This window comes from Symphalangus syndactylus, chromosome X, assembly GCF_028878055.3.
Source record: "Symphalangus syndactylus isolate Jambi chromosome X, NHGRI_mSymSyn1-v2.1_pri, whole genome shotgun sequence".
Classification (NCBI taxonomy): Eukaryota; Metazoa; Chordata; class Mammalia; order Primates; family Hylobatidae; genus Symphalangus; species Symphalangus syndactylus.
In genome coordinates, this window is record NC_072447.2 from 66,589,450 (window position 1) to 66,877,807 (window position 288,358).

The 288,358-nt window shown below is 41.8% G+C and overlaps 1 protein-coding gene across 18 annotated transcripts; it reads right to left on the reverse strand.

The window, feature by feature from the left end:
• Positions 1–20,238: 20,238 nt before the first annotated feature.
• HUWE1 (HECT, UBA and WWE domain containing E3 ubiquitin protein ligase 1) lies at positions 20,239–174,994 on the reverse strand. 18 transcript variants are annotated; one of them, XM_063634803.1, is made up of 89 exons: positions 174,850–174,994; positions 174,427–174,629; positions 168,328–168,465; positions 167,468–167,546; positions 165,744–165,832; positions 163,976–164,106; positions 142,009–142,162; positions 141,603–141,671; positions 135,781–135,879; positions 134,936–135,142; positions 132,913–133,065; positions 121,869–121,931; positions 120,119–120,196; positions 119,197–119,244; positions 119,044–119,112; positions 118,558–118,657; positions 117,144–117,244; positions 116,239–116,389; positions 115,980–116,107; positions 115,234–115,374; positions 114,903–115,008; positions 113,300–113,536; positions 112,673–112,774; positions 112,106–112,186; positions 104,968–105,074; positions 104,598–104,775; positions 103,380–103,471; positions 102,165–102,376; positions 93,813–93,870; positions 92,483–92,659; positions 89,551–89,796; positions 88,329–88,462; positions 87,509–87,603; positions 85,059–85,247; positions 80,148–80,364; positions 79,458–79,580; positions 78,335–78,572; positions 77,372–77,602; positions 75,979–76,101; positions 75,384–75,479; positions 74,527–74,796; positions 73,363–73,515; positions 71,787–71,914; positions 71,495–71,576; positions 70,019–70,195; positions 69,202–69,361; positions 68,574–68,932; positions 65,882–66,077; positions 64,462–64,629; positions 63,201–63,346; positions 62,714–62,780; positions 61,333–61,547; positions 57,299–57,510; positions 56,384–56,566; positions 52,484–52,656; positions 51,983–52,131; positions 51,155–51,230; positions 50,269–50,367; positions 49,549–49,682; positions 49,194–49,362; positions 47,630–47,858; positions 46,799–46,977; positions 46,416–46,505; positions 46,100–46,254; positions 44,820–44,865; positions 42,079–42,366; positions 40,031–40,286; positions 39,704–39,834; positions 38,660–38,874; positions 38,295–38,583; positions 38,064–38,166; positions 36,364–36,910; positions 35,074–35,674; positions 34,119–34,240; positions 33,851–34,007; positions 32,447–32,579; positions 31,978–32,180; positions 31,259–31,386; positions 29,886–29,982; positions 27,111–27,266; positions 26,281–26,526; positions 25,784–25,901; positions 25,003–25,143; positions 23,831–24,118; positions 23,593–23,698; positions 22,833–22,950; positions 21,969–22,150; positions 21,459–21,649; positions 20,239–20,864 (listed from the first exon to the last, which is right to left on the reverse strand). In XM_063634803.1, the coding sequence occupies exons 7-89, from the start codon at positions 142,009–142,011 to the stop codon at positions 20,762–20,764; spliced, it is 13,386 nt and encodes a 4,461-aa protein (XP_063490873.1). In that variant the 5' UTR covers positions 142,012–142,162; positions 163,976–164,106; positions 165,744–165,832; positions 167,468–167,546; positions 168,328–168,465; positions 174,427–174,629; positions 174,850–174,994; the 3' UTR covers positions 20,239–20,761. The 18 variants fall into 18 exon arrangements, 16 of the variants coding, with proteins under 16 accessions (XP_063490873.1, XP_063490874.1, XP_063490872.1 ...); XM_063634804.1 differs by lacking the exons at positions 163,976–164,106; positions 165,744–165,832; positions 167,468–167,546 and having other exon boundaries at positions 174,531–174,629; positions 174,850–174,981; XM_063634802.1 differs by lacking the exons at positions 163,976–164,106; positions 165,744–165,832; positions 167,468–167,546 and having other exon boundaries at positions 117,144–117,265; positions 174,850–174,981.
• Between the last annotated feature and the right edge of the window lie 113,364 nt (positions 174,995–288,358).

Below are 288,358 nucleotides of genomic sequence, written 5' to 3' on the forward strand. Positions count from 1 at the left end.
ATTTGAGCGGAAGCATGGCCTGAGCACCCACGGCATGCCTGTACCAGCACTTTGGTTTTTGTTTTTGACTTGACTTGGATTGCTTGATACTTTGGTTTTGGTTTTGACCTGGCTTGGATTTCTTGATACTCTGATTTTGGTTTTGATTCTGGTTTGGTGTAAACTGTAAAAGTGTGTGTGTGCCCTCTTCACCCATTCTGTTTTGTGGTGTGTGTGTGGTGTGAGCATGGTGTTTTGTCTCAAGGAAACATGGGCCAGGCACAAAGTAAGCCCACCTCTCTAGGAACTATGTTGAAAAATTTCAAAAAGGGATTTAAGGGAGACTATGGAGTTACTATGACCAGGAAAACTTAAAACTTTGTGTAAGATAGACTGGCCAGCATTAGAGGAGGTTTGGCCATCAGAAGGAAGCCTGGACAGGTCCCTTGTTTCAAAGGTATGGCACAAGGTAACCTGAAAGCCAGGACACCCAGACCAGTTCCCGTACATAGACACTAGGTTACAGCTGGTTTTAGACACCACCCCCGCCACCCCCCACCCCACACCACAGTGATTGAGAAAACAGCAGCATAAGTGGCTGGCAGAGGCAAGGAAAGACCAGCAGAGAGAGAAAAAGGAAAGAGACAGAGAGGAAAAGAGGCAAAGAGAGAGAGGAAGAGACAGATAGGAAGAGACAGACAAAGAGGGAGTCAAGGAAAGAAAAAGAGGGAGGCAGAGAGAAAGAGACAGAGGCAAAATGAAAGTCAAAGAGAAAAAGAGAGAAAATCAAAGAGAAAGAAAGAGATATACAAGTAGTTAAGAAAAAAACAATGTACTCGATTCCTTTAAAAGCCAAGGTAAATTTAAAACTTATAATTGATAATTGAAGGTATTCCACGTAACCCTGTAACACTCCAATACCACTTCTTTGTCAGTGTAAACAAGGGCGTATCCCAAAAGCACTGAGGCCTTCCTATCAAAAATCCTTAACCCAGTAACCCACAGATGGCCCAAATGCATTCAATCTGTAGTGGCAACTACTTTGCTAACAGAAAAAAGTAAAAAAATAACTTTTAGAGGAAACCTCATTGTGAACACACCTCACCAGTTCAGAAGTATCTTAAGGAAAAAAAAAGGATGACTTAACATTAACCACTGATAATTCCCTTAACCCAGCAGGTTTCCTAACAGGGGATCTAAATCTTAATTATCATACAAAGGTCCAACCAGACCTAGGAGGAACTCCCTTCAGGACAGGATGATAGATGGTTCCTCCCAGGTAATTAAAGAAAAAAAAAAGCCATCTATACCAATTCTAAGTTAATTTGGACTAAACAAGATCTTATTAATAGCAAAGGATAATTTAAATCCCAAACTTACAAGGTTTTCAACAAAAGTAAAGTTTTCCAAAAGTTAACAGTGTAACATGTATCATAGTAACTTCTAATCTTGTGGCCTTAGACAGTCTAGTCCACAGACATAAAGGAAGTTCGCTTTGGAAAAGAATAGTAATCATCTTCGAAAAAAAGGGAAAAAAAGGGGGGGCAGAATTTATGTAAAAAGAGTGTTATATGGTAAATTCTTGTCCTGAAATAAATTAACTGATTGTTTAAAAAAAGAAATGTTTGTAATAAGTCAGAAAGTTGAGGCATGTCAAAGAATTGTCTGCAAAAGTCGTGAAAGAGAAAAATGTTATAAAAAAAGAATTTATGCAAGAAATGTTGTATAATTTAAAAGTAACTAGGCCTCCTGAATGTAAAACTATTGAAAAAAAAACAGTTTATGTGCAAGGTATATAAGGAAAGTAAAATATACCTTTGGTAAAAGGATTATAAGAAGGCATAAGAACGTAAATTTTTACCTACATTAAAAGGTTAAAATAATGATTGTTTTGGGCCGGGCGCGGTGGCTCACGCTTGTAATCCCAGCACTTTGGGAGGCCGAGGCGGGCGGATCACGAGGTCAGGAGATCGAGACCGCGGTGAAACCCCGTCTCTACTAAAAATACAAAAAAATTTAGCCGGGTGTGGTGGCGGGCTCCTATAGTCCCAGCTACTCGGAGAGGCTGAGGCAGGAGAATGGCGTGAACCCGGGAGGCGGAGCTTGCAGTGAGCCGAGATTGCGCCACTGCACTCCAGCCTGGGCGACAGAGCGAGACTCCGTCTCAAAAAAAAAAAAAAAAAGATTGTTTTGAAGGTTTAAGCAAGTTTTAAAACGTTAATTGTAAAGAAAATTCTGTGTGTAAACATATTAGTTAAAGTTAAAGGGGTATCATCCAGTTTTTCTGTGAACTAGACGTTAAAGTAAAAACACAATGAGTTTTTCTTAAAGCACCAACCTACTCTTTAACAAAAATTATAAAAGGTTAAAAAGAGTCTATAAAAATTTTACCTTATGGTCCAACATTAAAAACTGAATAAATATGTATACAAAGTTTTATTAAAACTAAGTTTAACATTAATAACACACTAATATAAAGGTGAAGTTTAGCTTATCTGGTATAAAAATCACACAGGAAGCATTGTCAAATATAAAATGGTGTTTGGCTTCTTTAGTCCAAAAACTAATAAAAATAGGTGCTAAAGGAAATTTCTCAGTAGAAAGGCACCAAGGATTATAAAGTCCACTGCTGATGTCCCCACATTAAAAACAAAAGGTCAGTTTCTTAGAAATTATATACTTGGTTTATCTTCCACTTTCCTTTCCCTCAAAACTAAAAGTCTTTTAGCATATGTACCACCCCTAGAATTTCCAGTAAACCAGCACCAGCCTGAAGATCACATTCTCATCAAAGGGTGAAAAGAAAGGAAACTCGAGCCAGCCTAGGAAGGCCCCTACCTTGTGCTAACCACCGAGACTGCTGTTCGTACCGCTTGAAAAGGATGGACTCATCACACCCGAATCAAGAAAGTGCCACCCCCTCCAGAGTCATGGGCCATAGTCCCAAGGGAAAACCCTACCAAAGCTAAGAAAAATTTAACTCTTTCATCTATTCTATTACTCTTCTTTCCTCGCTCTATTGCTGGCCATCTAGTTATTAACATAACTAAGTCAATTTTGCCTCAAACTATTGCATTTAATGCTTGCCTTGTTATACCCTGTGGGGACTTGCCAAGTCAAAGACAGCTCTCTACTTCAGAAAAGTACCTCTGTCCCTCCTGACTCTCCTCAGACTAGGCATTAGTAAATTAGGACCATTTAATCCGAGGAAAATTCAATAAAGTCTCCAGTGTCAACCAGGAGTCTTTCTCCCCAATGTAGAGCTTTTATGCCATAGTTGGTCTAACGTTCTGTGGACCACTAAAGAGCAAGGATGGACTGCCCCAACTGGTTTTTGTAATTTCCTAAAATCATACATTCATTTTACTAGAAAATCATAGAAGTTATAGACTTAAAACAAACTTTGGCAATTAAAACAGTATACCAAGATGCAAATCCTGGTTGGAATGGATCAAATATTCCATCCGTACCTTAAAAGCAATTGTTATGCTTGTGCACATAGCAGGTCAGAGGCCCAGATTGTCCCCTTTCCACTAAGGTGGCCCTCCAGTCAACCAGGCGTAGGCTGCATGGTAGCTCTCTTCCAGGATTCTACAGCCTGGAGTAATAAGTCATGCCAAGCTCTCTGCTATATTTCAAAGTCCGGCACCCTGCGGGTCAGCCCCCGAGGGCCATCCAGCCTCCATCTCCCAACACTAAGTTCACTTCGTGTCTCTCACGACAGGGAGGAAACTTAGTGCTCCTTGGAGACCTGAAGGCATGCAGTGAGCTTAAGAGTTTTCAAGAGCTTATCAATCAGTCAGCCCTTGTTCATCCCTGAGCAGATGTGTGGTGGTATTGGGGTGGAGCTTTATTGGGCACGCTGCCGAATAACTGGAGTGGCACTTGTACTTTAGTCCAATTGGCTATCCCTTTCACCCTGGCATTTCATCAACCAGAGGGAGGAAAAATAAGACATCGTAAAGCAAGAGAAGCCCCTTATGGGTCTTTCAACTCTCACGTCTATTTAGAAGCAATTGGAGTCCCACAGGGAATACCGGATCAATTTAAAGCTTGAAATGAAATAGCTGCAGGATTTGAATCAATATTTTGGTGGGTGACACTTAATAAAAAATGTAGGTTAGATAAACTACATCTATTACAACCAACAGCAACAAGCTTTTCATGAGTTAAAAGAAAAACTCATGTCAGCCCCAGCCCTGGGGCTACCTGACCTGACAAAACCCTTTACACCCTATGTGTCAGAAAGAGAAAAAATGGCAGTTGGAGTTTTAACCCAGACTGTGAGGCCCTGGCCAAGGCCAGTGGCCTATCTCTCAAAACAACTAGATGGGGTTTCCAAAGGCTGGCCCCCATGTCTAAGGGCCCTGGCGGCAATGGCCCTGTTTAGCACAAGAAGCAGATAAACTAACCCTCGGGCAAAACCTGAATATAAAGGCCCCCCATGCTGTGGTAACTTTAACGACTACCAAAGGACATCATTGGTTAACAAATGCTAGATTAACCAAGTACCAAAGCTTGCTCTGTGAAAATCCCCGCATAACCATTGAAGTTTGCAGCACCCTAAACCCCACCACCTTGCTCCCAGTATCAGAGAGCCCGGTTGAACATAACTGTGTAGAGGTATTGGACTCAGTTGATTCTAGTAGGCCCAACCTCCGAGACCATCCTTGAACATCAGTAGACTGTGAGCGGTATGTGGACGGGAGCAGTTTCACCAACCCCTGCAAAGTAACTCTGAAGAAGATGACAAGCCCTGCTCCAGTCACACCCGGAAGCTGACTGGTCCACACACGGCTGAAGCATGAGACAACTCATCGCAGGACTCATTTTCCTTAACATTTGGACTTTTACAGTAAGGACTTCAACTGACCTTCCTTAGACTGAGGACTGTTCCCATCAAGTCACTGAGGTAGGACAAAAGGTTGCTAGGGTCCTATTATTTTATGGTTATTATAAGTGTGCTGGAACTCCAAAAAGAACTTGTTTGTATAATGTTATTCTATACAAGGTATGTAGCCCAGGAAATGACCAACCTGATGTGTGTTATGACCCATCTGAGCCCCCATGACCACAGTTTTTAAAATAAGATTAAGTACTGAAGACTGTTGGGGGCTTATAAATGATACGAGTAAAGTGTTAGCCAAAACAGAAGAAAAAAGAGGTGCCCAAACAAGTCACCTTGAAATCTGATGCCTGTGCTGTCATTAATAGTAATAAGTTAGGAATAGGATGTGGTTCTCTTAATTAAAAAAGAGGCTATATGGCAGAACATAAGTACATTTGTCATGAATTAGGACTGTGCAGAAATAATGTGGATACTGGTCTTGTGTCATTTAGGCTACTTGGATAAAAAATGGAAAAAATCCTGTCACCTTCAGCAAGGGAAAAGTGGCCCTTCCTGTACCAGTGGTCAGTGTAACCCCTTAGAACTAGTAATAACCAACCCCCTTAATCCTCACTGGAAAAAAAGGGAACGTGTAACCCTGGAAATCGATGGAGCTAGACTGGATCCTCAAGTAAATATCATAGTTTGAGGAGAAGTTTATAAATGCTCTCCTGAGCCAGTATTTCAAACCTTCTATGATGAACTGAATGTGCCAGTACCAGAAATTCCAGGAAAAACAAGAAATTTGTTTTTGTAATTAGCCGAGCACGTAGCCCAGTCTCTCAATGTCACTTCATGTTATGTATCTTCAGGAACTGTAATGGGAGGTCAACGGCCATGGGAAGCCGGAGAATTAGTACCTACAGACCCAGTTCCTGATAAATTCCCGGCTAAAAGCATCATGCTGATAACTTCTGGGTCCTAAAAGCCTCAATCATTAGACAATACTATATAGCAAGAGTGGAGAAGGACTTCACCCTTCCTGTGGGAAGACTCAGCTGCCTTGGGCGAAAACTGTATAATAGTACTACAAAACAGCCACCTAGTGGAGTTCGAACAATACTAAGACAAATCCATTTAGTAAATTCTCAAAGTTGCAAACCGTGTGGACCCACCCACCCGGAGTTCCAATGGGACTGGACAGCCACCACTGGATTATACTGGATATGTGGGCATAGACCTTATGCCAAATTACCCTACCAGTGGGCAGGTAGTTGTGTTATTGGCACTATTAAACCATCTTTCTTCCTACTGCCCATAAAGACAGGCGAACTCCTGGGCTTCCCTGTCTATGCTTCCCATGAAAAGAGAAGCATAGCTATAAAAAATAAGAAAGATAATAAATGGCTCCCTGAGAAAATCATACAATATTATGGGCCTGCTACTTGGGTACAAGACGGCTCGTGGGGATACCGGACCCCCATTTCCATGCTCAACCACATCATATGGTTACAAGCTGTCTTAGAAATAATCACTAGGCCAGGTGCGGTGGCTCACACCTGTAATCCCAGCACTTTGGGAGGCCGAGGCCGGTGGATCATGAGGTCAGGAGATCAAGATCATCCTGGCTAACATGGTGAAACCCCATCTCTACTAAAAATACAAAAAATTAGCCAGGCGTGATGGCGGGCACCTGTTGTCCCAGCTACTCAGGAGGCTGAGGCAGGAGACTGGCGTGAACCTGGGAGGTGGAGGTTGCAGTGAGCCAAGATTGTGCCACTGCACTCTATCCTGGGTGACAGAGCAAGACTCCGCCTCAAAAAAAAAAAAAAGAAAGAATCACTAATAAGACTGGCAGCGCCTTGACTATTCTAGCCTGGCAAGAAACTCAGATGAGAAATGCTATCTATCAAAATAGATTGGCTCTTGACTACTTGTTAGCAGCTGAAGGAGTGCTCTGTAGAAAATTTAACCTTACTAATTGCTGTCTACACATAGATGATCAAGGGCAAGTAGTTAAAGACATAGTTAGAAATATGACAAAACTGGCACATGTGCCCATGCAAGTGTGGCATGGATTTGATCCTGGGGCCATGTTTGGAAAATGGTTCCCAGTGCTAGAAAGATTTAAAAGTCTTATAATAGGAGTTATAATAGTAACAGAAGTCTGCTTACTGCTCCCTTGTTTGCTACCTGTACTTCTTCAAATGATAAAAAGCTTCATTGCTACCTTAGTTCACCAAAATGCTTCAGCACAAGTGTACTATATGAATCACTATTGATCTGTCTTGTAAGAAGACATGGGTAGCAAGAATGAAAGTGAGAACTCCCACTAATGAGTGAAGTTCTCAAAGTGGGGGAATAAGGGAGGAGACCACCCCTCATATTGTCTTATGACCAATTTCTGCCTCCAAAGAAAGAAGAAGTAAAAACTAAAAGCCAGAAATGAAATCCACAGGCAGAGAGCCCAGCGCTGTGCCTTGGGCCTGGTTAAAGATCGACCCCTGACCTAACCAGTTATGTTATCTATAGATTCCAGACATTGTATGGAAAAGCACTGTGAAAATCTCTGTCCTGTTCTGTTCCATTCTAATTACTGATGGCATGCAGCCCCCAGTCACATACCCCCTGCTTGCTCAATCAATCACGACCCTCTCACACGGACTCCCTTAGAGTTGAAAGCCCTTAAGAGGGACAGGAATTGCTCACTCAAGGAGCTCGGTTGTTGGAGACTTGAGTCTTGCCAAAGCTCCCAGCCAAATAAAGCCCTTCCTTCTTTAACTCAGTGTCTGAGGGGTTTTGTCTGCAGCTTGTCCTGATACACCAGCTACTCGGGAGGCTGAGACAGGAGAATGGCGTGAACCCAGGAGGAGGAGCTTGCAGTGAGCCAAGATCATGCCACTGCACTCCAGCCTGGGCAACAGAGCAAGACTCTGTCTCAAAAAAACAAATAAACAAAAACTGTTAGTGGCAGCAAATCCATATGTGTCTGTGGCAATGTTGGATATGAGTTCTAAATTTCTCTTCAAAGAATAAATATGTCAGTATGTTCAATTTTTTGCCTTCTACTTTTAAACTTAACTTCCTCATAAAGCAACTTTTTGATTACCTGCTCCACCCTGACTCATTCCGATTACCTGCTCATTCTCCACCCTGACTCATTCTGATTTCCTGCTCTGCCATAACCATTTTTCCTGCCAAACCGCTCACCCCATTACTCTCTTTAAATTAGCCAATTGAATTAGTTTAGCCTGTGCAGTCTAACCCTAGCCAATAGGGAAAAGACACAGCAGCAGGAGCCACATGCATCAGGGATAAGAACCCTTTCCCCTCCCTTGTCCAAGTGTGTGCTCACCATTGCCCCATCTGTAAGGGCGCACCCTTCTATAGAAGTACATTGCCTTGCTGAGAATTAAAAAGAAAATTTTATATTCAAGTGTTATTTCTTTTGCAGCACTGAAACTTTATTTATAACAGCAACCTCAATTCTTGCCTCTTTGGAAGAAAGAATTCGACTGAGGGGTACAAGGCAGAGTGAGAGACTGAGGAAAGTTTTAGAGCAGGAATGAAAGTTTATTAAAAAGCTTTAGAGCAGGAATCAAAAGAAGTAAAGTACATTTGGAAGAGGATGTAGCAGGCAACTTGAGAGATCAAGTGTGCATAGTTTGACCTTTGACTTGGGGTTTTATACATTGGCACGCTTCCGGGATCTTGCATTCCCTCTCCCCTGATTCTTCCCTGGGAGTGGGCGTGAGCATGCATAACAGCCTGCCAGCGCTTGGGAGAGGAGCATGCACAGTGTGTTTACTGGAGTTGTACGCAAGCTCACTTGAGGCATTCTTCCCTTACCAGTCAAATGTCCCTAGAAAGTCATATACATCTTAGTGAGCATGAGTGAGTCCACTTGTCAAACTCCTGCGATATTGGGAAGCTGTTGATCACCAGTTTCAGGTTTTTCTATCTATCAGGAGACTGCCTTTCCCTGGCACTGGCTGCAACCAATTATTATTTTAGAGAGATAGTTAACAACCACTTGACCATCACCTGATGGTCACCGGCCATTCCTGGTTGGGGGGAGGGGGCAGGGCCCTCTCCTGCCCTGCTCATGTCTGACTAGCTACCCTACCCTACTGTAACAAAACCACGTAGCCCAGAAATATTGAAGACATTAAGAAAAAGGTGTGTCATGAATGCATAAAATACATGTAGATGCTAGTCTGTTTTATCATGTACTACCATCAAATATATGCAAATCTACTATAAAATGGTAAAATTTATCACAACTTATGAGCCAGGTGCAGTGGTTCATGCCTGTAGTCCCAGTTCTTTGGGAGGCTGAGGTAGAGGATTGCTTGAGCCCAGGAGTTTGAGACCAGCCTGGACAATATAGCAAGACTCTGTCTTTACAAAAAATAAAAAATTATCTGGGCGTAGTTTTGCATGCCTGTAGTCCCAGCTATTCAGGAGGCTGAGGTGAGAGGATCACTTGAGCCTGGGAGGTCAAGGCTGCAGAGAGTAGTGATCAAACCACTGCACTCCAGCCTGGGTGACAGAGCAAGACCCTGTCTCAAAAAAAAAAAAAAAACCAAAACAAAACATGCACAGAAGCTGAGTGTGGTGGTGCACACCAGTATTCCCAGCTACTTGGGAAGTTGGAAAAAAACAAAACAAAAAAACTTAGGCACACACTTAAAGACGTACATGGTACCATTCCCAGTTGAAAGAAACATAAACAAATGTAAAGATGCAGTATTAGATTATAACTGCATAAAACTGTCGTACATGCTGTACTACTGTAATTATTTCATAGCCTGTTGCTATTGTGATGAGCTCAAGTTTTACATGTATCTGCTTAAAAGGCTGTGTGATGCCAGTCTTCTCCCTGAGCAGTTCATCTCTCCAGTAAATAGTGTATCTCAGAAAAAGTGATCTCTCACAGTTCTCAAGTATTTTTACTGTGCTTAGTGCAATACTGTAAGCCTTAAATATTACCACAGGACCCATAAAAAGTGCCAGTAGTGATGCTGGAAGTGCTCCCAAGAAGCAAAGAAAAGTCAAGACATTCCAAAAAGTTGAATTGCTTGATATGTACCACAGATTGAGGTCTGCAGCTGGAGTTACCCACCATTTCAAGATAAGGACCATTGTAAAAAGGAAAAGGAAAATTTTGAAGCCATTGCTGCAGCTTTGGCAGCAGGTGTGAAAACCTTATGCTTTCTGTGAAATACCTTTTTATCTTGTATTTAAAGTGCAGCTTTTATGTGGGTGTAGGATTGCCATAAGAAAGGGATACCTATAGATTCTAATTCTAGAAAAATGAAGTCATTATATGACAACTTAAAGAAAGGTGAAGGATCTAAAGCTGGATAATTTAATGCTAGCAAGGATGGTTTGATAATTTTAGAAAGAGGGTTGGCAGCTGGGCACGGTGGCTCACTCTTGTACTTTCCCAGCACTTTGGGGGGCTGAAGTGGGAGGATCGCTTGAGCCCAGGAGTTTGAGACAAGCCTGGACAACATAGTGAGACCCTGTCTCTACTAAAAGTTCAAAAAAATGTGCTTGAGCCCAGCAGGTCAAGGCTGCAGTGAGCCCTGATAATGCCACTGCACTCTAGCCTGGGCAACAGAGTGAGACCTGGTCTCAAAAAATAAAAATAAAAATAAAAATAAAAATAAGAAAGAGGTTTGGTTTAAAGAATGTCAAGATAATCCAGGCATGCGCAAGCCTGTAGTCCCATCTACTTGAGAGGTTGAGGCATGAGGATCAATTGAGCCCAGGAGACCAGGAGTTTGAGGCCAGCCTGGGCAACACAGTGAGACACTATCTCTATAAATAAACAAATAATAAACAAACAGACAAATAAATAAATAAAAAAGCTAACAAGAGAAGCAGCTTCTGCCAACTAAGAGACAGGTTCCAAGATGCCATTAAGAAAATTATTGAGGCAAGGTGTGGTAACAAGCCTGTAATCCCAACACTTTGGGAGGCTGAGGTGGGAGGACTGCTTGAGCCCAGGAGTTTGAGACCACCCTGGGCAACATAGCAAGACCCCTTCCCTACAAAAAATAAAAAATTAGCTGGGTATGGTGGTACATGCCTGTAGTCCCAGCTACTCAGGAGGCTGAGGTGGAAGGATGACTTGAGCCCAGGGGGTCAAGGCTGCAGTGAGCCATGATTGTGCCACTGCACTCCAGCCTGGGCCAACAGAGTGAGACCCTGTCTTAAAAATAATAATAATAATAATAAAGAAAATCACTGAGGAGAAAGGATATCTGCCTGAACAGTTTTCAAATGTAGATGAAAGTGCCCTATTTTGGAAAAAAAGATGCCACAAAGGACATTTATTAGTAAGGAATAGAAGTGAGCAGAAGGATTTAAGGCAGGAAGGGACAGACTCACTCCACTATTTTGTGCAAATGCTACTGGGTTTATAATCAGGACTGCCCTTACCTATATAGCTCCTAACTTCCGAGCCTTGAAGGAGAAAGATAAACTACCAGCTGCTGGTCTTTTGGTTGTACAAGAAGGCCTGGGCAACAAGACCCGTTTTCTGGATTGGTTCCACTGATGTTTTGTCTCTGAAGTCAGAAGTACCTTGCTAGTAAGGGAGTGCCTTTTAAAGTTCTTTTGACATTAGACAATGCCTCTGGTGACCCAGAGCCCCATGAATTCAACACAAAAGGCATTGAAGTGGTCTACTTGCCTCCCAAAACCACATCTCTAATTCAGCCTCTAGATCAGAGAGTCATAAGGGGCTTTAAGGCTATTACACACAGTACTCTAAGGAAAGGATTGTTAATGCTGTGTAAGAGAACCCCGACAGAGGGACATCACGAAAGTCTGGAAGGATTACACCACTGAAGATGCCATCATTGTCATAGAAAAAGCCATCAAGCCTGAAATAAATTCCTGTTGGAGAAAACTGTCCTGATATTGTGCAGAACTTAACAGGATTTATGACAGCACCAATCAAGGAAATCACGAGTTTGTGGATATGGCAAAAATAGGTGATGGGTGAAGAATTTCAGGATATGGATCTTAGTGAAATTCAAGAGCTAATAAACACTACACCAGAGCAAGTAACAGAAGACGTCTTGATAGAGATGAGTGCTTCTGAACCGATACCAGATGATGAGGAAGAAGACGTAGAAGCAGTGCCAGGAACCAAAGTGACATAAGACAATCTGGCAGAGGGTTCTGATTACTAAAGAATACTTTTGACTCGTTTTATGATGTGGACCTTACTATGATATGGGCACTGAAACTAAAGCAAACAGTGGAAGAAGGATTGGTACCATATAGAAACATTTTTAGAGGCATGAAAAAGCAAAAGTCAGACAGAAATTACAATGTATTTCCATAATTACACCAGTGTGCCTGCCTCTTCTGCTTCCTCTTTCACCTTCTCCACCTCTTCTGCCTCTGCCACCCCTAAGACAGCAAGACCAACCCCTCCTCTTCCTCTTCAGCCTACTCAACAACAAAGATTGAGGATGAAGACCCTTATGATGGTCCACTTCCACTTAATGAACAGTAAATCTCTTTTCTCTTCCTTATGATTTTCTTAATGTTTTATTTTCTTTAACTTACTTTACTGCATGAATACAGTATATGTTACATATAACATACTAAATGTGTGAATTGACTATGTCGAGGGAGGGACCTGGTGGGAGGTGATTGGATCATGGGGGTGGTTTCTCCCATGCTGTTCTCGTGATGAGGGAGTTCTCACGATATCTGATGGTTTAAAAGTGTCAGTTTCCCCTGAGCTACCCCTATTTCTCACTCTCTCTCCTACCACCTTGTGAAGAAGGTGCCTGCTTCCCCTTCGCCTTCTGCCATGATTGTAAGTTTCCTGAGGCCTCCCCAGCCATGTGGAATTGAGAGTCAATTAAACCTCTTTCCTGTATAAATTATCCAGTCTCAGGCAGCTCTTTATAACAGCGTGAAAATGGACTAATACGGAAAACTGGTACTGGAAGACTCAGGTACTGCTACAAAGATAATCTGAAAATGTGGAAGTGATTTTGGAAATGGGTAACAGGCAGAGGTTGGAACGGTTTGGAGGGCTCAGAAGACACGAAGATGTGAGAACGTTTGGAACGTCCTAGAGACTTGTTGAATGGTTTTGACCAAAATGCTAATAGTGATATCCATATCACTACTAAAAATACAAAAAATTAGCCAGACATGGTGGCATATGCCTATAATCCCAGCTAATCTGGAGGCTGAGGCACGAGAATTGCTTGAACCCAGGGGGCAAAAGTTGCAGTGAGCTGAGATCATACCATTGCACTCCAACCTGGGTGACAGAGCGACACCACTCAGTCTCAAAAAAAAAAAAAAAAAAAAAAAGAGTTGAGGTTTCAGAACCTCCACCTAGATTTCAGAGGATGTATGGAGACACCTGGATGTCCAGGCATAAGTTTGATCCAGGGGCGAAGCCCTCATGGAGAAGTCCAGGCTGAGGTGGTCTCAGATGGAGATGACAAACTTATTGGGAACTGGAGCAAAGGTCACTCTTGCTATGCTTTAGCAAAGAGATTGGTGGCATTTTGCCTCTGCCCTAAAGATCTGTGGAACTTTGCACTTGAGAGAGATGATTTAGGGTATCTGGTGGAAGAAATTTCTAAGCAGCAAAGCATTCAAGAGGCGACCTGGCTGATTCTGAACGCATTCAGTCATATGTGTTCACAAAGAGATTATCTGAAACTGGAACTTTTATTTAAAAGGGAAACAGAGCATACAAGTTTGGAAAATTTGCAGCCTGACCATGAAGTAGAAAAGAAAAACCCATTTTCTGGGGAGAAATTCAAACTGGCTACAGAAATTTACAAAAGTGAAGAGGATCCTAATGTTAATCACCAAGCCAATGGGGAAAATATCTCCAGGGCATGTCTTCACAGCAATCCCTCCCATCACAGGCCCAGAGGCCTTTTAGGGAAAAATGGTTTTGTGGGCCAGACCCAGGCACGCCCCTACCCCGCCCCTTGCTCTGTGCAGCCTCGGGGCTTGGTGCCCTGCATCCCAGCCTCTCCAGCTCCAGCTGTGGCTAAAAGGGCCAAGGTATTGCTCCAACCTTTGCTTCAGAGGGTGCAAGCCCCAAGACTTGGCAGCTTCCATGTGGGGTTGGGCCTGCGGGTGTGCAGAAGACAAGAGTTGAGGTTTGGGGCCAGGCATGGTGGCTCATGCCTGTAATCCCAGCACTTTGGGAAGCTGAGATGGGTGGATCATTTGAGGTCAGGAGTTCAAGACCAGTCTGACCAACATGGTGAAACCTCGTCTCTACTAAAAATACAAAAAATTAGCCAGACATGGTGGCATATGCCTATAATCCCAGCTAATCTGGAGGCTGAGGCACGAGAATTGCTTGAACCCAGGGGGCAAAAGTTGCAGTGAGCTGAGATCATACCATTGCACTCCAACCTGGGTGACAGAGCGACACCACTCAGTCTCAAAAAAAAAAAAAAAAAAAAAAAAGAGTTGAGGTTTCAGAACCTCCACCTAGATTTCAGAGGATGTATGGAGACACCTGGATGTCCAGGCATAAGTTTGATCCAGGGGCGAAGCCCTCATGGAGAACCTCTACTAGGGCAATGCAGAGGGGAAATGAGGGGTTGGAGCCCCCATGCAGAGTCTCCCCACTGGGACACTGCCTGGTGGAGCTGTGAGAAGAGGGTCACTGTCCTCCAGGTCCCAGAATGGTAGATCCACTGATAGCTTGCACCATGCACCTGGAAAAGCCACAGACATACAATACCAGCCTGTGAAAGCAGCCGTGGGAGCTGTACCCTGCAAAGCCACAAGGGAAGAGCTGCCCAAGGCCTTGGGAGCCCACCCCTTGCATCAGTGTTGCCCGGATGTGACACATGGGAGTCAAAGATTATTTCAGAGCTTTAAGATTTAATGACTGCCCCGTTGGGTTTCAGACTTGCGTGGGACCTGGGGCCCTTTGTTTTGGCCAATTTCTCCCATTTGAAATGGGAACATTTACCCAATGCCTATACCCCCATTGTGTCTTGGAAGTAACTAACTTGCTTTTGATTTTACAGGCTCATAAGTGGAAGAGACTTTCCTTGTCTCAGATGAGACTTTAAACTCAGACTTTTGAGTTAATGCTGGAATTAGTTAAGACTTTGGGGGACTGTTGGGAAGGCATAATTTGTTTTGAAATGTGAAAAGGACATGAGATTTGGAGGGGTCAGGGGTGGAATGATATGGTTTGGCCCCGTGTCCCCACCCAAATCTCATCTTGAATTGTAATCCCATGTGTTGAGGGAGGGACCTGGTGGGAGGTGATTGGATGATGGGAGTGGTTCCTCCATGCTGTTATCCTGATAGTGGGGAAGTGAGGAAGTTCTCATGATATCTGATGGCTTAAAAGTGGCAGTTTCCCTTGTGCTCTCTCCTGCCATCTTGCAAAGAAGGTGCCTTGCTTCTCCTTTGCTTTCTGCCATGATTGTAAGTATCCTGTGGCCTCCCCAGCCATGCAGAACTGTGAGTCAAACCTCTTTCCTTCAGAAATTACCCAGTCTCAGACAGTTCTTTATAGCAGTGTGAAAACAGACTAATACAGACTGTTTATGTTATTAGTAAGGCTTCTGGCCAAGAGTAGGCTATTAGTTATTTAAGGTTTTTTTTGGTTTTTGTTTTTTCTTTAAATGGTGTTTCACTCTGTCACCCAGGCTGGAGTGCAGTGGCATTATCTTGGCTCACTGCAACCTCCACCTCCCCACACAAGCGATCCTCCCACCTCAGCCTCTTGAGTAGCTGGGACTACAGGTGTGCACCACCACACCCAGCTAATTTTTTTGTATTTTTTGTAGAAACAGGGTTTCACTATGCTGCCCAGGCTGGTCTCGAACTCCTGGACTCAAATGATTTGCCCACCTCAGCCTCCCAAAGTACTAGAATTACAGGGGTGAGCCACCAAGCCTGGCCATTTTTTTTTTTATTATCTTTTTTGTAGAGACATGGTCTCACTGTATTGCCCAGGCTGGTCTTGAACTCCTGGACTCAAGTGATCCTCCTGCCTTGGCCTCCCAAAATGTTGGGATGACAGGTGTGAGCCAACTGTGCCTGGCTAGTATTTGAGGTTTTGGGGAGTCCAGTCATACATGGACTTTCAGTGGTATGGATGGATGGTCAGTCCCCGATCCCCCATGTTGTTCAAGGGTCAATTGTAGTTAACATCAGGTAACTTCAGGCTTTTTTGTGTAAGGATTAAAGCAGAGAGAGCTCTATTATCATGCTGATTGAAGATTTAAACTGACTTGTTGGGGAAATTGGATGTTATCTCTCTCTCCTGATTTGTTGGAAGGTCAGGTAATAACTTAGTTTAGGTTTGGTGAAGTGGAACTTTAGTGTGGGTGACTCCATTTTTATTTTGTTTGGTCTGTTGGAGCCTAGTGCAGGAGCTTAGTTCAAACCAATGGCCTCCTATAATTTTTATTTAACAGGACTGATATCTCCCTGCTACCTACCTAAAATGCATTGTAAAATTTAATAAATTATATATCTCAAAAAGGGTGATATGAAACATTTCAGATGTATAAAAGTCATGAAGTTTCATAGTATATAGTTAATATTACAAGGAAAATTCACTCACATACCCAGCACAACCCAGCTTAAGAAACAAAACATCACTGGGCGTGGTGGCTCACGCTTCTAATCCCAGCACTCTGGGAGACCAAGGTGGGTGGATCACTTGAGCCCAGGAGTTCGAGACCAGCCTGGCCGACGTGGTGAAACCCTGTCTCTACAAAAAATACAAAAATCAGCCAGGCGTCGTGGCATGTGCCTGTAGCCCCAGCTACCTGGGAGATTGAGGTGGGAGATGGCTTGAGCCCTGATGGTGGAGGTTGCAGTGAGCTGGGATCGCATCACTGCACTCCAGCCTGGGCAACAGAGTTGAGACTCGGACTCAACAAAGACAAAATATTACTTTAAAAGAAAAGAAAAAGGCCAGGTGCAGTGGCTCACATCTGTAATCCCAGCACTTTTGGAGGCTGAGGTGGGCAGATCACATGAGGCCAGGAGATGGAGACCAGCCTGGCCAACATGAAGAAACTCTGACTCTACTAAAAATTTAAAAAATTAACCAGGCGTGGTGGTGCACACCCGAAGTCCCAGCTACCTGGGAGGCTGAGGCAGGAGAATCATTTGAACCTGGGAGGTGGAGGTTGCAGTGAGCCAATCATGCGCCACCACACTCCAGCCTGGGTGACAAAGCGAGACTCTGTCTCAAAAAAAAAAAAACAGAGAAAACATCACCAATGTAGTTGAAGCCCTGTGTAATGTGCCTCTTCCCAGACACATCCCCTTCTGTCTACCCCTGCATTGTCCCATAACTTATCCTCAACATTGTGCAAGATTTTATCATCCTCATGGTTTTTCATACTCTTCATACATGTTGCATGATTTTGCAACTTTTAAGCAGGTCTTATATGTATGTACCCTCCTGAAACTTTTTTTTTTGAGATAGGTCTCACTTGCTACCCAGGCTAGAGTGCAGCGGTATGATCTCAGCTCACTGCAGCCTTGACCTCTCTCCTAGGATCAAGTGATACTCCCGCCTCAGCTTCCCAAGTAACTGGGACTACAGGCACGCACCACTACGCCCAGCCTGAAACTTTTATCATTGAGATTGTGCATGTGATGTATGCAACTGATATTTTTACTACTGTGTAGGATTCCATTGTAGCAATTTCTCACAATTCATATTTATGTTAGATAAGTTTATGTGAATAGTTTGTTCATTATAGCCAAGTTTCTTGCTAGACTGTTTTAAGTTCCAATACTTTTTTTTAGACGGGGTCTCACTGTCTCCCAGGCCAGAGTGCAATGGCGTGATCACAGCTTATTGCAGCCTCGATTTTTGAGGCTCAAGCGATCATCCCACCTCAGCTTCCTGAGTAGCTGGGACTACAGGTGTGTGCCACCGTGCCTAGATTAAAAAAATTTTAGAGAGGTCTTGCTATGTTGCCCAGGCTGGTCTTGAATTCCTGAGCTCAAGCAATCCTCCCATCTTGGCCGCTGAAAGCCTTGGGATTCCAAGCATGAGCCACCATGCCCTGCTCCAATAACTTTTGACTCTTAGCAAATAGTTTCAACAGTTATACCTTTTGTTTTCTGTTTTACTGAAATAGAAAACTGCAGAATAGCAGAACAGCACTAATCGTGATAATTAGCCACCTTATCTTTCAAGTGTCATGTTGGCTGTTGGTCTGAAACTACTTTATCAAGCTGGGAGCTTTACCTTTAAAGGTTGCCAGGAATGGTTCTTGAATGTGAACAAATGCCTTGCCATCTGTGATTTCTCATCTGACAATGAGGCGATTAATATTACACTACACATATCCCAGGGGCAAATCATACTTGGTAATGCTCTATTTTTGTAGTATACCACTGAATGAGATTTGCTTCCATTTCCCATAGGATTATTCCATCTGTACTCCCAGCTCCCACATCCAACCCCCAACCTCCAACCCAGGAACCCCCTTTACTTTCAAACTTAAATTACCTGCCAGACTTTTATTTCAAAGAACCAGTTAATCTTTGGCCGGGCGCGGTGGCTCACGCCTGTAATCCCAGCACTTTGGGAGGCCGAGGCGGGCGGATCACGAGGTCAGGAGATCGAGACCACGCAGGCTAACACGGTGAAACCCCGTCTCTATTAAAAATACAAAAAATTAGCCAGGCGAGGTGGCGGGCGCCTGTAGTCCCAGCTACGCGGGAGGCTGTGGCAGGAGAACAGTGTCAACCCCGGGGGGCGGAGCCTGCAGTGAGCCGAGATCGCGCCACTGCACTCCAGCCTGGGTGAAAGAGCGAGACTCCTTCTCAAAAAAAAAAAAAATCTTACTGCTTATTGACAAATTCTACTCTTTCTGCTTATTCCTTTTTTTTTTGAGACTGAGTCTCAGTCAGTCACCCAGGCTGGAGTGCAATGGCGTGATCTCAGCTCACTGCAACCTTTGCCTCCCGGGTTCAAGCGATTCTCCTGCTTCAGCCTCCCAAAGTGCTGGGATTACAGGTGTGAGTCACGGCGCCTGGCTGGGACTGGCGTGGTGGCCACGACCACCAGTAGCTGGGACTGCAGGCGCCCGCCAGCACGCCCGGCTAATTTTTGTATTTTCAGTAGAGACGGGGTTTGCCATTTTGGCCAGGCTGGTCTCAAACTCCTTATCTCAGGTGACCCACCCGCCTCAGCCTCCCAAGGTGCTGGGATTACAGGTGTGAGCCACCGCACCTGGTGTATCTCTTCCATTTTAAAGTCCCGCTGGACTCTAAGCAAATAAACTCCTGCTGCCTTCAATTACATGATCCGTCTCTGCTTAACCTCAACTCCTGCTCAGCTTTAGGCTGCAATCCAAGTGCACCGACAATGGAAAGCTTTCCCTGACTCTCCAGGCTAGGTCAGGCACTTCTATGTGCATTGAGACTCCTTTCTTCATCTGTCACAAAACTAATCACTGTCTTCACCTCCCTACTAGAAGCTCAGTAACAGGGATGGGGCAATTCCTCTGCCTTCTCAGTCGTCAAAGCAGGGCCAGGCACAAAAGAGTGGGAACACTATAAAAAAGGGGGAAACGGCTAGCAGCCTTGGCTTCAGGACCAGGGGATCAGGTTAAAGACACACCCTTGCTTTCCTAGACCCATACTTTGGGACAAGGTCAAGGGGACAATCTGTTCAGAGGTAGCACCTCAGGGAATGAGAAAAACCACACAAGGCAAGCACCACTTGGGGTTATTTTTTCTAACTAAATTTTTATTAAATTATTTTTTTCTTTGAAGGCTGGAACCATCGAAGTCCTTAGATCAGCTTTAAGCACTGGATGGAGTAAAAACCACAAGGGACTACAAGGTGATCTGTGAACAGACTGGCAGACAGATGATGAGAGGGAGTGACGACAACAAAAATAGACAAACAAAAAGAATGGTCTTCTGGTGACCTAGTTAAATTACTCGCTTATTAAAATTTATTAGAAATAAACAAACATTAATGAAATAAAAATCTAAAACTGAGCCCCAGACTCAAGACTACTAGAAAGGCTCACCAAGTAAAACCCTCGGTTGGGTCAAGTGAGCTCTCTGAACGTTTTGTACAACCTGCTGCAGTTTGTTCCCCTTGAGCAAGGTGATGCTTTGTCCTGGGCTGCAATCTCTAACACCATCACCATCCCCAAGTGCGGCTCCCATTCTAAAAAAAAACAGATGCCCCCACCCCCAATTCCTGGTGAACTGCCCATCTCTCCTGACTGCAGAAACTGACTCTGAAGGAGGAAGTTGCACCAGTGGTGGAGGCAGGTGGGCAAGTGGGTAGGGCAGGGATGGTTTCCTGGAGAATCCATTCGGATCTTTTCTCCAGATGCCTAGCATGTGCTTAAGAGTTTTTTTTTTTTTAAGTTTGAAAAAAACTCCATTGTGAAAAGTGAGTTATGAAGAGTGCTCTTTATTTGAAACCTCCACAACACAGACGCCAATCTTGTCTCGCATTGAATCATTAGCTGTGCACATCAACACATTCCAAGCACAAATTAAGAAATGCAAACAGAACAAAAAAATATATATATATATATAATTTTTTCCCCTATCCAAAGGTTTCAAGTCTCAATGCAGCAAATCCTTCTGAACACAGAATCTGAGGAGCACACTGTTCAAACAGTTGGGACAGACAGGTCCCTGCAAAGGCTACTGCCTTTTTAAAACACATGGGGTGGGGATCATGGACGGCATGGAAAGGGGAGAGAAGGTGAGGAAACAGGAGGCGGGAAGAGAATGACAAGAGGAACAGGTATGCGCTGGGGAAGATGGGGCAGCTGGGACACACACGGTGAGTTGGTGGATTTCATTTATTGGTTTTTGACAATTTCTTTCTGGTTCTTTTTTTAACTCCCCCCTCCCCAGGTCCAACAATGGTAAAAAAAAAACCCCACAGAGGTGGGCAGGGCCTTATTAGGCCAGCCCAAAGCCTTCAGAGCACTCCTGGATAGCCAATAGTAGCATGTGGCGGAGCTTCTCAAAGCTCTCATAGGCAGGCAGATCCAGCTGATTAAAACTAAGGAAAGAAGAAAGATCAGTTCGTGGTGAGGGATGACAGATAACCAAATCTGTGTGTTCCCATGGTGCCCACCAGCCCCTCCCCTCCCTGAAGAAACCAACTCCCTGCTTCTTGATGACTCCCAATCTTGTCTCAGCCCAGTCTACCCCCTTTATCTTGCTCCCAAATTGGCCATCAGGCACCAAAACCAAAAATCTGACCCTGTCACTCCTCCTTAAACACCCTGGCCTCACTCGCCCACAGGCTAAAGTGCAAACTTGAAGGAGGTTTTCAGAGTCACTGGAAATTGGACCTCTGCTGAGCTCTTTAGACTTCTGCTCCCTGCAACTCCTCCTTGCTCCAGTCACGCTGGCCTTGGAATACACCATGCTCTCTTGTGGTGCTGTTTACCTGCCAGTGTCTCCCCAGCCCCCCTTGTGTCTAGCACATCTCATCTCAAACATCACCTCCATAGAAACACCAAATTGTGAGTTACCCAAGGTCCAGGACTCAGCCACATTTGCGTTCCCAATCTTGGGTAGGGTCCTGAAAACATCAAGTATGCAAGCTCAATCTAAGCGCTGAAAAGGAGAAACAAACCCTTCCTTTTACCATGTGTGAGCTGAAGGCAGGCGATCTGTGGACCTGTCATCTCGATGGATCTGAAACTTCTGAATGCCATTCATGCCTTCGAGGGCAGCAAAACCTTGCAGGGGTACCTTGGAAGTACCCGTGACAAACTGGAGGAACTTGGCACGGTCAGCTTGGTCGAAAGAACGCAATGCTCTCCAGAACCACTGGATCTGTAGGAAGGGACCCATGAAGCCAGTGTTAGGTAGAAAGCTCCTAGAAGCAGGGTAGGGGGGGATGGAATCTAGGAAACAGGACTGGACTTGGTATCTGAGGCAAGTCCCTTCTGTGGGATGAGCTTTAGTTCCTTTCATTCGTAAGATGGCCAAGAGAAGTCTGCTATGCTCCAGGAGAACAAAGAGTTAGATATAGGTAGACTATCTTCTACAGGCAACTTCCTCTAAGAGTACTACTGGCTTATTTGGTATCACACAAACTAGCGTTGCCTAGGGTAAGAGGACCATATGAGAAGGGATGCCAGCAGCAGCTCACCTGAATAGAGTTGGACTGGTACTTGTGGTATTCAGTGTTGGATTTCAGATCATCAATGTCAATGGTGGGCAGTCCTGATATAAGCAGCTCTAACTCCTGCTCAGTGAAGATGGAAATGAGGCGCTTTGGAATGATCTCATAGAAGCCTTCTAAGAAAGCTGCCAACTGCTTGCGGATGGCTCCTGGTGAGATAACCAAAAAGCCACATGACTTCTAAACTCACACAACCGTAGAGGGTCAGAGATCCCCCATCTGGCTCCCATCTACCACTGTTAGCTGGGACTACAGGCATGCACCACTATGACTGGTTAATTCTGCCCAGGCTAGTCTCAAGCCCCTGGGCTCAAGCTATCCTCCTGCCTCAGCCTCCCAAAGTGCTAGGATTACAAGTGTGAGCCACTGTGCCCAGTGAAGTTTTTTTTTTTTTTTTTTTTTGAGATGGAGTCTCACTCTGTCGCCCAGGCTGCAGTAGAGTGGTGCGATCTCAGCTCACTGCAAACTCCACCTCCCGGGTTCAAGCAATTCTTCTGCCTCAGCCTCCCAAGTAGCTGGGACTACAGGCGCACGCGGCCACACTTTGCTAATTTTTTATTTTAGTAGAGATGGGGTTTCACCATGTTGGCCAGGCTGGTCTCAAACTCCTGACCTCAACTGATCCGCCCACCTCGGCCTCCCAAAGTGCTGGGATTATAGGCATGAGCCACCGTGCCCAAAGTTAAGTATTTTTGATCAAGTGTTTTGTCTTCTGTGCAAGGCATTTGTGGCTCTGTCATAGTGGAGGAAAACAAAACATGCCTATCAAATGAATCAAGTCCGACCTCTTCTCATATTGAGCAACTAGAGGTCTAGGAACAGTTCCCCTACCTGTCATTCTCATCTGGCATACCAGGTGTACATACTCCTTCTTATTCTCCTCTGTTACCAAGATATTGGCCCCATTGGGTTTGAGGTCACGAACTTCACAAACTCCAAACTCTTGGACCTAGAACAACCAGAACACCAATCATACATATCAGACTTCGTCTAGGATGGGATTAGATACGTAGGAACACACCCTAAACCCCTTGCCATGTCCTCGGCAGAGAGATGAGGCAAGTCCATACAAAACAGTGACTTTTCCTACTACTCATAGCTCGCAACTCCCCTTATAGGGAAAGGCTTTGGGTAGGAAAGAGGAAAATACTCTTTGGCTCTAAGACCCACAAAGAAGGCAGAAGAGAGTAAGGCAACTATCAGTGGTAAAAGGGAAAAGGGAATGGCTAACATACGTAACGGAATGTAATCTCTTCGGAAAACAATTTAGGAGAAGAGTAACCTTAATTACCTTCATTTCCCCCCCACTTACATTTGTACAATTTTTCTACAAAGACCTACCCTTGGGAATGAAGAATTATGTACTGGAGCATTTTTTTTTTTTTTTTTTAAATAAAGGTGAAACTAGGAAATGGCCTGCAAATTCTGGTTTTCCTGTTTGTGATGTCACTCACAAACACCTGCTGCAGCTTTAAGTCAAGATGCTTCCTTAGAACTATGAGAAGGTCACGCAGTGCTAGTTCTAAGGTGAACCTGGAATGGATCTTCCAGACTGGCTGGGATGTGCTGTGATTAGGATTTCCTGACCTACCTCAGTGCTGAAGGTGAGGTCATAGCCTAGTGTGGAGACATCATTTTCCAGCAGATAAACCAGACCTTGGTAGAAGTGGTAATCTTCACTCTCCATATCTGTATATCTAGAAAAACACAATTATACAGGGTCATGGTTTGTGGGGGGGGGGGGGGGGGAGAAGGAGCACAAGGATGGGACACAAAAAGACCAGACCCCCAGGACTGAGGACAGTCCCAGGACTATGCCTCATCCTCACCTCACTGACTTGCCCAAGATGTGTTTGTAAAAGGATCGAGTAAAGTAGCACTCCAGAAGACGGTTGTCATATACAGCTTTGGCCACAATGCGTCCGACAAACTTGAAGTAGCTGAGGTGGTTGGGGTTGCAGTGGGAAGATGGATTGATGGTGTAGGTGACTCGATCACCAGGTGAGGTACGGAACAAGGCATACATAGGGTTAAACATCTCTCGAGAGATGATCATATACCACTCCCGCAGGAGCCCGCCAGCATCCTGCCCTTCTTCTCCTTCAAATACTATATACCTGCATAAGAAAGCAGAAGCAGAAAAGAGCTGTGCAGAAAACCCAGGATACATCTAGTAATTTGTGTGAGTGAGAGACTGTGAATCAGTGTCTGGGGAGTGCAGTGTCAGATGAAGAGGTAAACAGAGAGTGCCAGGACAGCCCAGGAGTGGGGTGGAGATCTGGGACCAAAGAAAAGCACCACTGACAGAGGAGATGTCCCAAAATAGTTAAGGTTAGCAGATATTCCAGAAAACACCAATAGGAAAGGTATCAGAGAAATAAATGAGGCCTTGCTTAGGTGAAGTGGGGAGGGGAGAAAAGTGGTATTAGAGAGGGATAAGCCCAGAGTCCAAATTCTCTAAAGGTATTTGGTGGTGGAAGAACATGGCATACAGTCTGTCTAGGGAGACTCCCTGACTTCTTGTGATAGCACAGATGGAGAGCCCACACCATAAGAGATGGCGAGGAATCATTAAACAACTCCAATAGGTCTTTCATCTCATCAGCTCCTATGCTCAGTATTACAAACTGCTGATCTCCTGTAGGTGGCTTCAGAATCACCAGTGAGCAGTTACCAGATTGGTGGAGGCCACTCATACATGGGCATTCCTTGTATAGCAATGTTAAAGCTCTTATTGCAAAGCCAGCAGGTATATCCTTATGAACACCAAAGACTTTCCTGTCTGGGAATTGTTGGGTAACTTAGCTAAAGGGCCAGCCAGCAGGGCAGGCCCAGAAGATAGGAGACAACTCAATAAGATTATCTAAAACCAGATTCCTATGGGGAATTCCTATTAGGGAGGGCAGCACCTCCCTAAATTTGAGGCTAGGGCAAGCCATCACTACTGTGCAGGAGGCCCCACCTCCCACCCGCCATCTTTTCTCCGTTCCTGGGCCCTTACAATCGATTCTTCATTTCTTCGGGGGATTTGCGATGCAGCTCACGATAGGAGTCTTCAAACACATGGTCACGACGGACATGCACAGCCATGTCTTCTTTCCGGAGCCCCTCATCTAAACGCTCCAGCTCTTGGCGGAAATATCTTGGGAGGTAGAAAAGGAAGGAAGATAGGATTAAGGGTGACAGAACAAATTTGTTTGTGTGATTAGGAAGAAGACCCACAATGATGCTCCTTCTATCCTCCAAACACTTTGATCTCTGCTCCACACCTGTTTGGGAAATGCCCAGTAGTTGGGAGAGGTAGATCACTCATTACCAACTCTAAATTTTTCTTACCTCCACTGAGTAACGGCCCACAAAGATTGTGACATGTGATTTCTGCCACAAGCAGGTAAGCATGTATACATGCATGAGGAGGAGGAGAGGCATAGGGATGACTCCAGGAGTGTTGTGGAAGCCCCTGGAACCCTGCTGTGCGTGTACTATGGCCACCTGTGCCTCCTGTACTACCCCCAACAGATGGAACAGAACTTTAGAAATCGTGTGGTTCAAAAATCATGTGACTCTGTTTTGCTGATGAAAAATGCAGATGGGGTGGAGAAGCCCAGGAATATTTAGGTATGATGGCCATCAATGGTACAGCTGTCTCTTCCCTCCCCACCACCACCATTCCAAGTGCTGCCACCAAAGGAAACTTGTGGCCTCAAGTGTAACTTCAGAGGCAAGTTACCATTTGGGGAGTTCTCACCACCCCTCTACCCCCCAATATCCAGGACACATACTTGCGCTTGACATCAAAGTCGAGGACACGAATGTAGTCTACCAGGACAGCAAAAGGCCCATCAGCAAGGTGGGTCGTGGACTGCCGTAGGATCTGGTTTAACACAGTGCGGTGAGTCTCTGAGGGGAGAAGTGACAGCAGGAATTAAGCACATCATGGGCCCCAGAAGCTGTAAGACAGCCAACCAGCTAGCAACTCTCTCTTCCTTCCTCTTCCTTATTTCAGGGCTCTAAAGGACTAGTCAAAACCAAGGGCCAACCCTTGAGGTGTGAATGTGAATCTGAGCATTTCTATTCTAAATCTGAGTATCCTGAGGCCATGGGAGACCATGCAGGGTTTACGTGCACGGGTGTGTGTACGTACATACACACACACACACACACACACACACACACTCTCTCTCTCTCTCTTTCTGGAATCAGCTAAGGATTAACTGTATGAAACAATCCTGTTTAAAATGAAGCCTTCTACACCTGGCAGCCTAAAAGTTCCCTGTACCTGCAAAGCGAAGGAACTTCTGTGTGTCAGGGGGCAGGCTTGAGGAGATGTGCATAGATGAGGGCTCCCGGGAGAAGAATGGGTCAAGGGAGGAAGGCGTGGCTGGGGTTAAGGGGGCAGGGGAGAGTGGAGGAGGCTCGTCCTTGATGTGTGCCAGCTGGCTCTCACGGGTGTCTCGGACAGGAGGCTTGCTCTCTCGCTCTGTGGCATGGACCAGAAAGAAGGCCTCGACGGCAGGCTGTAGCACTAGGGGTAGGAATGATGGGGAAGTAACATTTTACTTTGCAAACTTCAACATGCAAACCTCTTTGCCATCATAAACAAATTACAAAAATAAATAAGGAAGAAGAAATAATGAAAACTAGGCTAGGTGTGGTGGCTCACACCTATGATCCCAGCACTTTGGGAGGCCGAGGTGGGAAAACTGCTTGAGCCCAGGAGTTTGAGATCAGCCTGGGCAACATAGTGAGACCTCATTTCTGATAAAAAAAAAAAAAAAAAAAAAAAAAAAAGTAGAAACAATGAGAACTTGCAGGGAAATATGATGGTAGAATCAAGTCACAGAGAAACTTCCTTGAAGCAAAAGAAAAATGGGATAGCTAACCAGTTATAAAGATTCCCCTTGTCTACAAAGTGAAAGACACCAACTATTAAAAGAGAAAGTCAATCTTTTTTATACTGAGGTCAGAGAAAAAACACTTCTCTTTTGAATTCTCATTACAGGGACACTGAGGGAGAGGAGTAACCTGGAAGGAAGAAAAACAAGCTGGCAGGAAGGGCCCCAGAGCAGACCAGTGGGTTGGGACCTGGGCCTTTAGGCCACAACTCACCTAGCACCGCATGCTGGTCATGGGATTCCTCTAGTTCCTTTAGACACTCCCCAAGCATGTCCCACAGCTCGTCCAAGCTCAGCTGCTCACTGAGCAGGGGTAACTCAGGTGGTCTTTCCTCCTTTTCCTTCTCCCCCTGTGGGGTTCCATCGGAGGCTGGAGGGCACACAGAAGAGAGTCAGAAAGTCTTCAAAATTTCCCTTCTGCTTAGATCTTTCTAGATCAAACGCACCAACTAATATACAGAACAAGTAGAGGGGACCATTGGCCACTGAGTGGTACTCACCGAGCAACATCTGAAACAAGGTCTAGGACCTGCACTGGATGGCATTTACATTAAACAGAATAAATAAAATAATGAATCTGGTTCCTCAGTTGCGCTAGCCACATTTAAGGTGCTCAAAAGCCACAGGTGCTACTGCAGATCCAGATAGTGCTAGTCTAGTCACTGCCTCACTAGTTTCAAGAGAATCTGTGGATTACTTCAGGGTAATGTAACAACAGTGGAGCTTTGGATGGTTGCCTTCCAGTTTACACAGGACATTTTAGGACACTATCGTCATTGAATTGTGACAGCTGGCCTTGGAAAGTAGGCTGTCTTTTCCTCATTTTGGTTTCCGAGGAAGACAGCACCAGGACATCAAGCTAAATCTTTCTAACATTAAGTCTAATGCCTATTTTTTTTTTTTCCTGAGACAGTCTCGTTCTGTTGTCCAGGCTGCAGTGCAGTGGCGTGATCTTGGCTCACTGCAACCTCCGCCTCCTGGGTTCAAGCGATTCTCTAGCCTCAGCCTCCTGAGTAGCTGGAATTACAGGTGCAAGCCACCATACCCGGCTAATTTTTGTATTTTTAGTAGAGACTTGGTTTCACCATGTTGGTCAGGCTGGTCTTGAACTCCTGACCTCGTGATCCACCTGCCTTGGCCTCCCAAAGTGCTGGGATTATAGGCGTGAGCCACCGCGCCTGGCCGTCTAATGCCTCCTAAATTAGTCATCTTGTCCTGGGGCAGTTTAAAACCCTGAGAAGCCATGGTATGACAGATGGAACCCAACGGCTGGTACTTTTCCTGATACTCACTGGGGGCTTATTCTTACCTCTGCTCAGTAGCTAAGCAGCAAGACACAGCCCCATCTTCTGGGTGGGGAGTAAGTGACTGTTTTCTCATCAACCCCCGACCCCCATACACCTGCACTGCTTAGGTTTCTTCCTGACCTTTGCATCCTTTACCCAAATCCTGACTATTCTTCAAGGTTCTGACAGCCTTAGGTTTGAATCCTGGCTCCAGTACTTGCAAATCATATGACCTTAGGTAAAAGAAGGTGAATACAGAACACGGGAATAACATCTCTCTCTCCAAATCCTGATGAGAAGTAGGATAACAATGGTTGTCCTACAAGAATACTATTCCATGGGAATGTGTTGAGGGTGCCAAAACATATCCTGTGTATGATTGACTTTGAGAAATGCTGCTAACAATAGCATTCATCGTGTGCTTCTCTAACCACTATACATGTGTTAACTCATTTAATCCTAACAACTGAACATTCCTATCTTAAACAAGGAAACCTAACAAAGAGGTTTGCCTCAGGTCCCCGAAGCAGTAAATGGGGGAGCCAAGATTTAAAACATGGGAGACTAAGGCTGGTCGGCCGTGGCTCATGCCTGTAATCCCAGCACTTTGGAAGGCCGAGGCAGGTGGATCACCTGAGGTCAGGAGTTTGAAACCAGCCTGGCCAATATGGCGAAACCCTGTCTTTACTAAAAATACAAAAAAAAATTAGCCAGGCATGGTGGCAGGCGCCTGTAATCCCAGCTACTTGGGAGGCTGAGGCAGGAGAATCACTTGAACCCAGGAGGTGGTGGTTGCAGTGAGCGGAGATAGCACCACTGCACTCCACCCTGGATGACAGAGCCAGACTCTGTCTCAAAAAAAAGAAAAAAAAAAGAAATAAATAAAACATGGGAGACTGAAGTGAGAGGACGGCTTGAGGCCAGGAGTTCAAGACCAGCCTGGGCAACATAGTGAGACTCCATTTCTACAAAGATAAAAAAAATTAACTGGGCATGGTGGCCTGTCCCTTACAGTCCCAGCTACTCAGATAGCCAAGGCAGGAGGATCGATTGAGCTCAGAAGTTTGAGGTTGCAGTGAGCTATGACTATGTTACTGCATCTTAGCTTAGGTGACGGAGAAAGACCCTGCCTCAATAATAAAACAAAAGATTTAAAACACATGCTGGGCTGGGCGCGGTGGCTCACGCCTGTAGTTCTAACACTCTGGGAGGCCAAGGCAGGTGGATCACCTGAGGTCAGGAGTTCGAGACCAGCCTGGCCAACATGGCGAAACTTGTCTCTATTAAAAAAAAAAAATACAAAAACTAGCCAGGTGTGGTGGCGCGTGCCTGTAATCCCAGCTCCTCGGGAGGCTGAAACAGGAGAATTGCTCGAACCCAGGAGGCAGAGGTTGCAGTGAGCAGACATCGTGCCACTGCATTCCAGTCTGGCGACAGAGGGAGACTGTCTCAAAAACAACCACAACAGAAAACCCCACAAAAACATGCTGTCTGAATACATAATATCCCACCATTTTCTTTACTACAGGAAAGAAAAGTGTGCCTTGGTTGTCAAACACCTGTCATCATTTACAGAAACTCGGGTTTACTAGAACAAATGGGAAAACACTGGGCTTATATATGCTGGGAGCAGGGGATTCAGCAGACATTCCAGAAGACTGGCTATCCCTTTTGCTCGGCTGGAAACAGGAAGTAGTACTGACCAATGGATTGAGTATCTTGAGCGCTGGGAGATGGCTGGTCAACATCCATGGGTGATTCCTCCCTCCGGACAGACGCCTCTGACTGGCTAGACTCCGACTGGATAAAAGGGAGACAAAAATCACATAAGGGTGCAACTCTGCTTTCCTTAGAGGCAGGCTAGAGGTTGGCCCTTCCACTTCTCATACATTGAGCTTGCAAAGAAGCTTCCCATATTTGGGTGGGAAAAACTGTAGCTATCCAGGACAAAAGGATGCTTTCCCAACTCTTCTGCTTTTCTCCACTGTGTTTTGCAAGCTTTTCCCAATAGCTCCTTGGATGCCTACATTTCCTACAGTCTACAATCCAGATCTGTGACCAGTCAGAACTAGCCTCCTGTATATAGACTTCAAGTCTTCTTCTGTTGTGTGTGTGTGTGTATGTGTGTATAAAAAATTCAGATGGGTGGAAGGTAGGTCTGCTCTTTGTTTCTGTTTTCTCACAAAAGTGGAAATAATAGGAGAATTAGAGCAACCTCTCATGAGTGGGATTATTTAAAAAGCCGATATCTTTTCGGGTAATGGTAAAGAGACTCGGCAGAAAAAATACTCCAGAATAACAGCTTTATTTTCCCTTTCTACCTTCCTGGAGTCACTGCCCCTAAGTTCAAGGCTTTTCCCTGCCTACTCCATAAAACCATACTGTATAATAGTAATTATATGCAAAGAAATATCAGGTCTTGGGATACCTTTCTTGGATCTTGGAAAGGTAACTTACATGTTGCAAGGACAGGAAAACAATGAGGGAGTGCCACAGCATACACATGTGATGCCAGGCTTTCACTGCAGCCACTCAATGCCGGGACCCCAACACTGAGCTGGCTACTTAAGTACCTGAAGGTTTCCTCCTAAAAGTGCCTGAGTGCCTAGGTGCCAAGGGACTATGGAGAATAAAGGCAGAGGGCAGGGTGGAGGGAGCAGCCACAGACAGAAGTAGCTGTGTGGGATATGTACCAAGCTTGGGGGACTTTCAATGGTAGGATTCCTGAGATGTTTCTGATGTACCTGCATTGTTCCATGGGACTGAAAAAAAACTTCACCCCATATCCCCTCAGAACCCAGACAACACTTAGCATCAGGCAGTTTGCAAAAGCGCCACTGTTGACTGGATAGCTGGGAGTGGGGTATGATGGCCAAGCTTTAAATCAAATCAAACCAGCAAACCAATCAACAAATAGGAAAACACCAACAGAAAGTAACCCTTTTGTCCAGAAGCATTCATATAGCAAACTTAATGCAAAAGCATACAAGGTAAAGGCAATGAAACCCCACTGATGACATGGTGGGGGGATGAGTGGAGAGACAAATGAATGAGGGGCCACAGGCATCATGCTAACCGTTGCTGCTTGTTGCTGTCTCCGCGCCCTTTGACCCTCACGTACCATTTGTATAATGGCATCAGCCTCAGCCTCCAGCTGCCGAACAGCTGCCTGGATGCTGCTAGCTGAGCCTAAACCGGAGGAACCTGGGAGAAAGAGAAAGAGGAAGGCAAGATATAAAATATAGGAAGAGGGAAAGCCCAATATTCTCTCTCCTATCTCCTGGGCTGCCACAGGGCATCTTGCTGAGGTCTTTTGAGCTTTAGCTCAGGAAGATTCAGAGTGCTCATCATCAGGCGCTAAGATTTACCATTACAGATAAGGGCAGGGGGCATGATGCTAGACAGACAGATGGTTTTGTGCAAGAGGGTTCTGTGGGACAGGAGGAAAGAGGTAGGGAAAATGATTTGTCAAGCCACGGCTTAGTTAGAAATGACCAAGGAAGCAGAAAGGAGATGCACCTAGTGAGTTAAGTCTTGTTCAGCAAAAGGCTGGCCCCCAATTTCCCTGCCAGATTTCCACTCCCCCTTAATTCCCACTCCCCCTAATGAATTTCCTACGCAGATAGCTTGAATGAGATGTAGAATGCAGCCATCAACACTCTGAAAAAAGGATAATCATTTTCCTTTTGGAAAGGTCAAACAGAAAGGAGACAGGCCGTTAAGTCCTGCACCTCCAAGGAATCTGGCTTTACCGCCACCAACCCTTCCCCTCAACTGGACACTCTAGTTCCATACCTAGCCTGCCTGTCTGCTTGGCTTTCTTGTTAGCCCGGCGCGTGTCGTCCCGGAGCTGGATGATGACCTGTAGTACCCTCAAGAAGAACTTCTGGGTAGATGTCTTGGATGTCAACATGGACATAGAAGGCAGCTGCAGCTCCCGGCCACCCAAAGGTCGCTTCTGAGATGCCACAATTACCACATTCTCAGCCATGTCAAACCTGGATAGTGTAGAGGTGGCTTGCGTATATTGACAGCATCAAAGTATAAACACCCAAAGCAAGCAAGGCTTCCTGGTGTCAACCAGAGGGGTAAGGAAACTCAGAAGGAAATCTTCCAAGTAGGAAGTAGAAAAAAATGGGTCAAGTGTGTATAGGAAAGATACGAAAATCACCCAGAGAAATAAAAAAGACCAGGAAACCAGCAAGAGCCATCTTCCAGAATATCCCAGATTCAAGCCCCCAGCCAAAGGATGGCTACCACCCACCTGCTCTGCATTTTGCCCTTCAGCTTGGTGGTCTGTGGCTGTTCCTCAGGCAGGCCATCAGGAGAGAGGGTTTCACATTGGGCTCGCCGCTGCTGCTCGAGGTTGTATTCCCGCAGCTCGGCCAGCAGGGTACCTGAGCAGGCAGAGGAGTCAGCAAGTGTTCAGAGACTCCCCTGGTAAAGTGGCTAAAAGCCAAATCTCTCTAAGACACCTGCTTAGGCCACTCTTCATTGCTCAGCTACAGAGAACCCAGAGTGAGCTGGAATCGTGCTCTGTTCAGCTTATTATGCGTGTCCACGGACCGTCACCTGGGACTACCAATTTACCTATGGCCACAGGGATCTGCTGAATCTGCATGAAATGAGTTTCATGTAGAAGAGAAACACTATCTCCGCTGGAGTTAAACAGACCATGGCTGAAATCCCACATATCTCTCAAAATTACTGAGGTTCTGTGGTGGTTTCAGGCAAATTTCTTGACCCCTTGCCCAATTTGCTAACCAATATTATTAATACTGGGAATATTACTGCCTAACCTCACAAGGTTGCTGTGAGAATTAAGAGATAATTATATGGTAGAGTGCCTAGACAGTGCCTGGCCCACAGGTGTGGAATAGATGGTGGCAGCCAAGAGAGAAAGGTCAGAGGCCAAATTCTTTCTGCAAGAACGTTGTAATTTTCATGCAGCAAAGAACACCGAGTTATACAGGCCAACCAACTCTCCTATCACCCCAGACTTAGGGACATAGGGGTGAAGGAGAGACACAACTAAGTATGTAGCCAAGATCTAGGGAGACTCATGATTGGAATGAGGGTGGGACAGGGTAGAGAGACTCTGTTGAAAGAAAACCTGGCTGTACTCCTTGGTCCAATCACTTTATCATCCTGGGTTTTGGCTTTCTTCTCAGTAAAACAGGGAGGAAGACGATAGAAACTAGGTAATTTGTAACTGTTCTTAGAATTTTTGTACCCTCAAAATTACACAAAAGCAGAGGGTACTATTCTGACTCTATAATTCCTGAGGCTGAATGCAGTGTAGGCACATACTTTGAAGGGGTGAAGCTGCCTCAGCTGTCTTATCATGGGGCTCTTACGAGTGCCCAGCATGGAGAAGAAAGGAGGCACTGCTGTTCCCATGTGTTCTCTTTTCCCTTCATTAAGCACCATTGTGTGCCAGGCAGCGGGGATGAAGAGACAAACCCAGCCTTGCTTTCAAACAACTGAGCAGAGGAAAACAGATGATAACCCAGGGTAATCTGTGTTATGACAGAGGGAGCATGGAGGCTGTGTTATAGGGACATGGAGGTATCTGATTCAGCTTGGGGATTCAGGAAAGGATTCCAGAAAGAGGAAGCACCTAAGTGGAAACCTTCAGAAAGAGAAAATGCTTTACTCCTGCTATTACCTATTTGTTTACAAAGGGTATAACCCAGATGGCGGGCTCCATTCAGTAGCAGCTTGAGAACAGTGTCCCGGGTCCCAGAGTCCCCCCGGGAGAGCTGCAGTAGTACGTTGGCTGCATCCTCTAAGCCTTCCTCAGAACAAGAGTGGGATGTCAACACCTGAGAAAAAGAAGACAGAAGGAGTAAGCCCCAGCCTGAGAACAAAATCATTATCTACCCTGTTCATCCTTTCTCCCCAAGTCTTAGCAGATCAGAAGAGCTTGGACTCACCTCTACAGAGAGCTGTAGCTGGTTTTCAGTGAGGCCAGAGGACACCATCTTAAAGTCTGTACTGCTGCTGCCCCCATCACCCACCTTCGCTGGAGATTTGCTGCCCTTAGTAGTGGCAGAAACTTTGAGGAAACAGACAGAACACTGTAAGCCTCCCTGAAACTCACAAGCCAGGGAGTAAGTGACAAAATCAAGGAATCGCTGAATTGCCCAGGGCTTCAAAATGGTAAAGTACTGAAAAGGAAAACCCACCCACCAAAGGCAAATCTAAATGACTTGGGACGATAAAGGCTTTTTATTTTTTATTAGAGACACGGTCTCGCTCTGTTGCCCAAGCTAGAATGCAGTGGCACAATCACATCTCACCATAAACTCAAAGAGGACTCTTATGACTGTAACTTCCAAGCTGATCAAGAACCCCAGGCATTTCTTCCAACTATTCCCCCATCATCATGGCCCCCTCTATTCTTTAAAACCCACTTCTTCAGATAATTCTTACTAATCTGTGGCAGGGCTCATTCCCTTTATTTCCTGGGATGATCTGGTTACTCTGAATCACACTGTATCCTGCCTGCCCTTGAACTATTTCCCATGAGAACTGGCTCCCTCAACATGACTGGAAAGGCTGGGAATTCCCTGAGGATGGAACTTTTTTTCCTCCTTCTGGTGCCTAGCCTAGGGAAGCCACATTCAGTGAATGCCTGCTGACCTTCAAAGGAGTGTGTGTGTGTGTGAGAGGCAGGGGAGAAAGAGAAAGAGACACACAGATGGGGATGGAGGAAGGGAGACAGCGAGAGAACTGGGACAGATGAGGGTGAGAATGAACACATTCTGCTCTCACAACCACAAACCAAGCTGATTGCTATCATTGAGGGAGAACTATCTGGATGGAAAAGGGGGTGAAGTGGGTGCCACAGTATACACCCCACAGCTCCCAGTCTACATCCACACTTACTTGAAACAGTAGTGGTAGCAGTCGTGGGGGTAGTCACCGTGGTCGAAGCAGCTACGGCAATGGTGGAAATAGCCGTGGCAGCAACCAGGGCTGGAGCAGAAGTGACAGGGGTTGGTGCAGTAGGGGGTGTGGGCGTGGTGGAGGCGGCAGTGGTGGTGGTGGAAGATGTGGTTGAGGTGGCAGTAGTGGTGGAGGAAGCACCGCTGCCAGAATTAGCCTGTGCTTCTGACACCTTATTTTCTGGGAGAGCAATTGAGATGAGAGAAAGGAGTCTGAGGAGTTTCTCAGTTAAGAGAGAGCTCCGGCGGATGACTGGGTGTGACAACATGTTCATGAGCTGCCCCAGTGGAGAGGCCTCGAGGCTGTATGGAGAGGTTTCCCCCTCACCGCCAGCGCTCACTGGCACTGACTTCACGGAGTTCTTGCCTTTCCGGCTGACATTCATGTTGTCCAGTTTTACCAATAAGTCCCAGAAGTCTGTGCAAATGCCACTGCTGGAGGACTGTGAGGAGCATGGGCTACAGGCCTTACTGCCCCTTTCCCGATCACTCTCACAGTTTGTTTCTTTGGTCCGCTGCTGTGTGAAGTGGCTGGGAAATACCTGCCGGGAAAAGGAGGACAGGCTTGGTCTAGGACGTCTTCACAGAAGATGAGCCTTCCTGATAGGGAAAAGACAACTGGTTCCCAGACTCCTTCAGACAATTTTGGTAAATATTGGGGGATATGTCATATAAGAGTTTTATCCAATAGACAGTAAAGCAGCCTAGAGAAATGAATGAGGGCTTTGTAGCAATACAGACTCACGAGCAAACTTTTCCTGAGCTTTAGTCTCTGCACTTATAAAATGGAGAGGATAACTACACTTCCTTGCAAAGTTGTTGGAGATTAAACGACATGATGTATTTTGCACAGTGCCTGGCACAAGGCAGGCCTTTGATAGATGGCAGCAATGCTTACTATTGAAAGAACACTAAATTCTAGGTCCAGCTCCATCACTTTCTAATCATAAGACAAAATGAATAAAATGTTCTGAATCCCAGGTTCTTCATCTGTAAAACAGGAATCACATAGCCCAGTTGTTTTGATGACTGAATAAGACAATACATAAAAATGGAAAAGAATGAAGAAAAAACCCCAGAAACACATAGGACAATCCCCTAGAAACAATATAGGGCTCAACACTTAAAATAAGAGCAAAAAGACACGCTAGCCTGCTTAGTGTTCAACTTTCACCCAGGCTCTTGCTGCCACCCTTCTTCCATCCCCAGGAGTTGAGTTCGAAACCCTCACCTTGGCCAATTGAATGAGTGTATCCAAAACGTGTCTGCAGACAACAGGAGCAGCTTGGGGATGGATGTGGACGGTGGAGCCACCGCTTGCATGCTTCTCGGTATGTTTACGCCCCCCTGAACGCTGGATCTGAAATATATTAGTCCTGCAGCCTAGGGCTGCATCCATGGATACTGACAGCCAGGAAAGCTGGTTGGAGCTCTTCGACTCCATCTTGTGTAGCAGGTCCAGGGGACGGTTCTCATGGCTACTTGACCCACAGCTCTTGCTCGACTTTTTGCCCTTTTCCTCACTTGTAGTGAGTTTGGGTGTTTCAATGCATAGCTCACTCTCACTGCTGCGCTGCAAGATGGACAGCAGACTGCGGATGACCCAGTGGCGGGTCTGGGCATGGTAGCAGAGATTTCTCAGTACTCGGTGTAGACGGCTAGTATTGAGCTTTGGCTCATCCACAAAAAGTAGGACCAGGAGACAAGAAAGGGCTTCGTGGTCCAGAAGGAGCCGTCCTCGGAGGCGGAGGAGAGTATCTACATTACTGCCAGAAGGCCTGGAAACAGAACATGGTTTTTGGGTAACACTTCAGTGGCTAGAGCTCTGGGATTAGGCATAAGAATGGGAGAGGGGAATGAGCTGGATATCTCCAAGGAGGCTTGAGAAAGGAGGGTGTCCAGTCTAAGGGCTCTTCATAGTAACAGCTGCCCTTTTGGGTGTCTACTATGTACCAGGCACTTTACAATGACTGTACATCATCCTTTCAGGGCTGCTGTACAGCTTAGAGAATCAACCCCCACCCCCACCAGCTTTTTGTTGAGATGGAGTCTCGCTCTGTCACCCAGGCTGGAGTGCAGTGGCGCGATATCAGCTCACTGCAACCTCCACCCCCAGGATTCAAGTGATTCTCGTGCCTCAGCCTCCCAAGTAGCTGGGATTACTAATGCGCACGCCACTACGCCCAACTACTTTTTGCATTTTTGGTAGAGATCGGGTTTGCCATGTTGCCTAGGCTGGTCTTGAACTCCTGGACTCAACTGATCCACCTGCCTCAGCCTCCCAAAGTGCTGGGATTATAGGCGTGAGCCACGACGCCTGGCCGAGAACCACCCATTTTTGAGATGATAAACAAGAGGCTCAAACAGGTTAAGTGACTTGCCCTACATCACACGGCGACTGAGAAGACAGTAGAGATTCCAGCCCACATATCATCCATCAACTGGTAAAATCTGACCATACCTAAGTCTAGGAGACAATGCTAGTTTCTGCCTTCTCTAGACTACCAGGAGTTTGTGGCCTTATAGGAACCAATCACTCCTTTCACATTTTGGCATGTCAGGCCCACTCTGTTTTAGCCTGGCTAACTCACTCCTCTATACTTCCCTAGCCTAGGTGTTACAAACTCAAGGCAGGTGGTTAGTTGTTTTACTACTTGCATGGGAGACAAGTGGTATTCCTTCTTATTAAAACCACAGTTAGCACCTGCTGCCGGCCTGCTTTTGCGGTCTTCGGTAGCAAGACTAACCAAAAGGTGTAGTTTTCTGAATGGGGAATCCAAAGATCTGGCTCTCTCACTTATTCAAGGAAATGGCTTAGAGAGACTATCCATCCTGCCTGTCAGGATTTCAGCTTCTCCACCTATAAAACTAAGGGAGATGGGCTAATAGACTTGAGTGGTGATATGGTAAGGTAAAAATAGACAAAGGTACCTGTTATGGCTGCTGCTACCCCCCATCTGGAAGGTGCCACCTCTCTGCACAGCAAGGCGAGTATATTGGACCCCACGGTTGCCACTTAAGCGACTGGTAAAAGCTGGAAGGAAAGAAAAAACTGAGATTGTGGAGAGGGTGTAAACTGGATATAGGTAATACAAAGATAAGAAAATATAGCCTCATCTGGCTAAAGCTTTCCAGAGCCCTCCCACTTGCCTCCCTCTGTACCCGGGCTTCGGAGAATAGCAGAGAGTGCGGAGGTGCTACTGTGTCCAAACAGACGCTCATGCATGAGCTGTCGCTGCCGGGCTTCCTGCTCTCGTCTCAGGGCTTGAGCCTCAGCTGCAATGTCAGGTGGCATCACAGCTAACACGCTGTCCTCCATATCCTCTAGGACACTACGGCGCAGGTCTGAGGGCAGAGTCTGGATGAAGGTCACAGGGTCCATAGGGGTGTCTGAGCTGGCATTCTGTGCCAGTTCTCGTCGCTGCTGCTCAGCTCTCTGCTGTGCCAGTACCTATGGAGCAGAAAAAGTCAATGAGGGCATTTCTCCTGCCAGGCAGCCTGGCCCCACCACCTTCCCGCTCACATACTTCCTCCTGAATGGCTGGAGGCAGGGCAGCCAGAAACTCAGGGCTCACTTCAGTCACACCAGGATTCCCCACCACTGTAGGCGCTGAGCTATTTGTGGAGGGGGCAGTCCGGGTTGGTGGACGAATGCCTAGCTGGTTCTGTAGAACTTCCCGACGGATGTCATCAGGCAGGGCAGCCAGAAAAGAGGGGTCCACACCTTCAGGGAGACTGATACCTGAGGGGAGATATAACATGTAAAGGGATTCACGCCTTACTAATTTTTTGAGGCAGGGTCTTGGTCTGTTGCCCAGGCTGGAGTGTAGTGCTGCAACCCTTGACTCACTGCAGCGTTGAGCTCCTGGGCTCAAGTCTTCCTGCCTCAGCATCTTGAGTAGCTGGGACTACAGGCATGCACCAAAATGCCTGGCTAATTTACATATATATTTTTGTAGAGATGGGGTCTCCCTATGTTGCCCAGGCTGGTCTTAAACTCTTGGTTTCAAGTGATCCTCTGACCTCTGCTTCCCAAATTTTCAGGATTACAGGCATGAGCCACTGCGCCCAGCCTCTCACACCTCTATTGGTGCCTAATATGTACTTGGAGAAAATAAACCTATGTCACTCCTTGAGGGAAACCAGTGTATATGTCTTCACTGCGTGCAAAACATGGGACACAGAGAAGGCCCACCCCACCTTCCCTGGGCTCAGAATAGCTTTTGTTATTTGCTAGACTGCATGCACTGTTACTTACCCTTTATAAATAACCTACCATGCAGATATCATCACCCCCTCGGTATCATTCATGATCACAGAAATTAAATAATGACCCTAGGTTGTAAAAGGTAGAAGTGGCAGAGTGGGGGAATTTGAGTGAGCCAAGATCAGTTTGACTCCTAAGGCTGGACCCGTTTCATTACGCCATACCAGCATCCCCCTTATTGTCAGTCCTCCCACATACATGCCCTCCATCTGAATGGAACTGTTTGGCTGGTGGGCATTTCCATGCCAAAGGCTACTAGAAGCCAAAACAATCCCAGGATGACCTGGGCATACATGGAACTCACCTGCAAGGGGATCTTCTTCTTCACTGCTTGTTGAAGGCAATGGCTCTTCTAGGATTCCTCGGGAATCTGCTCCAGAAATGGCCACGGCAGAATCTCTGGTGGAAGAGCTCTCAGAGGATGCAGGTGGGGAGCTGAGGGAAATCATGCTCAGGTTGTTGTCTGTATTATGTCTTCTCGTTTATAAAACACTGCTACAATACCCCTTTCTCACAGAAACCAGGTTTATCTCCCCAGCATAACAAGCATGTCCATTAGTTGACAAGCATGAAATGTGCTTTGAAAGACCCTCCAATATATCCTACCCTTCTTTTGCCCACACATGCTTACCTGTCCTCAGGTGGCTGGGCAGATTCCCCTGACCCATCACTCCTGCCTTGCACTTCCGCCACAGCTGGTGGGGCATCCCCAGGAGTGGAGCTGCCTGCTCTGGGCTGCTCAGAACTGCCAGCTGCTGAAGTGTCACCCACAGCCTCCTCTAGGGTACAGGAAGCTAGGCTGCTTGTATCCATAGGAGAGCCTTCTAGCTGACTGCTGACAGCCGTCAGTGCATCAGAATCCTCAGCTCTCTCTGGGGAAAGAGAGGCTAGGAAGAAGTCACAGGGAGAGGTTAGGTTTCTATCTGGAACTGGGGCAAAATGACAGACAAGGTCTTTGATAGGGCTGCTTCCTTAGGGGCATCTCAGCTCAGACTTCTCACTTCTCCCTTGCTGTCCCCCTCTCAATCTCACTTTGAGATTTCTAAGGTTCAGCTGAAGCCCTTTCTATCAATTCTTGAACATTTACTGTGTTCCAGGCATGCCTGTGAAACATCTTCCTTAGGCAAACCAGGTAAGGGATTTTTTTTTTGGGGGGGGGGGGCGGGGGGCGGGGGGACATGGAGTCTCACTCTGTTGCCCAGGCTGGAGTACAGTGGCGCAATCTCGGCTCACTGCAACCTCCGCCTCCTGGGTTCAAGCAATTCTCTGCCTCAGCCTTCCGAGGAGCTGGGATTACAGGCACCTGCTACCACGCCCAGCTAGTTTTTTGTATTTTTAGTAGAGATGGGGTTTCACCATCTTGGCCAGGCTGATCTTGAATTCCTGACCTCATGATCCACCTGCCTCGGCCTCCCAAAGTGCTTGGATTACAGGTGTGAGCCACCGCACCCAGCCCGGGTAAGGGATTTTTTCACTTTGATTCACGGCAGGCACCACTTGCACGTGCATATCCCTGTAGTTCTCTAAATAAACAAGGTTTCGGTAGGGCACAGTGGCTCATGCCTGTAATCCAAGCACTTTGGGAGGCCGAGGCGGGTGGATCACCTGAGGTCAGGAGTTCCAGATCAGCCTGGCCAACATGGCAAAACCTCGTCTTTACTAAAAATACAAAAATCAGCTGGGCATGGTGGCATGTACCTGTAGTCCCAGTTACTTGGGAGGCTGAGGCAGGACAATCACTTGAACCCGGGTGGCGGAGGTTGCAGTAAGCCAAGACCACACCACTGCACTCCAGCCTGGGTGACAGAGCGAGACTTTTTCTCAAAAAATAAACAAATAAAAATAAAGTAAAATAAAAAATAAAATAAAATAAAATAAAATAAAATAAAATAAACAAGGTTCCTTGAAAGAAAAAAACTGACACCTTAAGGTCTCTCCAGAGAACTTCACAAGCAAGATGGTATAGAGCAGGGATGGCAAGCAGGTATCAATTTATCCTGTTGAAATACTGCTGAGAAGACTTTTGAGGCCCCATTTCAAACCAGTGAGAAATAGTGTCATGAGATAAACAGTGTCTGCCAGGAGAATGGGGGAGCTCTAAGTGTGGGGTGACATGCTTGCCATCCTGGAAACTGTGGAAGGAGAGAGTAAGCTTTAAAGTCAGACAGCTCTGGATTTTAATTCCAGTTCAACCACTTATAGAGTGACTTGGGCTAATTATTTCATTTCTGAGTTTCAGTTTACTCATGTAAATAACACCATCAATTCTGGAGAGTTTTTTTCTCCCCCAATAGAGATGGGGTCTCACTATGTTGCCCAGGCTGGTCTCAAATTCCTGAGCTCAAATGATCCCCCTGCCTCGGCCTCCCAAAGTGCTGGGATTATGAGCCACCATGCCCAGCTGGAGAGTTGTTTTTAAATAATAAGCCTGGGGTGATAGCCCAGAAAGAGTAATTGCCTCAATGAACTGTTGGTATCATCACCAATATCATTAGACATTCAACTATCACCAGTTCAGGACCTCAACTTCACTTAAGAAAGTGAATGTGCAAGACAAGATCCTATTATTTGAGAAGTTGAACTCCTACTATTTGTCTCAAGCAAGAGAGCAAAGAGAAGCTACAAAGACATCCTTTCTTCCCTCGTTTCATCCTCCCCAAATGTTAAAATTCTACTCACTTATAGTGGGAGCTGGGGATAACTCCATCTGAGTTGTTTCTGCTTCCCCACTTGGCCTTGTGGGACCCAATTCCTCTGGCTCTACAGGCATCAATAGCTGTGTAGAGCTGCCCCCTTCTCCAGCTGGGGACTGCAGCTCCTGAGGAACCTCTCCCAAAGCTGGTGGGGTTGGGAGTGTTGGTTGCTGTTGTGAGGACTGCAGAGTGCCAAGGGTCTCCTTGGACTCAGATGTAGCTGCATCAGTTGAAGATGGGGTTGTTGGGTAGCTGTCAGGCATAGGCGTCCCATCTTTCTCGGAAAGAACAATAACAGTGGTTAAGGGGCAACCAGCCAATGATGAGGGGAGCCACCCCAATCAGCAAATGTGGCCTGATAAGTATCCCACCCAGCCAGTGATCACCCCCACAACAAAAATGCTCCAAGGAACATCTCTGGTCTGGTATACTAAGGATGAAGGTTAAGGCACAGTGCTATCTCTGTCCCAAGAATGCAAGAACTGGAGCTCTGACTCTGTGGATCCTAAGAATAAAATCCTTTCTGTGCCCTGCAGGTGGAAGGGGGAAGATTTCAGGCCATATAGGGTGAGGCTAAATGTCTCTGTAGGTACACAGAAAATCTAACTACCAAAATCCTACTGATCCTCCCACTTCATCTATTTGGAGCAAGAAATGGTCAGAATTTCGTTCAAAACTCTGTTTTTTTTTTTTTTTTGAGACAGGGTCTCACTGTTGCCTAGGCTGGAGTGTAGTGGCACAATCATGGTTCACTGCAGCCTTCACCTCCCGGGCTCAGGTGATCCTCCCACCTCAGCCTCCCAAGTAGCTGAGACTATAGGCATGTGCCACCACACCTAATTTTTTGTATATTTAGTAGAGACAGGGTCTTGCCATGTTGCCTAGGCTGGTCTCAAACTCTTAGGCTCTAGCAATTCACCTGCCTCGGCCTCCCAAAGTGCTGGGATTACAGGCGTGAGCCACTGCGTCCAGCCTTTCAAAATCTTTTTTTTTTTTTTTTTTTTGAGACAGAGTCTTGCTCTGTTGCCCAGGCTGGAGTGCAGTGGCGTGTTCTCAGCTCACTGAAGCCTCCGCTTCTTGGGTTCAAGCAATTCTCCTGCCTCAGCCTCCTGAATAGCTGAGACTACAGGCGAGTGTCACCAAGCCTGGCTAATTTTTGTATTTTGAGTAGAGGCGGGGTTTCGCCGTGTTGGCCAGGATGGTCTCGATCTCCTGACCTCAGGTGATCCACCCGCCTCGGCCTCCCAAAAGTGCTGGGATTACAGGCATGAACCACTGCGCCTGGCCCCAAATTCTTAAAGTATGCTTTCCATTCCCTTGCGCATGTTCCTGTTCTATTACTAATAAAATGCAATCATTACACAGTTGAAGAATAGCAAAATGAGTTCACGCCCAAAGGTAAAATAATTATATGCTCCAATTAATGAAAGACAAGTCACTTTATAATGACATCTGCCTCACCCTAAACACCATCTGTCCCCTTCCACGCCTCTTTTCTTCCAGTCCAAATTATCCAAGGAACATCTACAACTTTGTCTGATGGAGGCAACACTGCTAAGACTAAGTGTGACTATGCCACACACCAGGGAAAGTAGTAAGTTGTATAGTTATCTTCTAATTGGGGCCTAATATCCCTACCCCACAACAATACAACTTACTACCTCACCCTGGCATGAGCAGAATCCTCTATTAAGGGCAGCAAGCAAAAGGCCATTTTATGTGGTGACAGACTCTTTTAAAGATCTTTTGCTACATTAAGGGTACCAAGGCATCTACCCTACTTCACTGCTTTAAAAAATATTGTGCAGGCTTTGGTACAATCATTTTCCAACTCAAGTGCGAAAGGATACAGGTGTAGGGAGGCAGAAGAATGTTCTGAGGAAATATGGGTGGGGGAGACATATGATATCACATGAACCAATTGATAGAATCACAAAATGGCTACTGACCATTGTTAAGAAGATCAGAGGGAATAGGAAGCATATGGCAGTCATATCACTAAGCCCACAGAGCTACCTTCATGAACAGCACACTATCCAAGACAATGTTCCTAGACTTTTAGATTCCATGGACCAATAAAATTTAATTAAAAAAAGAACAAAAAGTAGAGACTAATGTGGGGGTTGCCAACTTTTAGTTTAGCCATGTAAGAAAAAAACATCCAATCAACATCATTTAATAAAAATATTTTGGTACCACAGAATTAGGAATATGATCTCTAAATACAAAAACAGCCTTTTAAATGGAATAAATTCAGCTTTATGAAAAAGGCATTAAAGCTCCTTGATTTTGTTCGTTTCCACAGAGGAGTGGCATTTGAGAACCAATGTCATCAGTTATTCTCATGAAGTGCCACACCATGGTGGTCATCAAAGGACCAGCCACTTCAAAGATGTACATGAACATGCTGTTTCAGAGGACAGAGTTGCAGTCAGGAAATGAACAAGACACATGACCTCACTACCCATGCCAGAACGAAGTAGATAATAACCAGAACAAGAACCTGAACAGAGCCAGTCGGAGAAGAAGTGTACCACCGTGGGAAAGACAGTAGACTGTATAGTTATCTCCAAGATGGGGTATGACCCTAAAACTATACAATCTACTACCTCATCCCACAGAGCACCAGTGTCCATCTTCAGCCTATGTGGGCCAGCTACTCGGAACTATCAGGATAAAGAAGCAACCAACTGATTAGTAAGAAGGGAGAAAGGGAAGGAGAGTTACCTGAGAGATTCTGTTCGGTGGAGTCATTTGTCTTAGATGCAGTACACTGCAAAAAGAAGGGATAGACCAATGTGGGACTTTGCAAGCACCTAAGATAGAGGTCAACTGTAATAGTCGCCATCCTCCACCCAGACCATCTAGGAGTTCAGTGATCTAATGGAGAATGCTTTGGTCATGTGACCAAAGGAAGGTGATCATTTCACTGTGCAAATATATGTCCAATTTCTCTATACATACTCAGTTTCAAGAATGGTTTGGGGCTGAGGGGGAAATAAACATGGAAGGAAAGGATAATAAAAACCCCCTTAGGAATGTGCACGATCATGATCATTCTAGCAAGAATTTCTTGGTTTCATCTATGTATTTTTTTCCCTTCATGGGGCTTATTTTTTATTTTGTCCACTCTAGCCTTTTCAGTCATATGCTAGGTTCACTTATTTTTCATCCTATATCATGTTGGAAACAATGTAACTGTGTATTAGGTAAAAAGTTCTATATAAAAATATTTGTTAGATCAACCTTGTTATTTTAACTGAACACTTCACTACCCTTATTTTTAAGCTACCTGATTCCTTAACTGCTGAGTAGGGTGTACTAAAGTCTTTCACTCTCAAGTCTTATTTCTTTGTATTTCTATCAGTTTTTTCCCCATTTTATATCAAGTGATAAACTGTAATGTATAATTCTATCAACATTTACTCAGACATTTAGAAGACTTCTGTCTGAGGTCCCAGAAGTTTCAGAAAACAGTAGGTAACTTCCTTCTAAACCAAAATTATATTAGTGATTTTATACATGTAAGCCCTAGAAAAAATGACATGTGGTGATGGGGTTCAGAGTACAAATATTTTCTCTGATCTGACACCTAGGCTGATCTTACTCAAATGACGGAATAGGGTCATCTCGGTAAGATTCCCCACACTGGCAGTCCACCAAGAGAAATGGAAGTGGGCGACTAAGAGCATGGACTTAGACAAGGTTATTCTCCTTGTCTTGATGCTGTCCTTGGCGGTAGAAACTATGCAGTGTGACTGTTGAGTGAGAAGCCATTCTGCTTCTGGCTCCAGTTTTTCCCATGACACTGGAGAAATCTCCCCTCTAGGTTTGAATTCTTTCCCCTACAAACCAGGTGAATGTATGGTAAATTTGAAATAAAAAATTTCCCAGGTTCAACGTGAACATTCTAGGATTCTTCAGTGATTCTTGGTGCCATGTGTATGCCAAAACCACATTACGGCAGACACAGTCAAAGATGAATCCTCCCAGCCCTTGGGAATCACCTGTGCACTCTGATCCCTGTTCTCCTTATCTTCTTTGCCTTTATCAGTTATCTTTGTTTCTTCCTCAGCCAGTTGTTTCCTGCGCTTCTCGCGCCTTTCTTCCAGCTCCTCATCCCTCAGGAATTCCAGGTGATTGACAATGGACACTTTAACCACTGTTTCAAAGAGGCAAAAATCAAAGGCTGCTCTGGTGGGGTCAGGGAGGAAGCCAAGAGGCAGAGCTTGTAGCCACAGAGAACCAGGGAAACGACTCTCCACACGTTTGCCCTAGCCCTGGAAGGCTCACTACTGCCCTGATAACCAAGCTGCCACGCACCTGAAACACAGTCATGCATGCTCTCAGCATCGAGAACTTTGCATTCTTCTGTCCAGCGGGTCAGGGCTGTGGGGATGCTGGACAGGGTTCCTGTAGGGAGAACAAAGGGGAATGAGATTCTTGGCCTTGTCAAGCATTAACTGATCCACCGATCCAAAAATTGCAGTATTTCCCTAAAAGGACCCAAGGTCTATCACAATGTTTAGAACATAACAAGTACCTAGAGACAATAAAGTTTTTGTTGCCCACGGCTAAGTCACTGAGTGGTTCTGGCTCCTATAAAATGGGGGTTTTCTATAGGGCAGACACTGTCTTGCTTTTCCTCAGCAGGGAAAAAGTAGAATCTGAAAAATTCTACCCTCCCTTTCACCACACAAACTTGCCTGCTTGGCTGGTAGCTGTGCTCTGATCATGGAAAAAGTCATCCAGCAGCTCATCATCAGAACGGGCGATGATGTGGACGTCATCGTTGCCTACCAGGAGGCGGGCCCGACCCCGGCTTTGTAGGGGAAGGCTGCTGCTCAGCTGAAGGATGTCAGCAGCAGCTGAGGGACCAAGCAACCTGTAGGGTAATGGGGGGTACCATGATCACTGTTAAGTCCAGAAGTGCCCTGCAACCTGTTACCGTGATAACCTCTTCATGCATCCTCTATTAAATGCAGAACATGATTATAAACCTGATGATGTGCACACAAGTCTAAGTTATTTTTCTGAATACCACCCTGGTTTTGTACTTAATTTGTATATTATTCTATAGTTCCTGGCACCAAGTGGGTGTCAATAAGCTCCCACGTGCCAGGCACTGCGTCAGGTCACACTGCCTCCACTACACCCTCTCTGTTGTCTGTACACCAACCATTACAACACTTATATGCCTTTCTTTTACTTAAGATTGTTTGTCTCACTAAACTCTAAGCCTGAGGGCAGGGATCTTGTCCCGTCTATATCTAAAGTGTTAAGTGCTTGGCATGAGACACTTAATAATCGCTAAATACATGCGCAGAACTATTGACATAATTTGGTATTCCCCAAAAGGCGGCACTCCCCTAAAGGCTGCACATGTAATCCATGAAGAAATGGAACAAATACCTTATTTGTGTGTGTGACAAGAACATTAAGTGATGGACCATTTCCCCCAAGGTTGAGACAATGCTAAAGCACAGTGAAAATTCTTACAAGAGCTCCGATGAATCCAACAGATCTCTGTAACTCACCTCTGGAGTATAAGAGGAGGGTTGGGCTGGCGATTCCCAGGGTAGTGAACATGAATGGTGTGGCCAGTATTGGCCGTCAGCTGCCTTAGGGTTCTCTGACTGCGCCCGATGCCCTGGGTGAGACGAGTTGTTGAAGAGCCACTGCCCAGTGTCAGAGAACTGTGGTCTGCATGGCGCACCATCAGTGGATGGGTGGTAGGGATATTTCCTGGGGATGGGGGGATGTCTGCTGCAAGGACAATATGTAAAAGGGTCAGTGTCAAAAAGAAATTTCTTCTATGTTTGTTCAAGCAGAATCATGTCTCCTGGGCCTTACTTCCTCACACGGAAACCTGAGCTTTGTCCTTTCTCCCTCATTCCCACAACTCATCTACAATCACTGACACTACCATAGCTTATGCCATCATCTCTCACTTAGATACTGCAACAGCCTCCTAAATAGTACCTTCTCCCAATCCATTTTCCACACTACAGTCACAGTGGTGCTTCTAGGCCCCTCAGATACATGCTGCTCCCTTCACCTTGAAGACTCCTCTCTCACTTCTTTACCTGCCCTTCTGTTCTTGGCCTAAGATGTCACTTTCTCTGTGAAGCTTGACTTCTACAGATTGGGTTAGATAACTCTTTACCTCTGTGCTCTCTTACCATACTGCAATGTAATGCCTGCTTAGTTATAATTCCTAATAAACCACTCCTATGAGGAACGAGGACTATTTCCTTCTTTACTGCTGTATCCCTAGTACCTAGGATACAGTAGGCACTCCTCAAATATTGTTCAATTTGCTGAATGGACAGAGGCTCAACTCTAAGGGAAACTGATGAAAATCACAAAAATGCAAAATAGTCATAGACGTTATCTTGAAAGTTATCTAATCCAACCCATTTTTTTCTCAAACTTTTCATTTACAGGTGACAAACTGAGGCTCAAAGAGGTAAGAGATTAATTGGCCAAGAAAACAGACCAGAACAGTTCAGTGTTTTCTACTACATCATGCTTGTGATTTAAGTTGTCAAGACCTGCCCTATCAAGACAGCTTGATTCTAAGAACTCGATTCTAACTTGACGCTAAAAGGGAAGTTTGACGCTGATGGGGAAGGAAGAGATTCACTCGTTCTCCCGAAAAGATGCATCCTGGATGAATAGAGTGAGTATGTTCAAATCTGCTCCCTAAAGCCAAGCTCAAAGGTGACCATTCAAACCCTCAAGATCTTGTGTTACGGACATAAGGATTACTGATTGCCCTGCCACTGTGGTGTGCACATGGGTGCCTGATGCAGTCAGCCTTGGTCTCTCTTTTTCAATCAAGCAAATCATCAAGTTGTCCAGGCTCTAAAATGGCTGCCTATTTACTGAGGTGAAGGGAACAAAAGCAGCCTCTCACTATTCCTTCTCCTAAGTATACACTAATGAGACAGATGGATTCAGATATCCCTTGCCCCAGGAAGTCAGCATAGGAAAAGAAGTGCTGTCTGTATCAGATCGGTTTGGTCCACTGCTTGGCTTACCCTAGAGAAGGGTATAAGAATCAAGAGAGAAAAACCCAGCTGAGCCCCTGTATCTTACTAGCACTGGAGAACATGTTGTCAAACTCAATGATGAGATCATCCTCCCGGTCAAAGCGCTCAAATCGGACCAAGGGAGAAGCGTTCATATCAGGATAATCCTCATCCAATTCCATCTCAGAGCCATCGTCGTCATCGTCTTCATCTCCCTCTTCACCTTCATCATCCTCCTTAAGGGAAAATAGGAGATGGAGAATTGCTGGAGGTAAGGGTTTTCTGAAGCCTGGTGCCATGGCCACATGTGCACATGAGGGAGGGAGACGCTGAGGCTAGCAACCCAGACTGTTGGTTTTCTGCAGCTCTATGTTCCCACGGAAGAGGTCATCTGAACCAACCCAAACGCAGTCCCCCCTCACCTGATCATCTTCCTCATCTTCCTCCTCCTCCTCCTCTTCATCCTGACTATCATCCTCATCCTCGTTACTGCCACTGCTGTCCTCTTCCTGAGTGTGCTCCTCCTCATCCTCAGGGTCCAGGATATTCATGGAATCTAAAACAAAGGGAGCACATTGGAGGACTAAACTGAGTAGCTAGAAAACAGGCTACTGTGCAGGCCAGCAGGCTGAGTGGGAAGGTGATGGGATATCTGACTCTATGAGAGGAAGAACCAGATCTGGGGTGATGTACAGACTTAGTGAGCCAGACCCGATTTCCTGAGAGTGCCAATCAATGCATCAACACACTGAGCAGGGTGGCTGAATGTGGAGGCTGGCTAGAGGGTGGTGCTTGAGGAGCCATGGTCTAGGACTTGGCCAAGTCTGCTGGTGCCCCCTTGCCTTTTCAGCCCTACTTTGCTATTGACTATATCCTGTTGGCAAGAGGGAACCTGGAGCGATGATAGCAGGCGGGTGAGAAGAAAGCGAACCAAGTAAGAAGTGACAAACTTTGGGCAAGCAGTAGTAACATGTTATTTGAAAAACTGGCTGAGGATAAAGTGGATGGTGTATGTCAGCGCATGCAGACAGATGCTTCCTTATTCTGCACATGTGGGCAGCTGCCTCCAGGAAAACCCTAGTGTAGTGTCTGTCAGACGTGCAGGGCAAGAAGGGAGGCCTTTCTGGCCTCGGCACTCTCACCTTCTCGGTTGGCCTGCAAGGTGGAAGCTTGGCTGAGGTTGGAAGGAGCTTCATCCATCAGCACGTCCTCTTGTGATTCATCCTCTCCACTTCTGCTCACTGAAGGTTACAGAGCAGAGCCTTCACTGAACAACAGAGGACTTCCCTTTCCAGACTGGGTGCGTCTAAAGTAGCTATGTACACCTAGCAAATATCCACTTTTTTTTGGATGAGGGAGAAGACCTGGATTGTCTGCTGTCAGCTAGCTAGGTGAGCTTGGCCAGTCACTTTACCTGTCTGAGTCTCAGTTTCCTCATCTGTAAAACAGGATGATCACATCTGCCCTGCCAATCCCACTAATTGTGAAACCACAGAGGATACTGGGTATAAAAAAGCTTTGTAAAACTTAAGAATACATGTCTACTTGCATTTATCCTTTGATTTCCTTGATCAACAAAGTAAAAACAAGAAACACATACACCCTCAGAGCCAGGTGACAGTAGGGTACCTTTGCCATTTTCCCTCTGAGATTTATAAAGGGCCACCCTCAGGGAATGATCATTCTTTTTACACTACTTCACTGAAGAACTGAAAGGAAGTGCTTTCTCACCCTACAGCCTCCTCTAGGCCTCCATGAATAAATACTCTTTTGATGTGCTTGATGTATCATCTGTATCAATGGCCACTCCCACCACCTCCCCCACACAGGCAACACTTGAGACTGCCACAGGCCTGTAGACGTCTTGTGAATTTCTCATCTGTAAGACCGTCAACATCAAGACAAGCAGCGATCTAGGCTGGCTATGAGCCCTTAGGCAGAGCTGAGCAAGCAGATGATGAGAAAAAGGGTCCTCCCAAGAGAGACTGAGGCAAAGGAAGAGGCTATACTCAGTTCTGGGGCTCTCACCTATAATTGTACTGTTCCCAGATCCGCCATCCCTCTCAAGCAACTCATCTATCAGGTCCTCCAGCTCATTCTCAACCTGGAGAGAAATAGAACATATATATGGATGCACACAAGTCTATCATTGTGCTAGCACCGAAACCCTAAAAAAGGCCAGCAAAGGAGCATACATTTCTAGGATAACATGTGACAGAGGATGTTACGTGAAACCACACATTCAGTGATAATTAGCACAGAAACTACCACGTGCTACCAATCCACAATCAGACTATCCTTCAAATTGGTCCATCCCAGTTATCTGATACTGGGTTGTCTTTATACTGTCCAGGAAGACATAATAGATCTCTTTAAAGCCAGCAGCTTAGGACCACAGGCCCAATTTCTTACCCAATGCTACCAGCTCCAGAAATTACAATGCTTTCCTTTAGGGTCTTTAGAAGACTGCTGTTTTAATGCCCCAGCAAGAGCTGGTGCTATAGGCATAAGGTGGTGTTAAGGAGCTTCCAATAATGACCAGAGCCAAAGTAAATCAAAGACCCGGGGCCCAACGGTCTCAGGCCAGCTTTCTACTTCAACATTTCACCCGTGCCTAAGTTTTCTGGTTGGGATCTATATCATTTCATAGTACATGGCATCCTGGCCCTGCCCCCACCCCTCTTTTAATACAGTACAAACACATTTACTGAGCATCTCCTAAGCATATCACCCATGCTCCTCTGCAAAGCAGCCAGCATTGAGGCAAGGATCTAAAGTACTCACCCACCCACACCACCTGGCAAGGGTTTGGTTCAGCGCCGCAACAGGGAAATGCTGGGTGATCTGCCTCCCTACCTGCATCTCTTGTGAACTGAGCACCTCAGGCTGCCCAGCAATCACCACTGAGTCGGTTTCAGCCTCCCCATCCATGATATCCCCATCTGCCACCTCTGTCTGAGTGACATCATGATCCTCCTCCTGCACTTCTGCTTCCCCAGGCTCGCCTGAAACAATCAACCAACCAGCAAAATAATCAAAGAGTGCCTATGTGCTGGGCACCATGAGGCAAGCGCAAAGACAATAAGGTCCCTTCCTTGGGCAAGTTTGAAAATTCTCAGAGAATAAACGAATGGGTGACAAAGGAAAAGACAAGGCTACGTGTGAGGATAGCCAAACAAGGCTGTATTTTGAAGGAATTCTTTGTGGGGCAGATTCCCACGCCACTATGACAGATCTCTGGAAGGCCAGCAAGTTCCCAGGGAAACACTACCAAGCCAGAACAGTTGTGACCCCAGGCCCATAAAGCAACTACTCCTACCCCTCCAACTCTCCAGTCCATTGGCTCTGATTCCCTACCTGGGTCCTGCTGGTTGCTACTGGAATCTTGAGAGGCTCCTTGGGCATCCTGCTCAGACTTGTTCTTGCTAGAAGCACTCTTGCTGCCAAAAAGGCTACTGGGCTGGTTCACAATCCGGGAAAGTGTTTCCAAAGGCTTCAGAGCAGCATTGACTGTGTTGGCCATGTTGGGACTGAGATAAGGGAAGATAAAGAGATGGACTGAGCACAGAAATACTAGGTGTCTATTTTCTAAGTGACACTAAGCTTCTTACAATGGAATCTACTAAGAGAAAAGGGGCATAAGGTTGCACAACTAACACTCTACTTTTGTTTAGGAAAAAGAAAAATTGAATTAAATGTCTTCAAGGAACCCATCCTAAAAGCAAGAGTTAAATCAATGCCATATTTCATGGGGCCATAGAAAGCACATGAGTAACAAATTATTGACTGGAAATCAGAATGTATTCTGGATGACCACATGCAAGCAAGCCACTTCTCAGATGTTCTCGGGATTTTTTTTTTTACACCACCAGCATTTAGTCCCCAAACCCTAAGAGCTCAAAGGAAGGAACATGATGAAAGTTCTTTCTTTTTTTTTTTGGAGACAGGGTCTCGCTGTGTCACCCAGGCTGGAGTGCATTGGCACAATCTCGGCTCACTGCAACCTCCACCTCCCAGGCTCAAGTGATCCTCCCACCTCAGGTTCCCAAGTCGCTGGGACTACAGGCATGAGCTACCATGTCCAGCTAATTTTTCTATTTTTTGTAGAGATGGGGTTTCGCCATGTTGCTCATGCTGATCTCGAGCTTGTGAGCTCAGGCAACCTGCCCTCCTCGCCCGGCTGATAACAGTTTGAAGTCCTGTGAATTTCAAATTATACTCTGTAGGGCTTCCTAGAGTTCAATAAAAGTACAACAGGGGCTGCAGTTGGAGGTGTGGTGTGATTTCTAAGTGTAATAAGCTGTGTGAGACCAACTAGGTGCCCACTAACACCAGAGCAGCTCTGCTTTTATCTGCTTTATGTGTGTATTTATGTGTGAGTCTATGTATGTATGTATGCATGTATGTATGTATGTATGTATGTATATGTGTGTGTGTGTGTGTATGCCCACTAGTAGTACACCAAGATGGCAGTCTCTGATATCACATCACACTAAAAGTAACCAAGACTTGTCAGAACAAGTGATCCCAGGAATAGGGCAAGGAAGGGATAAGGTAAGCCTGGGATATCTCATTGTGCCAAGAAGCTTTCAAAAATTAATGGGACAGCTGGGAGTGATGGCTCGCACCTGTAATCCCAGCACTGTGGGAGGCTGAGATGAGAGGATTGCTTGAGCCTAGCCTGAGCAACATAGTGAGACCCTGTTTCTATAAAGAGGAAAAACAATAACAACAAAAATGGGGAGAAAAAAATTAATGGGATCATTACCACAGGCCCAGTTGATCAAAAAGAATAATGACAGTAATGGAATTATTCATTACAAAGTGGAAATCTAACAGAAACCACCCTCCCAAGAAGCTGGGACTACAGGTGTACATGCCCAGCTAATTATTGTATTTTTGTGCAGAGACAGGGTCCCACTATGCTGCCCAGGTTGGCCTTGAACTCCTAGGCTCAAGTGATCCACCAGCCTCAGCTGTGATCAAATTTAGCATCACAAGTATTGGGACCAAGTGGTATTTACCTGTCTCCTGACGTGATGTGAGAAGGGCAAATATCACCCACGTAGTATTTTTGCCAAAAATGTTTAACCTGACCCTAACCATTAAGGGAGCAATTACATCAACGTAGACTGTGAGATGTTCTATAAGACATCAAGCCTGGATTCATCAAAACAGGAAAATGTCATAAAAAAAAAAAAAAAAGAAAAATGTGACAACCAAATGCAACATGTGATACTGAATCCTGGATCAAAACACTCTCCCTCAGAGTATAAAGACATAATTGAAATAACTGGGAGTATGTGTATATAAAATTGTATAAATTTAGTATTATTACTGGTAAATTTCTTGGATATGACAACGGAACTGTACCCATATAAGGGAATGTTTGTTCTTTTTTTTTTTTTTTTGAGACGGAGTCTCGCTCTGTCGCCCAGGCTGGAGTGCAGTGGCGCAACCTCGGCTCACTGCAAGCTCCGCCTCCCGGGTTCACGCCATTCTCCTGCCTCAGCCTCTCTGAGTAGCTGGGACTACAGGCGCCCGCCACCACGCCCGGCTAATTTTTTGTATTTTTAGTAGAGACGGGGTTTCACCGTGGTCTCGATCCCCTGACCTCGTGATCCGCCCGCCTAGGCCTCCCAAAGTGCTGGGATTACAAGCGTGAGGAAATGTTTGTTCTTAGGAGACAGATGATCAAGTACTTATAGGTAAAGTTTTACAGTGTTTGCAACTAATTTCAAATGATTCAGCCCCTGAAAGGACAGGAAAGGAAGAAATAAAGCAAAATGTTCAGCAATGGTTAATCCAGGTAGACACATGGTGTTCATTACAGTACTGTGAGTCTGACATTTATAAATGTTTCAAAAAATTGATAGGTTTGTTGCAAAAGGACAATTTAGTCATCTTGAAGGGGCCACATAGGTCAAAGGTGTAATAATTTGAGCATGAAAAAGTGACTGCAGTGATCCAAATAAATTCAATCACTAGTTTAAAAAAAAAAAAACAAACAAAAATGAAAAGTGGAGTCCATAATACGACTTAACAGAAAGCCAGAAAAAAACCTACATTTGAATCTCGAATGTAAATAGAAAGAAATTAAGTTTTTGTACTGCCTTTCTAAGAGAAATTGTATTTTAGCATAACCAGACATTCCCTGTGAGGCTAACACAGAAAAATGCGTTAATAATGTATTCGAAATGAGAAATTAGAAAGCTTTTATTCATAAGCCTCAAAGAAATTAATTGACCCAGGCAAGAATTATCAACTGATGTTAAGGCTATTATTTAGGTATATGACTGATAGTGTAGACATTTGTAAAGTGCCAAAATAACAACAGAGATGACTTTCTAGTGAGAAGAAAAAGTGACAATTATCATGGGAGATGTGTCTCCCATGATACAATATGAGCTATACATCACCCAGGCTACACATTTCAGCCCAAAATGTTTGAACTGCTTCAGTAAGCCTCTAAAGCCTCTAGATCTAACTAGAAGTTTACAGAAAATATCAGGAGTAAAGGATTAAGTTAAACTACACTGCAAGGAAGCAACTGCACCAATTTTAGAAGGCAAAAACATGGTCGCTTCAACAAGCTAGAATCATGAACAACAAAAACAAAATAAAGATCAAAATAATTTTAAAAAATTGTATTAGAGTAAGAGAGATTCAGAAAACATAGCCAGATGTAATACAAGTCCTTAATTGGATTCTGGTTTGGAGAAAAATGCTTAATTATGGATTTGGGCATTAGGTAGGATGAAATTTATTTTCATAGCAAGGAAGTGACCAGTAACTGAAAATAAAAACAAAAATGCCCCAAATTTCCCCCAACACAATAGCTTGTATCATATAATATCATGTTAGTAAAAAATACATTATTTATGCATGCAAAGAAAAACACTGAATGAATAATAAACCAATAAGGTAATCATGGTATCTGGGTGGTAGGAATACAGTGTCTACTTCTTATTTTTACTCATCTGTATTTCTTATAATATACATATAATCTTCTAATAAGTGGTAATTTTTAAAGTAGGGGGAAGCTTGAAAAAAAAAATCACTATTATAGTTCAACTCTTGAGTTTATAGCAAGTAAGAACCAAGGCTTTAAGAAAGACAAGTGCTAAAAGCCACACTAAGAAAGACTTGGGTCTCCCACTTGTACCCAAAGTTTTCCCACTACACCAGCTACCTCCACATCATTCATGTAGTGAGGCTGAAGAGAAGGAAAAGCCTGGGGCTGGGGCATGATTTTACCTGGACAGGTCTAAGCTGTGAGGTACTCTGGCCAGGTCATTAACCAGTCCCTTCTTCAGGAAGAGCCGAATGATGTTGTTCATGCCATTGTGCTGGGTCTTCGCTGTGGCACTGCTGTAGAAGCTGGAGGTGGAGGGGCAGGACTCCATGATAGTACTGATGATACACATCACTGCCTGAAGCCTGAGAGAGAAGTTTGACATCTCTATCATGAATATAGCCATTTCTCAGGCCAAGTCTTCACAAAATAGCCTCAGATAAACCTTCTGCAACTTTTGTATTTCCTTCTGGAAATAACATCTAAACAAACAGGTGAGAACACACTCCCTAAGGTGATAGCATTCATTTTCTCTTTTTTAGACAGGGTCTTACTCTATAGCAGGGTGGAGTACAGTGGCGCAATCTTGGCTCACTGCAACCTTCCTAGGCTGAAATGACACTCCCACCTCAGCCTCCTAAGTAGCTGGGACTACGGGCGCGTGCCACTACGCCCAGCTAATTTTTTGTAGAGACGGGGTTTCGCCATGTTGCCCAGGCTGGTCTTCAACTCCTACTCCCAGCCTCAGGCAATCCACTGGCCTTGGCCTCCCAAAGTGCTGCGATTACAGATGTGAGCCACCGCACTCAGCCCCGACTTTAAATAAAATTTAAAATATAAGATCAAATAACCTGCTCAACTTCCTTGAAGACCCTAAAAATATACTTAACATTTCCCTTTGTTTTCTCTAGGTTTACCCACTTACTCTAATGGTAATCAGTGCTCTGGGTATTTTCAACCACCAGAACTATTTGAGCGGACCAGAGAGTACATGATGCCAGTATGACAAGAAGTTTTGTTCAAGTGCAAAACCACCCATGGACTAAGAATAAGGGGATGCTCTTGGCTATCAGCCCTGGGTCAGGTATGAATCTTACCTGGCATGTTTCTCTGTACTCTCAGCCATAGCCAGTGCCCGTCCCAGGGCTGCTTTTACTTCATTCACTAGGGCCACCTGGGCATCTGTGCCACTCCCTGCAGCAGCCAGGCTTGCGAGGAACAGGCGGGCGAGGGCAGGGGTGTCCTTGTCTTCTGCATTCTGGGTATGTGGGAGCAAGTGGTCCAGAACAAAAGCTAGCACACTGCAGTCCTGAAAAGTCATGAATCATATTTAGTTACAAGCACAATTATGCCATATCACTTGCACAGGACCAAAGATACACACACACATAGTATTTCCTTAAGTCACCCAATGAGTGATTATTAGGTCCACTTTACAGATGAAGAAGCCAAGGGTCAAAGATACAAGCAAGTAAGGAGCAAATCCAGATTTTAGAAAACTTCCAAATGCCACCCATTTCCCACTGCACAGCTTATACACTGTTATGTAGATGTATTTTTAAAAACATGTTTTAAAAACTTTATTTTTATTAAAATGTTTTTAAGGAGATGAGGTCTTGCTATATTGCCCAGGCCAGAGTACAGTGGCTATTCACAGGCATGATCATCGCACACCACAGCCTCAAACTCCTGTGCGTTTGTTCTCACACCTCAGCCTCCCAAGTAGCTGAGACTACAGGCATGTGCTATTGTACCTATCTTAAAGTATTTTTACATGTGATATTTAATAGAACTACTTACAGCAAATCTATAAATAGATTAAGTATTTTCTCATTTGATAAGCGGTAATCTGAAGCCCCCTAAAAAAGTGGCTTGCACAAAAGAATTTAGTCAAGGGCTGAGGATTCAAACCTTGATTCCTAATTAAGTGCTATAAACCCTTCAGTGTTCAATTAAATTGAAATTATTTGCTGACACCTACAATGTGCCCAGGACCCTGTGCTACAATAGAAGCTGGTAAGAGCTGAGCAAGAGAAAGCAGAGTCACAGAAACTAATATGCAAAAATATTTAATGCAAAGTTATTTAAAATAACGAAAAAGGCTCAATAGAGGAAGGAAATTAAATCAGACTCTTCTTTTTTCTCTTAACTATAATTCCTGCCTAGACAATTCCTTATCTTAGAAACAAATTCTGTTGTCATTCAAGCAAATTTTGGATGAAAATACACTGAACATTTTGGAACTACACAGGTGACAGCTGCATAACACTGCGAACGTACTAAATGCCACTCAACAGTACACTTTAAAATGGTTGACTTTATGTAAATTTTACCTCAATAAAGAAAATGCATTGAATAATTTGAGAGTCTGGGAAACTGAATAAAGTGACCTTGTCAAAACAAAACAATTAGAAGTAACAATTAATTTCCCAGTATTGAATCCATACAAAGTTAAAACTATTTTCTCAGTAACCACGTACAAAGGACTTAGCTTTGGAATCACAGCCCTAGCTTCCTATTTTAGCTCTGCTACTCTGTAATATGGTCCCAGGCAAGTTACTTACCTCTTTGAGCCTTCTCTCCTCTATTAAAGAGATCACTATCAACAACCTTGCAGTGTGGAGGTGAGGATTAACAATAGTATTTATAAAGCACTTACCAGTACCCAGTACTGGTAGGTCACTGGACACATATTAGGCAGATACTTAGTAAATCTGTAATTAAGTATCTTAATCCACAGGTAATGCTATTATATATTATGAATACAACTGGCATAAATGAGTTAAAGCTTTGGAATAAAGCCTGGCTAGGTGTGATGGCTCATGCCTGTAATCCTAGCACTTTGGGAGGCTGAGGCGGGAAGATCACTTGAGGCCAGAAGTTTGAGACCAGCCTGGGCAATATAGCAAGACCTCAAAAAATAAAATTAGCTGGGCGTGGTAGCATGTGACTATAGGTCCCAGCTACTTGAGAGGCTATGGTGGGAGGATCACTTGAGCCTAGGAGTTCAAAGCTGCAGTGAGTTATGATTGTACCACTGCACTCTAGCCTGGGAGACAAAGTGAGATTCTTAAAAAAAGGAAGCCTATTTATGTATTTATAGGACTTATGTCCAGAATATATTTTAAAAACTCAATAGGAAAATAGAATAAAAGAGCTGAACAGACATTTCCCAAAAGAGAATGAACAAATGGCCAATAAAGACACGAAAAAAATGGTCAACAGGAAAATGCAAATTTTAACTATAATGCAATACCACTACAAACCCATTAAAATCGGTAAAATGAAAAAACACCAACTGTTGATCTCCCATATGCTGCTGGTAATCATATAAACTGACCTGGCCACTCTGGAAAACTTTTAGCATTAGCAGAACAACTATCATACTCTAGAGCTCAGCAATTCTTACTCTTAGGCATATACTACCCAACAGAAATTGGGTAGTTCACGAACTTATACATATTCATAAGAATGCTCATAGCAGCACTATTTGTGATAGCTCCAAAGGCAAAATTACCCAAATGTTTATTAGCAGTAGAATGGGTAAAAGATGCATTTGTTTTGGTACATGGTACATTCCACAGTGGAATTTTATACAGATGAAAATAAACTTCACCTGCACACAAAATGAATCTTGCAAATATGTTAAGCAAAAGAAGCCAGGCAAAAAAGAGTACATTCTATGAGATCCCATTTATATGAACTACAAAACCAAGTTATGGCACTAGAACTCAAGATAATGGTTATCTTGAGTGAAGGTGAAATGGTTGGGAGGAGATGCACTAAAGAACAAGGAGGGCAGCTTCTGGGGAGCTTGTAATGCTTTATTTAACTTGGCTAGTGGTTACCTAGGAAAAATAGACTATTTAAGATTTGTGTTTTTTTATACGTATATTAAACTTGGATTAAAGTAAGAACAGCTTTAAAAATGGCAGTTGTTTTCAAAGACTGCAACACTAGTGCCCCTACTCACTCTCAGACCCTTTTGCCACTTACTAACCATAAAATTACAATGTGATCCACAAAACAAGGCACCCTTACGGGAAAAAATATTTGGGCACCCATTTTACATATGTGGGAACATGATATAGTTTCTCAAAATGCCCCACTCACTTAAAAAAATCTAACCTGAGGATAATCCCGCATCAGGACACTTCATTCTTTTCCACAGCTCTACTAATGACCATTTAAGGCTTTTCCTTTTTATTACCAATACTGCTACCACATCTGGTGTCTCTGCACATGTGTGAGTACATCTGGAAGATAAACACCTATATTCTTATTTATATGGTTTATTCAACTGTCCTTTAGACACTTTTACTTAGGTGCCCCACAGATACTTCTCAAAACTCATTTTCTCTTCAAACTTTCCCCACCCCATTCTATTTTCTTGTTAGATGCCAACCCATAAAAGCAATTAAAAAACCCCCACAAATCAAGAAACATCCTTGAGTCTTAATTTCCTTTTTCATCTTCCAAACCCAATTCTTGTCCATTTGTACCTTAAAAATATTTCTTAAACTCACCCATTTTCCTCCAACTTCACCAAGATCGTACATTACTAGATTATAAGATTCCTAACTGGTCTCTCTGACTCCAGTCTTCCCTCTTCAATCTCCACAATGCAGAACAAGGCACTTTCAATAGAACAAATCTCAATAACTCTCTCTCTCAGTGAACCTAATGAAAAAAGGCCTAGCTCTTTCAAGTTTTGTTTGAGACGGAGTTTCGCTCTTATCACCCAGGCAGGTGTGCGATGGTGCGATCTTGGCTCACTGCAATCTCTGCCTCCTGGGTTCAAGTGATTCCCCTGCCTCAGCCTCCCGAATAGCTGGAATTACAGGCGCCCACCACCATGCCCGGCTAATGCTTTTTTGTATTTTGAGTAGAGATGGGGTTTTGCCATGTTGGCCAGGCTGATCTCGAACTCCTGACCTCAGGTGATCCGCCTGCTTCGGCCTCCCAAAGTGCTGGGATTACAGGCGTGAGCCACCGCACCCGGCCTTGCATGTCTGAAGATGCCTCTTCTCACTCATTACTTGGGTTAGCACTTGGCATGCACAGCTTCCCAGCTGGCACCCAAATGATGGAAGTACAGTATAACATCTTAAATAGAAGTTGGAAATATTACCTCTTTGATCAGTTCAGACTGGCCCACAGTGTAGCTGTAGTTGGCAATCAGGGTAGCAATACCAACATAGGACCTCACCAACTCTGCCAGAAGACGAAGGATAGTGGATGTAGGCATTAAAGGTTTGCTGCCCTTGCCTTTCTGTTTGCCTTCCTCAGAGGCCCGGTCCCCTTCTTTATCTTTCTTCCCATCTCGAGACTCCTCTGGAGTTGAAGCTGTTGAGAATAGTCAAACACTGGTTCAATTCCACACTGGAACACTGGCAAAATCAAGTCTTAGGTGGAAAAGAATGCTATTTCTCCTCCACCTGTACAAACTGAATGCTCTCGTGACACTGCAGTGGAAGAGCAGAGAACCAGGATAACTCAGGTCTCAGATGTATGTGGTTACAGTACAAGAGGGATGCTTTGCCCAACTATTTGTGCATCTCCCTCCATTTCCCTCATTTTACATACTCCAGAAATACTCTAACAGTTCTTCAAACATGTCGTACTCCCTTCTTTCTTCTGTCTGCCTGGCACACTTTTATCTAGTTCAGCTCAAATGCTGACCTCCTCCATAAGTGCTTTCCTGTCTCATCTAGACATACTGTGAGATACTTCACGTGTCCATTATATCTTATCCAAGTATGCCTTCATTCTGGCAGTTATCCTGCATTATAACTCTTGCAGGTCTCAGTCACTAGACAAAGTTCTTTAAGTACAGGGAACAAATCTGATCCATTTTGGTGTCCAATATAGTCTGCCACATAGTGGGTAATGCTTCCCTTGAATCAGCACCATCATCCACACTATACACTACATATGGCCAGTAAAATGAGTTAACCAGTATTTCACTAATATTAGCCTTTTAAATTTATCTCTAGGAACTAGTATGATTTTAAACAAAATGTCTCCTAAATTGGATCACGAAGACCTTTCCTTATCTAAGGAGAAGCAGCTCTTTAAAGGTCTCATTAGACTTACTCCCATGGGACATTTTTCTAGTTCATGGTGAGTAGCCAATGGGCTCTGTTAACACTGCTGGAAGGCAGGCATCCACCACGTAAAGCATGTAGCTAGAATAGTATCACTGGCATAAAATCTCTATAAGTCAGATTTTAGAAACTCCCCAAATAATTATGGGGTGATTTAAAAAGTAAAACTAAAATATGTTACCACCACAACCATTACTAGGTTGGTTAACTTACAGTTCCATTAACTTTAGCATATAGAGACCCTTTATTTACAGAACACTGAGCTCACCTGAGAAAGTTCACTTAGACAAGTAAACGTAATAATTAAGTCTGTATTCTCCTACCCCCTGCACAGGACACCTACAGTTTTTTCAAGTTGTTTTCCTAAGGAATAAGAACATGGGAGGGAGAAAAGCAAATCATTACCCTCTCCTTGGGAGGTCCCAGATGCGGAAGTCTCAGTGGAGGCACCATCTGCAGCAAAGACCTGACTCTGTAGAAGAAGAAAACTCCTGAGCTATTATGAATTTCAAAAACACCCGTCTGCAAATGGCAGAACTCCTTCCCAGGGCACTGGCTGGGAATGCCACAGATTCTCTTTGGCCAACCTTTTAACCACCTTAAACCTTTATACTATAATCTGTGGGAAGCTTTATAAATACAGTGACTGGGAGACTGGGGGGGGAGGCGGGGAAGGAAAGGGAAAAGAAAAAAAATTAAAGAACAGTTCTAATCCTAGGAGAGGAAAAAAAAAAATCTCCAGGGACACCCCAATTTTGTGTTTATAGGCAACAGATAATTTACAGATACATCAAAATTAACATCTTTGAAATTCCCCAGGGATAGCCCTAAATATTGAGACCACACAGGCATTGAAAAATGAGAAGATAAAACGCTGTTGGAATTGACTTACGTTAATGGAAAAACCTGACTGCGTATCAAAGTCACTGCTCTGACGCGTAAGTGACCGGTACTGCTGGTATACATCATCACCCATGTCTTGCAGGAGCTGGCCAACCTCTTGGGTCATACCCCCAGGTTTAGGATCAGATTTATCTGCTAGAAAAACAGTAACAACCATCAAAAACAAAATAAACCTCTTCTACAATTGGACAATGTTAATGCCTATCTAGTAGTCTTGGTCAATTTCACATCAAGTGGCTATGACTGTTTACATGGTGCTATTACAGATAATGTTAGAGTGCCTCACCCTAATATTACAAAAACTAGTCTTGTGACCACAGGCAATTAACTTAGTCTCACCTTCCTAAGCTGTAACTACAAACCTTAAGTGAACACACCTGGCAGTATTGCTCATGCAGTGGTACGTCAATAAATGGTTGCCACAGCTATATAGCTAAACTATTTCGGGGAGGAGGTGATAAGAGATAGGGTAAAGATTCTGGGGTGGTAGGAGAACCAAGGAATTCTATATGGATCAGGGTTCTGTACAGATGAAAAGCACCAAGGTCAAGACTCAGATTTCTTTTGCTTATTAAAGGCAGTATTCATCAATTTTTGGCAATTCTGTGGACCTATCAAATAAGTATGTCCTGAATGAAATCCAGAAGGACCTTACTATAATGGAACCCTATGTTCCAAGATTCAATCATGACTTTCCTAGTGCTTATAAGATGCACCTTAACTAGGAATAAAGGTGGATGGGTGTGGTGGTCTCAATAGTTAGGAAGCTCAGACACACCTCCTAAGATTGTCTCCGGCTCTTCAGACAATAAAAAGGTTTTGCTTGAGTATGAAAACATTAGAGACTTCCTGGTGTCTTATTTTCAAGCTCTCACAGAATGCTATTATCTCCTTTTAAATCTTTGTTCATTCTTCCCCCTGTATGGTGTGTATTCTCATATAACAGAACTCTGGCAATCTCCTCATCCATTCAAGGTTCATTTTAGAAATCATGTACACAAAGAAATTTTCTTACCCGTGTACCCTCACTAGGTAAGGTGCCCAACCCTAAGGACTTACCACCATCCTGGTATGTCATACTATATGACTATTAGCTTCTTCACAGACATGCAATGGGTATCTTATTCATCTTGAGCCCCAGAGTATGGGCACACAGTGAGTGCTCACTAAGCCATGAGTTGGCTGAAATGACCCAGGCAAAGTAATATATCCTCTAGTGCCCAGCCTCTTGAGGTAGGCTAGCCACATACCTTCCTCTGGAGCATGGTATGCAGCCAGAGCATTCAGCATATCATAGATCACTTCCTTGATAGTATCAGGGATGACAGGCAGAGGTGAGGGCTTCAAAGGGGTGGTCTTCACCAGCTGTACAGCATTAGGGCCTTTAATTCTAAGATTCTCAAATTCATCATCTGAAGCTAAGCCAAAATGAGAGAGAAAAACCAGTCAATCATGAAGCAGTACCTAAACTAGGTTACTAATAAAGACTCAGAAGGGGGCATGTGTAATATACAAGCTTGAGATAGGAGACCATTTTCAATTAATGTTCAAGTATTCTACTATAATACCTGGTTTATACTTTCCTTAAATTCCACAGGATTTAATACAGCAGTACCAAATAGTAAAGGCTTGAGTTAGAGAAAACCGGTTTTGAAATCCAGCTGTTACTTCAACAAACCTCAATTTTCTCACTCTTCAAATTTATTTTGAGGATTAAATGAGGATATAATTGAGAAATGCCCAGCACAGGGGCAGGCACATAGCTGGAACTTCCAAAATAATTTCGTCCCCTTCCCAACGTTTTATTAAAAAAACAAAACAAATGCAACAAACCTACAGAAAAGTTCAAATAGTATAATAAACATCTATATACTTTTCATCCAGAATTACCAAGTGACTACTCCTAAATACATCTACGTGTAGCTCCTAAGATCAAGGACATATATATTTTTTCTTTTTTATTACCAAAAAAGTCAGCAGAGGGGAGATCAAGGGTATTTTTCTACAGAACTGCAATACCATTATAATACCCCCCAAATTTAACAGATACAATTACATTACCTAATACATAGCACTCAAATTTCTCCAAATCTTTTATCTGGATCCACAGCCCAACCAAGGCTGGTGGTGATTATCTCTCTAGTCTACTTTTCTCTAGAAGAAATGATCCTGTATTTTTTCTTTCATAACATTAATATTTTTGAAGAGTCTAGGCCACTTGTCTTATATAGAACATCCCACAATTTGTATTTATCTAATTGTTTCCTCATAATTAAATACAGGTCAAACATTTCTTGGCAGGAATACACAGATGACGTCTATTTCCCACTGTGTTACACAAGACATACGTCCATTTAACCCTTAATTATCACTTGATTTGTAAACCATTAACTATATGTAAAGCCTACTGCCCCACCAAAATGAGCTCTTTGAAGCGAAGGACTAGAATGAATGAGTCCTCCGTGTCTCTGGCAGGGATTACAACAGGGCAAGGCCCAGAGAAGCTACTGAAGTACCTACTAAATTGACCCAAACGATCAACTAGCCAGCAAATGTCCTAATACTTGCCTAAGGAGGCTCTCCAAGTTAAAGACCTCCTCATAAATAAATTTCTGGATTTATACCAGGCCACAAACTTAATCTCAAAGGCCAGGAGCAAGTGAAACTTACCAGTTCCTGAGCCTCGAGGGGCAGGAAGGGCGATGCGGATACAGCAGTTGGCCACTTCTGTGAATATGTCTGGATTGCGGCATGCAGCTGGCCCAAGGACACGAAGGATGTAGTTGATCTCCCGAGAGCCGAGGCTGCCAGACACAACACCAGAGGTAGTGCTACCAGCTCCACTTGTAGCTGCTGAGCGAACAACCTAGTAAAGAGGGAAAGAAACACTGTCGATTAAACACTACTTTCTAAAAATACAACTGCAGTCAAGAAGGGTTACCAAGACTAAAAGCTTTTGATTTTTGGGAGAATGACACTTCATTTTTAAGTCCTGTCCCATCCCTTCTTGATTCAAAAAACCTGGCTTATAAAAAAGTTGCAGCATGTCTCAAAACTATCAATTATTAGACCAGACTGCATGTGATCTTTATAGAAACTGGGAGATGTGTCAAGACTATAGACCCCATACAACTTCCACATTAAAGTGTCAGCTCCTGAGCCTCTCCAAACGCTGTCACAATTTTAAACCAGAATGGTTCAAAAATATATAACACTGTAATCCACTTAGTGTACCGGAACACAATTAAATATTTTCTTTACAACCATCAGTCTGAGATGATAGCCACTGGAGATACTGAACTATTTATATATTGTTTGCCTTGACAGCATAGGGCTTACATATAGCTATGCTTCTGCTCTTCTCATAAAATTGCTTGTTAATAATGGAAAAATCCATGAAAGCACGAAGAAAATAACTCAACTGTATTATTTCCCATTATCTATTATTTCACAAACTGCATGCTCACAATGAAAAACATCCTTTGATATCTTAATGCTTTTTTTTGTAACCAAATCAATCATGCCCTTTAGCATATTATACCCTCTGTATCTTGCCTGTCTGGCTGTAATTATAAAATAATTTCCATTTAATAAACACAGAAAAGTGTAATTTCAATATAAAGGATAAGCCATAATTTATCCAGCCCCCTACTGCTGGACATTAGACCTCTAGTTTCTTGATATTACAAGCAATTCCACAGTGAACACTCTTATATATGCATCTTGGCATACTTGATGTTAGTTATCAGATAAATTCTTAGCCATAGAATTTCTAGGTCAAAGGATATCTTAGACCAAGAGTACCAAATTGCCCTCCGATGTGGCTACACCAATTTCCACTCCTACCGAAAGTTAAGAGTATGTTTGGTTTTCCACACCTGTACTAGCAATGAATAGTACCAAGAGTTTACATTTTGCCATCTTGATACATTAAGACTGTCACTGATGTTCCTTTGTTTCCTATACTCCAACTATAATTTACCAAAAGTTAAAACTTTAAAAGTTTTCCCTCATCCAATGAGGACCTACACTTTCTCCTAGCACTTTGAACTTGTAACTTTTAAACATTTCTTTATAGAAAGCGTTTCAAGCATTTCAAGTTTCTAAAATCAGAATTTAGTTGTATATAGTTGTTCCTTCCCTGCTGGGTTATCTCCTGGACTGTGGATCACCATACAAAGCTACCTTTAACAGCTCTCTTTGTCTTGATTTGGCACATGTGAGGTGAAATCAAGCAGGCTGTGTAAAGAACTGTCTGAAGAATCTGAAATGTATACTCAGATATACAAACACTGATACCACTTTTCTGGCAAGCAAGTTAAAAAATAGTTATAATGCCTTTTGATCCAATTACTAAAAATCTCTAAGTAACGATCTTAAACATGAACAAAGTTAGGCACAAAAACGCATATTGCAACACTACTTATAAATGTGGGAAACAGTGTCCCAAGAGAGGAAAACGGAAGCAAAGTCTATTAACAGTCATTATTGATGACAAAGAATCAGCAGAAGAAAGGATTTTGTAAAAGTACTGAGGAGAAAAAGCCTCACTAGTAGGACATTTGCCCCTCAACCCTCCACTGTTGTCTTCTTTTTTTTCTTTTGAGACAGAGTCTCGCTCTGTCACCCAGGCTGGGGAGCAGTGGCGCCATCTTGGCTCACTGCAACCTCCGCCTCCCAAATAGCTGGGATTACAGGTGCGTGCCACCACACCCAACTAGTCTTGAACTTCTGACCTCAGGTGATCTACCTGCCTCCCAAAGTGCTGGGATTAGAGGCATGAGCCACCACACCCAGACTATTGTCTTAACTTTACAAATGTTTTTATTTTTTACAAGTACGTTGCTATTTCTTCCACTGCTTTATAAGTTTCCTAAAATATAATAACCTGTTTCCTGATCTGCACAATGGGTATTTGTTAAGTGTCTATCACAGTGCCTGGCAGATTACAAACATTCAAAAAGCTTTAACTATACTTTTATATTACAAAATACAATGTTTTGATAATAGGCTCTTGGTTGAACACCTGAGAGGCACTCCTACAAAGGAATGATTCTGAAGGTATGAACTTGGGGGAAGGTTTCCCAGTTCTTTACTAACGGTTTTTGGCTTGGTTAATGAAACCTAGATTGAAAAAAAAGAAAACCAGATTGCTAGAGAGGACTCTCTAGCAATAGGATCATCCTACCATACCTAAGCAAGCTCCCAAGCACAGAGTTGGAAAATTCTGTTGGGCATAGTATACAGTATACATATCTAGCTATATACCCTAAGAAGAACCAGAAGTCTATTTGTTCTCAGACCAAGGAGAACAAAGGTATGATGTAAAGCTAAACCAGAATCTGATACAAAACACACTCACCTTTTCCATGGTATGACGAAGGGTACAGGGGTCCTCAATGATGTGTCTTAAGAGAAGGGTGACCAGGGGAGTAAACCCATTGAAGCCTGAGCTCTGGGTCAAATTCAAGATCATGCGGGTACTCTTCAGTTCTGCAAACATCATGGCATATTTGTGGTCCCGGGTGAGCCTCAGACAGAGACGAAGGGTGGCATGCAAAGTATCTGGGTCCACAGGGACTCCCAGCATGCTCACGCAGGCCCGGATTAAAACAGTCACCATATCTTCTGTCAAGCCCTGGATCAGGATCTCCCCGATTTTTGTTTCCTCCAGGCTTGTCTCCTTTTCAGTGTTTGTACTCTCTAGGGCCAAAGGGGTATCTATAAAATGGGAAAATAACAGTTTTAGACAGTTTAACTTGATGTTTATTTCCTTCCACGCCTCCCTCCTAAGTAACTGGCCAAGCACTTGGGTCCTATTAAGAGAAGCATGCCAAATACCAATTTTAAGACCAGATGAAAAAGCATAAGGGAGGCCTATGTATCTTTAATCTGTTAATCAAGCTGATGAAAATAACTCGCAATGAAATTGGCCAGACCTTAAGCCACAAAGGCACATTAGCTTTAGGTAAAACACTCTTGGTACATACCATTGCCTTTATTTTCTTTACGTTTGATATCCATTTCTTTGCTTTCTTCCAGCGTCTTCTCTAGTTCCTGTCCATTGCTGTTTTTTGAATTTTTATTCAGCCGAGGTACCCTGAGGAGAGTCAGCATCACAGGGCGTCGGTTCCCTGTTTCCTCATTAACCTAGGAATTCAAACAGACATTAAAAAAACTTCTATCAAAAAGGAATTATAAAGGTGGGGGAGGGGAGGGACATCTCCCAGGTAAAATGCTACAAAAGGAAGGAACTCTGGCAATTTATCCCACCTTTATCATTTACAGAGAAAAAATCTGGAAGTCCCCAGAAGTGGCACACACAAGGCCTTATAATGAACTGTAAACCTTCCAACAGAGCAAATATCATCCCTAACCACTCCCTAGCCCTTGACTAAACACTTAAAATTATTTCTAAGAGGGATAGTACCAAATTGCCACAGACCCAAGGTCTAATCAATGACCTTAGGAAGACTCGATTTTCTGAAATCTATACTTAATTAGGTAATGGCAACTCTCCTCCTCCTAACACGTTAGGAATGCTGGTTCAGAAAGAAGAAAACCAAAACACATACCCCTCTTTTTGATAAAGTTTACAGTAGGGGTGTCCAATCTTTTGGCTTCCCTGGACCACACTGAAAGAACTGTCTTGGGCCACACATAAACTACACTAACGATATTTGATAAGCTAAAAAGAACAACAAAAAAAAACCTCAGTGTGTGGTGTTGGGCTGCATTCAAAGCCATCCTGAGCCACATGTGGCCTGTGGTCCATGGGTTAGACAAGCTTGGCGAGTGAGCATGTACCTGCACCATTGTAGTGAATTGGACCGTGTATCTTCTTCGGCCTGCAGTGAACCGCACGCTTGTCTCCCCAGATTTCCAGGCAGAATCAATAGTGCTATTGTTGCTTGCACTGTAACTACACCAACGCCCAGAGCGATCATCAAACCAGCGCCAGTTGTTGCTGTTGGATTGCAGGTACTAAATATAAAAGTACAAAGTTTCTTTGTATTTCTTTCAAGGTTGATTAGCAGAAATAGTAACTTCATCAGTGTTCACTGCTAAAACTCACCCAGGAAAAAGAAATACACTGGACAATAAATTTTAAAAACCAAGAGAAAATTTTTCATATGCATTTACTCTCACATTCCTTAATCTCTCTGCTACACGTTTAAAAACATGTCTTCTAAAGTTCAGGTGTTGAAAACTTAATCCCTAATTTAACAGTGCTGGGAGGTGGGGCCTAATAAAAGATAATTAGGTCATGGGGACTCTGCCCCTCATGAATGGATAAATGTCATTATCCAGGGACTGGGTTAGTTATTGTGACTGGGTTGGTTATAAAAGCGAGTTTGGACACCTCTTGCTCTTCCACCTTCTGCAATAGAAGGATGCAGCACTAAGGCTGTCACCAGATGTGGTCCCTTAGATCAGCCTCGAGAACTATGAGCCAGATAAACTTGTACAGTTTATATTAATTATTTTTTTTGGAGACAGGGTCTGACTCTGTCACCTAGGCTGGAGTGCAGTGACGCAATGCCGGCTCCGTTCACTGCAACCTCTGCCTCCCGGGCTCAAGTGATCTCCCCACCTCAGCCTCCTGAGTAGCTGGGACCATAGACGTGCGCCACTACGCCTGGTTAATTTTTGTATTTTTTGGAGAGATGGGGTTTCACCATGTGTTGCCCAAGCTGGTCTCGAACTCCTGAACTCAAGTAATCTACCTGTCCCAGCCTCCCAAAGTGCTGGGATTACAGACGTGAGCCTACGGTGCCCAGCCTATAGTTTATAAATTAGTCCGTGGTATTACGTTATAGCAACAGCAAAACGGACTAAGATACTTTTCCTAGAAAAAAAAACTATCTACAGTCCCTTATCTTGCCATCTTCTACTTTCCTTTTGTTTCCACTGATTTTCCCTAAAAGGGGAATGTTCACCTGAGATGTACTGAAACAAAAATTCTGTTTCCAAGAAGGTAGTGAGATGATGTGGCACAATAATCTTCATCTAAGGAGTGTTTGCTTTTTGGAAGGATTGCTGTATACTCAGTCCCTTACATAACAGAAAAGCCACTCCTCCTCTGGAGACAGCACACTCCTTCAAAATTTACTTCCAGAGTAAATTATTCAGAAGAGAAACGTAGCTGTGAAAATCCCTTAAGAGATTTATACATTGGTCAGAGACTTCTATATTCTTCACTACTCTCTCATATTCTCTTCTGGTCTACTCTTGCCTCAGGAAGCTAAACCTTCCTGCAATCATACATACTACATTACACACCTTAGTCATCTGGGCTCTCCTTTTTGAGGAGATGGCTGTCTTTTCATAGAAATCAATCAGGAGCAACACTGGTGTGATCCACCTAAAAAAGAAAAATGATCTGTTTTGGGAAAGCAAGAAACCTGCACAAATTGGGAAAATATATCTTAATTTCATCAGGTGCTTCCTTTATAATTTTAAAACCACAGAAGTACCACAAATTTGCCCCATACATGCCCCAGAAGAGTGCCTGATTCAGGCCCATGTCCCAGGGAAATAGAAACGAAACTAGGGTAGATATAGGGTTACTCACTTTGGGGTCTGGACTTCCTTCTGCTCCTTGGCTGCCTGGAGGCAGGGCTGAACCACTTCCAAGAGTTTGATTAGGACATTAAGGATGCCACTCGATTCAACCACCCAAGCACAAGGTAGCTTCAACTCCTGATAGATCAAAGGGGAAAAAAACAACAACCAGATACCAATTTCTACTCAGTAACAAAGATTAGCATTGGATAGGGGAACATAAGGGTAAATAATAATAGAATTGGTTGAGTTCAAATTTTACCTCTTACCATTTACCAGTTGTGTAATCTAAGATGTGTTAAATTTTCTAGGCTTTGGTTTCCTCATGGTTCAGAGGAAATAATTTTTACCTTCAGAATAATTGTGATGATTGAGGTTTTATATATATTAATATAAAGTACCCATATGCTTAATATGGAAATGGTTTATCACCAAGGTTGTGCAGTCTAACTATGTTGAAGTTGTAAAGCTTTAGAGTTACAGAGAAATTTTATAATCTTTCAAGGAAAATGGAGTAATTAAACACAGTTAATGGTTCGTCTTACGGGGCTAAACCAAAGTGTTACTTTTAACAGGAAATCACTGGAAGTAAATGTCCAAGGATAGGTAATTATTTAAATAAATTAGAGAACATTCAAAGATGGAGTAATGTATATAGCAAATGGGAAAATAGTCATAATACTTAACAAAAAGAATATAAAACTTTCTATACAGTCTTGTCCCAATTGCTTAAATGAACAAGAAAAAAAACTAAAAGAAAATACAAGACTGTTACTTGCGATTTTAGATGGGGGGTCCATGAATGATTCTCTCTTCAGTACTCTGAAACCTTTCCCACAAGTATCTATTTACAAAGTGCTACAGTAAGAGTTATCACTTCCATGATAAAGGAAACCCCCAAGACAGCTGTTACACAGCTTGACTCTTATATTGGACTTATCTCCTGAGTTGCTGTATGTAAAGGGTTCAGTTCATTAAGTTCAGGTTTTAAAAATAATGAGCCACAAATGAAGTCATTTGTCCAAGGTCAATTGCCTCCTAGTTCCTATGCTGGTTGGATCAGGTCTTGCCCAAACCACTCTCTTGCCTCAAATAATCTGCTGACTAAATAGGCAAGGAAAAGACAGAGGAATCTGATTCCATCTAATGTCTATTACCTCAATATTGACCACATCCAATTTGCATACCCTACTCTACTACGTGGCTGCCAGTTAGGTTTCCTCAGAGGAGCAAAAATGTTCTATGACCAAGCTCTGTTAGTAATTTAAATACTTTTCTTTTAAACTACCACCTCACAATTCTGACTCAATTCAATTAATGCTTGTTCTCAGAAGCCCTTCTCACATAAATCCAAAGTGATACATACGACTTTCCTAAACCCAGATAAAACCAGTGATATCATTCTAACACAAAATGCTGTATTTTATACGTAATTATATGCATTTTAGCCTATCAGAAACTGGGCTCTTGAAATGCAGGACTCATGACTTATTCTTCGCTTTATCGTCTTCAATGCCTCATATATGGTAAGTGTTTGATAATTCTTTCATGAACGAATTACAAGGCCCCAAAGATCTAAATCTTACCTCAAAAAGTAGCGTTAAAAGCAAGATTCTAGTAGCCAAATTGGAGGCCTGGGGCAGTGTGGCCATCTGACTTATCCACTCTGACACGGTTTTTGTGTCACTTGTTGTCAGGGGAAGAGCAGCTTTGATCAATACATCAGCAGCTTCCCACACCTAGAAGAGCAAAAAAAAGGTTAAGTCACGGAACCGCAGAGCAAGATGAGGTTTCTGAAAATATTCTCAACCTTTTAAAATACTCCCTCTGCCTCCAACACATTCACTGAAGAAAGGCAGGTAAATCTAACATATTCACCATAGGGATTTAGAATCTGTATCAAAAGATGTATGCTACTAAAGGATCACCACTAAACAATTACTTTATTAGGCTAGACTATAAGAAGCCTAAAATCTAAGTTAAAGGAAATGAATATTTTAAAACTTCCTGGTGCATACAGTCAACCCCAAAAAGGTTCTATCAACTTATACGTCCATCAGCAATCTTTCATTGTATCTCTCTCTCAGAATTATTGTTAAAAAATAGACACTAAAACTTTCTGTGAAAAAATGTTTTATCCAGTTTTCCTTTGTGTTCTTGTGCATTAAAGTTCTATTTTACAAAGCCCAGAAAAAAGTTTTCCCTTTTTTCATTTCTTTCCCTGCTTCTAGAATGAAACATTATATAAAACAAGATTCCAGTAACTTAAATACAATCGAAATGTTAACTGGCTATCTGGGTGTGGGGATTTAAGGTAATTTCTTTCTTATCTCACTTTTATAATTAGCATACAGTAATTTCATAATGAGAGAAAAGAAAAAGAGGACAAATATCAGGTCACAAGTATTCATCAGGATGGGGACTCAGTTGTTCAAGTGGCTGTTACATAGGAAAAAACATTTATTCAGCATTAGTCCAGGGGACGAACCTGACTCAAGGGTGAGGCACATTTTGGACATTTTAAGAGAAAAGTAGAAAAGGAGAGCTTTGTTTTTCCCTTCTAAAGACATTTTTGTGCGTGCGATGTAGTTAATACACTGTTTCAGGATTACCAGATCGAAAGAATCCAAATAGAGAATATAGCCGTATCAGGTAGAATGAAAATCTGCTGATTTTTCAGAAATCAGGTTTTGACACAGGCAGGCAAACCACTTCACATACTCCCCTCTTCTGACCCCTTGAGAGCTCACCTGATTGACTACTTGCTTCAGAATCATGTCACGATAATCTGCTCCATTACGTTTGATTGCTGTCATGATCAGGTCACACACACGGTATACTGTGTCTGGCAGTTCATCAAGAAGGTGGAAGCAGCCTGGCAACATAGTATCTGTGAAAGTGTGAAGCTCATCTTGTTCCAACGGGTCAGCATCCTGGAACTTCTCTAGACATTTAGCCTCTTCCTCTTCTTGCTTTTCCCGAGCTTTCCGTTCCTCTTCCTCCTTCCGGCAAGCAACTTCCTGGAAGCAGGGAAGGAAGTGTGAATAATACACAGGAGAGGTGAAGGAAGAAAGATAAGAGAGACTCTGAGAATGTATTTGCTCTACCATATGATTACCCTCAACCTTCTCCTCAAGCAGCTGATACTTTCATCCAGGATGTGGCAGCCACAAAGTTTAAGGCAAGACAGGGAAGGTAGAAGGGAGGGACGCTTCAAACAGTTTTCACTGTCAAGTCATTTGCAGCATTCTATACTACCTCCCACAAAATCATTTCTAGACATTGTTCTATATTCTGTGCCAGCAGGGAAAATTAAAGAAACTGTCACCTAGGAATATACAGCCAAGTTCGGCCTAATGGCACTACTGAGTACACTTTGGGTCTCTTATTCGAAAATAAAGATTAATGCTTCATGTGCCTCCCTTAAAGCTTCAGGTCAATACAAGGTAGCTCAATGACGGATGGCAAAGCTGGGATGAATTAGTACTCTTCTCATGTCTTCCTTTAGATTTGAATTCTATCAATTAGTTTGCAATACTAGCAGAATGTTCACAGAATACTAAGATTCATGTGCCAAGCCCTTTAGGATGCAGTGTCCTATAGTTACCTCAGGTGACTCTGCCCTTTGATCCATTGGAATATCCTGTCCCAGAGACATAGCAATTGCTCTCATCATCTGGTCCTCTTCAGACATGCTGAGATCCTACAGTGTTAAGAGAATATCCAGTAAGGATACACACTCAAAACAAAGAAACCCAACAAGACCACTGCAACTCACAGGGAATCAGACATCTTGCGCTCAAGCTAAAGAGAGAGGAAGGGGCTCAAAACGCTGCTCTTGTATAAGTCAAACCCTATTAGGCTTATGTGGTTACTACAAACAAGAACAGATGAGGAAAATCACATGTAAAACTAAGTATAGGAAGGGGGCTTCAATGTGACCATCTATTCTACATCTTAGAAAAGTGTGCCTCTTCTATTGTTTTGTGACTGGGGGTTCTTCTGCAAACAAAGTATAGTAATTTGTATTGTTGGGGGATAGAAAACTTGTGTTATTATGAAAAGAAAATACTGGCATGGACACGTTTTAAAATGAGAAGCAGTTTATAGAAAGGAAGACCAATGACAGAATAATAAGGGGAAAAAGGACTTCAGCAGTCAAACCAATATCCTGGAAAATCACTGCTCCTGAGCCAACTTACCCGAACAACTCCTCCCATGATTGGAGGAGGGTGGGTTAGAAGGTACTCTGTGGCCTGCTCCATGGTGCTGGTGTTTAACAGTGCCTCCATTGCATGTTCCCTTGTGAAGCCCATGTCCATGAGCTACATAAAGAATGCAAGGGCTCAGAATCACATAAGGGAAATCCAAATACATTTTTAAAAGGAAGGAATCTTTTCAAGATGGAAATAACTTTTTCTAACTTCATCTGAGCTGAGAGCATTTACGAGCTAGGGCAATTAGGTAAAATGAACAATCCTTTCTGTTTGGTGCTTCTATAGCATTCTAAGCTACACATTGGGTAAGGAGCCAAGAAGATTCTCAATTTCATCCTCTAAGAAAGTTGGGGGGATGCATGGTTATTATGATTAACAGGGTTATTATAATTAAAAGATTGAGACTCATACAAAGAAGTATAAATTGGTCCCAACTTTCTGGAAAACAAACTGGTAACAGAGCAAGTGCCTGAAAAACTGACCTAGTTATTCTACTATCAGGCAATAATCATGAGATGTATGTAAGGATTGGTACGTAAGGAAACTATACAACACAGTGTTAAAACATCAAACTGTAAGAAAATTAGCATCCAACAATAAAAGAATGACCAATTAGTAAAAAAAAGTTCTTGATAACAGCAATACAAGTATACGTATTATTTGATGTTAATGACGTAAAAATTAGGCACAAGACTGACTGAAAAAGGAGACAATGACTATTTTGTGTGATAAAATTACGAATGCCTTTTAAAAGTCTTGTATTTTCCAAATTTGGTAGAGTATTTATTACTTTAATGATAAAAAACGGGACAAGTGTATATAGTAGACAGATTTGAACAGGACTCTAGACATAAAGCTAACACACATACATAGAAACTCCAGGAAGAAAATCTTAAAATGCTCTTTGAGATGGAAGTGGCAGGACTTTACATGTCTTTCCCCTACCCTCTTTCTGGCCTCCCAATTTTTAAAATGCCCCTTATACATTTTATTTGCAAGTGAAAACAAAAGTTTTGTAGGTGACTAAGGTTTCAGAAAGCTCTTGTTGGAGAATAAATCTGGTTCACAATATCCATTCTCTTTACAGGTTAACCAGAAAGTAAATGAGGACAGTTTGCCTCCACTGAGGCAGCAGGAGGCTACTGAGAATACTCATCAACATGCCTGAGAGGAGTATTACCCGTGCAGAGCATCAGCACTATACTCCAGTTTTCCTCAGGAGAAAAAAAAAATAAATACTAAGAGAAGGAGGAAATTTAAACTGTCTCCTGGTTAATGTGACCAGGGACTTAGTGGTATGTGAGCTTAGAAAATTCATAAGCATCACACTCCATTGGGTGCAAAGTCTGGACCCTGGAGTGTGAGGCCAGCACCCTACCTGTTGCAGTTGTTGCTGGTTGACTTGAGGTTCCCGGCGGGAGCCACCTTCCTCTTGCCCTGTATCCTCTTCTCCTCGAGACCCCTCCTTCTCCTTGCTTAGTCTCTCTCGAATCACAGGTTCTCCTCGGAGGATGTGGCATAGAATGGCCAGCATGGATTCAGCCATTCGTCCACCATATACCTTCAGGGGTTTCCGGTTCCATAGGTTTTTGATGCAAGTAAAGGCTGCCTGTAAGTAATTTGAAAATTGTGTGATAATCATTTTGCCTCAATTCAAAGCTCAGAAGGATTAAGCTAAAGACCTATGGAACAGTTCTTCCACAACTAGTACCAACAACAAAATAATTGGCCAACATGAGGAGGTCTAAGGAGGCACAGAGAAGAGGCATTTTACTCAACCTGAAGTAGTGATATAGTTTGGAATATTTGCTCTGCCCAAATCTCATATTGAATTGTAATCCCCAGTGCTGGAGGTGTTTGGGTCATGGGGGTGGATCCCTCATTGTTTAGTGTTGTCTTCATGATAGTGAGTTAGTGTGTAGCACCCCCTCCACTTCCTGGCTCCTGCCATGTGACATGCAAGCTCCCACTTAACATTCTGCCATGACTGTGAACTTCCTGAGGCCTCCCTAGAATACCAGCAGATGCTAGCACCAGATGCTAGCTTGTAGAACTGTGGGCCACAAAAATATCTTTTCTTTATAGATTACCCAGTCTCAGGTATTTCTTTATAGCAATGCAAGAACGGCCTAATGCAAGTACCAATCTGAAATTTACAACTCAAATGTTTATCACGGAAAATTCTCAAATGGTCTATATTCCCTTACGTAAGGCAGCCCTATCTGGGAGTTGGATCCAATGGTTCTTAAATAAGCATGTTATTTCATTAAGCAGGACAAAACAGAGTGGGAACTACTTAGCATGAGAAATTCCTTTTGATTTTAGAACACTGAATACTCACTTTCTGAGTTACCACAAGGAAACGCAGTGCACTGAATTGGGGAAAGTTCTGGACACCTCCAGGCAATTTGGCAGGCAGCGAATGTGGAGATTCAAGCACCGTGGTGGGATTCACCATCTTCTCCACCAGCATCAGCCAGGCATCTAGGAATTCTCCTGTGCCATCAGGCAAGTCCGAGTGTTCCAATCCCTCAGAAACAGGAACTTTACCTCCCATGGACAGAGCCCAGTTGAAAGTTCTAAATTCAAATAAGGAAAAGTAGACAGAATATTAGTATTTTACCCTGGCAAGGGGGGTTTACATCTAAAAGGTCTCCAATCTCTATATTGGCACTACACGTCCCTCTTCTTAGAGCTATTAAGTCTAATCTGTCCAACAGTTTTCAGCTATACTATTTTTTTCTTTTGTTCCGCCTCTCCTCCTTTTTTGGAGTCTTAAAAACCTAAAGCAGCCGGGCGCGGTGGCTCACGCCTGTAATCCCAGCACTTTGGGAGGCTGAGGCGGGTGGATCATGAGGTCAGGAGATCGAGACCATCCTGGCTAACACAGTGAAACTCCGTCTCTACTAAATATACAAAAATTAGCTGGGCATGGTGGTGGGTGCCTGTAGTCCCAGCTAGTCGGGAGGCTGAGACAGGAGAATGGCGTGAACCCGGGAGGCAGAGCTTGCGGTGAGCTGAGTTTGCACCACTGCACTCCAGCCTGGGCGACAGAGCGAGACTCCATCTCAAAAACAAACAAACAAACAAAACGAAAAAACAAAAACCTAAACCAGTGAAACTCATCTTGAAATCATCTGACCAAGAAAAGCAGAAAAATTATATTCAGAGAAACAACAGAAAAAGACGAACCTATTTTAAAAACCCATACTTGGAACCGGAAGCCACATGAGAAAAAGCAGAGACCCTTACAAACACAACTCCAGGGGAGGCTAAATCCTACCCTCCAAGGTAAATGGAGACAAACATGGCTACTTCCCAGAACACTGAAGGATACAACCAATAGCTATTTCTATATATCCCACTGTTACAAGATAGGGTACTTAAAAGCAGTGGGCTGGGAAGGCACACAGCAAAGACCAAACTCCAAGAAATGCTCCTCTGTGAAGCAACTTGATCCTTACTCAAAAAGAGCATTGTGGCCTCCGGAGCAGAGAAACTTTTGCAGCATGAGGTGGTAGGGATACTTCCTCTCATCAAACAGCATTGGGGATGTGAAACCAACTGAACAGATGAAGAATGTCAGCCTGAAAGTGGAAAAAAAGGCAAAACTTTAACCTTCTGTAAAGCAGAGACAGAAGCAATAGGAAGTCCATGTAAAAGGCAAGAGTAAAACTGGCACACTGAAGTGACAGGTCCCACCTACTAAAGAATACAGGATGAGTATCCTTATCAGAAAATTCAAAATGTTCCAATTATCTGAACATTTTGATTGCTGACGTGATGCTCAAAGTACATGTTCATGGGAGCATTTCAGATTAGAGATGTTCAACTGATAAGTATTCCGCAAATATTCCAAAACCCAAAAAATCCCAAAATTCAAAACACTTTCTGGCCCCAAGCATTTTGGATAAGGGATACTACCTATATAAGAATACTGAAATGCAGTTTGACTGTAAATACTTAAAATATTGCCCATGTTCTGTACTTGGTACAACCAAAACAAATAACTTACACTTCATTTTCTAGAGTAAACAAGGGACCTCCAAGTTCTCAAATTCAGTGGTTCACTCTCCATTTTAAGTAGTATTAGGAACAAATCATATATTTTTTATTGTAACTTTCTAGTCCCTGAATCTCAAGCTGAACTTCACCTGAATCGGGGAGTAGGTGTATATGGTGGCGGCTGCCAAGATAACCCCTTAGTCAAGAGCTTAGTGAGAGCTGAGGCTGTTGATCGCGCGGCAGGTGTCGGTGCTGTAGTGGTGCTGGCAGCATGATGGCTCCTTCTCTGGCGGACAGGAGATCCCACACAAAGTTTAACAAGAAGTCCAAATAGCTCAGCAAGTGCTCGGCCTAATCTGGAGGAAGCTGTAACCCAGAAGTCAGAATAAGACTGTACAGTATTCCCAGAATGGTTCAATTACAACAGACATATTACCATTAACATATTTTTATGACTCACCACTTCCTCCTACAACCCCTAGTTAACACTTGAATTTGTTCTACATTCAATAATCCAAAAAGGAAGTCCCACAAGGAACAAATGCCACTTTTGACGGTAGGAGACAGATATGTGGCACTCAACAGATATCAAATGTAAAAGACAAATAAGCACTCATACTGCTAGAGGAGCATAAACTGAAACCATATTTAAGTTAAATGATATCTAGTGGATGATGTCACTTAAAATGCCTACAGAGAACTTTAAAAATGCCAAAAACGATTAGCCACTTAGAAAAGAAAAGATCACTGACAATATAAATAGTCTGATCACAAAAAAAAAATATGTAGTCCCAGGGGAAAAAAAAAAAAAAACTAGGAAAAGCACGAAAATTTTTACAAGTAGCTTCTTAAGGAATTAAGCAGATTATAGACATCTCAAATTTTCCATTTCACAGGATGCTTTTCAATATATAATTGAACAAAGAAAAGGCAGCATACAAATATAAACATATGTAAAAGAAAATACATAAAAAACTGAGTGCTTTCCAGCTTCTCTTTAAATATTTCATGTGTTTTTATATTTCTACAATGAAATATACTTTCAAAATCATAAATGAAAATGTTGCCATAGTATTTTAAAAATAAACGTTATTTCACCATGATCCAGAGACAAGAAGGGCTAGGTCTGAATCAAAGTACAGTTGACGCTTGATCAACACAAGTTTTGAACTATAGATGTTTACTTATGTGTGAATTTTTTTTTTCAATAAATATACTGAAAATTTTGGAGACTGGTGACAATTTGAAAAAACTCCCAGATGAAACATGTAGCCTCAAAATATTGAAAAATTAACAAAAAGTTAGTTATGTCATAAACGCATAAAATATATGTAGATACTAGTCTATTTTATCATTTACTACCATAAAATATACACAAATTATAAAAATTTAATATTTATCACACGCACATACACTTATACACGGTGCCATTTGCAGTAAATAAGCAGTACTGAATAACTGGATAAATTTAGTACATATTATACTCTGTAATAATTTTGTAGCCACGACCTGCTGATACTGTGGTGAGCTCAAGTGTTGCCACAATCTGCTTAAAACACTGTGTGAGGCTAAGCACTTCTACATGAACAGTTCATCTCTCCAGTAAATTGTGTAGTGATCTCTCATGGTTCTCACATTATTTTTGATGTTTACCGCAATACTGTAAACCTGGAATAAACCTGGGTCACTCTATGACCCCACATGAAGTGTCACTAGTGATGCTGGAAGTGCTCCCAAGAAGCAGGGAAAAGTCATGACACTTCAAGAAAAAGTTGAATTATTTGATATGGATTGCAGATTGCCCACCACTTCAGGAAAAATGAATTCAGTGTAAAGACCACTGTAAAACAAAGAAAAGGAAATTAGTGAAGCTGTTGCTGCAGCTACACCAGCAGGCTTGAAAACCTTGCACTTTTGTGAAATCTTTTTATTTCATATTGAAAATGCACATTTATATGGGTACAGGATTGCCATAATAAAGACGAATCTATAGATTCTAATGCAATTCAGGAATAATGAACTCACTATATGAAAACTTAAAGCCAAAGGAAAGTGAAGGATCTAAAGCCGGAGAATGTAAAGCCAGTAAAGGATCATTTGTTAACTTTAGAAAGAGGTTTGGCTTAAAGAATGTCAAGACAACAGGAGAAGCAGCTTCTGACAACCAACAGGCAACAGATAAGTTCCCAGACACCACTAAGAACATCATTGATAAAGGGTATCTGCCTGAAAGGGTTTTTCATACAGACAAAAGTGCCCTATTTTGAAGGGAAAAAAAAAAAGGCCACAAAGGACATTTATTAGTAAGGAATAGAAGTGAGCAGAAGGATTTAAGGCAGGAAGGGACAGACTCACTCCACTATTTTGTGCAAATGCTACTGGGTTTATAATCAGGACTGCCCTTACCTATATAGCTCCTAACTTCCGAGCCTTGAAGGAGAAAGATAAACTACCAGCTGCTGGTCTTTTGGTTGTACAAGAAGGCCTGGGCAACAAGACCCGTTTTCTGGATTGGTTCCACTGATGTTTTGTCTCTGAAGTCAGAAGTACCTTGCTAGTAAGGGAGTGCCTTTTAAAGTTCTTTTGACATTAGACAATGCCTCTGGTGACTCAGAGCCCCATGAATTCAACACAAAAGGCATTGAAGTGGTCTACTTGCCTCCCAAAACCACATCTCTAATTCAGCCTCTAGATCAGAGAGTCATAAGGGGCTTTAAGGCTATTACACACAGTACTCTAAGGAAAGGATTGTTAATGCTGTGGAAGAGAACCCCGACAGAGGGACATCACGAAAGTCTGGAGGGATTACACCACTGAAGATGCCATCATTGTCACAGAAAAAGCCATCAAGCCTGAAATAAATTCCTGTCGGAGAAAACTGTCCTGATATTGTGCAGAACTTAACAGGATTTATGACAGCACCAATCAAGGAAATCACGAGTTTGTGGATATGGCAAAAATAGGTGATGGGTGAAGAATTTCAGGATATGGATCTTAGTGAAATTCAAGAGCTAATAAACACCACACCAGAGCAAGTAACAGAAGACGTCTTGATAGAGATGAGTGCTTCTGAACCGATACCAGATGATGAGGAAGAAGACGTAGAAGCAGTGCCAGGAACCAAAGTGACATAAGACAATCTGGCAGAGGGTTCTGATTACTAAAGAATACTTTTGACTCCTTTTATGATGTGGACCTTACTATGATATGGGCACTGAAACTAAAGCAAATGGTGGAAGAAAAATTGGTATTGTACAGACACATTTTTAGAGAAATGAAAAGCAACCAAGTCAGAAAGAAAGTACCGTGTGTTTCCACAAAGTTACACCAAGCATACCTGCCTTTCCTTCTACCTCCTTTACCTGTTCTGCCTCTGCTATCTCAGGGACAGCAAGACCAACATCCCCCACTTCCTTCCTCCTCCTCAGCTACTCAATGTGAAGACCACCCAGATGAAGACCTTTATGATGATCCACTTAATGAATAGTAAATATATTTTTCTCTTAAGATTTTCTTAACATTTTCCTTTATCTAGCTTACTTTAAGAATACAGGATATAATACATATAACATACAAAATGTGTGTCCATCAACTGTTTATGTTATTGGTAAGGCTTCTGGTCAATAGATAGCTATTAGTAGTTAAGTTTTTGGGGAGTCAAACGTTATACATGGATTTCTGACTGCATGGAGGAGTTGCCTCAACTCCCATGTTGTTCAAGGGTTAAATCTATGTCTTTTCAGGATATACATGCACATATAAACTCACTGTGTAAAAATAGGCTCTACTTGAGCCTCGGTTACATATCCTGCTAAAATTTAGTAATAAGCTCAAATGCATACAGTATAGGAACAAGGAAACAGTCCTTTCTTCTTCCTATTACATTCAAATTAAGATTTCTTTATCCTAATTAGGGAATAGGCTACAGATATGGGTATACCCAGACTTTGAAAACCTAATGAATCCAATCATTGGGTTTACACTTTCTCACCACTGCTTTCAGGTGAACAGATAGCAAAGTGCTTAAAGGTAGTCCAAAGACAAGAGGATGGCAAAAGGCCAGTAACCAAAGAGAAACAGTATATGGACTGGGTCCACACAGAAACCCCTGAATGCTCCAAGGTCAAAGAAATATGACAAAGCAAGGAGAGAGAAATATGAACATCTTCTTGCATGGTCAATTTTCCTTTGAAGGTAATGTTGGTAGACTTTCAAATTAAAATAAATGGAGAATTAAACTAATTAAAAGTAAAATGTAAAATTGAATGGGAATTTGAGGTAACAAATGGAAACGCCAAAGGCCATTTTCTGTTTGCTTTTACGAAGGGCCCCAGATTCCTGTAAGTTAGGTCTCCATTTTCCTCTATATTAAGGTTCCAGAAAGTGAGGACAATTTAAGAACACACAAATAGGTTCCCAAACATTGGTATTACATTAAAGGGGAAGAAACAGGGCAAAGACAGACCAGTGCAAATCATTAATGCAGTTTTGTATGCTGCCAATACAGTCTCAATAAAGCTGCCAAAGTGACTTTAATATAAAACACCTATCAGACTATGCCTCTTGCCAGTTATGTTCAAGGAACACAAAAAGAGAAGACTAGGTGGAATAGCCAGATAGTTATCAGGGAATCAAGATAGCTTAATAACACAAACATCAAAGGAAGAATATTTCTAGATGGAGATGGTGGGTCAACTACCATGCTGCAGACAAGTGAGAAGGGACTTAGGACAAGGACGTTGTAGATGCCTTGCTGAGACATCTCAGTGAAATGGAAGGAGCAGAAACAATATGCAATAGTTGAAGAGTAAGTAGGAGGAAGAAATTAAAGAAGGGAGGGTAGTAGATATGGCTTTCAGGAAGGGATTCTGTCATCTCTGTATCCGTCGCAGCTAGTACAAAGCCTGTCACATAGCAGCCACTCAACAAAGGACACTTAAAAATGAGTCACAGAAGTTTTAAACTTCCTTAAGTGAAACAACATAGCCTTTCCAACTCAATCTGTTTCAAGACTAAGGGACTGAAAGCCAAAAAAGGTAGGAGAAAGGAGAATGACTCACCTGATAACAAAGGCTTGATTTGCTTAATTCTGGCAGCCATTGCTGGTGTGATTTTAGATTTGCCCTTAGAGTCTGAAGCAGTAGGTTCATCTGTCTCCATGGGAGCCAATGTGTCACCATCTAGCCCAATGCCTTCTAATAAGCCCTGGGTAGAAGCATCCATACTTCCTGCTCCATCCTGTTCCCCATCTACAGATGTATAAGAGGGGAGCAATAGGACGATGTAGAGCCAACATTTACCTGGTTCCTTGAGAAGTACTGACAAAGATTACCTACGGTTTTTGTTACTCTTTCAATTCCCATGGCTTCCTAAATTTGAAAAACAAAAACACAACCCAAATATTGTACTGATATGCTCCTCTGGAGCTCTAAGTATCTAATGCTGACATCTTCAAATGACAGCATATGAATAGTATTAACCCAGGGCTACCTTGGAAGACTGTTGTAGGCACAGCCCAACCCAGGGGGTACCATTCACATGGACTACAGTGTGCACAGTACCCAATGCTGTCAATGTGGATGCCCTACTAGAACGTTATAGCTTGTTAAGTTCAAACTAGACATCACAGACTACCACTGGACAATTTTATTTCCTAGCATTTAAGAATTATGTATATGAATGTGACATGTGTCTTTTTCTTTGGTATATGCATGCTCTTAGATCTAAGAATGAGCTTTATGCAAACTTGTAAAACAAGTCACCAAGTTTTTCTCTTAACATTCCAGAAAAACTGTGGAGAAGCTGAGTCGTTTTTGTTAAATGTGTTAAATAAATTGCTAGAAAAAATATATGTTAGAGAGGCAGTTCTTTGACAGTGAATCTAATTTCATTCTCAGTTCTTAGTCAATTTATTCTTTCCCTGAGTTAAATTTGGTATGTTTTGACTAAATTTGAGATTCTCATTTTGTCAGGTTTCTTTATAGTTTATTAATGTTATCCCATCCCTCACAATAACCAGCTGTCATATGTAAGTCCTTGTTTGTTGGTTCTAAGCCTATGTCAGCTTTATTAGTTCCTTAGAAATTTCCCTTTCTAGTAATTCCTGTACAAGTTTTAAGCCTATCTGATATTCTTTTTTTTTTTTTTTTTGGAGACAGGGTCTCGCTCTGTCATCTAGGCTTGAGTGCAGGGGTATACTCATGGCTCACCATAGCCTCAACTTCCTGGGCTCAAGCAATCCTCCCACCTCAGCCTCCCTAGTAGCTGGGACTACAGGTATGTACCACCATGGCCGGCTAATTTTTGTATTTTTTTTTAGACATGGGGTTTCGTCATGTTGCCCAGGTGGGTCTCAAACTCCTGGGCTCAAACGATTCACCTGCCTCAGCCTCCCAAAGTGTTGGGATTAGAGACGTGAGCCACTGTGCCTGGCCTGATGCATTTTTATACACAGAATTATCTTCATTGCTTTCTTAATAGTTTATCCTTTATTTCCTCATTAATACTGAACACAGGAGAAAAAACATTCTTGAAAAGTTGCTTGTATTCATTTTAGGTTTGTAGCATTAGAGTCAGATAATTGTGTATGATTTCTACTTACAGAAATTTGGAATTTTTTTTTTTTTTTTTTTTTTTTCTGAGACGGTGTTTTGCTCTTGTTGCCCAGGCTGGAGTGCAATGGCGCAATTTCGGCTCACTGCAACCTCCACCTCCCAGGTTCAAGCGATTCTCCTGCCTCAGACTCCCGAGTAGCTGGGATTATAGGTATGTGCCACCACGCCTGGCTAATTTTTTGTATTTTCAGTAGAGACGGGGTTTCTCCATGTTCGTCAGGCTGGTCTGAACTCCCGACCTCAGGTGATCCGCCCGCCTCGGCCTCCCAAAGTGCTAGGATTACAGGCGTGAGCCACCAAGCCCGGCCAAAATTTGGAATTTTTATCGTGAGATAATATAAAAGCAATCTTCTTTATAAAACAGCACTGTTGATAGAAATATAACATGAAACACATATATAATTTAAATTTTCCAGTAGCCACATTAAAAAGTATTTAATACCCTCTGATACAGTAATTTCTAGGTATCAATTTTACATTTGCAGAAAAGTAGATACAAAAATGTTCATTTTTAAAAAATAGCATTATTAGAAACTTAACAGGGAATAGTTAATTCATGTACCTTTATATGGTACCTAACACTAAGTGAAGAAAGAGATCTACGAAATGTTTTTATCTAAGACACTGACAAATATATTCAGAGAAAAAAGATGGGCAGACACTTCCAAAATGTTTTTTTTTTGGTGGCAGAAATATGGATAATTCTTTCAACTACATTTTCTAAATTTTACCATTATGTATATATGTTTTTATGGAAGAAATGACTAAAAATTAGTGAGAGGATGAAAACTAGACTATGGATGATAGAACTAACTAAAACTTTTCATAATAAACCTATAAAGACATAGGAACAAAACTTAGAAGTAATGACTAACATTTTAGTTTCTTAGAGTTACCTGATCTTTTTCCGCCCTGGGTCGTACCTGCCTTCTCATCCTTTGGAACCAGTTTCTGCATATCTGCCTGGCCAAATTCACACCCAGATGGTAGGCTGCAAAAAGAGAAATACTGAGCAAAAGAAATATATATATATATATATATATTTATATATACACACACTGATAGTTCATCTCTTATATTGTAAATGGTCTCTAATTTGCTTGGCTGACACTATCCCTCCTATAGCAGGTAGGTTAAACTGAATGTAATAAAGCATCTATAATTCCTGAGGTAGCACCCCACAAGCTTTCCAATTCTTTTTTTCTTTTTTTTTTGGAGACCCAGTCTCACTCTTTCACCCGGGCTGGAGTGCAGTGGCATGATCTTGGGCTCACTGCAACCTCCACCTCCGAGGTTCAAGCGATTCTCCTGCCTCAGCCTCCCAAAATAGCTGGGATTACAGGTGCCCGCCATTACGCCCAGCTAATTTTTTGTATTTTTAGTAGAGACGGGATTTCACTATGTTGGCCAGGCTGGTCTCGAACACCTGACCTCTTGATTCACCTACCTTGGCCTCCCAAAATGCTGAGATTACAGGCGTGAGCCACCGTGTCAAGCCACAACTCAATTTTTTGTATCTGGCTAATAACAGGAACACATTTTAAACATCTACCATGCTGACAAAGCATTTGTCATCAAGTTCCTAGGCTGGGAAGAGGGAAGGACAAGGAGGCCTCTGAACTCTCTTCCATACCCTCCTATCCCTAACCAAAGCAATCCTCCAGGCTCACCGAACTTAGATAACAAAGTAGTAAGAGAGAGAGCCCATTCTCTTACCTGTTTGGGGTACACAGAGAGAGGAGGACAGTGCTTTCCCACACCAGGGAACAGTATAACTGGCTCAGCTTGCTCAAAACACTCAGACCCAATTGAGAGCCCCACTGGTTTACGGAGATGGAACGAATTTCACTCTGCAATCATAACAAGAATTTCACCTTTGGAATGTTCTCTGAACAATTATACTTAAAAAAAAAAAAAAAAAATCAACCTTCAATAGTTTTATAAGGATAAGGGATTTTTCTTCATTGCTATTCTCAGAGTTATCCACCTCATCAAAATGTCCACATTCAAGACGATAGTTCCACAAGGTATCCTCTTACAATATTTACAAACTATTTCCACAACATCCCTTCTCACTGTTTTTTATAAAGTGAAAGAAAGGCATCAGAGGCTCCTCTTTTTTGTTCTGAATCAAAGAAATGGTTTTACAGGTTCATTAACTACTTTCTAAATTATTTGGTAGGGGTATTGTTATTTCTATTCAATTTCTTTACTTCAGTAAATACCTAGATTTAATTCCTTGAATGTTTCATTTTCATTTTATTTCATTTAATAAAGAAAAGTCATAAAAATCAATCCCTAAGCTTTGTTAAGTAATTTAATTTTCTAAGTCCTTTATAATTGTGCTTTTTAAACCTCAGATTTGATCGATTCACAATTAACAGAGAACACACTCCTGCTCAATAGCATAAAACAGGGCTGTTGAACCCTGTTTTGTTTAATGTTGATACCATTAATCTTTAGAATCAATTATCTGAGGAATAAATGTAGTAAAACTGTGAGGACATACACAAAATGCCTTCTTTCTGGAACTATGGGTTATGGATTACAGGCCAAACGTTTGATATGTAGAAAATTTTTAGTAATTTGTTAATTACTATTGATTTAAATGTTCTTTGGTAAAATGTCCTACCTATGCCATCCCATCATCAGACCTATAAGGACTCGTGGAAAGATTACAAGGTACTAAGGCCAAATGAATACCCAATTGATGTTTGTCTGTAATAACATGTTTCACTCTCAAGAAAGTCCACTTCACATAATAAATTATAGTCACTCAACTTTTTGACAGTCAAAAAAATCTCATCCTAAATTGGACTGTTCTTTTAGCTGCTACCTCAGGCAGACCTCCTTTCAAGCACAGTAACCCTGCTAGGTGTATGCCCCAGATATTTCACTGCCTTTAAAATAATATGTTCACCCCTAAGGTTATTTTTACCTGTCCAACTCTGCAAGTATGAACAAACATCATGATGTAGGCATGGGCAGCAGTGAGTGCATGCAGCAGAGGTGTGGCCTGGGCTGAGAGGGTAGCATCAGCAACATTGCCTGCGCAAGCCAGTTCTCGCAACAACACTGAGCCCCCAGGGGATTCAATGGGGCGGTGTAAGGGCTCCAGGGAGGAGAGGATGGAGTCCAACTGAAGGAGACCCTCTTGAAGGACTTTGGGTTCATGTGACAGTGTCTGAAACAGGAAGAATAATTAAAGTGTTAATATACAATGAACTTCAAATTCATCATGTCTTTTAATAGTCACAATGGAAGTGACAATTAAATGGAAGTCTCCCAGATTTTAGATATGGCCATGGTCTCTCACCTGGTAAATGGTGGAACCCAAATATGAAGTCAGGTACAACATACCTTAACATCTCTTTCTAGAGCAACACACTACTTCCAAATTTGGTGAGCCAATAACACTTAAAAGTTTATGATGGTCAAACTGAATACTCTTACAGCAAGGATTCTACACTATAGGATTAATTCCAAATTTTGCTCAATAGGAAACAATGTTAGGCAAAGTTCCGACGCATGGAAGTGAATCACTATTACACTGTTCTTTTCTTCTTAAAACAAGAGAGATCATTCTGAGATAGGAATCAGGTAGGCAATTTGTTTTCATCAGACAACCCAAGGATTATACGACCCTTGTGATTTCCTCTCAAGTCTGGAGAAAAATCTGACAATAAAACAACATCACTTGCTATGCAAAGATAGGAGAAATCATGTGCCTTCCTATGGCTTTAAATAAATCTATCTATCCTTCCACAGCATCTTATAGAATATTTTCCCCTCTCTGTGATGAAGAGCACTTAATTCAATATTTCAAAAAGTAAAACAAAATAAACTAAATGAAGTCACGTCACAATTATGGATCTTTCCAAGTCTGTAAGCAAATGGATTTCTCATTCAGCAGGAATTACTTATCACTCTGCAGCCCAGCTAACAAAGGAGTTTCACAGATTTAATGCAATCACTATCAAAATTCCAATGCTGTTTTTTGTTTTGGTTTTGCAGAAATAGAAAAATCCCTTCTAAAATTTATATGAAATCTTAAGGGACTCCAAATAGCCAAAACAAGTTGGGGAAAAATTTTTGGAGGTCTCACTCTTTTATTTCTATTACAAAGTTACAGTGATCAAAACTGTGATACTGGCATAAAGACAGACATAAAGACCAATGGAATAGAACAGAGAGCCCAGAATTAAATCTTCACATATATATGGTCAAATGATTTTTGACAAAGGTACCAAGACCATGCAATAGGAAAGGACAGACTTTTACCATATAAAAAATCTAATCAAAATGGATTAAAGACTTGAACATAAGAGCTAAGTTATAAAACTCCTAGAAGAAGCCATAGTGGGAAAGCTGCAAAACATTGGATTTGGCAATGGTTTTATGGACATGACACCAAAAACACAGGTGTTTACACAGGCAACAAAAACAAAAAAAGAGACGCTGGACTTTATCAAGATTAAAAATGTTTGTGAATCAAAAGACAACCATGAAAAGGCAACTCACAGAACAGGAAAGATATATGCGAATCATATACCTGAGAAGAGATTAGTATCAGGTATTAATATGTGTATAAGAATACACAACTCTTACAACTCAACAAAACAAATAACACGATTAAAAAAGAACAATGAATTTGAATAGACATTTCTCCAAAGAAGATATATACATGGACAACAAGCACATGAAAAGATGTTCATTATCACTAAGCATTAGGCAAATGCCAGTGAAAAACAAAATGAGATACACTTCCTACCCACCAGAATGGCTATTATCAAAAAACAGAAAATAAGTATTGGCTAGGATGTGGGAAAATTAGAATTAAAAGTAGAGTCTCAAAGAGTTATATGTACATCCATGTTCACAGCATCATTATTCACAACAGCCAAAAGGTGAAAGCAACCCAAGTGTCAATCAACAGATGAATGGATAAACAAAATGTGGTATATACACACAATGGATTATTATTACGCCTTACAAGGGAAGGAAATTATGACACATGCTACATAATGGTTGAACCTTGAGGGCATTATGCTAAGTGAAAAAAGCCGGTCGCACACACAAAATATTTTATGATCCCACTTATATAAGGTACCTAGAGTAGTCAAATTTAGAGACAAAAAGTAGAATGGTAGTTGCCAAGGTCTGGGGAGACAGGAGGATGAGAAGTTCAATGGCAGAAATTCATTTTTGCAAGATGAAAAGAGTTCTGGAGATTGGCTGCACATCAATATGAATACACGTAACACTACTGAACTCTACACTTCAAAATGGTTAAGATGATACATTTCATGTTATGTGTAGTTTACCACCATGAAAAAATAAAGAAGTTTAATTTTTGGCAAAATATGAACAATGAACTACCACGTCAATTATGCTTAAAATACATGACTATCGGGCTTGAAAGGGGGGGGGGAATTAAATATCGGCAATGAACTACATGTCAATTATGCTTAAAATACATGACTATCAAGCTTGAAAGGGGAGGAAAATATATGGTTAAACATAACCATAAACATAAAATGTGTTTAAAAAGCACCTATAACAAAGAAGGGTGAGGTACTAATAAAACCCAACTAGAAAAGCTTTCTTGGAGATACACGTTTCCCTCCAATAAACTCTAATGATGTAGAACTACATACCCAACTGATCAACAAAGAAAAAATACTTTGACTTTTCAATGAGAAATAACATGGCACACTATATAATAGTCACAAAATTCACTTATACAACATAACACAAATTTATTCATTATTTTTTAGTTGAAGGGAGACCATAGTAAAAACATATATACAGAAGTATCGCAAAATTGATTTTCAAAAAGAAATGAAAACATTTGGCCAGATGCTTCTTACCAATATGGATTTGCAGACACCTGCAACAGCCTGACAGGCAGCAGATGTGGGAAAGTCAATGGGCAGATTGGGAAGACCCAAAATGGTAACCAAAGGCAACAGTCCTTTCTGATTCACAAATTCCTGGCAGTGGTCATCTGTTGTATTGTTGCTCAGAATAGATTCCACAAATTTCATCTAGGTAATAAAAATTTTTTAAAGAAGTTAGAGCCTGACAGGTGGAACTAAAAGGCCAGCCTGGAATAAGGATGGGGTAGCCTTCTAGTCATGATATCAGTGTTTTCTAGAGTATCAAAACCTCAGATAAACCAGATGTATGATACGGATTCTAAAACATCCAGGAAGTAAAGAATATCTATGATTTCTGCCCAATCTACATTTTCAAGCACACCAAGAGTCAGATAATTCGAGATAACAGAGAAGTTAAGTGACTTGCTCAGGGCCACATTAGGAATTAGTGGTACAATCATGTCTAATCTCTTAATTTGCTATTTAGTGCTCCTTGCCTGCCTCTCTCCTGCAGGCAAACATAATGGAAAATTTCCCCCAAATGTGCTTATAAATGCAAATGAAATGCATAATGCAAATGAAACGCTGAACTCTGGAACAGAGTTTGTTTCAAACAAAGAATTTTTTTAAGAGTAAAAAAGTAAAATGTGGGCAATAAACACACAGGCACAAGACAAACTATCTCTGGAAGTCTTGAAAGTGATTAGTAGGCTAAAACAAATGCTAAGAGGTCTCTCCCTTACTGGTAAACAATTCTGGGAAAATTCAAACTCTTCACTTTTTTGGTGAGATACTCAGGAAGTAATGGGAAAAAGGGGGGAAAATGTATGTTGGACACATTTGGAAAACATATTACAGGTTGTATATTTCATATTCGAAATGCTTGGGCACCATGAGTGTTTCAGACTTTTATTTTTGAATATTTGCATTATACAGTACAGGCTGAAAATGCTCCAGTGAGCATTTCCCTTCAGTGTTATGTTGGTACTCAAAAAGGTTCAAATTTTGGAGCATTTTGGATTTGGGATGATCAGCCTGTACTAGACTGGCAAAACAAAACCTGTTACAGATTCCTGTCTGGATTCTAATGGAGAATGGTAACAGTGAACAAAAAAATATGGAATAAAAAATAATGGGGATTGTGCTGGCTAATTTCTGGCAAACCAGTCTAGAACAAAAACAAAAGGGTGGCACATCTTTCCCCTCTTAATTGGATTCCAATTAAAATGAATACGGTAATTACTGGACTCTGATAATGCAACACATTTTCCAGAAAAGCACATATACATCTTTACTCAGTTTGCCCTGTGTTGAATCTTACCACATTAAGGATGTAATCCATGAGGGGAATAGGAATACGTTCCTCTGTACCAACAACCCTGTTAGGGGAGAAAAGAGTGAGTTACACAGAAATTCACGATACCAATATTAAGAGAACAGAGGAAGAGGCACTGTATAAAATTCTAGGCCTTTTTCTATTTATTTATTTGCTTATTTTTTTTGAGACAGGGTCTGGCTGTCACCCAGGCTGGAGTGCAGTGGCGCAATCATGGCTCACTGCAGCCTTTAGTTCCCAGGCTGAAGGGGTAGAGATGAGCCTTTAGACTCATATACCGCAGGAAAAAAACAGCTGAAATCAATCCTGAATCTACCTTTCCAAGCCTGACTAAGGTTGAAAGCATAAAGGGGAAAACCAAGCCTTTAAAAACTCAACATTTGTATACGTCACAAGAGAAGCTATCCTATCTTTGGCAAATTACTGTTGGAGAAATTTATCCATATGAAAACATTAAAAATAAGTTCAATTAAAAGACTCAACATTTGCTTGAAGAAAGAGGCTAGACAAAGAAACACTTAAACATCATAAGATGTTTTTGCATCATGTTTAAAGTTATGGAGAGTAGGAAATAGAATTTAATTTAGTTCAAAGATTCATACACCTGAGGCCTCCTTCCCTAACAATTGGTATTTGTAGCATGACAGTTCCTGAACTATCAAAAAACTGATCAGGTCTTTTGTCTTTTCAGTTGCTTCAATATTGCACGGCAGATGAGAAGGCTACAACATGCCATAGTTGCAGAAAAGGCAGCTCAATACAAAAAACTACACATATAGTATATTGTGATGAAACAAAATATACCTCTAAGATAAACCCCAGGAAGGAACAAATACTTTAGAAAATGGAGCATTTTGGACACAGGCCCTTGAAACAGATTTGGGCACAGGGTGCAAGAGAGTGGGATGGGGCAGAGACAGAGGGAGAGGTAGAGGAAGAAGACAAGAAAGTTGGCAAGAAGCTAGTAGTTCTCATCTTCGAGCAAGACAAAATGTAAACAAAGATTTGCCAGGCACAAGAACATTTGGCAGCAGAATATAGAACAGGAAAAGAGAGTGGAGAGGCATTATGAATGACTTCAGTAACAAAAATACCCAGAACCAGATTTGGGTAGGATGTTGTGAACCTCCTCAATGAAAAATGTGGGGAAGAACTTTGTAGAGTTCCTTATAGGTAGGGAGTACACCTATAAGGCAAGACTGAAATGATTCCATGAGAAGACCACAAACCTTTAAGTTCCTCCTCAGAACCACTGCAGCATTCCATGTTACTTATATCAATTACCTATAGATCCACCTCTATCGATAAGGAGTGCAGGTGCGGATCCCGCCCAGAGACACCCAACCCTTTGAAAAAGTCAGATATGATGGCAAAGAGCCTAAGTAGTAAAATCAAATGAGACCTGTATGCCCCCTTCATTTGCTACATGGAAACTGGGGAGAAGAACAGAGAGAAAGCAAACCAATAGTAGTTCTTAACATAATTTCAGGAATAAATTTGTTCAGTAACCACTTTTCTCCTTACCCTCATCTTTTGGCTCTCAGGCCCAAGAAGCCGTACAGGAATAATCAAAATGATCAACTCTTTCCAACAGGACTCAACTTACCAACTGATTTCAAGAAAAGTCCTTCTGAACTTCCTGTCTCTCTCCCTTTCCCCAAACATACACATATTCCCAAACTCTGGTCAATTTTCTGTATTTATGGTGGTGGAGCCCCAGCCCATGCCCCCATCAAAAGTAAAGGAGGATTTCAATTTACTATCATAGTATGATGTATATGGGGTTTTTTGGGGTGGGGGGATGGTCAGGTGCTTCCTCCAGCTTTTGAGGAGACAGCTGACTCTGACAAAGGAGCCCTCCCAGTGGGCCACATTTCAGGGAACAACTGCGTCTCTGCACTCATTGCCTTTAAATTCCAGACAACTGCTATTCAAGTTCTAAAGATCACAAAGACTTTATATAGTCCATTTCTTTCAAGCTGCTCATGAGTGGTGGTAAGCTAGGCACACTAATGGAATCAACCACAAAGTGAACCGTGATGCACCAACTACAAACCCTGGTTACTTACTGGCAAGTATATTCATCCCCAGCAATATCAGATTTTCTGAGATCAAACAATTCAGAAGGCAGAAGAAAGGGGGCAAAAGACAGGTATTTAGAACTACTTGCGGTGAGTGAGTCTGAATGTAGAAAGGCACCCCATGTATTTGGCGTAGACTATAGTGCCTAAGTTTCCTTACTCCAAATCTCCAGCACAAAACCATGTATTTCAAGAGTAAATACAAACACCATTTGCAAATACTAGCTGCTGATTTTGTAAAAAAAAAAAAAAAAAAGGAACAGGTACTGTCTAAGCCTGGAAAAAACTCAGAAACCCAAGTCCATCAACAGGAAAATGGATAATCACTATACAATTATCACATAACAGAACACTACTCAGCAATGAAAAGCAACAAGTCGGTGACAGATGCAATAACATGGGTGAACCTCCAAAACACATCGAACAAAGAAGGTAGATACAAGAAGGTATATACATCAGATATAATAAACACATAAGACTTTATATGATCATTTTATTTAAACATATTCTGGAATAGACATGATAATATGATGACAGAAGAAAGATGAGTAACAGCCTCAATTTTGGGCAGGGAAACTGGAAATGTAAAATCTGTATGGAAATCATACCTGAATTTAAACTGCTGATAAATTGGCCAGGTGCGGCAGTGCACACCTGTAATCCCAACACTTTGGGAGGCCGAAGTGGGTGGATCACATGAGGCCAGGAGTTTGAGGCCAACATGGCAAAACCCAATCTCTACTAAAAATACAAAAATTAGCATGGCATGGCGGCACGTGTCTGTAATCCCAGCTACTCAGGAGGCTAAGGACCGAGAATTGCTTGAACTCGGGAGGCGGAGGTTGCAGTGAGCTGAGCTCATGCCTCTGCACTCCAGCCTGGGTGATGTAGTGAGACTCTGTCTCAAAAAATAAATAAATAAAATAAAATAAAGATAAAAGTTAATCATTTTATGTGTAAGGCATTGGAAAACAGATGAGCGCATGGGGAACAGAAATTCGGAAGTTCCACTGAAGAACTTTGGATATGGAGGAAGGGATGGATAAGACTCATGGGGAGAAAGGTGACACATATTCCAAATCTTTCTAAGCCCTTTCACCATACTGTGAGAAAGTACGCAATTCCCCCATAACAACTGCCTGCAATAGAAGATAAAAAGAACTTTTGCTGTTAATATATTGTGGTTTTCAAAATGAAGCTGAGTTTAGACAGTCTGTTGCTTTTTCTTCCTTCCCTAATAATTTACTTAGTGACCCAATCTAGGCCTCTGAAGATGGCAGAAGTGAAAAAATGTATGTGTCAACATCTGTGAGACTCCTGGATTATGCAAGTGAGGCAGTGATGAGCATCCAGAATGTAGAAAACTACTGATACTAGGGTACAGTAACTACTAGAGTCCTCTGCATCTTAGAAGTTACATATAACTATCACTATGGTAGAATATTAATACTACTGGGTTTATATTTCTAATTTCTCTGCATTTTCATTCATGTCTCATTAGGCCTAGCTCTCTAAGCATTTAAGACTTCAGGAATCCTTAATTTAAGGCTCTTTATTCATTTCAATAAACAAACTTACTGACTACCTACTATATACAAAGTGAAAGGGATACACTGGTGAATGAGGCAATGTCTTGCTCTTGAGGAGCTTATAGGTGAGTGAGGAAAACCATTAACATGTATGAATAATTTTAACAAAACTGTTGGGAGAACACAAGATTGACTTCTCATTTGGAGGTAAAAAACCAACCAACCAACCAACCAACCTCCTTCAAGAATAAGACATTTGAACTGGCCTTACAGAAATCTGGTGGATGTAAAAGGAGGTGATGTGGGAATGGGGATGGCTGTGGATAGAACACAGTGATACATGATAGCCCAAGAAAGGAAAGGAGGGTAAACGAATGAGGGTAGTGTGCTGATTAACTGTGACAGCTTGAAATCTGGGCATATCAGATGTAAGGCATCTGGAAAATATTCAGGTAGGGAAGTCACATGCATATGAATATGTATGAGCTTGAATTAAAACCACCACCACCTACACCTTAAAATTTTCCCTATTTGTAGCCAGGAAAAGGAACCCCACTCCAGTAGGGTCACTGACATTCAAGGGTGTGACAAAGCCACTAAGACTTGTCTACAAAAAAAAATGTCGTGCTTTTTTCCAGGGTGTCCTCCTCTTCCAGAAAAAGAACATTTAAAAGAGAACAAAAGATACTGCCAGAATGAAAATAGGTTTGCCTTCTCAGACAGGGTAAGGTATCTGTTCAACAAAGCAATATACTTAGTAGTTAATGCCTCTCCTTAAACACTTGACACCCACAGGCTCATTACCATTTAGAGTTCCAAGAGGACATACCAGTTTCGGATTCTAGGCCTTTGCTCCTGTTGTCTACTCCACCTTAAATTTTAAGTCCCCCTTCCTTCCTTTCTCTCTTTCTCTCTTCTTTTCCCTCTCTGGCCCAGGCTGCAATCTACTCGGCTTGCTGCTGCCCGCGCCGCGGACTGCCTGGGACTGCCGGCGCGCACCACCGCTGCCTGCCTTTTCTCCTTTCGCTGCAGGCGCACGTTCGCCATCTTGGCCACGCTGGTCGCCAGCTCCTCACGCCTAGTGCTCTGCCCGCCTCAGCCTCCCGAGGTACTGGGACTACAGACGGAGTCTCGCTCACCCAGTGCTCGGTGTTGCCCAGGCTGGAGTGCGGTGGCGTGGTCTGGCCTCGCGGCAGCCTCCGCCCCCCAGCCGCCTGCCTTGGCCTACCCGGGTGCTGGGATTGCAGCCCCTGCCCGGCCGCCGCCCCATCTGGGAGGTGGGGAGCGCCTCTGCCCGGCCGCCCCGTCTGGGAAGTGAGGAGCGCCTCTGCCCGGCCGCCCCGTCTGGGAAGCGAGGAGCGCCTCTGCCCGGCCACCCACCGTCTGGGAAGTGAGGAGCGCCTCTGCCCGGCCACCCACCGTCTGGGAAGTGAGGAGCGCCTCTGCCCGGCCACCCACTGTCTGGGAAGTAAGGAGCGCCTCTGCCCGGCCACCAACCGTCTGGGAAGTGAGGAGCGCCTCTGCCCGGCCACCCATCGTCTGGGACGTGAGGAGCGCCTCTGCCCGGCCACCCATCGTCTGGGAAGTGAGGAGCGCCTCTGCCCGGCCACCCCGTCTGGGAAGTGAGGAGCGCCTCTGCCCGGCCGCCCCGTCTGGGAGGTGAGGAGCGCCTCTGCCCGGCCACCCATCGTCTGGGAGGTGAGGAGCGCCTCTGCCCAGCCACCCATCGTCTGGGAGGTGAGGAGCGCCTCTGCCCGGCCGCCCCGTCCGGGAGGAAGTGAGGAGCGCCTCTGCCCGGCCGCCCCGTCTGGGAGGTGAAGAGCGCCTCTGCCCGGCCACCCATCGTCTGGGAAGTGAGGAGCGCCTCTGCCCGGCCGCCCCGTCCGGGAAGAAGTGAGGAGCGCCTCTGCCCGGCCACCCATCGTCTGGGAGGTGAGGAGCGCCTCTGCCCGGCCACCCACCGTCTGGGAAGTGAGGAGCGCCTCTGCCCGGCCGCCCCGTCTGGGAAGTGAGGAGCGCCTCTGCCCGGCCGCCCCGTCTGGGAAGTGAGGAGTGCCTCTGCCCGGCCACCCATCGTCTGGGAAGTGAGCAGCGCCTCTGCCCGGCCACCCATCGTCTGGGAGGTGAGGAGCGCCTCTGCCCGGCCGCCCCGTCCGGGAGGAAGTGAGGAGCGCCTCTGCCCGGCCGCCCCGTCCGGGAGGAAGTGATGAGGAGCGCCTCTGCCCGGCCGCCCCGTCCAGGAAGAAGTGAGGAGCGCCTCTGCCCGGCTACCCATCGTCTGGGAGGTGAGGAGCGCCTCTGCCCGGCCACCCATCGTCTGGGAGGTGAGGATCGCCTCTGCCCGGCCACCCATCGTCTGGGAAGTGAGGAGCGCCTCTGCCCGGCTGCCCCGTCTGGGAAGTGAGGAGTGCCTCTGCCCGGCCACCCATCGTCTGGGAGGTGAGGAGCGCCTCTGCCCGGCCACCCATCGTCTGGGAGGTGAGGAGCGCCTCTGCCCAGCCACCCATCGTCTGGGAGGTGAGGAGCGCCTCTGCCCGGCCGCCCCGTCCGGGAGGAAGTGAGGAGCGCCTCTGCCCGGCCGCCCCGTCTGGGAGGTGAAGAGCGCCTCTGCCCGGCCACCCATCGTCTGGGAAGTGAGGAGCGCCTCTGCCCGGCCGCCCCATCCGGGAAGAAGTGAGGAGCGCCTCTGCCCGGCCACCCATCGTCTGGGAGGTGAGGAGCGCCTCTGCCCGGCCACCCACCGTCTGGGAAGTGAGGAGCGCCTCTGCCCGGCCGCCCCGTCTGGGAAGTGAGGAGCGCCTCTGCCCGGCCGCCCCGTCTGGGAAGTGAGGAGTGCCTCTGCCCGGCCACCCATCGTCTGGGAAGTGAGGAGCGCCTCTGCCCGGCCACCCATCGTCTGGGAAGTGAGGAGCGCCTCTGCCCGGCCACCTATCGTCTGGGAAGAAGTGAGGAGCGTCTCTGCCTGGCCGCCCCGTCTGGGAAGTGAGGAGCTCCTCTGCCCGGCCGCCCTGTGTCTGGGTAGAAGTGAGGAGCTCCTCTGCCTGGCCGCTCCGTCTGGGAGGTCTACCACGGAGGCCAGAAGCAATGTGGGGGCTGGACGTGGTGGCTCACACCTGTGGTCCCGGCACTCTGGGGGGGCGAGGCGGGTTGATCACTTCGGGCTAGGAGTTCGAGACCAGTCTGGCCAACTTGGCGAAACATGAAGAATACAACAGACAAACCAACCAACCAACTCAGTGACAACAAAACAGGTCTACCCTGGAGTCATACTCTAATTTTTTCTATTTTCTTCCCTTTCTGATCCTTTATCCCACTTTCTTTTTCTTCCTCTTCCTTCTCCCTCTTCTTTGTCAAATAGAGGATTGAGTTATTATCACTGATCCGTATAAAGTCCCTCTCTCATTTATTTTAACTCCCACCCCCCATTTCTATTCCCCGACTTCCCATGTGCAACCTTCCTAATATGTTTGATATGCATCTTTTTGTTTGTATGTATTTTTAGAAAATGTTTATTGTTTTTGTATGCAAAAATTAATAAAAATAAAAATTAAAAAAATAAAAAATAAAAAATTTTAAGTCCCAAGGTACCATTCAGGACCAGCTCAAATGCATTCATATCTGTGCCTAAAATGCTCAAGCTTTCTCAGAATGACTTACCTACACACTAAAAGAGCACTTATTATATGAGCGAGTGCATGACTGTCCAGAAAGATCAATCCCATTTTCAGCATGCAGGTCATTAAAAGTTACAGGTATAGAGTTACAGTTCATCCCTGGTATGTGAATACTGCTCAAAGAGCCTGGTGGACTACCCCCTACCAATCAGTAGCCTTTAAGCAAACTCCCTGCTTCCATCTAAGCAGTCAATTCTTGACTGTTTACAGTCATATAGTAAATTCCAAAGCCTTCTAATTAATCTGAAACGAACAGATAGTAACAAAATGAACAAAAATAAAAAAACAACAAGCAACAACAAATCCTCACACACCCCTTAAGGACTTCTTAGGAGACAGGCTTCAAAAGTACATTGTTTTTCACACGTGCCTGAAAAAAATCAAGCAGTCAATGATGTGGAATATCAAATCAACAAAGGGAAAATAAGGTCTCTGTGCAAAGTCCATTAACTTGATGGACCAAATTCTGATTCAATTTCATCAACAACTTTTAAGAATGAGCATTTCCTGGCCGGGTGCAGTAGCTCACGCCTGTAATCCTAACACTTTGGGAAGCCGAGGTGGGTAGATCACCTGACGTCGGGAGTTCGAGATCAGCCTGGTCAACAAGGTGAAACCCCATCTCTACTAAAAATATAAAAATTAGCCAAGTATGGTGGTAGGTGTCTGTAATCCCAGCTACTTGGGAGGCTGAGGCAGGAGAATTGCTTGAGCCCGGGAGGTGGAGGTTGCAATGAGCCACATCATTGCACTCCAGCCTGGGCAACAAGAGCAAAACTGTCTCTCAAAAAAATAAATCAATAAAAATTAAATATTAATTTTTTTTAAAAAAAGATCACTTCCTAAGGCAACCAATACAATTAAATACCAAAGCACAAATGACACACAAGGGTCAAAAAAGGAAAAACTAATACACTCTTAGAATCGGTTAGAACTTTAAAATGATCTAATACAACTCCCTTGCTGTTTATAGATGAAAGTGTTCACTAAGACTTAAAGAGGTGATAACATGCCCAAGATTACATGGCTAGAGGATCTGTTGTAAACACTTACTGCTGATTAGGCTCAGTTTCATTTTGCTGGGTAGAATTAAAGCTCTGCATGGCCTGTACTTCCTCTTCCTCCTCATCCTCACTAGAGGCTTCTTCTGCGGCATGATTAGACCTTGGGGGAGGAGCAGTGGCAGTGCCATCTGCCTTCTGGATTGATGGCTTCTGACAGATGTATTTGGGGTCCCTTCCAAGATTACAGATTTCTTCCAGTAACTGAAAGGCACAGGAAATAAGATTACTTATTAGTAATCATGGAATGGGGAGGAGGAGACAGCTAACATACTTAGAGCATTTTCTATGTGTTGTATATTTGCCCAAACACTTTGTATACAAGTTATATACATAATTCCCAGAATATGGTCATTAATTCCATTTTATAAACAAGGGAATAGAAGTGCTGCAAACTTAAATATTTGTTGAGGGTCACACGGCTGTATAAGTGACTGACGAACCTGACTCCCTGTCCCAATTCACCAAGCACCAGGAACTTATATACCAATTTCAACAAGAATTCTAAAACGAAACTGGCAGAGCTAATAAGGCGGGGTGGGGGGCAGCCACAGGGATCAACAGAGACTAGAAAGGGCAATATGCTTTACGAACTTAATCTAAGCCATGTCTGCTTGTCCATATAATATATAAAAGAAATCATTACATAGAGGTTTACATTAAATGGAAAAAATTTTTTAAGGAAAACAATTCTCAATCTAAAAACCTTTTTTTTTTTTTTTTTTTTTTGGAGACAGGGTCTTGCAGTGGCATGATCTCGGCTCACTATAACCTCCGCCTCCCGGGTTCAAGTGATTCTCCTGCCTCAGCCTCCAGAGTAGCTGGGACTACAGGCACACGCCACCACACCCGGCTAACTTTTGTATTTTTTGTAGAAACGGGGCTTCACCATGTTGTCCAGGCTGGTCTCAAACTCCTGGCATCAAGCAATCCACCAGCCTCAGCCTCCCAAAGTGCCAGGATTACAGGCGTGAGCCACTACACCCAGGCTAAAAAAATTTTAACAGGGACTTCTTTCTAAGATGAACTAAAATGACAACATCTTTTTATAAAGGACCAACCTAAGGACATGGAAACAATGAGGCAGACATAATGCTCTTATAGCTATAGCCCAAGAATCCTAATGATCTCTAATAGGCCAAATCTTCTAAAACCTTCCCCTTCTCTGCTCTCTCATGTTCATGGTCACATCCTTATCATTTTCTACCTTGATGATGGCAGTCGTTGCATCTGTTTTAAGGGTGGGCTGATGTCTCATGAGCTCATCGACAGCACTCCCCAGGTTGGATGCAGTATCCCCTTAAGGCAAAAAATGAACTGTTAGAATTAGAAAGACTGAAGACAATAGAGCTTGGGCTCTTTTCTTTACCAACATATAAGGTGGAAAGAAGAAATAGCCTGGTTATGATTTTCTTTCCTTTAAAGACTTTATGTCACCCAGACTGGAGTGCAGTGTCACGATCTCCTGGACTCAAGCGATCCTCCCACCTCAGCCCTCCAAATAGCTGGGACTACAGGTGTGCGCCTCCATGCCTGGAGAAATTTTATTTTATTTTATTTTTTTTAAGAGATGGGGTTTGGCCATGTTGCCCAGGCTGGTCTCAAACTCCTGAGCTCAAGTGATCTCCCAAAGTGCTAGGTGTGTGCCACTGTGCCAGGCCAGGCTGTTGTGATATTTTTTTCCTATTTTTTTTTTTGGTTGTGATTTTCTAATGCCACAACTTCTTTAATGAATTTACACCCAGCCCCTATCCCTCCCAATCACTGGGGAAAAGGAAGGAATCAGTTTAGTAAACTATCTTAAAGTAACTATGTGTGCTGCACTCTACTCTGGCAATCTTTGCTGTCAAGATCTAAACTAGTATTACAGAGTGAGAGAGAAGAAAGATGTACAAACCATTAACCCTCTGGCTGCTCCAGTTAAGAATGATAGTGTCTAAATGCTACAGTGGTGGCTGAAAAGTACAAAGTACATTTTTGAAAACTGTAATCTTTCTGGAGTCCTGCCTTTTTGCTAATAATCTCTCAATGATCTGGTCTCAAGTATACAGAGTAAAAAAAAAACTATCCATGTGTCGTTATCTTAGAGAGTTGGACATTAGAACACTAGATTACCAGATGAACACCTCAGTACTCCATATTTCTCATTGCTACAGACTAGATGGTGAACCTGGAAATCTACCTCTGCTTCTTAATACCTATTTTCTACCAGTACCATGAAAGTACAATGGTGAACTGTTGAAAAGCATGGAAATATTTTAAGCAAAGAAGCTGAAGTATTCCTTCCGAAGTATAATAGAACGTATGATGATAATTCCCATTAAACTTAGCACACCTAACCAGTAAAACGATGAGAGAGATCAAGGAAGAGTTTCCTTGCAAACTAAACCAATTTTCTACTATAAAATAAATCTTAACAACTTACCAAGGGGATCAGAACTTCTCCTCCTCCGCATGGCTGGGAGGTAATCTGGAGACAGAAGAACTTTGAAGAGGCGTTCAAAAGGCTGACACTGAACAAAAGACTGAAGACCTCGGGCATTCAAGCAGAGTGCACTGAATACATTTGGGAGGGAGCCAAGGACTTCACGGGTAGCAGGAACCTAGAGAGAAAACAAAGTGAGCTTGAATGCATCTAAAAGAGTGTAGATGATAGGAAAATCCGGCCATGGGTATCAAGCTGAGATAGAAGGAATTTTGACAACCAGGTCCCAATTAGATTCAACACTACACACAGAAGAGATAGGATTTTCACGCCCTAAGACATTCTTTACAGAGTAGCAGAAAAGACTTACATCTTTGATAAGCAGTGCATGCAGCATGACATCTGTCAATCCATTGTCCTGGAGTGAGGAGAGCAGTGATGGTTCTTGAAATACAAACACAGTCACCACTTCAGTAGCTAAAAAAAGATGAGAAAATATGGAAAACAGAGATTCCTCACAGAAATTGAAAACATCAAAAGCTTAAAAAAAAAATACATACTCAATGTCTAGCAATTTAAACCCTTGTGCTTACTATGAAATTAAAGATCCTAATACTGCTCCATCAGAGATTCAGTACTATAAAGAATCTAGTGACTACACTTACAGGATTTTTATGGGCATATTTTTACATAAATGAGGTTACACTGTTTTATATATTTTGCTTTTCCCCCACAATTGTCATACCGTATAATGTCCTCTCCTAACACAACGACCCATTCATTTTGAATGGCTGCCTACTACTCCACTAAATGCTTGCACCACATGTATAGAAACCAGTCCTCAATTGTGAAAATGATAAACCTAAACATATATCCGTTTTTGTCTGCTTTTAACAGGAAAAAAAATCTATGATGTAGTCTTGCTGGGTTAAAGCAAATGCAAGCTTAACTGATGAAAATAGATAAACTGCCTCATACAAAGGTTATTCAACAATTTTAAACTATCACCAGCAATGCGAGAGTCCTTGAGTATTAATCTGACCAGTTTTTGACATTGTAATATTTAGAAATGTGCAGTAATAACTACCAAAGCTTCTGGAACATGGGAAAAACTCTACAAGAGTATTTTGTACAGCATTAAGGCATTTATTAAAAAGTAACCAAACAAGCTATGAAGAATTAACAGAAAAAGAATTCAGTGAAACTGAAAGCAAAAAGGATAAACAAAGCCAATATCTAGCTTTGTGAAGACATTGGAAAAGCTTATAAACCTACAGAAAATAGAGCAATAATATAAATTAGAAAAAAGAGCAGTAATATACATTAGGAATGAGAAAGGAGATTTAACTACAGAAAAAAAAAATTTATTCTACAAAGTGTATGCCAACAAGTGAAATGTATAGTTTAATAAGAAAATGTCACAAAAATCAAATCTCAGGAAGTGACAGCAAAGCAGACTAGACCAATAACAAGATTTTTTTTTTTTTTTTTTTTTTTTTTTTTTTTTTTTTTAAGACAGAGTCTCACTCTGTCGCCCAGGCTGGAGTACAGTAGCGCAATCTCGGCTCACTGCAGCCTCCACCTCCTGGGTTCAAGTGATTCTCCTGCCTCAGCCTCCCGAGGAGTTGGGATTACAGGCACCCAACACGCCTGGCTGATTTTTCCATTTTTAGTAGAGATGGGGTTTTTACCAGATTGGCCAGGCTGGTCTCGAACTCCTAACCTCAGGTGATCTGCCCGCCTCGGTCTCCCAAAGTACTGGGATTACAGGCGTGAGCCACCGCGCCCGTTCTAGAATTTTTAAAAGTGGGAAAAAAAACAATCCAAGTAATAGAGAGGCACCAAGCCAATAGTTTTATTAAACCTTCTAGGAATAATTAAGACAAGGCTTCCCAACTCATAAGACTACAATAACTACAATAACTTTAATTAAAAAACCTGACGAAGAGGAATATACATACAACACCCATAAACCATGTATACAGAACAAACTTGTTTAGTTGATGCCTAAGATCTAAAAGAAACCAGAGAATTTTCTATTCAAGATGGTGAATACAGCATTCTCTCCTTTATCCCAAATGCTAGGGGAATGGCAGATATATAGCAATTACCAGGAAGCAACAGTTTCCAATGGCCTCTGGGATTCCTCATGGGCTATAAACTTCTGAAAAATTTAAGTCCTTTTTGGGGTTCCTATTGGTATGACACTCTCCTCAACTGACCTACATTTGTAGAAATGTATGAATTCTATAGTTACTAAAATTGAGTATTTAAAAACTAAAATTAGTGTTCTACAAGCAATTACTAAGATATCAAACCTGTTATTTTATCAAGAGGTCGCAACGACACTGTGCACTGGGACCCCTATACAAAAACACTGATAACCAAGAATTAGAATTAAAGGGTATATACACGCACAGAGCAATCAGCTGTGTGTGGAACCAAGCAACTAAGAAAGGGGAAAAAGGTAATTAGGGTTTCTAGGAGAAAGTTAAAAGGAATCAGAGAAATAGAAAAAAAAAAAAAAAGGCAGAAGCAGGAACTATATACAGATAAGAACAAGAACCAGTGTGACACCACGGTTATCTACAATAATGTAGCATTAGAATACAATGAAGAAAACAGCCACCAACTTCTGAGAGAGAAGTCTGACACCTTAAAAATTACCCACAGATGTACTTCAATAGAACTGAAAATGAATCCAATAGTTTGGAAAGTCAAGGTTACAGAGAAGAAAGGCAGGCAGAAGGTCATCACAGTCCCTGGGCCCAAATGCCATTGCATCCCCATGCCACTAGCCCTACTCAAACCCTAGCCTCCCAATATGTTCTTTGTGCCCTGTCTTGCCATTGGCATCATCACCAATGGGGGCTCACCATACCAGAGGTAAATACTCCTTTTCTCACTGGCAAATCAATTTTATTGGGCCACTGCTCCAATCTGCTGGCACAAATCGCTATGCCCTCACAACTGATTGTGATACAGACCTATTCTTGGCTTATCCTTCCTGCCAAACTACTGCCAACACCACCACTATTATAGGCCTCAGTTAGTTCCCTTTGGGCTTCTGGTAACACCGACTCTGAACAGGGTACGTACGTTACCGCTCATTCAGTCTGGGCATGGGCCTTTTAAAACGAGGCATCACCTTGGAGCTTCCATTTGGTTTTTTTTTTTTGAGACAAGGTCTCACTCTGTTCCCCAGGCTAGAGTGCAGGGGTGCAATTATAGCTCACCACAGCCTCAAACTCCAGTACTTAAGTGATCCTCCCACCTCAGCTTCCTGAGTAGCGCACCAGCATGCCCTGCAAACATTTTTATTTGTTGTAGAGACAGGATTTCACCATGTTGCCCAGGCTGGTCTCAAACTCCTGGGCTCAAGGCTCAAGCAATCTGCCTGTCTCAGCATCCCAAAGTGCTGGGATTACAGGTGTGAGCCAGTACCTGGCCCATTTGTTCTACTGTTCACAGAAAGCAGGCCTAATAGAGGCATAATGGCTTGTTCAACGCTCTCTTACAAAGTGGACAATGGTCTCTTAAATGTCTCTCTTTTGCCGATTGCCTTAGTTGTATGACATCTGAAAAAACACAATTAGTGCTTCCTTTGTCCCCTTTCTAGCCTCAAAATGAGATACTTTCCATCTATGAGTCTATAATACCCCAACAGAATCCCCCTCACTTAACGACACCTCCTCACTTGATATTGGTGCGATCCATGGTGGACAGGAGCCTAGGTTGAAAGTAGGTAACAGGATGGGACCCACAGAACATTGAGGGCCCTCACCCTCTAAGACTATGCAGAAGGTCTCTGCCAAAGTCCATCCCTAATACGATGGTTTTAAAGGATTGCTAACTGGAGCTCCCTCTTCATAGGAAATGAAGGTCTTGGTCTCCCTGCCTGGGTCGACATACACAACTGTATGGTTCTTCCAAAGAGGAAAGAAAAATCTTAAGTTAGTTCCTTGTACCAACATTCTTAGACAGGAAGCTAGTTCTGGATCCACTTTATTACAGAGGTACTGAATGGGAGACTATTGCAGGATATGGGATGGCAATGCCTGTGATTTCCATAATAAACTGGCACTTCAGCATGCCAAAGCTCGGCATGCACCACAGGCCTGACAATTATCTTTGTGGAATATTCTGGCTCTAGTTCGCCTATCTATACCTCATTTGGCTCATGGTCTGGGTCTGGGATACTACTACTCCAGCTCAATGCCAAACTTCTTGGGTTCCTTTTTGCCCATGCTGTGATCCCACTTGTTTGCGGGTAATCAGTGCATAGCTTCCCTACCTGAAATTATTCTAAAACTCTTGTAGGCAAAGGGATACTGAGTTACTTTTATAATAATTTCTCAAGTGCAAGCCTAGGGCTTCTATCCATCCAGCATACCAAAGCATCCTAGATGATGATTTCAGTACAACTGACAGTTCCAGCCTTGATGCTTTAACACCCTCAAGATGGTAACCACCCTTGTAACTGCCCCCACATGACTCATCGTAACTCCACTGCCCCATCAACTCTTTGACAGCCAGCCCACACTCCACTTTCACTATTTACACTCTAATTTCACTATTCCGGTCACTACCTATATTTCCCGCTTCCCCTCACTCAACCTGATAGATTGTATCTATGTATTAGTAACAGAGAATGCCACCTACATACTAAACCTCCAGCAATATTAACAAGACACCCTAGCCCAGGCAACTACTTATACAACTGTATCTTGCTCCCTTGGAGGATTTCAATACTCATATTGACTACTTGCTACACTCTCTGGTTAAGTGGTCAATCATAAGCATGATGACGTTAGCATAGGCTACAAACAGACCCGAACAGATAACATGAGGGGTAAGGCAGGAGGTGAGAAAGAAGAGAGGGGAGTTGGGGAAGTTAAATGGGATACTACAAATGAAATACAGGTGGCTAAAAGTGGCATAGAAGAGCCAGAGGTCGGACACGTGAGGGAGAAGGAGTCAGAATATTTAGTGGGTTTGAGTGTGAAATTATAAGCAAGACATCGTGACCTCACTGGGTGCTTCCATATTAAACTTCCCCCTTAAGGATTTCATGTCTTTCCCAGCCTCTGCCACCAACTGATAGTACATACAATAATGCCCCCCTGTTGAGAATGTCCACCCTGATATAAGTTTGGCCCCTAGAAACTCCACCTTCCAACCTCCTGGGCTACTGATTCTTCTGTGTTACAACTCCTGCTCAGCAGGGTCATACATTCTATTCAGCGATCCTGTTCCCTTCTACCCATACAAGCTGACCTATGTACTATGGACATTTAGTGCCCAGGGCACCTCAAATTCTACTAGAACGTCTAGCTGTTTTATCAAGTCTTGCCACAAAAAGGAGCACTTTTTACCCATTCTGGGCCTCATCAGAATCTTTGGTGTAACGGGCACAAGTTTAGGTATTTCCAATTCTGTAACACAGACTCAACTCACAGAGGTTACCCAGACATGTTGTAACTCTTGGCAGACCACATTAACCAAACAGTTCAGGCCTTAGAAGCCCTCAATGAGGGACAAAGCAGTTTAGTTACTATGATAGTTGATAACAGACTGGCATGAAACTACCTATTGGCATTTCAAGATAGTGCTTGTGCCTTAAAGGGACTTCCTGTTGCATGATCATTAATAAAGAAAAGGTATCCAGAATAGTTCAACAAAAATAAAACAAACCCAAACAGCCAATTGTATTATTAAAATACTCCAAGAGGTTCTCAGAACTCCCTGATGTCTTTCCTGGGCCATCTCCTTCCACCTGGAGTGAAAGGCTCTGTACTATCATTTAGGGAGCTAAAATAACAATGGCTAGTCTAATTATTTAGGTTTCGCTTTGCAAATTTGTTCGCTCTCAAGTACAGGTGTATTTTATAGGAAAACTGGGACGTTGCTATGCTAATTTAAATGTCAGGGATGAATTAAGAAAACCATAGGGAAGGAAGCTGGACCTTCACTGACCTTTGATTTAGTGCTTTAAGTCTCATTTCCTGCCTGTGTCCCTCACTTCTGGCATCATCTTCATAGGGCTCACCTGCTCCTCACCACTACCCCAGCACCTAAGCACTATATCCTCTTGCTGCCTCCCTCTTTTAAACAATATCCCTGACAATGGCAATTGCTGCTTCTTCCAAGCTTCCCATTTATTGAAAAATGCCTGTGTATCCTTTTCTCTTTCTTTCTGTTCTGGACTTTCTCCCAGAAGAGAGACATTCTCCCTGCCCCTGGCCTTGAGACGTCCCCATCGTAAAACAAATCTTAAAAACAAAAAAAAAAACAAAAAAAAAAACAAAGAACTATTGTCTGAATTTTGCCATCTGAACATAACCTTAGCAGAGAGCTTTTCCATAGTGTGGTAGAGTTGCTACACCACAAGAAAACTTCCTCAACCTGACAAAATTGACAAAACCTTCAACACAAAACCTCTGCTAACCTCATTCTTACTGGTAAAATATTAAATGCTTTTCCCTCTAAATTCAGGAACAAGGCAAAGAGGCCCATTCTTATTTCTATCCAGCACTGTTATCAGAAATCTTTGCTAATGTACTAAGACAAAAAAAGGCACAAAGACCATAAACAAAGTAAAAATGCATTTGCAGATGACAAGATTATGTAGAATATTCTAAGAAAACAAAACAAATATGTACTAATAAGTGAACTGTGAAAGATTAAAGGATACAATGTTAATATACAAAAATCCTAAATTTCTTCAGCAAGGGGGCAAGGAAGTATCTAAGTTGTAGTAGCCAAAACTAGTCTCCCCAACACCCCAAACTGTAAAACACAATGCTTGCTACTACAAGGAGACTTTCCCTATTTCCACGTCTCCTACTAAATTCCTTTAGTGTTTTAAGAATTCTAGCACAGATAAGCCAAATGTATGACAATGTTACTTATTACAAATGTACTACTTATAGAAGGTATATTTAGCACCCAGAAAATAGATATTTACTTAAAACTGAATTCTGACCTTTCTTTATTTCATCACCAACAAGACAGATATCTATCCGGCCTCTCTGTGTTTTATATCCTTGCAGGATTTTACTATTGACATTTGTCTACTGTCCAGGTAGACAGTAGAGACGGGGTTTTGCCATGTTGGCCAGGCTGGTCTCAAACTCATTACCTCAGGTGATCTACCCGCCTCGGCCTCCCAAAGTGCTGGGATTACAGGCAGGAGCTTCCATGCCTGGCCTCTCTGTGTTTTATATTCTTGCAGGATTTTACTATTCACATTTGTCTACTAAAAATACAAAAACTAGCCAGGCATGGTGGCAGGCACCTCTAATCCCAGCTATTCGGGAGGCTGAGGCAGGAGACTCGCGTGAACCCGGGAGGCAGAGGTTGTAGTGAGCCGAGATTGCGCCACTACACTCCAGCCTGGGCAACAGAGTGAGACTCTGTCTCAAAAATAAATAAGTAAATAAGTAAATACACAGAGAGCTCTGCCAGGTTATCCCAAATTGTTGTAACCAACTATCAACTCCACTTACCTAGGAGGAAGAGTGATGGGCCATAGTATTCTGCATTGCTGATGATGTGTTTCAGGGAGGTAGGCAGAGAACCATCCATCACTAAAAGAAAAGTGAACATTATGGAGAATATGATTAGTCAGGAAAGGTATGAGGAGTGGGGATAATTGAGTGATATGTTATGTATTATCACACTGTGGTCCTCAAAGCCTGTGTTAATTCTAATCTAATGCCCCCTAGTTGTCTCCTCTTATTTTATTATTTGTTCTTTGTTCATGCAATAGGCTTTCTAACATGGGTTAAAAAAAAAAGAACACAAACACTTAGAGTCAGAGAGGGGTAATAAGATGGAATTAAGCACAGAGTCAAAAGCTGGAAAAGGGGAAAAAAAGGGTAAATCATTATGAAAACAACTAAGCAACCCTTACGTCTAGGAAAAGTGACACAAAACAACTAAAAGCTATTGAAAATGGCATGGCCTTTACCAAAGACTGCCTTGTAAAACAGCAGGTGCCAGAATAGTATGAAAAGAACCAATCTTTGAGAGACTAAAATATCCTCCAAAAAAAGTTATCTGGAATCAAATACCATGTCGTATGCCATCTGAGAAAGCAGGGTCTTGGATGGCCTTCTTGAGGAAATTCAACATGGATTTCAGAAGTGCTGCTCGTTGTGGAATACACTGGACTCCTGGCAATGAAGAAAGACAAAAGAATTATGCTGAGTTCACCATTAAACCACAATGATCAAGCACATAAAACAAAATTTTAAGAGATCCAAATAAACTATAATAAAATTAGAAGACATTCGAAGTGAGGTCTCTGAATGTTAGGAAGAATACTTAATTAAGCTTTGAAATTGGAAAAATTACTAATACTTTTAATTTTACCAATACTAAACGTCTAAAGTAAAAAACAAAAATTACAAAGTAAAAAGGTTCAACATTTTTTACCTCACTCAGTTCCCATTTTGGATATTATCTGCCCTCCAACATGGCTGTTTTGATAATCAATGTGCGAATTGTTGGAAAAGTATAAAATGCTATGAAAGACATGTTAATATAAGAAAATGGAACACCAGAATGGTGAAGGAGCATGAATAGTCATGGGATGCTAACCTCCAAATGTACCATTTAAGTTCTGCCTAAAGCCGCCTTCTTCAATAGTTTAATAACTCTACCGCTGTGAAAGACTGCACATCTATGTGTGTACGCACCAGGACGGGGGCCAGGGCCAGGGCCGGGGCCAGGGCCGGGACCAGGACCGGGGCCGGGGCCGGGGCCGGGGCCAGGGCCGGGGCCGGGGCCGGGGCCGGGGCCGGGACTGGGACCGGGGCTGGGGCCAGAAGAGATGTTAGTGCTGCTGCTGGAACCTGATGCCCTTAATTCAACATCCAGCCTGTGCTCCATAGAGATGGATGAGCCTGGACTGCTTTCCATAGCCACATCTGCAACTAAAGTACAAATTATGATAAAGAAACTTACTAGAATAAAAGGTACCACAAAAAAAAAAATTTTGTTTGAGAAAATTTCTTCCATTAATGTGAAATGAATATAAAAATGAAGATCAGGAATACTGAACCCCAAAATGAAAATATATCACTAGTTGCATGTATTAATACATACATACATACACGTGTGTGTGTGTGTGTGTGTGTGTGTGTAAATTAACAATCCTACAGAAGTCCTTCAATATTTCTCACCTACCAAATTGGGGAAGAGGGGGAGAGTGGTAAGTAAAATGTGCAATTTCATATACTACTGTTGGTAGTATACAAATAGGTAGAGCTTTTCAAAAGAGTAATTAATAAATATAAAAAGCATGAAAAGATTAATACTCAATATTCCGATCTGGAAGAATGTCTATGAAACACTGAATGAGCAATGCAAGATGAATAGTATGTTTATGATCTCATCTTCCCATTCTAAAATACTACATACATATTTAACATCAACATGTATTTGAATATGCATAAAAAAGCCTGGAAAGAACCACACCGAAACTAGTAGCTATGGTAGGTAAGCGAGCATTTGTTTTTACTTTATACACTTGAATAACTGAGTATAAGATACACAATCATTTACTACAGTTTATAAAATGTATTAAGGCTCCATTAGTGATAAAATACTATTTACATTTTGAAATCACTGCAGCCTCAAACTCCCAGGCTCAGATGATCCTCTCACCTCAGCCTCCCAAGTAGCTGAGACCACAGGTGCATGCCACCCCACCCGGCTAAGTTTCGTATTTTTCGTAAAGACAAGATTTTTGCCATGTTGCCCAGGCTGGCCTCAAACCCCTGGGCTCAAGTGATGTGCCAGCCTAAGGGATGTTGTTGCCTACCCAAAAACCTTTTTACCTCTCCTTTCTCTTCTCAAAATAGGTAAAGTTTTAAAAGGTCCCATTTTAGAGTCTCTCTCTCTCTCTACCAAGCATATTTCTAACACCTAGGATGTTATCAGGCACTGAAGCAGTGAAAAAGACAATATCCTGATCCCACGGAGCTTGAATTTTAGTAGAAATAAGACAATAAGAAATACATAAGAAAATTATGTGATGAAATAAAACAGATTAACACCACAGCTATAGCATCTGCTTTACCTGCCATCTCTACTCCAAAGAACCCGTACCTTTCTTTTCTTATTATCCTTGTGAAAAACAAATTTGCAAATCACTTACACAGAAAGAAAATTTTTGTTGCTGAAAGTATATACTCAAGTTAATTGTGTACTTTGGAATTTATGAGGAAGAATGAAAACTGGGGTGGGATGACAAAAAATCTCAAGCACAAAAATACTGACTTAATAACTGTTAATTACCATCCATATCAGTTTCCATTTCCTCTCCTTCTTGTGTAGTATTGGGTCTCTGGATCTTCGGCTTGATCACAAATGGACATTCTTTTCGGCACAAATCTACTTCATGCTACAATCAAGAGAAAGGTGATAAAGAAAATCAAGTATGTGTGTATATATATATATATTTCAGGGATTAAAAACTATTATAATGGAAAAATACTGCAAGCAGATACACAGTTGATTTCTAGAAACAGAAGAGATTGTAAGACAGCACTTTAGGGTTATCAGGACAATCCTTAGGTTCAGCTCTGAGTATTAAATTCTATGCAAAGTATTCCTTGTATAATAATACCTCAAGTCTGTAAATGAAGATAGAAAGTCCACTATGGGATTGAAAAGCTGCCATATCCAGGTTGGTGATAAGGTCAACCACTCTGACGGCTCTGGTGACAAATGTTATCTGGTCCTGTTCATCGCCAAGAAACTTTATGACCTATCAGGGAGAAAAGGAGGCAAAAACAATGAACTATAAAGACACAAAGTTGTAAAAATTGCATTCTTTTGTATACATGTAGTCTGGGGCCTCGGTAAGGCAGCACAGTACAGGGGGAAAACATGTTTTATTTTTGGTGCCTGCCAAATGACAGTTCTATGACTTCTGCGACTCAACCTCTGAGGTAATGGGGACATCAATTACTTTGCATGATTAAGTAAGATATTTAGGGAGAAAAAAGCTGGTGCTCATTGCCCTGCACATAGTAAAGGCTATTACTACTACAAACACAATTTACAAAGTATCCTGACATATATTTTCCCTATGGTTGTGTAAAGGCATGATAACATGTGGCAATGTTTTAACCAGAACCCATGACCTCCTGACGATTCTACACTATGATAAAGTCTCAGTAATGGAAGTAGCTGCTCTTAAACGTTATTAATGAGATAACTAGAAAGCCAAACTGGCCTTCTACTTAAGTATAACTTTTTCTGGATAAGCTTTCTTATATTATTTGCCCTCACTGTGAAACACCCCAAACTTGCATCTCTACACTCTTAGTTGATTTCCCCATGTAGTTAAAAAAAAAAAAAGTACAGCACCTTCAATAAGGCTTCCATCATTCCACAGGAGACCAAGGCTTCGCCACCAGCATCGTAGCTGGCCAGATGGTATAAAAAAGAGAAGAGAGCAGTGGCAAACTGGTGAGGGTATGGATCCATGGAAGGATCTACATGGGAGGTGGGGAGAGGGAGAACAAAAACAAGCTCAAAATTGCTGTTAAGCAGGCAGGATGTTAAAAAGACAAAGGCACAGGGCAAATGTTTCTTCTTGCCTAAGATAATCACCATCAAAACTTACCAATCATGGCCTGGATACAGTTCCTTACAAGCACTGGCAAAAATCCATGGTAGGAGGCAGTTCCAGTACAGTCAATAATACTGCTGAGTTTGGGAGTTCTCTCCAAGTGGACAATTGATGTTAATGTTCGTAAAGAAGCTGCTTTAATCTCCTATTAAATTAGAAGGTAAACACATAATGTGTCAAATATAATAAGATGACTGAACCAAGTTCCAATCGCTAATATCCAAACTTTAAAATATAAGTCATTCTACCGTTAACTGCTTGAGGGGATGGAGGTCTGTTGAGAGCAACAATGAAAATCTAGTATTTGTTAGTTTTGCAGTTTAATACCCAAAGAGGGAAGTACTGAGAGTTCTTTCTAACCCTCTGGGAGAAACCAAAAGGCAAACAAGTATAAGCCTGATATACAGAGAACATTAATGCAGGATCCCTGATTCAAAAATCTGAAATATTCCCAAATCCAAAACTTTGGGAAATACCTGCATGCCAGAAGTGGAAAATTCCACACCTGATCTCATGTGACAGGTCACAGTTAAAATGCACAAAATTATTTGAAATATTTTATACAACTGCCTTAAGACTACGTATATAAAATGACGAGTTAATGGGTGCAGGAAATCAACATGGCACATGGATACATATGTAACAAACCTGCACATTGTGCACATGTACCCTAAAACCCTAAAGTATAATAAAAAAAAAAAATTAAAAAAAAAAAAAAAAAAAGACTACGTATATAATGTGTATACGAAACATCAATGAATTTCGTGTTTAAATTTGGGTCCCATGCCCAAGATATCTCATTATGTATATGCAAATATCCCCCCCCAAAAGTCTCAAATCCAAAATACTTCTCGTCCCAAGTGTTACAGCTAAGGTTTACTCAACCTGTAAATACTTACCATAAGCTGCTTATCCGTTATCTGAAGGACATCTACCAACTCCTCTATCAAGCCATTATACAAGATACTGTTTGCTGATTCCTGCAAGGCATTGGAATACACTGCAAAAGGAGAAACAAACACTTTAGGCAAGAAGGCAGTGGTCAAGCCACTGCCCAATGACAAACTTTTTGGCATCTATAGGTTCTGGGGAAGAATTCCATTCCCAACCAGGAATGGAGGGCAGAATCATCACCAAATTAAATTCTGAAGGATTAGATCAAATACAAGTGATAATCTCTAAATAGACACTGAATGGACAGATTCCACTTCTAAAGGTATTATCAGTCTTGAGAAAGAATTTTGGGGGATGGAAATAGGAAAAGTTCTGAGTTAATTTTTCATAACATTACTACTTGATATAACTCCACTATGCCTTGGATATAAGATTTCCATTTTAGCCTCTTCCTATGCTTCTGCTTTTAGTGTAAACACTTGTAAAGAACAGAATTTATGGACCACTGCAGAGTAAGTCAGAAATTTGTGTGACACTGTAGTAAAACTTGAGAATGCGTGTAATTCACATTCAATGAATTCCACAATGAGGTAATACCGGACACAGTACCCTGAAGCATAAACTAATGGGATTTAGGCATACTCATTTAGTTTTCAACAAAGATTTCCTGAGCACCCACTAACATGCCAGAAATCATGCTAGGTATGAGTACACATAAAAGAGCAAGAATTTCACGCCAAGGAACTAATAGTTTAAAAGAGAAGGCAAGTCATAACATAATGAACATCAATAATAATAGCAATGGTTACCGTTTTATATCTTCTATGTGCTTGTTCTGTGCTAGATTGCTTTCTAGGTTTTCATTTAATCTTTAGACCAGCCTCCACAGTGAGTATCTCAATATTAAACGAATAAGCTGAGGCTGAGAGGATAAATGTGGCTAATAATCTACAGAATCAGGGCCAGAGTACAGGACTGATTCCAAAACCACGTGTTTTCCATTCTACTGTGCCACAGTAAATAAAACAAGTTAAATTGACTACTCAATATTTTGTGACTTAATTCAAAAGATACCCCTGAAAAGATGAGAGAGGAGGAAGACACAATGCCAAGAGAAAGAGTAGGGGGACAGTGAACGACAGCTACGAGCATACCTATTAAAAAAAAAAAGAGAGACGAATACCAAGAATAAACCCAGGTGACATGTCAATGAACATCATCATACCCTCTTTCTGGTCCAACATTAAGGAGCTCAAGGATAATGAATAAATACAGTGAACACTGGGAGGGGTGGAAGTATTTAAGTTGCTACCTAGGTAACTGTAATAGGACTCATAGCAACAAAGATGAATGAAGTTCAAAGGAAATCAGGCCCAAACTGTCTAATATGGCCTGGTAATTAAAGTATTCTTCTCTTACCTAATATAGATATTGCATGCAGTCTGGCCTGAACTGCCTGCAATCGCTTCCTGTGATTAGAAAAACCATGGGCCAGTCGTATGTGTGTAAATAACAGCATCTGTAGAGAGAGAAGACCTACATTTTAAAAACATCAATGAAAAAGGTGAATATTCTTTATGACGGCTAACTCAAAAAACAACACAACTAAACGTTTTCTCCTTTGGTATCCAAAGTGTTCAGAAAGCTACCACCACTTATTACCTGCTCACAGTGAGGTAGTTTATGTTTTCCTCAAACTCTCATAAGGACCTAAGAAGTTATTAAGTGTTAACCTCATAAAAGACAAGTGTTAACCTCATAAGGCTCAGAGAAGCTAACAATTTGCCCATGGTCTGACTCCAAAGCTGACATTTTTTCTGCTATGCAATCTCCCACCCCAGTACATATCATTAATCTATCTAGAAAACAACCACATCCTGTGGATGTTTTAAAGCCACATCATACCTGCTTATCCTTAGGAATGCTGTACATTTTGGTAAGAGATTCCATGATTTCAGAAGGGCTTTCTGAAATCTACATTAAAAAAAAAGATATAGTTAGGAACAAAAAGTGAACCAAACATTAAGAAACCAGCCAAGAGTCAAAGATTCCTCTTACCTTGTCAAGTTGCTCTATGTGAATATAATGTAGTGTGTTACTAGTTGTCTAAAATTAAAAAAGACAAGAGAGCTGTAAGGAGTCACTGAACACTCTAGCTTCCCCTGCCATAGAGCTCCAAGGGCTGTCTGAAAACCAGGATGTCACCTGATAGGTTGAAGCCTAAGTGAATGCTCTTAAAATCAAGGTAAATTGAGAGTCCTCCAAAACATCCATCTTATATGTAGAATATTCTTAGGAAAGCTCCTTTAAAACCAGTAGTATCAAACTATAATGCACATGGCCAGGCACATTTCATATTCTTCTTTGTCCTTTTTTAACCCTCCACTGACTTAATCTCTATAGCTTCAGTATTCATAGCAAAGACCAAATTCATGAAAATGGTTTCTCTCTGAATATGTATTAGAGTTGCTTTCAAGGCAATTAATCTAGAAAGATTATTTATTTATTTAATAGTATAGGTAGAAGAGAAATTGTATTTTCACTAAGCTACTTCTAAACCAAACTCTTTAGTACCTCCTCAAACAATACATAATGACCAGATAATTTAAGCAGGACACTATCCACAATATATAAAGACTTTTGCAGGCTTCCTAAGTAGAGAAACCTGAGCCATCACCATTCAGATTACTATACTACATGTTGGAATTCTCAGAGACTGTGGGAAAAGTACATAGGTCATAGCAGTGCCTCATAATGGATGGGACTTCCATCTTTTGGCAGCTCCCAACATAAAACCCAACCCTATCAGAGTTGGGGATGCAATTAACACTCCTGAGGAGCTGCTCGGTATATTCATAGTTTGCGAGGGTAGCAGTGTAGCTCAAAACCATTTATTCATTTAACTGAGGAGTTCTAGAAGAGGCAATCCCAGTTACAGTAAATTGTAGACTTTGTCAGAACAAATCTGAATCAGACTCACCCTTTTCTCAATTTTGACCTCGGCCCCAGGATCTGCATAGAATTCAAAGTGTAGTGTAGTTGCACTGGGTGGATATTTCTGTGTATAAAGCACATCAAAGAATCAGACACTGAGTTTCAACTGATTATAAACATTATCCCCCACATCTTCCCTCAATATCCTAGCCACTTGTTCAACTTATTGTGGCAGAAAAATAAGCAGTACATTCAGTACCTACAGTGCCTTTAACTGTTTGTCTTAGAGCAGAGCTCAGATAGGATGAGACTTTTCAAACAGAACCAAAAGGATAGAGCCCAGAGCTCCCAAACCTTCTGCATTTCATACTTATAAATTTCATTTCCCTTTCTTTCAAGAGATCAATTTTGACTGTGGCTATTCCCAAGGGAGAAAAGAGGGGCAAGACTGCCAAGCAGTAATGAATAAGAATCCAAGAAAGGATGGAGAACAAATACCAGGGCCCAGAAACCAGCTAAAGAATGGAAAAGAACATTCTTACGAAAACCTTGTACCTATCATCAGCCTTCTGAAATATTTTATTCAAAGTATGCCTCATAGGCATATCTTCATATTTCTTCAAACACTTTCCTTCTATACTATTCTACGCCACTTCTCATGGTATGTTTTTCTGCACAGGTAGATACCAAGACAATATAAACCAGACCCTGACAAAACATTCTCTTTAACTCTAGAAAAGCAGCAACATGATGAACAAAATTAAGATGACAGCAGAATGCCCACTAAAATGTCTCACTGAAAAGATAGCATTAGCAGTGGTTGCCTCTGGAAAATTAAGAAGTTACCACTGCATACCTCTTTATACTCTGAATTTTTTAACATGTAAATGTATTACTTCCTTTTAAAGTACACGTCAACCTTTATGTTGTCATAATTAGAATTCCAAACTCTGAATATACTTCAAGATTATGTAGTTTTGATTACTAAACAGACAACACTTACCTACTATATTACCCATATCTCTTCATAAAATAATCACTAAAGAAAAGTATGCCAGCTAACGTGGGAAAGTAACTTGATCTAATCTGTGGTTTTCTGAGACCAGAAAAGAGCTACTCTCTTTAGGAAAAAAAGGCTTGCTAAGATAAATACACTAAATTTCACTGCAGCCATTTGTGCTAAACATGACAAACTGACAAGACAAATCCCACGTGGAAAATACAGTTGCTTCCAGATGCAAAATAATTATTGAAAACCAAATTGTGTTTTGTAGCTCCACAGCAACATATCAAAGCAGAAAGGAGGATGGCCTGAGCTCATAACTTAAACATGGGTGAAAGGCAGAGAGATAAACAAGGAAAGCACATAAAACATTATAAGTTCTCAATAAACCTAATGGTAGAACTGCTCTCCAAGCCCCAGCCATTCCTAAATCACACCACACTGTCCAGAGTTCTGATACAATAGTTCCAGTGTGAGAATGCAAGCAAACATACTTTCTGGGATTTAAAAAAAATCACATTAAAATCAATTCAACAAATACGGCTACCTACTCAACACCTGGGTATGAACACACTCTATTTCTCAGATTTTTTATCTACTGCCAGCACATCAAGAGCCCAAGCACTGCTAGACTGCTTCCAATAGACGTAGTTCAGCTATGTCTGAACTGATCTTAGGTTCCTCAAAGGTCTCGATGTGAAGGGCTCACTTCATATACCACAACTCATTGTAAAGTAAGGTTCATAGGCCACAGCTCTGTCAAAAGACACCCATATCCCAAAGAGTTACTTACCATCATATGCAAGTCTCTGCAACATTCTGCAAGTCCAAAGCCATTCTCCTTTCCACCCCAGCTCTTGAAAAAGGAAAAAGATAGTGTTAAGACAGTGCTTATGGTGACTTTGCGCCACTGCACTCCAGCCTAGGCAACAGAGTGAGACCTTATCTCTCTTTCTCTCTATGTATACATACATACATATATATATATTTAAGAGTGTGTGGCTGCTTGGAACATAATGTTGAGAAGACATCCAATGTGAAAGTCAAACAAGAGGAAAAAACGAACAGAAGTAAGAACTTAAGCATCAAGGCAAGATGGTCTGCCTAAAGGTGATTTCTTCAATGAGATCAATTTCACTATTCAGTGAGGATGCTCCTAGGAAGAACTCAAGCAGCAACTGCCAGCCATTGTATTCCACACCCCTGTAGTCACCTGTGCTGACAGGTGGGTCCTGTCCTATCAGGCCTTGCCTGAAGCTCTGCCTACTCACCTTCTGCACTAGGGAGGAAATCACGCTTTCCAGTTCCTCTCTTTTTGACATGAGCTGAGTTACAAAGCAGATTCTGCCTTATTTATTACTACTGTACTTTGCCACTCAAATCTAAAACCTCATCAACAAGCTCCCGAGATAATGGGGGGAATGGCTCAACTGGCTTCTAAATATAAAACTCCAGCCATATAGTCTCACTTACTAACTAGCCTGCATCTTAACAGCCTTTAAAATATCACTTTAAGAGCATTAACGTATTTTTATTTTTAAATTATATATAATTATTTTACATATATTACATAAAATATGTATTTATATATGTAAAATATATATATCTCCCTGCCTCATGGGGCAAGGCATATAGTTCAGGCAAACAATTGACAAAGTGAAAGAAATGAGATATTATTTGAAACAAATTTATTAATTTATGTCAAACTGAAGAGATATTTTTATATTACAAATATAAAACATATTTCATATAGATATATTTTGTATTTTTTAATAATTATAAATATATAAATTATATAAATTTTATATAAAATTTATAAAAATAAAAATTATATATACGTAGCTATATATCAAGAGAGTGTGAGAGATAGACAAGGTCTCCCTCTGTTGCCTAGGCTGGAGTGGAGTGCAGTGGCACAATCACAACTCACCACAGCCTCAAATTCCTGGGCTCAAAGGATCCTCCTGCCTCAGCCTGCCACATAGCTAGGACTATAGGCATATGCTGCCACCACACCAGGCTACATTTTAGAAATGTTTGTAGGAGCCTTGCCATGTTGTCCAGGCTGGTCTCAAAACTCCTGGCCTCAAGTGATCCTTCTGCCTTGGCCTCCCAAAGTGCTGGGATTACAGCTGTGAGCCACCTTGCCCAGCCAAGCATTACCATGTTTTTAAGTCTGGCATGATTGAAGCACAAAATGCTACTTATATTCTATGTCTTCATTTTATTCCTGTCTAGTGTGGGTCCCAATCACCTCGGATCTGGGCTGCCACCATGAACTAACATGGCTCTCTCTCTAAGTGTTTCCTCTTTGTTAAATGCTATTATATCACTACTTGCCAAAGAAGTCTCAAAAACAAACAGTGTAAACCACTGAAGATGCCATTCACAAAGGTACATACTATAGAATGCTATTTCTAAACCTGAAAATAAATAAATAAATAAAACATCATCTGACTATCCTGTGAGAAATAAGCTTTCTCAAACTACACTTGATCTACTGGCAGCGTTTCTCAATCCAGGTATCATATATGAAACACAGAACATGGTGAATGATTATTTTATTCTCCAAAGAATGGTACATAACTAGCACCACCTTAGATGCACAAGAGAGAAGTCATTTTGCTACATTAATAATGGATACCTTAGGGCATTAGGGCTTACTTCTCTAGTGAAAACCTAAGGAGAAAGTCTGCCTGGACACAGATAGGTATATCCCCCACTCCCAGCTGGTTAAAAACAGACTGTTCTACTAGGAATGCTGTCAGTGAAAATGGCAGAATGGGGAACCCCGTAAGACCACACCTTCACAAAAACAGTGAATAAACTGACTGTCGGAATTCAAGTCTATCAGAACTCTAAAAAATAATCAGAAGTTTAAAACAACTAGGCAAGTTTAAGGCAATGAGACAAGAATCTGTAAAGTACAAGGTTCGACATTCATTAAGATGTTAACAGATGGCCAGGTGCGGTGGCTCACGCCTATAATCCCAGCACTCAGCCAGTGGGAGCTCGAGGCAGCCGGATCACCTGAGGTCAGGAGTTCGACACCAACCTGCCCAACATGGTGAAACCCCATCTCTACTAAAAATACAAAATTAGCCAGGCGTGTGGTGCATGCCTGTAGTCCCAGCTACTAGGGAGGCTGAGGTGAGAGGATGGCTTGAACCCGGGAGGCAGAGTTTGCAGTGAGCTGAAATTGCACCACTGCACTCCAGCCCGGGCAACAGAGTGAGACCCCAAAAAAGGTAACAAACATCTGGTGTTAAATATGGCCAAATATTCATGTATTAAAGATATTCACTGTAGCATTATTTACCACAGAAAAATTCTGGAAATTACCTAAGAGGAAAACTGTGAAGTAAATTGAGATAACCATAGATGGCACAATTGACGGTACCTAAAACCTTCACATATAGAAGGTATAAAATCATACTATAATGGAATCAATTTCTTCTTTCATGGCATTAGTCTCATTCTTGAAAATACCTTGCTACTTCAAGCAGCACACAACCATGCAGTTATACTTTCTTTCAATGCTTGTATAACTTCATATTTTTAACATTTCAGCTTTTTATTACATCTTAATTTTACTTTGATGAGGTAGAATCTACCTTAATTGCCTCCCAAAGAGTGAGCCAATTTTTACAACACCATCTTATTTGAATAATCCATTCTTTTTCTGCTAATCTGAAATGCCATCTTAACCATAAATTCGATTCTTACACATTGGATCTGCTTCTGGAACCTATTGATTGGTCAATTCCACTCTTAATTACCACACTATTTAAATTACTATAGCTTTATAAAATGGTTTAATACCTAATAAGTACTTCATTACATTTTCAATATTTTCTTGGCTCTTCTCACGACATCTAGTGAAGACGAAGACACATGCAATTTGCTGAAAACCATAAAGTAAGGATGAGGGTATAAAGGCTTGATGCTACAGAGAACAGACAGGTAAGTCAAACCAAAAGTCTGAATCTGCAAGGCAGAATAAGCTTAAAAGGCTGTGTATCTACACAATTATTTTCCTTTTGTTATTCCAACTAATTGTTTCAGAATACTTTTATTAGTGTCACCACAAAATCTTTCTTGCCAACGTTTGCAACCTGATAAAAAACAAGCACCTTTAATTAGAAAGTTTTGGTAAGCAGAGATCCTTAAAAAACCCTGCCAACTCAAATGTGACTCATGAAAGTCTGTGGGGTTGTTACATTTATGAACTAGTAACATTATATGAAATATAAAGAAATGTTTCTTGTAAAGAAATATTCATCAGATAAAGACTAAGAAAATATACCAAAATGAGTAGATACATAATTATGATAAATTTTGTTGCATACATTTCCGAATTTAAAACACCAAGCACATATTTTTATCAGGAAGACAAGTTTGTTTCGCTGCCAACAAAATCAACATATTAAATGTTAAGATTCTAGGGTACTCTTAGTCAGTACTATTCAGAATAACACTAGTTCTTTGCCCTTATTATTATTAATTTATTATCTATTTATCTTGCTTTCTCAAGTACTAAGTAAGCTTGTTTTTATTTAAAAAAATGAACATGACCATGCTCAAAGAATCCCCAAATGCCTAAGACAGGAAGAACAGATATTATTCTTCACATTTTAGCAGGAGCAATGAGCCCAGGGCCTTTGTCCAAAAATAACGGTGAAACCCCATCTCTACTAAAAATAAAAAAAAATTAGCTGGGCATGGTGGCGGGCGACTGTAGTCCCAGCTACTTGGGAGGCTGAGGCAGGAGAATGGCATGAACCCAGGAGGTGGAGCGGGCAGTGAGCCAAGATCGCGCCACTGCACTCCAGCCTGGGGGACGGAGTGAGACTCTGTCTCAAAAAACAAAAAACAAAAACAAACAAAAAAAACACATAAGTAACTGCTGAGCCTCATGGTATTCACCTACCTGGTAGTGTTACCATAACATCCTAGCCCTTAAGTAGATATCCCATAAATAACTATATTCATTATGCCACAGGGGCATATACAACACTACCTCACACTAGACAGGATTTGCTAAATATTCAGACATCAGGAAAAAGGCTTGATGCTCTCTAAGATGGAATTATAAGAATTTGATAAAAGTTTGTAACTTTACACAATAGAATAGACTAGGCCAGTGGTTCTCCCTGGACCAGCAGGTTAGTATTAATATTACCTGGGAACTTTTTAGCAATGCAAATTCTGAGGCCCACTCCAAGCCTAATGAATCAGCAACTCAGGAGTTAGGTGGGATGGAGGTGAGGAAGACTAATATATTTTTCAATAAAAGTGATTCTGGTGCATGCTCAAGTTTACTAGAGCTAGTGTATACTAGACCTTCACAAAAGCCAGCCAACTGGCTTTCAACTGATTCAACAAGTCTTTCTGGAGAATTTTCCCTACATCTGTAGTTAACTAATCACTGTTCACATTCACAACTAGCCCACATTACTGGGTTGACTTAGTCATTAAAAACTACTATGAGGAAAGACACCACATCCAAAGTCACTTTTCATAAAGACCAAAACACGATATTCAATCTTTTATATAAAAGCATTGACTGAACCATTTTTGAAAACATCATATACAAAACACAATAAACAAAGACAATATACATGAAGATTAGGGGAAAAAATACTTTTAAGATGACAAAAGACTAGTATCTCTAATATGGTTTTACAGAGTAGGAAAAAGAAACCAAATAGAAAAATGGACAAAAGATAAAACCTTTCACAAGAACAAATCCTAATGGCCAAGCATAAAGATGCTCAAAATCATTACTGATCAGTGAAGTGCTAATAAAGTCACATTGAGATTTCTGGGACTCTATCTTATGATCTCCATATCATCTCTTATAGTATCATATTAAATGTATCAGTAACTAAGTGCATATGTAAGATTGCTTAATGTAGCATCATTCATAACAAATATGAGTATGCATCAATAGGGAACTTGAGTAAAATATGGTACATCCAAAGCATGGAATACTATGCAGCCATCAAAAGAACCCTATAGTTATACAGGTGACTTTAAAGTGATTTTTGAACAAGGTCCGAAATAAGAAAACAAGGATGTAAGGTATCCTGCATTTGTAACTGAAGGACAAAAACACCCTCAACAGTCAATATAATATGAAGATAATATATAGAGAAGAATACATCTGAGGTTACGGGGAGGTGAACCAAGAGGGAAAAGGCTGTACTGAAAATAATCATGTGACAATATGCATGCACTTATAAAATAATGCGTGTGTAACATTTTAAAAGAAAGCAAATACAAAAGAATGGCACGTAGTTTCTCTGGTTGACATCCATCTATAAATGACAGCTGTTTATTAAGTACTTCCAACATGATGGCATTAACCCTACAGGTTTTATTTATGACTTCCTTTACTCTGATCCTAAAAAAAACTATGAGGTAGATATTGCAACTCCCAATTTACAGACACAGAAACAGGTTAATATTTGTTGGCAAAAGTAGGTTTCACATCCAAATCCAGGTTCTTAAACACATGCAAGCGAATGTGTTTGTTGCAAAGGAAGTTGCCTGAAAAGACTGAAGAGACATGAACCAAGATTTCTATGAGCATTGTTAAAGAAGCCCACAAGGCCAGGCACAGTGGCTCACGCCTGTAATCCCAGCACTTTGGGAGGCCAAGGCGAGTGGATCGCCCGAGCTCAGGAGTTGGAGACCAGCGTGGGCAACACGGCGAAACCCCATCTCTACAAAAAATATAAAAAATTAGCTGGGCATGGTGGTGCATGCCTGTGTCTCAGCTACTAGGGAGGCTGAGGTGGGAGATCAATTGAGCCCAGGAGGCGAAGGATGCAGTGAGCTGTTATCGTGCCACTGCACTCCAGCCTGGGTAATGGAGTGAGATTCTGTCTCAAAAAAAATAAATACATAAATAAAAAAAGCCCACATGAACAAGTCAAGTTTTTAGAGAAATTTTACATTTTAGAGAAACATGAAATTTTTAAATTTTAATGAAGGTTATTAGTATTGGAGCTACCATTACTAAATACCTAATTATCTCTAAACCTCAAAAATCTGTAAAAATCTTTTATTGCAAAGCACCAAACACATAAATCTATTACCAAAGGCTACAATGTACTGCACCTGTCAAGATTCCAAATTCTCCAGGACTAGAAATTAACCTTCAATCTACAATCTCTTTAGATCAATTCAGAGCAAAAAGTAGCAAGCCTGTCAAAGGTAAAAAGTGTCAAAAATGCAAAGGGACAAAAAAGCAATCATTTAATCAGTCCTTTCTGTGGTAAAATCATCCAAAGGAAGAAAACAACTGGATCTGAATTACCTAAAAAACAAAACAAAGAAACATACCCCTGATAACTTTATATATGTGAGCCATTTATACTAAAAACAGTTTGCATTTTAACTTCTACTTAAATTGTCAGAACATTTAATTAAAGTATGAAATATTGGTGTGTTTATATCAGCCTAAAAGGGTGATAAGATGTGAATTCTGTCAGATGCTATTGTGGTCCTATAAAAATAACCAAATTAACATGATCAAAGCTGTATTTTTAATGACTTCTAGGTCTGTTAACTTTCTTAGCAAACTCTTCTTTATCAAAGATCTTAAAAGTCACCTGTATTTACCTCTAAATATGTTCCTAGGATTTATGTCAAGTGTGAAGAAAAGTTCTAAACACATTTTCCCCTCAAAACAGCCTACTGTCCCACTGTTCTGATATAAGCAACATAAGGTATACTCTTTCATTCCGCAGATGTATTGTCTATTCTTGTGCCAACTGCAAGACTTGGCTTAATGATAAAAAGCCTTATGATAAAAACTTGGCTTTATAATAAAACCACTATAGCTTTATGATATTATCTGATACAGCAACTCACCCTGATTCATTATCAGTGTTTTCTCATTTATTTCTGTGTCTCAGTTGATGCTATTAACAGACTTCCACTTAATCAATATGACTGATTTAAATGAGAAAGGGAATTATTTCACAAAAACTAAGTCGAATATTTTGCAAAATATTCATCTAAAAGGCAAGATCCTAAAATAAAAAGTGTCAAATTATGAAGAGATTCAGGGGTAAACTCTAAAAAATTTAGAATCCTGTATGCAGGTTCCTTTTCTTCAACTGGTGCAACGCCATAAAGTAATCACAGATTATAGTTGTAGTTTATGTCAGAAAACAAACTGCTTCTTACTAAGCCTATGGCCCCACATAAGATGGGAAAGGGAATTATTTTAGTTTTTAAAAAATTATATGTTATCAGTCACTTTTTAAACATTTCCTGCTTTAACAAGATTTTTAAAATAAACTACCAATCATTGGTCCTAATTTCATTAAAGGGCTTCTACTATATTACATCTTCCCATTTAAAAAATGTTACTTGTCTCTATTTAGAGCATCTTTTAAATCTGTAAGTAAAGGTTTAGTGTTGGTCTAACAGATCTTAAATACTGCCGGTAAGATTTATTTTCCCTTATCCATAGGGATACATTCCAAGACCCCTAGTGGATACCCAAAACTACAGGTAGTGGCAAACCCTATATAATACACCCACACACACACATATTTTTTTCCTATACATACATACTGATGATAAAGTTTAATATATACTATAATACAAGTTATGTGAATGTGGCTTCTCTCTCAATATATCTTACTGTATTGTACTGCAAGTAACTGAAACCACGGAAATCGAAAACTCTCCTAAGGGGAGACTACTGTACTTGTTCATATCTGTCCCATTATTGCCCATTCAGATTCCCTTCTATCAAAGGTATAACTTTTGATGTCTGTTAATTTTTCTTTCTTGAAACTATACGTTGCATTGTGTACATCTAAGTTTCAGAAATGGTACTGAGCAATGAAAATTGTTGCTTTTACTTTTTTATGCACTAACCACTATGTTTAGAAGCCATCAATGTTGCTGTATTATTTGGTCCACTGTTTCTAACTGCTACATACTCCATAGTGTGCATGTGCCACATTTTACTTATTCGAGTATCTACTAATGATGGATATCAAGGTTGCTTCCAACTCCTCACTACCACAAACGATGATGCAATACTCTGACAGAGATCACGTTCATGGAAATGATGTGATCTCATCTTCGAAATATATACCCAGGAGAACCAGTCTACACTCCTATGAACAATGCATGAGGGTTCCCATAGCTTCACATACCTGCCAGCACTTACCATTATATAGTTTTCTAATTTCTGCAAATCTGATGCTTACAAAGCTGTACCTTGTTTTATTTTTATTTCTCTAATTACTGAGTATGGGCATCTACTCACATGAATTTCCTGTTCTATAAATTGCCTATCCATATCCTTTGCTCAACCTCGTTGATCTGGAAGAGTTACTTGGATATTCTACATTAGCAGTCCCTTTTCAGTTTTAAAACACTGTTAAACATTTTTAATTTACCACGGGTCTGTTAACTTCTGTTGTACAAAGTGCTGCCTAATTTTGTCTGCAGACCAGGTGCTTGCTGTTACACCAATTGTTTGCAAGTTTTATTGGTCCATGACAAAATGAGGTTGTACCAGAATGTTATTTAACTACATTGGTAACTATACTATTTAGTACAACTGACATTTTTCTTGATGAAGGAAGCAGTGTGTTGATTTATATTCTAGTGTAAGGGCCTAAGGAGTAGCCTGGAGCTATGTGTTTTTTGTTGGGAAGTATATTTTTAAATACAATATTCAAAATTTTACTTTTAGGTTTATGCCATGGGGATTTTAAGAATTCTTTCCCCACCATTGTTATTACAACATAACCTCCTACATTAACTTCTCTTAAATTTACAGTTTTAGCCAATATGACTTATTTTACAGACAGAATATTTGCTCATACTGTGAATGGGGTCTTTTCACCAATCATTTTCTTTTTTTTTTGAGATAGAGTCTTGTTCTTGTCACACAGCCTGGAATGCAGTGGCACGATCTAGGCTCACTGCAGCTTCCGCCTCCCGGGTTCAAGCGATTCTCCTGCCTCACCCTCCTGAGTAGCTAGGATTACAAGTGCCCACCACCACATCCAGCTAATTTTTGTATTTTTTTTAGTAGAGATGGGGTTTCACCATGTTGGCCGGGCTGGTCTCGAACTCCTGACCTCAGGTGATCGGCCAGCCTCGGCCTCCCAAAGTGCTGGGATTACAGGCATGAGCCACCACGCCTGGCCTCACCAATCATTTCCTAATTGGTAGCTATTAATATATGGAGGAGCTATCTGTTTCTGTATATTGATCTCTGGGCTACCTCACTGTGCTTTTACTAGTTATAATAATTTTACATTATCTCCCCAAGAAACAAAGAGACTCATCACCTACATACAAATAGTAACAAATATTCTCTTTTCTTTTTTAGAGACAGAGTCTCGGTCTCACTCTGTCGCCCAGGCTAGAATGCAGTAGCATGGTCTTGGCTCATTGCAGCCTTCACCTCCCAGGCTCAAGTGATCCTCTTACCTGAGCTTCCCAAGTAACTGGGACCACAGGGGTGTGCCACCACACCTGGCGGATTTTTGTACTTTTTGCAGAGACGGGATTTTGCCATGTTGCCCAGGCTAGTCTCAAACTCCTGGGCTCAAGCGATTTGCCTGCCTCAGCCTCCCCAAGTGTCAGTAATAACAGGCATGAGCCATCATGCCCAGCCCAAATTTTCTCTTTTAATATGTATTCTTCGCTTCTTTTCTGTTGGTTAGCATCTGTACTACAAACGTAAATGACAGAAGTTAATGTCTGACATTTTTGTGTGACTTTTGAATTCAATGGAAATGCCTCAGCTCCCTCATTATGACTTCTGGTAGTAACTCTAGTTTTCTTAAAGTTTATATGAAGCTTTTGTTAATGTGATAAATTTTATCAAGTGCTTTGGAAGCATCTATTGAGTAATAGTTCCTTTTTCCTTTTAACTGTGGACTTGGGAATCCAATGTTAAACCTCCTTGTGGTTTTTAATAATAAGAGGAAATGTTTACAGTATCTTAAGAAAACAGGTTGCATGCATGTATACACGTTTCCAAATGCAAGAAAAAAATACTCCAACTTTAAGGGAGGTCTCATAGGGATGAATTATAGGTGATTGACATTTTGTCTACATTTTCCTAGAATTTTCAGAATACATGTATTTATAATTATACAAAACTAATTTATAAATAATCATGGCACCTAAATTAGCCTGAAAACTTGAATTACTTTGAGGTAACCATTAAATATGCTTTTAAAAAGCCAGCCATAACACTTTTCTTCTAAGAAAGCTTTCCAACAGTGGGTTACCTCTCAAACCTAAGTATGTATTAAGAAGTTGCCTCCGGGAACACCGGACAATAGTTTGGTAGAGCTGAACTTTTATGAGAGCTTTTGGCCTCAATTACAATCACTACGACTTAGTGATCACAGCACTGAGTACCCCACAATTCATTTTATCCTAAATCAACCCTGAAGTAGTTATGTTAAATTCCCAGAAGAGGAAACCAGTATCAGAGCTAGTAAGCAGGGCCAGGACTCAAATCTAGATCTTATTATTGCATTATACTTCCTTCTCACACAGAATTGAATCTAATTTTGAACTTTCCTTTCAGAAGTGAAATTGCCACTTTTGAACAGAGAGATTTTGTTTGGTGAGCAGAGATTAAAGAATTCCTTCAAAATTACTTAATAACTGAGAATACTTAGGTTTTAAAAGAGGGCACCAATAGTTCTAACTCAATTAGGCCAGTGAAGTTAACTTAGGGATTCTAATATATTTTAACACCCTGAGAAACACCTGTTGAAAGGAACCATATGCTCCAATTTTTGCACCTCTCCAACTCTTCACCCAAGACTCACCTCTGCCAAATGTTGTAGCCGAGTTAGCAGCGGGGTCCTCTTGTCAGATCCCAGACGAGTGATGTAGTTTGATCTTTTGCTAAATACATATAGGAGATTAAGGACTGCCAGCACCACTTGCATATCAGAGGAAGCCAATAAAGTTGTCAAATGCTAAAGGGACAAAAAAGGGCAAAGCTCAAGGTATCAGGCACAACTGGCCTTGAAAACAAAACAAAATGTACTTGTCAACATTTACAAAGCTATCAAGAAGTTTAGTCACAACGATACAAAAAATATATAAGTATTTGTACTCGGGAGGCTGAGGGAGGAGAACGGCGTGAACCCAGGAGGCGGAGTTGCAGTGAGCCGAGATCACGCCACTGCACGCCAGCCTGGGCAACAGAGGGAGACTCCGTCTCAAAAAAAAAAAGAAAAATATATATATATATGTACTCGATAATCTACAACATGCAACCTTATCCCCAAGGAGCTTAAAATCTGGCAGTTAGCTATAAAGTGCGATAAAAGTAAAAAATGTAAATAGTGGTTCAAAATTGCGCAGGTTTTCCCACAGGAAGGAAAAGAGACAAATGTGATATAATACACATGTGGAACTCAAGAAGAACATTAAATCTCTAACTGGACTAAAAGTATTGTAAAATAAAGATACTTTATGTTCTCTTCTGTATCCTTTATGACAAACATAAAATTGAAATTAATTAAAACAGGGTCCTTCATATAGAAGCTAAAGATATCGACAACAGCTCATGGCAATTATATAACATATAACTGTTACAGTACAGTATATGATCATAAGGAACCTGAGTGACTACTCTGGATTTTTTTGTTGTTTGGAGACGGGGTCTCTCTGTTGCCCAGGCTGCAGTGCAAAGGAATGATCATAGCTCCCTGCAGCCTTGACCTCCTGGGTTCAAGCAATCCTCTCACCGAAGTCTCCCTAGTAGCTAGGACTACAGGTATGCACCACCACGCCCCGCTAATTTTTGTTATTTTTTGTAGCGATGGGGGTCTCACTATGTTGCCCAGGCTGGTCTTGAACCCCTGGGCTCAAGTGATCCTCCTGCCTCAGCCTCCCAAAGTGTCAGGATTACAGACATGAGCCACCGCACCTGGCCTTACTTTGGCTTTTAAATACAATTAAAATTCACCAATACATTGAAGCACTTGGTCAGAATTAAAATCAATATGTAATATAGCTAGAAATGAACCAAGGCATTTCCAGTTGCCAATTATACCGAAGGCCATGGACTTCCATGGGCAGCACATCTATTTCATCTTCAACAGACTGCCTATTTACCTCCCACTTAAAGCTCTGTATGTTAGGCCTTTATAGTTCAGTTATCCCACTTCTTTTCCTAAGCCATTTTCTTTTAAGTTGTTTGTTCTGATTCTGTTTCTCTACTGAAGACGTAGGAAAACACACCTAAAATTAACAGGGCACCTAACTAATGATGATAGAAAGTCTAAAGTTGGGCTTCTATAAAAAGAAAATAATTTCTTCTTACAGTGATTTTTAACCAATTGAAAAGCTCACTGATTGCTGCACCCACCTTACTCTTCAAGGACACAAAGGATGCTATGAATATAATTTTGGGATGGGTGTGGCAGAGTACAGAGAGACTTTAAAGCAGCACACTAAAACTTAGAGGAGTAGTAAGTACATTAATGTGATGAGAAAATCAAACTATTTCTAGGAATTTAAAAGTAATGTGGGGCTGCTCTAACAACCTAGAGCAAAAATCAATTCATGCAAATTTCCTTAAATACTTTAATACATATATAACATTTCTCATTCATTTCTTGAATCTTGAAAAGGCAAAGCAAAGGTGATAGTACAGAATCTTCCCATCGACCCTATGAAGGATATCTATATCCAAGAAACATTCTATTATCTTTGACAATGAAAAACCCAGAGCTCCATAATGAAAAGGAAAGAAGCAACAGAAATAGCAATTTCCTTATTTCTGGATGTACACAATTCTAGTTAAGAACACAGTACACAGGCTTTAACCTCCCCTACCTCTATGGAACTGTACAGATGCCGGGAAAAGCTGTACTCAATGAGCAAGGCTGTGAAGTTCAACACAGCCAAGAGAAGCATTTTCAGTTGCTCTCTTTCTGGCCTATCACATACGAGCATCCATGACATATTCTCCACTGTTTGTCCAGCATCTGCCAGTATTCCATCGAAGCGGTCCAACAGGTCCACCCAGTGATATAACTCGCACTGGAGAGGGGAGGAAAAAGAGGATGTAAGAATAAGGTAGAAGCGCCGCATGGGTGCTTTCTAACTGAGCTTTGTTACAAGAGATTGCTGAGCATGACACCTAGACAAAGTTCACGTCCCACCCTTGCCCATATGAGAAAGATCATACTCTGAGCTAAAAGTGCTGTAGTTCATTGTCATACTCATCTAGATATATGTGCTAACACCAACAGACACCATAAAACCCCTAGAGCTAGGTCTTCAGATGGAGAACTCCGGTTACATTCTAAGATCTACGAAGACAAGAGAACTATCCTTGCCAGAATCCATTTTATCAGAAAAATTCATTTTTCGAATTATCTAATAAAAATTCTTCTAAACTAAAAATCCAGAAATTATCTCAAACTTATATTGTCAAACTACAGGAATTCTGTGATTGAGATTCTTAAGCATCACCTGTGAAATCAATTCCTCATCCTCAGCCAGCAAAATTTTCCTTGCCACTGGTTTAAAGCTGTGTTAGGCACGTGGCACATGCTAGATGCTTATTAATTGCTGAATGAGGCCATCCCATTGTGGTTTCTTATTCCATATCAGAGCATACAAAACGATGTATTAGTATAGTGAGTCCTGTCTTTTGGGAGCTTGACTTCACATACCTTTCCAATGTTCCATGTTTTGATCTGCTGCAGTTCCAAGAGAAGTTGCTCATCATTACAAACTTTGAGTTTGTCTATTAAGGCTCTGCAGTCTGCAGGCTGAGAAAAAAAAAAAGTATTCACAAAACATGTTTTGGAATGAGGGAGTTCCAAATAAGGAGAATCAGAAAAGGAACCCTTAAGCTCACACAGTAATTTTCCTTTTGCTAGGATTTACTACTTAAGAAAACGAGATGTGCCAGACAATCTCTTGGGATTAAAATGGACACCTCATGAGAAAACGCTTTTATTCCCTAACAATCCACCTGGGCTTCAAAAAAAAAAACCAAACCAAAACAAAAAAACCCACCTTGGATAAAGGTAGATGCAGACAAACTATTTGGAAAGGTACTGACAACAAAAACAACAATAATAGTAAGTTAAACATCTAAAAAAAAAAAAAAACAATTAAGGAATCTATACCATGGTCTGAAAGTTAACCAGAATGCCTGGTAAGTTATATTGAATCAGAGACTGAAAAGTCTTAGTGAATTCACAATTAAAGGTGAAGATTAGCATTAGCTATATTTTTCTGTAACATAAAACCCTTCACTTGTAAGACGGTAAAGAGCTTCCGAACTTCGTAAAACTAGGACTCCATTCTTTCTTGGGATTCCTATTTCCATACATTTCTGCTCTCTTCTACTGATGAATGGGCCCATTTGTCAGGTAACAAGGAGTGGATTGAGCATTTACAGTCAAGTTTCTGAAAGTGGAAGGAGGGAAAGGGATAGGGGCTGGGAGAGAGACATCTTCCGTTAATGAATGGCAGCTGGGAGAAGTGATTATTACACTTGTTCTTTAACTCCATAAAGGCAGTACAGCATCCTGGGAATGGACCAGAGGTCTGGAACCAAACAAGTCTGGATTCACTTTTTAACTTCATGTTTACTAAGCTGTTTGATCATGAGCAAGTCTAACCTCTAAGCCACAGCTCTCTTATCAGAAAAACAGACCTAATAGCTACCTCACAAATATGAAACTCAAAACGTCTGCCACATACATAGAATACTTATCTCCCATAACAGGAGCTTAAATATTCAGAGACAGCATACTATTAAAAAGAGTATGAGCCTTGGAATCAGATAGTTGGTAAGCTACCTCTTTGAATCTCAGCATCCTCTTCTGCAAAATAAACTAACATGTACCTATATATCCAGCAATGCTGTTGTGAGATTCAAACTGGGAGAAACGTATTTTCGGCATCTGAAACAACATGGAACCTAACAGGGGTTTCTTTAAGCTAAGACCAAACCTTTTCTCCCTCTAAGCATTATTAAGATCTAACTCAAATATTCATGGTAATTAAATGTATGTAAAATCCTTGGCACAAAATCCTTCCATAAACCAGGCCTGCACTTTTTCCTCCTCTCCTCTAAGATGTAAGTTGAGGGAGAGGCAGTGAAGCAGCAGAAATAGATAACATGGAAATTTGAACCACATGCTTATGCAGTTCACTTGTGCCTGCTGGACCTACTTGGGTCCAGCATCAAACGTGTTACTTCTATTTCTAATGGAATGCAGCTATACAAATCCAATTTTACGATGTGTAGGTTAGATAACACCCAGTTCATGATGAACATTTGGATCCTGTAATAATTTGGTATGTCCCATAACCAGGCACTCAGTCTTTACCAAGGCCCAGTAGCAAGCTGGAAGCTGCTTTTGTGAATGTAGAATAGCTGGTGGCAGAGGACAGCACAGCCAAAAGTCTAGGGGTCTTACTTGTAATTCCATTGGGGCTTGCCAAAAGCACAACATGGCATCTTTAGCTGACACCTAAGTCAGTCACTTGGGTCTACTAGGTCATAATGTATAAGTGATAGGGCAACTTGTATCATAGCCTGGACCTTTTGCAGAGTCTTTTCTAGATCCAAACCTTACTAACACTTTAGTGGTTCCCCACTAAATGTGTTAGAGGTTATCCAGTAAATAGGTCAAAATAGCATGCCTAAATGTGACCAATCAATATGTTGGCTCCAAAATCCAACCACATCACACATTGTTCCTCTTTCTTTACAGTGTGTGGTACAAGGTACAGCAACTTCCCTCTCACTTTAGAAGGGATATCCCAATATTTCCCAAACCCTGGGGCCACTAGAAACTTTCCTAATGTGAAAAGGCCCTCAAGCTTCCACAAGGTTTCTGACTCTCTGGCACAAATATGTCTGAGGCATCTAAGGTGTGCTTGTGTTTTCTGCTCACAAGATCCAGTTAGCATAATGGCATCAATTTAATGTACCAGTACTATGGTCTCTGTTTTATCAGACGATCAAGGTCCCTTGCATTTTGCAGGAGAAAGCAGCAAGCACAACGTTAAGATATAAGAAAGCATTTGCCAGTTCGATAGCTGAATACCAGTTGCCAGGGTTTACAGTGCTTTATTTCAATAGATACCAAATCTGGGGAAAAAATCCTTTGCACGGCTACTGAAACACAAAGTGATCAATAAAAGCCTTTCATAAAAATAGTACCTAGCATTGACCACAGTATGGGAAATGGGGGCAATCTTGTATGCTGCTCGAGGAAAACAGACAACTCAAGTCTTAAAAATGTCCATAACCAGTGACATAAAAATTGCACTTCCCTAGTAACTAGGAAATAAGAGTCAGAAATCAGTATATAAGTATGACTCCAAGAGCAACAATCCACTAGGTTAAAAATTGTTTTTTAATTTGCATTTCTCCAATTACCCACAAAGTTGAATCTTGCCGGATGTTTACTAGGTTTGTTCTTTTCTTAAATGCCCTATGCCCATTTTGTCATTGGGATATTCATTTCTCCTGATTTAGCTACTGAAAATATTAACCACACTGGGTTACAAATATTTTCCCCAGCTTGTCATGTGTCTTCCCCCTCCCCCGCCCCACCTGAGCATATTAAGGGGTAAATGGTATACAAAAAAACTGCATGTAATTCGTGCATACAACTGGGTGAGTTTGGATGTATGTATACACTCACATTGCCATCACTACAATCCAGGTAATAAACATATCCATCACCTCCAAGTTTCCTTGTGTCCCTATGTGTGTGTGCATGATTGTGTGTGGTAAGAATACTTAACATGAGATCTACCCTCGTAACAAATTTTTTAAGTAGTCCCTCTGTATCCGCTGGGGATTGGTTCTAGGACCTCCATGAATACCAAAATCTATGCTGCCCATCCTTTGTATAAAATGGCATGGTATTTGTATATAACCTATACACATCCTCCTATATACTTTAAACCATCTCTAGTATTACAATACTGAATTCAATGTAAATAGTTGTTACACTGCATTGCTTTAAAATTTCTATTTTTACTTTTGTATTGTTATTTTTTATTGTTTTTTTCCCCCAAATATTTACTATCCAGTTGGTTCAATCTGCAAATATGGAATCCACACACGGAGGGCAGACTATACTCGATACCTGACTGTTAACTATAGGCACTATGTTGTTCTACAGCAGATCTCTGGAACGAACTTACCTTGTATAATTTTACATCCCCTGAGCAACAACTCCCCCTTCTCTCTCCCCACCATTTCCTGGTAACTATCATTCTACTGCCTACTTTTACACCTTTGACTATTTTAGATGCCTCATATAAGAGGATTCATGCACTATTTGTCCCTCATGTGGCTGACTTATTTCACTTTGCCTAATGTCTTCCAGGGATTAATTTCCAAAATATATAAGGAACTCCTGCAACTCAATAGCAAAAAAATCCCAAATAACACAATTTAAAAACGGGCAAGGGACTTGAACAGACATTTATCCAGATGTCTACTTACATACAAATAGTTTTAAAGTATATAAAAAGGTGCTCCCTATCAAGGAAATAATCAAGGGAATGCAAATCAAAACCACAATGAGCTATTACTTCACACCTATTAGGATGGCTATTGTCATGTCTTTTTAATTTTGGATACAGTATTTAACATTTCCATTATGGTTTTTTTCCTTTGTTTTAATGCTTGGAAAGACCATGCCCACTTAAGACAAACTAAACATTCACCTACATGTTCTACTTCTCCTATAGCTTATTTCTTTTAAAAACATTTGACTTTTGGTTTATCTAAAATTTATCGCAATATAATAGTCCCACATGCTCTACAAGATAATCATTCTAGCATGGTTTCCTAATACTGTCCCTTCTTTCCAATTTATAATCCCTCTATTATCACATATCTAGTTCTTATATACACTAGGATCATTTTTCTAGGTCTTCTATTCTCGTAGCAGTAGATTCTTACACTGGTTCCACTTTAAATTTTTAAATTATAGTTTCTTGAGCAAGTTTTCTTTTCGTCCTTCAGTAAAAGACATTCAAGTACACAGTTGTCAAAACTTCTAGATGCCAAAACACATCAAAAACAAAATCAAAAGCAAATGAAGATATTTCCAACAGATATGAAAATGAGTACGTTCAATATATATGGCATTCAGTAAGAGAAACACTGATATTCCCATGTCAGATTCAAAATGAACGGCACAAGAAGATAACTGATACAGAACAGTGAAACACTTTCTTCCCCACCTATGAAATTAAAAATTTAAAAGACAATCTGTAATACCGACAAGGGTATGTGAAGAAAGTGCTGCTCATACTCATTAGTACAATGCTAAATGAAAAGGGCAGGATAATTGTGTGTGCACATGTAATAATTTTTTAAAAGACTGGAAGAAGCCTGGGCAACAAGGCAAGATCCTGTCTCTACAAAAAATAAAAAATTAGCCAGGCATGGTGGCATGCACCTATGGTCCCAGCTACTCAGGAAGCTGAGGGGGGAGCATCGCTTGAGCTGCGAGGTCAAAGCTGCAGTGAGCTGTGATCGTGCCACTGCACTCCAGCCTGTGTGACAGAGCAAAACCGTCTCAAAAAAAAAAAAAAACAAACAAACAAACAAAAAAAAACTGGAAGAAATGCAGGAAAATGTTACTGTTATCTTTTGGTGATACTTGCCAGGTACTTTTACATTTTTTGAAAACCAAGTGGCTTGTATTTACGACATGAACTAACTTATGTGCCAGATACTATGCTAAGCAATTGCCTCACATCAAGAAGGAAAAAATTTTCAGCCCCATTTTGTAGCTGTGGAAACCAGTCAAGTTAATAACCTCTCAGCCACAAAAGTCTAGTAAGATTCAAATCCAGGTCTAATTCCAAAGCTTGTGCTCTTTGAACTAAGCACAAGGGGTCAACAGGACTATCACAATGCAATACCACTTCCTTAACCTTAGAAAGCAGTTCAAGCTAGCTGGTGGAATATTACTAGATTAAAGCTGGGATTTCTACTGTCAACAAAGGGTTAATTGATATGACCACCCAATACACAAGTTAAGCTGAATTGTGTCATTAAGAATCAGTAATAAAGACAGCTAAAACACTGGCCTTAACAAAAAAGCTAGTAAGAAAGATGTTACCACTTTCATTTTTAAAAAAACAAAATTGCAAGATCCCAGAAGTACATTAAAAATCTGAATCCACACCTGCTCTTTCCATTATACCACACTTCCTTTCTGCATAGGAAGGAATTGCACAGCAGCCTGAGAGCTGACTTCAGGCACACTCAGCTACGAAGAACTAACTGATCAGTGTTCACTTTCCACTGGTCTCTTGGCTATCCATTTTGTTGATCCAGGGAAGTTCACAAGAAAATCTTACTGTTTCTAGACAAGTTGTTGTTTTACTGCCTTTTGTACATATGGGTGACAAGATTTGAAGAGCATGAACTGTTCACAATTTTTTTTTTATTTTTTAATGAAGAAAAAATAAGCAAAGTAAACTGCTGGATACTTACAGCCTCAGTAGGTGTCTTCTTCAGTTTAGTCCTGTCTACTTTCATGATTTCAATTTTCAGCTTTACGATCTGAAAAGAAAATCCCAAAAGAAGTGAGAACTTAAAGCTACAATCTTGAGCTCTACAAGCTTGGACATAGACAATACAAAATGAAGAGCAATGCAAAATGCTTAAAGTAAAAACACTGGAGTTATGATGCTATGCCAACTCAGAGGCACAGCTATCGGGTAGAGAGAGGTAAAGAATCTCTCCAGATCAAACTGGCCCACATCCTTATGTTGAACAAGACTGAAACCAAATCAAGCCAAAATGAAAAAATTTTTTTTCTTTTACAAGCATCTCAAACTCTTAATTGAAAATAACAGTGTACAATGTTTGCAACACATCTCAGGATGGAAAAACTCACCATAGCCCTGCAGTTTCCTGATAACTTCCATTTCTAGGAATTAATCCAAAGAAAGTCGTAAAGATGTACACAAATATTTAACCACAAGAATCCATACTGCATGACCATGTATAATAGTAAAAGACTGAAGAAGACCTACTGTTCCATCACAAGGCTAAAAAAAAAAAGATCAAATGTCCAAAATACAATTGGTTTAAAATAGAATATCGCACAACTGTTAAAAATATTGCAGACAACTATGTAATACACAAAGATGTTCATGATGAAATAAAAAGGTTACAACACAGAACATACAGTATAAACTTATGTCTAAAGAAAACAGCTTAGAGGTGCTAGGCATCAGATCAATTCATTGTTAACCAAAAGGATTATGTATGACTGTTTTACCTATGCACCTTTTACTGTTCCTACCAATAAAAATGTATTAGTTGTATCATAAGAGCAAAGGCAAAACGACACTTTTTTCAACTAGAAAATGAAGTATAAGGATCACAACAGAAATATTCTGAGGACAGAAAACTATCATTTTATTAAGCCATGTAATTTGGAAGGCTCAAAAGCAGACAACAGCCTGATCAGATCCACTGTATAATCCCTAGATCTTTGATGGCAGACAAGTCCTCCAAAGCACAAGAAATAAGTTTCTCCTGTTAGCAACTAAGACACATGCACAGAGGTAGAAGTGGGTTGTAGGCTCTTTACACACAAAGGATTCTGCTATTAACAATGTATTTAACTCAGTAGCAGTCACTAGAAATCAATGTCCCTCCCCCAAGAAGGCTGCCATAATATAAAGCCGACCAATTACAGTATAAATTTTAGGCAGCTTTTTGCCTAGATTTAGTCCAATATACTCAGTACTACAGAAATAGCGTGTATTTGCTTGTATGACCTGCATCCATTCAATCAGCAGGCATTCAAGGAAGAGTTTGTGAAAAATTCAGAATACGTTCTAAAACATTTCTGCAGAGACCATTCCTTAAGAAGAAAAAATGTTTTCTATGGTTGATATTTAGGATATGTAATTCCAGATTAGTTTTTAAAAAGTTATCTCAGCATCAATACAAAATGAACAAAATGCCTGGTGCCAACAACTTCAAAATATCTCAAATGAAGCCAACATGATTCTGGCAACAATCCTGTCCTTGTGGTAGAAACTATAAGCTGAGCTATTTGTACGCTTACTCTTAAGGCTTACTTTTTTCCTCCCCTTTTCTCACAAACGTCTTACGCAAGTGGCTGTCACACTATTGTCGCTTCAGTCATCTGCAGGGAGGCTATTAAACTGCCCCTGCTGCAAGACGTAGCAGCCAGCCTCAATACCATACAACTCAAATAACTGATGCTTTCCCTCTGAGATTAGGAACAAGGCAAAGCTGTCTGTTATTATGATTTTTATTTAACATACTGCTGAGAAGTTCTAGCCAATACAATACAGCAAGAAAAAGAAATAACAGGCACACAGATCAGAAAAGAAAAAATAAGAACGGTCCCTATTTGCAGATGTCAAAGGATCATCCACATAGAAAACCCAAGAAATCTATTTTAAAAGCCTCCCAGAGGATGGGCACAGTGGCTCACTGCACTCCAGCCTGGGCAACAAAGCGAGACTCCATCTTAAAAAAACAAAGGCCAGGCAGGTGTGGTGGCTCACACCTGTAATCCCAGCACTTCAGGAGGCTGAGGCGGGCGGATCATGAGGTCAGGAGATGGAGACCATTCTGGCTAACATGGTAAAACCCCGTCTCTACTAAAAATACAAAAAAAGTAGCCGGGGGTGGTAGGACACGCCTGTAATCCCAGCTACTTGGGAGGCTGAGGCAGAAGAATTGCTTGAAACTGGGAGGAGGAGGTTGCAGTGAGCCGAGATTGCACCGTTGTACTCCAGCCTGGCAACAGAGCGAGACTCCGTCTCAAAATAAAAATAAAAAAATAAAAAAAATTAGCCGGGCGTGGTGGCGAGCGCCTGTAGTCCCAGCTACTCAGGAGGCTGAGGCAGGAGAATGGCGTGAACCCGGGAGACAGAGCTTGCAGTGAGCCGAGATAGCGCCACTGCACTCCAACCTGGGCGACAGAGGGACTCCAGTCTCAAAAAAAAAAAAATCAAAGATCTAAATACATGGAGAGATCTAAGACTCTAGTAAAGGTGTCAAATCTCCTAAAATTGTTATATAGGTTTAATATAATTCCTATTCAAATCCCAGCAAGATTTTTTTTTGTAAATAAGCTGAGATTATTCTATAGTGTATATTCTAAAGTGTATATGTTGTATAAGAACAACAATGGCTGAAACAATTTTGGAAAAAAATAAAAGAGGGAGGAATTGAATCACCCTACCCATTTTATTTTATTTTATTTTATTTTATTTTATTTTTTTTGAGACGGAGTCTCGCTCTGTCGCCCAGGCTGGAGCGCAGTGGTGCAATCTCGGCTCACTGCAAGCTCCGCCTCCCAGGTTCACGACATTCGCCTGCCTCAGCCTCTCCGAGTAGCTGGGCTACAGGCGCCCGCCACCACACCCGGCTAATTTTTTTTTTGTATTTTTAGTAGAGACGGGGTTTCACCGTGGTCTCGATCTCCTGACCTCATGATCCGCCCGCCTCGGCCTCCCAAAGTGCTGGGATTACAAGCGTGAGCCACTGCGCCCAGCCCCTACCCACTTTTAAGACTTATTACATAAATAGCTACAGACATCAAGTAGTACTGATATATATACAAATATCAATAGAGCAGAATAGAGAACCCAGAAATAGACTCATACAAATATGCCCAACTGATTTTTGACAAAGGTTAAAAGAAAAAACAATTCAGTCAAGGAAAGATAGTTTTATCAACAAATGGTGCCAGAGAAAGCAGACATGCATAGGCAAAAAAGATGAACTTCGACCTAAGCCTCACACCTTATATAAAAAATTAACTCAAAATGGATCACTTAAATATAGAATAAAATTTACTAGGAGAAAATATTTGCAAACCATATATAGTATCTAAAATACATAAAGAACTCTCAAAATTCAACAGTAAAAAGTCAAACAATCTCAGTAAACTAGGAATAGAGAACTTCTTCAAATTGATTAAAATATCTACAAAAAAAGCTAGAACTAATATCTTCATGGTCAGGAACTAGGAGCATTCCCCCTTAAATAATCACAAACAAAAAAGGCCAGGTGCAGTGGCTCATGCCCGTAATCCCAACACTTTGGGAGGCCTAGGTGGGCAGATCATTTGAGGTAAGGAGTTCGAGACCAGACTGGCCAACATGGCAAAATCCCTCAATCCCAGTTACTTAGGAGTCTGAGGCAGGAGAATTGCTTGAATCCAGGAGGCAGAGATCGCAGTGAGCTGAGATCGTGCCACCGCATCCCAGCCTGGGCGACAGGGTGAGACTCTGTCTCCAAAAAAAAAAAAAAAAAAAAAAAAAAGAAAAAGAAAAAGTAAAAGATGTCCTCTCTTACCACTGCTTTCCAACACTGTATTGAAAGTCCTAGCTAAAGCAGTAAAGGAAATAAAAATTATAAAGATTGGGAAGGAAGATACAGAACTGTCTTTTTGTCAGAGATGACATGATCATACATGCAGAAAATCTGAAAGAATAGGGAAAAAAACCCTGGAGCTAACAAGCAATTACACCAAGTTTGCAGGATATAAGGTTAATATACAAAAGTCAATTGCTGGTCGGGCGCGGTGGCTCATGCCTGCAATCCCAGCACTTTGGGAGGCTGAGGTGGGCGGATCACAAGGTCAGGAGATCGAGACCATCCTGGCTAACACGGTGAAACCCCGTCTTTACTTAAAACACAAAAAAATTAGCCAGGCGTGGTGGCAGGCGCCTGTAGTCCCAGCTACTCGCGAGGCTGAGGCAGGAGAATGGCATGAGCCTGGGAGGCTGAGCTTGCAGTGAGCCGAGATAACGCCACTGCACTCCAGCCTGGCACGACAAAGCGAGACTCCATCTCAAAAAAAAAAAAAAAAAAAAAAAAAAAGGCAATTGCTTTCCTATATACCAGCAACGAACAAGTAGAGTTTGAAATCAAAAACATATTATTTATATTAACATCCCAAAACTGAAAAACTTAGATATAAATCTAACAAAATATGTGTAAGGTCTATACAAGGAAAATTATAAAATTCTGATGAAAGAAATCAAAGAACAATTAAATGGAGAGATATTCCAAGTCCATGGATAGGAAGACTCAATACTGCCAAAATGTTAAGTCATTTCCAACTCTACAGATTCAATGCAACTCCAATTAAAATTTCAACAAGTTATTATATGAATATTGACAAACTGATTCTAAAATTTATATGAAGAGGCAAAAGATCCACGACAGCCAACACTATATCAAAGGAGAAGAACAAAGTCAGAAGACCTACATTACCCAAAATCAAGTCTTATCATAAGACTACAGTAAGCAAGAGTATTGTACTGGTAAAAGAATGAACAAATCAATGGAACAGAATTAGGGAGCCCAGAAGTAGACCCACATAAATATAGTCAACTGATGATCTTTGACAAAGAAGCAAAGTCAATATAATGGACAAAAGATAGTCTTTTCAACAAATGATGCTGGAACAACTAGATATATACATGCAAAAAAAAAAAAAACTAAACCGAAATTATATGTTTAACAAAAATTAAGTCAAAATGGATCACAGACCTAAATGTAAAATATTCTGCTCTGTAAAAGACACTGTCAAAAGAATAAGTGGACAAACCAGACTGAGAGAAAATATTTGCAAAACTCAACAGTAAGAAAACAAGCTGATTTAAAAATGGGCCAAAGACCTTAACATACACCTCACCAAAGACAGACAGATGGCAAATAAACATATGAAAAGATACTCCACATCATAGGGCACCATGGGAATGCAAATTAAAACCATGATGAGATATCACTACAGCCAAATCCCAGAACACTGACAACACCAAATGCTTGTGAGGATGTGGAGCAAGTGGAACATTCATTCATTGCTGGTGGGAATGCAAAATCGTACAGCCACTTTGGAAGTCAGTTCAGCGGTTTCTTACAAAACTACTCTTACCACATGACCCAGCAATCAATACTCCCTGGTATTTACCCAAAGGAGTTGAAAACTTATGTCCACACAAAAACCTGCACATAGATGTTTATAGTAGCTTCATTCACTATTGTCAAAACTTGGAAGAGGCCGGGCGCGGTGGCTCACGCTTGTAATCCCAGCACTTTGGGAGGCCGAGGCAGGCAGATCACGAGGTCAGGAGATCGAGACCACGGTGAAACCCCGTCTCTACTAAAAATACAAAAAATTAGCCGGGCTTGGTGGCGGGCGCCTGTAGTCCCAGCTACTCGGAGAGGCTGAGGCAGGAGAATGGCGTGAACCCGGGAGGCGGAGCTTGCAGTGAGCCGAGATCGCGCCACTGCACTCCAGCCTGGGGCGACAGAGCGAGACTCCGTCTCACAAAAAAAAAAAAAAAAAAAAAACTTGGAAGAAACCACAATGTCCTTTGGTAGGTGAATGGATAAACTGTGGTACATCCAGACAATGGAGTATCATTCAGTATTAAAAAGAAACGAGCTATCAAGCCATGAACAAACATGGAGGAAACCTAAATGAATATTAGTTAAGTGAAAGAAATCAGTCCAAAAAGGCTACATACTGTATGATTCCAACCACATGACATTCTGGAAAAGAAAAAACTATAGAGACAGTAAAAAGATCAGTGGTTGAGGAGGGTTAGTGGGGAAGGATGAAGACGTGGAGCACAGAGGATTTTTTGGCCAGTGAAACTACTCTGTATGATACTATAATGGTGGACACATGTTATTATGTGTCTAAACCCCAAAAGTATACACCAAGGGTAAACCCTAATGTTAACTATGGCCTTTGAGTGATAATGATGTATCAATGTAGATTAATCAATTGTAACAAGTGTACCACTCTAGTGGGAGATGCTGATAACAAGGGAGGCTATGCATGTGTGGAGGCAGGCAGTATATGGGAAATTTCTGTACCTTCTGCTCGATTTTGCTGGGAATGTAAAACTACTCTAAAAATAAAGTCTATTTTAAAAAAACAATCCTCCAAAACAAGAGCACAGAGTAACTTATGCACTGAAATAAGCAAATCACAACCATTTTACTTTTTTAATGCAGATGAGTCACTGATGAATCTTCAAACAAATAAGCAACTTGCTCTAATGCTGTTTTGACCTAGTGTACTATACTAGTCAAGTGTCTGTAAACTACAGAAAGACTGGATAATTAATGCAGCCAAGTAACTTACTGGAGAGTATCTGATAGCTCACAGAACTGACAGAAGGCTAGAGCTCCACGTGCAGAAAACTAAGAGGAACCAAGGAAGCTAGGGAGCCTGGAACTACAGCCAAGGACCCCCCACGGAAACAGCTTAGCTTGGGGTACTTCTGCTGCCAACACAAGACTCTGGATGCCTAGAAACTATGCTGGTGGCATAATAATTCTAAATCATCTCAGGTTATTTGCATGAGTGGCGCTAGACTCTAAGTCCCAAGTGTAAGCATTTGATGCACCCAATAAAATAACACAGCCAATATGAATGCACACACACAAATGTCCCGATAACAAGTGCAATCCTACCTTGGTGTCTATAATTCTACTGCAAGAAACATTTGTAGTTTAAAAAACCAAGACATCACTGTCCATGAGACATCAACTTTAAAAATTTAGAAGTTGTTGTGTTCTCATATTTCTAAAACTGGTTTCAACGGTGGGAGGGGGGAATGTTTACTGAGTGTCCATTACAAGCCAGACAATATTGAGACTGGAGTTCCCCAAAGTGTGTTAAAATGTCTTGCTCTATAAAGGGAGACAAGAGTCCTGTAATTTGGGAAATGTTATAGATAGAATTTCTCTTCCACTAGGGCAGTCACATAGCTAATTGACATTATTAATGGCTCGAAGACATCTTAGGTAAAGGAGGCTTATTAGCGCACAGAACCATTTTCTCAAGTGGCATCTACTCAAAGTCCAATTGAAGTATTCCAAAGAATACAGTTTGAGACATGCTACCTAGAGAATTCATATGATATTCTTTCATACAGTCCTCACCACTCAAGTCGTTTTGCCTCTATTTACAGATAGAAAACTGAAGTAAGAGAGAGGGAAAAAAAGTACCTTTCTTGGTCAGTAAATGTTAGCACCAAGATCTAAATCCAGGTCTGACTACCAAGTCCATGCTTTAATAACATGCTATTCACCTTTTTTTTTTTTTTTTTTTTTTTTGAGATGGAGTCTTGTTCTGTCGCCCAGGCTGGAGTGCAGTGGCGCGATCTCGGCTCACTGCAAGCTCTGCCTCCCGGGCTCACGCCATTCTGCCTCAGCCTCCCAAGTAGCTGGGACTACAGGCGCCCGCAACTACACCCAGCTAATTTTTTGTATTTTTAGTAGAGACAGAGTTTCACTGTGTTAGCCAGGATGGTCTTGATCTCCTGACCTTGAGATCCGCCCGCCTCGGCCTCCCAAAGTGCTGGGATTACAGGCGTGAGCCACGGCGCCCAGCCTCACCTTTTTTTTTAAAACCAGTTTTATTACTACAAAATACTGGCAGATAAGAATAAAAATTTGTGACAGATTCTTCTAGACTGCTGAATCCTATTTGTTTGAAAAAATTACTCCAAGAGAGGAAACTAGGGCCCAAGATGAGAAGGTGAGATGCTGTAATTTCACTAATGAAAGGAACAGTAACTGAGGAATGAGTTCTACCTCTTAGAAGTTAATCAGGTGAAAACCCTATTACATTAAAAAAAAATCCTTCAACAAAAATAAATTAGTTTGAAACAAATTCCTAGAAATGGCCTACTGCCTTTGTTGGGTCAGAACCAGAACTCAGGGCACCAAGCAATCTCTATATACAATAAATATTTTTTCCTAAACTTAGGTTAGAAAGATAGCCAACTTCAAGAAAACAAGTGAATTACTATGAATCACCTTCCGTATCTATTACCATTACTTCCATACTTTTATCTAATTTTTTTTTTTCACTTCCTTATTCCCCCAACCTTTCCTTATACCCCTGAGGTTTGAATCTTGGTTTTGTAGAGTTTACCTGCAGAACAAGTGTATACAACTAAAATATCCTGAGGGAAGCCACTCAAAGCGTGACTCATATTCTATAGTAATCACCTCCAGTTGATAATATTTAAAAATAATGACTTTCAATACTGAATCAGTTTAAGGGCAGAGGACACCTGTAGTTCCCAAATCTGGCTCAAGAACAGTTGGATGTAGTGGAAGACTAGCCTTACTAATCAAGTGTGGTCCAAGGATCAGCAGCACTGACATCACCTGGGAGTTATTAAAAGTTGCAGAATTTCAGGCCCCACCTAGACGTGAGGAGTCAGAACCTGCATTTTAACAAGATCCTTAGGTGATCCATATGATCAAGTTTGAGACACACTAGATCAGAATACAGACTCAGAAAACCTGGGCTAGAATCCCTGCTATATCACTTACTCACTGCATAACCATGGACAAATCCACCTCTTTATGCTTGTTTCCTCAACTGTGTAATTAGTCTTTCCATTTAGTTCCTGGAACACTCTAATTTCTAAGTTCGCCGCTGGAATGTTTTTGCCACCCCTCCTTTCCCACAACTAGTTCCATTTGAGGAACTAACATTTAAACTAAGACCCAGAGAGGCTTTCCATGACAACCCACCTAAAGTTGGTCCCACTGTAATTTTTCTATTATAGCACCCAGTTTATTTCCAATTTCCTTCATAACAAGTATCAATTGTAATTACTGGTTTGATTTTCTACGATGTTAAGCTCTCAGCACCTAGCACAGTATCTTCCACATGATAGGTATGCAAATATTTGTAGAATGGAGTTCAGGAAAGACGTATGCATTAAGAATAAAATCTGTGATTGTCAGCACACATATATTACTTGAAGCCATGGGTCTGGAGATGATTGCTTACAAAGAAGGAAAGGAGGAGGCCCGCAACTGAGTTATTTGCTATAGCATTTAAAGGTAAGGCAAAGAAGGGGCCGGGTACAATGGTTCATGCCTATAATCTCAGCACTTTGGGAGGCTGAGGGCAGATCCCTTGAATGAGACCAGCCTGGGCAACACAGTGAAACCCCGTCTCTACCAAAAAAAAAAATACAATACAATAAAAGTGTAAAGGTAAGGAAAGAAGGAAAACCCAGCAATGGAGAGGCCAGTGAGGAAAGAGCAAAACTAGCTAATTATGCTATCACGAGAGACGAAAGATGGCAAGAGTGATGAACTGCATCAAATGTCAAAATGAGGTATGTCCACTGAAATTGGTAATAGAGACAATTTGACAAGCAATTGTTTCATTGGGATGGAGGGAATGGAAGCCAGACTAGAGTCAGGGAATGAATGGAAAGTGAGAGAGCATAGATGGTATGTGTAAAAACCTCTTTTGAAAATGTTGGGCCAGGGGCGGTAGCTCACGCCTGTAATCCCAGCACTTTGGGAGGCCGAGGCGGGTGGATCACCCAAGGTCAGGAGTTTGAGACCAGCCTGACCAACATGGTGAAACCCCGTCTCTACTAAATACAAAAAGATTAGCCGGGTGTGGTGGCGCATGTCTGTATCCTAGCTACTTTGGAGGCTGAGGCAGGAGAATCGCTTAAACCAGGGAGGCGGAGGTTGCAGTGAGCCGAGATTGCACCATTGCACTCGTCTGGGCAACAAGAGTGAAACTCCGTCTCGGGGGAAAAAATATATATATTGGCTGTAAATGGAAGCAGAGAATTATGGGGTCATCGAAATGTAGAGGAAAAGGTAAATAAAGACACTAGCTTATGTTCTCAAGTGGCTGCAAATTGTCTTGAAAAGAGGGGATAACTGTAAGAATCCCTTTGAAAATTGGGGGTAGGGGACCATTTAGCCTCTATTTCACAGTAATATAATAAGCACTTATGCAGGTTTGAACAGAATACTATCCAGAATTTGGACAATCCTCTCCCGAATCCCTCAAATCTTGACTGGATATCCCACCATATGTGATTACATTGCACTCTGTACCTATCACTTCTCTATTAATGAGATTTTTTTACTTAAAAAAAAACCTCGGAAGGGAAGAAATACACATTAGTAGTAGTTGGCCTCTAATGGTTGCCTCTAGGTGGCAGGGTAACACATAGTTTTATTTATGCTTCATGCTTTTCTGATCCTTCCAAATTTCCTATAAATCATGGATCCATTTATAATCAGATTTCCTTTTGTAATTTGTTTTTTAAAGAAACAGGGTCTCGTTCTGTCACCTAGGCTGGAGTGCAGCGGCACGATCTTGGCTCACTGCAGCCTCAACCTCCCAGGCTCAAGCAATCCTCTCACCTCAGCCTCCAGAGTAGCTGGGACCACAGGCACACTCTATCACGCCTGGCTAATTTTTATATTTCTTGTAGAGACAGGGTTTTCGTCATGTTGTCCAGGCTGGTCTCGAAGTCCTGAGTTAAAACAATCCTCCTGGCCTCAGCCTCCCCAAGTGCTGAGATTACAGGCGTTAGCCACTGTGCCAGGCCTAAAATTGTCCTTAAGGAAGAAAACACTGGCCCCTGAGCCAAAGGACATGCACCAAATTAAGAATACCATCTAAACAAATGCCTTAGATTAGCTGCTGCCTACTCTAGGAGCTTCTTCCCTACATCTTCTGGTGTTTGGAGCTTGGCACACAGGAGGCACTTTGGTTGATTATTAGCAGGTAAGAGATGTTGCATGTAAGTATGGGAGTGGGGATGAATCAAAATGAACCTAAAATCCCCATAGAAATCATGGAAGCATTATGGCAGTTCTTAAAAAATGCTTGGAGAAAACTAAACTCCAAAGTACCATAAAGCAAAATACTTTATTTTTTGCCTTGCAACGATTTCCTTTTGCCTCTTACAGTCTCTGAAGGTAAATTCAGGTGAGAGCTGCCCCAAGCATTCATCATGTCAAGAAGCAGTAAGATGCATCTTGAAATCCAGCCTGCTATTCACTATTTGATTATAGAGGCATACGTGTCACTGATGATGATTTGTTAAAGGGGATACCACATAATTGTCAGGCCTTTCCATCCTATCTGGTTTCTGATTATCTATTAATACATTAATATCCATTCAACAAATATTGTGAAAAACATTTATGATCATAAAAACAATAGCTAACACTTACTCTATACCTATTGTGCATTATCTTTAATCCTTGGAGATGAAGACTGCGCCCAGTTTACTGAGAGTGGCCACATACCTAGTAAGTGTTGTAAAACCTGGATTCAAACCCAAATCTGTTCCACAACTCTACTTTGCATATAATGTCTATATGCACAGCCCACCTTGCTACACCCCTCTCCTACAGACAGACACCAGTCTCCCTATCCTTAGCCAGATAAAACATGACTCTCAAGTGCCCTGAGAACTGCTAACCTAGGTTTTACTGGGCACTGACAGTAAAGTGTCATAATAAAGCAACTGAAAAATAGCCTTTACTCACCCAAGACAAATCTGGAAATTATTTGCAGAAATACCTTGAAGGAGTCTCTCATTTAAAATCTGAAAACACACTATACCTCAGATTAAGAGTTTATGCTGGCTCTGGGTGTTTCTCTGCACTGCAGTTATGCTTAAGCAAAGAAAATACGGGCAGGGAGGGATACTAAGAAAGAGGAATCTGAAACCTCCAACACTGACTTTGGACGTGAGAATGGTATGAACACATCTCCTGCCACATCCTCTACTCAAACAGTCCGGGGAAGCTGCAGATCTGGGAGTTATCCTTCCCAGATACTCCCAATTACTTAGAGAAACTGGCATCAGAAGAACTAGGCAACCAAACATGGCTCACCAAAGTTGCAGATCATCAATTTTACCAATAGAGAGGAAATGGCAGCATGCTAAGGAGCCCTTCTTGGTATTCTCAACAAAAAATAAAAACAGCAATGCCTAAGTGTAAGTTAAGCAAATTAAGCAGGAGAGGAACAGACTCCTTGTCTACACATTTTAAATTGGTGCTCTGGAATATTCCTAGTCTACACCTTAAGAATTGTCAGTTTCTGGCTGCATGCCTGTAATCCCAGCACTTTGGAAGCCTGAAGTGGGAGGATCACTTGAGGCCAGGAGTTTTCCCGAGACCAGCCCGGGCCACAGAGTAAGACCTCCATCTCTACAAAAAATAAATAAAAATTTAAAAGAAAAGCCTGCCCTTATCGAATAGGTGAATTTCACCCAGAAGGGCCACAGGCAGCATTCAATGAGTTCAGGAAAATATTTTCATTTGTCAGAAGTTATTTTAAAATTATCTTAAAAATAATTTACTTCACCCGAGACTTATTTTGAAAACTAAAAATGCCTGACCACACAGGCATTTCAGAACTATCTAATTCAGTAGGTCTGAAGTGGGGATTATTTTTTTCAAGCTGTATAGGTGATTTGGCAGCACAGGCCAGCCTTGAGAGCCATGGCATTAGATTATTATTAAATATATGCTTTGCCATTCTGTGACTTAGGAACTTGCTTTAATAAAAATAGAGGGGAGGAGTGGGGTATACATAAAACAATAGCCCTGTGTTGATAACTGTTCAAGCTGGGTGACGGTTACATGGGTGTTCATTATGCTTTTTTCTATTTTTGTATATGTTTTGAAAAGTCTCATAAATTGAAGTTATTTTAAAGTGAGACTTTTTCCTGCTGGATCCCTCCATTCTATCCTCCACATTGTTGCCAGAGCAATCTCCCTAAAACTCAAAACCTACCTACATCAAGTACAAACTCCTTATTTAAACCAGCATCCAAGACCTCCAGGACCTGGTCCCTGCTTACCTCTCTTACCAGTACTATGATACTACATAATATTTCCCTCAGCTCCCCACATGCTTTAGCCCCAACTATATCCTGCATATTGATCCTCAATCAGCACACCTCCTTACTTACCTGACAGTCTCCCCACTATACTGAGTTCTGCAAGAGCGGGACTGTATCATATTTATCTTTGCATTCCTGTACCAGCATATGAACTGTCATTTGTTAATAGCAGATTAATAAATGAATAACTATCCAGTAAATGCTTAACAAAACTAAAAAAAATCCAAGTCACATTAAACTCTTGGTGAACTGAAAAAAAAAATTTAGATTCATTTAACCTTCATCTTTCCATTCAACAATTATAAACATACTATATGCAGGGCATTGAGATGAATACTCAGATAGCCAGGTGTACAGAAATGTAGAAAATAAGGAAAAAAATCAAAAATAAAATAGATTAGAAGCAATCGTAATATAAAGGCAACGAAGTCAATACACAAAAAAAAGAGAATTACAACTTCCTCATGCCCAAAGGCTAAAAACACAACCAATTATAAGATCAACACAGAAGATAAATTATTAAATTTGCATAATACAGAGTATATCTTTAAGCAAAAGCGACAGTTAGCCAAGCTTACCCCTTTGACCATGGTGTAGAAAAATAAGTCTAGAAAAATATATACAGTTGCTCTTCAACATATGATGGGATTATATCCCAATAAACCCACGGTAAACTGGAAATATCTAAGTCAAAAATGCACTTACTGTACCTAACCTACCAAACATCATAGCCTAGCCTACCTTAAACATGCTTGCAATATTTACATTAGAGCCTACAGTTGGGCAAAATCATCTAAGACAAAGCCCGTTTTATAATAAATGTTCGATGTCTCATGTAACTTAATGAATATTGTACTGAAAGTGGAAAACAAAATGGTTATGTGGGTACTCAAGTATGCTTTCTACTAAATGCATTTTGCTTTCACACCATCGTAAAGTCAAAAAATCCTAAGTTGAACCATCGTTAAGTCGTGGACGCCTGTACTAAGAAATACAAGAACAAACAACACAGCAATTTAGACATCTTAATGACATATAGAGAAAAACAAGTGTAGAGGAATCTTTAGAATTCCTCATCCTATACTGAAGGATGACCACTACAAAAACCCTGAAATTCTATGGGAAATTTTACATATGTTGGTCTTTTTCCCAGAAGACAGTCAACAGCTTTCATTGGCTTCTTAAAAGGATCTATGACCTGAAGAACATTAGGAACCAATGCCCTAAAGAAAGTCAAAACACTGTCTGCTCAGCCATGACAGTGTTTTCCCTAGAATTTCCCTTTCATTTATGAAACACAGGTATATGGTATTTTTTCCCAAAGCCACATGATAGACTACTGTCAAATACAATAAAGATGGTACCAGATACCAAAGAAACAGAATTCCACCCTTTTTGCATTATTCAGCTCCAATTCTCTCATGTCCTTGGGTTTACAGAGAAACAAGCAGCATCTCTAAAGATCAAACCTCCCCGGGCAGGCACGGTGGCTCACCCCTATAATCCTAGCACTTTGAGAGGCTGAGGTGGATGGATCACAAGGTCAGGAGTTCAAGACCAGCCTGGCCAACATGGTGAAACCCCGTATCTACTAAAAATACAAAAATTAGCTGGGCGTGGTGGCACACGCCTGTAGTCCCAGCTACTCAGGAGGCTGAGGCAGGAGAATCGCTTGAACTCGGGAGGCAGAGGTTGCAGTGAGTCGAGATCATGCCACTGCCCTCCAGCCTGGGCAACAAAGCGAGACTCCATCTCAAAAAAAAAAAAAAAAAAGTAGAGGCTGAAGACTACTACTGGAAGAAAAGTAAAAATGAAGTAAAGGACAACAGCATAATGGAAAAGCCTGGGAAACAGACAGACCTGGGCCTAAATTCCATTTACTAGGTGTGTGATCTTAGACAAGTTGCCATACATCTCTGAGTCCAGTCACCTCTGTAAAATAAACAAGTCTATCTCATAGGATTGTGCCCAGCAAAGAGTAAGCCGTATTGTTATTCATTCTATTTCTTTTGGCTCCAGATTAATCTAAAGGCAGCAACCTTATGCTAGGTATTCTACAGATTGATAAGATAGAAATACAGATATATAGATCTGATCATGTGTGAAAGAGCTAGCCTTCTCAATCTTTCTACGCGTTACCTGCATATGAAGAACATACAGTATATACTGATCTCCATACTGTTAGCCGTAACTGCAGACAACCAACAACTTAAACTCTACGTTGATGACAATGAGATTGGGAGGCTCCAGTCTCATTCTCAAATTATACAGTTCTGCAAAAGGTAAATAGTCTACTAAATAATGTGCAGGCCATGCCACTTAATCAAAAATTTTAACTGGGTCTCAACTGTTTTGAGATGGTTCAAATGAATTTGGAAGGAATGGAGACACAGATTCTTTTGCACGGTTTAAAAGACAAGTTATTTATAGCAATTATCAACCTGGCAGCAAACTCTTTCCAGGATGTTGAAAAGAATTCCAACTTCACAGGTTTGTTATGAGGATCAAATTAGTTCACTGATAAGAAAGCTGTAAAACAAAGCCTTTAAAAACAAAGGTGTCCCAACATATAGAAAAAAAATGGCTGTCTGAGTAAATGTAATAGCGCTCCACACAGCCTGGCACATAGTTATTTCAAATGTTCTTAAATAAACCAGACAATTCTGAACAATCTACTGCTTTAAAACATATCTATTACACGAAAGATGCTTGCTAGAAATGAAAGTGAAGTATGCAAAGGTACTCTAGTTCTCAGCCACCAACTGGCTTTAAGACCTTATGACATTCTGGGCTTCCAACATAATGTAAAATGGAAGTACAATAACTAAGATCCCTTAAAGCACTATCTGTGTAACTTTGCCTTCAGTCTAAGACAAATGTTAAATATTAAACATGAACAATGTGAATTATTTTCAAAAACTGAACAGCTAAAAGTAACCATGCTAGTTTTCTACTTGCCACAAATTCCTAGGTTTTTAAAAAATAAAACTACACTTCTGCAAATAATTCACTTTTAAGCTGAGAATATTTTTAAAGATCAAATAGACTTTGCCAGGAAGAAAAACAGGAGCTACTGGCTAACCATTTGGATGAAAATAAAAAGTACACACCTACTTCACACCATTACTTCAGCATAAAAAGCTTAACATAGTATATAAATACTTAACATAGCATATACTTAACACAATAATACTTAACTATAATGCTAAAAGGTGTAAACTATTATTTATTTTGTTTCAATCTTTTTAAAAATAGCAAACATGTTACAGTTTAAAACAGTTGAAAAAAGGAAGGGAAAATAAGACGGACTTAGCCTCCCTTTAATTTGAAATAGTTTTACAAGCAGGAAATTCAGTCTCATCTACTGATTTATAGCATCCATACATGCATGAAAACACATGGCCAAATTGAACCGTTCCATGAAAGAGCTCCAAGTTGATCTCATGTCAGAAAGTAATAACTACGGTTAAAAGGGCAAAGAAACTGAGCTTTCTTTGGATTTTTGCCTTTCTCACGTTAACTTTCTACTTTAAAATTCCCCTATTTGGGGAGTAACTTTCTCATAGGAAGAGGACCACTTACTTTGTATTTCTACAGATGACACATTTAGAAATAAAGTTCAGTTTTAAGGAGAGATAAAACATAGTGAAAACAATACTGGACTAGGTAACCTGGGTTTGACGCTCAATTTCACCACTATCCAGCCATGGATATGTCATTACTCCCACAACTGGGCCTATAAAATAAGGAGTTTGATATGGATAATAGGAAATATAGGGTATCATCCAGCTTTTCTGTTGGACATGAAGACTACCCTTTTAAAGCTGTTGGTAATTTGCTAGAGGGAGATCTGAATTCACCCGCAAAAGCAGCCTGTCTTTACTTTTTAAAAGCAAAATCTAAAATTCTCTACGTAAATGGATATCTTCTAGTGATGTCTGCATCTCTCCAGACTATACTTCCTTTTAAGGCTGGTCTCACCAAGATATTTAAAGAAATGTAAGGAGCAGGGACCTGGACTCCAGATTGGGTTAACAAACTGCAAAGCTCTCTAAGGTAGAAGAGTCAAACAAGCCCCTGGAAAAATATGGCAGCAGATATGTATATCCATACATATACGTGTGTGTATATATACGTACACACACGTATATCCATACATATACGTGTGTATATATACGTATACACACGTATATCCATACATATACGTGTGTATATATACGTATACACACGTATATCCATATACGTGTGTATATGTACGTATACACACGTATATCCATATACGTGTGTATATGTACGTATACACACGTATATCCATATACGTGTGTATATGTACGTATACATATGTATATACATAGATATGTATATACATACATGTATACGTACATATACACATATATGTGTAGGTATATGTATATACGTGTATGTATATGTATATACGTGTATGTGTATATATGTATATACATACACGTATACATATATGTATATACATACACGTATACATATATGTATATACATACACGTATACATATATGTATATACATGCATGTATATATATGTATACGTGTATATATGCAGTGAGCCATCTATAACAATGATAGTGGCTATATCCAGATTTATACTCTTCTGATTTATCAAGGCTTATCCTGACGTGCTACAATATTGTAAATCATGATGGATCATATACTAAACATATCATAGTGAAAAATGCAAGGTTAGCCTTTCTAAAGGCCAATTTAGCAATGAATATTAAAAGCCTTACATTTTTGCATTCCAGTTGTAGAAATTTCTTAAGGATATAAATATGGATGTCACGCAATGGACTTTGGGGACTCGGGGAAAGGATGGGAAAGGGGTGAGGGATAAAAGACTATAAATTGGGTTCAGTGTATACTGCTCCAGTGATGGGTGCACCAAAATCTCACAAATCACCACTAAGGAACTTACTCATGTAACCAAATATCACCTGTTCCCCAAAAACCTATGGAAATAAAAAATTAAAAATATTAAATATGGATCTCATATTTATCTATTAGGAAGTACCTATGCTTCTTTCTTACATTCAACACTTATTTACTCAATGCTGAATTACCTGTATGTTAGGAGGCATTACTTAAAATCATGAGAAACTGGGACCAAAAAAGTGTGAACACAGCAAACTGGTTAAATAAATTCTGCATACTGCAAAATACAATGTAGCCATTAAAAATGCTACAGAAGTATACATAATGACAGAGACATGGAACGGGGTCAATACGTGGGAAGAGCAAATTTAACAATACCATTTCTATACTAGTTTGGAGAAAACAGCTTGAAAAAAGACAGTTTGGGGACAACTGAGGGAAAAGTATGAACACAGCAAAAGGTGTGAACAAAGCAAACTGGTTAAATAAATTCTGCATACAATAGAATACAATGTAGCCAATAAAAATGCTACAGAAGTATACATAATGACAAAGACATGGAACAGGGGTCAATATGTGGGAAGAGGAAATTTAAAAGTACCATTTCTACACTAGTTTGGAGAAAACAGCTTGGAAAAAAAGACAGTTTGGGGACAACTGAGAAAATGAACTGGATATTAGATAATATTAAGAAAAAATAAACTCCCTAGGCATGATAATAGTATTGTGGTTTTGTAGATGTCCTTACTTTTTTTTTTTTTTTTTTTTTTGAGACGGAGTCTCGCTCTGTCGCCTAGGCTGGAATGCAGTGGCGTGATCTCAGCTCACTGCAACCTCTGCCTCCTGGGTTCAAGTGATTCTCCTGCCTCAGCCTCCCGAGTAGCTGGGACTACAGGTGCCACCACACCCAGCTAATTTTTGTATTTTTAGTAGAGGCAGGGTTTCACCATGTTGGCCAGGCTGGTCTTGAACTCCTGACCTCAAATTATCCACCCACCTTGGCCTCCCAAAGTGCTCGGATTACAGATGTGAGCCACTGCGCCCGGCCAAGATGTCCTTATTCTTAAGACATGCAGCTGAAAGATTTAAGGATAAAGTGTCATCCTTACTTCTAATGTTGAGAAAAATTAAACACACATCTGTACATATAAATCTAATATGGCAAATACTTAATTGTTGGATCCAGCTGATGGTATACAGATGTTCATTGTGCTATGTTTTCAGCATTTTTGTTTGAAATTTTTCATACAAAATTGAAAGCTGGAAGGGAGGTAATGAATTACATTTTAAAAAGAGCATTTCTGAAAAAATATATAATATGGCTACAGAGCAGTTAAAAAAAGCCTTTGAAGAAGATACAGCACACCAAAATGTTAAGAGTATTTTATCTGTGAGTTTGGGGTTTGCGGAAATTCGTGTTTATCTGTATTTTTCAACAATAAGCCATGTATAATTCTACAGTCATGAAGAAGATTACTTAAAAACAAATTCAGGAAAATCTTTTCAAACAAGAGTTAACAAGAAAATGAGCAAACGAAAAAAGTTCTATTCCCATTCTTACTAAAATCAGAATGCTTCTTACAAACTCTAAAATAATATACAAATTTAATATTATTTAATAATAGGTTTTTGTGTGGCCACATCGGTTTTGAACTTTTACTTACATTCATAATTTATACCATTCTCACAGTAGGAAAATTCAAGCAATTCATCGTACTCATTGTAGGGGGGGGAAGGGAATGCTGGGTATTAGAAAAGTATCTCCTGTTTACCTATACAGGTTAAGTATCTCCTATCCAGTGCTTGGGACCAGCAGGATTTCGGATTTCAGATTCTGGAATATCTGCCTATACATCGTGAGACATCGAGGATGGGACTCAAGTTTAAACAGGAAATCCATTCATGTTCCATACACACCTTATACACACAGCCTGAAGGTAATTTTACACAATTTCTTGTATAAATTTAGGTGGCACATGTGCAGTTTTGTTACATGGGTATATTGTGTAGTAGTGAAGTCTAGACATTTAGTGTAACCATCACCCAAATAATGTTCGTTGTACTCTATACAATATTTTTAATAATTCTGGCTCATGAAACAAAGTGTTAAGTACTTAGGTGTAGAATTTTCCACTTGTGGCATCGTGTTGAAATTCATTTTGGGGCATTTTGAATTTTGGATTAGGGACACTCAACTTGTGTTACTTCCAACTCCACAAAAAAATGTAAGGCAAAAATAAATGTTAAAAATGATCAATTCTGGAGTGGGGGCAGGGATAGGGATTGTTGTATTATTCTCTGTACTTCTCAGTATATTTTTCAGAAGTAGAAATGCACACATTACAGAAAAAGGTAAAGTTCCCCATGATCCCTCCTCCCAAATAAAGCCGTCAGTTTGCCATGGTTTTTTTAAAACATAAATAGCATCACATAGTATGTACTCTCTTGCAACTTGCCAAAATTACTTCCAAAATAGCTGTATCAATTTACGCCACTTGTAGGCAGTATTATAAGGCCAGACTCTTCCTTATACCTTTTACGATGACTTGATATTATCAAATTACTTTTTACCAATCTAATGACTAAAAATGACCTTATTTAAATTTGCATTTCTGATTATTAGTTTCAGTACCCTTTCTTGTTAGTGGACGTTTTTAGTTTCCTATTCTGGGAAATGCCTATCCTTAAAATTTCCTACTAGATTTCTTATTTTTTAAATACTACCCTTATCATTAAGACGTGAATATATCAAAATGTTAACAGTGACTAAACACTGTGGTGGAATTATGTATATCTCCTCCCCAAATATGCACACACTTTCTAGTTTTTCCTGAATTCAGTGATTAAAAACTAGAAAATGATACAACGGATGAAAAAAATCCTTTTAGACAAAAGCATTACTTTCAGGATACTCTACTACAGGTTACCCTTAAGGAGGTCATAAAATCTAGCTCAAAGAAATAAATGTGTCTAAAGAGTAAGTCTTGTGAAGAAATAAAACAATAATGGTTGAGACTATTGATTCATTTGGGATACATTTAACTAATTTATTTGTATAGCATTTTTGAATTCATGAAGTACTTTTCATTTATCTTGCTTAACCCTAACAAAACTCTGTGACATTCTCTGATGCCTTCTTGTAAACTGCTATAGCACATTTTGTTCATTCCTCATATTACCATACTGACCCTTTTGTGTGATTTGCAAGTCTCCTTCCCCTAGACCACACTGTCCTACATTCTCCAGTCACTTATCTTTGTATTCTCAGGATGTAGCTGCAATGACTATGTCCTCAATAAAGATTTGTTAAATGAATGAGATATCACCATCTTCATTTAAAGGATGAGCAAACTGGCTCAGTGATGAGGTAATTTGCCCCAAGTAACATAGCTACTAAGTATTTTATATAAATTATAATGACCTTATCTTCGTACTTTATAAGCATTTAAAAATACATCATCTCGCTTTAACGCTCACAGCAACCTATGAAATAGGCTTTCCGATTACTGTTTTATAGATAAGAATGGAAATTTAGTGCTACACCCTAGGCCCACTTGAATCCTAGTTTATATGAAGTACAGCTGTCTCTTTACATACTTGATCACTACCTGGGTATGGGAGCTTCTATTTTTATGTACCAAGTACGTTAACGGTAGGGTATAGGGAAGGAAAGATGGAAATAAGGCAGTTTAAAGGCACAGGAAAGAGGCTGGAGCCCAGGTGTATAGGCCCATCTAAAGACTATAAACTGGTATTGTAATGTCAACTGCACATGCCACTCTGAAATCCAATATTGGCCCAAAGGTTTTTCTTGATATTACCCTGTATTAATAGAAGACAATTGTTGGCTTTCTCACATTATCAGCAGTCTCAAAGGCTGGGGAGGCACACAGAATTAGGAAAGCTGTGAGAAACAATGGACAGGCTATATCATGCACAGACAGTGCAGGGGAAGAAATGACGACACAAAGGAAAAGGCTAAGGAACTTTAAACATGATCTCACAGTCCTTAACTCGACTGTGAGTTTCTCAAGGGCAGAGACCAAGTCTCATTCATTTTATGTCCCTTACTTCTTATACTTAGCAACATTCAGTAAATGTTAAAAAAAAAAAAAAAAAAAGATATATTAAGCTAAAAACTGAACAATGACTTCCATTTACTGAGCAGCACTTACTACATGCCACATACTATACTTTAGATATTATGCGTAATGTTTATAAAAATAAGATTTACCTGTTTGCTGACCTGCCACGTATGGTGCTGCTCAAGTGTGTTAACAGTGGTGATACTGATGACAATTAGGAAGACTCATTATAGGTTACTAAGGTTACAACAGAACCTTGAACACCTTGAATAGGAGGGGCCTGTATAGACGGAGAGAGATCAAGGTAACCAACGTAATACACATTACAGAACTGGCTAAGACCCTTCAGAGGGTATAACTGTGACTCCTAAGGAGTTCCAAAGTGAAAAACTGCTCTATGGAACATTCAGTTATCACTGGCCGACGTCTCAGACCCAAAATAACTCAAGAACAAACCCTATCCCGCCTCACCACTGATGATCCCACACAGACCTAAAGGGTCCAGACACATTTTGTTAAATGGCCATTATTCTCACCACCCTGACTGCCCACCTCTGAGCTGCTGAAGGAGTTAAGTGAAATAGTACATTAAATAAATTACCATCTACTGATCACCTACCATGTACTAACACCTTACATTTTCTCTTTCATTCCAATAACCATATGAATAAGGTATTTCTCCACATCATAACTGACATAGGTTAACTTGCCCAAACTGACAGACCTAGTAAGTGGCCAGGCCCCAAATCCGGAACTGCCTGGGCTCCATGATCTTCCTATAACTGACATAGGTTAACTTGCCCAAACTGACAGACCTAGTAAGTGGCCAGGCCCCAAATCCGGAACTGCCTGGGCTCCATGATCTTCCTATGATTATCGAGGCTTCTCAAACCTTTCCACCTAAACTCTAGAGAAGAATGAAGAGGCAGGCTAGGGAGGTTAAGTGGAAAGAGAAAAGTGGAACTTGATAGAAAGTTCCAAGCTACCCTTGGCAAAAACAGAATTTCTTTTGACTTCACCTTTTATCTTAATCCCATTAGCTGATTCCAGGTCTGGGGCAGAAATGCACAAGAATGAGCCTGGAAACATCTTGACATACCAGATAGCAAGGAAGCTATCAAAGACTACTAGAGAGCATGTCAGTAAGAATCAGGAGCCAACTTTAAGAGAGTCCCACTAGCCACAAGTGCGACAATTTGAACTTCGCTAAGGATCAGAACTGCAATGTATTGAAACCCATCAAATGTTTACATCTATGGATGCATAGTTATATATACACTTATATGTGTAACCTTTTGAAGATGACAGGAAACCAATTCATCATCTTGAAAGCAATGTTTTAAAAAATTGAGTATTTATCCTGCTCTTCCTATATAAACTATATTGCTGAGTAACCAAATAAAAGATGAGGGGAAACATAAAATTATTCCAGCTAACAGATGAAAACAAAATGATAGCATCAGAACATCACCATTTTGTAGCCCCCCCCAACAAATTAATGGAGCCAAAAAATTCAAGTCATCATAACATAATCAATGTTGTGAATGAACACTCCCCCCGCAATATATTTGCCAAAGGGAATGAACCTGAAATTTATCAAGCCTCTAGATCCAGCTGCCAATTCGCAGGAAATAGAGAAGTATCACCTGGGAACTTATCAGAAATGCAAAATCTGGGGCCCCTCCTAGATCTACAGAATCAGAAACTCTGGGAGTGGGGACCAGCCATCTTTTAGGAAGCCCTCTAGGTGATTCTGATGTTCCCTAAAGTTTCAGAACCATTGTTCTAAGCACTTTATATGCATTAACTCAGCTAAACTTCTTCAGAACTCTATAAGGCAGGCAGTATTATCATCATTTTACAGATGAAGGACCGTGTGGCACAAAGCAGTTAAGTAATTTGCACAACATGACACACCTGGTAAGAAATGGGAGTCAGAACTTGAACTCTGTGAATCTAGCTCCAGAGTCCATGTTCTTAATCGCTGTGCTGAAAGGTCTTTCCACCTGTAAGAACTCAATTGTCAGAATGCCGTAATAAAGAATAGTGGAAGTTTAAAAAAAAAAAAGAAAGACCAGGAGAAATATGCCTCACTATAAAATAGACAGGAATATAAGAAAATAATCATAGCAAATAATGTACCCAAAGTAATCTTCCAAAATCATTCCAAAACATAAACAGCCACCAAATGTAATATACCCAAGCACTTCTGGGGCAATTATCTCTGATATCTAATCACAAGGACCTAAAAGCTGGGTTGTGCTAAAGGTGGTACATAAATTCATGACAGTATCTTCAGACTCACCAATCTTTTAAATCTAAACGGTTATAGTGAAAGGTCATTCCAGAATAATTCATCTCCCTGCTTTTAGTCACCATTTACTTAACAACTACTGAAATGAAAAACTGCTGTCTTTCAATACCTAAGATTATACCATCAGAATCTCAGAGTTGAAGAATTTTAACATTCATCTAGTTCAATCAGCAATCCAGACTGAATCAGATCTACAGTCCCAATCTCCACGTAATGGTACATTCATAATAAATTAAAACATTCCAACTTTCTGTAAAATCACATTATGGGATCATTCTATGCCACCAGCTGTAATTTTTAAAGCCAAACGACTAAAAACTTTTAAAGAGAACTTAAAAGTTGAAAATGCTCAGGTTAACAGCCCAAACAAAACCTACAGTTGTTTTACTCATAGAGCCACTTCTTCACTACCTGAAAGGATTTCTATATCCAGAAGACCAAGCTGGTCAACAAGTACATCAAGTTTTAACAACATCTATGAAACATCAAACGACTTGAAAGTTGAATTATTCCTGACATTAACGTATATAAACATCTAGTAACCAGTCATTGAGGAAACAAAGAATAATACGGCAAAACACCAAAAGCCCAAGTACTTATGAATATCAACCTTATAAATACTGAGATCATTATAAAGCAGCCTAAAAGTCCTTAAAGGACTTTATGCTAAGGAAACATAAATTTCAGATGAAATGAAATGAAAAATCACAGTAGGAAAACTAAGGTTGTGTATAATAGCTGAAAATGAAGATGTAAGTAGAAGCTCTCAAAAATTGTTTTAGTATTGCCATTTCAAGAACTGTATGACAGCCAGGAACTCATTATTAGGTCTTAATAGCTTAGAAGTTATGGGTCAGAACAGCTGAGATACTAACATCAAAAGAATAAAAAGCAACATTATAAAGTAGTATAAAAATAACTAAATCACCTTAGGAAATTGAAACCATGCATGAAAAACCCCAAAGGCACAATCAGGTCATTAGGAAACACTAGCTTCTTCCACCAGGAGGCCTACTTTTCACGTGGAGCAATGAGCAAGGCCAAGACATGGAACTGAAGTCAGGTATCAAATCAGACTTTGCCACAGAAAAAGGAATCCATGACTAGTTATTTTAGGATAGTGCCTATGACAGCACTATCAACTCCAACTAGGATACAGGAGATTATAGCCATTGTTCCATTATAATGGGTCCTCCAGGGTCTTTAGCAAGAATGGGTTAGACACCCCTACTGGGCTGTAATCCCCAAATATGGGGGGCGGGAAACTATATATAGGACAATTTCTTCAACAAATAAATTGGGAGAAAAAAAAAACAAAAGACAGAACCTGCAGATTAAAATAGATTTAACGGCTGTATCAATGCTTTGCAATAAATGTGCTTTCTCAGGATCCTGATTCAAACAAACTGTAAAAGAAAAAAAACAAAGCTTAAAAAAAAAATCAGAGAAATCCGAACATTTTAAATTTGATATTTTAAAATATCTGTTAATTTTTTCAGTTGTGATAATAGTTTTGATCTTATATTTAAAGAGCCCTTGCCTTTTAGAAATACAAACAAGTATTTTACAAATAAATATGACAGAGATTTATTCCAATATAATCCACTGAGGGGGGCAGTGGTTAGAAGTACAGATGAAACAGGATGGGCATGGTGGCTCACGCCTGTAATCCCAACACTTTGGGAGGCCAAGAAGGGAGGATGGCTTGAGCCCAGGAGTTTGTGACCAGCCTGGGCAACACAACGAAACCCTATCTCAATTTAAAAAAATTAAAAAAAAAAAAACAAAAAACAGAAGTATAGATGAAATAGAATGTGCAAGCTGATACTATTAAAGCTGGTGATGGGTAAGTGGGGGGATTATTATACTATTCAATTTTTGCATGTTTGAAATTTTTCATAACTCTTTAATAAGAACTGGTTAGACATCATGCCTTGCAATTTTATTTTTTGAACGATGCCTAGGGTGATTTAAAAAATCATGTACAGACATCATTCATTTAAACAATTCCCTTTAATTCAGTAATAAGCTCCACTTTAACAAAAGAAGCAATCAGTACCACATCAGATCCAGAGAATGGAAGAAACCAAAGTAGTTCAATTACAGAATGGGAATACATCCACCCCTACTATCTCCATTCCAGGAAGTAAAATACAAATACTTCCCACAAGATTTACAAAAACTAACCTAAAATCACAGCCAATCATACTCATCCTGGTGGGAAATTCCCCACACTGCTCCAACAGCTTCCCGAACCTTCCTGACCAAGTTGGCCTGCTGGTTTCTCTGGATCACTAACCCACTCAGGTCAGGCTACTGGAGGACCTACAAAAAAAAAAGTTGGGGGAGAGGAGTGAGATACACAACACATTTATTAGGGTGTGTGAGGAGGGTTAACATTCTATTATGTTCAAACATAACTAGTTATTATTTCTAAAGCAACAGTCCTTATATATCTATTTGCATTTTTTAGGACCTGCTTTGAGAAGTAACTGAAGAATTCAGAACCAACAATTGCAATATTTCTAATGCTTAGACAACATTCCTGAAAATTCAGTTCTCAACCCAAATGAAATTACAGAAGACAGTTTATTTTTTAGACAAGTTTATACTCTCAATATAAACTAACACTAAGGATATATTTTATTGTTTCTATGAAAAAAAAAAAAACTGTACATATAAAAATTATTCTTCACCTTCATACATGCTTTTTGGCCATACTGGGAGACAAACGATAAACATCCTGGCAACTCAGGTTGAACTTTGCCATTGAACCTTAGACAAAGTTTTTATTTGGTATTGTCACTCCTTCCTCTCTTCTCAGAGATCTACCTAGAATAAACTAAACTTTTAGGTCACACCTAGATTATCATTCCCAGATTTATTCTAATGCTCAATAAGGCTCAAATTGAAATTGAGGTTTAATAAATTTGTGATCACTGCTTAACCCACTGTAAAATGCACCAATGCAAAATCTCAAAACAGAAAGTGATCTCCTGCCCTCCAATGAAAATGGAAGAAAATTTTATTACCTACAAAGCACTTCAAATTAAATAAAGCAGACCCTGAAGTTCAAAACTAGAGTCCACATACAGCTAATTGTGGGATGGTTACCTCCTGTAAATTTTAAATCCTAGTAAACTTTTCACCACCATGTTTCTACTTCAATTCCCATCACCCAGCCGAAGTAAAATAATGGGGATAGTTGTGCTTGTATTAAAGGGTCGTTGCTAGAATTAGTTAAAAAAAAAAATTGTAAAATGTTACATTTTAATATTGGTCTGATCAATACATTAACAGTAAGGAAGCCTGTAATCTCAGCACTTTGGGAGGCCGAGGCAGGTGGATCATGAGGTCAGGAGATCGAGACCATCCTGGCCAACTTGGTGAAACTCCGTCTTTACTAAAAATACAAAAATTAGCTGGGCATGGTGGCACGCGCCTGTAGTCCCAGCTACTCTGGAGGCTGAGGCATGAGAATCGCTTGAACCCAGGAGGCGGAGGTTGCAGTGAGCCGAGATCATGCCACTGCACTCCAGCCTGGCGAGAGCAAGACTCCATCTTAAAAAAAAAAAAAAAAAAAAAAGACAGTAAGGAAAACTTTCTCCAAGTCAAATATAGTCACATGTTTAATAAGTACGTTAGAAAATACGAAATGGCAATAACACAACAGGAAGTAGTGTATTAAAGAGCCAGCAGTAATTTGCTATGGAAAAGAAGTTTGGTATTCCAAATGATCTTTCTCTCTCGGATAGGAATTATCTTGCTCAGGTAAGAAGATGCCAAATAGCAGACCCCCACACTGATCTGAGGAACCAAACAAATGAGGGAGGGGAAAAGTAGCATGAATACTTGAAAACTAGCTAACAGAAGTTCCTTTTACCACTCTGAAATGCATGGCACCAAATTACTTTTGTAGAGTGAATGACAGGACAGACTGCCTTTGAAGGAGCGGAAGAAATGAGTAGGCAGGGCATGAGCACCCCTTCCAAAAGGTAGAACACTTGGGTGTGGTTCTTGACAGGAACATTATGGCTGGTGGTCATTCCAGGACAGTGATTACGCACTGAAATTCCTAGACCATTAGAAGGAAACAAAGAGTGGGAATCACGTTCAAACATCATGAACCACTGGAGATAAAAAGTTTGGCCTATGAGAAAAAAATATAAAAGTTATAGATCTGGCCTAGAAATACAGCAAGAATGTACAGTTAAGGAAACAAAAATCTATCATTCTTTCCCAGGTCATAAAAGTAGCATATGACACAAGTACATCTACCAATGTATTCTTACACCAAAAAGTAATCCTAATTTATTATGTGCCTACCATGAGCTAGACATTTTACTTTTTTTTTTTTAAACTAATTCTAGCAACAATCCTCTAATGTAAGCACAACTACCCCCATTATATAGATGAACTGAGAATCTGAAAATGTGCCCAAAGTCACAAGGTTCAATGTAAACCCAAAACACACACTATTAATTCCACCATACCAGGCCGCCGCCTATGACTGGGGAATGTTGGTATCTCCTCAATCTATGCAACACTGGGGCTAAAAGAAAACAATGCTGAACATGTAATCTACAAAGGAGAAACAAATGATAGGGAATTAACTGCCTATAGTAACGGTGGCATGGGGGGGAAGAGGAAATAAAGAAGAACAGGGCAGACTGAGGGGCAGGACAATCAATGCTGTTTTCTAGTAAATGGAAGGGGTAAAATGTAGTGGAGCCTGAGAGGAGGGTTATCTTCCTTCTAAGGGATTCAGCTCCTGGAAAAGGAGTACGGGGAGTGGGGGGATAGAAAGATTAAGAAGTGAGAAGCAGGTAAGAGGTGCTCAGCAGCAAAAATAGATGTCCACAGACCAAGAGGCTCCAGCAACTCAGAGCAAGGCAGGGAAAAGGGGCGGTTCCCAGGCTTGCAGGGGAAATGGAAGAGGGAAGACAGAAAGCGGGTTTACTGGAGAGTTATCCTCTACAGCCTTCTGAGGGGGAGGAATGAGGAAGGGAAGGCTAATGGCCGTAAACGAAAAGGCCACTTAAACTGCAATATCCAACCACCGACCCGTTCATGGTTTCGCTTAACAGTGGTTTAGCAGCATGCAGAGCTAAGAAATCCAGATCAGTCATACAAACATGAAGACTTGAGGAAATGGAAGGCTACTATGGCTCCATCCACAAAGATGGAGTAAATGCAGGCAACAGGATAAGCTCTATTCAACGCCTGCGCCAAGGGGACCAATGGAAGGGGGAGACGGGGCGGGCTAGGGGACTCAGGCTAAACTCGAATTTAGAACTGGGGAAGGAGTCACAGAGAAAAGCTTTGACTCCCCCCTCCCTTAAATACGAGTCTCAACTATCCACGTAGATGAAGATTAGATGGGACGACAGAATTAGGAGGGATGTGGGGAAAGGAGGAGGAGTACACCAGTGACACTACTGCTTGACCCCTAAGCCTTAGCTCTAAAACCGCAGGAGTTGGCGAAGATGACCCCACCTCGAGAAAAACCAGCGTATTCATCCGGGTCGTCGGAGGTGCTGAGAACGGAGGCTGGCCGGCAGAAAAGGTAGGGGAAAGGGGACAGTCTTCATTGGTTGCTCCTCTTTCCCACCGTTCAATTTAACCCCCAACCCCACTCTCCAGCGAACTCCAGACTCCCCTCCCACCCTTCCCAATCCGCCCACTGCGGCGGCGACAACGGAGGCGTTGACCGATCGGTGGGGCAAAGGCGGGCCCACACGCGGCCGAGGCCCAGGAAATGGTGTCGCCTCAACGGACTAGAAACGAGGTGGTCTTCGCCTCAGGTCTAGTTCACCAGCACCCCGGCGTTTCGCCAATCGTCACCTCCTTAACGCTGGGTACCTCAGAGGCGTCATAAAGGCAGATAGCCAACACCTCTGTGTTGGGTCCTGGCCGGACAGACATCAGCCTCCGCCGCCATCTTAACAGCAGGCGGACCGACCCTAGTCACTGCCCCCCCAACCCGCGAGCTACCTCAGCCACCGCCAACGAATCCCACGAGGACGTAACCCCGCTCCCGCGAGAATTCTCCGGCTTAGAACGGCACGAGCCGAAGACCTTGCCGCCGCCTCCGCGGCTACTGCAGTCAGTAACCGAGCCACCGCCGCCTCCGCGCGATCCCGCGAGAACCTCTACCGGACGCGAAAAGCCTGAGCCCAGCCCTTTCCAGACCCCTCCTCCCTCCCACCAAAGCCGAAGTAGCTACAGCTTCACCCTACGCGAAGCGAAAAGCAAATGACGCACAACCTAACGAGGCAGTGAGGGGCGGAGCCAACCTACCACGGCCAGCTCCCGCATGCGTTGAGAACTATCGCGATATTACGCTTTAGCTTCGGCGAGCCCTTCTTAATTCACCGCAGGATGCCGCCCGCACCTCGCCTTTAGGAAACATGAGATATCGCGAGACCTGGTGCACACTCCTAAAAAGGAGAAAGGCGGAGCTTCGTGAAAATGACTGGGAGTTTTTCGGGGGAAGGGAGGAACCTCCCGTCCTGCAGGGATCTCGCCTACCACGAGGTTTCCGACCCACTGCGGAGCTGGCTGCCAAACCTCGCGATGACACAGCTCAGCGCCAAATCTCGGCCATGTCCTGAAAACTGCCTCCGCCCCCGATCTAGGTGTCTAGAGCCTAGTGCTTGAGGAAAATTTAAAAAGTCAACCTGTTTATTCTCACGCTTCCGGGCAAGGCTGTACCAATTAGCCAAACTCCATTCTGGAAGGGGAGCAAAGAGTCCCCCATTGTTACCTGTCTCCAGGAATAACATATTATCCTGGACTAACATTTAAAAGACATTCAATCTCACAGTAAGCACACAAATGCAAATGAAAACAATGACATAACACTTTTTGCCCATTAGATAGGGAAAAAAATTTTTAAACCTACATTATCCAGACTCCTTCCCTCGCCGCACTGCAGGCTAACCTGAATCCATCTTAATCTAACTAAAGGCCATATCATTAGTTCTAGTTCCAAAGCCACCAATTTTAACTACTGAAGCTTTACCTTGGCATAACCAAAAAGATCCAATAAAGTGGTTTTCTCCAAACAAAGGAGTCTGCCCTCAAAGGAATATTCAAGCTTCGGGGATGGGGGGGAATGCCTGAAGCTTTTAATATGGCAGTTTTTCCACGTCTAGCCAACAGTGTTTCTCCAATAAATCTTGGGATCCAATCTGGCTTGATTTGTGGGCTTTTCCATTCTAATGCATTGTTCTGTCCGTTCTAATTTAAATAGTTCCTTTAGAGTACATTTTAATAGCCAGTAGTACAAATATCTCTATCTTTACTTACGTTTTAAAATTTTTTTTTCAGTTATTCTTAGCCATTTTTTCCCCCGGATGAACTTTAGAATCATAGTAAGTTCCAAAAAAACTTGGTATATTTATTGAAATTGCATCAACTGTATAAACCAATATAGGAAAAATGGACATCACTAAAATATTGAGCCTTCTTATTCAGAAGCATAGTATTCCTTCTCCTTTCATGCAGATGTTCTTTTATGGTATTCGTCAATAAAGTTTTATAGTTTACTTCCAGGTATTTTTATTCGTTTCTCTTGCTATTGCGAACAGATTTTTTTATTATTAAAATTTCAAAATGCTTATTGCTTATAGATAGGAAAACTGCCTATCTAAACTATTGATATTTGCCTATTTACAAACAAAAATATGATCAATTTCACCAGTAATCAGGGAAATGCAAATGAAAACAATGACATACGATTTTTTTGCCCTTTAAATTGGCTAAAATTACAAAGATTGATAATACGTGTTGGCATAACTGTGGAAAAATAGGCACTCTCGCACAACATTAAAGAGTGTAAATTAGTACAGGCTTTTGGGAAGGCAATTTGGACAAATATATCAAAATTCAAAATGCATATACACCCTGACCCAGCGATTACTCTTCTAAGAATTTCTCCTACAGAAATACTCATACATGGCATGATACATATACACAAACCCATTCATTATGGCATTGCTTGTAATAGTCCCCTCCCTCCCCCAACAGAGAAACAAGCTAATGTATATCAATCGGGAAATGGTTAAATAAACTGTAGTACAATCATACAATGCAGCTGTTTAAAACCCGACATAAAATTGGACTCCCGGATATAAGAAGATCTACAAGATATATTCTTAGATTTTTAAACAAGCAGTTAGTCGAAATGAATGTGTGTGAGTGTGTGTAGTACCATTTAGATAGCAAAACATATATATGCAACGCCTAGTAGTTACCCGCGAAGCCTGCCTGCCCGCCCCTCACCTTCCCTCTCCGCTGAGGCCGCCTTCCTCGAACCAGTGAGAAACGCTGAAGGCCCGGCCTCTACTCCCTCTTTAGGGCCACTTGGCCATGGCTAATGCCGGTACCTCGCATCCCCTCTGTCAGCCGCTCTCTCACCGCGCCGCCGGCAGCTGCCGGGCTGCCCCCGAAGATGCGGCTAGCTCTCCGCTGGCGCCGGCCGAGGCCTGGGGGAGGGGAGAGGAGGCGGGGTTCAGGGAGGGTTGGGGCAGGCCGCCCTGCCCCTCCAGCAGCCTTTCCCGCAGGCTCCCCAAGGCCGCCACCTCCGCGCCTCCGCGCAGGGTCCCGTGGGAACTCCCCCCCCCAACCTCGCCACTGCCACCCGCGAGAAACCGACAACGGCCGCGCTTACAGAGCTCGCCCTCCAGCCCAGAGATAGACGCTCACCTCGGCCGCAATGGCTCTGCGGGGCCCGCAGGAGCGTGCGGGGTCCGCGGCCCTGCTTCAGCCCTGCTCCAGCCCCGCTCCCCTCGCTAGCCCTCAGTCGAAAGCCTCCTTGCCTCGGTTCAGCTCAAACTCGATTTGGGGCTCCACCCACCGCACGCTAACCCCGCCCCTGCCCCTCGGGAGGGAGCTCCCTCCGCGGTGAAGTCGGGTCCCTTGCAGGGGACCGCGCCTGAGCTACCCAAGGCCCAGTAAACGCAACCATAGAGGATGATAGGGTCGCTAAGAATTGGGATTTGATTCGAGGCACGGTGGAAGCCGCGGAAGGGAACAAGATTTGATCTGATTTACCTTTAAAAATTAACGACCTCGCCAGATGCCTTGTGAAGAATGGGGAGTGTGGGGCAAGAGGGCAAGGCTGGACCCAGAGCGGAGGGTGGGAGACGACGTGGGACGCCGACCACCCAGAGTTCACGCGAGCAAACCCTTAAAACACTTCAGGCACATAGTAAGCCCTCAATAAACATTCTTTTTTCCTCCTTTAATTATTTGGAACGGCAGTGCGATTGACAAGGATCCTGTAGAGGATCTGCATCTGTAAATACATGGGAATAAAAAGGACCTGGTGGGAGATCCCCTGTTAACCCTACTTAATTATTGTGGGCTGCGGACGACATTGGAGGGGCGAAGAACTTTGACTTGGAACTCTAGCTACTTCGATAAAGTTTCAATTTTTAATAAAAAGTATGTATTAATTTAATATTTAAAGACAAAAGCACTATTAAAAGAACTCCTGAGACATCAAAGAAATAAAAACTGTAATTATACCCTCCACTTCTCTAATTCCAGCCCTCCAGAGCAGTGGTTCATCCCTCGAATTGAGAATCTGCTGAATGGATCCCCCACCCCAATATATACTTACACATAAAATTTTGTATATGATCTCAGGAGATGTACAGGACCCCTTCGAGATACATTGTTTCATTGAATATTTTTACAGTTGTTTTTTTTTTAGACAAAGTATCACTCTGTCACCCAGGGTGAAGTGCAGTGGCACGGTCACGGCTCACTGTAGCCTGGACCTCCTGGGCTCAAGGATCCTCCTGCCTGCCTCCGTCTCCCAAGTAGCTGGGACTACAGGTATGCGCCACCACGCCTGGATAACTTTTTATTTTTTGTGGAGACGGGGTCTCACTATGTTGCCAGGCTGGTCTCAAACTCCTGGGCTCAAGCAGTTCACCCGCCTCGGCCTCCCAAAGCGCTGGGATTACAGGCAAAAGACCTGGCCCATCTATAACATTTAGTGGCAACACGAAGCTATACTTTCTTTAGCATGTAATTAACTTCAGTTTTGTTCTTTTTTCATTTTAAAATTGGTTTCCTAATTACACATGATTATTGTAAAACACGGATAAATTTAAAGTTCCCCTTACATTCATATACACAAATAGAAAAGCATGGCTTTGTTTTTGTTTTTCATTTAAAAAATAAATAGCATCCTATTTTATGTATTGTTATGTTAATTGCTTTATTCACTTAATGTAGCTTGAAGATCTTTCCATGTCAATATATATAAATCTACCTCATTGATCTTACCTACTGCATAGTATTCCATTGAATGAATATACTGTAATCATTCACCTATGGATAAACACATGTTATTTTCAACCTTTGACTATTACAGTGGGGTTTTTTTTTACTGTTAACAGTGCTGCAATAAAATTCCTTGTATATGCTTTTTTCTGCAGATGCTAAAATATTTCTGTGAGATAAACATGGAGAAATGAAATAGTTGGATAAAGGTAGCACACTTTTTTTTTTTTTTAAGAGAGTGTCTCACTGTCACCCAGGCTGGAGTGCACTGGTGCCATTAGGGCTTACTGCAGCCTTGACCTCCAAGGCTCAAGCGATCCTCCCACCTCAAGCAATCATCCCACTTCAGTCTTCCCGCGAGTACCTGGGACTACAGGCATGTGCTATCACGCCTGGCTAATTTTTGCATTTTTTGTAGAGATGAGGTATCACTACGTTGCTCAGGCTGGTCTCAAACTCCTCGGCTCAAGTGATCCTCCTGCCTCGGCCTACCAAAGTGCTTGGATTACAGGCGTGAGCCACTGTTCTCTGCCCAAAGATAGCACATTTTGAAATTTTAATACATAATGTCAAATGACAAATTGCCACGTAGAACGACTATTTCAGTTTATACCTCCACTAGCAGTGAGTAAGAATTACCATTTCCCTAAATTCTTACCCGGACTCGATATTAACCAATCATTTTAATATTTTGCCAATATAATGGGTGAAAAATGTCTCATTATTTACATTTCCCTGATTATTAGCTAAGGAGTATTTTCTTTCTTTCTTTCTTTCTTTCTCTCTCTCTCTCTCTCTCTCTCTTTCTCTCTCTCTCTCTCTTTCTTTTCTTTCTTTTTTTTTGAGACAGTCTCACTCTGTCTCCCAGGCTGGAGTGCAGTGGCATGATCACGGCTCACTGCAGCCTCGATCTCCTGGGCTCAAGGGATCTCCTCGCCTCAGCATCCTGAATAGCTGGGATTACAAGTGCAAGCCACCATGCCTGGCTAATTTTTTGCGGGGGAGGGGGGAAGTGGGGAACAAGACGAGGTCTCACTATGTTGCCCAGCCTTGTCCCAAACTCCTGGGCTCAAGCAATCCTCTCCAATCTGCCTCAGCCTCTCAAAGTGTTGTTTCAGGCGTGAGCCACCGCACTGTGCCCCAAGAGATTTTTATCTATTTTATTATGAAAGTTTTCAAACATACGACGTTGAAAGAATTTTACATCTGCATACCCACCACATTGATTTTACCATGTTTTGTTATAACTTTACTACATATATGTCATTTATCTATCCACCAATCAAGCCATCTTATTTGTATGCATTTCTCTTTCTCGTGTAACTAAACTCTCTAGAGTTTATTCTGTTGATATTTTCAAGGAACTATTTCTTGATTTATTTTTCTGTTCTGCCATTTTTCCCATTCTCTACTTAAGTTATTATTTTCAGCTTTAATGTTTATTAATATCTTCCTCCAGTTTTCTCTAAGTTTATTTTTTTCAGTGTTTTACTTCATGTGAAGTGCTCTCATTCTCATTAATTTCTAGTTTATAATTTTAGGTTTGATTTCTTCTTTGACCATGAGATATTTAGAAGTATTTTCTTGGTGAGATGACTCAAATTTTTTCTTATCTGGATGTTTTTGTGGTTAGAGGTTAGCTGAACTGCACTGTGTTCCATTAATATGACTTTTATTATTTCTACTATTGGAAATGCATTGTGCTTTCTTTTATGATTCAGTACCTGATCAATCTTGGCAAGAGTTGCATAGGCATTTTTAAAAACTTTATAGCGTACAACTTATGTGCTTTTGTAACTGTTTTCTTCATACATTTAATGGAATATTGGTTGCTATGTGTGTTTATGACAGAAGATAGTCTTGGTAGATAGTCTCTTTTTTTCTTTTTTTAGAGACAGGATCTCACTCTGGTGCCTAGAGCTAGAGTGCAGTGGCACAATCATAGCTCACTGTCACCTCAAACTCTTCGGTATCTCTCTTTACCCTGTTTAAAGTTTTTTTTTTTTTCCTTGAATACTATTTTTCTTTCTTTCTTTCTTTCTTTTTTTTTTTTTTTTTTTTTTTTTGAGACACAGTTTCACTCTGCTGCCCTGGCTGGAGTACAGTGGTGCAATCTCGGGTCCCTGCAACCTCTACCTCCCTGGTTCAAGCGATTCTCCTGCCTCAGCCTCCTTAGTAGCTGGGATAACAGGCACATGTGCCACCACACCCGGCTAATTTTTGTATTATTAGTAGAGATGGGGTTTCACCATGTTGGCCAGGATGATCTCGAACTCCTGACCTCAAGTGATCCACCCACCTCAGCCTCCCAAAGTGCTGGGATTACAGGTGTGAGCCACCGCGCCCAGCCTGAATACCAATTTTTCTAATATTCATGCTGTCATTTTTGTATATGTAAATATCTTTTTTTTTAACTGATAACAGAAGATCAGACAAATCCATAAATTATTCGAATAGAGTTAATGGCATGATGTATATTCTTTCAGATCTTTTTTTATATATACATTTACACCTATGTTACAATGCAGATTTTTTATTTTTTATTTTTTATTTTTTATTTTTATTTATTTATTTTTTTTTTGAGACGGAGTCTCGCTCTGTCACTGTCACCCAGGCTGGAGTGCAGTGGCGCAATCTCGGCTCACTGCAAGCTCCGCCTCCCGGGTTCACGCCATTCTCCTGCCTCAGCCTCTCCGAGTAGCTGGGACTACAGGCGCCCGCCACCACCCCCGGCTAATTTTTTGTATTTTTAGTAGAGACGGGGTTTCACTGTGGTCTCGATCTCCTGACCTCGTGATCCGCCCGCCTCAGCCTCCCAAAGTGCTGGGATTACAAGCGTGAGCCACCGCGCCCGGCACAATGCAGATTTTTTAAACCAAAAAGGGAGAAATAAAGATATATTTAAGTTTTACAACTTGCCTTATTGACAATGCATTCTTGAAATTCTTTGTCAGTGTCTATACGTTTACCTTATTCTTTTTAATTGATCTCTGGAGCTGGCACTTACACAGTGCCTGGCCCATCACTTGCTTGTTTTTAAAAATTAAATATTGCTTCAGGGAAGCCTTCCTTGACCCCCCTCCTCCGCCAAAACTGGATCAAGGTCCGCTGTGATACGCGTTCATAGTACTCTGCTATTTTCCTCCCAAACCACCCAAAACAGTTGTACAGTTGTGTGATTAATATCTGTTCCTCCCCACCCTACACACACACACCTCACACCTCTACACTGAACAGTGAGCTCCTCAGAGGCAGGGACCAAGCCTGTTTTTTCTCCTACTCATACACCAGCACCTATTACAGTGCCTGGCAATTATATCTGTTCGATAAATATTTTTGATGTGATTACGCCCATTTTACAGGTTAGAAGGCTGTGCAAATTAAGTAACAGTTGTCCTATAAGAAATCCCCTGAGGCTACTCAGAAATAAATAGAGGTAACAACAGATTATGAGTACCTTAACATGACAATACGTAACATATTTTCCTTATTTTTAAATTATTCACATAGGATAGATATTCCTTTGGATTGTTACTGAGTTTTCATTATTATAGAGAGTGCTGAAATAAACATTCTTGTAGAAATAGCTTTACACGTTTGTACTCCTATAAGATAAATAAATAAATAGAAATTGAGTTCCTGCAAAGGGAATGCACATTTTACAATTGGATAGATATTGCCAAATTGCCCTCCAAAAGAGATTATGCGAATTTATATTTGTAGTACCCGAGTATGAGAGTGCTTCCCCCCCATACCCTTGCCAGAGCTGTGCATTTTCACTAATTTTTTTCTTTGGTAATCTGATACTTACAAAGTGATATGTCATTCTTTTCATTCTCATATCTGATTTTTGGCGAGGTTGAATGTCTTTTAATTAGTTTCTTGGCCATTTGTATTCTTCTTCTTCTAAATGTATAGCTTGTTTGTATATTTTGCTCATGTTTTTTGTTGAATAGTCTTTTGTTGTTGAGTTGGAATAGCTCTTTTTATATCATGGATAATACTCTTGTCTTCCTGTCATAAATATTTTCTTCAGTTTTTTGTTTGTGTTTTAACCTTGTAAAGCTGTTTCTTAGAACATACAAGTTTAACATCCTTTATATAATCAAATTTGTTATCATTTCATTTATTTATAGTAGCTGGTTTAAGTGCTGTGTTCTGAAAGGCTTTGCCCACTTCAAGACTAAAAAACTCTTCATCTATGTTTTCTTCTAACACCTTTATGGTTTTGAATATTGCATTTAAATATTTGTCTCATGTGGGTTTTATTTTGGCATGTAGTACAAACGTAGGGTTCCAACTTTAATTTTTTCTCAAGATCTATCCAATTGTTCTTCATATTTATTGAATAGTTGACATTTCACTCATTAACTTAAAATGCCCCCTTTATCAAATACTAAATTCCCTGACATTTTGGGATGCATTTGTAGAATCTTCTGTTCCATTGTGTAATAGTTAAGAGTGCCAGCACTGGAGCTGGATTTGAGCCCAGCTCTGCCATTCATAGTTTCCTCCTCTGTAAAATGGGGATAATAGTACCCACCTCATAGGGTTGTGATTACTGGATAAGTTCATTTATGTACAATGATTAGAACTGTTCCTGGCCTTCAGTAAGTATTTGGTATTTTTGTAGTATTTATTATTCTTAAATTTTTAGTATTTTTTTATTTTTATAGTACACAATCACATGATCTGCACATAATATTTTTATCTCCTTGTAGAGTGACTGTTAATCAACTTGAACAATTTACAGATGACCTATTACAACTCTCCTTATCCCGCATCCTCATATCTTGTTCAAACTAGGTATCTTAACTCTAGGTAGTTAGGAAGGGAGAGGAGAGAAGAGGAAAGGAAAATGAAGTCATCCGTATTCACAGATGGCATGACTGTCTACACAGAAAATCTCAAATAGCACGCGCGCACACACACACACACACACACATCTCCCTAGAACTAATACATGAATTTAGCAAGGTTGCAGGATACAAAGTCAACACACAGAAATCAATCACATTTCTTTATCCTAGCAATGAACAATACTATTTGTAATAGCTCCCCAAAAATAAAATGCTTAGGTAAAAATCTAACAGAACGTGTGCAGGACCTTTATGCCGAAAACTACAAAATGCTGATGAAAGAAATCTCCAAAGTCCTCAATAAATGGAGAGATAGACCGTGTTCAGGGACTAGAACACTTAACATATTAGAGACGTCAGTTCTCTCTAAGTTGATCTATAGGCTTCATGCAATTCCTATTAAAATCCCAGCAAGATTTTTTTGTGGATATATATTGACTCTAAACTTTACATGGAAAGGCAAAAGAACAAGAATAGCCAAAGCAATTTTGAAAAGATTAATAAAGTTGGAGGAATCACACTGCTATACCTGATTTTAAGACTTACCACATAACTGCAGTAATCAAGACAGTACGGTTTCGGAGAAGAGATAGACATATAGACTAACATAACAGAATAGAGAATGCAGAAATGGACTCATACAAATCTTGATCAAAACCTCACACCTTATACAGAAATTAACTCGAAATGGAGCCTAGATCTGAATATAAATCACAAAACTATAAGATTTTTAGAAGAAAACATAGGGAAAAATCTGGAACTTTCTTTTTTTTTTTTTTTTTTGAGAGAGACTTTCATTCTTGTTGCCCAGGCTGGAGTGCAATGGCACGATCTCGGCTCACTACAACCTCTGCCTCCCAGATTCAAGCGATTCTCCTGCCTCAGCCTCCCCAGTAGCTGGGACTTACAGGCATGCGCCACCACGCTAGGCTAATTTTTTTTTTTTTTTTTTTTTTTGAGATGGAGTCTCACTCTGTTGCCCAGGCTGGAGTGCAGTGGCATGATATTGGCTCACTGGAACCTCTGCCTACCGGTTCAGTAGATTCTTGTGCCTCAGCCTCCCGAGTAGATGGGACTCAGGCACGTGCCACCATGCCTGGCTAATTTTTGTATTTTTAGTAGAGACAGGGTTTCACCATGTTGGCCAGGTTGGTCTTAAACTCCTGACCTCAAACAATCTGCCCCCTTCGGCCTCCCAAAGTGCTGGGATAACAGGCATGAACCACCACACCCGGCCTGTATGTTTTTATTTATATGACATTTTTTCAGAAGACAAACTATAGTGATAGAGAACAGGTCAGAGATTAGGCATGGAGGCATGAGAATTCAAAGCAATAATATGATTAAGTTTTTGGAGGTGATAGAACTTTTCTGTATCCTGATTGTGGTGGTGGTTACACTAATCTATGCATGTGTTAAAATTCTTGGAACTATGCACAAAACGTCAAATTTGCTGTTTTGATAAAAGTACAAGAAATGATGCTATAATTAGAATGACACCTGCTATGTCTTGTGGGTCAGTACACAACTTTAGGTTTATCTAACCATGTTTTTATCCTTACAATTTCTTCTGAGAATTCTAAGCTCATTATAAAATATCCTTAGTACAGGTAAGCCTCTGTGCTCAAACCAATTAACCCTGTCTTGTTCTACAAGGTGCATCAATTAGAATTCTTTCAGTTACAAATAATAGCAAAGCCAAACACACAGTATTTTATTATTTCCCATAAGTCCAGCTGTAGAGGGATTCCAGGGCAAGTAATTCAGCAACCCAGCAACGTCACTAAGGACCTAGTTTCCTTCCATCTGGTTCCACTATCTTCAGCCTATTGGTCCTTCACCTCATGATTACAAGACATCCACAGGTACTCAGGTATCCCAAGGCCATGCAATAGCATTAAGAGTCTGGAAGAAGAACATAACTGTTATGTGTCCTTTATTAAGACCGAGAGAAACTTTCCCTATGCCCCCAGTAGATATCCCCTCTTATTGGCCAGAAATCGTGTCTCATGCCCATGCCTAAACCAATCATTTGGCAAGGGAAATAGAATTATCATGATTAGTTAGCTCAGACTAGTGCCACTCATTGTGTGGTCCCTGGACTGGTGCTAGTCTGTAAACTGTTGGTTACCAGACTGCAACAAGCTGAATACAGAAGTCGAGAATACACATTTAGAAACTTGTATAACAAATTGAGTAATTGCTATGTCTTTTGAAGCTAATACAAATTTGGGGCTTGTATTTTGTAGGTTTTCATTTGAGAATGCCTGCTCCCTTGATGTACAGTGTTGCCCTATGTGAGAACAAAAATGGGGTCTCTATGAGGGAGGAAGAAAGTGAAGGATGGCCATTGGGTAGGGCATCAATAGCGTGGGCCATGCAGAAAATGGTAGGGATGATATTGCTCCTAGAAATCCTGGAAAATTCCACACAAGAACAGAATTTGGGACCAGCACCATGGAGCAGGCTCTCCTTTTGGCTTTACTTGCATGCTCTTCTGTAGTGCTACCACTCCCAGGGTGTAGAATCCCAAGCAATTGTGTCTCTCTGAGCAGCCACACCCCAAAACCTGTTTCCCAGCAGGCTCAACATTACCTGCGTTTTTTTTTTTCTGATACCAGAGAGTGGCTCCTTAGAAAGCTATGATTGGTCTACATCTGCCCATCTTGCTCACAACAACAGCAAAAACAAAAAATAAAGAGAAAATAAGTCGACTGGACATGCCAAATCAGGCCCATCCAGTCAGCTAGCCATGGTGACTGACTCTGTGGCCTGTGGTAGTGGCTTTCAAAGGTTTTTGAGATCAATTTACAGAATAAGAAACATACCATATTTGACATCACAACTCGGTACATGTACCTGTGCATGCAAACACACACACATACACACACACACACACACACACACACCTGAAGCCAGCGTTTCACAAAACAATATTTACCTTTATTATGTGAATGCACTCTGTTTAAAGAAAAAAAAACCTATTTCTTTTTATTTTCATTTTTCTATTCATTCTGTTAAATGTTGATTTCACTACACTAAATTGTTTTCACAGCCCACCAATGCTTTAAGACCTGCAGTTTGGAAAGAACTGCCCTAAGGGGTGAGATGTAATGGTTCCCAATTCCAGAGGCCTTTAGAATGACCACCAGTAGCCAGCCCCGTGTGGGATGTTATAGCTCCCTTTGTGTCTGCTTCAAGATTTTAGCCCCAACCTGAAACAATGCTTCTGCAACCTTGTCTTTTTCCTCATCAGCTTCTCAGACTTCAGAGTTCCGGCCTCCTAAATCAGCTGCCTTAGCAGTGAGAAGGCCGGAGGCCCTCCAGGCTGTGCGCGGAGCCTGAGTTGCCCTAGCAACACTTGGCTGTAATTGACTCCCGCAGTCACCTGCTCCAGCCTAGCCTGCTTCTCTGCACTATGGGCTGTGGCCCCCTTTTCTCCTGCCTTTCATAACAATTTCTCCATCCTCATTATATAGACAGATGTCTCCTCATTCCTCCCCCTCCCGATGGATGGTCAGATTCTTGGCATACACCTCCCTGGCACTCTCCACATTGCCAAATACTCGCTCTGACATGATTAGACACTCACAGAGATGGATGATTTACATTTCTTTCAGATCACAAACAACCTCTAGTGCTGGCCAATTTAACTGAGAGAACACAAACTCAAACGTAGGCAGGGGCTAAGCAGGTCATACAAGAGCCTGGATTGAAACTGTACCCCTTCCTAAATGAAGCAGTGGCTATTCCATCCAGCTTATTTTGCCCTATAGAAATGCACATCCACATAGCCAGAATCTTTGAACTGTTCCAGAGAAGCCATAAAATCTGGGTCTTTATATGAACTCTACCAATTTTTATATACTGACAAGTAATTTACAAAATATCTTTGAAAATTCCTATGGGCTAAATCCAACACATCTGTGGGTTGAATCTATTCAGCAGGCTACCAGGTTGCAAGTTGTGTTTTAAACTCTCTTTGATCCTCTGTCTTGCATTTGGACTTGATGTCCTCTGCCATCTGAGGCCAACAAAAACAAAAACATTAACTGGGCTTAAATTAACTCTAAAGTTCTCTCCCTCTCAGATAGCCACAGCAATTAGGCAAAGGCTCTTAAGAGGTGTTCATGGAGCAAAACCAGTCAGTTCTACTCTCTCTACTGAGCACCAGAACACCCAATTCTACCTATTCTTCTGTTCCAGTTTGTTTCATACAGTAAGAATGTAAGGCTGTAAGGCTGGCCACTGGAGAAAGCCCTGACCTCTGGGGGAGGGGGCGCATCCCTGGGCTCTTCCCTTTGACCGCAGCCATAAATTAGCTGACATCCCCCATTCTTGTATTCCCACCCGTCCACGAAATAAGAACTGCTCTTTCAGAATTATTGTGAAGAGAGCTTCTGGCAGCCCCTCTGCACCTCCTCCCCACAGTGGCTTCATTGGTGAGGTTCCAAGATAGGATTGAGTGCTTGTTGCTCAGCCCCTGCTAAGCTCCCTGCTCTCTCTTTTTCAGAGTTCCCTTGCCCACAGCACACCTGTGTTCTCCTCTCTACCCCCCCCCCCCCATTGTGGACAGCCTACGAGGGTAGGGAGGCCTGCAAGTGGATGAGCACCCTTTCTGTGACTGGTGGGGTGAGGGTCTGCTGTACAGACCCATCTGTCGCCTCAGGAGGGTGCAAAAGTCTAGGCTTGGGATGAACGAGTTGGAAACCTAATTCAGGCTACAGGCCACAGACCTACTCTCCAAACCAGTCTTGACAACAGTACATCTCAATATTCTGATTCCTCTTTAATTCGTGTGTCTATTTCTCAATTAGGAATTCAGTGGAGGGAGAGACGTGTGATTATATGATCTTTGGAGGGATCCCATGGTGTATGAATGGGGAAACCTTGAGAAACGGATGCAATGACTGGCATTTGAGGGAGGCCGTTCTCTTTGTAGCAGTGTGGTGGCTGGTATGCAAAGGTGTTCTGGCTGTTTTTTTCTTTTTCATAAGGGCAGGCCCTAGAAAGTACTGGCCATGTGCATCATTGACTTTGGGAGTTTACAGAAGTTTATATGATAACTGGTGTCTGCAGGCACATAACTGCTTTTCATAGACAGTGGCCTTAGAAAACATAAGCCTCAAAGGTTTTTGACCTTGCAATCGTAGCTGGTATCTAAAAGCAGATAGGCCCATGCAAACCCTAAGTAAGAACAGACTGTGCATGCTTTTGTGGCTGAGGCATGGATAAGAGTATCAGGAAAATAATATTTTAGCCTTGGCTAAGGTTTGCCTCAAAACAAAGTTTCAATAATCAGAATTTTCACTATCAGAAGGCTGAAAAATATTTGCTCCCTTTCCTCTATTTCTCAGCCAGGATTACAGGCCAGGACTTTAAACTGCAAAAGTAGCCAAATTCCATGTGAACCACAAAGTACTAGAGTGAGATTGTATCTTCTACATTTTAGTAGGTGGCATTCTATCAGTGCTGTTCCTCTATCTTGTTTTGAATTGCATCCCATTCAAGAGGCAAGCAAAAACAAACAAAACAACAACAACAACAACAACACAACTGTGAAGGGGCTGCCTTCTTGAATTTTTGTGGCACATTCACAGATTCCTAGATTCACCCCCCTACCACCACCTCTGCATGGCCTCAGGGTGGCTCTGGATTTATTAATTGTGGGAGCCATGACCATGACTTTGGATTTTAAAGACCCAGACAATGTGTTTAACCTAGGAAGGCAGGTGATTTTTATCAAGTTACAGCTAGAGGAATGGGAGTGTTTATCATACAAAGGATATATCATCTTGTATTGAGGTGGAGAAACAAGTCATGAAATTATTAAAATTCCAGAGGCTAAGCAAAAACCTTTAAAGACTAACTTCTCTAGGAATATGGTTTGTTCCTAAAATCGAGGAGGTACTGAATTTCTTTCAAAATAATGCTTCATATCGATTTATTTGTGAGTGAAATAACATAATGTCCTGGGATTTACTTTAAAATATTCCAAAAAAATGCATGAATAGATGAATTAAAATGTGTAAAGTGTTGATAATTATTGAAGCTGAGTGATTCATTATGCTATTCATACGGGTTTGTTATAGTATTCTTTCTAACTTTGTATATGTTTGAAATTTCCCATAGTAAATCACTAGAAAAAATAAGAATAAGCTTTGGTCTTACTGTCAGAACAAGAGCAGTGAGACAATAAAAGAAAAAAAGTACAAGAAGATATACTGTTTAAGATGGAGAAGGAAAATTCTCATCCTTAGGAATTCTCATCCTTAGGAATCAATTCTTATGAAAATGTGATCTTGGAGAACAAGCTAGACAGAGATGAAAGGAAAAAGAAGATACACCCAAGATCTAAAGGTTCTTAAAGATGTAACTAGAAAACAGGGAGATATTTTGTTACTAGGTCATAGAGGTTATCTAGGTCTCAAAGAGACTGGGGAAAGACAGGGAGAGAAGAAAAAAAGAAAAGCACTGGAATTACTCTACTGGTTGGAATCCAGATCTACAATGCTATTGAGTGGTGTCCTCCTAAAGGTGCACTTAAAGAGTCCATATAAATTTAGAGCAATTGGAAAAAAATCACATGGTAGAAAAATGCATCCCCGCCCCCCTGCACACCCCTCCCCGACCCCAAGCTGCTCACACTTTAATCCCTACAACCTGTGAATATGATATATTAATATGACAAAAGGGACTTTGCAGATGTAATTAAGGTACAAACTTTAATATAGGGAGATTATCTTGGATTGTCCACATAGGCTCAATCTCATTTTGGCATGAGCTCTTAAAAGCTGAGAACCTGCCCTGGCTGGCAGCAAAAGCGATATGGCAGAAGGAAAAGTCAGAGAAATTCCAAGCGTAAGATGTAGGGGCCATGTGCAAGGATGGGGGACAGGCCTCTGAGAGCCAAGAATGGCTCCCAGCTGACAGTCAACAAGTAAACAGGGTCCTCAGTTCTATCAACATAAAGAGCTAGATTTTGACAACCTGAGTGAGCTTGGAAGCAGATTCTTCCCATAGCCTCCTGATAAGAGAGTCTAGCTGGCTGATACCTTGATTATGGCCTTGTGAAACCCAGAGCAGAGAAACCAGTTGAGCCAATCCAGACTTCTGACCTACAGAACAGTAGGAGAACAAGTTTGTATTTTCAGGCCTGTAAGTTCTGGTTGTTTGTTCTAACAACAATAGGAAACTACTGCATACCATCATATAAAGTGGGTACATAAAATTTGAACAGATTTATGAAGGAAAGACCAAGAGGATCATTGTAAAATATATCATGCATTTTATTTATTATTTTATTTTATTCTTTTCAGGCAGAGTCTCACTCTGTTGCCCAGGCTGGAGTGCAGTGGCGCTATCTCGGCTCACTGCAACCTCCGCCTCCCAGGTTCAAGCAATTCTCCTGCCTCAACCTCCCGAGTAGCTGGGACTACAGGCGCCCACCACCACGCCTGGCTAATTTTTGTATTTTTAGTAGAGATGGGGTTTCACCATGTTGGCCAGGCTGGTCTCAAACTCCTGACCTCAGGTGATCCATCCGCCTCGTCCTCCCAAAGTGCTGTGATTACACACTCGTGAACCACCGCGCCTGGCCTGTCATGCGTTTTAGATGAGTTTCAAGGCAACATATTTATGGGCCGAGAAGCAGGTATGGCATGCCCTTGTGGGTACATGCTCAGGACATGTGTAGAGTTAGAACTCCACGAGAGGGAAACACAGAAGATGAGACATACTATAGGGGAATCAGGCAAGCTAATGATAGACTGAGTTAAACCTGGAATATATATTGATTTTGGTCAGAGAATACCTCCTGGTGGAATTATACAATTCCAGTAAGGTGAAAGTAGACAAGAATTATTGAACAGTGGTTGCTTTTGCAAGATCCAAAATTTCTTGACTGCATATCTTTTACTAATGATAAACCTCCAAGTCACAAAGAGTTTGTTAGGAAAACAAATGGCTGCATGTGAAAGAAAAATTAAAGAAGAAAGGAAAGAAAACACTGTGATTGAGAAAGGAGTGGCCACATGTCAGACACTGCTAATTGTCTTCTAATATCTGTTCTCATTTTCCTTTAAAGTTATTATCATTTTAGAAATGTGTATGCATCCTCAGCTAAACATTGCATTTCCCATTCTCCATTGCAGCTAATTGTGATTAAATATTAGTCGATGAGATGAGACTGGAAAAGATGTGTACTCATATCTTTTGGGTTGAGCCCTTACTGTGAAAGGTGGATCCTCTTTCCTTCCCTTCTTCATCCTGCTAACTAAAATTTGAGCTATTTTGCAGCATACGATGGGAGCATCATTCTAGTGATGATGAAAAGAGTAAATGAATGGATAGCCATATGGAACTACACTGGCCTTGTACTGTCTTCTGGTCTGTTACATCTGAGGGAAATAAAGTTCTGTTGTATTTAAGCCTCTGTTCATTTGTGTTACTGTTACAAGAAGCTGGACCTATATCCTAACTACTATAGCCATGTACTTGTTAGGTAAGGAAAGGTGACCAACCCAAGGAGCAGATTAAAATATTGAAAATTTAGCTGAGGCCAGGCATGGTGGCTCATGCCTATAATCCTAGCACTTTGGGAGGCTGAGGCAGGAGGATCACTTGAGCCCAGGGGTTTGAGACCAGCCAGAGCAAGATAGTGAGGCCTCGTCTCTACAAAAAATCAAAAAATTAGCCAGGCATGGTGGTGCACACCTGTAGTCCCAGCTACTTGGGGAGAGGCTGAGGTGGGAGGATGGCTTGAGTCCCAGAGTAGTTCAAGGTGGCATGAGCTGTGATTGTGCTACTGCACTCCAGCCTGGGTGACAGAGTAAGATCCTGTCTAAAACAAACACCTGGCCGGGCGCGGTGGCTCAAGCCTGTAATCCCAGCACTTTGGGAGGCCGAGGCGGGCGGATCACGAGGTCAGGAGATCGAGACCATCCTGGCTAACACGGTGAAACCCCGTCTCTACTAAAAATACAAAAAATTAGCCGGGTGTGTTGGCGGGCACCTGTAGTCCCAGCTACTCGGGAGGCTGAGGCAGGAGAATGGCGTGAACCCGGGAGGCGGAGCTTGCAGTGAGCCGAGATCGCGCCACTGCACTCCAGCCTGGGGCACAGAGCAAGACTCTGTCTCAAAAAAAAAAAAAAAAAAAAAAACAAACACCTTAGCTGAGCATCTGGCTCAAGATGGTGATTTGAGGCCAGCACGGTGCCTCATGCCTGTAATCCCAGCACTTTGGGAGGCGGAGGCGAGAGGATTGCTTGAGCCCAGGAGTTTGAGACCAGCTTGGGCAACATGGTGAAATCTTGTCTCTAAGCATGCCTGTAATCCCAGCTACTGGAGAGGCTGAGGTGGGAGGATCACTTAAGCACGGGAGGTTGAGGCTGCAGTGAGCCGTGATTGTGCCACTGCACTCTAGCCTGGTTGACAAAGCCAGTCCTTGTCTCAAAAAAAAAAAGATGGTGACTTGAGCATTTGCTAAAACCTGCCATCAGCCCTGTTTCAAATACCTAGAAATCTTGTGTAAATGTTCCCAACTTTTTATTGTGAAAAATCTGGAATACATGGAAAAGTTCAAACTAGTACAATGAATATCATTATGCCCGTCACTAAATTTGCTCTTTTTTTTAAATTTGAGACGGAGTCTCGCTCTATCGCCCAGGCTGGAGTGCAGTGGTGCGACCTTGGCTCACTGCAATCTCTGCCTCCCGCGTTCAAGTGATTCCCCTGCCTCAGCCTCCCAAGTAGCTGAGATTACAAGTGCACAGCACAACACACGGCCAATTTCTGTATTTTTAGTAGAGATGGGGTTTCGCCATGTTGGCCAGTCTGGTCTTCAACTCCTAACCTCAGGTGATCCGCCTGAGTGCTGGGGTCACCTCAGGTGATCCTCCCAAACCTGCTGGGATTACAGTTGTGAGCCACAGCACCTGGCCCCATCACTCAATTTCAACAACTGTTAACATTGTGCTCTATTAGCTCTACCTATCTGTCTATCTATCTAATTTTTTGAACCATCTGAAAGTGAGTTGACTACATCACTCCTAAGTACTTCAGTGTGTATCTTCAAAGGTTGTTCTCCTGTATAACTATAAAACCTCTATCACAACTAAGAATATGAACACTATTCTAACAATATTTTAATATAGTCTAATAACATCATCTAGATCATATTTTGATTTCCCTAATTGTTCCCCAATGTCTTCATAGCTTTTTTAAAAAACCAGGATCCAGTTAAGGTTCATGCAGTGCATTTCGTTATGTGTTTTTGTTTGAATTTGGAACAGTTTTTTGGAACAGTTTGAATTTGTCTCATCTTTTTATAAAATATTTTTAAGGTTAAAAAATAAACAGCTGTGCTTGAAAACAAAAAAGAGGAGATCTCCAGGGGTCAGAAACAGAATGAGAACCTATAAAGGAGAGATAGATATGTGTGCAGATGAAGAAGCCAGAACTGACACCGGCTGTAGGGGCTGGAGTTTCAGTTCCTGCTTAGACAGAGGAGCTGAGGCCCTACATGTGTCAGGAAATCAACCTAGAGTGAGCAACACTTCACACATTAAAATAAAACAAAAATGAGGTGTAATTTCTTACCCATTAGACAGACAAATATTTAAAATCTCCCCCAAGCGGCCGGGGGCGGTGGCTCACGCCTGTCATCCCAGCACTTTGGGAGGCTGGGGTGGGCAGATCACCTGGGATCTGCCAGGCTGGGAGTTCAAGACAAGCCTGACCAACATGGAGAAACCCCGTCTCTACTAAAAATACAAACTTAGCCGGACGTGCTGGCGCATGCATGCAATCCCAGCTACTTGGGAGGCTGAGGCGGGAGAATCGCTGGAATCCGGGAGGCAGAGGTTGCAGTGAGCCGAGATCTCGCCATTGCACTCCAGCCTGGGCAATAAGAGCAAAAATCCATCTCAAAAAAAAAAAAAAATCTCCCCAAAGCATTGGGAAGAATGTGGGGAAATAAGCATACTCCTACACTGCTGGTAGAAATATCAACTGGTTCAACCACTTTAGAGATTAATTTGTCAAAATGTTGTGAAAAAGTAAAATGTGATGATGTCATACAATGGAACACTGCACTGAAGTGGTGCTAGATTTATATACAGCAATATGGACAGGTCTCAAAAGCATGCCGTTGAATAAAAAAAGATACAATTATGTAAATGGATATGCACAAAAATACCATACATAGTTTATGGATGGATGGATGTTTGTAAAGTATAAAAATGGATGAGACTACACTCCAGACCATAGCAGTTGCCTCAGACGAGCATGGCAATGCAGGTGGTAGCTAAACAAAATTTTAGCTAGATTTCTAAGATTTTTTTAATTGCAGAAAGCAAATATGACAAGATGTCTACAATTCTGGGTGATGGGAATATGGGTTTTTATTATAATATTCTTGTACTTTTTCTGTAGTTTTCACATTTCTCACAATTAAAAAGAAAGAGGAAACTCAGCTGAGCCTGCTCCAAAGGAGAAAGGGAGCTACGAGAGTGGACAGAAAGAACTGTTACTGCTGTTGTTGAAGTTCCACTTAAGGCCTAGAAAATTTGAAGGCTTTTTGCAAGGGCGGCAAGCCCAAGGCAGAGAAATTTTTCCTCCCCAGGACCAAAGGGCACAAGCTTCTGAATGTCATTTTAGGACTCCACTGAAGGTAATTTGTCACATAAAATATATTGGAAGTAGAGGGGAAACCATCACTAAGAGGCAGGCTTCATGTAATCAAGGAATTCCAGAGCAAGAGGCAGTGGCAGTAACCACTGAGGCACAAAACTAGATGTGAAGAAATGCCAATCTCAGACCAAGAAAAGATGATGTGCCCAGAATGCAATAACAATCCCCCAAAGATGGTTATGTACTAATCCCTGGAACCTGTGAATATATTACTTTACATAGCCAAAGAGAATCTGCAGATGTGATTAAGGTTAAGGACCTTGAGATGGGGAGATTATCCTGGGTGAACCCAATGTAATGATACAAGTCTTTAAAAGTGGGAGATGATGGAAGAAGAGTGGATCACTTGAGAAATCACATGAGAAGGACTGACTCTGTGGTTGCTGACTTTGAAGATGGAGGAGGGGCCACAAGCCGAGGAATGTAGGTGGCCTCAGTTTATAGGCAGGAAGAAAATGATGACCTTGGTTCAACATCCACAAAGAACTGAATTCTGCCAAAAAGCCCAAATGAACACAAAAGGGATTCTCCCCTAGTGACTTCAGAAAGAAGCTATGAACTGTGAACCTGGAAGAGCCAATTTTTCAAGATGGAACCCAAGTGGCTAACTGGGCCTAAATTTAAAATAGAGCCATTGCAGTCATTGCTGACTAGAGGTCCCACATATACTCAGAGTTTCCAGAAAACTCACATCTTTTTTTTTTTCTTTTTAAGACAAAGTCTTGCTCTGTTGCCCAGGCTGAAGTGCAGTGTCACCATCTCTGCTCACTGCAAACTTCACCTCCCAGGTTCAAGCAAGTCTTCTGCCTCAGCCTCCTGAGTAGCTGGGATTACAGGCGCCTGCCACCATGCTTGGCTAACTGGCTAATTTTTGTATTTTTAGTAGAGGTGGGGTTTCACAATAGGGAACTACTACAACATACCATCATATAAAGTGGTACATAAAATTTGAACAGATTTATGAAGGAAAGACCAAGAGGATCATTGTAAAATATGTCATACATTTATTTATTTATTTATTTATTTATTTATTTGGAGACGGAGTCTCACTCTGTTGCCCAGGCTGGAGTGCAGTGGTGCGATCTCGGCTCACTGCAACCTCCACCTCCCAGGTTCAAGCAATTCTCCTGTCTCAGCCTCCTGAGTAGCTGGGATTAAAGGCATGCACCACCATGCCCAGCTAATTTTTGTATTTTCAGTAGAGATGGGGTTTCACCACGTTGGCCAGGCTGATCTCAAACTGACCTCAGGTGATCCACCCACCTCGGCCTCCCAAAGTGCTGGGATTATAGGCGTGAGCCACCACAACTGGAAGCTCATATCTTTTAACTTTGGGACTTTCAGAACTCATCAGAACCAGCCAATCAGAGCTCACTTGCCTTGGCCAATCAGGGCTCAGCTGTATCAACCAATCAGGGCTTGGCTGTATTGACCAATCAGAACTCAGCTGCCTCAACCAATGAGAACTGACTTTCAATCTTTCATTGGCATAAACAGGCCTGATTGGGAACTTGGGCAGGAATTTTTACTATAAAACTGGAGCATGGTGGCATTGCCTTGTAGTCCCAGCTACATGGGAGTCTGAAGTGGGAGGATCACTTGAGCCCAGGGATTCCAGGTTACAGTGAGCTGTGATCACACCACTGCACTCCAGCCTGGGCAACTGTGTCTCTGAAAAACAAACACGCAAACAAACAACAACAACAAAATAAGCTTTCCTTTTGTTCTCTGGAATGCACCTTCATTTTACACTGGAGGCTGTGACCCAGGTTTGCAAACTGTTCACTGGACTAAAGTCTCTTTCCTCTAAATACCTTTTCAGAGAACTTTTGTTCACAGAACAAGCCCACCTTAATTATAGCCCAGTGAGACCTGCGTGGGACTTCTGACCTACAGACCTGTAAGATAATAGATGTGTGTTTTAAGCGGCTAAGTTTGTGGTAATTTGTTATGGCAGCAACAGTAAACTAATACAGCAAGGGTCTGAATCACACTCGGAGCCATGACTATTCGAAAAGGAGGTGGCTGCTCACAGGAGAGTGTGGAAAAGCTGTGTCACCAAACTAAGTGCAGCCTCACGGCTATGCTGAGATGCCAGAAGCACAGATACAAAATGGGGATTTAAGAGGTTTTAAATAGCCTGGATTTTTTTTTTTTTTTATATGGAGTCTTGCTCTGTCACCCAGGCTGGAGTACAGTGGTGCGATCTTGGCTCACTGCAACCTCCACCCGCCGGGTTCAAGCGATTCTTCTGCCTTAGCCTCCCTAGTAGCTGAGACTACAGGCACATGCCACCACACCCGGCTGATTTTTGTATTTTTAGTAGAGATAGGGTTTCACCATATTGGCCAGGCTGGTCTCGAACTCCCGACCTCATGATCCACCCGCCTTGGCTTCCCAAAGTGCTGGGATTACAGGTGTGAGCCACCACGCCTGGCTAAATAGCCTGGATTTTGAAGAAGGAAGCCTTGAGGATGGCCTCAGGACTATGGGTGTCACCCCAGGAAAATCTAACTTTTCAAAAACACAGGAATGTCGCAAATGTCACCTTCTGAGAGAGGAAACAGTAAACATGCATGGAACTCCACCCTACTCCCATTTGGTAAACCAAGTGCCATAATTAGTCTCTAGATAAATCTCAGCAGAGTTTAAGCTTAAGAGATTGTGGACCCTAGACAACTAGCACAGTTTAACTTGTCTCCTGTTGAAGCTGAAAGCAAGGCAGTTTGTTTTTTTCTCTCACGTTTGCTGTGTTTATTCTTCTTTCCTCCAGATATCATTGTCTCTGCTATAAGCTTTGCTTTCTGACAGCAATGTGGGTCTGATATACCAGTACAGTATTTTATGTACTGATTTCTAGTACCATAATTTTACTTATAATAACTGCTTTGGGGTTGAGGTTTGCTTGTTACTTTTTTTTTTTTTTTTGAGACAGGGTCTCCCTTTGTTGCAGTGGCGATCACAACTCACTGCAGCCTGTACCTCCTGGGTTCAAGCAATCCTCCCACCTCAGCCTCTCCTGAGTAGCTGGGACTACAGAAGTGTGCCACCATGCCGGACTAATTTTGTATTTTTTTGTAGAGACAGGGTTTTGCCATGTTGCCCAGGCTGGTCTCAAACTCCTGAGTTCAAGTGATCCTCCTGCCTCGGACTCCCAAAGTGCTGGGATTACAGATGTGAGCCAGTGCGCCTGGCCCTGCTTGTGACTTCTAAGAATTTAAAAATTTCTTTTTTGAAGTGGAGTCTCACTCTTTCACCCAGGCTGGAATGCAGTGGCACAATCATACTGCAGCCTCAAACTCCTGGGTTAAAGCGATCCTCTTGCCTCAGCCTCCTGAGTAGCTGGGACTACAGGTGCGAGCCACCATGTCTGGCTAATTTTTTAAATTTTTTGTAGAGATGGGGGTCTCATTATGTTGCCTAGGCTGGTCTTGAACTCCTGGCCTCAAGGGATCCTCTTGCCTTGGCCTTCCAAAGTGCTGGGATTACAGGTGTCAGCCGCCATGCCCGGCCTCTAAGAATTTTTTTCTTTGATTAACCTTTTATTAATACAGAAGCAGTATATATGCATTGTAGAAAATTAGAAAATATAGAGAAGCAGAAATATAATAAATAAATAAGTAAAATTTCCACCTCCCAGAGATCACCACTGTAAGACCTTAGTGTATAACCTACAGGATCTGTGCATGTGTGTGTCTATTCATGCTTTTATTTTATTATCAAACTGAGATCATACTACACATAATGTTCTTCAGTCTGTTTTTTCAATCATTAACCTCCCTTTTGCTATTTCAGTAAATTTCCAACCCTTCTAACACCCTGCTTCTATTCATATTTTCCCAAATGACCTAAAAATGTCCTATACAGTTGTTTCATCCAAATCAGTACCCAATCCAGACCATGCATTGCATCTGGTTTATGTCCCTTAAGTCTCTTTTAATCTAGCACAGACACCAGTTTTTAATGATACCACTTTGCTGAAGATACCAAGCCAATAATTCTGCAGACTGTTCCACTTATGAGATTTGTCTGATTGCTTTTTTGCATTGTTTTCTTCTAAATTTTGTGCATGTGTCATTGATGCTGGGAAAATCTTATGTGCCCAATTAACTCTTTGAACTCTTAGAAAGTGGGACATATGAGAATCTTGACACTGGATTAATTTTGTCTTGAAGGTCCTATAGGAACTTCACCGATTTCAGTGGATGAGAGCCCAGGTTGCAGTAGCTGAAGGAACCTCCACTCTCTCCACACCTCAGAGCAAGATCCTTCTAGCTGAGACTGAGCAGAAACAGAAATTGGGAAGGAAATAGTTTTGGACTTAAATTTCTCTGGCATTTTGGAATTAATCTTTCTCCCAAGACTTTCAGAAGTGGAGAGACTTTGTATTGTTCAAATTTGGACATTTATATATTATTTGGAACATTTTAATGCTATCATTTGGGCTGAACACGCAACTTCTGGTGAACTCCATTGGAAAATGTGGCTGGGCATAATTTAGGATGGGAAATACAACAGGGATAGCTTTTACAGCCTGGGATGCAGCAGGGAACTTGGAGTTAATTTAATTAATGTCCTACTCTGATCCACTTCAGAGTTTTTTGGAGGCAAAGCAGAAGTGTCCCAATGTTAGTGCTAAGAAAAACAGTAGTTGGTATTAGGAGAATGGTTTCACGAAAGTAGAACCTGGACTGGCCTGCTGAACTCTAGTCTTCTATCCCTGATGCAGGCAGCCACATTTCTAATGGCCCATGGCTTTGGCTATCAAAAACAACAGGTTAAGATAACACAAGTGTGAAGATTGGCTGGGCGTGGTGGCTTACGCCTGTAATCCCAACACTTTGGGAAGCCGAGGCAGGTGGATCACTTGAGGTCAGGAGTTCGAGACCAGCCTGACCAACATGGAGAATCCCCGTCTCTACTAAAAATACAAAAAGTAGCCGGGCGTGGTGGTGGGCGCCTGTAGTCCCAGCTACTCAGGAGACTGAGGCGGGAGAATAGCTTGAACCCAGGAGGCAGAGGATGCAGTGAGCTGAGATCGTGCCATTGCACTCCAGACTGGGTAGCAACAGCGAAACTCCGTCTCAAAAAAAAAAAAAAAGTGTGAAGATTATTAGAGGAACCATGATCTCACTTGTTATGAGCTAAATGGTGCCCCCTCAAAATTCATATGTGGAAGCTCTAACCCCTAGTACCTCAGAATGTGACTGTATTTGGAAACAGGGCCTTTAAAGAGGGAATTAAGTTAAAACGAGGCTGTTGAAGTGGGCCCTCATCCAATCTGACTGGTGTCCTTATAAGAAGAGGAGATGAGGTTACAAAGAGAGACAACAGAGAGACAACCATGTGAAGAGGCAGCAAGAGAGTGGCCCCCTGCAAGCCAAGGAGAGAGAGAGGCTTCAGAGGAAAGCAACCAGGCTGGCAGCTTGATCTTGGACATCCAGCTTCCAGAACTGTGAGAATATCAATTTCTGTTTTGGTTTTTTCGTTTTGTTTTTTGTTTTTTGTTTTTGAGATGGAGTCTCGCTCTGTCGCCAGGCTGGAGTACAGTGGCATGATCTTGGCTCACTGCAACCTTTTCCTCCCGGGTTCAAGCGATCCTCCTGCCTCAGCCTCCCGAGTAGATGAGACTACAGGGCGCCACCACGCCCATCTAATTTTTTGTATTTTTAGTAGAGATGAGGTTTCACCATGTTGGCCAGGATGGTCTCGATCTCTTGATCTCGTGATCTGCCCGCTTCGGCTTCCCAAAGTGCTGGGATTACAGGTGTGAGCCACCGCGCCCAGCCCGGTTTCTGCTGTTTAAGCCACCAAGTCTGTGGTATTTTGATACAGCAGCCTGAGCAGACAAATACATACCTCTTCCTGTGTTCCTACCGGCCCACGAAATAGAAACTTGCCTTCTTTCAAAAGTATAGAAATCACCTGAGGGGTTTTAAAAAATACTCATGCTTATGCCCCACATTCCAGAGATTCTTATCTAATTGGTCTGGGTGGTGGCCAGATTATGCGGTTTTTAAAAGCTCCCCAGGCAATTCTAAACTATAGCCAAGGTTGAAAACTACTGGGCTCAGAGGTCAACCAAGAGTTGCATGGCACAGCAGCTGGAGATGAACCGAGACCAGGGCTTTGCCAACAAAGCAGGAGAATGGTAGGAATGCAGCCACCCCACAAAACTTTTGGGGAAAGTTGGTTCTATGACTGGGAATTTGGGTCTTTGTGGACTGTTGATTACAAACAACATTTTCTTAGCATTTGTTGATCCCACCAAGTTTTTCATCAATGAACACATAAGATGTCAGTTTTTAGGTTCTAGGAATAGTACTATAGAACAGATGCTTTTTTTTTTTTTGAGACAGGGTCTCAGTCTGTTGCCTAGGCTGGAGTGCAGTGGCACAATCACAGTTTACTGCAGCCTTGACCTCCCTGGCTCAAGTGATCCTCCCGGCTTAACCTCTCGAGTCACCGGGGCCACAGGCGCATGCCACCACATCTGGCTAATTGTTTTACTTTTTGTGGAGATGGGGGGTCTCACCATGTTTCCCAGGCTAGTCTTGAACTCCAGAGCTCAAGCGATCTTCCTGCTTTGGCCTCCCAAAGTGCCGGGATTACAAGCATGAGCCACCGAGCCCAGCCAGGAGCAGATTCTTTTGGCCTTCAGTAGGAGCCCACAAGAAAACCAAGCCCCGTACCTTCCTCACACATGTTAATTCTCTGCCCTAAAGTGGGCAGTCACTCACAAATTTTTGAATTACATAATTGGGGCCAGGCACGGTAGCTCATGACTGTAATCCCAATACTTTGGGAGGCTGAGGAGGGAGGATCTCTTGAGCCCAGAAGTTCAAGACCAGCCTGGGCAACATAGGGAGACTTTGTCTATTTAAAAAAAAAATTACATAATTGAGGCTGGGCACGGTGGCTGATGCCTGCAAATCCAGCACTTTAGGATGTTGAGGTGGGAGGATCACTTGAGCCCAAGAGTTTGAGACCAGCCTGGGCAACAAAGCAAAACCTTGACTCTACAAAAGGTTTTAAAAATTAGCTGGGCTCAGTGGCATGCACCAAAAGTCCCAGCTACTCAGGAGATTGAGTCAGGAGGATCATTTGAGCCCAGGAGTTTGAGGCTGCAGTGAGCTTTAATGGCACCACTGTACTCCAGACTGGGTGACAGAGTGAGACGCTGTCTTAAAAAAAAAAAAAAAAAAAAAAAAAAAGAATTACATAATTGAGCTGGGTATTGAAGTGTGAACTGAGCCACATAATGCTTCCAGATTAGATTGGAGACACTGTGGTCATGTGCCTGCACGCTGTGCCACTGTACAGCAATTCACATGTGGAAAGTGGATATTCCATCACACATATTCTTGTTTTAAAATTTATGTTTAATTAATTAAATTTTTTTTTTTTGAGACGGAGTCTTGCTCTGTCGCCCAGGCTGGAGTGCAGTGGCACGATCTCGGCTCACTGCAAGGTCCACCTCCTGGGTTCACGCCATTCTCCTGCCTCAGCCTCCCGAGTAGCTGGGATTACAGGCGCCCGCCACCACGCCCGGCTAATTTTTTGTATTTTTAGTAGAGACGGGGTTTCACTGTGTTAACTAGGATGGTCTCCATCTCCTGACCTCATGATCCACCGGCCTCGACCTCCCAAAGTGCTGGGATTACAGGCTTGAGCCACTGCGCCCGGCCTAATTAATTTTTTTTTAGAGGCAGTCTTGCTATGTGGCCCAGGCTGCTCTTGCACTCCTGGCCCCAAGCAATCCTTCCACTTCAGCCTCCTGAGTACCTGAGATTACACGTGCAAATCGACATGCCCGCTTTATATTTAATTTGCATACAGTAAAATTTGCTCATATTAGTGTACAGGTCTATGAGTTTAAACAGATGCCTAGAGTCATAACCACCACCACAATCAAGATATAGATCAATTTCTTGCCCCTCCAAGATTCCTTTGCCAGCACATATATTTTTGGCATGCAGACACCCTCTACACCCCCTAAGTCTCAGATGCTCAGCAGCTCTGGTAACATCTCTGGTACAGCCTCGAATACAGCACACTTTTGGCCCTCCTGAAGTGGGCACAGCAGGTAGAGACAAATGGGAAAAGTGGGTCCAGGCAATCATGAGAGGAGGAGATGGCCCCACAGGTTGAACCTCTCTCCAGTCATACTCCCATGGCTGGAATTCAAAGCTCTAGCAAGAGGCAGACCCATTTTGGTCTGGTTTCAGGGCATTGTTAGTGCCTTATCACTTAGAACTAGATTCTATACTGAGGCTTAGAGAGAGAATCAATTGCTTACCAGATTTCAAATGTACCAAGATCAACTTTGAAAGCCCTTCTACTAGTGCACACTGGAGCAGCAGGCTCAATACCAGGCAGTTATTGCATCATCTCAAAAGAAACATTCTCATAATCAATTAAACTCATTACATTTGAATATTCAGTTCCTGCCAAAGCACAATTTAAATCCTTATTTCAAAATAATGTGTTCACAGAAATCAGGTCTACTACATAAATGACATCATGAAACTATTTCAAGAAGCATTACAACGTCTTTTGCCAAGGCAAAAGTTATTTGAAAGGGGCTTTCCAGCATTGCTCAGAACATATGTGCTCGCTGGTACTAAACTAGATACTATGGAACAATGGTGGGTAGCCTTACGGTCTCTAATTTTAGTATTCATAACAGAATGGGCATTTACAGAGAATCCCCTTTGTAGATTTGTCATAGAAACTGTCCTTGGGGACAAAGCCCTTTGGGACTTCTCAGAAGTAGGACAAATTCCTGAAGGAGTTATAGGTGCGTATCGGTCTAGAACCTTGATTGCAAGCAACAGAATTGGACTTTAGATGATTTAGGCAGAAAAGGAATTCATTAAAAGGATATTTGGGCAGCTTCCAGAATCAGTAGGCGAGCTGGAGAAGCAGGTTTGCAGCCAGGAACAACATTCAAACCACGCTGCAGAACTGGTCTGGTGAGGAGCCCACTGCAGCAGCACCTCAGAGCACTTGTCTGCAGTTTTCACCAGGGACACCCTGCAGGGAGCTCTATCTTGCTGCAGATGCCAGCACTGCCTTGACAGAGAGACTCTTCCAGGGTCCTTGAATCTTTGTCTCTAACTCCTAAGACAAAGTTGAGAGTGACTGGGCTAGGGTATGTGCCAGCCCCCTAGCTGTGAGGGAGAGTGAATGTAGAGGGAGGTAGGCTCTGCCTCCTTCCAAGAATCATAAGATGGGGAAGTCCCCAACCAGAGGAAGTGGGTTCAAATGTACACCCGAAAAGAATAGCAAATGACCGAGCACAGGCTGACAGTTGGAGGCTGCTTGGTGTCAAGTGGCACCAAGTTAGTCACTGCTACCTCATTTGGGGGCAGAGTAGGCTGACCCTGAGCTGAGGAAACTGATCAAAGAAAGAAACAAGAGCTCTGTTTCCCTCCAGGGCCTTAATATTTTGCTGCAAGATTGGAGGAAATTAGAACTGACTAAAGGAGAGGGGAGCTGTACCAGGAGCTTCAGTGCCTGGTACAACTCAGAGAAAGCAATTGATGTTGTCCTGAGAATACAACTTCCTTGTCTAGAGAGCCTGGCATCCTGACTTGGGTGGTCTGGGGGCGAGTGGGTGGTAGTGGTGGGTGGGGAGAGAGATTTTTAGAGTGACTTGTACTTTTCTCAGCAAGCCATTGCCTTTGGTCCCTTGATGGGCTGCACCTAAACATAACTGGGGACAAAGTCAGGCACCACAATATATTTTCTGGTTGCAATCATTTAGTTCCAGAGATAAGAAGTCTAGATATAACAATTCTAGGGAACTTCTCCTCTAAAATTCTTAGTGTATCAACTCTTATCTAGATTCACGTTTGCTGACAACAGTGCTTGGATCAGCGAGAGTACAGAAGCACAAAATTGAGTCCCACCATCCATGAAGAGACCCACAACCAGAGGGGTTTAACTGACTTTTATTAAACATATTTGGGATGCTCAGATCTGGTCAGAAACAGCAGTGGAACAAATATGAGGCATTCTTGGTACATACCTGAAATGCCACAAGGATGAATTAGTGCCATAGGTTTTGCTGCTGCGTCTAGGTGTTTGGATATTACACTTGGCTGCCCACTGATCTCTGATTTGAAATGGGTGAGGGTGGCAAGACTACAGGAAACTTCACTCAGTGTTCAGCCACTCTTGGTCCTACGACTTAGCCATTACTGCTGCTCATTATGAATAAGAAAAAGCAAAAGCAAAGGTAACAGCAGGCTAAGGAGACTGAGTGCTGCCGTAAAACTTGGGGCTGCCTGGAGAGCCATCACTAGCCACCAATTTCCTAGCATGTGGTAAGGAAACTTGGGCCTTTCTACTGTGTACAAGGTGTAGACACAAAGTGGGGATAATCCAGATAAAGTGATCTACCCAAATAACTTCTTGCTTATAAAATATTATAGAAAAATTATCCCCACATACTCCAGGGTAGACAGAGAACAACCCCTCCCCACCTCTACCCACCCAGAACAGAAGGCAAGAACAAATCCCTTGAGGGATACAGCTTTGTATGAAATTGAGGAAAACTGTATCTAAACCATGAGAAAGTGAGGGAGTTGGGTAGTGAATTCAAGTAAGAAGAGGGGGACAGCCACCTATCAAGCTGCCTACTCACGTGTAGCCCTGAGGAATCCTGTGCAGCACCCTTTGAACCAAACAATTCATACATGGAGGTAGGTGGGTAAAGCAGACAGTGCTGTCTGGCTGCCTAAATCCATTTCTCCCCCTTCTTCCTTGTTGGCTTGGTCCTGTTTTGGTCATGTGCTTAGGGAAAGGACTCTACCCTTGCCTTGTGTTGCGGTGATGGTGGAATCTTGAATGGTCAATGCCAGTAATTGATGGACTCAGGCTCCTTGACAGTGATTGGGTTAGGTATGGGTATGTGACACAGTCCTGGGACCTGAGGGGAAGTCTCTGGGGACTTTTGGGAAAGGGTTTCCTTGTAATAAAAAGAGATTTATGGGAGGAAACTCCCCTCTTCTTGACAGGATGTGGTCTGCATGCAATGCTGGCACTGCTACAGCCACCTTGCAACCAGGAAGCAACACCTGCTGTCAGCAGAGGAAGGCAGAGAAAAAAGAATGAAAGCCCCTGTGCCTTTGATGATGCCATTTGATTGATGATTCAGTCAACTCTGAAACCACCATGTAGGAATTTTTTTACTAATTCTAGAAAATGACCCATCCCATTTTATCTGGGAAAGGGTCGTGGGATGGAGAGTGAATTGTGTGTGTGTGTGTGTGTAGGCACAAAGATTTTTACTGAGAACATAGTGTAGCAGCAGGTTATGAAAGCTCAAATTTTGGCAAATACCTTGTGGCAAGGAGTCCTTGGGAGTAGGCCGAGATCCTGAACAAAATGAAATATTTACTGGTCCTTCAAGGTAATGAAGACCAGCCACTGGGTGTAGTAATGTAGCTGGTCAGTGGCTTGAGAAGGGCCAGGCTAATGGACCAGAAGGAGTAGTACCGTGAGAAACACTGATTTGGACCACAGAACCAAACTTACACCCATGGCCAGGAGCTAAGTCTCAAGGGCATCCATCCCATGAATAGAAACATTATGTTACTTGTGCTTCGAGATCTTGCTACCCACGCATCTGTGAATACATGAGAGAACTGTTGTCCTTGCTGCACTCTAGGACCTCACCTTATCACTACCCTCTTGTCACATAAATGGAAACAATATGCTCTCTGTGCTTCGAGACCTTGTACCACAGTCATCTAGCCAATGTGTGAGAACTTTTAGCCACAGCACTTGAAGGGGTGCTTTCAGATCACCCTGGACATCTACTGGTGTCAGAGAGGAGCTCCTACATATATCAACACTTTGTGACATGGACTGGGACATTTAGTACATCACCAGCTAGGGATAGGGGGCATAGACATTGTTATACCCTTGCAAACTGAAATACTAGGCTGTGGTACCAACCTTATTATAAAAAGCAATGGCAGGCTGAGTGCAGTGGCTCACACCTATAATCCCAGCACTTTGGGAGGCCAAGGCAGGCAGATCACCTGAGGTCAAGAGTTTGAGACCAGCCTGGCCAAAGTGGTGAAACCCTGTCTCTACCAAAAACACAAAAATTAGCTGGACATGGTGGCAGGCGCCTGTAATCCCAACTACTCGGGAGGCAGAGGCATGAGAATCGCTTGAACCTGGGAGGCAGAGATTGCAGTGAGCCGAGATCCCGCACTGCACTCCAGCCTGGGAGACAGAGTGAGACTCCATCTCCAAAAAAAAAACCTATGACAACGTGGGTACTAAAACTATATGGCTGGACTTAATTATAAGGCAGTCATCCAAATCTAGAACATGCTTATAATTGTTGTATTTAGATTATTATCAAAAGAAAAATACAAAATTAAAATGTATTTGAAGAATTTATGAACAGCTGAGAATACATTTTTGGATCCCCAGAAGACCATGGACCCTAGTTTGAGAAACATTAGGACAGTCTCAGAAGAGATTCTCAATATGAGAAGAAGTAATATTGAAACCTAAATTGGACTTTTCTTTGTGTGACATGAGGAGTGATGACTAAAGGCTTAATCTAATGTTTCTTAATATAGTGTGCATAAGAATCACCTACAATGCTTGGTAAGATGTACATTCCTAGGCCCTACTCCCAGCAATTCTGATTCAGTAGTTCAGGCATGAGGTCCAGAAGTGTACATTTTATAAAGGTGATTCTGATTCAGGTGTATCATAGATCATACTTTAAGAAACACTGAACCTGCCAACAAGAAATGGGCCACTAAAGTGGGTACAGTCCCAAGAAGGAGAATTCTCCCCAATAATCATCTTCCATGGGACCAAGAGGGACAACAGGCCAGAGGAACTCTCCCAAGACAGAGCCAGAGTTGGGAGCAGAGAGATTGGTTGATCAAGGCACTCACTCTACTATCAGGGAAGAGGATCTTTGCTACCCCAGTGTAGTCAGGACTTTGGACGGGTAGTGACTGCTATGTGCTGTTTCCTCTTCCCTTTTCCGAATGGTAGGTGTTTTGTTGTTGGTGGTTTGTTTTCAAATTAATGAACTGTATTTCTAGAGCAGTTTTAGGTTCATAGAAAAATTGAGCAGGAAGTACAGAGAGTTTCCATGTACCATCTCATCCCTGTGCCAACTCCAAATGGTAGTTTTAATTTCAGTTATCTGGTTTTCCTTCTACTGTTGTGCACTGTCTATATTGGAGTTTGCTTAAAAGTATAATTTAAATATGGTTTGTCCAACCATGAGGACTGTATCACTTCAGATTTTTTTCAGTTAAAAGTGATAGAAGGCTGGGTGTGGTGGCTCATGCCTGTAATCCTAGCACTTTGGGAGGCTGAGGCTAGAGAATCACCTGAGGTCAGCGGTTTGAGACCAGCCTGGCCAACACGGTGAAACCCATCTTTACTAAAAATACAAAAATTAGCTGGGCGTGGTGGTGAGCGCCTGTAATCCCAGCTACTCGGGAGGCTGAGGCAGGAGAATCGCTTGAACCCAGGAGGCAGAGGTTGCAGTGAGCTGAGATCATGCCACTGCACTCCAGCCTGGATGACAGAGTGAGACCCGTCTCAAAAAGAAAAAAAAAAAAGTGATAGAAAACCCACCAATACTGGCAAGCAAACAAATATTTTTTAATTTAACAGTTTCATTGAGATTGAATTGATATGTATTAAATTGGACATATTTAGGTGCCCAATTTGGTATATATATATGTATATCACAATCAATTAAATCAATTAATACATCCATCACCATCTGTATTAGTCAGGGTTCTCTAGAGGGACAGAATTTTATGGATAGATGTATATCTGAAGGGAGTTTGTTAAGGAGTATTGACTCACACGATCACAAGGTGAAGTCTTAAAATAGGTTGTCTGCAACCTGAGAAGCAAGGATGCCAGTCAGAGTCCCAAAACCTTAAAAGTAGGGAAGCCTTCTTTTGTGCAGCCTTCAGTCTGTGGTCAAAGGCCTGAGAGCCCCTGGCAAACCACTGGTGTAAGTCCAAGAGTCCAAAGCTGAAGAACTTGGAGTCTGATGTTCGAGGGCAGGAAGCACCCAGCATGGGAGAAAGATGAAGGCCGGAAGACTCAGCAAGTCAAGTCCTTCCATGTTCTGCCTGCTTTAGTCTAGCCGCCCTGGCAGCTGATTAGATGGTGCCCACCCAGATTGAGGGTGGGTCTGCCGCTCCCAGGCCGCTGACTCAAATGTTAATTTCCTTTGGCAACACCCTCAGAGACACACCCAGGAACAATACTTTGCATCCTTCAATCCAATCAAGTTGACACTCAGTATTAACCATCATACCATCCAAATTTTCCTTGTGACCTTTTTTTTTGAGATGGAGTCTCACTTTGTTGCCCAAGCTGGAGTGCAATGACATGATCTCAGCTCACTGCAATCTCCGCCTCCTGGGTTCAAGTGATTCTCTTGCCTCAGCCTCCCAAGTAGCTGAGATTACAGGTGTGTGCCACGACGCCTGGCTAATTTTTGTATTTTTAGTGGATATGGGGTTTCACCATATTGGCCAGGCTGGTCTCGAAGTTCTGACTTCAGGTGATCCGCCTGCGTCGGCCTCCCAAAGTACTGGGATTACAGGCGTGAGCCACCACATCCAGCCCCTTGTGTCCTTTTGTAATCTCTCTCTCTCACCCCATCCACAGAGAATCACTGATTTGCTTTCTGTCACTATAGATTAATTTGCATGTTCTAGACTTTTTGATAAATTGAATCATGTAGTATAATAAGCAGTCTTTTTTGTCTGGCTTTTTTCATTCAGCATATTTTATTATTCTGAGATTAGGTTTATTTATTCCTTTCTTTCTTCCTTTTTTTTTTTTTAGAAACGAGGTTGCCCAGCTCTGGCTGCTCTGTTGCCCAGCCGGGAATGCAGTGGTGCAATCATAGCTTACTGTAGCCTTGACCTCCTGGGTTCAAGGGTCCCACCTCAGCCTCCCAAGCAGTGGGACTACAGGCGCACACCACCACACCTGGCTAATTAAAAAAAAAAAATTTTTTGTAGAGATGGACATCTCGCTATGTTGCCCAGACTGATCTCTAATTCCTGGCCTCAAGTGATCCTCCTGCCTCAGCCTCTCAAAGTGCTGGGATTGCAGGTACGAGCCACTGTACCTGGCCAGTAATTCATTTTATTGCTGAGTAAAATTCCACTGTATGGATGTATCACAATTTGCTTATTAATTTACCTGCTGAAGGACCTTTGTATTGTTTTCAGTTCAGGGTTATTAAAAATAAAGTGGCCATCAACATTCTTGTACAAGTCTTCATATGGAAACATACTTTCATTTCTCTTGGGTAAGTTCTTAAAAATAGAATGGTCAAACCATGTGGCAGGTATATATGTAAGTTTTTAAGAAAGTGTCAAACTGTTTTCCAAAGTTCCTGTATTATTTTATACTCCATTAGCAGTGTATGAGAGTTCCAGTTCCGTTGATTTGGTTAGACTTTTTAATTTTAGTCATTCTAATAAGAGGGTATTGGTATTTCGTTATGGTTTTAATTTTCATTTCCCTAATGACTAACAATGTGAAGTATCTTTTCATGTGCTTAAGTTCCATCTATATATCTTCCTTGGTGAAGTGTCTGGTCAAATCTTTTGCCTGTTTTTTAAAATTATAATTGGGTTGTTTGCTTTCTATTACTGAATTTTGCAAGTTCTTTATACACCATAGGTACCTGATGTTGCTTGGATGTTTGTCCCCTCCAAATTTCATGTTGAAATTTGATCCCAGCAGGGCACGGTGGCTCATGCCTGTAATCCCAGCACTTTGGAGGGCCGAGGCGGGAGGATCACAAGGTGAGGAGATCGAGACCATCCTGGCTAACACGGTGAAACCCTGTCTCTACTAAAAAACACAAAAAATTAGCCAGGCGTGGTGGCAGGCGCCTTAGTCCCAGCTACTCAGGAGGCTGAGGCAGGAGAATGGCGTGAACCCAGGAGCCGGAGCTTGCAGTGAGCCAGGATCAAGCCACTGCACTCCAGCCTGGGCGACAGAGTGAGACTCTGTCTCAAAAAAAAAAAAAAGAAAGAAATTCGATCCCAAATGTTAGCAGTGGGGCCTGGTGGGAAGTGGTTGGATCATGTGGGCAGATCCCTTATAAACTATCCTTGCAGTAATGAGTGAGTTCTCACTATATTAGTTCCTATGCGAACTGATTTTTTTTATTATTTATTGATTTTTTTGTTTTCTGTAGAGATGGGGTCTCGCTATGTTACCCAGGCTGGTCTTGTACTCCCAGGCTTAAGCTATCCTCCCACCCAGGCCTCTTAAAGTGCTGGGATGACAGGAGTGAGCCACTGTGCCTGGCAAGAACTGATTGTTAGGAAGAACCTGGCACCTCTTCTCTCTCTTCCCTCATCTTTCACTATGTGATGCCTGCTCCTCTTTGCCATCTGCCATGAGTGGAAGCTTCCCAAGGCCTTCACCAGAAGCAGATGCTGACACCATGCTTCTTGCATAGCCAGCAGAACCATGAACCAGGTAAACCTTTTTAAAAACAAATTACCCAGCTTCAGGTATTCCTTTATAGCAACACAAATGGACTAAGACAGAAAATTGGTACCAAGAGTGGAATGTTGCTATAAAGATACCTGAAGATGTAGAAGCAGCTTTCGAGTCAGGAAATAAGCAGAAGTTGGAAAAATTTGAAGGACTCGGAAGACGGGATGTCCACGGAATGTCTGGAATTATTAGGGACTGGTCAAGTGGTTGTAACCAAAATACTAGTAGAAATATGGACAGGAGAGGTCAGGCTGACGAAGTCTCAGATGGAAATGAGGAAGTTATTGGGAACTGGAGTAAAGGTCACACTTGTTATGCCTGAGCAAAGAACTTGAGTGCATTGTGTCCATGCCCAGGGGCTTTGTGGAAGACCAAACTTAAGAGCAATGACCAGCCGGGCACGGTGGCTCACGCCTGTAATCCCAGCACTTTGGGAGGCCAAGGCGGGTGGATCACAAGGTCAGGAGATCGAGACCATCCTGGCTAACATGGTGAAACCCCGTCTCTACTAAAAATACAAAAAGTTAGCCAGGCGTGGTGGCATGCGCCTGTAGTCCCAGCTACTTGGGAGGCTGAGGCAGGAGAATTGCTAGATCCTGGGAGGCAGAGGTTGCAGTGAGCTGAGATCATGCCACTGCACTCCAGCCTGGGCGATAGAGTGAGACTCCATCTCGGAAAAAAAAAGAGCAATGACCTTGGGCTTATGGCAGAAGACATTTCTAAGCAGCAAAGCATTCAAAAAGTAATGCAGCTGTTTCTAAAAGCCGATGATCACATATGGGAGTAAAAGAATGACTGCCCGGGCTCCTTGGCTCACGCTTGTAATCGCAGCACTTTGGGAAGCCAAGGCAGGTGGATCACCTGAGGTCAAGAGTTTGAGACCAGCCTGCCAACATGGTGAAACCTTGTCCGTACTAAAAACACAAAAATTAGCTGGGCATGGTGGTGGGCACCTGTAATCTCAGCTACTTGGGAAGCTCAGGCAGAAGAATCACTTGAACCTAGAAGGTAGAGGTTGCAGTGAGCTGAGACAGTACCATTGCACTCCAGGTTGGGTGACAAGAGCTAAACTCCATCTCAAAAAAAAAAAAAAAAAAAAAAAAAAATGACCTAAAGTTTGAACTTATAATTAAAAGGGAAACAGAGCATAAAAGTTTGGAAAATTGCAACCTGGCCATGTGGTAGAGAAGGAAAAAGCATCTTCATAAGAGAAAGCCAAGGGTGCTGGAGAACAACCACTTGCTAGATAGAGGATAAAAGGGAGCCAGGTGCTAATAGTCAAGACAATGGGATAAAGGCCTCCAAGCCATTTCAGAAGACTTCCAGTCCACCCCTCCCATCACAGGCCCAGAGGGCTAGGGAGACAGAATGGTTTTGGAGGCCAAGCACCACTGCCCTGTGCCACTTTCAAACGTTGCTCCCTGCATCCGTGCTGCTGAGACTCCAGCTGCAGCTCAAACAGCCCCAGGAGCGGCTCCCACCACTCCAGAGGATACAAGCCATGAATCTTGGTGGCTTCCATGTGGTGTTAAGTCCACAGGTGCACAGAATGCAAGAGCCACGGAGGCTTGGCAGCTTCTCCCTGGATTTCAGAGGTTGTATGGAAAAGCCTGGGTGTCCAGGCAGAAGCCTGCCACAGGGGCAGAGCTCCCACAGAGAGACTCTACTAAGCCAGTGCTGAGGGGAAATGTGGGATTGGAGCCACCACAAAGTGTCCCCACCAGGGCACTGCCTAGTAGGTCTGTGGGAATGGGGCTGCTGCCCTCCAGACCCCAGAATAGCAGAGCCATCGGCAGCGTGCAATCTCAGCCTGGAAAACTCACAGCCATTCAACTTCAACCCCTGAGAGCAGCCACATGGGCTGTGCTCAGCAAAGCCACAGGGGTCGCACTGCCCAAGGCTTTGAGGGCCCACCCCTTGCACCAATGTGCCCTGCATGTGGGACATGGAATCAAGGATTATTTTGGAGCTTTAAGATTTAATGTCTGTTCTGCTGGGTCTCAGACTTGTGAGGGGCCTGTTGCCCCTTTCTTGTGGCTGATTTCTCCCTTTTGGAATGGGAATATTTACCCAATGCCTGTACCACCATCGTATTTTGGGAGTAAATAACTTGTTTTTGGTCTTAGCCGGTAGGAACTTGCCTTGAGTCTCAGGCGAGACTTTGCACTTTGGACTTTTAGGTTGGTGCTCAGGCCTGTAATCCCAGCACTTTGGGAGGCCGAGGAAAATGGATTGCTCAAGTCCAGGAGTTCAAGACCAGCCTGGGCACATGGAGAAACCCCATCTCTACTAAAAATACAAAAAACATTTAGCTGGGTGTGGTGGTGCACACCTGTAGTCCCAGCTACTTGGGCTAAGGTGAGAGAATCACCTGGGCCCGGGATATTGAGGCTGCAGTGAGCCAAGATTATACCACTGCACTCCAGCTTGGGCAACCAGAGTGAGACTCTGTCTCAAAAAACAACAGCAACGAAAAACAAACTTTGGTGACTATTAGGAAGGAATTATTGTATTTTGCAATGTGAGAATGACATGAGATTTGGGCAGCCAGGGGCGGAATGATGTATTTGGATATGTTAAAATTTGATACCTAATATTGAGGTTGAGGCCTGGTGGGAGGTGTTTGGATCCTCAGGTGGCTCTTTATGAACCATCCTCATGGTCAGGAGTCAGTTCTGTATTAGTTCCTATGAGGACTGATTGTTAACAAAGAGCCTGGCACCTCCTTTCTCTCTTCCCTCCTCTCTTATCATGTGATGCTGCCCCCTCTTTGCCTTCCTCCATGATTGGGAGCTTCCTGGAAGCTTCCTGAAGCCCTCACTGGAAGCAGGTGCTGGCGTCATAGTTTTTTTTTTTTGTTTTGTTTTTTTGTTTGACAGGGTCTCACTCTGTCACCTATGCTGGAGTGCAGTGGCATGGTCATAGATCACAACAGCCTCAAACCCTTGGGCTCAAAGGATCCTCCTACCTCAGCCTCCCAAGTAGTTAGGACTACAAGGCATGCGCCACCACACCTGGTTAAATTTTTTGTTTGTTTGTTTGTTTGTAGTGACAGCCTTTTGCTATGTTGCCAGGGCTGGTCTTGAACTCCTGGGCTCAAGCAATCCTCCTGCCTCCCAAAGTGCTGGGATTACAGGCATGAGCCACCACGCCCAGCTGAGTGTGCCATGCTTCTCGTACAGCCTGTAGAACCGTGAGTCAAATAATCCTCTTTTCTTTATAAATTACCCAGTCTTAGGCATTCCTTTATAGCAACACAGACTAGAACATCCCACTTATCTGCAGTTTCACTTTCTGCAGTTTCAGTTATCTGAGATCAACTGAAGTCCAAAAATATTAAATGGAAAATTCCAGAAATAAACAACTCATATGTTTTAAATTGTGTGCCATTCTGAGTAGCATGATGAAATCTTATGCTGTTCTGTTTTGTCCTGCCTTTGGCTGTGAATCATCCCCTTGTCCAGCATATCCACGCTGTCTGTGCTACCTCCCCACCCCATTAGTCATTTAGTAGCTAGCTTGGTTATCAAATGGAAAAAACATAGTATACATATGGTTCAGTACTATTCCTAGTTTCAGGTGTCCACTGGGGGTCTTAGAACATATTACCTGTGGATAAGGTGGGACTACTGTATTCCAGATTCAAGTTCTTTATCAAATATATAATTTGCAAGTATTCATTCCCACTCTGTATGTCCTTTCATTCTTTTAACAGTGTCTTTCAAACAGTAGAATTCTTTATTTGACGAAGTGAGAATTTTTGACTCATTGTTTTAGTTAGAATGCCTAACAGAAAACATAACTCAATAAGAAAACAATAATTAACTACAAGAAAATTTTATTGGCCAGGCGCGGTGGCTCACGCCTATAATCCCAACACTTTGGGAGGCTGAGGTGGGTGGATCACCTGAGTGGGAGTTCGAGACCAGCCTGACCAACATGGAGAAACCCCGTCTCTACTAAAAATACAAAATTAGCTGGACCTGGTGGTGGCACATGCCTGTAATCCCAGCTACTCAGGAGGCTGAGACAGGAGAATTGCTTGAGCCTGGGAGGTGGAGGTTGCAGTGAGTCGGGATTGTGCCATTATACTCCAGCCTGGGCAACAAGAGTGAAACTCTGCTTCAAAAAAAAAAAAAAAAAGAAAGAAAGAAAAAAGAAAAGAAAAGAAAAGAAAAAGAAAATTTTATTATCTCCAACTTATAATACAGGTTGAGTATCCTTTATCTGAAGTCCTTGGGGCCAGAAGTGTTTTGGATTTCAGATTTTATAATATTTGCATTATACTTTCCAGCTGAGCATCCCTAATTCAAACATCCAAAAATTTGAAATGCTCCAGTGAGCATTTCCTTTGAGTGCCAAATCAGTGCTCAAAAAGTTTCAGATTTTGGAGCATTTCAGGTTTTGAATTTTTGGATTAGGAATACTCTACCTGTAATAAATTCTGAGGTAGGATGACTCCGGTGTTGGTTAATTTAGCTTCTCAGCAATATTATCAAGGACCCAGATTCTTTTTTTTAATCTTTCTGCTGTGCCATCCTCAGGCTCCTGGTACTCTTCAGGCTAGTCACCTCATAGTTGCAAGGTGGCTGCTGAAGTTCCTTGCATCACATCCAGACATGCAGCAGAGAAAGGAAGAATCTAGACCATCTTTTCTATCTGTCTCTCATTAAGAGTGAAGAAACTTTTCTTAGAAGAAGCCCAGAAGACCTTTACTCACATCTCATTGACCAGCACTGGGTCACATAACCATCTACAAACTAGACTAGCATAAACCCCTTATATCAGGGGTTGGCAAACTACTGCTAGTGGGCCAAATCCAGCCTGCTGCCTGTTTTTGCACAGCCTATGGTATAACAGTGGTTTTTATATTTTTAGGTGGTTAAAAGAATTAAATTAAGGATAACATTTTGTGACGTGAAAACTATATGAAACTCAAATTTCAATGTCCAGAGAACTTTCCATTTCAACTAGGAGATGTAAGGAGTTAAAAAGATGTCACTACTACCCTAATAAGAAAGAGAACTTAGGCCAGGAATGGTGGCTCATGCTTGTAATCCCAGCACTTTGGGAGGCTGAGGTGGAAGGATTGCTTGAGCCTAGGAATTCGAAATTATAGTTAGCTATGATCATGCCACTGCACTCCAGCCTTGATGACAGAGCGAGATGCTGTGGAAGGAAGGAAGGAAGGAAGGAAGGAAGGAAGGAAGGAAGGAAGGAAGGAAGGAAGGAAGGAAGCTAGCTAGCTGGAGGACAGACTGCAAATGAACAACTCTTCAAACCCTTTATGAACCCTTCAGAGAACTGAAGTCACAGGTCAAATGACCTGAAGAGAGACAGGTGCCTGCAGGGAGACTAAAGACTCAAGCATTTGCTTACCTGGGGCAGACTATGCTTTATACTATATAAGCCAGTAAGAACATTAAACTAGAAATTTTCATGAATTCCTGGAGGCAATTGCCGAAGTGTGAGCTCGTGTGACAGTATGGATCTCCTGAGAGCTTCAGTGACAGGAGCACTCCAAACCTCTTGCTGCATTTTCCTCTGGGAATCCCTCCATCCCAGGCTTTCACAGGAAGCATAGGAAGACTCTCGAGAAAGCTCCCTTCCTCCTCCCTCCATCTCTAAGATGCTAGCTGGGGAATGGAGGATAGTATCCACTGCGAAAATCCCCAGTCCTCCCAGACTCTTTCCTCTATCTCCCTTATGGAACAAACAGCTTAATCTGCAGTGGGAAAGGATCCAACAGAAGGCCCCAATAGGGGAATCACAGCTGAAATCTTTAGGGGTTTAAAGAAAAGCTATGCCTTTAAAAAAAAAAAAAAATCAAGCACTGATCTCCTTTAGGAATAACATATCTTAGTTTGCCTTGGTGGAGACGGAATTCATGACCCTAGGACATCCTCAGACATACAACCTAAGCTGCCTACAATTAATCTTTTCTGATCTCCCAAGTGGTAAAGTATAGTGTTCACACCAGTATTCCATAAAGAAAGGGAAGTTGGCCGGGCATGGTGGCTCACGCCTGTAATCCTACCATTTTGGGAGGCTGAGGCGGGTGGATCACCTGAAGTCAGGAGTTTGAGACCAGCCTGACCAACATGGCGAAACCCCGTATTTTTGTATTTAAAAATACAAAAATTAGCTGGGCGTGGTAGCGGGCACCTGTAATCCCAGCTACTCAGGAGGCTGAGGCAGGAGAATCGCTTGAATCCGGGAGACGGAGGTTGCAGTGAGCCGAGATTGCACCACTGCACTCCAGCCCAGGGGACACAGTGAGACTCCGTCTCAAAGAAACAAAAAACAAAAAACAAAACAAAACAAAAAAGAAAGCAAGAAAGGGAAGTCAATAGAAGATTGGGCTCAAACAGATCCTAGAGGTACAATTAAGTTGCATGAACAGGCAGTTCATATCTCCTGGATTCCACACCTATGGATCATAAAGGATTATCTATGTCCAGATTATAGAAGAATTTAAAAAATGATCGGGCCTACTTTATGGATATTTCTATGATATGTTTTCTGGCACCAGTTGGAAGTAAAATGCTGCAGTATTATAGTTCCACTCAGGCATGGTCCTGGACAATGGTGAAAGGACTTATTCTCAGCAGGAAGAACTTCAAGCAATAAATCTGGTTGCCCAAGTTGCCAGGAAGGAGAGATAGAGGTGTGAATCTACACCAAAACATTTCTAATGGTTTGGTTAGAGGTTCAAGAAATAGAAAGGAACAAAATAGGAGGTTTGATAGCATAGACATCTGGCAGAAAAGCATGAACATGGAGCTCTCAAAATGGTCCAGAGTTTCAGACTGCTCAAATAACTTGAGAATACTCATCAAAGTTCCCAACTATGGAAGAGGCTCTCAAATAATCAGGTGGACATGAGACTTACCCTAGGGTTGTCAGCCTTCCTTCCTAGTCACTTCAGTGCTTGCTCAAGAGGTTCATGAACAAAGGGCCAATTTCCCCTCATATGGCTGAATTGGCCTTTGGTGAGTGGGCAATTTGTTAACCCTAGTTACTTATTATGAGCTTCCAATGAGAGATTATGGCATGAAAGGACAAACCAGCCACACAGTGGTACGTTAATTGTACTATACTCCTTCCCTTATGGAGCAGGCAGCCATTCATTGTCACTAGAATGCCTAATTATTCCGGAAATGGACTTATCTTCCCTGCCCACCATATTTCTCCAAATCTCGCCATCCATGGGCTTACGGAATACTCTTAATTCATCATTATGATATTGTGTACAACAGTGCTCTGACCAAGCAACTCATCTGTCTTAGTCCATACGTGTTGCTGTAAAGGAATATCTGAGTTTATTTTTTTTAAAAGGCTTATTTGGTTCAGTTATGCAGACTGTACAAGAAGTATGGAACCAACATTTCCTTCTGATGAGGGCCTCAGGAAGCTTCCACTCATGATAGAAAGTGAAGCAGAGCCTGCATGTGTAGATCACATGGCAAAATAGAAAGGAAGAAAGAGGGGAGGAGGTGCCAAGTGCTTTTCACTTGATCTTAGCCAAAAGGCCAAGAAGGGATGCCAGGCGCTTTTCAACAAACAATTCTTGTGGGAACTAACAGTGAAAACTCACTGGCTCTTGCAAGAATGGCACCAAGCCATTCATGAGGGATCCACCCCAAGAATACAAACACATCCCACCAGGTCCCACCCCAAACATGAGATTTCAGTATGAGACTTGCAAGGGAAACATATCCAAATTATATTTTGTCCTTGGCCCCTGAAATCTCATGTCTTTCTCACATAGCAAAATATAATCATCCCTTCCCAATAGTCCCCAAAAGTCTGTTTTTTTTTTTTTTTTTTTTTTTTTTTTTTTTTGTGACGGAGTCTCGCTCTGTGGCCCAGGCTGGAGTGCAGTGGTGCAATCTCGGCTCACTGCAAGCTCCGCCTCCTGGGTTCACGCCATTCTCCCGCCTCAGCCTCCCGAGTAGCTGGGACTGCAGGCGCCCACCGCCACGCCTGGCTAATTTTTTTGTATTTTTAGTAGAGATGGGGTTTCACTGTGGTCTCGATCTCCTGACCTTGTGATCCGCCCGCCTCGGCCTCCCAAAGTGCTGGGATTACAAGCGTGAGCCACCACGCCCAGCTGGTTTTTTTTTTTAATTATACTTTAGGGTTTTAGGATACATGTGCACAATGTGCAGGTTTGTTACATATGTATCCATGTGCCATGTTGATTTCCTGCACCCATTAACTCGTCATTTAGCATTAGGTGTATCTCCTAATGCTGTCCCTCCCCCCTCCCCCCACCCCACAACAGTCCCCGGAGTGTGATGTTCCCCTTCCTGTGTCCATGCGTTCTCATTGTTCAATTCCAACCTATGAGTGAGAACATGCGGTGTTTGGTTTTTTGTCCTTGCGATAGTTTACTGAGAATGATGTTTTCTAGTTTCATCCATGTCCCTACAAAGGACACGAACTCATCATTTTTTATGGCTGCATAGTATTCCATGGTGTATATGTGCCACATTTTCTTAATCCAGTCTATCATTGTTGGACATTTGGGTTGGTTCCAACTCTTTGCTATTGTGAATAGTGCCGCAATAAACATACGTGTGCATGTGTCTTTATAGCAGCATGATTTATAGTCCTTTGGGTATATACCCAGTAATGGGATGGCTGGGTCAAATGGTATTTCTAGTTCGAGATCCCTGAGGAATCGCCACACTGACTTCCACAATGGTTGAACTAGTTTACAGTCCCACCAACAGTGTAAAAGTGTTCCTATTTCTCCACATCCTCTCCAGCACCTGTTGTTTCCTGATTTTTTAATGATGGCCATTCTAACTGGTGTGAGATGGTATCTCACTGTGGTTTTGATTTGCATTTCTCTGATGGCCAGTCCAGGAGCTGGTTTTTTGAAAAGATCAACAAAGTTGATGGACCACTAGCAAGACTAATAAAGAAGAAAAGAGAGAAGAATCAAATAGATGCAATAAAAGACATTTATGCAGCCAAAAGTCTTAACTTGTTCCCATACCAACCCAAAAGTCCAGTCTCACCTGAGACTCAAGGCAAGTTCTTTCCAGGTAAGATCAAAAACAAGTTATTTACTCCCAAAATATGATGGTGGTACAGGCATTGGGTAAATATTCCCATTCCAAAAGGGAGAAATCAGCCACAAGAAAGGGGCAACAGGCCCCCCTACACAAGTCTGAAACCAGCAGAACAGACATTAAATCTTAAAGCTCCAAAATAATCCTTGATTCCATGTCCCACATGCAGGGCACACTGGTGCAAAGGGTGGGCCCTCAAAGCCTTGGGCAGTGCGACCCCTGTGGCTTTGCTGAGCACAGCCCATGTGGCTGCTCTCAGGGGTTGAAGTTGAATGGCTGTGAGTTTTCCAGGCTGAGATTGCACGCTGCCAATGGCTCTGCTATTCTGGGGTCTGGAGGACAGCAGCCCCATTCCCACAGACCTACTAGGCAGTGCCCTGGTGGGGACACTTTGTGGTGGCTCCAATCCCACATTTCCCCTCAGCACTGGCTTAGTAGAGTCTCTCTGTGGGGGCTCTGCCCCTGTGGCAGGCTTCTGCCTGGACACCCAGGCTTTTCCATACAACCTCTGAAATCCAGGGGGAAGCTGCCAAGCCTCCGTGGCTCTTGCATTCTGTGCACCTGTGGACTTAACACCACTGGGAAGCCACCAAGGTTCATGGCTTGCATCCTCTGGAGTGGTGGGAGCCGCTCCTGGGGCTGTTTGAGCTGCAGCTGGAGTCTCAGCAGCACGGATGCAGGGAGCAACGTTTGAAAGTGGCACAGGGCAGTGGTGCCCCAGCTTGGCCTCCAAAACCATTCTGTCTCCCTAGCCCTCTGGGCCTGTGATGGGAGGGGTGGACTGGAAGTCTTCTGAAATGGCTTGGAGGCCTTTATCCCATTGTCTTGACTATTAGCACCTGGCTCCCTTTTATCCTCTATCTAGCAAGTGGTTGTTCTCCAGCACCCTTGGATTTCCCATATGAAGATGCTTTTTTCCTTCTCTACCACGTGGCCAGGTTGCAATTTTCCAAACTTTTATGCTCTGTTTCCCTTTTTTTTTTTTTTTGAGATGGAGTTTTGCTCTTGTCCCCCAGGCTGGAATGCAGTGGCACCATCTCAGCTCACTGCAACCTCTACCTCCCAGGTTCAAGTGATTCTTCTGCCTCAGCCTCCTGAGTAGCTGGAATTACAGGCATACGCCACCACGCCCGGCTAATTTTGTGTATTTTTAGTTGAGACGGCGCTTCGCCATATTGGCCAGGCTGGTCTCAAACTCCTGACCTCAGGTGATCCACCTACCTCGGCCTCCCAAAGTGCTGGGATTTCAAGTGTGAGCCACGGCACCCAGCCAGTCATTCTTTTACTCCCATATATGATTATAGGCTTTTAGAAGCAGCTGCATTACTTTTTGAATGCTTTGTTGCTTGGAAATTTCTTCTGCCATATACCCTAGGTCATTGCTCTTAAGTTTGGTCTTCCACAAAGCCCTAGGGCATGGACGCAATGCAGCCAAGTTCTTTGCTCAGGCATAACAAGGGTGACCTTTGCTCCAGTTCCCATTAACTTCCTCATTTCCATCTGAGACCTCGTCAGCCTGACCTTTTCTGTCTCCCTTCCCCTTCCCCTTCCCCTTCCCCTTCCCCTTCTCCTTCCTTCCTTCCTTCCTTCCTTCCTTCCTTCCTTCCTTCCCTCCCTCCCTCTTTCTTTCTTTCTTTCTTTCTTTCTTTCTTTCTTTCTTTCTTTCTTTCTTTCTTTCTCTTTCTTTCTTTTTCTTCTTTCTTTCCCTCCCTCCCTCCTTCCCTCCCTCTCTCTCCCTCCCTTCCTTTCTTTCTTTCTTTCCCTCCCTACTTCCCTCCCTCTCTCTCCCTTCCTTCCTTCCTTCCTTCCTTCCTTCCTTCCCTCCCTCCCTCTTTCTTTCTTTCTTTCTTTCTTTCTTTCTTTCTTTCTCTTTCTTTCTTTTTCTTCTTTCTTTCCCTCCCTCCCTCCTTCCCTCCCTCTCTCTCCCTCCCTTCCTTTCTTTCTTTCTTTCCCTCCCTACTTCCCTCCCTCTCTCTCCCTTCCTTCCTTCCTTCCTTCCTTCCTTCCTTCTTTCTTTCTTTCTTTCTTTCTTTCTTTCTTTCTTTCTTTCTTTCTTTCTTTCTTTCTTTCTTTCTCTTTCTTTCCCTCCCTCCTTCCCTCCCTCTCTCTCTCCCTCTCTCTCTCTTTCTTTCTTTCTTTCTTTTTTGAGACAGAGTCTCACTCTGTTGCCCAGACTGGAGTGCAGTGGCACAATCTCATGATCTCACCTCACTGCAACCTCCCAGGTTCAAGCAATTCTCAAGTAGCTGGGACTACAGGTGTGCACCACTATGCCCTGCTATTTTTTTTTTTTTTTAATAGAGACAGGGTTTCACCATGTTGGCCTGGCTGGTCTCAAACTCCTGACTCAAGTGATCTGCCCTCCTCGGCTTCCCAAGATGCTAAGATTATAGGTGTGAGCCACCACACCCAGCCTACTGTCCACATTTCTACCAGTATTTTGGTTACAACCACTGACCAGTCCCTAATAAGTTCCAGACATTCCCTGGTCTTCCTGTCTTCTCAGCCCTTCAACTTTTTCCAACCTCTGCTTATTACCTGATTCCAAAGCTTCTTCTACATCTTCAGGTATCTTTATAGCAACATCCCACTTTCAGTACCAATTTTCTGCCTTAGTCCAATTGTGTTGCTATAAAGGAATACCTGAGGCTGGGTAATTTATTTTTAAAAAGGTTTATCTGGTTCATGGTTCTGCAGGCTATCCAAGAAGCACAGTGTCAGCATCTGCTTCTGATGAGGGCCTCGGGAAGCTTCCACTCTTAGCAGAAAATGAAGGGGAACCTGCATGTGCAGATCACATGGCAAGATAGAAAGAAATAAAGACAGGAGTAGGCGTCAGGCTTTTCTCTTTCTTTCTTTCTTTCTTTCTTTCTTTCTTTCTTTCTTTCCTTCTTTCTTTCTTTCCTTCTTTCTTTCTTTCTTTCTTCCTTTCCTTCTTTCTTTCTTTCTTTCTTCCTTTCCTTTCTTTCCTTTCTTTCTTTCCTTTCTTTCCTTTCTTTCTTTCCTTCTTTCTTTCTTTCTTTCTTCCTTTCCTTTCTTTCCTTTCTTTCTTTCCTTTCCTTTCTTTCTTTCTTTCTTTCTTTCTTTCTTTCTTTCTTTCTTTCTTCTTTCTTTCTTTCCTTTTCTTTCTTTCTTTCTTTCCTTTCTGATGGAGTCTCGCTCTATTGCCCAGGCTGGAGTGCAGTGGCATGAGCTCAGCTCACTGCAATCTCTGCCTCCTGGATTCAAGCAATTCTCCTGCCTCAGCCTCCCGAGTAGCTAGGATTACAGGCATGCACCACCACGCCTGGCTAATTTTTGTAACTTTTAGTATAGTAGAGATGGGGTTTCTCCATGTTGGCCAGGCTGGTCTCAAACTCCTGACCTCACGGTGAGCCCCCCCACCCCCGCGCCCAGCCTCAGCCTCCCAAAGTGCTGGGATTACAGGCATGAGTCACTGTGCCCGGCCAGTGTCAGGCTCTTTTCAACAAGCAGTTCTTATGGAAACTAAGAGTGACAGCTCAGTCACTCCTGCAAGAATGGCACCAAGCCATTCATGAAGGGTCCACCCCGAGGATCTAAACAACTCATACCAGGTCCCACCTTCAACAATGGGGATCATAGACCAGACGCGGTGGCCCACGCCTATAATCCCAGCATTTTGGGAGGCCGAGGCAGGTGGATCACCTGAGGTCAGGAGTTTGATACCAGCCTGACCAACACGGTGAAACCCTGTCTCTACTAAAAATACGAAAATTAGCTGGGTATGGTGACTTGTGCCAGTAATCCCAGCTACTCAGGAGACTGAGGCAGGAGAATCACTTGAACTCGGGAGACAGAGGTTGCAGTGAGCCGAGATCGCACCACGGCACTCCAGCCTGGGCGACAGAGCAAGACGCTGTTTAAAAAAAAAAAAATTGGGGATCATATTTCAACATGAGATTTGGAGAGGACAAGTACCCAAGCTACATCATCATCTTACAGCACCAAAAATCAGGAACAAATGGATATTTGTGAAATATACTGGTCTTATCCCTAATCCTAGCACCCAATAACAATTGACCTTACAGAATGAAAAGAGCAGTCATAGCACAAGTTGGGAGACAACACTTTGTTAGGTTGGGGTGACATTGTACAGTAGCTGATAAATACCCATTGCTTTTTCTGTCATAGGCAGAACACATAGACTCAGGAATTAAGGAATGGAATGAAGAGTCATCCCTCTTACTGTTATACTTAATGAATCACTTGCAAAAATTTTGTTTCCTCTCTCTGCAATCCTGAACTGCCCAGTTTAGAGGTTTTTAGTACCGAAGATACAAACTTTTTCTGAGGTATATTTGGCAATAGCCACTTAGTCATTTCAAGTTTCTTATGCCACTGGACAAACAGGCCACAAAAATGGGAAGGAGTTACTGGTTAGGCTGGGATGACAGACTCAGTCAAGAGGAAATAGGGTTGCTACTGTCCAGTTGGGTAGCGATGAGTATAGAAGACACTCAGGGAAGCCTCTGGGTTACTTCCTGCTGCTACCATATTCAGGAGTAAAAGTTAATGGAAGACTAAGGCAACTCCATGTAGCTGGAACCACCAAAGGCTGTGAATTTAGAATAGGTAGTGGAGGAAGGAAGTGATAAATACCAGCCACAGCCTCTTGATCAGTTGTAGAAAGGGAGATTTCCACTTGAATATCCTTACTGTATGTGTTACTCCTGTGTATATATGTATTTATATATGTTTTAAAATTAATTTTCTTTTACTCTTTTCATTGTTCTATGTAGAAAGTGAAGGATGTGGTGGTGAATTTCATCATTTGGTCCATAGGTTACAGAAAATAGGAATCAGGATGGAACTGGAGAATCAAAGGACCTTACCCAGAAATTCTGGACTTGGGTCTGGATGCAGAAACTGATGAAACTCTTGACTCCCTTTGGGGAAGGGGTGAATGTGCTTTCAGTTGCATATGGAATAGTTGCATTATGAAGGGGGCATTTCTGAAATTGTATGTATAAGGGGGTGGCTATTGGGCAGACAAAGAGTGGCCTGTGGTGGACAAATGCTGGTTTTGTCTGTGCAGCATATGTCCTCCTTCTTTTAGTAAGTAACAAGTCCTCCTTTTTCCTATGGGAACTCCCCTACCCCAGTAATTCCACACACTCTTGGTGTAACTGCCCATTAAGTTCTTTTATTTCTCATGCTGATGGGGTGAGCAAGTGATCTAGTTTAGGACAATATAACTCTCTCAAGAACTTGAACCTTGAGTATAATAACATGAAGATTGGGAAAAAATGGTTAGAGCAGATTCATTTCAATCATGGTATCTGGTTTATTAAAGCTGACTACCAGATCCCTAAAAGTAGTTTTGATTCGTGTCCTTTCTAAGGTTCAGTTATTTGGTTTCTTCTTTCATTCTGTGATCCCATTCTTCTTCCAGTAAATTCCTTTTGTTCTTTCATGAGAATAAATCAGGTTTGATTTCTTGCAATAATCAATACCCCATTATATATTGCTGAATGAAAAAGGCAAGTCATAAAGCAGCATGGAAGAGAGTAGATCCAAATGGAAGACTAAGCATATACTCCAACACCCTGCTTCTAGCCTAATATTTGGAAATGACAAAAATGATATATCTTAAAAAATGTAAATATAGTGCCTGGAAACTAAAAGAGGTATTTCAGTAGACCTAGAATTACAAGGAATCTATGAAAGAAAAAAGGCAGATGTGATTAGAAAGACAAAGGAAAATAAACGCTTGAATTAAGCAAGCAGGCAAAAAATGTTGCAAAAGATGGGAACACCTTGGAGGAGGGGTTTTTCCAAGCTTAGAGATAATAGAAACTTGTAGCAAGAGAGCCAAGAGTGATTGCTTGAAGGCTAAAACAGGGGCAGTCATGTGAGGAGAAGCCCCTGGGCTACAGAAGCAAGATAGTATCCAGGAAACTAATGTCCCTTGAAAGGAAAGAAATTCTCCCACCCCCAGAAGACTACCTACAAGTACACTCTGTCCAGCAGCACATCTACTGTACCACAACCCCAATGCAGGTTTTGTTTAACACAACCCACCATTCTTGTGAGACTCAGAGAAAATTTCAAATCAGCATGTAGTATAATTCCCTTTATTTGATCTTTGTAAAAAAAAAAATAAAAACCTCACCAAACCTATTTATGGAAAGCATATACACATTTTATATGCATAAAAAAGGGTCTGGAACTCCAGCCTGGGCAATATATTGAGACCTCAAGATTTTAAAAAATTGCCAGGAGTGGTGGTGCGTGCCTGTAGTCCCAGCTACTCGGTAGGCTGAGGTGGGAGGATCACTTGAGCCCGGGAGGTGGAGGCTGCAGTGAGCTGTGATCATGCCGCTGCACTCCAGCCTGGGCGACAAGGCAAGACTCCATTACACACACTCAAAAAAAGGATCTAGGCCACACACGGTGACTCATGCCTGTAGTCTCAGCACTTTAGGAGGCTGAGGCAGGTGGATCACTAGAGGCTAGGAGTTCGAGACCAGCCTGGCCAACATGGTGAAACCCTGTCTCTACTAAAAATACAAAAATTAGCTGGGCATGGTGGCACGCGCCTGTACTCCCAGCTATTCGGAAAGTTGAAATGGCAGAATCGCTTGAACCTGGGAGGCAGAGGTTGCAGTGAGCAAGAGATCGCGCCACAGCACTCCAGCCTGGGTGATAGTGAGACCTTGTCTCAAAAAAAAAAGGGTCTATACAGCAAAGGGTCTTTGCTGTATACCATATAGTTTTGTTTTTTTGTTTTTGCTTTTTTGTTGTTGTTGTTTTGTTTGTTTTGTTTTCCGAGAGGGAGTCTCACTCTGTCACCCAGGCTGGAGTGCAGTGGCACGATCTTGGCTCACTGCAACCTCTGCCTCCCAGGTTCAAGCAATTCTCCTGCCTCAGCCTCCTGAGTAGATGGTATTACAGGCACCCGCAACCACACCTGGCTAATTTCTGTATTTTTAGTAGAGACGGGGTTTGGCCATGTTGGCCAGGCTGGTCTCAAACTCCTGACCTCATGATCTGCCAGCCTCGGCCTCCCAAAGTGTTGGGATTACAGGCATGAGCCACTGCACCTGGCAAGAGTTTTGGTTTTGAAAATATTAAGATAACAGGAGAAGCAGCTTCTGCTGACCAAGAGGCAGCCGACGAGTTCCCAGATGCCATTTAGAAAATCATTGAGGAGGCCAGGCGTGGTGGCTCACGCCTGTAATCCCAGCACTTTGGGAGGCCAAGGCAGACAGATCACCTGAGGTCGGGAGTTCGAGACCAGCCTGACCAATATAGTGAAACCCTGCCTCTACTAAAAATACAAAAGTTAGCAGGGTGTGGTGGCATGCACCTGTAACCCAGCTACTCAGGAGGCTGAAGCAAGAGAATCGTTTGAACCTGGGAGGCAGAGGTTGCAGTGAGCCGAGATTGCACCACTGCACTCCCGCCTGAGCGATGGAGTGAGACTCCATCTCAAAAAAAAAGAAAAAGAAGAAAGAAAGAAGAAGAAAGAAAGAAAGAAAGAAAGAAAGAAAGAAAGAAAGAAGAAAGAAAGAAGAAAGAAAGAAAGAAAGAAAGAAAGAAAGAAAGAAAGAAAGAAAGAAAGAAAGAAAGAAAGAAAGAGAAAGAAAATCATTGAGGAGAAAGCATATCTGCCTGAACAGGCTTTTAATGAAGGTGAAAGTGCCCTATTCTGAAGAAAAAGAAAAAAAGCCACAAATCACATTTACTAGTAAGGAAGAGAAGTGAATACCAGGATTTTTAAGGCAGGAAGGGATAGGCTAACTCTCCTGTTTTGTGTAAATGCAGTTGAGTTTATGATCAGAACTGCCCTTATCTTTTTTTTTTTTTTTTTTTTGAGACGGAGTTTAGCTCTCATTGCCAAGGCTGGAGTGCAATGGTGTGATCTCGGCTCACTGCAACCTCCGCCTCCCGGGTTCAAGTGATTCTCCTGCCTCAGCCTCCCGAGTAGCTGGGATTACAGGCATGCGCCACTACGCCCGGCTAATTTTTTGTATTTTTAGTAGAGACGGGGTTTCTCCATGTTAGTCAGCCTGGCCTTGAGCTCCTGACCTCAGGTGATACGTCCGCCTCGGTCTCCCAAAGTGTTGGGATTACAGACGTCAGCCACTACGCCGGGCCTGCCCTTATCTATTAATATAAAGCTACTAATCCCTGAGCCTTGAAAAGAAAAGATAAACACCAGTTAGCAATCTTTTGTTTGTACAACAAGAAGGTCTGAGCAATGAGAACCCTTTTTCTGAATTGATTCCATCGAAACTTTGTCCCTGAGGTCAGGAAGTACCATGCCAATCAGGGATTGCCTTTTAAAGTTCTTTTGATATTGGACAATGCCCCTGGTGGCCCAGCACTCCATGAGTTCATCAACAAAGGCACTGGAGTGGTCTACTTGCCCTCAAACACAGCATCTCTAATTCAGCCTCTAGATCAGCGGATCATAAGGACCTTTAAGACTATCACATGCAGTACCCTATGGAAAGGATTGCTCTATGGAAGAGAACCAGATAGAACATCATGAAAGTCTGGAAGGATTACATCATTGAAGATGCCATCGTTGTTATAGAAAAAGCTATGAAAGCCATCAAACCTGAAACGATAAATTCCTGCTGGAAAAAAACTGTCTAGATGTTGTGCAAGAGTTAACAGGATTTATGACGGAGCCAGTCAAGGAAATCATGAAAAAGATTGTCAATACAGCAAAAAGGTGGGGGGTGAATAGTTTCAAGATATGGATCTTGGAAAAATTCAAGAGCTTATAGACACCACACCAAAGGAAGTAACAGAAGACATCTTGATGGGGATGAGTACTTCTGAACCAGTACCAGACGATGAGGAAGAAGACGTAGAAGCAGTGCCAGAAAACTGACATTAGACAATCTGGCAGAAGGTTTCTGATTATTCAAGAATACTTTTGACTTCTTTTACAACATGGACCCTTCTATGACATGGACACTGAAACTAAAGCAAATGGTGGAAGAAAGACTGGTATCGAATAGAAACATTTTTAGAGAAATGAAAAAGCAAAACAGTCAGAAATTATGATGCATTTCTGTAAAGTTATAGAATGTACTTGCCTCTCCTGCCTCCCCTTCCACCTCCTCCAACCCTTCAGCCTTTGTCACCCATGAGATAACAAGACCAATCCCCCTCTTCTTCCTCCTCCTCAGTCTACTCATTGTGAAGATAACAAGGATGAAGACCTTTATGATGATCCACTTCCTCTGAATGAATAGTAAATATGTTTTCTCTTCCTTAAGACTTTCTTAATGACATTTTCTTTCCTGTAGCTTGTTTTATTGTAAGAATACAGTATATAATACATATAACATACAAACTATGTGTTAGTCAACTGTTTATGTTATCAGTAAGGTTTCTAATCAGCAGTAGTTAAGTTTTTGGGGAGTCAAAAGTTATATGTGGATTTTTGAGTGTGTAGAGGTCAGTACTCTAACCCCTACATTGTCTGAGGGTGAACTGTAATTTGCAATTTTCTAAAGTTACCACCTATTTATTGCAACAAGTCCATTTCAAAGGTAAGTGTGGCTGGATGTGGTGGCTCACGCCTGTAATCCCAGCACTTTGGGAGGCCGAGGTGGGCGGATCACCTGAGGTCGGGAGTTTGAGACCAGCCTGGCCAACATGGTGAAACCCCGTCTCCACTAAAAATACAAAAATTAGCCGGGCACGGTGGCTCACGCTTGTAATCCCAGCACTTTGGGAGGCCGAGGCGGGCGGATCACGAGGTCAGGAGATCGAGACCACGGTGAAACCCCGTCTCTACCAAAAATACAAAAATTTAGCCGGGCGTGGTGGTGGGCGCCTGTAGTCCCAGCTACTCGGAGAGGCTGAGGCAGGAGAATGGCGTGAACCCAGGAGGCGGAGCTTGCAGTGAGCCGAGATCGCGCCACTGCACTCCAGCCTGGGTGACAGAGCAAGACTCCGTCTCAAAAAAAAAAAAAAAAAAAAAAAAAACAAAAATTAGCCAGGCCTGGTGGCTGGCACCTGTAATTCCAGCTACTCGGGAGGCTGAGGCAGAATTGCAATGTACCCAGGAAGTGGAGGTTGCAGTGAGCCGAGATCGCGTTGTTGCACTCCAGCCTGGGCGACAAGAGTGAAACTCCGTCTCAAAAAAAAAAAAAAAAAAAGGAAACGTTTTCTCAGAATTGTCCCCTCTCTTAAATTTTTGAGTCTTTTCATGAGCTTACGATTTGTCTCTGACTGCTCATTCTGAAGAGGGGACTTAATGTTTGTCTATTATTGGCATTAGAGACAGGTTCTCTCTGAGATGGTATTTCAGACAAAGGAGAAAAGAGAAAGTTTATATTTTCTGTAGTTTTATTTTTCTATGTTGGAGGATTCAACTGCGCTATGAGGAGTATGATATGAGCTACCAAAATGTAGTTATATGCCAAGAATTTTAACTGTTTTTTGAAATGATGAGCTTTCTCCCCTCAAGTAGTCTGTGGGCCAGTGCAATGTTGTGTAGTTCCCAATGTCTCTCATGACTTGAATTTTCTCCTTAGAGTGAGAGTTCCTTCCATTTTTGCCTCAGGCTCCTGCTATCTGAGGTTTGGAGTTCCTGTATCAGGTCATAAGTGTAATTGCCCATGGAAAATAGGGAGCTCATGGTACAAGAACCTTCCTGATGTGCCAATGTTTATTATGATAGCCTGCAGTAAATTGGGGCATAATACCCCTCCTGTAACTGGTTCAATGACCTTCTTTAGGATCTTGCTGTGGTGATGCCTCCCACTTTTCATGCCATCTGCAGCAAATGAAGGCTGGGGTCAGGCTTCAGCTAGTTGGTCCCGATGTGGAATGCTGGGACAGTTATCATGATCCTTTGGGTCTCTCTGTGGCATCTCTCTGCTCCCAGTTCCTGCTATTAACTTTAAACATTTCCAAATCTCTTCTGGGGAATAGCCCTCTTACCTTTTAAACGAGCCCTACTGGCCGGGCGCGGTGGCGCATACCTGTAATCTGAGCACTTTGGGAGGCCAAGGCAGGCGGATCACCTGAGGTCAGGAGTTCGAGACCAGCCTGGCCAACATGGTGAAACCCCGTCTCTACTAAAAATATAAAAAAAATTAGCTAGGCATGGTGGCACATGCCTGTAATCCCAGCTACTCCAGAGGCTGAGGCAGAAGAATTGCTTGAACCTGGGAGGCAGAGGTTGCAGTGAGCCGAGATCATGCCACTGCACTCCAGCCTGGGTGACAGAGCAAAACTTCGTCTCAAAAAAATAAATAAATAAAATTTAAAAAAACTGAGCCCTACTTTGCCTGTGTTGAATTTTATGCTAGTTGTTGCTTTTATCAAACTGTCTTTTAGATGTTTTATAAAGTTTCTGATATATTCGTTGTTAACTGAGAAAGACTTTTTTCCCATTTTACATTTCTTTGGTTATTTCAATCAGATTATGAAAGAAAGGGACTTAAACATGTGTGTTGAAATCATTATCTTTTCTGCATACCAAAGTGCTTAGGGATGATGTATACTGATGTCTCCAACTGACTTTGAAATGCATCAAAATAAGATAAGTTGATGGATAGATATATGTGATAAAACAAATATAGCTAAATATTAATTCTAGAATCCAGGTGATGCATATGAGTGTTCACTATATAATATCTATAATTTTTTATCTATTTGAAAAGTATCATAATACAATGTTGAAACATCATCATTATCTTTAAACTAGAAGTCAATTCTTTTTTTTTTTTTTTTGATACGGAGTCTTGCTCTGTTGCCCAGGCTGCAGTGCAGTGGCATGATCTCAGCTCACCACAACCTCCACATCCCAGGTTCAAGTGATTCTCCTGCCTCAGCCTCCTAGGTAGCTGGGACTACAGGTGCCTGCCACCACGCCTGGCTAATTTTTTTGTGTTTTTAGTAGAGAGGGGGTTTCACCATGTTGGCCAGGTTGGTCTCGAACTCCTGACCTCAGGTGATCCACCCGCCTCAGCCTCCCAAAGTGCTGGGATTGCAGGCGTGAGCCACCATGCCTGGCCTGGAAATAAATTCATAAACTTAACTTTGCTTCACATTTGTTTGGAGAACCTCTTCAACTAATTTTCACAAGAAGGTACTGGGGATGTATATTTTCTGAGCCTATGATTATCTTTTGCCTTCTTAAAACGTCTCTACTTGAATTATGCCCTCTGTCATACAATCAGTATTTCCCTCTCAACTAGATTTTTGCCATACCCCAGCTTCTCCAACCTTAACAATTATCCTTTGAGTCTTTCTGCAGATACTTCCACATTAGGGGATGTGCCAGCCTTTCTTGTTCACAGATACATCCCCGAGTCTAGAATAATGCCTAGGCCTTATTAGTCCTCTAGTAACTATTTGTGGAGTGAATAAATGAATATCTCTGTTGTTCTTCATGAGCCACACTTCTAAAAATGGTTGTCTGTACTCTTCTTTATTGCTACCACCTCTTGACTTCCCTTATCACCCCCTTTAAATTTGGTTTCTACCCTCATAACTCAACCGAAATGGCTCTTGTCAATATGACTGATGGACTCCATATTGCCAAATCCAGTGGCCATCTTACTGCCTTCTAATTCCTACTTTCAACAGGATTTGACACAATGTACCACTCCCTCCTTCTTGAAATGTTTTCTTCCTCAGCTACTGTGATGCCATAGACACAGGAGGTTTGTAGGTTTGCCTCTTGTACTTCTTTATGATTTCCCTTCCTCTACACTTTGGAGCTCCTCAAGACTTGCTCCTGAACCCTCTTCTCTCTCTAAATGTATGCCCCTAAGTGATTTCATTCAGTCTCATAGATTCCTAATTTAAACTCTGTAGCCCATACCACTCCTCCAAGATCTAGATTAATACATCCAACTGCCTAGTGACATCTCTGCTAGGATGTCTCATAGACATTTCAAATCTAACATGTGAAAATGCTGATTTTTCTCTCCCCTCTCCTTGAAGCCCAGCTTTGCCCCAGTCTTCTCCAGCTCAGAAAATGCCAGAGATATTTAATGGTTTTACTTGATTTCTTTCTTTTTCTCACTCCTCATAATCCAATAGTAAATTTATCTAATTCTATTTCTAACGTATACCTCAGATCTGTCTGTGTCTATCCCACTCCACTGCCATCACTGTAGTCCAAGCTACCCTCTGTGTCCTGGAATAATGCAACAGTCTTCCAGCAAGTGTTTGTGCTTCATCCTTGCCTCCATATAGGCCAAGCTCTACAGAGCAAACAGAATTAACATTTTAATCTTATTTCTGGACTTCCAGTTCTTGCCAATGTGGAATAATCCCATTCCTTCCTGGTCTTCCTTCTTAAAACTGTCAAACCTTGGACAGAACTCAACAAACAAGCATAGGAAGGCTCTGAAAAGTAGAAAGAAGAAGGCACACTGCCCCGAGATCTTATGACTTGAGGAATGACACAGCAGTGAGTTCCCTGGGTTTCCTTAGTGCTCCTCATATTTCTTGATTGGTGAGGGTGCTGGTGATGCTTCCAACCCCAAATTGCCAACAGCACACACAAAAAAGCTCCAAGAAAAACCTCTCCCATCTAGTCAAAAGGCCAGGAAAATGGTGGCCTAATTGCAGAAAACTTTTTGGCTTTTGTCCTTAACCTATTATCTGTAGGTGGTGGCCCCAGTTCTGGACATCGATCTCCCATGCAACCACATTCAAAGACAGGAAAGAAAAAATTTTCCTTTGTATCAGGGAGAGAAATCTTTCCAAGAAATCTCACAGCGGACTCCTTGTGTCCCATTGGCCAGTACTGGGTCCACCGCCTAGTTGCAAAGTGAGTGTTTAGCTTTCTCAGCCTCTATGATGAAAAGTGGTCTAAGAATTTTTGGGTCTTTCTCATGAATTCTTTGTGTAAAATCAGAAAAGCTGACTGTCCGTAGGGACCACTCATGAGCTCCCCAGTGTTCAAAGAACTGAAATGATCCTATCTTCAGACACAAAAGCTTTTGACAAAAACATCCTTTCCACTCTCCTGTGCACTTAATTGTGGTCCAGTGCTGTGCTCTTCGAATGCCTCTTCCTGCTCTTCAGAACTGGTGGAAGGACCCATCTGCCTCCTACATCCTTTCTGTGGCCAACTAGGACTCATTTGACGCATTTTGGTGACTTCCATAAAAAGAAGATACTTCAGAACTGAAATCACCATGAGGAAGGAGGGAAATAGGCACACTTATGCTGTTCTCCAAGGAATCTATGATTTCCCACATCAAACACACAGCCAGGGAATTTTTCCTGAAGGTTGTGGCCACATGGGTCATGGATAAGCGGAGAATGTATCTTCCAGAAGAATTACACATGCAGAAAATGCACTCATGTTTTTCCTATAACAGATGAGTCCCTTTCTAGGGAAGAAGATCCTTATACTCACACTCAACCAGATGGCTCCAGTGGTTCTCAACCTGGTTTTCAGTTCATCTTTACTAAACATTATGTTATGTCTTCCTAAGAAGAAGACGTGTCTGAAAGCATCCAGTGTTATTGTGGTTTAATACTCAGGATGAATTTAAAAAGCCGGAATAACCACCTTCTGGTGTATCCCGATATATTGGCTTTGAAGGATTCCAGAGAGTGTCAGCCTACATAGGACAGTCCAGGATTCTTAATTGTTTCCAATTCAAGTCCCTTGAAGATCAGCAGGTTCCCCAAGAGGCTTTCTTCTGATATTTACTTATCTGCCTCAAGACCAACCTGCCAAGGAAAACACAATGGCCTTTCATTCCCTCCCAGATACCTCATTCTGGATGGAAGGGGGAAGATATGAATACAATCCCACCTGGAGGACTTTCACAAGAGATCCAGTTCATTCAAGTTCCAAAGAGAGTCATTGATAAGCTAATGTCTGCCTCCTGGGAGTTCCATCCCCCAACCCTAAAAATATTGACTACCCCTCAATATTACCTTCCTTCCCCCATCTCCCTGGCTCCTGTGAAGAAGGGTATGGGGACATCTGGCCATCCTTGGATTGTTGAGTCATTGCTCTCCTGTGATTTACCCCCTTGCATGTTCATTAAATATGCATGTGTTTTCCTCCTGGGAACAAAAAAAAAGGGAAAAAAAAAGTGGTCTAGACTGTTAACAAAGAAAAGAACTGAAATGATTGGGGCAGGAAACCAATAGTGAGTGATTGTCATATCTTCTAAATTAGGTTGTCCCATGTTGTTCTGAATCATGGCTATTTGTTTTCTTCTTGGACTCTATCTCAGTTTTAAGTTATTTATTCATTTATGACTTTGCTTTTTTTTTTTTTTTTGAGACGGACTTTCACTCTTGTTTCCCAGGCTAGAGTGTAATGGTGCAATCTCGGCTCACCGCAACCTCCTCCTCCCGGGTTCAAACAATTCTCCTGCCTCAGCTCCCGAGTAGCTGGGATTACAGGCATGCACCATCACGCCTGGCTAATTTTGTATTTTTTTTTAGTAAAGACGGGGTTTCTGCATGTTGGTCAGGCTGATCTTGAACTCCTGACCTCAGGTGATCCGCCCGCCTCGGCCTCCCAAAGTGCTGGGATTACAGGTGTGAGCCACCGCATGTGGCCTACTTTTTAATTATAAGTCTACCCCACAAGACTTTTTTGGGCTTCACAAGGTAAGGAAACATATCTGCATTGTGAACTGTTTTATCTCCAATAGCTAGCACATTGTCTAGCATGGAGTAGGAGCTCAAATATCTTACAGAATAAATGAATGAAACTGAACACATCTTTTTTTTTTTTACTTTACATATGAAAGAATTTTTCTAAGTATAAAATTCTTGGGTCACAACCGTTTCCATTAAAAACTATAGACATAGATCTCTTGTCTTTTGGAATTTAGTATTACAGGGAAGGTTAGCTTGATTTGTAAGCAACCTGTTTTGTCTTCTAAAGAAACTTTTTATTTTGAAAGAATTATAGATTCACAGGAAGTTAAAAAGATAGTACAAAGAGATCAAGTATATCCTTACCCTGTTTCCCCCATTGACATTAGTATAAAGTATGTAGATATGTGTTGCCACCACTGCAGTCAACATACAGTACTATTCCATAACCACAAAGATCCCCTGGTGCCATGCCTTTTTAGTCATACCCAGCCCTTCCCCATCCCCTACTATCCTTAACGCCTTCAGCCACTAATCTATTCTACATCACTATTCTTTTGTCTTTCCAAGAATATTATGTAAATGGATCATACACGTGTGGCCTTTTGTGATTAGCTTTTTTCATTCAGCATAATGCCCTTGAGATCCATCCAAATTGTAGCATGCATCAATAGTTCACTCCTTTTTATTCTTGAGTAGGATTCTGTTGTATGGATGTACTAGAGTTTGTTCAGCCATTCACTCATTGCAAGATGTTCTGGTTGTAGCTCTTGTAAACATTTGTGTACAGGTTTTTGTGTGAACATAATTTTTCATTTCTTTGGGATAAATGTTTAAGAGTACAGTTCCTGGATCATATCAAAATTGCATGATTAGTTTTATAAGAAACTGTCATACTTTTTGAGAGTGGCTGTACCATTTTACATTCCCACCAGCATTCCCACCATCAGAGATCCAGTTTCTCCATACCCTTGCCAGCATTGGGTTTGTCACTATTTTATTTCAGCTGTTGTAATAGGTGTGTAGTCGTCTTCATTTCCATTTCCCTAATGGCGCTGAATGTCTTTTCCTATGCTGATGTGCCATCCATATATCCTCTTTAGTGAACTCTCCTTTGATATATTTTGTCTACCTTCGAATTGAATCGTTTATTTTGCACAATTGAGTTTTGAGATTTCTTTATAAATTTTAGATATGTCTTTAGCAGATATGTGATTTGCAAATGTTTTCTCCCAGTCCATAGCTTACCTTTTCATCCTCTTGCCAAGGTGTTTTGCAGAGAAAAATTTAAAAATTTTGATGAAGCGCAATTTGTTGATATTTTCCTTTTATAGATCATGCTTTTGGTGTCAAGTCTAAGACTACTTCAACAAGCTCTAGATTTTCTTCTATGTGTTCTTCTAAGATGATTAAAAGTTTACATTTTATGTTTCAATCTATAGTTAATTTTAAGTTAATTTTTATATAAGGTTTGAGGTTTAGGTTGAGGTTTATTTATTTGCTTATGTATATCCAATTGCTCCAGCACCATTTGTTGAAAAGGCTGTTTCCTCCATTGAATTATGTTTGCGTCTTTGTCAAAAATCAATTGCTGAGACGTGTGTGGGTCCACTTCTGGGTTCTCTATCTGTTGCATTCATCAATATGTCTATTCTTCTACCAATAACTCACAATCTTGATTACGGTAGCCATATGATATGTTTTCAAATTAGGTGAAGTGAGTCTTCCTACTTTATTATTCTTTTCCAAAATTGTTTTAGCTAGTATAGTTCCTTTGCTTTTCCGTGTAAATTTTAGAATAATCTTGTCTATATCTACAAAACATCCTGCTGGGATTTTGATAAGAATTTCACTAAACCTGTATATAAATTTTAGGAAAATTTCTATCTTTATTAAGCTGAATCCTTCACAGTATTTTCTCCATTTACTTAGGTCTTCTTAAAATTTATTTCAATGATGTTCTGTAGCTTTCAGTGTACAAGTCTTGCACTTATTTTGTTAAATTTCTTTCTTTCTTTCTTTCTTTTTTTTGAGATGGAGTCTTGCTCTTGTAACCCAGGCTGGAGTGCAGTGGCACGATCTCAGCTCACTGCAACCTCCACCTCCTAGGTTCAAGCAATTCTCCAGTCTCAGCCTCCAGAGTAGCTGGAGGTTACAGGCACCCACCACCATGCCTGGCTAATTTTCTGTATTTTTAGTAGAGGTGGGGTTTCACCATGTTGGCCAGGCTTGTCTTGAACTCCTGACCTCAGGTGATCCACTCGCCTTGTCCTCCCAAAGTGCTGGGATTACAGGCGTGAGCCACCACGCCCAGCCGAATTTATTGATTTTCAAGGACTCAGTATGTGCTAAAAATACCATCAGTCAGCCGGGTGCAGTATATATATATATTTTCTGAGATGTTTGAGAGTAAACTGTGGCCTAGTGCCCCTTTATTCATAAATATTTCAGTGTATTTCCTTTAAACAAGAGCATCCACAGTGTCCATAACCATAGGGCAGTTATCAAAATCAAGAGTTAATATTGATACAGTACTATCATCTAATCAACAGACCTCACTCAAATTTTACCACCCAATAATGTCATTTATAGGAAAAAAATGACATTGACATTTTTAAAGAGCACAAGCCAGATATTTTGTAGAACGTCTCTCATTCTGGGGTTGTCTAATGTGTTTTCATAACTAGATTCAGGTTATACATTTTTTTAGCCAATACATTTTAATTTCTGTTATTAGATTTTTAATTTCTAGAAAGTCTGCTAGGACTCTTTTCAGCCCTATTTGTTTCTTGATCATATTTTCCAGGTAGAGAGGAAACAAGTGAACTTTATTATTTTCCTGCAAATACTTAGGCAACATTTTCAGTACTATTTGTTGAAAACCCCATTCCCTCCCCAACTGGCTTGTCATACTTCATTTGTCATTTACAACAGAAGCTGTCTTAATTACTGTTAGATCTTTACAGCCCTTCCATAAAAGTGTACTAATTGATGCACCTAATACAAAGAATTCCAACAGCTAGTAGGCTCCTCTCGAGTATGCCCACACTTCTGCTTTCACAAGATGGATTGTATGATTACTAAGAATCAGTTCTATTATTCTCAAACCTATTGATGCCATTGCACTTGGAATGGTAATAACATAATTTGGTTAAATAATACATAAACTGATAAAATAAAAATGTGGAAAAAATGAGAGTTGTAGTTTCTTTAAAAACTAAGTTGAGTGCTTTGGGAAGACTTGATAAAAGCAAATCCATTTTTTAAAACGGAGTCATTAAATACGATTGACACAAATGCAGAATTTATAAAGAAATTTCAAAATTAAATAGTGAAAAATAGACAATCCAATTGGAAAATAGGCAAAAGATATGAAGAGACATTCTATGGAAGAGGATATATGAATGACACATAAGCATGTGAAAAGACATTCAATATCATTACACTTAGAGAATTTAAAATTCTGAAAGGATCCTGCTCTTGGATTGCTTCAGAATCCTCTTTAAATTCTTGCTCCGCTTTAAAGAAACCGAAACTATATCTCATAGATAATGCACTGTGGGTATGGTTTATGCTGGAAAAATGAGGCCAAAGGCCAATCAGTGGAAGTACACACAAAGAAAATCCCTTGAACTTAAAGATTGGTGAATAAGGCCGGGCATGGTGGCTCACGCCTATAATCCCAGTACTTTGGGAGGCCAAGATGGGCAGATCACGAGGTCAGGGATTCAAGACCAGCCAGGCCAGCATGGGGAAACCCCCTCTCTACTAAAAATACAAAAAACTAGCCAGGCATGGTGGTGCGCACCTGTAATCCCAGCTACTCAGGAGGCTGAGTCAGGAGAATCACTTGAACCCAGGAGGTGAAGGTTGCAGTGAGCCGAGATCACGCCACTGCACTCCAGCCTGGGCAACAGAGAGAGACTCTGTCTCAAAAAAAAACAAAAACAAAAAAGGTGAATAATGCACATTTATATATTTTAACTTAACATTTTAATGTATTAATATGTCATATCTATTACTCCCTGCCTTACTGACTTTTTCCATTAGCTGCAACAGGTAAGAGGGCTTCTACTCTACCAAGTCCATTCTTTAGAAATCCTGTTTTAATATGCAAGGTTTTCAATAATTTTGTACATCTATATTTTATGTTCCAATAAAATTTGACATTTTATAGAGTTGCTGCCCAAAGCCTTAGAAGCTTCTCCTCATAGAACACATAAGAATATTAATGGTGTATGAGTCATCTCATCATATCATTTTAAGCTTTGGGAGGACTAATATGATTTGCAAATAGACAAGAATACTTGAGTAGCGTGTCCATGGGAACAGTGTGGTGATTATGCATATCATCTTCTTTTCCTTTTGTTCCTTTTACACTTTTGGTTGCTACTCAGCACAAACATCTTGGAATTGGCTCTAAAATGTGACCCTCTGTCATTATCATCTGAGAAGAGCCTCTAATATTGCCTTGTATGTCATATTTTATAATTTAAAAAGACAGAAAAATGCAAAAAATAATATAAGAAGCACCAATAAAAACTACCCAGGGTTGTCAATTGTTAACCTTTTATCACATTTACACACATTCATAACACATTCAAATCTGCATTATTAAAACTGATAAAAACAATTAAGCAATTAAGTTGAAGCATCCTTTATCCCCTCATTTTCTATTTTTTTCTTTTTTTTTTTATTATTATTATACTTTAGGTTTTAGGGTACATGTGCACAATGTGCAGGTTTGTTACATATGTATCCATGTGCCATGTTGTTTTGCTGCACCCATTAACTCGTCATTTAGCATTAGGTATATCTCCTAATGCTGTCCCTCCCACCTCCCCCCACCCCACAACAGTCCCCGGAGCGTGATGTTCCCCTTCCTGTGTCCACGAGTTCTCATTGTTCAGTTCCCACCTATGAGTGAGAACATGCGGTGTTTGGTTTTTTGTCCTTGCGATAGTTTACTGAGAATGATGTTTTCCAGTTTCATCCATGTCTCTACAAAGGACATGAACTCATCCTTTTTTATGGCTGCATAGTATTCCATGGTGTATATGTGCCACATTTTCTTAATCCAGTCTATCATTGTTGGACATTTGAGTTGGTTCCAACTCTTTGCTATTGTGAACAGTGCCGCAATAAACATACATGTGCATGTGTCTTTGTAGCAGCATGATTTATAGTCCTTTGGGTATATACCCAGTAATGGGATGGCTGGGTCAAATGGTATTTCTAGTTCTAGATCCCTGAGGAATCACCACACTGACTTCCACAATGGTTGAACTAGTTTACAGTCCCACCAACAGTGTAGAAGTGTTCCTATTTCTCCACATCCTCTCCAGCACCTGTTGTTTCCTGACTTTTTAATGATGGCCATTCTAACTGGTGTGAGATGGCATCTCACTGTGGTTTTGATTTGCATTTCTCTGATGGCCAGTGATGATGAGCATTTTTTCATATGTTTTTTGGCTGCATAAATGTCTTCTTTTAAGAAGTGTCTGTTCATGCCCTTTGCCCACTTTTTGATGGGGTTGTTTGTTTTTTTCTTGTAAATTTGTTTGAGTTCTTTGTAGATTCTGGATATTAGCCCTTTGTCAGATGAGTAGGTTGCAAAAATTTTCTCCCATTGTGTAGGTTGTCTGTTCACTCTGATGATAGTTTCTTTTGCTGTGCAGAAGCTCTTTAGTCTAATTAGATCCCATTTGTCAATTTTGGCTTTTGTTGCCATTGCTTTTGGTGTTTTAGAGATGAAGTCCTTGCCCATGTCTGTGTCCTGAATGATATTGCCTAGGTTTTCTTGTAGGATTTTAATGGTTTTAGGTCTAACATTTAAGTCTTTAATCCATCTTGAATTAATTTTTGTATAAGGTGTAAGGAAGGGATCCAGTTTCAGCTTTCTACATATGGCTAGCCAGTTTTCCCAGCATCATTTATTAAATAGAGAATCATTTCCCCATTTCTTGTTTTTGTCAGGTTTGTCAAAGATCAGATAGTTGTAGATATGCAGCATTATTTCTGAGGGCTCTGTTCTGTTCCATTGATCTATGTCACTGTTGTGGTACCAGTACCATGCTGTTTTGGTTACTGTAGCCTTGTAGTATAGTTTGAAGTCAGGTAGCATGATGCCTCCAGCTTTGTTCTTTTGGCTGAGGATTGACTTGGTGATGCGGGCTCTTTTTTGGTTCCATATGAACTTTAAAGTAGTTTTTTCCAATTCTGTGAAGAAAGTCATTGGTAGCTTGATGGGGATGGCATTGAATCTATAAATTACCTTGGGCAGTATGGCCATTTTCATGATATTGATTCTTCCACCCCATGAGCATGGAATGTTCTTCCATTTGTTTGTATCCTCTTTTATTTCATTGAGCAGTGGTTTGTAGTTCTCCTTGAAGAGGCCCTTCACATCCCTTGTAAGTTGGATTCCTAGGTATTTTATTCTCTTTGAAGCAATTGTGAATGGGAGTTCACTCATGATTTGGCTCTCTGTTTGTCTGTGATTGGTGTACAAGAATGCTTGTGATTTTTGTACATTGATTTTGTATCCTGAGACTTTGCTGAAGTTGCTAATCAGCTTAAGGAGATTTTGGGCTGAGACAGTGGGGTTTTCTAGATATACAATCATGTCATTTGCAAACAGGGACAATTTGACTTCCTCTTTTCCTAATTGAATACCCTTTATTTCCTTCTCCTGCCTGATTGCCCTGGCCAGAACTTCCAGCACTATGTTGAATAGGAGTGGTAAGAGAAGGCATCCCAGTCTTGTGCCAGTTTTCAAAGGGAATGCTTCCAGTTTTTGCCCATTCAGTATGATATTGGCTGTGGGCTTGTCATAGATAGCTCTTATTATTTTAAGGTACGTCCCATCAATACCTAATTTATTGAGAGTTTTTAGCATGAAGGTTGTTGAATTTTGTCAAAGGCCTTTTCTGCATCTATTGAGATAATCATGTGGTTTTTGTCTTTGGTTCTGTTTATATGCTGGATTACATTTATTGATTTGAGTATGTTGAACCAGCCTTGCATCCCAGGGATGAAGCCCACTTGATCATGGTGCATAAGCTTTTTGATGTGCTGCTGGATTCTGTTTGCCAGTATTTTATTGAGGATTTTTGCATCAATGTTCATCAAGGATATTGGTCTGAAATTCTCTTTTTTGGTTATGTCTCTGCCAGGCTTTGTTATCAGGACGATGCTGGCCTCATAAAATGTGTTAGGGAGGATTCCCTCTTTTTCTATCGATTGGAATAGTTTCAGAAGGAATGGTACCAGTTCCTCCTTGTACCTCTAGTAGAATTCGGCTGTGAATCCATCAGGTCCTGGACTTTTTTTGGTTGGTAAGCTATTGATTATTGCCACAATTTCAGAGCCTATTATTGGTCTATTCAGAGATTCAACTTCTTCCTGGTTTAGTCTTGGGAGGGTGTATTTGTCGAGGAATTTATCCATTTCTTCTAGATTTTCTAGTTTATTTGTGTAGAGGTGTTTGTAGTATTCTCTGATGGTAGTTTGTATTTCTGTGGGATCGGTGGTGATATCCCCTTTTTCATTTTTTATTGCATCTATTAGATTCTTCTCTCTTTTCCTCTTTATTAGTCTTGCTAGCAGTCTATCAATTTTGTTGATCTTTTCAAAAAACCAGCTCCTGGATTCATTAATTTTTTGAAGGGTTTTTTGTGTCTCTATTTCCTTCAGTTCTGCTCTGATTTTGGTTATTTCTAGCCTTCTGCTAGCTTTTGAATGTGTTTGCTCTTGCTTCTCTAGTTCTTTTAATTGTGATGTTAGGGTGTCAATTTTGGATCTTTCCTGCTTTCTCTTGTGGGCATTTAGTGCCATAAATTTCCCTCTACACACTGCTTTGAATGTGTCCCAGAGATTCTGGTATGTTGTGTCTTTGTTCTCGTTGGTTTCAAAGAACATCTTTATTTCTGCCTTCATTTCATTATGTACCCAATAGTCATTCAGGAGCAGGTTGTTCAGTTTCCATGTAGTTGAGCGGTTTTGAGTGAGTTTCTTAATCCTGAGTTCTAGTTTGATTGCACTGTGGTCTGAGAGACAGTTTGTTATAATTTCTGTTCTTTTACATTTGCTGAGGACAGCTTTACTTTGAACTATGTGGCCAATTTTGGAATAGGTGTGGTGTGGTGCTGAAAAAAATGTGTATACTGTTGATTTGGGGTGGAGAGTTCTGTAGATGTCTATTAGGTCCACTTTGTGCAGAGCTGAGTTCAATTCCTGGATATCCTTGTTAACTTTCTGTCTCGTTGATCTGTCTAATGTTGACAGTGGGGTGTTAAAATCTCCCATTATTATTGTGTGGGAGTTTAAGTCCCTTTGTAAGTCACTCAGGACTTGCTTTATGAATCTGGGTGCTCCTGTGTTGGGTGCATATATATTTAGGATAGTTAGCTCTTCTTGTTGAATTGATCCCTTTACCATTATGTAATGGCCTTCTTTGTCTCTTTTGATCTTTGTTGGTTTAAAGTCTATTTTATCAGAGACTAGGATTGCAACCCCTGCCTTTTTTTGTTTTCCATTTGCTTGATAGATCTTCCTCCATCCCTTTATTTTGAGTCTATGTGTGTCTCTGCACGTGAGATGGGTTTCCTGAATACGGCTCACTGATGGGTCTTGACTCCTTATCCAGTTTGCCAGTCTGTGTCTTTTAATTGGAGCATTTAGCCCACTTACATTTAAAGTTAATATTGTTATGTGTGAATTTGATCCTGTCATTATGATGTTAGGTGGTTATTTTGCTCGTTAGTTGATGCAGTTTCTTCCTAGCCTCGATGGTCTTTACAATTTGGCATGTTTTTGTAGGGGCTGGTACCGGTTGTTCCTTTCCATGTTTAGTGCTTCCTTCAGGAGCTCTTTTAGGGCAGGCCTGGTGGTGACAAAATCACTCAGCATTTGCTTGTCTGTAAAGGATTTTATTTCTCCTTCACTTATGAAGCTTAGTTTGGCTGGATATGAAATTCTGGGTTGAAAATTCTTTTCTTTAAGAATGTTGAATATCGGCCCCCACTCTCTTCTGGCTTGTAGAGTTTCTGCCGAGAGATCAGCTGTTAGTCTGATGGACTTCCCTTTGTGGGTAATCCAACCTTTCTCTCTGGCTGCCCTTAACATTTTTTCCTTAATTTCAACTTTGGTGAATCTGACAATTATGTGTCTTGGAGTTGCTCTTCTCGAGGAGTATCTTTGTGGCGTTCTCTGTATTTCCTGAATCTGAATGTTGGCCTGCCTTGCTAGATTGGGGAAGTTCTCCTGGATAATATCTTGCAGAGTGTTTTCCAACTTGGTTCCATTCTGCCCGTCATTTTCAGGTACACCAATCAGACATAGGTTTGGTCTTTTCACATAGTCCCAAATTTCTTGGAGGCTTTGTTGGTTTCTTTTTATTCTTTTTTCTGTAAACTTCCCTTCTCGCTTCATTTCATTCATTTCATCTTCCATCGCTGATACCCTTTCTTCCAGTTGATCGCATCGGCTACTGAGGTTTCTGCAATATTCGCATAGTTCTCGAGCCTTGGCTTTCAGCTCCATCAGCTCCTTTAAGCCCTTCTCTCCATTGGTTATTCTAGTTATCCATTCGTCTAATTTTTTTTCAAAGTTTTGAACTTCTTTGCTATTGTTTTGAATTTTCTCCCATAGCTCGGAGTAGTTTGATCGTCTGAAGCCTTCTTCTCTCAACTCGTCAAAGTAATTCTCCGTCCAGCTTTGTTCCATTGCTGGTGAGGAACTGCGTTCCTTTGGAGGAGGAGAGGTGCTCTGCTTTTTAGAGTTTCCAGTTTTTCTGCTCTGTTTTTTCCCCATCTTTGTGGTTTTATCTACTTTTGGTCCTTGATGATGGTGATGTACAGATGGGTTTTTGGTGTGGATGTCCTTTCTGTTTGTTAGTTTTCCTTCTACTAGACAGGACCCTCAGCTGCAGGTCTGTTGGAGTTTGCTAGAGATCCACTCCAGACCCTGTTTGGCTGGGTGTCAGCAGCGGTGGCTGCAGAACAGCGGATTTTCGCGAGACCACAAATTCAGCTGTCTGATAGTTCCTCTGGAAGTTTTGTCTCAGAGGAGTACCTGGCCGAGTGAGGTGTCAGTCTGTCCCTACTGGGGGGTGCCTCCCAGTTAGGCTGCTCGGGGGTCAGGGACCCACCTTAGGAGGCAGTCTGTCAGTTCTCAGATCTCCAGCTGCGTGCTGGGAGAACCACTACTCTCTTCAAAGCTGTCAGTCAGACAGGGACATTTAAGTCTGCAGAGGTTCCTGCTGAATTTTTGTTTGTCTGTGCCCTGCCCCCAGAGGTGAAGCCTACAGAGGCAGGCAGGCCTCCTTGAGCTGTGGTGGGCTCCACCCAGTTCGAGCTTCCTGGCTGCTTTGTTTACCTAAGCAAGCCTGGGCAATGGCGGGCGCCCCTCCCCCAGCCTGGGTGCCGCCTTGCAGTTTGATCTCAGACTGCTGTGCTAGCAATCAGCGAGACTCCGTGGGCATAGGACCCTCCGAGCCAGGTGTGGGACACAATCTCCTGGTGTGCTGTTTTCCAGGCCCGTTGGAAAAGCGCAGTATTAGGGTGGGACTGACCCAATTTTCCAGGTGCCCTCTGTTACCCCTTTCTTTGACTAGGAAAGGGAACCCCCTGACTCCTTGCGCTTCCTGAGTGCGGCAATGCCTCGCCGTGCTTCGGCTCGCGCACAGTGCTCTGCTCCAGCTGTCCTGCACCCACTGTTTGGCACTCCCTAGTGAGATGAACCCGGTACCTTAAACGGAGATGCAGAAATCACCCATCTTCTGTGTCGCTCAGGCTGGGAGCTGCAGACCGGAGCTGTTCCTATTGGGCCATCCATCCCCTCATTTTCAATCCTACTTCCCTCTTTACATCTGAAGGCAAATACTATTGTGAATTTGGTTTTCATATTTTAATACTATTTATACACATTTATGTCTCTGTAAGCCATAAAGTATTGCATTATGTACTTTTTAATTTTACAGAAATACTTTTGGACTATATATATATACATAATATATATTGTTGAGCAACTTGCTTTTCCACTCAAATGTTGATAATATATAGATCCAGTTCATCTCTTTTAACTGCTATGTAGTATTTGATTGTAGGAGTGTACCACATTTTATTTATCTATTTATTCAGAACATTTACACATTATCCTTTTTTTTTTTTTTTGATATGGAGTCTTGCTCTGTCACCAGGCTGGAGTGCAGTGGCGTCATCTGGGCTCACTGCCATCTAGGCCTCCTGGGTTCAAGTGAGTCCCCTGCCTCAGCCACCCAAGTAGCTGGGACTACAGGTGCGTGCCACCATGCCCGGCTAATTTTTTGTGTTTTAGTAGAGATGGGGTTTCACCATGTTGGCCAGGATAATCTTGATCTCCTGACCTCGTGATCTGCCCACCTCGGCCTCCCAAGGTGCTGGGATTACAGATGTGAGCCCTGCACCCAGCCACATTATCCAATATTATACTATTACAATTCTCGAATGAATATCTTAGTACATTCTCCTGGTACACATGTTGGAGAGTTTCTGTAGGGAAAATAACTGGGAGTAAAATTACTGGGTAATATGGTAAATATACTTTTTATATTATTAAATAGTGTCAAATTGTTCTCTAAAGTGATTGTCTCAATTTACACTTCCACTAGCAGTGTGTGAGGGTTTCTGTTGTTACATATTCTGTGTCAAAAGACTTAAATTTTTGCCAATGCAATAAATGTGAAATGATGTTTCATTATTTGAATGTACATTTCTTGATATTCAGTGAGTATTAGTAACTTTTCATTTGGTTTTCCTTTTCTGTAATAGTCTTTTCATTTACTTGGCTTCTTTTTCTGTTGAGTTTCATTTGTCTTTTTCTTATTGAGTTACGGGAATTCTCAATACATTCTGGAGGTTTTTTTTTTTTTTTGTCTAAGATATGTGTTGCGAGTATCTTTTCCCAGACTGTCACTTGTCTTATTAATCTACTTATGGTGCTTTTATTTTACAGTACTATTAATTTTAATAAAGTCAAACCGATTCTCTTCCTTTATGGTTTGGGCTTTTTATAATTTGGATAAGAAAATTGTTCCTGCTCCAAGGTCATAAATTCTCATATATTTTCTTTTAACAGGTTTAAAATGTTGCTTTTCACATTTAGAGGTTTAATATATTTAGAATTTATTTCTGTGTAAGATATAAGGTAGTGATCTAATTTTATTTTTTCCATGTAAAAATATGTTGTTGCAACACCACTTATTGAATATTCTTTCCTTTCCCTAGTGTTTGAAATGCCACTTCTATAATACTCTAAATTCCATGAACCTGTTTCTGGGTTTTCTATTCTCTTCCAGTAATCCAATTGGCTATTCCCACACCAGACTCACACTGTTTTAATCACCATAGCTTTAAAATAAATCTTGGCTATATGGTAAAAAAGTCACCTTCCTACTTCATTCTAGTTTTTTTTTAAATTTTTACTTGATATATAATATTTGTACATGTTATAAAGTACATGTGATATTTTGTGACGTGTGTAGAATGTGTAATGATCAAGTCAGGGTATTTAGGGCATCCATCACCTGAAGTGTTTATCATTTCTATGTGTTGGGAACATTTCAAGTGCTCTCTTCCAGCTATTTGAACTATACAATACATTATTGCTACCTATAGTCACTCTACACTGCTATCGAACATTAAAACTTATTTCTTCTATCTAGGTGTACGTTTGTACCCATTAACCAACTTTTCCTTTTTTTTTTTTTTTAGACAGAGTCTCACTCTGTCGTCCAGGCTGGAGTGCAGTGGCGCGATCTCGGCTCACCACAACCTCTGCCTCCCAGGTTCAAGCAATTCTCCTGCCTCAGCCTCCCAAGTGGCTGGGACTACAGGCACGCGTCACCATCCCTGGCTAATTTTTGTATTTTTAATAGAGATGGGGTTTCACTATGTTGGCCAGGCTGGTCTCGAACTCCTGACCTCATGATCTGCCCACCTCAGCCTCCCAAAGTGCTGGGATTACAGGCGTGAGCCACCCCAGCCAGCCTCATTAATCAACTTTTCATCTTCCCTCACCCTACCCACACACCCTTCACGGCTGTGATATCTGTCATTCTACTCTTGAGACCAGATGAAATCAGGTGCATTCATGGTGGTATGGCTGTAGAGCTATCATTCTACTCTATCTCCATGAGATCAACTTTTCTAACTCCCACATACGAGTGTGAACATGCAATATTTGTTTTTCTGTGCCTGGCTGATTTCACTTGACATAATGACCTGTAGTTCCATCCATGTTGCTGCAAATGGCATGATTTCACTCTTTTTTAAGCCTGAATAGTATTCCATTATGTGTATATATATCACATTTTTATGTATTCATTTGTCCATTAATGGACACTTAGGTTGATTCTGTATCTTTGCTATTGTGAATGGTGCTGCAATAAACATGGAGGTGCAGGTATCTTTTTGATATATTGATATCTTTACTTAGACTAAATACCCAGTGGTGGGATTGCTGGATCATATGGTAGTTCTATTTTTAGTTCTTTGAGAAATCACCATGCTGTTTTGCATGGTGGCTGTACTAATTTACATTCCCACCAACAATGTATAAAAGTTCCCTTTCTTCTGCATCCTCACCAGCATCTGTTATTTTTTGTCTTTTTGATAATAGCCATTCTAACCGGGATAAGATGATATCTCATTGTGGTTTTGATTTGCATTTCCCTGATTAGTGACATTGAGCATTATTTCATATACCTGTTGGCCATTTGTATGTTTCCTATGGAGAAATATCTATTTATGTCCTTTGGCCACGTTTTAATGGGATTGTTTGCTTGTTTTACTGTTGAGTTGCTTGAGTTCCTTGTATTGTCTGGATATTAGTCCCTTGTTGGGTGAATAGTTTGCAAATATTTTCTCCCATTCAACAGATTGGATTTTCACTCTGTTGATTGTTTCCTTTGCTATGCAGAAGCTTTTTAGTTTAATATAGTCTCATTTGTCTATTTTTATTTTTGTTGCTTGTGCTTTTGAGGTCTTAGCCATAAAAATCTTTGCCTAGATAATGTTCTGAAATATTCACCTATGTTTTCTTTAGTAGTTTTATAGTTTCAAGTCTTACGTTGAAGTCTTTAATCCATCTGAAGTTGATTTTTATATATAGTGAAAGATGGGAGTGCAGTTTCATTTTTCTGCATATGTATATCCAATTTTCCCAGCACCCTTATTGAAGAGGACAGTGTTCTTTCCACAATATATGTTCTTAGCACATTTATGAAAAATCAGTTAGCTGTAAATAGGTGGGTATATTTCTGGGCTCTGTATTCTGTTCCATTAGTCTATGTATCTGTTTTTATACCAATACCATGCTGTTTTGGTTACAATAACTTTATAATATATTTTGAAGTCAGGTAGTGTGATGCATTCAGCTTTGTTCCTTTTCTTCAAGATTGCTTTGATTATTCAGGCTCTTTTATGTTCCCATATAAATTTTAGAGTTGTTTTTTCTATTTCTGTAAAAAATAATCTTGGTATTTTGATAGGAATTGCATGGAATCTGTAAATTGCTTTGGGTTGTATAGTTATTTTAACAATGTTAATTCTGATGCATGGGCATGGGATGTCTTTCCATTTGTTTGTGTCCTCTTCAATTTATTTCACCACTATTTTGTAGTTTTCCTCAAGAAAAAAAAACTATGGTTTCTACTGAATGTGTATTGCTTTTGCTGGGTGTGGTGGCTCACACCTTTAATCCCAGCACTTTGGGAGGTTGAGGCGGGTGGATCACCTGAGGTCGGGAGTTCAAGACCAGCCTGACCAACATAGTGAAACCCCATCACTACTAAAAATACAAAATTAACCCGGTGTGGTGGCGGGCACCTGTAATCCCAGCTACTCGGGAGGCTGAGGCAGGAGAATCACTTGAACCCAGGAGGTAAAGTTTGCAGTGAGTCGAGATCATGCCATTGCACTCCAGCCTGGGCAACAAGACCGAAACTCCATCTCAAAAAAAAAAGAAAGAAATTAAAAACAGAAATACCATATGAACCAGCAATTCCTTTTCAGTGTACATAACTGAAGGAAAGGAAATCCCCATCTTGTAAAGAAATCTGCACTCCCATGTTCATTGCAGTATTATTTACAATAGTTAAAATAGGGAAACAACCTAGGTGTCCATCAATGGATGAACGAAAAAAGAAACTGGTGTGTGTATGTGTGCGTGTATATACACACACACGTATATACGTGTTGGGGGGAGTGTATACATATATACATGTCTATACCACAGAATATTATTCAGTCTTAAAAAGGAGATCTTGCTATTTACCAGAACATGAATGAACCTGGAGAACATTATGCTAAGTGAAATAAGCCAGGTAAGGGAAGAAAAATAGTGCATGATCTCATTTATATGTAGAATCTTTTTTAAAAAGGCCATAGAGAATAAAATAGTGGTTACTAGCAGGGGAGTGGACAGGGAGGAAATGAAATGTAGGTCAAAAAATAGAAAGTAGCAGATATTTAGGATGAACAAGTCAAAAAATCTAATGTTCAATATGAAGACTATAGTTCGTGATAGTCCATTGTACTCAGAATTTTTGCTAAATGAGTAGATTATAGCTGCTCTTGCCACAGGGGAGAAATGTGAGTAACAATGTGATATAATGGATATGTTAATTTGTTCCACTATGGTGGCCATTTATATATACATATATATATATTTTTTTATTTATTTATTTATTTTTTTTTGAGACGGAGTCTCGCTCTCTCACCCAGGCTGGAGTGCAATGGCAGGATCTCGGCTTACTGCACCCTCCGCCTCCTGGGTTCACGCCATTCTCCTGCCTCAGCCTCCTGAGTAGCTGGGACTACAGGCACCCGCCACCATGCCCGGCTAATTTTTTTGTATTTTTTAGTAGAGACAGGGTTTCACCGTGTTAGCCAGGATGGTCTCGATCTCCTGACCTCGTGATCTGCCCGTCTCGGCCTCCCAAAGTGCTGGGATTACAGGCGTGAGCCACCACACCTGGCCCATTTTTATATGTATATGTATATATATAAACATCATATTTTATGCCCCAAATATACACAATTATAGCCAAAACAATTTGGCAAATTAAGAACAAATTTGAGCTTGCACTTCCCTATTTCAAAACTTACTACAAAATTACAGTAATCAAGACTGTGTGCTACTAGCAAAAAGATAGATATATAGACCAATGGAAGAGAATTGATAATTCAGAAATAAACCCTTACATTTTTGGCCAAGTGATTTTTGACAAGGGTGCCAAGACAATTCAGAGGAAAACAATAACCTTTTCAACAAATGTTACTGGAACAACCATATATCCACATCTTCTCATCATATTCAAACGTTAACTCAAAATGGATTTTAGACCTCATGCAAAAACTAAACCTATAAAACTCTAGGAGAAAATATAGAAATAAATCTTCATGGTCTTGAATTAGGCAATGGTTTCTTAAATAATATGACCCAAGGCAAGGGTCACAAAAGAAAAAATATATATAAATTGGACTTCATAAAAATAAAAAACCTACCTTTTATACTTTTAAAGGGTGCCATGTTGTCCTGTATTTTAGTTTATCTTTTTTGTTTTTAACTCCTGAAGACATTAATGTTTACCAACACTCATTCTTCGTTCCTCTTCCACCTTCAGTCTTTCCATCTGGGATCACTTTCCTTCTTCCTGAAATACATTCTTTAAAAGATGTCCTTTCATCAGGGTTTATTCACGGCAAATTCACTTATGTTTGACTGAAAATGTCTTTATTTCAAACTCATTTTTTCCGTAATTTGTAAATATTTCAGTATTAATCTCTAAAGATGACTCATTTGTTATAAAAGTAACTACAGTATCCACTTCATGCCTAAAAAATGAACAAGTTTAAAACATTATGAAATAGTCAAGCTTTTAATATCATCAAATACCCAATCAGTATTCCAATTTCCAACTGTCTCATAGATTCCATATTTTGTTTTATAGTTTGCTTTCTTGAATCAGGATATAAATAAAGCCTGAACATTGTAATTAGTTGATGTATCTCTCACATTCCTTTAGATCTGTAGGTTTCCCCTCCACCTAATTTTTTCTTTAAAATTTATCCTTTGAAGAAACCAGATTGTTTGCACTATAGATTTTCCCACAATTTGGGTTTCACTGATTGTTACTTTATTCTTTTTATTTTATTTTGTTTTATTTACTTTTTTATTGTGATAAAATATGCATAACAAAATTTGCCATTTTCACCATTTTTATTGATACAAAATAATTGTACATATTTATGGGGTACATGTGATATTTTGATACATGTAACATGTAATGAGCAAATTAGAATAACCCATTTTAACCATTTTCAAGTTTATAATTCCATAGCATTAATTACATTCACAATATCTGTCCCTTTGGGATTGGATTGTTTCACTTAGCACAATGTCTTTGACGTTCATCCATGTTGCAGCATATGTCAAAATTTCATTCTGTTTTGCTGCTTAATAATATTACATTGTATGTATATACCACCTTTTGTTTATCCATTCATCTGTTAGCAGATATTTAGATTGTTTCCACCTTTTGGCTATTGTGAATAATGCTGCTATAAACATGAGTGTACAAATAGTTGAATCCCTGCTTTCAGTTTTGGGGGACATATACCTAAGAGTGGAATTTGCTGGATTATACAGTAATTCTATGTTTAACTTTTTGAAGAACCACCCAACTTTTTCAACAATGGCTGCACCAGTTTGCTTTCTCCCCAGCAAGGTACGATGTTTCCAATTTCTCCACATCTTCAACGACATCTTATATTCCATTAAAAAAAAATTATAGCCTGTACTCCCAGCACTTTGGGAGGCCGAGGTGGGAGGATCACAAGGTCAGGAGTTTGAGACCAGCCTGGCCAATCTGGTAAAAACCCCATCTCTACTAAAAATGGAAAAATTAGCCAGGCGTGGTGGGCGCCTGTAATCCCAGCTACTTAGGAGGCTGAGGCAGGAGAATCACTTGAACCCGGGAGGCGGAGGTTGCAGTGAGCCGAGATTGCGCCACTGCACCCCAGCCTGGGCGACAGAGTGAGACTCCATCTCAAAAAAAAAAAAATTATAGTCACCTTAATGGGTGTGAAATGGTATTTCATCGTGGTTTTCATTGTATTCCCCTAATAACTAATGATGTGTAGCACCTTTTCATGTGGTTATTGACCATTTGTATATCTTGCCTGGATAAATATGTATTCAGATACTTTGCTAATATTTTTATTTTGGTAAAATATACATAAACTAAAATTTACCATTTCAATCATTTTAAAGTGTACAATTCAGTGGTATTAAGTACATTCACACTGTTGTGCAAATATCACCATATCTGACTCCAGAACTATTTTGTCATCTCAAACTGAAATTCTATAGCTATTAAACAATAAATTCCTATTCTTCCCTCTCTCCTAGTTTCCATTAACCTACCTTCTGTTTCTATGAATTTGACTAATCTAGGTATCTCATATAAGTGGAATTATACAATGTATGTCCTTTTTTTTGTCTGGCTTATTTCCCTGAAGCATAATATTTTCAAGGTTCATCCATGTTGCAAAATCTATCAGAATTTCTTCCTTTTTAAGGCTGAATAATATTCCATTTTATGTATATACTACATTTTGTTTATCCATTCATTTTTTGCTGGACATTTGGGTTGGTTCCACCTTTTGACTATTGTGAACAATGCTGCTATGAATATTAGTTACAAATATCTGTTCTAGTTCCTACTTTGAAATATTCTGGATATGTACTTAGAAGTGGAATTGTTTGATAATATGGTAATTCTATGTTCAATCCTATGAGAAACCACTGTACTATCTTCCACAGTGGCTGCACCATTTTCCATTCCCACCATAATGCACAAGGGTTCCAATTTCTCTAAATCTTCACCAACACTTGTCATTTTCTGTTTCTTTTTTTGGTATGTTTGTTTTGGTTTGCATTTGCCTAATGATTAGGGATGTTGAAGATCTTTTCATGTGCTTATTGGCCATGAGTATATCTTATTTGGAGAAATGTGTAAAGTCCTTTGCCCAGTTTTTAATTGGGTGATTTTTTGTTGTTGTTGAGTTGTAGGAGTTCCTTACACATTATGGATAGTATTCCTTGTATTAGTTTGCTAGGGCTGCCGTAACAAACTGCAGATTAGGTGGCATAAATAATATAAATTTATTTTCTCATTATTCTGGAGTCTAGAAATCAAAGATCGAGGGTGGTTTCATTCTGAGGCTTCTTTCCTTGGCTTGTAGATGGCCGTTTTCTCCTGTCTTTACATGGTCTTTCCATCTCTTAATTTCCTCTTCTTCTAAGGTCACCAGTCAAATTGGGTTACAGCCCACCCTAATGACCTCATTTAACCTTAATTACCTCTTTTAAGACCCTATCTCCAAATACAGTTACATCGAAGGGACACAATTCAGCCCATAACAATTCCTTAGCAGATACAGTGTTTTCTCCCAGTCTGTGGGTTACTTTTCATTCTCTCTCTCTCTCTCTTTTTTTTTTTTTGTTTGATACAGTGTCTCACTCTGTCTCCCAGGCTGGAGTGCAGTGGTGTGTGATCTCGCAACCTCCGTCTCCCGGGTTCAAGCGATTCTCCTGCCTCAGCCTCCCGAGTAGCTGGGATTACAGGCATTTTTCATTTTCTTGATAATGTCCTTTCATGCACAAAAGTTAAGTCCAATTTATCTATTTTTTTCTTGTTGCCTGTGCTTTTGGTGTCATATCCAAGAAATCATTGCCAAATCCAGTGTCATGAAGATTTCCTCCTATTTTCTTCTAACAGATTTGCAGTTTTAGCTCCTATGTTTATCATCTTTCAGTCTTTTGGCCAAGATCAAGTGTAGCTCCTATGTTTAAGTCTTTGATCCATTTTTATTTTACTTTTGTACATGGTGTAGGATAAGGATCCATCTTCATTCTTTTGCATACGAATATCCAGTTTTCCTAGTGCGAACTGTTGAAAAGATTTTCCCATTGACTGGTCTCAGTGTCCTTCTCAAAAATCATTTGACCATATGTATGAGGGTTCATATCAGGGCTCTGAAGTCTGTTCCATTTGTCTATATGTCTGTTTTTATGCCAGTATTACACTGTTTTGATTACTGTAGTTTTGTGGTAAGTTTTCACATCAGGAAGTGTGAGTCTTCCAATGCTGATCTTTTTCAAGGTTGTTTTGGGTATTTGGGGTCTCTTAAGAGCCATATGACTTTTTGGATAAGGTTTCTTATTTCTGAAAAAAATGACAAGGGGACGGTTTCTGTCAATTCATTTTCTTAATCTGAATGAACCATGTTTTCCTGTTTCTTTGTATTCCTTGTGATTTTTTTTGTTCAAAATTGAGCATTTATTATTATAATGTAATAACTCTGGAAATCAAATTCTCCCATTTCCCTAGGGTTTTCTGTTTTGTTTTGTTTTGTTTTTTTTTTCATTGAAGGCTGTAGGAGTCTGTTTGCTTTTCGATCTTTCCAAATTATTTTTCAAAGACTATTTCTTGTCACACGTGCTCATTATAATCTCTGTTCCTTTAGCTTGTGTTCAGCTAATATTTTGATAGAAATTCCTCTGAATTCCAGGGGTAGAAACAGAGAAACAAACAAAAAAAAAATCCAAGGAGAGAGAAAGAGAAAGAGATCAACCACTTCTCCTAATCTTTGCAGACTGGCCCTCTGCTGAGGCCATCCTTACCAATTAGTTAGGCTTGTTCTGAGCCTAGGGATCAGCCTGCTTGCTGTGTTAAATCCAATATCTGGCCCCTCTCTAGGCAGCTTCTCTTCCTGATTTTTTTTTCCATTGTTGGTCACACTTTCCTGTTTCTTTGGTAATATATTGTAGCATCTCTAGATACTGCTTTCCCTCCTCTCTGTCCAATGTTTGTTTATGTAGTTGCTTGTTTTTTGTTGTTGTTGTTGTTGTTGTTGTCATCGTTTTCTGCATATTTTTTGGTAGCTTAACTAAACTATTTTATTGAAGGCTATCTCCCTACAGAATGAAACCTCTGGTGTTGCTCCTCAGGGTCCTGACTTGGGCATGTGCACAGTCCCCATGAGATGACAGTGCTTTTAGCAGGGCTCATTTTGACAGTCTCTCCCTGATCTCTCTGTCAAAGTATCTACTTCACTTGGTATCACACACAGCTGTCAGTCTCCACTACTTCCTCGTGGATTGCTCTATTCTATTTGACAATGCTCTGGGGCATAATTTGCTCCACAGTCCGATTCAGTGAGTTTCAAGCAGGGGTAGTTTTTAAGGCCAGGCTATGAGGTTTGTTATAATCCCAGCACGGTTCTTCATAGCTGTATAGTTCCCTGTTTCTGTCAGGTGAACTAGCTGGCCTATGATTTTGCTTGTTGCTCTTAATTAAGAGGAGCTATTGTTTTCAAGTGTTCTCAGTTTTTGACTTCCTCACACTCTATTACAGACAAAGTCAATTCTTTTGGGAGAGCTTTGGAGCTCCTTTTCTTTTTTTTTTTTCAGACGGAGTCTCGCTCTGTTGCCCAGGCTGGAGTGTAGTGGCTCGATCTCGGCTCACTGCAATCTCAGCCTCCTGGGTTCAAGCAATTCTCCTGTCTCAGCCTCCCAAATAGCTGGGATTGCAGGTGTACACCACCACACTTGGCTAATTTTTGTATTTTTTAGTAGAGACAGGATTTTGCCACGTTGGCCAGGCTGGTCTCGAACTCCTGACCTCAGGTGATCTGCCTGCCTCGGCCTCCCAAAGTGCTGGGATTACAGGCATGAGCCAGGAGCTCCTTTTCTTATATATTTCCTCTCCCCCTAGGAAAAAATCTCTGAGCCCCTACTTGGGCACTGAGCAAGGCAGTAGACCCTTGTCTTCTCAGCTTGCCTCTTCCAGAGTGGAACCTCTGTTCCATGATTGAACTGGAGTGAAGTTGATTGGGCCACCTGTATTCCTAGATTTTCATCCCTGGGGTAGAGCCTCTGCCCTACAAGCAGGAGCTAAGTGGAGGAAGGGAGCCCCCATGCCTTTTGACTGCACTCGCCAGGAATTTAGCCTCTTCAAGTTGGAAGGGATGAGAAATTCTAGTGGCTTGTCCCTCCAGGTGAGGTATGGTAATTGTTGGTTGGGTGCTGAGAAGAGAGGAAGCTTATCTTTCTTGGCCACACCCACCTGGAGTGGAGCTTCCATCAAGTGGAGTGGGAAAATGAGGAAGGAGGGAGTGAGTGGGTTGTAGCTCAAAAGCCACAGACTCTTACTGTTCTTATCAAGTTTGAGTGAATTTTCTTGAATGAATGCTTCTTCATTTGCTCAATTTCTAGACATTTAAAATGGCTGTTCTTTCCATCCTTTTCATCAGTTTTGCTTGTATGCTAGGGTGTGGGTCCATGGAGCTCACTATACTGTCCTAGAAGTGGACTTCACATCTTGGCCATATATCTTTTTTAATAATGCAAGATAATTGAACATGTTTAAAGGCTGAGTCAGGAGAAATGGAGAGGCCGAAGATAGAGAAGTGAGAGAGGTAACTGATTTATCAAGATTCCAGATGAGGTAGTGGGGAATAGGACACATAACACCAGTAGAAGAAGTTGTCGACGTGAAAAAGAGCACCTCTTCCACTGTGTCAGGGGGAAGGAGCGAGTACAGGACAGGTAGGGATGGTCAAGTTTGTAAGTAGTTTGTTGTAAGGAGTTGAGGACATTCCTTTCTGTTGTCTTCTATTTTCAATGCAGAGAAGGTGAGATGACAGTGAGTGTGAGGGTGAGGTAGAGGTGTGGGAAGGCTGACGAGAATGGGGATTTGGCAAAACTGCTGTGGAGACTTGGGCTAGAATTTCATATTTTCTCTGCCTTCAATGGGAGATGCTTAGAATTATGTGTGTGAGTATCTCTTTTAATATCTCATGAAATCACAAATGAATTTCTGGTCCTGGATATTTGTTGAGCTGGCCACAAGATCAACTGCCCTGGAATTCTATTCCAAGGCAAATGTCCACTTAGAAATGTCTCCTGGCCGGGTGTGGTGGCTCACGCCTGTAATCCCAGCACTTTGGAAGGCCAAGGCGGGCAGATCATGTAAAGTCAGGAGTTGGAGACCAGCCTGGCCAACATAGTGAGACTCCATCTCTACTAAAAATACAAAAATTAGCCGGGCATGGTGGCACATGCTTGTAGTCCCAGCTACTTGGGAGGCTGAGGCAAGAGAATCTCTTGAACCTGGGAGGCAGAGGTTGCAGTGACCCAAGATCACGCCACTGCACTCCAGCTTTGGCGACAAAGCGAGACTCTCTCTCAAAAAAAAAAAAAAGAAAGGAAAAAAAAGAAAACAAAATGAAACAACAAAACAAAGAAATGTCTCTGTGCCTCCTTTTTTTTTTTTTCCAGAAAATGGAAACTTGGGAATTCTGCTCCCCCTCCTTCCTGCCACAGCTGTCAGGAAGCTCAGGGGCACACTGAGCCCCATACTCTCTGAGGCGTCTGCTCACATACATTCCCTTGGCTTCCTTCCTCTCAGAGCTCTTTGTTCTGTTTTCTCCCCCACAGGATTGGTCCTACCCTCTGTTTTAACCTTTAAGGAGAATGGGGGAGGGACCTGCCATTTATAGCTTAGGGCTGAAGAGTGCATGCAGGCTGCAGGGACTCAGATGGCCTGTGGGCCCAGGTTCCAGCTGCTGCTGTGTGGCCCTGGACAAGCGACTCATTCTCTCTAAGCCTCTGGCTCCTCATCTACAGCACAGGCATGACCACAGCTCCTACTTCATAGGCAGTGCTTGTGGGAACTAAATGAGGCCATTCATGTAAAGCGTTTGGAGCCATACCTGCATCTCAGTGAGTGCCACCTAATGCTAACGAGTAGAATGATCGTGCAATCTTCTCTGCACCACATAGTTGGGAGGGAGGAATTCTCTCAAAGTCTCACAATGGTCCTGAGCTGTAGATGGCATCTCGTCCATTTTACAGATGGGAAAAGTGAAGTCGAGCCTGGCTTTGATGGTCCCACATCAGGGGAGTGTCAACGCTGGGATTTGGATCCAGTCTGTGTGTCTGTCTGTGTGCCTCTCTGTCAACAGGGTCGAATGAGTTGGGACCTCCTATGCTAAACAGCTTTGTAGGGGCAGCCACATGCGCCGGGGATTTCTCTGCGTCTGTCCTCTCATCTCTCAGATGAGGTGAGCAGGCCAGCTTCGTGATTCTCCAACCTGGCTGGACATCAGGGCCGCCTGAGACTGGTCGATGACGCAGCTTCCTGGGCCCCACCCCCATGCTACTGAACCAGACCCTGAAGGCTGAGCTCCAGGAATCTGCATTTCTAGGAGCCCATGTTGTGATTCTGATGTAGCCAGTCTGGCCTTCCAAAACCTCTAGGTGAAATTTGAAGCAAGTCTGTGGGGCAGGACGGTCCTCTGCCCTCCAGGGTGTGAGACGGTGTCCTCCAAAGAGCCTGCACTTGCTGTGCGCTCACTGTCCTGCCATTCTCAGTGGGGATCCAGGGATAAGCAGGATTTGGCCAGTGTGGCTTCTACAACCTCAGCAGAATAAACAGGGAAAGTTTCACACAAAAATTCCTCATTCACACTTATTTTCTCATTCATTCATGCATTTACTGGCATTACTTTCACCCACTCTTTCCCTCACTCACATTTATTCATTCCTTTTTACACTCACATTCACTCTCTGTGTCAGGCAGAATGCTGTCCCAAAACGCATGGCAAACTCCATGGGCAAACTGATGGTAAACTCATGAGGACATAATTTACAGAGTTAGGTGGCATTAGAGGACCCACAAAGGATGGGCAGAGACGGAGGAACTGTATCTACCAAAAGCCATTACCACCTCAAGCCCTGAAGGGTCAAGGTGCAATGGCAGTTAAAAGAAAATGACAAGATTCACAGCCACAGAAGAAGAGCTGCCCATGGGAACTGATGGCCCGAGTTAGGGGAGCCTCGCGACAGCTAAAGCACAACCTAGCAGATAGGGAGGCATAGGGATAAATACCCGAAAGCGTTCGCTGTGACCTCCATGCATTGGGTGCCATTGGCTCTCACTTGCAGGACAAGGAGCCCAGATGATACAATCAGCAACGGTCAGTCTCCTGGAGCACAGAGCGGGACAGGCATAGATGGGGAGTGGATTTAGAAGGGCAAGTGGAGAGTAACGAAGACAGTCCCCCACCATTAGCCCCTGAGCAGCCCTTGCTCCTGCTTGGGTCTGGCCCAGCCACCTGTCCCACCTCAAGATCTTCATCGTGGGCACACGCTACATGGTAACCAAGGGCAGGAACATACCCAGAGCCACACAGTCTACTACCTCATGAACATCCCGTCACGCCCCACTCCATAAATCTATGCCGGCATGGTGAGAGCAAACTCAACCTCAGAGGCCGCATTGGAGGCAAGCAGGTAGGGAGGGCCGCACACACCCAGATGGGTTGGCTGGGCTGTCCCAGGTGGGCTGGAGGTGTAGGGGTGGCCACATTCTGGGTCCTGAGGTGGGCGACCTAGGGATGGGGTAGAAGCAGATTTCATCACTCCTGCTTTTCCACCCGTCAGCCACTCAGTCTTGTCTCAGCTGCTGAATGGTTCCCAATGCCACCCGCTCTGTAGGTCTAAGAGCTTGGCCCTGGCACCCAAGGCCTGCCCAAAGCCAGCTGCTCCATGATAGTGACCCTCTTGGCCCTGCCTGACTGGTCCCCTCATCTTTCTCACAACTCTGTGCCTTTGCTGGTGCAGTTTCTCCACCTAGACTGCCCTCCTCTCTTCCGTCTGTCGGCGGTGACCATCACTGGTCACACAGACAGCTGCCCTGAGACACCCACCCTTGCATCACTCTTCTCCCCAACTCAGGGTGGATACTGCCCTTCCCACCTCACCCCAACACAGGTGTCACACTGGCAGCCCCTGTCCCCATCCATGACTGTGTCCTTCCTGCCCACTCCCCAACTCCCTTCCAAGGCCCAGCACTCACTCCATGGTGTGGTCCAGGAAGCCCTCCCCATCTTCTCCTCCCTCCCAGGCAGGTTGCCATGCCCTGGGCTCCAGCTCTCCCAGTTCTGGCCCATGTGTGGCTCTCTTGGCCTGAGTCTCTTCTCCCCAGCCTAGCACAGTGACCTGCACGTTCTGATTGCTGGCTGAATAAAGGGATCCATTTCTACAGCATTTGGCCTTGTGCCTCAGCTTGTTAGCACAGGTATTGTTCCTGCTGGCAGGACTGCTTGGGGGTGGGACAGGTGGGAAATGAAGTGCAGGAAGGACAGTTGTTGTCATGATTGTCATTTATTGGACACCTATGCACAGTCATGGTGCCATCTGCTTATGCATGTGGGGCTCATTTCACTTTCACCATAGCTCCGTGGGACAGGCATTCCTGCCACCAGTTTATGTATGAGGAAGCTGAGGCCCAGAGAGGAGCAGAGAGCAGCCCCAGGGCAGGTGGCCAGGACAAGACAAATCCCAGACTGAAAGCTGGACCTACCCGCCTGCCCTCAGCTCCCCCGCTGGAGAGGTGGGGGTGCCCCAGGCAAGGCACTGCCCTGATGGCCCCGTCCTAGTGGCTCTCTTTCTGTTACCTCCAGACTGACAGCCTCCCCTCTAAGTAGACTCTGACCTGTGACTCCCTCATGGCCCACTCCTCAGAGCAGAGTCAGAGGCCGCTGGAGGCGTGACCCTGGCCCACGGCAGCCCCTGCAGCCAGGGCTGTCTTGGGTGGAGCCAGCCCGGCCTTGCCCACACAGCTTGTAACCCAGATGGACATGTGGCCGTCTCCACAGGGCATGCCTCCCTGCACACAAACCTGTGTGTGCATGCATACAGCCGGCGCCACCTTCACATTCATCACAGAGCACCAGGCCCAGTTTACAAAGCACCTCCCCGTCGAGGTAGCTCTCACTTGCGCAGCACCCACCGTGTACCAGGCCACGGTCTGGGTGCTCCCCACCATCTAAAGTGCGGCCCCCAGAGAGCAGGCCGGATGAGCCAATGCTCTTTGGATATGAGGCCACAGAGGGGCAGGGACGTGTCCGAGGGCACAAGGGACCATGTAAGGGAGCTGGGGGAGTTTGCCCTACGGCTCCTTCCTACCAGTCAAGGGCTCCTTCCACCAGAGCACGCTGACTGCTGACTCATGTCCATAATGAAATGTATGCATGAAATGCCTATAGCTGCATATAGAAATGTGTGCCTGGACCTATGCACCTGTGCAGATGTTCCTAACACATTCCATCAGCGGTTAACAACACACCTATACACAGAGGAGCGAATCACCAGCTCCTCTCGGCTCCCACAGCCCTTTATGGTTCCCCTCAGTGCTGCCAGTGTTTCCCTCACTGGATTGGCCGTCTTGAGAACAGGAACACCCCAGCACCCAGCACAGGGTGCTCACTACATGGAACCCTGCAGTCACTATACATGGCAGTTGAAGGAACAAATAAATGTCTGACAGATTGGGATGCTGTGTGGAGCCTGTGACAAGCCCCATCTGGAGAATCAAAGCACGAGCTTCTAGCATTTTGGAGCAAAAGCCATGCTCTCTTCATCAAATAACCGCTCACCTTCTGAGAAGCAGCACTTGGCACTTGACGATTAATTCAACAAGGTTGAACTACTGGCTCCTGGTAGAGTATGAGCACTTAACCACGGGACCCCAAGTGACCATGCACCTGAGCTGCGCACCCTGGGCCTGTGCCATCTTATCCACCAAACCATAAAGTCAGGCACGCAATGACAATGCTTCGTCACCAAAGGGCAGTGGTCACAGGAGATCAGACCGGAGCAGGTCCTGCAGGCACAAGTGAGTTACGGGAGGCTCGCCCTCCCCATAACACCTTCTCCTGCCGCATTGCTTGCCCTCCCTCAGCTCACACCGAGGGCCTTGTGTGGAGTTCCCAACAACCAGCTTCCCAAATAAGGAAAAAAGCCCAGGAGCATGGTTTGCAAATGACACACATGATAAGCAGGAACTAGCTGGAGGCTGAGCTGTGGTGCAACAGCCGCACTCAGGTGTGACCCTGACGGGAAGTAAAAAAAGGAAATCCTCTTCAGAGTCAAAACTCAACAGCCTCATCCATGTCCCTACAAAGGACATGAACTCATCCTTTTTTATGGCTGCATAGTATTCCATGGTGTATATGTGCCACATTTTCTTAATCCAGTCTATCATTGTTGGACATTTGGGTTGGTTCCAAGTCTTTGCTATTGCGAATAGTGCCGCAATAAACATACATGTGCATGTGTCTTTGTAGCAGCATGATTTATATTCCTTTGGGTATATACCCAGTAATGGGATGGTTGGGTCAAATGGTATTTCTAGTTCTAGATCCCTGAGGAATCGCCACACTGTCTTCCACAATGGTTGAACTAGTTTACACTCCCACCAACAGTGTAAAAGTGTTCCTATTTCTCCATATCCTCTCCAGCACCTGTTGTTTCCTGACTTTTTAATGATGGCCATTCTAACTGGTGTGAGATGGTATCTCGTTGTGGTTTTGGTTTGCATTTCTCTGATGGCCAGTGATGATGAGCATTTTTTCATGTGTCTGTTGGCTGCATAAATGTCTTCTTTTGAGACGTGTCTGTTCATATCCTCCGTCCACTTTTTGATGGGGTTGTTTTTTTCTTGTAAATTTGTTTGAGTTCTTTGTAGATTCTGGATATTAGCCCTCTGTCAGATGAGTAGATTGCAAAAATTTTCTCCCATTCTGTAGGTTGCCTGTTCTCAGCAAACTATCACAAGGACAAAAAACCAAACACCGCATGTTCTCACTCATAGGTGGGAACTGAACAATGAGAACACTTGGACACAGGAAGGGGAACATCACACACGGGGGCCTATTGTGGGGTGGGGGGAGGGATAGCATTAGGAGATATACCTAATGTAAATGACGAGTTAATGGGTGCAGCACACCAACATGGCACATGTATACATATGTAACAAACATGCATGTCGTGCACATGTACCCTAGAATTTAAAGTATAATAAAAAATATATATATATAAAAAAAACTCAACAGCCGTGCATGTGGTTGGTCTCTGTCCAGAAAGCGACCTGGCCAGGGGCACTGATCAATACAGATTGCGTCTGCCAGATAGAGACTGGGCAGGAACGAGATTGGAGAATTGATAGCAATAATGACCATGTAATAAAATACTTAGAGTACTCATTATGTGCAAGGCACAGTTCTAATTGCTTTGCCTGCATATATATGAGGAGCAAGTGGACGGATCTCTCAGGATGGGTTGTGTGGGGATATCTGTGTCCCACGTGAATACTCACTAAAAGGAGCATGATTACCCAGCCCTTGGAAATCTGTCAACCTCTTCTCCAGACACCCAGTGCTTGTTCAATGAGTCAATGAAGAAAGTTATCATAGTAGAAGGGATGGATGTTATGCACCAGTTCAACATTGATTTACCTTCACTTACGTTGCCTTGGCTATCAACACTGCTGAGTGCCCAATCTCTCAACAGCAGAAACCCCAATATGTCACCATTCCCTAGAGAGACCAACAAGTCTTTGAATGACAGAAGTATTACATCGGATCCCCTCCATCATGGAGCTGGCATTAATTTATCCTCACTGAAATAATCACATATTCTGGAATGTATTTGCCTTCCATTCCTACAGTGCGTCTATCAGCACCATCATCCTTCAATTTTCTAATTACTTTATACAGCTTATATACCATTGCAATATCCCATGCAATATTTTTTTCTGATCAAGGAACACATTTCACAGTGAAAGAGATAAGATAATGGTCTCATGACTCTGAGGTTCTCTGTTCATATGACCTAGACAATCACCTATAAACAATTGCTCTTACAGAAAGGTGGAATGGCCTATGGACTATATGGTTATGGTGACAATTAGGAAATAGTTTGTGAGATCTAAACGCTGTTCTATAGAATTCGGTATGTTCTCTGGATTAACAACCCATATATGCTGCTTTTTCTCCCATAAACAGAATATTGTATGTCTAGAAACCAAAGAGTAGAAATAGGAGTAACACCTGACGCCAATTCGGTTAGTAAAACTTGCAAAACTTTTGATTCATAGGAAGTTAAGACTTCCATCTGGCCATCTGGAGCTCCTCATGCCATGGAATCAATGGGCAAAAATGGGGAGAGTGAGGTTCCTGTGTTGGCTGGGATGAATGATCTTAATTATCAAGGGGAAATGGGGAGTCTGCTATATAATGGGATTGGGGAGAGCATTTTCTGGGACCTAGGAGATTCACTGTGTGACCCTAGTTCTGCCGTGTCCAATGGCAAAAGTTCATGCAGATTTTAATGACTCAATAAAGGTGGGACTTCTGAAAGCTCAGATTCCACATAATCATTGTGGAGACAACTGCTAGGGTCCCTTAGGAGCATAATACACAACTTGAACAAGGCATGTTCAAGATTACTGTGCCTGTGGAGAAGGGCTCAATGTACCTTTTATGAGTCCCGGGAAACCACCCGGGTGCTTTCATTCCCACCACATCCAGTGATAAAGGTTAGCCAAAGAATACAGTAGCCATACACATACAGGACCACAAAGAGCCTCACCTTACCAAGAAAATAACCATGACCAGCTAAGGTACTTGTTAAAGCAAGGGGAACCCATGGATTCAATAGAGAGAAAGGGAAGTCAGAAACACCAGCTCTGGTCTCTGGACAAGATGTAATAAGGACTACAAGCAGTTTCCTTATTTCCTTCTTTTGCTCTCTCTCTCTCTCTCTCTCTGTGTGTGTGTGTGTGTGTGTGTGTGTGTGTTTGTATATATGCATATGCATACACTTACTTCCATTCTCTTTCTTCATCTTCACACTATATATTGTAGAATATAGTGTGTGAGTAGTGGTTCAACGTAAAATTTAGTTTATAGCTTGCAGCATATCTAGAAGAAATCGCAAGGTGACTAGAAGAGGAAAGGATATCACCTAAATTCTTGGACTTAGAGCCAGAGATAATAGAAGATAATATCTGAGATAATATCCTTTTCAAGAAGGAGTGACTAGTGATTACATATACTTTAGTAGCATTATGTTGGAACAAGGCACTTCTGGAAGTGTTAATTTAGGGAAAAGCTTGCTATCTTTTTTGCCCTCATAAATGTCTGGTCTCTACTAAGTACTTCTTGTTTTCTTTCCTTTTTGTTTTCTGGCTACCCATTATTCATATTCTATCTTGTTTTATTCAGTCAAGGCATTCATTTTCAACGGAGGTGATATCATCCCAAACAAGTGAAAGTTTGTCCTTCATGAGAAAAAAATTTTTGCTATTGGAATGGATTGTGGCCCTCTAAAGCTCAGCCTTACTTGACAAAATCTTATTCCTTCTATATAGTTTGTCTTGCTGGGTTTTCTTGGGTATCACATGAACAGCACTGACATTGAATTTACTGAAGATATGCTAAATGTATGGAAGATCAGTGGTACAGAGCCATGTTGAATAAATGATTCTGATTGGAGGACTTTCTTTCAAGTACTCATTCTTTTTTTTTTTTTTTTTTTTTTTTTTTGAGATGGAGTTTCGCTCTGTCGCCCAGGCTGGAGTGCAGTGGCGCGATCTCGGCTCACTGCAAGCTCCGTCCCCCGGGTTCACGCCATTCTCCTGCCTCAGCCTCTCCAAGTAGCTGGGATTACAGGCGCCCGCCACCATGCCTGGCTAATTTTTTTGTATTTTTAGTAGAGACGGGGTTTCACCGTGGTCTCGATCTCCTGACCTCGTGATCCGCCCGCCTCGGCCTCCCAAAGTGCTGGGATTACAAGCGTGAGCCACCGCGCCCGGCCCTCAAGTACTCATTCTTAAAGTCCCATTCCAAGAGTTGACCTGCTGCCTATTGTCTGCCATTACCTAATTTATGTTTGATCCTCAGTGTTTTTATCTGTTATTCAAGTTTTGATAATTAAATATAAATAGAGTAAATTTAATTGTACAAAAATCATTCAGTTCATCACTAATTGTGTTAAGTGCTGAACAGAAAGAATGTCAACAATACGTGAATGACTATCTTCACCTAGCTATATTAAAAGTTATTTTGTTTTTAAAAACATTTTTTAATTTTTAATTTTTGTGGGTACATAGTAGGTGTATATATTTATGGGATACAGGAGATATTTTGATACAGGCACACAATGTGAAATAGGCACATCAGGGAGAATGGGGAAACCATCCCCTCAAGCATTTATCCTTTGAGTTACAAGCAATCCAATTACACTCTTTTAGTTATTTTTAAATGTACAATTAGGTTATTATCGACTATAGTCACCCTGCTATACTATCAAATAGTAGGCCTTATTTAAAAGTTATTTTTTCTAACAAGCAAAAGTTAAAAGTTACTTTTACTAACAATTTTTAAGAAATAAATTTTAAAATTATTACACATTTTCTGGAAAAATAAAACTAGGGATAATTTTTAAAATTTAACTTACAAAGTTATTGTTATTATGTAGTTATACAAGTTGCTAATGTACATATATAATTTGACACATTAAAATCTATATAGGTAAATAAATTATATTTAAAGTTGCTTGGCAGATACAGTTATAAAATTAAATGTTAATAGTTTTTTATATTTCTAAATTAATTAAAACTTTTATTTAGTTATTGTTAACCCTGTATCGAACAAAAAGAGTAACTTTTATACTTACTTTTTCTAGGTATAAAGTGCAAATATGCAAATAGTTATTAAATATATAATATACCTGTGATATTAACATTTTAGGGGGCAATAATGAAAAATAGGTGGAGAACTACTTTAGTGGATCTGTCCAGCCCTAGCAAAATGGTAGATACAATCTAGAATTACTTGGAATTTAATTAATAATATACTGAAGGAAAGACTGAAAATTGTGGGAGTTCATTCATTATAGTAATGGCCCACAGGTTGATAATGGTGGCAAAAACATGAATGAGAGTGTGTTCTCATTTCCTCTGCTATTCCTTCTTCCCTGATCTGGCCACTTTCTACTTGCCTGGAACTAGACTTGCTCTCATTCTCCCTGTCTCACCTATGTTCAGTCCTTAAATCAGGAGAGTGAGGTGTCAGGCACTGTTCTAGGTGCTGGCTACTGAGTGGTGAAGAAGGTCCCTGCTCTCCTAGATCTCACATTTTAGAGAAAGGATGACAGTCACAAACAACCGAATAAGTACATGAACAAAAATCATTTCACAAAGTCAAAAATACTTTGAAAACAATTTTTTAAAAAAGGACAAAGGTAGTGTAATGGGGTGAGAATGGAGAACAAGATGAAATAGGTTAGTTAGGGAAGGATTCTCCATGGAGGTGAGAGTTGAGGTGAGCCTGAATGACAAGAAGTCGTCAGTCATTTCATGAGGACCCAGAGGCATGGCATCCCAGGGTGACAGGTGAGCTTGGTGTATTCAAGGGAATCCAGAAAGAAGTCCAACTGGAGGCAGCAAGAGGAAAGACTGGTACTAGATGAGGTAGGAAAGAAGTTCTGGAGTAAGATAGTGTAGGGCCATGTCAGCCATAGAAGGGATTTAGCTTTTATTCCAGGTACAATGAAAAGCCATTGGAGGGTTTTGAGCTGGGAGTGACGTGATCTGAATTTTGTCTTTTAAAGCTTACTCTGCCTGATGTGTGGAGAATGGGTTTTAGTGGGAGCAAAACTGGAAACAAGAAGGCCACCTAGGAAGCTAGTTACGAGACCAGTTAGGCAGTCCAGGCAAGAGACCATGATAGCTTGGGCTAGGATAGTGATTGTGGAGAAAGATATGCGGACAGTTTTGGAATAAATTTTTACCTGGGCAGCACTATCAATCAAACTGATCCCATTGAAATTTATAGAGACTCCATCCAATAACAGCAGAATACACATTCTTCTCAAGCTGACGTGGAACATGAACCAAGATAGACTGTATTCTGGGCCATAAAACACACCTTAACAAATTCAAAAGGCCGAGTGTGGTGATCACACTGGCAATATCAGCCCTTTGGGGAGGCTGAGGTAGGAGGATTGCTTGAGGCCAGGAGTTCAAGACTAGTCTGGGAAATATAGCGAGACCTTGTCTCAACAAAAAAATTAAAAATAAAAAATTAGGTGGGCATGATAGTGCACACTTGTAGTCCCAGCTACTCAGGAGGCTGAGGGAGGAGGATCCCTTGAGCCCAAGATTTCGAGGTTGTAGTGAGCTATGATTGCGTCACTGCATTCCAGCATGAGTGACAGATTGAGACCCTGTCTCCAAAAAAAAAAAACCCCACAAATTTAAAAGAATAGAAATCATACAAAGTATGCTCTCAGACCACAATAGAAATAAAATAGAAACCAGTAACAGAAAGACAGCTGGGAAATCCCCAAATATCTGGAAATTAAATAACAAGTTTCTAAATAACATATACGTCAAAGAAGAAGTCTCAAGATAAATTTTTAAATATTTCAAATTAAATGAAAATAAAACCACAATTTATTAAAATTTGTGGGATAATAGAAAATCCCAAATAATCTGTGGGGGTGGGCACCACTCCTGGAACTAATGAGAATATACATAGCAAGGTCACAGGGTACAGGGTCGATACACAAAAAATCAATTGATTTCCTATATACCAGCAATGAACAATTAGAATTTCAAATTTTAGGAAAGCAATACTATTTTCAACAACAGAAAAACAATGAAATACTTAGGAATAAATATAACAAAATATATACTGGACCCAAATCTAGAAAACTACAAAACACCGATTAAAGAAATCAAAGAAATCTAAATAAAGGGAGAGCCATTCCATGTTCATGACAAAGAGGACTCAATGCTTTTAGGATGTCAGTTCTCTCCAACTTAATGTATACATTCAATATCATTTCAATCAAAATCTCAGCAAGCTGTATTGTAGACACAGACAAAATGATTCTCAAGTTTTTATGGAAAAGCAAAAGACCTAGCAAAACCAATACAATACTGAAAAACAAAGTTGGAGGATTCGCATTATCTAATGTCAAGACCCCACAGTACTATAAAGCTACAGTACAGAAGACAGTGTGATTGAATATGGAAAAATACAAACTGATTTTGCTCTGCTCTCACAGAACAATCAACAAAGGTTTCTGTGACCAGATGTGTGGGAGTACACAAACTAAATGAGCAATCAGTTTTCTAGTGGACACCAGATGAATGTCCTCTAATTTTATGTAATTTTGATACTAACTACCCGGAGATGGCGTCAGATCTCACAGATTGAGAGCTGTCTCCAAGACTGTCACATCCCCTCCCTGATCCCTACCTCCGCCTTCAGATGTGACTCGGAAGCTCCAGGTTACTGTATCAGTGTTTTTGACAAACTGGCTATATATTGGGTTTCCACAACCCCCTCACTGAGTTCCACGAATTTGTTAGAGTAGTTCACAGAATTCAAGGAAACGCTTACTTACATTGATTAGATTTTTTGTTTTTTTTTTAGGTAAGCAATCATTTTATTGCTTGAGTACATAGACAATTTATGCGACCAGGGCAGAGGCTGTGGATGACTCATATTTCCAATCAAGAGGGAGGACTCACTTGGTGTTATAATATCGGGCCAAATGATGAATCCGGCTCTCTATCAGAATCAGATAGCATTTAGCATCCTTATCTGATTCATGAGGGAGTCAGGCCCTTGGCCAGTTTGTCAATCTGCTCCTTCACGTCATCGGAAGTCAACGTCAGCCACCAGGAGCATGCATGCGACCCATGATGGCAACGGTCAGGCAGCAAAAGGGTATTGGATTATTATAAGGAATATTACAAGGGATATAGATGAAAAGATGCAAGGGGCAAGGCCTGTGGGAAGGGGCACAGTGCTTCATGCCTTCTCCGAGTGTGCCACCCTCCAGGAGCCTCCACGTGTTTTGCTATCTGGAATCTCCCCAAGCTCTGGCCTTTTGGGTTGTTATGGAGGCTTTATTATGCAGACATGATTGATTAAATCATTGGTCATTAGTGATCAGCTGAAACTTCCGGGCCCCTCTCCCCTCCCCTGAGGTGGGGAAATGGGGCTGAAAGTCCCAACTCTCTAATCCTGCCTTGGTCTTTTTGGGGACCAATCCCCAATCCTGAAGCTACCTAGGGGCTGTTGGCCATCAGCCTACTCATTAACATATAAATAGACATCACTTTGGAGATTTTAAGGATTTTAGGAGTTGTATGTCAGGAAATGGAGAAGACCAAATATACATTTTATAATAATCACCGTGGTGTTAAAGAAAGAATGCATACAGAGATCAATAGAACAGAGTGGAATATATTTTGAGGTAAAGCCAATAGGACTTGTTGTTGGAAATACGAGTTGAGGAAAAAAAAGGAATAAAGGACCACCTGTAAGAGATGGGGGAAAGATCAGGTTAGAGAATGTAAAATGTCTTCCCAACTTTAAGTTTTAATCAAGGATTTTCGGGTCTATGATTCTTTGAGCTGCCCCCCATATTCCTCCTAACACTACAGCTATTCTTGGGGCTGAGGTCTCCCTAATTACTGGCCCCACACCTCCAAGCTCAGCCTCCCTCCCACTTCCCTTTCCTCTTCTATGGAGGGGGTGTTGAGGGCTCTGCCAGTGGCAGCCAATGAGCAGGATGAATGCTGCCTCTAGTCTTGGTTTTAAGAGGCTTCCAGCTATGTGTGTCAAAGATCCCAATGCCCTACAATCAGTGTGTTAAGGAAGCATGAGACAAGCTGGGGAAGGGAAAGAGAATGAGTGAAAGAGAAAAGAAGATGAAGAAAGAGAGATGGGGGAGGGGAGGAAAAGGAAAAAAGAGTAAGTGACCTGTGGGCATGTGGGGAGGGGAGCAGGCCACAATGGCACACCTGGGGCACAGAGCATCCAGCACTGCTGGCCTCTGCCCATGGCCACAGCAAGACCCCCTCTTTATTTGCAGCTGTTAAGAGAGCAAAGAGGCTGTTATTGGGAGACATAGTCCTCTGTAGTGACTACATCTGGTCAGGGTGGGAGGATGGATGAAGAGGAATGGATGCATTTAGAGAAGTGGTTCTAAACCTTTTGTTGAGTCACAGACCTGTCTGAGAATGTGATGAGATGAAAGCAATGGCCTGCACACTCTCCCCAGAAAAATGCCACTAGACATCATCACATCAAATTTTGTCTACAATTCAGCACGTTCATGGATGCTCTGGAATCCTCCAGGATCCATGAGCCTATGTGTCGAATCTCTGACTTACAGAATATTTAGGAGATAAAAATCAACATGATTAGTGTTGGATTGTATGTGATGGTTGACAGAGTGGGTCGGAGAGGAAGCCTGGGTTTAATGGCTGAGGTAGCTGAGTGGATGATGGAACCATTCACTGAGACAGAGAACACCCAAAGAGGAACAGGTTTCTGGGGAAAATACTGAATTCAGTTTTGGACCTGCCAAATTTTAAGTGTCTGGAATGTCCAAGGGGAGATTTCCAGGAGGCAGTTGTAAGGGAGGAGACCACTCCTCATATTGTCTTATGCCCAATTTCTGCCTCCAAATAAAGAAGAAGTAAAAACTAAAACCCAGAAATGAAATCCACAGGCAGACAGCCCGGTGCCACACCCTGGGCATGGTTAAAGATTGACCCCTGACCTAAACTAGTTATGTTATCTATAGATTACAGACATTGTATGGAAAAGCACTGTGAAAATCCCTGTCCTGTTCTGTCCCATTCTAATTACTGGTGCATGCAGCCCCCAGTCACGTACCCCCTGCTTGCTCAATCGTTCACGACCCTCTCACACGGACCCCCTTAGAGTTGTAAGCCCTTAAGAGGGACAGGAATTGCTTACTCAGGGAGCTCGGTTTTTCAGACATGAGTCTTGCTGATGCTCCCAGCCAAACAAAACCCTTCCTTCTTTAACTCGATGTCTGAGGGGTTTTGTCCGTGGCTTGTCCTGCTACAGTTGGACATATGGATACGAAGTGCAGGAAAGAAATGTAGGCTGGAACGATAGAGTTGGGAACCATCAACATGCAGATGGTTATTAAAGCTATAGGAATGGGTGAGGTCGTCTACCAAGACCTCACAGAATGAGAAAAGGGCTGGACATAACCTTATCAAACAAAAACATTTACCAAAAGAGCCGAGAAAGAGGGGCCCACAAAAGGAACTGAGAAGTAGTGGCTATTGAGTAAAGAGTAAAGCCAGGAGAGTGCAGTGTCACGGAAACCAAGGGCAAATCTCCTTCCAAATGGAGGTGAGAGCTCAACAGTGCCAAATGTTACTCAGACAAGGTCTGATTTAAATCCACCAGATTTAGCAACAAGACCACTGGTGATGAGCACTTTCCATGGAGTAGTGGGAGTGGATGGCAAATGACAGTGGCTTAAGAAGGAAAAAGTGGAAGGCAAAATACAATGGGTTAAGAGGTGACAGACGAAAAAAGGATTAAAAAGCGAACCAGAGGTGAGGAATTATGGACAATAGTGCAAACAACATTCTTTTTTTTTTTTTTTGATACAGGGTTTCACTTTTGTTGCCCAGGCTGGAGTGCAATGGTGCGATCTTGGCTCACTGCAACCTCTGCCTCCAGGTTCAAGTGATTCTCTTGCCTCAGCCTCCCAAGTTGCTGGGGTTACAGGTATGCACCACCATGCCTGGCTAATTTTTTTGCATTTAGTAGAGACGGGGTTTCACCATGCTGGTCAGGCTGGTCTCGAACTGCTTACCTCAGGTGATCCACCCGCCTTGGCATCCCAAAGTGCTGGGATTACAGGCGTGAGCCACCACACCCAGCTGCAAACAATATTCTTAAGCTACAGACAGTTCCTGGCTTACCATGGTTTGACTTATGATTTTTTGACTAAGATGTGCAAAAGTGATATGCATTCAATAGAAGGTATACTTTGAATTTTATTTTTTCCTGGGCTAGTGATAGGTGGTACAATACTCCTGTGTGAGATGTTCAACATTATACTATAAAATAGGCTTTGTGTTGGATGATTTTGCCTTACTGTATGCTAATATAAGTGTTCTGAACACATTTAAGGTATGCTAGGCTAAGCTATGATGTTTGGTAGGTTTGATGCATTAAATGTATTTTTGACTTATGATATTTTCAACTTACAAATGGGTTTATTAGGACGTGACTCCATCAAAGTCAAGGAACATCTGTATTTGCCCATGACAGGGAGGAGATAAATAGGGCAGAAGCTAAAGAATGATGAGGAATTGAGTCAGTGTTTTTATTTTTAAATATCTTTATTGAGGTATAATTGCAATGCATAAAATTCACCTACTTTAAGTATACAATTAAATTAATTTTAGCAGGCTTACAAAGTCGTACGATCATCACTACAGTCCACTTTTGGAACATCTCTACCACCCCCAAAACATCCCTTGTAGTCCCTCTCTATCACACCAGACAGCCATTAAACTACTTTCTGGCTATGGATTTGCCTTTTAGATAGGAGAATTTCATATAAATGACATCATACAATATGTGTTCTTTTATGCTTTGTTTCTTTCACCAAGCATAATGTTTTTGAGGTTGAGGTTTAGTCATGGTGTATCATATATCACTACTTTATTGTTTTTAATTGCTGAATAGTATTTTATTTAATAAATATACCATATTTTGCTTAACTGCACTCACTGGTTGAATGACATTTGGGTTGTTTCCACCTTTTGGATATCATAAGTAATGTTGTTATAACCACCCAAGTACAAGTCTTTGTGTGGACATATATTTCCATTTCTCTTGCCAGGTCACATGGTAAATTTAATTTTGACTTTTTAAGAAACAATAGCGAAGGATTTTTTTTTTTAAGTTTCAAGAGACTTAGGCTGGGTGTGGTGGCTCACTCCTATAATCCCAGCACTTTGGGAGGCCGAGGCGGGTGGATCACGAGGTCAGGAGTTCAAGACCAACCTGGCCAAGATGGTGAAACCCCATCTCTACTAAAAATACAAAAAAATTAGCCAGGCGTGGTGGCGGGCGCCTGGAATCTCAGCTACTAGGGAGGCTGAGGCAGAGAATTGCTTGAACCCGGGAGGCGGAGGTTGCAGTGAGCTGAGATCCCTCCACTGCACTCCAGCCTGGGCGACAGACTGAGACTCCAACTAAAAAAAAAAAAAGATTCAAGAGACTTGAACATGTTTGAAAGCCACATCAGAGAAAGGAAAAGGCTGAAAATACAGAAGGGAGGGAGAGAGGGAACTCAGAGATCAAGTTTCCTGAGAAAGTAGAAGAGAATGTGGCACAGAATTCAGGTGGAAGGATTAGTCAACAAGAAAAGGGGCACCTCTTCCCCTGGGATAGGAGGGAAAGAGCAAAGAGTAGTTAGATTGGGATGCTCAGGAGTTTGTATGTACTCCATGTCAAGGAGTAGAAGACATTGTTGTCTGAAATCTTCTCTTTTCAATTCAGTAGGAGATGAGGTCACCTGCTGAGGGTAAAGGTAAAGTAGAATTATGGGAACACTGAGGAGGATGGGAATTTGGCAGAGCGACCATGAAGATTTGGAGAACTGACCGGGAAACAAGATTGCCAGAGAGCAGGCCAGGCGCGGTGGCTCACGCTTGTAATCCCAGCACTTTGGGAGGCCGAGGCGGGCAGATCACGAGGTCAGGAGATCGAGACCACGGTGAAACCCTGTCTCTACTAAAAATACAAAAAAAATTAGCCGGGCGTGGTGGCGGGCGCCTGTAGTCCCAGCTACTCGGAGAGGCTGAGGCAGGAGAATGGCGTGAACCCGGGAGGCGGAGCTTGCAGTGAGCCTAGATCGCGCCACTGCACTCCAGCCTGGGTGACAGAGCAAGACTCCGTCTCAAAAAAAAAAAAAAAAAAAAAAAAAAAAGATTGCCAGAGAGCATAGAGGGCCAGGTAGAAGTTGGGGAATGTGAGTTTTTAGTGGCTCCCGACAGAGCAATTTATGGGCCCAGGATTGACACATGTCATCCTTGGTTCCTGACCCTGCCTGGTTCTCCAGGCCTCTCATGGATCCCCTGGTTTACCTGACACCCCTTTCTCTTAGGGTAGGTTGGCTTATGCTTTGAATAATAATATTTTATTTTATTTTACTTTTTTGAGACAGTGTGTCATGCTGTCTCCCAGGCTGGAGTGCAGTGGTGTGATCATGACTCATAGCAGCCTTGATATCCCCAGGTTCAGGTGATCCTGCCACCTCAGCCTCCCAAGTAAGTAGCTGGGACCACAGGTGCACAACAACACACCCAGCTAATTTTTGTATTTTTTGTAGAGACAGGGTTTTTCCATGTTGCCCAGGCCGGTCTGGGCCATCTGCCCATCTTGGCCTCCCAAAGTGCTGGGATTACAAACATAAGCCACTGTGCCTGGCCAATAACAGTTTAAAAGCCCAAATCTCAATGACTTGACACACACAAGTTTATTTCTTGCTTACGCAAAATGTACTGCAGGTCAGAACAGCTCCCTTCCAAGAGGTAACTAAGGTATCCAGGCCGATGGAAGCTCCATCATCTTGTGGCTCTCTCATCTAGTACCCGAGGCCTTTATGGATGTCATAGCAGAGGAAGAGAGTGCAGGAGGGTTGAGCACCAGTTCTCTGGCTCATTGGTCAGAGCTAGTTACATGGCTTCATCTTCCTCTAAGAGGACTGGGAAATTCAGCAAACAGTAATTGACTCTACCACATCTTTTTTTTTTTTTTTTTGAGACAGAGTCTCGCTGTTGCCCAGGCTGGAGTGCAGTGGCGCGATCTCGGCTCACTGCAGGCTCCGCCCCCCCGGGGTTCACGCCATTCTCCTGCCTCAGCCTCCCGAGTAGCTGGGAGTACAGGCGCCCGCCACCTCGCCCGGCTAATTTTTTGTATTTTTAGTAGAGACGGGGTTTCACTGTGTTAGCCAGGATGGTCTCGATCTCCTGACCTCGTGATCCACCCGCCTCGGCCTCTCAAAGTGCTGGGATTACAGGCGTGAGCCACCGCTCCCCGCCTACCACATCTTTTAAGCATAGTATTTTCTGCTACGGTTAACTAGAGTCACTGCTGTTGCTTTCATTCAAGAACTCTGACTAGTAAAGGATATGGGGGTGAGAATATTTAAAGATATATATCTTCAATTTTTTTCTGCTTACAAAAGTGATACATACATGTTATAAAAATTTGAACGTGGCCGGGCGCAGTGGCTCATGCCTGTAATCCCAGCACTTTGGGAGGCCGGGGTGGGTGGATCACGAAGTCAGGAGTTCAAGACCAGCCTGGCCAACATGGCAAAACCCCGTATCTACTAAAAATACAAAAATTAGCCAGGCGTGGTGGTGAGCGCCTGTAATGCCAGCTACTCGGGAGGCTGAGGCAGGAAAATCGCTTGAACCCATAAGGCAAAATTTGCAGTGAGCCAAGATCACACCACTGCATTCCAGCCTGGGTAACAGTGGAGACTCTGTCTCAAAAAAAAAAAAAAATTGAACGTTACATAAATATTCAATGTAGAAAGTGAAAAATCCCTCATAATCCCACACTCCCAAGATAACTATATATTTGATATATATCTGGTATATATTTTTATATATAACTATATACTTACATAGTTATGTGCATTACATATACTATATAACTATATATTTGGTATATATTTTTCTTTATATCCTACTAATAGGAAATAGATTTTTATCAAAAATAGGATCACACTATAGCTATTGTTTTGCAATTTCCTTTTTCACTTAATACTATACTTTGATATCTTTCAAAGATATGTAGATGTGTAATTTTCTTTTCTTTCTTTTTTTTTTTTTTTTTGAGACGGAGTCTCGAATTGTTGCCCAGGCTGGAGTGCAATGGCACGATCTTGGCTCACTGCAACCTCTGCCTCCCAGATTCAAACGATTCTCCTGCCTCAGCCTCCCAAGTAGCTGGGATTACAGGCTCCTGCCACCACGCCCAGCTAATTTTTGCATTTTTAGTGGAGATAGGGTTTCACCATGTTGGCCAGTCTGGTCTCAAACTCCTGATCTCATGATCCGCCCACCTCAGCCTCCCAAAGTGCTGAGACTACAGGCGTGAGCCACCATGCTCGGCCTGTAGATGTGTAATTTTCTTATTCCTTTATCCTTATTTTTATTTTTAAATAACTTTTAATTATGCAAGTAATATAGAATTAGCCTCTCCTTAAATTTTTTTTTTTTTTTTTGAGATGGAGTCTCGCTCTGCCACCCAGGCTGGAGTGCAGTGGCACAATCTTGGCTCACTGCAACCTCTGCCTCCCAGGTTCAAGCTATTCTCCTGCCTCAGCCTCCCAAGTAGCTGGAACTACAGGCGCATGCCACGCCCAGCTAATTTTTTGTGTTTTTAGTAGAGATGAGATTTCGCCACATAGGCCAGGATGGTCTAGATCTCTTGACCTTGTGATCATCCTGCCTTGGCCTCCCAAAGTGCTGGGATTACAGGCATGGGTCACCACGCCTGGCCTTAATTTTTATTTTTTTTTTTTGAGACGGAGTCTTGCTCTGTTGCCCACGCTGAGTGCAGTGGTGCGATCTCGGCTCACTGCAAGCTCTGCTTCCCGGGTTCCCACCATTCTCCTGCCTCAGCCTCCCGAGTAGCTGGGACTACAGGCGCCCGACACTACGCCCGGCTAATTTTTTGTATTTTTAGTAGAGACGGGGTTTCACTGTGTTAGCCAGGATTGTCTTGATCTCCTGACTTCGTGATCTGCCCGCCTCAGTCTCCCAAAGTGCTGGGATTACAGGTGTGAGCCACCGCACCAGGCTTCTTAAATTTTTTTAAAGCTTTAAGGTTAGGCTAAGGTTATTTTTGACCATAACCCAATTCAAATTTTTTTGTCTGCCTTTAGCATGCATTTGAATGACTGCATAGTATTCCTCCATTATGTGGATACAATCTAATTTATTTGCAGAATTCTCTATTTTTTAACATTTGTGAAAGTTTTAATAGTGACAACACAGGTTACAAAAATCATAATTTATACTTGTAAAATATATCTATAACTATATACAAAGATGATGTAATCATACAAAGATGCACATGGTGATTTCTTCTGGTGATATTTTTGGCACTTTATCTTCATTTTCTTCTATGTGCTTTTCTTTTTCTTTCCTCTTTCTATTTTTAATTTTTGTGGGTACATAGTAGGTGTGTATATTTATGTATATGGTGTTTTGTTACAGGCATGCAATGAGAAATTAGCACATTATGGAGAATAGGGTATCCATCCCCTCAGGCATTCGTCCTTTGAGTCACAAACAATCCAATTACACTCTTTTAGTTATTTTAAAATGTAAAATTATTATTGACTATAGTCACCCTGTTGTGCTATCAAATAAGTAGGTCTTATTCATTCTTTCTGACTATTTTTTTTGTACCCATTAATCTTCCCTGCATTTCCTCCCTCATCACTACCCTTCCCAGCCTCTGGTAACCATCCTTCTACTCTCTATGTCCATGAGTTCAATTGTTTTGATTTTTAGATCCCACAAATAAGTGAGAACGTGCAATGTTTGTTTGTCTTCCTGTGCCTGGCTTATTTCACTTAACAATGATCTCTAGTTCCATCCATGTTGTTGCAAATGATAGGATCTCTTTTTTTTTTTTTTAAGATTTTTTTAAGATGGGATCTTGCTCTGTCACCAGGCTGGTGTGCAGTGGCACCATCTTGGCTCACTGCAACCTCTGCCACCCAGGTTGAAGCAATTCTCCTGCCTCAGCCTCCCAAGTAGCTGGAACTACAGGCGCATGCCACCACACCTGGCTAATTTTTGTATTTTTAGTAGAGACGGGGTTTCTCCATGTTGGCCAGGATGGTCTTGCACTCGTGACCTCACGATTCGCCTGCCTCGGCCTCCCAAAGTGCTGAGATTACAGGTGTGAGCCACCACGCCCAGCCAATCTCATTCTTTTTTATGGCTGAATAGTATTCCATTGTGTACATGTACCACATTGTCTTTATCCCCTCATCTGCTGATGGACATTTAGGTCACTTTCAAATCTTAGCTATTTTAAACAGTACTGCAACAAACACAGGAGTGCAGATATCTCTTTGATATGATGATTTCTTTTCTTTTGGATATATACCCAGAGTAGGATTCCTGGATCATATGATAGCTCAATTTTTAGTTTTTTAAAGAACCTCTAAACTGTTCTTCATGTGATTGCACTAATTTACATTCCTAATAACTGTGTGTGAGGGTTCCCTTTTCTCCACATCCTCACTAGCATTTGTTACTGCCTGTTTCTTGCCTGCCTTTTTAACTGGGGTGAAATGATATCTCAATGTAGTTTTGATTTGCATTTCTCTGATGATCACCTTTTCATATACCTGTTTGCCATTGGTATATCTTCTTTTGAGAAATGTCTATGCAAATCTTTTGCCCATTTTTTTAGCTCCTTATATAATCTGGTTTTTATTTTTTTGAGACAGAGTTTCACTCCTGTCATCTAGGCTGGAGTACAATGGCGCAATCTCAGGACACCGCAAACTCCACCTCCCAGGTTCAGGCAATTCTTCTGAGTAGCTGGGATTACAAGCATGCACCACAACGCCCGGCTAATTTTGTATTTTTAGTAGAGACGGGGGTCTCACCATGTTGGCCGGGCTGGTCTCGAACTCCTGACCTCATGTGATCCACCTGACTCAGCCTCCCAAAGTGCTGTGATTACAGGTGTGAGCCATCATGACCGGATATATTCTGGCTATTAATCCCTTGTCAGATGGGTAGTTTGCAAATATTTTCTCTCATTCTGTGGATTGCCTCTTCACTTTGCTGATTGTATCCTTTGCTGTGCAGAAGCTTTTTATCTTGATGTGATCCTATTTGCCCATTTTTGCTTTGGTTGCCTGTGCTTGTGGGTTGTTGTGCTCAAGAATTTTTTGCCCAGCTCAATGTCCTGGAGATCTTCCCCCAATGTTTTCTTGTAGTAGTTTCATAGTTTGACATCTTCTAAGTCTTTAATCCATTTTGATTTGATTTTTTATATGGCAAGAGATAGGGGTCTACTTTCATTATTTCGCATATGGATATCCAGTTTTCTCAGAACCATTTATTGAAGAGACTGTCTTTTCCCCAGTATATGTTCTCAGTGCCTTTGTCAAAAGTGAGTTCACTGTAGATGTGTGGATTTGTTTCTGGGCTCTCTATTCTGTTCCACTGGTTTATGTGTCTGTTGCTATGCCAGTGTCATGCTGTTTTGGTTACTATAACTCTGTAGTATAAATTGAAGTCAGGAATTGTGATTCTTCCAGTTTTGCTATTTTTGCTTAGGATAGCATTGGCTGTTCTGGGTCTTTTGCAGTCTGGGTCTTTTTTCTTTGTATCTTTCTCTTATCTGATGGCTCTAGCTAGGACTTCCAATACTATTAAATAACACTGGTGAAAGTGGGCATCTTTTTCATTTTCCAGATCTTGGAGGAAGAGCTTTCAGTTTTTCCCCATTCAGTATGATACTAGCTGTGGGTCTGTCATATATGGCTTTTATTATGTTGAGTTATATTCCTTCTATACCCAGTCTTTGAGGGTTTTTTTTTTATCATGAACAGATGTTGAATTTTATCAAATACTTTTTCAGCATCAATTTAAATGATCATATGGTTTTGATCCTTCATTCTGTTGACGTTATGTATCACATTAATTGATTTGCGTATGTTGAACCATCCTTGCATCCCAGGGATAAATCCCACTTGGTCATGATGAATGACCTTTCTAATGTATTGTTGAATTCAGTTTGCTAGTATTTTGTTGAGGATTTTTGCATCAATATTCATCAGAGATATTGGCCTGTAGTTTTCTTTTTTTGATGTGTCTTTGTCTGGTTTTGGTATCTGGGTAATACTGACCTTGTAGAATGAATTTGAAAGTATTCTTTCCTCGTCTTTTTTTTTGAGACGGAGTTTCACTGTTGTTGTGCAGGCTGGAGTGCAATGGTGCACTCTCGGCTCACCGCAACCTCCGCCTCCCAGGTTCAAGTGATTCTCCTGCCTCATCCTCCTGAGTAGCTGGGATTACAGGCATGTGCCCAGCTAATTTTTGTATTTTTAGTAGAGATGGGGTTTCTCCATGTTGGTCAGGCTGGTCTTGAACTCCTGACCTCGGGTGATCCACACTCCTCAGCCTCCCAAAGTGCTGGGATTACAGGTGTGAGCCACAGCACCCAGCCTTTCCTCTTCTAATTTTTGGAATAGTTTGTGTAGGACTGGTATTACTTCTTCCTCAAATGTTTGCTAGAGCTCAGTGGGGAAGCCATCAGGTTCTGGGCTTGTCTTTACTTGGAGACTTTTTGTTATGGTTTCAATCTTGTTATTTGTTTTTGGTCTGTTCAGATTTTGGGTTTTTTCCTGGTTCAATCTTGACAGGTTGTGTGTCTCTAGGAATTTGTCCATTTCTTCTAGATTTTCCAATTTATTGGCATAGAGTTGCTTATAATAGTCACTGATGATCCTTTGAATTTCTGCAGTATCAGTTGAAATGTCTCCTTTTCATTTCTGATTTTATTAATTTGTATCTTCTCTGTTTTTTCTTAGTCTGGCTAAAGGTTTGGCAATTGTGTTTAACTTTTCAAGAAATCAACATTGTTTCATTGATCTTTTGCATTTTTTTCATTTCAATTTCATTTATTTCTCCTCCGATCTTTATTGTTTATTTTCTTCTACTAATTTGGGGTTTGATTTGCTCTTGCTTTTCTGGTTCTTTAAGATGCATCATTAGATTATTTGAAGTTTTTCCTCTTTTTTTGAAGTAGGCATTTATGGCTATAAACTTTCTTCTTAGTACTACTTTCGCTGTATCCCATAAGCTTTGGTGGTTTTTTGTGTTTCCATTATCATTTGTTTCAATAATTTTTTTTCATTTCCTTCTTAATTTCTTCATTGACCCACTGGTCATTCAGGAGCATATAGTTTAATTTCCATGTATTTTTATAGTTCCAAAATTCCTCTTGTTATTAATTTCTAGTATTATTCCATTGTGGTCAGAGAAGATGCTTGATATTATTTCAATTTTTTTGAACATTTTAAGACTTGTTTTGTGACCTAACATATGATCTATCTTTGAGAATGATCCATGTGCTGAGGAAAAGAATGTGTATTCTGTAGCCATTGGATGAAATATTCTGTAAATATCTATTAGATTCATTTAGCCTATAGTGCAGATTAAGTCTGATGTTTCTTTGTTGATTTTCTGTTTGGAAGATCTGTCGATGCTGAAAATGGGGTGTTGATGTCTCCAGCTGTTATATCAGGGCCTCTCTCTCTCTTAGGTCTAATAATATTTGTTTTATATATCTGGGTGCTCCAGTTCTGGGTGCATATATACTTAAAATTGTCACATTCTCTTGCTGAATTGACCCCCTTCATCATTATATAGTGACTTTTTTGTCTCGTCTTACAGTTTTTGTCTTGAAATGTATTTTGTCTAAAATAAGTATAGCTACTCCTGCTCTTTTTTTAAAATTCTATTCTCTACCAAAAAGAATCAGGACTCTTTGGAAAACTGGCTGATTCCAGGGATGTGGTAGTTAAAATACAAGATGGACCTAGAGCATCTTGTGGTACCAGAAATCAAGGAGGTGCTCCAAGTAAGATGGAGACATGCCAAAGGACACAGGAGTTTGGAGGGCTTCCTACTGATCAAATATAGGGTATTTGAACATCAGAATAAAGAATGATATTTATTAATGTGTTATAATCCATTGAGTAAAATAGACGACTGCTGTGGTTTGGATATCGTTTGTTTGTCCCCACCAAAATTCATGTTGAATTTTGATCCCCAGTGTGGCAGTGTTGGGAGGTGAGGCCTAGTGGGAGGTGTTTGTGCAATGGGGGCAGATTCCTCATGAATCGCTTCATGCTGTTTTGAAGGTAGTGAGTGAGTTCTCACTCTGACAAGACTGGGTTAGTTCTCACAGTAATGGATTAATTACCCCAAGAGTGGGTTTTTATAAAGCCAGGATACCCCTTCAGATTTTGTCTCTTTGCATATGTTCACCTCTTCTTCAACTTTCTCTGCCATGTTATGACACAGCACAAAAGCCCTCATCAGAAGCCAGGGCTATGCCATGGAACTTCCAGCCTGCAGAATCAGGAGCTAAGTAAACCTCCTTTCTTTACCCAGCCTCAGGGATTCTGTTATAGCAACACAAAATGAACTAACTAAACAACCATGAGCTCATGAGGCTATAAATAAATAAATGTAGAAGGGAAAGTGCTCCCTTACACTGGGAAGCTAACTAATACATGTCAAAAGAATGCATTTGAAGGAGCCAAGATGGCCGAATAGGAACAGCTCCAGTCTACAGTTTCCAGTGTCAGCGACGCAGAAGGCAGGTGATTTCTACATTTCCAACTGAGGTACCGGGTTCATCTCACTGGGGAGTGTCGGACAGTGGGTACAGGACAGTGGGTGCAGCACACTGAGCATGAGCCGAAGCAGGGTGAGGCATCGCCTCACCCAGGAAGCACAAGGGGTCAGGGAATTCCCTTTCCTAGTCAAAGAAAGGGGTGACAGACGGCTCCTGGAAAATCAGGTCACTCCCATCCTAATATTGCGCTTTTCCAACGGTCTTAGCAAACAGCACACCAGGAGATTATATCCCGCGCCTGGCTCGGAGGGTCCTACGCCCACGGAGCCTCGCTCATTGCTAGCACAGCAATCTGAGATCAAACTGCAAGGCGGCAGCGAGGCTGGGGGAGGGGCGCCCGCCATTGCAGAGGCTTGATTAGGTAAACAAAATGGCCGGGAAGCTCAAACTGGGTGGAGCCCACCGCAGCTCAAGGAGGCCTGCCTGCCTCTGTAGACTCCACCTCTGGGGGCAGGGCATAGCCAAACAAAAGGCAGCAGAATCTTCTGCAGACTTAAATGTCCCTGACTGACAGCTTTGAAGAGAGTAGTGGTTCTCCCAGCACGCATCTGGAGATCTGAGAATGGACAGACTGCCTCCTCAAGTGGGTACCTGACCCCTAAGTAGCCTAATTGGGAGGCACCCCCCAGTAGGGACAGACTGACACCTCACACGGCCAGGTACTCTTCTGAGACAAAACTTCCAGAGGAATGATCAGGCAGCAACATTTGCTGTTCACCAATATCCGCTGTTCTGCAGCCTCCGCTGCTGATAATGAGGCAAACAGGGTCTGGAGTGGACCTCCAGGAAACTCCAACAGACCTGCAGCTGAGGATCCTGACTGTTAGAAGGAAAACTAGCAAACAGAAAGGACATCCACACCAAAAGTCCATCTGTACATCACCATCATCAAAGACTAAAGGTAGATAAAACCACAAAGATGGGGAAAAAACAGAGCAGAAAAACTGGAAACTCTAAAAATCAGAGCACCACTCCTCCTCCAAAGGAATGCAGCTCCTCACCAGCCATGGAACAAAGCTGGATGGAGAATGACTTTGATGAGTTGAGAGAAGAAGGCTTCAGAAGATCAAACTACTCCAAGCTAAAGGAGGATGTTCGAACCCACGGCAAAGAAGTTAAAAACCTTGAAATAAAATTAGACAAATGGCTAACTAGAATAACCAATGCAGAGAAGTCCTTAAAGGACCTGATGGAGCTGAAAACCAAGGCACGAGAACTACGTGATGAATGCACAAGCCTCAGTAGCAGATTGAATCAACTGGAAGAAAGGGTATCAGTGATGGAAGATCAAATGAATGAAATGAAGTGAGAAGAGAAGTTTAGAGAAAAAAGAATAAAAAGAAAAGAACAAAGCCTCCAAGAAATATGGGACTATGTGAAAAGATCAAATCTATGTCTGATTGGTGTACCTGAAAGTGACGGGGAGAATGGAACCAAGTTGGAAAACACTCTGCAGGATATTATCCAGGAGAACTTCACCAATCTAGCAAGGCAGGCCAACATTCAGATTCAGGAAATACAGAGAACGCCACAAAGACACTCCTCAAGAAGAGCAACTCCAAGACACATAATTGTCAGATTCACCAAAGTTGAAATGAAGGAAAAAATGTTAAGGGCAGCCAGAGAGAAAGGTCGGGTTACCCACAAAGGGAAGCCCATCAGACTAACAGCTGATCTCTCGGCAGAAACTCTACAAGCCAGAAGAGAGTGGGGGCCGATATTCAACATTCTTAAAGAAAAGAATTTTCAACCCAGAATTTCATATCCAGCCAAACTAAGCTTCATAAGTGAAGGAGAAATAAAACCCTTTACAGACAAGCAAATGCTGAGAGATTTTGTCACCACCAGGCCTGCCCTAAAAGAGCTCCTGAAAGAAGCACTAAACATGGAAAGGAACAACCAGTACCAGCCACTGCAAAAACATGCCAAATTGAAAAGACTATCGAGGTTAGGAAGAAACTGCATCAACTAATGAGCAAAATAACCAGCTAACATCATAATGACAGGATCAAATTCACACATAACAATATTAACCTTAAATGTAAATGGGCTAAATGCTCCAATTAAAAGACACAGACTGGCAAATTGGATAAAGAGTCAAGACCCATCAGTGTGCTGTATTCTGGAACCCCATCTCATGTGCAGAGACACACATAGGCTCAAAATAAAGGGATGGAGGAAGATCTACCAAGCAAATGGAAAACAAAAAAAGGCAGGTGCTGCAATCCTAGTCTCTGATAAAACAGACTTTAAACCAACAAAGATCAAAAGAGACAAAGAAGGCCATTACATAATGGTAAAGGGATCAATTCACCAAGAAGAGCTAACTTTCCTAAATATATATGCACCCAATACAGGAGCACCCAGATTCATAAAGCAAGTCCTTAGAGACCTACAAAGAGAGTTAGACTCCCACACAATAATAATGGGAGATTTAACACCCCACTGTCAACATTAGACAGATCAACAAGACAGAAAGTTAACAAGGATATCCAGGAATTGAACTCAGCTCTGCACCAAGTGGACTTAATAAACATCTACAGAACTCTCCACCCCAAATCAACAGAATATACATTCTTCTCAGCACCACACCACACCTATTCCAAAACTGACCACATAGTTGGAAGTAAAGCACTCCTCAACAAATGTAAAAGAACAGAAATTATAACAAACTGTCTCTCAGACCACAATACAATCAAACTAGAACTCAGGATTAAGAAACTCACTCAAAACTGCTCAACTACATGGAAACTGAACAACCTGCTCCTGAATGACTACTGGGTACATAATGAAATTTAGGCAGAAATAAAGATGTTCTTTGAAACCAACGAGAACAAAGACACAACATACCAGAATCTCTGGGACACATTCAAAGCAGTGTGTAGAGGGAAATTTATAGCACTAAATGCCCACAAGAGAAAGCAGGAAAGATCTAAAATTGACACCCTAACATCACAATTAAAAGAACGAGAGAAGCAAGAACAAACACATTCAAAAGCTAGCAGAAGGCAAGAAATAACTAAGATCACAGCAGAACTGAAGGACATAGAGACACAAAAAACCCTTCAAAAAAATCAATGAATCTAGGAGGTGGTTTTTTGAAAAGATCAACAAAATCGATAGACCACTAGCAAGACTAATAAAGAAGAAAAGAGAGAAGAATCAAATAGACACAATAAAAACTGATAAGGGGATATCACCACCGATCCCACACAAATACAAACTACCATCAGAGAATACTATGAACACCTCTATGCAAATAAACTAGAAAATCTGGAAGAAATGGATAAATTCCTGGACACATACACCCTCCCAAGACTAAACCAGGAAGAAGTTGAATCTCTGAATAGACCAATAACAGGCTCTGAAATTGAGGCAATAATTAATAGCTTAGCAACCAAAAAAATTCCAGGACCAGATGGATTCACAGCCGAATTCTACCAGAGGTAAAAGGAGGAGCTGGTACCATTCCTTCTGAAACTATTCCAATCAATAGAAAATGAGGGAATCCTCCCTAACTCATTTTATGAGGCCAGCATCATCCTGATACCAAAGCCTGGCAGAGACACAACAAAAAAAAGAGAATTTTAGACCAATATCCCTGATGAACATTGATGCAAAAATCCTCAATAAAATACTGGCAAACCGAATCCAGCAGCACATCAAAAAACTTATCCACCATGATCAAGTGGGCTTCATCCCTGGGATGCAAGGCTGGTTCAACATATGCAAATCAATAAACGTAATCCAGGATATAAACAGAACCAATGACAAAAACCACATGATTATCTCAATAGATGCAGAAAAGGCCTTTGACAAAATTCAGCAGCCCTTCATGCTAAAAACTCTCAATAAATTACGTATTGATGGGACGTATCTCAAAATAATAAGAGCTATCTATGGCAAACCCACAGCCAATATCATACTGAATGGGCAAAAACTGGAAGCATTCCCTTTGAAAACTGGAACAAGACAGGGATGCCCTCTCTCACCACTCCTATTCAACATAGTGCTGGAAGTTCTGGCCAGGGCAATCAGGCAGGAGAAAGAAATAAAGGGTATTCAATTAGGAAAAGAGGAAGTCAAATTGTCCCTGTTTGCAGATGACATGATTGTATATCCAGAAAACCCCATCGTCTCAGCCCAAAATCTCCTTAAGCTGATAAGCAACTTCAGCAAAGTCTCAGGATACAAAAATCAATGTGCAAAAATCACAAGCATTCTTATACACCAATCACAGACAAACAGAGAGCCAAATCATGAGTGAACCCCCATTCACAATTGCTTCAAAGAAAATAAAACACCTAGGAATCCAACTTACAAGGGACGTGAAGGACCTCTTCAAGGAGAACTACAAACCACTGCTCAACGAAATAAAAGAGGATACAAACAAATGGAAGAACGTTCCATGCTCATGGGTAGGAAGAATCAATATCATGAAAATGGCCTTACTGCCCAAGGTAATTTATAGATTCAATGCCATCCCCATCAAGCTACCAATGACTTTCTTCACAGAATTGGAAAAAACTACTGTAAAGTTCTTATGGAACCAAAAAAGCCTGCATTGCCAAATCAATCCTAAGCCAAAAGAACAAAGCTGGAGGCATCACGCTACCTGACTTCAAACTATACCACAAGGCTACTGCAACCAAAACAGCATGGTACTGGTACCAAAACAGAGACACAGATCAATGGAACAGAACAGAGCCCTCAGAAATAATGCCACACATCTACAACCATCTGATCTTTGACAAACCTGACAAAAACAAGCAATGGGGAAAGGATTCCCTATTTAATAAATGGTGCTGGGAAAACTGGCTAGCCATATGTAGAAAGCTGAAACTGGATCCCTTCCTTACACCTTATACAAAAATTAATTCAAGATGGATTAAACACTTAAATGTTAGACCTA

Excerpts from the sequence above, each read along its gene's own strand:
- HUWE1 (XM_063634802.1), bottom strand. Across the intron at positions 93,871-102,164 it reads GAAACTGAGCCTAATCAGCA|GGTTGTTGGTACAGAGGAAC; the intron begins GTAAGTGTTTAC and ends CTCCCCTAACAG. Across the intron at positions 77,603-78,334 it reads TCCTTGTGGTAACTCAGAAA|GCAGCCTTTACTTGCATCAA; the intron begins GTGAGTATTCAG and ends AATTACTTACAG.